At 41.2% G+C, this 288,358-nt stretch overlaps 7 protein-coding genes, 2 long non-coding RNA genes, 1 other non-coding gene and 1 pseudogene across 14 annotated transcripts; 1 reads left to right on the forward strand and 10 right to left on the reverse strand.

Moving 5' to 3' along the window:
• Positions 1-831: 831 nt before the first annotated feature.
• LOC133052011 (allergen Bos d 2-like) lies at positions 832-7,190 on the reverse strand. Of its 3 annotated transcripts, none has more exons than XM_061136734.1 (7): positions 7,063-7,190; positions 6,381-6,520; positions 6,114-6,184; positions 4,697-4,804; positions 2,566-2,667; positions 2,360-2,396; positions 832-1,030 (listed from the first exon to the last, which is right to left on the reverse strand). In XM_061136734.1, exons 1-6 carry the CDS (start codon positions 7,141-7,143, stop codon positions 2,380-2,382), a joined length of 519 nt encoding a protein of 172 aa, XP_060992717.1. In that variant the 5' UTR covers positions 7,144-7,190; the 3' UTR covers positions 832-1,030; positions 2,360-2,379. The 3 variants fall into 3 exon arrangements, with proteins under 3 accessions (XP_060992717.1, XP_060992716.1, XP_060992718.1); XM_061136733.1 differs by having other exon boundaries at positions 832-1,033; XM_061136735.1 differs by lacking the exon at positions 832-1,030 and adding an exon at positions 1,081-1,472.
• Positions 7,191-15,835: 8,645 nt separating this feature from the next.
• On the reverse strand, positions 15,836-20,036 carry LOC133051987 (allergen Bos d 2-like). Of its 3 annotated transcripts, none has more exons than XM_061136695.1 (6): positions 19,904-20,036; positions 19,299-19,435; positions 19,035-19,105; positions 17,122-17,229; positions 16,041-16,142; positions 15,836-15,872 (listed from the first exon to the last, which is right to left on the reverse strand). In XM_061136695.1, the coding sequence occupies exons 1-6, from the start codon at positions 19,982-19,984 to the stop codon at positions 15,856-15,858; spliced, it is 516 nt and encodes a 171-aa protein (XP_060992678.1). In that variant the 5' UTR covers positions 19,985-20,036; the 3' UTR covers positions 15,836-15,855. The 3 variants fall into 3 exon arrangements, with proteins under 3 accessions (XP_060992678.1, XP_060992680.1, XP_060992679.1); XM_061136697.1 differs by having other exon boundaries at positions 19,979-19,999; XM_061136696.1 differs by lacking the exon at positions 19,904-20,036 and adding an exon at positions 19,574-19,603.
• Positions 20,037-32,902: 12,866 nt separating this feature from the next.
• Positions 32,903-41,964, reverse strand: LOC133052988 (allergen Bos d 2-like; annotated as a pseudogene).
• A 713-nt stretch (positions 41,965-42,677) lies between these two features.
• On the reverse strand, positions 42,678-50,390 carry LOC133052989 (allergen Bos d 2-like). The gene is made up of 7 exons (XM_061137742.1): positions 50,373-50,390; positions 49,545-49,671; positions 48,287-48,425; positions 48,024-48,094; positions 46,605-46,712; positions 44,240-44,363; positions 42,678-42,726 (listed from the first exon to the last, which is right to left on the reverse strand). The coding sequence occupies exons 1-7, from the start codon at positions 50,388-50,390 to the stop codon at positions 42,678-42,680; spliced, it is 636 nt and encodes a 211-aa protein (XP_060993725.1).
• Positions 50,391-53,912: 3,522 nt separating this feature from the next.
• On the reverse strand, positions 53,913-57,462 carry LOC133051748 (allergen Bos d 2-like). The gene is made up of 6 exons (XM_061136356.1): positions 57,247-57,462; positions 56,572-56,711; positions 56,335-56,405; positions 54,946-55,053; positions 54,120-54,221; positions 53,913-53,950 (listed from the first exon to the last, which is right to left on the reverse strand). Exons 1-6 carry the CDS (start codon positions 57,433-57,435, stop codon positions 53,934-53,936), a joined length of 627 nt encoding a protein of 208 aa, XP_060992339.1. The 5' UTR covers positions 57,436-57,462; the 3' UTR covers positions 53,913-53,933.
• Positions 57,463-77,157: 19,695 nt separating this feature from the next.
• LOC133051931 (allergen Bos d 2-like) lies at positions 77,158-142,217 on the reverse strand. Its single transcript, XM_061136616.1, has 5 exons — positions 142,137-142,217; positions 120,895-121,034; positions 92,594-92,668; positions 91,212-91,315; positions 77,158-77,317 (listed from the first exon to the last, which is right to left on the reverse strand). Exons 1-5 carry the CDS (start codon positions 142,215-142,217, stop codon positions 77,181-77,183), a joined length of 537 nt encoding a protein of 178 aa, XP_060992599.1. The 3' UTR covers positions 77,158-77,180.
• TRNAW-CCA (transfer RNA tryptophan (anticodon CCA)) lies at positions 101,913-101,984 on the reverse strand. Its single transcript has one exon. It is a non-coding gene; the product is annotated as a tRNA-Trp (tRNA).
• On the reverse strand, positions 117,981-120,658 carry LOC133051932 (uncharacterized). Its single transcript, XR_009691942.1, has 3 exons — positions 120,634-120,658; positions 119,376-119,483; positions 117,981-118,074 (listed from the first exon to the last, which is right to left on the reverse strand). It is a non-coding gene; the product is annotated as an uncharacterized LOC133051932 (long non-coding RNA).
• Positions 129,610-134,908, reverse strand: LOC133051930 (allergen Bos d 2-like). The gene is made up of 7 exons (XM_061136615.1): positions 134,796-134,908; positions 134,172-134,311; positions 133,913-133,980; positions 132,668-132,775; positions 131,266-131,367; positions 131,061-131,097; positions 129,610-129,823 (listed from the first exon to the last, which is right to left on the reverse strand). Exons 1-6 carry the CDS (start codon positions 134,874-134,876, stop codon positions 131,081-131,083), a joined length of 516 nt encoding a protein of 171 aa, XP_060992598.1. The 5' UTR covers positions 134,877-134,908; the 3' UTR covers positions 129,610-129,823; positions 131,061-131,080.
• On the forward strand, positions 132,218-203,904 carry LOC133051933 (uncharacterized). Its single transcript, XR_009691943.1, has 5 exons — positions 132,218-132,421; positions 166,857-166,978; positions 169,249-169,348; positions 186,800-186,875; positions 203,744-203,904. It is a non-coding gene; the product is annotated as an uncharacterized LOC133051933 (long non-coding RNA).
• Positions 203,905-224,538: 20,634 nt separating this feature from the next.
• On the reverse strand, positions 224,539-230,335 carry LOC133052358 (odorant-binding protein-like). The gene is made up of 7 exons (XM_061137192.1): positions 230,146-230,335; positions 229,332-229,465; positions 228,428-228,498; positions 227,559-227,669; positions 226,425-226,523; positions 226,177-226,224; positions 224,539-224,729 (listed from the first exon to the last, which is right to left on the reverse strand). The coding sequence occupies exons 1-6, from the start codon at positions 230,221-230,223 to the stop codon at positions 226,208-226,210; spliced, it is 510 nt and encodes a 169-aa protein (XP_060993175.1). The 5' UTR covers positions 230,224-230,335; the 3' UTR covers positions 224,539-224,729; positions 226,177-226,207.
• Positions 230,336-288,358: the final 58,023 nt, after the last annotated feature.

The following is a 288,358-nucleotide window of genomic DNA, read 5'->3' on the forward strand; positions in this document are numbered from 1 at the left end:
GACTCTTGAGACTCCCTTGGACTGCAAGGAGATCCACCCAGTCCATTTTAAAGGAGATCAGTCCTGAATATTCATTGGAAGGACTGATGCTGAAGCTGAGACTCCAATACTTTGGCCACCTTATACAAAGAGCCGACTTATTAGAAAAGGCCCCGAGGTTGGGAAAGATTGAAGTCAGGGGGAGAAGGGGACGACAGAGGATGAGATGGTTGGATGGCACCACTGACTTAATGGACATGAGTTTGAGTAAACTGCGGGAGTTGGTGATGGACAGGGAGGCCTGGCGTCCTGCAGTCCATGGGGTCATAAGGAGTCAGACACGACTGAGCGACTGAACTGATCTGTACAGACTAGTGACTCAGTTATACAGACATTCTTTTTCTGATATTCTTTCCCAGTGTGGTTTATTTCAGGAGACTGGATATACTTCTCTGTGCTCTAGAGTAGGACCTTATTGTTTCTCCATCCTGCATATAAAAGTTTGCATCCGCTAATGTCCAACTCCCACCCGATCCCTCCCCTGCCTCTTGGCACCCACAAGTCTGATCTCTGTATGTCTACAAGAGTCTATTTCTGTTTTGTTAAAAATAGGTTCACTTGTAGACACTTGTATATTATTATTGCATGTTGTTCTCACTGCAATCCAGGCAAAGCAATGTAAAACTACCATCTGTGGTTTATTCTCTCTTCTCACCAAGACACTTTCAGGATTTACACCAGGGGTCCTAAACAGGGTTATCACTTGCTTCATTGTGCACTTGATTTCTGCATAGTTGGATTTACATGCTTTGTGCATTAGAGGTATGGCAAATGTCCTCACTGACACATATGTGCGTTAATCAGTTTATTGATCAGTTTAGAAATCCAGTAACATCAACAAGAACACAGGAGATTCATGGTAGGAAAGTCATGGGTCATGACTTCCTGGGAGAGGAGAAATGACGATTTCAAGGAAAAGGTCTGTTATCTTCTTGCGAATGATTGTGACCCATTAGTGTTGTGATGCCGCTCATATTCTTAACTTTGCTTTCTTCTTGAAACATGAAAAAAAAAAGTAGCACATTGTTGAGCTGATTAGGATTGATATGATGTTGGTCATAGCATGAAAGAGAAGATAGAAGCAGTGGATGGTGGAACCAATGCAGAAATTTCCCTACAAGGTTCACAGAAGTCCCTCTGTGAGTGTGGCCCTGTGGGATTGCATAGAACTGGTGAAAGCAGATGTGAGCAGCCCCGAATCAGCTCTTAGGCTGAGAGTCATTACGTTACACAATCAGAGGTCTGAGATGGAGGAGACTATATCCTCTGTCACCTGTGCGGCTTAACATCTTCTGTCGTCTCGTGTATCATCATGAATGTGTTGTGGCTGCAAGGTCCGTTCATTCACAGTGGGATTCACCGGGGGTCGTATCTCACAGCTCGGGGCGTCACACAGCCTCCTCCTCTGTCCTCAGAGCATCTCACTGTGGCATCTAGACCAGTGTTGTGTTTGAACATTTACACCCAAACACTTGTGGAGGCCCCGTCCCTCGCCTGGCAAGGTGGAATGTTCTGTCATCCTGTTCTTTTCGTAAATTAGTTTTTATTGAGACGTCCTTGATTTGCAACGTTGTGTTACTTCCGGCAGTACAGCAAAGTGGTTTATTTATAGATTTTTTGTTGCTGTTTAGTCCCTAAGTCGTGTCCCACCTGTTGTGTTCTGTGGCCTATAGCTTGCCAGGTTCCTCTGTCCATTGCATTTTCCAGGCAAGAAGACTGGAGTGGATTACCCTTTTCTACTCCAAGGGATCTTCCTGAATCAGGGATGGAACCCACGTCTCCTGTGTCTCCTACATTGGCAGGCAGATTCTTGACCACTGAGTCACCTCCAAAGCCTCAGTTATACATGTCTGTACGTAAATGTACACCTTTTAGATTCTTCTTTATAAATTATTACAAGACATTGAGTATAGTTCTCTCTGCTCTCCACTGTGTCTTTGTCATTTATTTTATATATTTTACTGCTCATCTCAAACTCCTAATTTACCCCTTGCCTGCTTCCCCTTTGGTAACCATTAATTTTGTCTGTGTTTGAGAATCTGTTTCTGTTTTCTGAATGGTTCACTTGAAATTATTTTAGATTCCACGTGGAAGTCATGGCATATGATATTTGCCTTTCTCTTTCTGACTGACGTCAGTTAGTAAGATCATCTCTTGGTCCATCCATGTTACTGCAGATGGCATGATTTCATTCTTTTTCATGGCTGAGTAATATTCCATCTTGTATGTATCCCATTCTTAAAACAGTGAAACCCCCCTCCCCCAAAGAGTGAACCTACTGAAAAGAGCTCAGTGTTGTATGCGTTATGTTTCTACTCACCAAACTGATGTTCTCTGTTCTTATGGAGGACAGTTGTCTGTGAAAGAGAGTGAATAAGGGGAATAATGAACATTGACATGCCTTTGTTTCCAAGGATTATTTCATCACAGCTTTTTAAAAAGATATCTGTGCCAATGGGAAAATTGAATCGAATGCCCTAGTGATGGGTTTTCATTTCGGATAGCTGTTTTCCTCCGGGGCTTTACCTGTTTCGATGACATTGTCAATATTTTCATTTGGAATCCCCCTTTCACTGTTCAGCTCCTGATACTTCTGAAGTTCTTCTTGAGTGAAACTGGTTCCTCTGGCTGGATTTCATAGCAAACAGGGCAGAAGAGGTGTGCGTTAGAATCCTTTATAGGTTATAGAGAGTCACGTGGCTTGTTCTTGTAGTGTCTAGTAAGTCTCACCAACACCACGGCCCTCCACCCTCACCTAAAATCCAGCTATTTTTCTACACGTGCCCAAGTGTGCACAGAGGTCTTCAGATGTGTCCGTGAGGGTAGAGTCCACATAGTTGACATGTTACCACATTCCGGTTCTTGCAACTACTGAGTGAGCTACAGATCATTCAGCTGTGAGTTTAGAGCATGCCACGGTGAGATGCAGTTTTTCATGGTACATCAGAGAAGGTCGTGGCAAGTCTGAGACTCAGAATCAGCCCCAATTCTAATGCTTCCTGTCCACTTTGTCTACATCTTAGAATTGCATCCCTGGGGTTTTCATGAACTCTGATGAAATGAATGGGTGGGGAATGATTTGGAATTTTGAAAAGCACACTAATCCTATTGAGGCGGTGTAGGACCTTATGTTCCTTGCCCTGCCCCTGCTACTTTCAGCCTGCCTTTTGTCTGTGAAAGATTTTAGTCAAAGAATAAGTTGAATCAGAAAATTGAGAATGTCGGATAGCAAAGGAAAACAGACGGAGGAGATGAAATAATAATAATGTAGTCATGAAGCATAGACAAGGACCCCTATTTCCTCCCCAAGGAGAGTGGATACTCTTCTGGGTCACATCCTGTGAGCTGTCTTATAGACGCTGAAAGCTCCACCTGGTGGACAAGTTAAATACAGGCTGACCAGACTGTAGCCATGACAGAAGCTCCCATGTTTCTGAGAATTGATTTCAAGGAGATGGGAAGATAGGGAATTGTTGATTAACTGTGCCTAAGACAATCACGATGATGCTGGTCAGACCACTGATGACCGATTTGAAAATGACTTTTGGAGCTGACTTCTGTTTTTGCAAGGAGCCCCCTCCCTCTGTCTATAAAAGTTCTTGCCCCACTGTTTGCCAGTTGTGGGGTGGGGCAGTCAGCCCTTGGACAGAAGTCCACCCTCCCCCCCAGTTGTCTGCCTCTGAACGAAAGCCGACTTTCCTAAGAAGCTGGCCTCTTAGTTGCCTTTTGAAGGGCAGGCAGCAGGACCCCACATTTGGTAACAGCATCACCCATGCTGCTGAGGGAAACACTTATGCTCTGTCATCCTCAGGGGACAGACACCCCCACCCATCCCTGATGAGGATATGATAGCAGAGGGGATAAAGGGATGCGACAGTGAGCCCAAGGGATTGGCCGGATGGCAGAAGGACTGATATTCCAGACCACTCTGCCTCTGCAGTCTTCAGGGTGATCCAGTGGTATTTGCAGAGCGCAGGGTTCAGGCTGAGGCAGCACTTTCATGATTGTGACAAAGGAGAAAGCATTTGTCGTGGAGATGACCGCAGTCATGGCCGGGACCTGTGAGTTTTCTAAACTCAGATTTAAACCTCGGTTCACTTTGGTGTCAGGACCCAGCAACTCTGTTTGCCTGATCCTTGGCAGGGAACTCATGGAGCATCCGGAAAGATTTCCTTGGATCTCTGGGATAAGGGTATCTCATTAAAAAAAAAAAAAGCCATCTGATAGAATCCCCCAGTGGAAACATTTCCTCATTTTTCTAGCAGACAGACTTTGTATATCCCTGACTCACGTCACATGAAGTCTGAATTATCCGTGTAAACACACATCTGTTCCAGTGTGCTTCATAGAAGATGCTTAACTGAGTTGCTCAGTCGTGTCCGACTCTTGTGACCCCATGTGTATAGACCACCAGGCTCCTCTGTCCCTGGGATTCTCCAGGCAAGAATACTGGAGTGCATTGCCTTTCCCTCCTCCAGGGGATCGTCCCAACCCAGGGATCGAACCCAGGTCTCCCGCATTGCAGGTGGGTTCTTTCCCATCTGAGCCACCAGGGAAGCCCTAATAGAAGTTATGTGTGTGTATCTCTCTCCTTTTTGTAAAAATACTGATCATTATGAACACATCTGCGTTGTATTGGGTAAGCTGTAGTACGTACCGCAACCTTCAGTTATTTTTGTGATCTTCTGTCCATCATGGTTTTCAAGATAAAATACCAGCATGTTGTCTGTTACATGAATGATTTGCAAATAATTTGTACCTGCGACTGTGGCAGAGAGAAAAAAAATCAAGCTTCAATATGATTAACTTATTTTCTTTTCATTTGAGCCTCACATATTCTTCACATACTATCATCAGTCTTCATTTGGATGGTGAACTCTGCCTCACTGAGATTTCTAGTGACGCGTTGTTAGAACTAGTTAAGACAGTTAGTGAACTAGGAAAGCTTCCTCCACACCCCCTTCTCCTGAAGCTGAATACTTCCAGTCTTCTAGACTGAGAAGTCTGTGCATGATAAAAAGTTGTTTACTGCAACTCTAGCAGGTGTTGAACCTCAGCCATCTCATGCGAGTTCGCAAGAGCTGACTGTTAAATTTTTAAGAATTTTGTAACCCAGTTTGCAAGCACAAGCATGGTTAGAAAGGAATTCAAAAATTTAAATGAATGATATTAACATATATGTCAGTACCTCATCCAGAGTTATTTCCTAGTACAAGTTGTAATAAAAGAGGTATAAATTAGTCTATTGCAAAATGTTGGACATATATAATCTGAAATGGTTGCAGATTAGATCCTGTGGCTCTTTGTCCAGAGTTGGAATGAAAATAAATGCATCAGACAAAGATTAGAGTGCTCAGTTGTACATTTTTTCCCCAGGAAAATGAAACATAGAGACATTTGATCACTGAATAGCATATTGCAGTGCTGATATTAATATTTGAGATTTCTTTCCTGTCGTTTTCAACTACAGAGATAGAAATCTATGTTAATGCCTCTTTCAAATTATGTATTGATATTCACATTTGAGAATTATTTCTCCTTATTTTAAGCTATAGAGATAGAAGTCTATGCTAAAGTCCCTTTCAAATTATATAAAAATCAGTTTGAAATTTTGGCCGTTATTTTAACTGTTTCCATTTTTGAACTTTAAGTTAGTCATGTTCTACTTACTAAACTTGCTAATGAGGAGCTTTTAATGTTTAAAGAATTTCTTTAGTCGAAACAAATTTCATCATGTAGGTCAAGTGTAAGCAAAAATTGTGAAACAGTCGTTATTAGCGTACACAGGTAATTGCACTTCTCCATGCCCGAGGAACACGAGGAGTCAGTGTTCTGGGGCTTTTTCTCAGAGACCATGAATGGCCACATTGCAACCTTGGACGTCATCCTGGTGTTGTGGGACAGAATTGATTGCTGAAAAATTAATGGCTTTTCCAAGGTTGCATTGGTAATGAGTAGAGGAAATAGTTCACCAATCCAGACATCTAGCTGTTTTGGATGAAATGGAGACTCTCAGTCCAAACACGTTCCGTGGTTTGGGGAAGACTGCCCATCGGAGAAGCTGGAATACTCACATTCTATGATGTAAATACCTCCTTCTTGTCTCTTTAGCTCTTCCGAGAAAAACTGGCATCTGCCGTCAAATCTGAAAAACCCAACAGACAAGACGTTCCTTCCTCACCGTTCACTCCCCAGGGCTTGAGGACACCCCACCACGAATAGAGTTGAATAGGGCTGAACCTCACAGCCCTGCCTCACACCTCTCACTGCACATTGGACATCGGACCCCATGTCAGAAGCCAACAGACTTCTTGTTCTCAGTTCAGGAGGATTGTGCTTACTTGACATAAAATGAAATGAAGAGGTATTCGCAGTCATTTTTGCATTCAATCTGACGATTATAACACCTCAGTGGGCCCCCTTCCACAATCTTCTCCTTGTTATCCGCGGCCACATAAATGGTGCGCCACTCTCCTGTGACCTAAAAGGAAGGGCTTCATAAACGTCAGTCAGTCTCTTTTCTGGTTACTCACCAATACACAGCAGTACCTTTGCTTCTGCATTTACCACAGAGGAAAAGTTAATTGAATCTTATTAAGCAAAGAGGAGTTCCACCCCCTACCTTGCTGAATAACACGACATGAAATCATCTTTCCTACTGGAGCACAGAGCATAGAATTCAGACTTTTTTTGCAGACAATTCAGAGTTTTTTGAAACAGCTGAAACAATGCCAGTAAAGACCGTGACAGTTCATATCTTTCTGAATGTTAGCTTGTTAGGCTTTTTTACTTGTTTGTCTGTTTTACCTTCAGATGAATATGATAAATGAAAAATACCGAAAACAGATATTACATTCACATAGATACGTCAACCACAGAAGGCTTACAGTCTGGTCATACATGTACACAAAGATATCTCTGTCACATGCACACACAACCTCACACACACATGCACAAACACACACGCACACACACACAGTCAAACAAACAAGACCTTCAAGCAGATCAGCTCATTCTGGGTACCTTTGAGGGGTCTATTTCAGCTGGAGTTTCCTGGGCCCCACAAAGCAGACCAAAGAGGAGGGTCAGGAACACCACCTTCATCTTGGGAGTCTTGTTGTCCTTCTGCTAGAGAAGCTGAGGGTGTCCTGGTTGTTGGAGAGGTGGTGAATTGGTTCCACTTTTTATAGGATACGCCTCTTGGCGGGATACATGTTGATCAAACAGTGGTTAATCACCAGATCATGGTGACCTAAACGTGATCCTCTGATATCCTGGTTGGCAGCTGAGCATTTTGGCATTCTGTGCTTCTTATACAAGCCCTGTGTTATTTCTTTCACATAGAAGAGGTCTGTTTAAGCTTATTTTCTAAAACTAATGATGGCACCTTTGTTTTAAGAAGATAAATATGTGGTATCTCTACCAGGAATCACTTAGGAGGGACTTCCTCAGAGGGGTCAATAATTTCTTTTTAATATTGAAATTGCACTATAAGTGATGTACAATATTTTTTGTTACAGGTCTACCATATAGGTACTCATAATTTTATTTCTCCTTTTGGAGTTATAAAATATTGGCCTTTTAATTCTGTTTTCCAATTATTATTTTTCAAATAATCTCTGTGTATTATTTATGTTCTTTGTACCCCTTATTCCACTCCTTGTGTGTGCATTACTGACTTCTTTCCCTCAGCAGATTCATTTGATTAAACAGCTGTATATTTTTGTAGACTCCTTTCCGATTGCCCCTGCATTTTTCACTGGGATATGTCCCACTTTCATCCATTCCAATGTTGAAGAATGCATGTTCATAGACAAGATTTAGTAAGGAAGTGAGCCATCTTATCTCCTGGGTAGGGGCCTAGGGGCTGAATTGCTGGATCTCAGTGCCTCTGATTTTCGATGTCTGTCAACAGGAGATGAGACTTTCCATTGCTTCATCCTTGCCAGGACTCTGTGTGGTCAATTGTTTTCATTTCAGAGATTGTAACAATTGTGTGAGTGTATCCAGTTTCAGAAGTACTTTCCATTTCCTTGATGAATAAGGTGGTGGATTTGCCATTTGTCTATTTTCTTTGTTAGGTGTCTCTGGACGTCCTTTGTTCATTATTGTGTGAATTATTTGTTTTTTATGAAGTTTGTAGGTTTTTAACATATTCTGGATATAAGTCTGTTTTCAGATGGAGATGTGCAAATATTTTTCCCCCATTGCTGGCTTCACTTGTGTTTCCTTAAGATTGTCCCTCCAAGATGTAAATATTTTGAATGAGGATTAGTTATTAATGTTCTGTTCCCAGTGTGGGATCCTGCTTGGTGTATATCCTAATCTGTAATCACCCAATCTTTGGTCACAGAGTGTCCACCTGTGGTTTACCTCTAGAGTCTTTCTTGCTTTGAATCTTAAATACACGTCTTTGAGTCTCTCTGTGTTAGTTGTAAAATGGGGAGCAAAGAAACAGTTGAAGTTATTTATATTTTTTTGTCATATGAATTCCCAATTTCTCCAGCAGTTTTCCTTATAAGATTATTATTCTCTTCTGAATTTCCTTTGTAAGTGTATCCAAAATATGTTTGTCTGTATATTCCTGTCCCTTCCCCAAGAGCAGATTTGTTTGTATCTTGGTTTGTATTTCCCCAATCTTTGTTCTCTTTTTTGGGAAGTGTTAAAGACAGTTAGCACATGAAGATCCCATGCATGGCCTTCAACAAGTTTGTGTCAGAAGCAAAGCATTCACAATTCACAAGCTTGGGAAAATAGAATTTTCATCGATTTATGGATCATTAGAGCAGTGCATATTTCTTTTGATTTTCACAAAGGGTGTCTGAAAGAGCAAGGCATTAATTTTGCTACATTTTGGAGCCAAAGGAAATAATCCTTGAGTCAATGCTGGCTGCAGAGTTATCAACATAAGAAGATACTCAGTTTCAAACATAAGAGTTTAACTACCTTAAGTTCTACTGCTTTTTTTTTGGTGTGTTTTTTCCTGTTTAGTTATAATTACCTAAGGAGCTCTTTTGATTTAAAGAAACATGTAATGAACAGCATGGTGACTATGACAAATAAGATTGCACATATAACCTGTCAGTCGCTTAGAGCAGAACTTTCAAGTGTCCTTATCTCACACACACACACACACACACACACACACACACACACACACACACACAAACACATGGGGTAAAGTGAGTAACCGATGTGTTAGTTCACTTGTGTATTATGTAAATCACCAGTGACATTTTTTCTTTGACTCTACCTTCCTGCTCCTTAACTCCCTGCAAACTTCTAAGAGTTGGTATATCCACACTGATTAAACTTAATACACTTGTGCTAGAGGATCCCTCTTCCCCAGGATTTGACATTTTGTCAACTGGATAGAGAGCCTTTAAAGTAATTTTTCAGATAAAAATTTTTTAATGGTTCATATTTCCTGCCTGCTTCCTTATGTTGTTTTCATTATTCAAATGGCAGCTGTTTCCCTGAGAATTTTTTTAAAAGTATTTTCGTGGGGTATCTCAGTGGTCACACTTCTTATAACTTCTGCTATGTTTTTTTTTTTTTTTTTTTTTTTCCCAGCTTTACAGCACACACTTGGTCTTACGTGCTGTATTCTGCCTTTTGCTAGTTATGGCCTCAGGGCTTGTCATTGTGATGGTTTTCTTGCTCAGGCTCTGGAGCACAAGCAGAGTTTGTGTAGCCTTTGTTGTTGTTACAGCTTGTGGGATCTTCCAGGATCAAAATTCCCTGTGTGGCCCCTGCACTGGCAGGTGGATTCTGAACCACTGGACCCCTAGGGAAGTCCTTCTGCTCAGTTAATTTTTCTGTTTCTTAGTTTTAGTTCTTGCTTTAGGCTGGCTTGCTTGGTTGAGACCTTAGTGAGCATAGCTTCATTCTTTCTGGGGCTACTGGTAGCTGTCCTCCACTCTTCCCTAGTAGCAGTATTGGACACGTTCCATCCTGGGGGGCGGGGGAGGTCATATTTCAGTGTCATAACTGTTTGCCAATTTACACAGCTCATGGGGTTATCACATCAAGAGTACTGGAGTGGTTTGCAACTCCCTCCTCCAGTGGATCACGTTCTGTCAGAACTCTTCACTGTGACCCATCTGTCTTGGGTGACCCTACATGAAATGGCTCATAGCTTCCCTGAGTTATGCCAGCCTCTTCACCACACTAGGCGGTGATCCACGATGGGGGCATAACTTAGTCGTCAACCACTATTGTTGCATTTTCTGTCAACAACTCGAGTCAACGGACATCAATATCCTGACCTTGGAGACCAGAGTGTGGTTGGAACGTGCATTCATGGTGCATGCAGCTCACCGTGAGCCCTGGCAGGGTATGTGACTAGTGCCCTGTTCTCTCTTTCCTCTCACTCCACAGCATTTCAGGTGCACCAGCCTTCCACATCCTCAGGAGCCTACCAGAGTTCTCCAGAGTGGAGTGCCTCATCTTTCCCATCTCCCTTACACATTTTTCCTGGTCTTTTGTCTAGTCCAGTGTCATGACCTGTGGGGTACCCATGATGCTCCTTTTGCCCATCAGTTGGCAGCAACCAATGACTATTACTTTGAACAATGTCTGATGAGGAACTTTTCTGAAGAACTTTAGGCAACTCTGCACCTGCATCTGCAGCAAGGCCTCTGCTTGTGGGGTTTGAGCTGGAGAGGAGCTCCCCCTAGTCGGACACCACAGACCCCGTGCTTTGTAAACACCATCGTTGCCCTTTCTTTAGTGAACACTGTTCACTTTTGTTGCATGTGTGTGTGTGTGCTCAGTTCATCAACCATGTCGTAACTCTTGCAAGTCCATGGACTGTAGCCTGCCAGGTTCCTCTGTCCATGTGATTCTCCAGGCAAGAATACTGGAGTGGGCACAAACAAAAGCCAAGGTCCAGATGGCTTCACAGCTGAATTCTACCAAAAATTTAGAGGAGAGCTAACACGTACTCAAAGTCTTCCAGAAAATTGCAGAGGAAGGTTAACTTCTGAACTCATTCTATGAGGCTACCATCCCCCTGATACCAAATCCAGACAAAGATACCATAAAAAAAAAACGAAGAAAAGAAAAAGAAAACTATAGGCCAGTATCACTGATGAACATAGATGGAAAAATCATGAACAAAATTCTAACCAGGAGAATCCAACAACATATTAAAAAGATCATGCATCATGACCAAGTGGGGTTTATCCCAGCAACGCAAGGATTCTTCAATATCTGCAAATCAATCAGTGTGATACACCACATTAACAAGTGGAAAGATAAAAACCGTATGATTATCTCAATGGATGCAGAGAAAGCCTGTGACAAAATTCAACATCCATTTATGATAAAAACCGTCTGGAAAGCAGGCATAGAAGGAACATACCTCAACATGATAAAAACCGTATATGATAAACCCACAGCAGACATTATCCTCGATGGTGAAAAACTGAAAGCATTTCCCCTAAAGTCAGGAACAAGACAAGGGTGCCCACTCTTGCCGCTACTATTCCACATAGTTTTGGAAGTTTTGGCCACAGCAATCAGAGAAGAAAAAGAAATAAAAGGAATCCAGATTGGAAAAGAAGAAGTAAAACTCTCACTGTTTGTAGATGACATGATCCTCTACATAGAAAACCCTAAGTACTCCACCAGAAGATTACTAGAGCTAATCAATAAATATTAAAGTTATAGAATATAAAATTAACACACAGAAATCCCTTGCATTCCTATACACCAACAATGAGATAACAGAAAGAGAAATTAAGGAAACAACTCCATTCACCATTGCAACAAAAAGCGTAAAATACTTAGGAATAAAGCTACCTAAAGAAACAAAAGACCTATATATAGAAAACTGTAAAACACTGATGAAAGAAATCAAAGAGGACACAAATAGATGGAGAAATAGACCATGTTCTTGGATCAGAAGAATCACTATAGTGAAAATGAGTATACTACCCAATGCAATCTATAGATTCAGTGCAATCCGTATCAAGCTACCATGGTATTTTTCAGAGAACTAGAACAAATAATTTCACAATTTGTTTGGAAATACAAAAAACCTCAAATAGCCAAAGCAATCTTGAGAAAGAAGAATGCATCTGGAGGAATCAACCTGCCTGACTTCAGACTATACTACAAAGCTACAGTCATTAAGACAGTATGGTACTGGCACAAAGACAGAAATATAGATCAAAGGAACAAAATAGATAGCCCAGAGATAAATCCATGCACCCATGGACACCTTATCCTCAACAAAGGAGACAAGAATATACAATGGAGAAACAACAATCTCTTTAACACGTGGTGCTGGGGAAACTGGTCAATCACTTGGAAAAGTTGAAACTAGAACACTTTCTAACACCATACACAAAAATAAACTCAAAATGGATTAAAGATCTAAATGTAAGACCAGAAACTATGAAACTCCTAGAGAAAAACATAGGCAAAACACTCTCTGATGTAAATTATAGCAGGATCCTCTATGACCCACCTCCTAGAGTAACGGAAATAAAAGCAAAAATAAACAAATGGGACCTAATTAAACTTAAGAGCTTTTGCACAATGAAGGAAACTATAAGCAAGGTTAAAAGGTAGCCTTCAGAAGGGGAGAGAATAATAGCAAATGAAGCAACTGACAAAGAATTAATCTCAAAGATATAAAAGCATCTCCTGAAGCTCAATTCCACAAAAATAAACGGCCCAATCAAAAAATGGGTCAAAGAACTAAACAGATATTTCTCCAAAGAAGACATACACATGGCTAATAAACACATGAAAAGATGCTCAACATCACTCATTATTAGAGAAATGCAAATCAAAAGCACAGTGAGGAACCATCTCAGCATGGCCACCCTCAAAAAGTCTACAAACAATAAATGCTGGAGAGGGTATGGAGAAAAGGGAACTCTCTTACACTGCTGACAGGAATGCAGACTAGTGCAGCCACTATGGAGAACAGTGTGGAGATTCCTTAAAAATCTGGAAATAGAACTGCTGTATGACCCAGCAATCCCACTCCTGCGCATACACACTGAGGAAACCAGAATTGAAAGAGACACATACACCCCAGTGTTCATTGCAGCACTGTTTACAATAGCCAGGACATAAAAGCAACCTAGATGTCCATCAGCAGACACATGGATAAGAAATCTGTGGTACATATACACAGTGGAATATTATTAGCCACTGAAAAGAATACATTTGAATCTGTTCTACTGAGGTGGATGCAACTGGAACCTATTATACAGAGCGAAGTAAGTCAGAAAGAAAAACACCAATACAGTATGTTAACGCATATATATGGAATTTAGAAAGATAGTAATGATGACCCTATGCAAGACAGCAAAAGAGACACAGATGTAAAGGACAGACTTTTGGATTCTGTGGGAGAAGGCGAGGGTGGGTTGATTTGAGAGAACAGCATTGAAACATGTATATTATCACATGTGAAATAGATGGCCATTCCAGGTCTGATGCATGAGACAGGATGCCCAGGGCTGGTACACTGGGATGACCCTGAGCAATGGGATGGGGAGGGAAGTGGGAAGGGCGTTCAGAATGGCGGCCAAATGGACACCCATGGCTGAATCATGTCAATGTATTGCAAAACTGCTACACAATGTAAAGTAATTAGCCTGAAATTAAATAAATAAATAAAAAGAAAAGATCTTATCAACACTTATTGAATAAACAAAATATATGAATAATTAAAAAAAAAGAATCCTGGATTTGATTTCCATTTCCTCCTTTGGGCATCTTCTCGACCCAGGGATTGAACCTGCGTCTCTTGTGTCTCCTGCATTGGTAGGTATTTTTGGTATATATATATATTTGGTATATATTTTGGTATATATTTGGTATATATTTGGTAGGTATTTTCATATATATATATATATATATTTTTACCACTGGAAGCCATGTAAGACTGCATTCTGCAAATCTTACCACCTCCTGCAATTCCACAGCAGATGAACGCTGCTTAACACCATTGTTGAGTTGTTTTCAAGCTCCACTTAGTACAGCTCAGATTCTATTTGAAGGTGTCTGACTCCCCAGTTCCCTTTCTCGTATGACATCTGATTGGAACCTCATTTCACCATATAAAAACTACCTTCTGTTGTTTATTTTCTCATCTTGCAGAAACACTTTCAGGATTCACACTGTGCATCCTTAACAGAGTTATTTCCTCCTTCGTTGTACACTCGATTTTCTGCATGGTTGAATTTACATGTTTCGAGTACTTGAAAACATAGAACCTTTGTTCACTACGAATATGTGCATTAATCAATTTATTGAACAATTCAGTCACATCAGCTACGGCAGAGGATATTCATAGTGGGAAAGCCTTGGGTTCAGGATCATGATTTCCTGGGAGAGAAGCAATGATGATTTCAAGGAAAAGGTCTGCTATCTTCATCTGGATGACTGGGACACATGAGTGCTTCGATGCTGCTCGCATTGTTACTCCATGTTTTTCTTTAAGCGTGAAAAAAAGGAAAACGTTGTTGAGCTGATGATTATTAATATGATATTGGCTAGAGCATGAAAGAAAGAGTAGAACCAGTTGCTGATGGAAAAGCAGTGGAGAAGTTTTCCTACCAGACCCATTTCACAGAAGTTTCTCTTGTGTGTGTATCCCTGGGGGTACTGTAGGATTACCACCTGGTGAAACCAGCTGTGAACAGTCTGGTATCAGTTCTGATATTGAGAGTTACTACGTTATGCATTCACAGCTCTGAGATGTAGGAGACTATATGCTCTGTGACCTGTGCCACTTACATCTTCTGTGATATCCTTTATCAGCATGCATGTGTTGTGACTGCAGGGTCATTCATTCACAGTGGCATTCCCCAGCGATCATCGTATCTTATAGCTCAGGGTTTCACACCACCTCCATTGTCCGTAAAGCACCTCATTGTGGATTCTAGACCAATGTCAGGGTTTAGATATTCTAATCCAAAGACTAAGGAACCCCAAGCTTTTGATACTTGACAAGGTGAAGTGTTCTGTCATCCCATTCTTTTTTAAATTAATTTTTATTGAAATGCAGTTGCTGTTCAATGTTGTGTTAGTTTCAGGTATAGAGCAAAGTGATTCATTTATACATTTGTTGTTTTCTCTCTGGGTTGTGTCCCACTCTTCTGTGGCCATATGGACTATAGATTCCCATATTCCTCTGTCCATTGGATTATCAAGGCAAGCATACTGGCATGGGGTACCTGAACCAAGGATCTTCCTGACCCAGGGATGAACCCACGTCTCCTGTGTCTCCTGCATTGGCAGGCAGATTCTGGAACTCTGAGTCACCTGGGAAGCCGTCAGTTACATATATGTTTAGATATGTGTATACCTATTTTTATTCTTCTTCTTAAAGTTATTAGAAGACATTGAGTATAGTTCTCTGCTCTCTCCAATTGGTCTTTGTTGTTTATTTTATATATTTTAGTGTGTATCTGCTCATCTCAAACTCTGAATCTATGCCTTGCCTGCCTGCTTCCCCTTTGGTAACCATTAATTTTGTCTGTGTTTGAGTCTGTCTCTGTTTTTTAATGGTTCATTTGAATCGTATTTTAGATTCCACATGGAAGTGATAGCATATGATATTTGCCTTTCTCTTTCTGAGTTATTTTGCTTAGTAAAATCATCTCTAGCTTCATCCATGTTGCTGCAAATGGCATTACTTCTTTTGTTTTCCTGGCTGAGTAATATTCCACTATGTATGTATCCCATTCTTAAAGCAGTAAGCCCCCTTCCCCCAAAGTGTTAACCTACTGAGAAAAAAATAGGTTGTATGTGTCATATTTCTACTCACCCAACCACTCTTCACTGTTCTTATGGAGGACAACTGTCTGTGAAAGAGAATGAATAAGGGGGAAAATGATCATTGACATGCCTATATTTCAAAAGATTATTACAAAACAGTTCTTATTAAAGACATCTCTGCCAATAGGTAATTTGAATTGAATGTTCTAGTGATGTCTTTCATTTTGGATACCTGTCATCATCTGGGGCTTTACCTGTTTCTATGGCATTATCTATATTTTCAGTTGGAATCCCCCTTTCACTGTTCAGTTCCTGATACTTCTGAAGTTCTTCTTGAGTATAGCTGGTTCCTTTGCCTGGATTTCATAGCAAACAGAGCAGAAGACGTGTGCATTAGAATCCTTTATAGGTTATAGAGTGCCACCTGGCTCATTCCTGTAGTGTCCAGTAAGACTCAGCAACACCACTGCCCTCCACCATCATTTAAACCCTGCTCTCCAGCTGTTTTTCTACAGACGTGCCTGAGTGTGTGTGCACACAGGTCTTCAGATGTGTCCGGCGGGTAGAGTCCACATAGTTAACATGTTATTACATTCCAGTTCAGAGAACAACTAATCATTTAGCTGAGACCTTAGGGATCCCGCTGTGAGATACAGTCTTTCATGGGACATCAAAGAAGGTCATGGTGAGTCTGAGACTCAGAATTCCTCCCAACTCTATCTCTTCCTGTCCACTTTGTCTGCATTCTAGAAGTCCATCCCTGGGGTTTTCATGAATGCTTATGAAATGAATGGGTGCAGGAATGATGGGGAAATTTCAAAACCACACTCATCTTAGTGAGACGGAACAGGACCCTGTGTTCCTTGCCCCACCCACCATGTTTCTGGCCTGCCTTTTGTCTGTGAAATATTTAGGTCAAAGCATAAGTTTAATCAGAGAAATGAGAATGTGGGAAAGCAAAGGAAAACAGTCAAAAGAGACCAAATAATAATAATGTAGTCATGAAGCAAAGAAAAGGACCTGTAATTCCTCCCCAAGGACAATAGATACTGTTCTGGGTCATAGTCCTGTGAGCTCTTTGCTACTACATGGACTGTAGCCCGCCAGGCTCCTCTGTCCATGGGGATTTCCAGGCAAGAATACTAGAGTGGGTTGTTATGCCCACCTCCATGGGATCTTCCCTACCCAGGGATCAAACCCAGGTCTCCTGCATTGGGTGTGGGTTCTTTCCCATCTGAGCCCCCAGTGAAGCCCTATTGTAAGCTGTGTGTTCCTGTCTTCTTAGTATAAAAGTACTGATCATATGAGCTCATCTGCATAAGCTACAGGACTTACCAAGACCTTCAGTCATTTTTGTGATCTTCTCCCCATCATAGTTTTCAACATAAGTCACCAGCATGTTTTCTGATACGTGAATCAGTTCCAAAGTATTTGCACCCGCGTCTGTGACAGGAAAAACAACAACAACAACAACAAAATACAAGAACAAACATTCAAACCTCAGTATGATTAACTTCTTTCCTTTTCAGTTGAACATGTCTTATTCTTCACACGCTCTCTATCATCCATTTTCCCTCTGATGGTAAACTCTGTCTCAGTGACATTTCTAGTGGTGCATTGTTAGAGTCTTTAACACAACTAGTGAAGTAGGGATGCTCTGTCCACACACCGCTCTCTTGAAGATCTTTAAGACTTCCAGTCTTCTAAACTGAGCCTTCTGTGAACGATAGCAAAGTTGATTGTTGCAACTATAGTGTGAGTTGAACCTCAGCCATCTCATACCCGCTCACAAGAGCTGACTGGTACATTTTCAGGAATTTTGTGACCCCGTTTGCAAGTACAGTCATGGTTAGAAAGGAATTCTAAATAATTAAATGAATCTTAGTAAAATGAAAGGTATTGCATAATCCAGAGTTGTTTCTTAGCACAAGAAGTAACAAAAGAGGTACAAGTTAGCCTGTTGCCTAACATTGGGCATATATACTCTTTAATGATTGCAGATTAGATTCTGTGGCTGCATGTCCACAGTTGAAATTAAAATACTTGCAGCAGACCAGGATGAGAGTGCTCTGTTGTATATGTTTTCAGTGAAGATGAAACCCATGGACATGTGATCACTTCATGTAATGTTACAGTGTTTATATTAACATTTGAGTATCATTTCCTATTATTGTCAACTACAGAGATAGAAATCTATGTGAGTGCCCCTTTCAACTTATGTGTTGATATTATATTTGAGAAATATTTCTTGTTATTTCAAACTGTGGAGATCAAAGTCTATGCTAAAGTCACTTTCAGTATATGTAAAAATTAGTTTAAAATTTTTGCTCTTATTTTGAAGTGAAGCAAAAAATCACTCAGTCGTGTCTGACATCTATGAACCTCGGCCTGTCACCCAGCAGACTCTCCTGTCCATGGGATTCTCCAGGCAAGACTAGAGTGGGTAGTCATTTCCTTCTCCAGGGTACTTCCCAACCCAGGTATTGAACCTGGGTCTCCTGCATTGCAGAGCTCTTATTTTAGCTGTTCTCATTTTGGGACTTGAAATTAATCATGTTCTACTTACTACAGTTACTAATAAAGAACTTTTAACATTTAAGAAATTTCTTCATTTTAAGCAAATTTGATCATGTAGGTGAAATAAAAAAATATTTTGAGTCTTTATAATCTTAAAATAATTATATATATGTATACACATATATACATACATACATACACACATACATACATATATAATATATACACACACACACACAAATGTACATAATATGTATGTATGTATGTGTATATACATATATAATATATGTATATTATGTGTGTCATATGTGTGTGTCAGGAACACATATGTATATGTGTGTATATACGTATATATACACATATACATATATGTATATATGTATTACACATATGTGTATATATATATATATATATATATATATATATATGTAATATATATATAATCTTTTGCACTTCACCATGCCCAGGGAACAAGTATAGTCACCATTCTGGGGCTTTTTCCCAGAGCCCGTCAATGGCCACATTCCACCCTTGGACCTCACCCTGGTGTTGTGGGACAGAACTGATTCCTGAAAAGTTAAATGGCTCTTCCAAGATTGCATTGGTAATGAGTAGCAGAAACAGTCCACCCATCCAGACATCTAGTTGTCTTTGATGGAATCGAGGCTATCAAACTGAACACGTTCCATGGTTTGGGGAAGACAGCCCATCCCAAAAGCTGGAATACTCACATTCTATGACATAAACATATCCTTCTTTTCTCTTTGCCACTTCTTTGAGTAACAGGCATGTACCATCGTCCCTGAAAAACCAAGAAACAAGACATTCCTTGCTCTCCATCCATTACCCAGCCCTTGAGGATGCCCTTGAATAGAGTTTGCACCCTCAACTTTGCAGTCATGACCCACGCCTTTCACTGCACAGTGGAGCCTGGACCCCATGTCCACCGTCAACAGTTTCCTTGCTTTCCATTGTGGGGAGGATGTCATACTTACTTGTCATAAAATGTAATGGAGAGGTATTCGCAGTCGTCGATACATTCAATATGACGATAGTAGCCCCTCAGTGAGCCCCCTTCCACAATCTTCTTGTTATCCGCAGCTGCGTAAATGGTACGCCACTCTCCTGGAATCTAAGGAGGAAGGTCTCCATAAACATCAGTCAATATCTTTTTTGGTTACTCACCAGTACCCAGCACCACCTTTAGCTTCTGCATTTCACACAGAAGAGAAGTAAATTCAACCTTATTAAGCAGAGTTCTCCCCCCTACCTTGTTGAATAACATGACACGAATTCATGATTCCTATTGGAGCAGAAAACGTACAGTTCAGGGTTTTTTGAAATAAAACATGTCATGACTGGTCATGACTCTCTGAATGATAGCGTGTTAATTTTTTTTTTTTTTAGCCTAGAGACAAATAAGATGAAGAAAAATAAAAGACCGGTTAAACAAAGGGTTGTATTTTGCTCACTGGACCACAGTCCGTGATACAATCTGCTCATACATATAAATGAGCTTATCTCTTACATGTACACAAAAACAACCAAACACACACTCAAAGAAGCAAGACCTTCTAGGAGATCACCACCTTCTGGGTACCTTTGAGGGGTCTATCTCAGCTGGAGTTTCCTGGGCCCCACAAACCACACCAAAGAGGAGAGTCAGGAACACAACCTTCATCTTGTGACCCTTGTGGTCCTTCTTCTAGGGAAGCTGAGCGCATCCCAGTTGTTGGATAGGGTTTTGAATTGTTGCACCCTTTATAGGATACGTGTCTTGGCAGAATGCATAATGATCACACAGTGGTTAATCACGCGATGTGGTTCCATGGACATCATCTTCTGACATCCTGGATGGCAGCTGAGCTTTTTTAGTGGTTTTCTGTGGCTCTCATAGAGATATTTATTTTTAGAGAAGCCGCAGTTGGATCTGGACATTAAGTCTTCAGAGTAAATAAGGACTCAGAGAACACTTGAGGTATTTCCAGGACAGTGATATTTATATTCTTGTCTGTCCTCAAAGAGTCCAAGACACACATCCTCAACCTGTGTGTTATTTCTCTCATGTTGAAGAGGTCTGTTTAAGCTTATTTTCTAAAAGTAAAGATGGCACTGTCCAGTTTAAGAAAATCAATATGTGTTGTTTCTACCAGGAATCAGTTATCAGGGAATTCCTCAGAGGGGTCTGTATTTTTTTTATATTGACATTGAAATATATTTGAGGTACAATATTTTTTGTTATAGATATACCATATAGGTATTCATAATTTTATTGCTCCTTTGGAAGTTATAAATATGTAGGCTTTTTTATTGCCTGTGTTTTATAATATATATTTATACATTATTTATTTTAACATAGTAGTTTGTACCTCTTATTCCACTCCTTTGGTCTTAACCTACCATTTTTCTTCACCCCACTGATATCACCACTAGTTTCTTCTCTGTATCTTTTCTTGTTATATTCTGGAGTTTGTTTTATTTTTTATTTTGCACACGTAAGTAGAATGGAGAAGACTCTTGAGAGTCCCTTGTACGGCAAGGAGATCCAACCAGTCCATCATAAAGGAGATCAGTCCTGGGTGTTCATTGGAAGGACTGATGTTGAAGCTGAAACTCCAGTACTTTGTCCACCTGATGCAAAGAGCTGACTCATTGGAAAAGACCCTGATGCTGGGAGGGATTGGGGGCAGGAGGAGAAGGGGACAACAGAGGATGAGATGGCTGGATGGCATCACCGACCCGATGGACTTGAGTCTGAGTAAACTCCGGGAGTTGGTGACGGACAGGGAGGCCTGGGGTGCTGCAGTCCATAGAGTCGCAAAGAGTCGGACACGACTGAGTGACTGAACTGAACTGAACTGAACTGAAGTAGAATACAACCCTTTGGCTATCCATTCTTTTATTTTTTTCTTCATCTTATTTGTCTGTGGGCTTAAAAACATCTTAACAGTTATGATTCATAGAGTCATAAACTGTCACAGTCATTTGCCATATCATACAGTATTTGTCTTTCTCCATCTGACTTATTTCACTCAGCATAATACCCTAAAAGTCCATTCACATTGCTTTAAACTTCACATATTTATGGTTACCAAGTGTTCCACTGATTTGTGTATGGATATAACAGATGTGTGTATGTGTGTGTGTGTATACATATATAGATGTTCAAGCCGAATTTAGAGAAGGCAGAGGAATAAGAAATCAAATTGCCAACATCCATTGGATTATCAAAAACACAAGAGAGATCCAGAAAAGCATTTGTGTGTGTGTTAGTTGCTCAGTCGGGCCTGACTCTTTGTGACCCCACAGACTATAGCCTGCCAGGCTTCTCTGTCCATGGAATTCTCCAGCCAAGAATACTGGAGTGGATTGCCATTCCCGCTTTCAGAGGATCTTCTCAACACAGGGATTGATCCCTGGTCTGGTACATTGCAGGAAGGTTCTTTACTGTTTGAGCTACAGGAAAGTCCATCTACTTCTGCTTTATTGACTACGCTAAAGACTTTGACTATGTGGATCACAACAAACTGTGGAAAATTCTTCAAGAGATGGAAACACCAGACCACGTACCTGCCTCCGGAGAAATCCGTATGCAGGTCAAGAAGCAACAGTTAGAACCGGACATAGAACAACAGACTGGTTGAAAGTTGGGAAAGGAGTACATCAAGGCTGTATATTGTCACCCTGCTCATTTAACTTATATGCAGTGTACATTATATGAAAACCTGGGCTGGATAAAGCACAAGCTGGAATCAAAATTTCCTGGAGAAATATCAATAACCTCAGATATGCAGAAGACACCACCCTTATGGCAGAAAGTGAGAGAAACTAAAGATCCTCTTGAGGAGGGTGAAAGAGGAGAATGAAAAAGCTGTGTTAAAGCTCAACCTTCAAAAACTAACATCACAGCATCTGGTCCCATCAGTTCATGGCAAATAGAGGGAAAACAATGTAAACAGTGAGAGACTTTATTTTCTTGGGCTCCAAAATCACTGCAGATGGTGACTGCAGCCATGAAATTAAATGACACTTGCTCCTTGGAAGAAAAAGCTATGACCAAGCTAGAAAGCATATTAAAAAGCAGTGACATTACTTTTTCAACAAAGGTCCGTCTACTAAGAGCTGTGATTTTTCCAGTAGTCATGTATGGATGTGAGAGTTGGACCATGGAGAAGGCTGAGCACTGATGAATTGATGCTTTTGAACTGTAGTATTGGACTTCTCCAACTCTTGAGAGTCCCTTGGCCTGCAACGAGATCCAACCAGTCAACCTAATGGAAATTGTTCTTCAATATACATTGGAAGGACTGATGCTGAGGTTGAAACTCTGCTAATATGGCCACCTGATGTGAGGAACTGATTCATTGGAAAAGACCCTGATGCTGGGAAAGATTGAAAGTGGGAGGAGAAGTGGACGGCAGAGGATGGCATCACCAACTCAGTGGACATGAGTCTGAGCAAACTCTGGAATGTGATGAAAGACTGGGAAGCCTGGCTAGTTGCAGTCGATGGTGCTGCAAAGAGTCGGATATGACTGAGTGACTGAACTGAACTGATGCATATAAATATAAATAGAATAATAAGTACAAGTATATGTGTGTGTGTATATATGGATATGGATATACTTCCTATGCCGTCTTTGAGCTTCACAGGTGTTGCTAGTGGTAAACAATCCACCTGCAAATGAGAGCAGATTCCATCCTTGACTTGGGATCTTGGGATGATCCCCTGGAGAAGGAAATAGCAGCCAACTTCAGTATTCTTGCCTGGAGAATCTCATGCAGACAGGAGCCTAGCGGGCTACAGTCCCTGGGATAACAAGTGTTGGACATGACTTAGTGACTAAACCATCATTACCATGGTTTCTTTTATATTTTATTTAATTTTAACGAAAAAATTTCATCAGGAGCCAATTTTCATCTTCTACCCCACTCAAGGATCCCTCCCAAATTTGTCTCTCCAGTTCAATTTTGCTTTTAGGTTATAAGTACACTCAGTGCAGCGTATGAGATTTTTGCCTTACATGTAGCCCCTGACACCAGGTTCTTTTAACCATCCTCCTGCCTGTCCATGGATCAGGCAAACTAGATTAAAGAACCTGTGGACAGCCACTCTCTAAATGGTACTCGCTTGGGCAGTTTGCTTCCAGGATGACACCAGCACTGTGATGATCATAAGTACAGTTCAGTCGCTCAGTCGTGTCCGACTCTTTGCAAGCCCATGGACTGCAGCACGCCCGCCCTCCCTGTCCATCACCAACTCCCAGAGCTTACTCAAACTCATGTCTATTGAGTCGGTGGTGCCATCCAACCATCTCATCCTCTGTCGTCCCCTCCTCCTCCTGCCTTCAATCTTGATGAGTCAGCTCATTGCATGAGGTGGTCAAAGTATTGGAGTTTTAGCTTCAACATCAGTCCTTCCAGTGAACACCCAGGACTGATTTCCTTTAGGATGGACTGGTTGGATCTCCTTGCAGTCCAAGGGACTCTGAAGAGTCCTCTCCAACACCACAATTCAAAACCATCAGTTCTTCTGCACTCAGCTTTCTTTTTAGTCCAACTCATACAATCCAAGTCATGTGGAAAAGCCATAGCATTGACTAGACAGACCTTTGTTGGCAAAGTAATGTTTCTACTTTTTAATATGCTAAGTTGTTAATAATTTTTCTTCCAAGGAGCAAGCGTCTTTTTAATTTCATGGCTACAGTCACCATCTGCAGTGATTTTGGAGCCCCCCAAAATAAAGTCTGACACTGTCTCCACTGTTTCCCCATCTGTTTACCATGAAGTGATGGGACCAGATGCCATAAGATTTCTCAAGTTTCAGGCCACGTGGCCTGGTGTTCCCACCTCTTTCAGAATTTTCCACAGTTTATTGTGATCCACACAGTCAAAGGCTTTGGCATAGTCAATAAAGCAGAAATAGCTTTTTTTCTGGAGCTGTCTGCTTTTTTGATGATCTAGCTGTTGCTGACAATTTCATCTCTGATTCCTCTGCTTTTTTTAAACCAGCTTGGACATCTGGAAGTTCACAGTTCACATATTATGGAAGCCTGGCTTGGAGAATTTTGAGCATTATAGTGTGTGAGATGAGTGCATTGTGTGATAGTTTGAGCATTCTTTGGCATTGCCTTTCTTTGGAATTGGAATGAAAACTGTCCTTTTCCAGTCCTGTGGCCACTACTGAGTTTTCCAAATTTGCTGGCATATTGAGTGCAGCACTTTCACAGCATCATCTTTTAGGATTTGAAATAGCTCAACTGGAATTCCATCACATCCACTAGCTTTGTTGGTAGTGATGCTTCCTAAGGCCCACTTGACTTCACTTTCCAGGATCTGGCTCTAGGTGAGTGATCACACCACTGTGATTATCTGGGTCATAAAGCTCTCTTTTGTACAGTTCTGTGTGTTCTTGCCACTTCTTAATATCTTCTGCTTCTTTTAGGTCATACAATTTCTGTCCTTTATTGAGCCCATCTTTGCATGAAATGTTGCCTTGGTAGCTCTTATTTTCTTGTGAGAGATCTCTAGTCTTTTCCATTCCATTGTTTTGTTCTGTCTCTTTGCATTGATCACTGAGGAGGGCTTTCTTATCTCTCCTTGCTATTCTTTGGAACTCTGCATTCAAACGGGTATAGCTTTCCTTTTCTCCTTTGCTTTTCACTTTTCTTCTTTTCACACCTGTTTGTAAGGCCTGCTCAGACAGCCATTTTGCTTTTTTGTATTTCCTTTTCTTGTGGATGATCTTGATCCCTGTCTCCCATATAATGTCATGAACCTCTGTCCATAGTTCATCAGGCACTCTGTCTATCAGATCTGGTCCCTGAAATCTGTTTGTCACTTACACTGTATAATTGTTATGGATTTGATTTAGGTCATACTTGAATGGTTCAGTGGTTTTCCCTACTTTCTCTAATTACGTCTGAATTTGGCAATTAGAAGTTCATGATCTGAGCCACAGTCTGCTCCCGGTCTTATTTTTTGCTGACTGTAGAGAGCTTCTCAATCTTTGGCTGCAAAGAATATAATCAATCTGATTTTGGTGTTGAGCATCTGGTGATGTCCATGTGTAGATTCTTCTCTTGTGTTTTTGGAAGAGGGTGTTTGCTATGACCAGTGCATTCTCTAGGCAGAACTCTATTAGTCTTTGCCCTGCTTCATTCTGCACTCCAAGGCCAAATTTACCTGTTACTCCAGGTGTTTCTTGATGTCTTCCTTTTGCTTTCCAATCCCCTATAATGAAAAGGACATATTTTTGGAGTGCTAATTCTTGAAGGGCTTGTAGATCTTCGTAGAACTGTTCTACTTCAGCTTCTTCAGCATTACTGGTCGGGGCATAGACTTGGATTACCGTGATATTGAATGGTTTGCCTTGGAAACAAACAGAGATCATGCTGTCGTTTTTGAGATTGCATCCAAGTACTGCATTTCCAACTGTCTTGTTGACTATGATGGCTACTCCATTTCTCTAAGATGGCAAGACAGTTGGAGGGGCGAATTCGCATTTAGAATCAAACCCCATTCCTGCCAGAGACTCTCAGAGGGCCCAAACAAACCTTTACCATACCAGGACCCAGAGAGACTGAGACAGAACTGTGTTTTAGCATCTGCAGGGGAGGTGGTACGGGTTGGCAGTGGTCTGCCGCACAGTCAGGGACTTTGGGCGTGGGTATAACATAAGTCCTCTTGTAGGAGGTCGCCATTAACCCCACTGTAGAGAAGCCAGAACTTACGTAGGACTGGGAAATAGACTCATGGAGGGCACATCAGAAGCTTGCGCACCAGGACCCAGGAGAAAGGAGCAGTGAGCCCATAGGAGACTTGCCTGTGGGTGTCTGGGAGTCTCTGGCGCTGGCGTGGACCGTGTTGGCCTGCTGCAGAGTTGGGGGCACGGACTGTAGCAGTACATGCCTGGGATCTTTTGAGGGAGGTCACCATTATCTCCATTACCTCCACCATAGTTGGCCCCAAGTAAATAGAAGGGTGGGAACCCAGCACCACCCATCAACAGAAAATTGGATTAAAGATTTACTGAGCATGGCCCTGCCCATCAGCACAAGACCCAGTATCCCTCTGTTAGTCTATCGCATCAGGAAGCCTTGATTAGCCTCTTACCCTTTTCCATCAGAGGGCAGACAGACTGAGAACCCCCATCACAGAAAACTAACCCGTCTAGTCGCATGGACCACAGCCTTGTCTAACTCAGTGTAACTATGAGCCATGCTGTGGAGGGCCATCCAAGACAGACGGTTCATGGTGGAGAGTTCTGACAAAATGTGGTCCACTGGAGAAGGGAATGGCAAACCACTTCAGTATTCCTGCCTTAAGAGCCCCATGAGCAGTATGAAAAGGCAGAAATATAGGACACTGAAAGATGAACTCCCCTGTCGGTAGGTGCCCAACATGCTACTGGCGATCAGTGGAGAAATAACTCTGGAAAGAATGTAGAGATGGAGCCAAGGCAGAAACAACACCCAGTTGTGGATGTGACTGGTGACAGAAGTCAGGTCCGATGCTGTGAAGAGCAATATTGCATAGGAACCTGGAATGTTAGGTGCATAAATCAAGTCAAATTGGAAGTGATCAAACAGGAGATGGCAAGAGTGAGTGTTGACATTTGAGGAATCAGCGAACTGAAATGGACTGGAATGGGTGAATTTAACTCAGATGACCATTGTATCTACTACTGTGGACAGGAATCCCTTAGTAGAAGAAATAATGATCATGGTAATAATAAAAAAGCAAATGCATGGATCCTAATTAGAAGCCTAAAATACAGAAATTGAACTAGACCTGTGTTAGTGAACTGAACTCTATCGCTGAACTGAAGGACGAATTTTTAAAACTCTTGGTTGAGATGTAACTGATACACAACAAAAACTCACATCTTTCAGATTGTACAGTTGATAAACTTTGGATGAATAGAGCTGTGAAAACTTTCCCCCAGGTGGTATCTGAGTATATCTGTCAGCTTCAAAACTACTCTTCGGCTCCCTGGTGAAACCTGCTCCAGCCCTTTTCAACCAACTCCCCAAGCCCAGATTTGGGAACCTACTCCTCAGTTTTCTGGCACAATAGATAATTAATTGGTATTCTTTAGAATTTTTCAAAAATTGAATTAGTGTGTGTGTATCTGGCATATTTCCCTCATCATATTCATTTGAGTAAATACCTATATTTTTTGCAGATCCATTCCCATTGGCCCTGCATAGTATCTTCAGGGTCTGTCCCATTTTTATCCTTCCCAGTGTTGATGGATCCATGTTCGTAGACAAGTTTTTGTAAGGAACTAAGCTGCTCATCTGCTGGGTCGTCACCTAGGGGTGGAACTGGTGGATCTCAGCGCCTTCTGATTCTTGCTTCCTGCCAACAGGAGATGACAGATGCTGTTGCTTCATCCCTGCCAGCGTTCTGTGTGGTCTGTTGTGTTCAGTTTAGACAGTATGATAAGTATGTGATGGGATGCGGTTACACCTGCAATTTCCACTTCCTGAATGAATAAAGAGGGGCGATTGCCATTTGTCCATTCTGTCCACACGTGAAGTGTGTCTGCAAGTTGTTTGTTCATTCCTGAGTGAATTGTTTTTATTTTTTATGAAGGTTGTAGGTTTTTAAAGTATTCTGGATATGAGTCCCCTTTAAGATAGAGATGTGCCAGTCTCTTTCCCCCATTGCTGGCTTCTCTTCTGCTTCCTTAATGTGGTTGCAGATGTAAGTATTTTGATAGAGCCTTGGTTATTAACGTTCTGTTCCCCATCTGGGATCCTGCTTGGTGTATGTCCTAATGAGTAACCGCCTAATGTCTGGCCACAGAGTATCCACAGAGTATCCACAGAGTATCCACGTGTGTTTTACCTGTAGAGTCTTTCTTGCTTTCTGTCTTACATATAGGTCTACGAGTCTGTGCTACTTGTAAAACATGGAGCAATGAATAAGTTGAAGTTATTATTATTATTTTTTTTTGTCAAGTGAATTTCCAGTTTCTCCAGCATTTTTCCCTATACGATAATTATTTCACTGAATTTCCTTGTAACTATATCCAAAATCTGTTTGTCGGTGTATTCCTGTCCCTTCCCCAAGAGCAGGTTTCTTTGGGTTTTGGTGTGAATTTCCCCAATGTAGATATATTCTTTTGGGCACTGATAAAGACAGTTAGAGGATGAAGGTCGTATGACTAGCCCCCAGCACTTTTGTGTCAAAAGCAAAATGTTCACGGTTCACAAGCTTGTGAAAGTAGAATTTTCATCCATTTGTGGATCATTAGAGTATTGTATGTCTGTTTTGATTTTCACAAAGGGTGCCTGAAATAGGAAGACATTAGTTTTGCTACATTTTGGAGCCAAAAGAAATAATCCTTGAGTAAATGCTGACTCTGCAGGGTTCTCAACAGAAGCAGATATTCACTTTCAAACATAAGGCTTTAATCAACCTAAGATCTATTTTTTTTTCCTATGTGTTTTTCTGTTGATTGTATTATCTGAAGAGCTCATGTGATTTAAGGAAAGATGTAATGAACACCATGGTGACTACGACAAATAGGATTGCACCTATAACCTGTCAGTTGCTTACAGGAGAGCTTTTAAGTATTTTTGTCTCTAACACAGAGACACACACACACACAGGGAGTATAGTGAGGTGCAGATGTGTTAGTTCACTTGTGTATTATGTAAATCACCAGTGACATTTTTCCTTTGAGTCTTCCTTCCTGATCCTTATCTCCCTACAAACTTCTAAGAGTTGCTATATCCACACTGATTAAACTGAACCCACTTGTGATAGAGGATCCCTCTTCCCCAGGATCTGATATATTGCCAATTGGATAAAGATCCCTGAAAATAATTTTTCAGATAGAAAATTTTAATGCTTGATATTTCCTGCCTGGTTCCTAATGTTGCTTTCATCATTCAATCTGCAACTTTTTCTGTTAGAATTTTTAAAAGCCTTTTCGTGGTGTGTCTTGGTGGTCACACTTCTTATAGCCTCTGCTCAGTTATTATTATTAGTTTTTTGAATTTAAAAACACACACTGGGGCCTCAGTGCTGTGTTCTGCTTTTCTCTACTTGCAGTTGGAGGGCTTCTCACGGTGATGGTTCTGTCTTTTGGGCTCTTGAGCACAGGCACGGGTGATGAGGTGCATGGACTTTGTTGTCATACAGCATGTGGGATCTTCCCCGACGAGGAATTCAGTCTGCGTCCCCTGCATTGGCAGTGGATTCTGAACCACTGGACGCCTAGAGAAGTCCCTCTGCCCAGGTTGTTCTTTCTTAGTTTTAGTTCTTGCTTTAGGGTGCCTTCCTTGGGTGAGACCTAAGTGAGCATGGCTTCATTGTTTCTGGGCCTATTAGAAGTTGTCCTCCACTCTTCCCCAGTAGCAATGTTGGACACCTCCCAACCGGTGGAGGCGGGAGGGGCTCATCTTTCAGTGTCGTATCTGTTTGCCATTTTACACAGCTCGTGGGGTTCCCACAGCAAGAATACTGGGGTGGTTTGCCACTCGGTCTTCCAGTGGATCATGTTCTGTCAGAACTCTTCACTGTGACACGTTTGTCATTGGTGGTCCTACACGAAATGGCTCATTGATTCCCTGAGTTATGCCAGCCCCTTCAGCACACAACACAGTAATCCGTGAAGGGTGTAGTGCTTATTTGTCAACCACTCCTGTCCGTTTTCTGTCAACAGCTCGAGTCAGTGGACACAGATACCTTGATGTCGGAGTGCCGTGTGTGTTTGTAACATGCATTCAAGGTGCGTGCAGCTTACAGTGAGCCCGGGCAGGGTACATGACCAGTGCCCTATTCTGTCTTTCCTGTCATCCTGCAGCACTGCAGGTGCACCCAGCCTTCCACGTCCTCAGGAGCCTACCAGAGGTCTCCAGAGTGGTCTAGGACTGCCTCCTCTTTCCCATCTCCCTTAGGCGTTTTTCTGGTCTCTTGTCTAGTCCAGTGTCATGCCCTGTGGGGTATCCTTGATTCTCCTTTGGCCCATGAGTTGGCACCCATCAATGACTGTTACTTTGAAGAATGTCTGATGAGGAACTTTCACGCAGAGCTTTAGGTAACTCAGCATCTGCAGCAGCATCAAGGCCTCTGCTTCTGCGGTTTGAGCTGCAGCTCAGCCCCCCCAGTCGGACACCACAGACCCCGTGCTTTGTAAACACCATCAGTGCCCTTTCTTCAGTGAACACTGTTCACTTCTCTTATGTGTGTTTTTGTGCTCAGTTGACAAATCGTGTCTGACTCTTGCAACCCCATGAACTACAGCCCACCAGGCTCCTCTGTCCATGGGATTCTCCAGGCAAGAATACTGGAGGGGGTTACCACTTCCTCTTCCAGTGCATCTTCTCGACCCAGGGATTGAAGCTGCATCTCATGTGTCTCCTGTATTGATAGGTGTATTTTTTTTCCCCACTGCACCTCCTGGAAGCCCATGTAAGACTGCATTCTGCAACATCTTTACCACCCCTGGCAATCCCATGGCAGATGAGCGCTGTTTAACAACATAGTTTAGTTTTTTCAGGTGCCACTTAGAACAGCCCAGATTCTGTGTGTAGTTGTCTGTCTAACCAGTTCCATCTCTCACGTGACACCTAGTCGAAACCTTATTTCACCATATAGAACTACCATCTGTGCTTTATTCTCCCTTCTCGCAAAGAGACTTGCATGATTCACACCATGCGCCCTAAACAGAGTTATCACCTCCTTCATCATGCACTCGATTTTCTGCTTAATTTAATTTACATCTTTTGTGCATTTGCAAATGGAGCTCCTTTGCTCTCTACACATATGGGCATTAATCAATTTATTGATCACCTTAGGAATCCAGTAACAGCAAGAGCAGAGGAGATTCATAGGTGGAAAGCCTATGGGTTCAGAGCCTTGATTTCCTGGGAGAGAAGAAAGGATGATTTCAAGGAAAAGGTCTATTATCTTCATCTGGATGATTGGGACACATGAGTGCTTCGATGCTGTTCATGTTCCTACTTTATTTATTTTTTCTTTAAACATGAAAATGATGTAAAACATTGTTGAGCTGATTAGGATTAATATGATATTGGCCAGAGCATGAAAGAAAGTATAGAAGCAGTTGTTGATGGAAAGAGTGGAGAAATTTTCCTACAAGACCCATTTCACAAAATTTCCTCTGTGTGTGTACCCCTGTGGGGTTGCATAGAATTACCACCTGGTGAAACCAGCTGTAAGCAGACCAGTATGAACTCTTCTGTTGAGAGTTACTATATTGTGTATTCAGAAGTCTGAGATGTATGAAATAATATCATATGTGACCTGTGCCAGGTTGAGAGTTACTATGTTACATAATCAGAAATCTGAGATGTAGGAAATAATATCCTATGTGACCTGTGCCACTTACATCCTCTGAAGTCTCATTTATCATCACGAAGGTGTTTTGGCTGCAAGGTCCTTCATTCACAGTGGGATTCCCCAACGATCATCATAACTCACAGCTCGGGGCTTCACACAGGCTCCTCTATTGTCCTTAAAGCATCTCACTGTGGAGGCTACACCAGTGTCAGTGTTTGGGTATTTGCATCAATGGGCTTCTAAGGAAGCCCAAACCTTTGGCACATGACGAGGTGAAGCATTTTGTTATCCCATATTTTTTCAATTCATTTTTATTCTAATTTAGTTGATGTGCAGTGTTTGTTTGTTTCAGGGATACAGCAAAGTGATTCATTTATACTTTTGTTGTTGTTTTGTCACTGATTCATTTCCCACTCTTCTGTGAGCATATGGAATATAGCTTCCCAGACCCCTCTGTCCAAAGGATTTTCCAGAAAAGAACACTGGCATGGGTTACCATCTCCTACTCCAAGGGATCTTCCCGACCCAGGGATAGAACCTGCCTCTCCAGTGTCTCCTGCATGGGCAGGCAAATTCTTGACCTCTGAGGCACCTGGGAAGCCTTCACTTTCATATATATATATATAGGGAAATGTATACAATTTTATATTTTGTATACAATTTTAGATTTTTCTTCTGAAAGTTATTACAAGACATTGAGTATAGTTCTCTGCGCTCTCCAGTAGGTCTTTGTTGTTTATTTTATTTATTTTAGTGTGTATCTGCTCATCTCAAACTCCTAATTTACCGTTTGTCTGCTTCCCCTTTGGTAACCATTAATTTTTTCTGTGTTGACAGTCTGTTTATGTTTTATGAATGGCTCGTTTGCATCGTATTTTAGACTCCACATGGAAGTGATGACATGATAATTCACTTTCCTTTGTGACTGACTTTATTTAGTAAGTTCATCTCTGTGTCCATCCATGTTGCTGCAAATGGCATGATTTGTTTCTTTTTCATGGGTGGGTAATACTCCATTGTGTATGTATTCCATTCTTAAAGCAGTAAACAGCCACCCCCAAAGTGTTAACTTAGTGCAAAAAAGCTCAGTGTTGTACGTGTTATATTTCCACTCACCCAACTGATGCTCTCTGCTTTTATAGAGGACAGTTGTCTGTGAAAGAGAATGAATATGGGGAATAATGACATGCCTCTCTTTCCAAGGATTATTTCATAACAGCTTTTGAAAAAGATTTCGGTGCCAATGGGAATTTTGAATTGAATGTCCTGGTGATGTGTTTTCATTTAGGATACCTGTGGTCCTCTGGGGCTTTACCTGTTTCAGTGACGTTATCTATATTTTCACTTGGAATCCCTCTTTCATTGTTCAGTTCCTGATACTTCTGAAGTTCTTCTTGAGTGAAACTGTGTCCTTTGGCTGCATTTCATAGCAAACAGGGCAGAAGACATGTTAGCAATAGAATCCTTTATAGGTTATAGAGTGTCACCTGGCTCATACCTGTAGCGATTGGTAAGTCTCACCAACACCCCTGCCCTCCACCGTCTCCAAACCCTGCTCTCCAGGTAGTTTTCTACAGACGTGCCTGAGTGTGCACGGAGGTCTTCAGATGTGTCCATGAGGGTAGAGTCCACACAGTTAACATGTTCCAGTTCTCACAGCTACTGAGTGAACTACAGATCATTCAGCTGTGAGTTTAAGTGAGCCCCAGTGAAATGCAGTCTTCCGTGGCACATCAAAGAAGGCCATGGAGAGTCTGAGACTCAGAACTCCTCCCAATTCTAACTCTTCCTGTCCACTCTGTCTACATCCTAGACGTCCATTGCTGGGGTTTTCATGAACCCTCATGAGCTGAATGGGGCAGGGGAATGATCTGGATTTTTCAGAAGCACGTTGACCCCATTGAGACGGTACGGGACCCTGTGTTCCTTACCCCACCCGCCGTGTTTTCTGCATGCCTTTTGTCTGTGAAAGATTTTAGTCAAGGAAGAAGTTTAGTCAACAATGAGAACATGGGAAAGCAAGGAAAACCGTCAACGGAGACCAAATGCTAATGTATTCATGAAGCAAAGACAAGAACCTCTATTTCCTCCCCAAGGGCAGTAGATACTATTGTGGGTCATATCCTGTCTTACAGACACTGAAACCCTCACCCGGGGGACAGGTTAACTACAGGATGACCAGACTGTAGCCATGACAGAAGCTGCCACGGTTCAGAGAATTGACGTCAAGGAGATGGGATTATAGTGACCCTGCAGGTGTCAATTAACTGTGCCTAAACCGATCATGATGAGGCCTGTCAGACCAGCGACCAACTTCAACGTGACTGTCGGAGTTGACTCTGTTGCTTCTGCAGGGAGCCCCCTCCGTCTGTCTGTAGAGCTCTAACTCCATGAGAGTCAGTTGTGGGGTGGGGCAGTCAGCCTTTGGACCGAAGTCCCCCCTCCTCCCAGTTGTGGGCATTTGAACAAAGGCAGAATTTCCTTTCTATGAAGCTGGCCTCTTACTTGGCTTTTGATGGGTGGGCAGTAGGAACCCACTTTTAATAACAACATCACACATGTTGCAGAGGGAAAAACTCACGCTTGTTATCATGAAAGACCAGACATGACACCCACCCGTCTGCAATGAGGGTATAGCATCAGAACGGATAAAGGGACATGTCAGTGAACACAGGGGATTGGCCGGATGGCAGAATGACTGCCATTCGAGACCACACTTCCTCTGCAGTCTTCAGTGTGATCCAGTGGTATTTGCAGAGCATTGGGTTCAGGTTCACGCAGTACTTTCAAGATCATGACAAAGAAGAAAGCATTTGTGGTGGAGATGAATGCAGTCATGGCCGGGACCCTTGAGTTTTCTAAACTCAGACTTAAACCTCGGTTCCTTTTGGTTTCAGGACCTGGAAACTCTGTTGTGTGATGCTCGGTGAGAAACTCATGGAACATCCTGGAGTATTCCATTTGAAATCGGGGATAAGTGTATCTCACTTTTGAAAGAGCCATCTGATGGAATCCCCAGTGGATACATGGCCTCATTTCTCTAGCAGACAAACTCTATATCACTGACTTATGTCACATGAAATCTGAACTCTCCTTGTGAACACACGTCTGTTCAGTGTGCTATAAAAAAGTTCTCTGCTTAGTTGCTCAGTCGTGTCCAACTCTCTGCGACCCCATGGACTGTAGCCCACCAGGCTCCTCTGTCCATGGGGATTTGAGGCAAGAATACTGGTGGGGGTTCCCATGCCCTCCTCCAGGGGATCTTCCCAACCCAGGGCTCCCACATTGCAGGTGGCTTCTTTCCCATCTGAGCCACCAGTCAAGCCCTAATATAAGTGATGTGCATACCTTTCTCCTTTCTGTAATGATACTGATCACATGAACACATCTGCTTTGTTCTGGGTAAGCTACAGTACCTGTAAGCACCGTCAGTTATTTTTGTGATCTTCTGTCCATCATCGTTTTCAAAATAAGTTACCAGCATATTGTCTGGTATGTGAATCAGTTGGAAAAGATTTGTATCTGCATGTGTAACAGAAGGAAAAAAAAAAAATCAAACCTCAATATGATTAACTTCTTTTCATTTGAGAGTGTCTTATTCTTCACATGCAATCATCAGCTTTCCCTCAGATGGTAGAGTCTATCTCACTGAGCTTTCTAGTGATGTGCTGTTAAAACTGGTTAAGACAGTGAACTAGGAAAGCTCTCTTCACACCCCCTTCTCTTGGAGAGAATTAAGACGTCCAGTCTTCTAGACTGGGCAGTCTGTGAATGATAGCAAAGTTGCTCATTGCGACTGCAGTAGGTTTGAACGTCAACCATCTCATCCGAGCTCAAAGGAGCTGACTTAAACATCCAGGAATTTTGTGACCCAGTTTGCCAGCACAGCCGTGGTTACAAAGGAATTGAAAAAATTTAAATGAATCTTATTTAAATCAAAGTTAGTACCTCATCCAGAGTTACTTCATAGTAGTAGAGCTAATAAAAGAGGTAAAAATTAGTCTATTGCAACATGTCAGACATGAACACTGAAATGATTGCAGGTTAGTTCCTGTGTCTGTGTTCCACAGTGAAAATAAAATAAATGCATCAGACCAAGATCAGAGTGCTCTGTTGCACATTTTTTTTCCATCATGATGAAACATGGACATTTGATCACTGAATAGAATGTCACAGTATTGATATTAATATTTGAGATTTATTTCCTGTTGTTTTAATTACAGATAGAAATCTATGTTAATTCCCCTTTCAAATTATGTACTGATATTCATATTTGAGAATTATTTCTCCTTATTTTAAGCTATAGAGATAGAAGTCTCTGCTAAAGTCCCTTTCAAATTATGTAAAAATTAGTTTGAAATTTTCACTGTTAGTTTAGCTGTGGTCATTTATGGACTTTAAGTTAATTATGTTCTACTTAGTAAACTTGCTAATGAAGAGCTTTTAATATTTAAAGAATTTCTTTAGTTAAGGCAAAATTCATCATGTAGGTCAAATAAAAGCAAAAATTGTGAAAGAGTCGTTATTATCCTATGTGGGTTATCGCATTTCTCCATGCCCGAGGAATATGAGGAGTCAATGTTCTGGGGCTTTTTCTCAGAGACCACCAACGGCCACATTCCAACCTTGGACCTCATCCTGGTGTTGTGGGACAGAATTGATTGCTGAAAAATGAATGGCTTTTCCAAGGTTGCATTGGTAATGAGTAGAGGAAATGGTTCACCAGTCCAGACATCTAGCTGTTTTCAGTGAAATGGAGACTATCAGTCCGAACACGTTCCATGGTTTGGGTAAGACAACCCGTCAGAGAAGCTGGAATACTCACATTCTATCATGTAAACATCTCCTCCTTGTCTCTTTAGCTCTTCTGAGAAAAACTGGCATCTCCCGTCAGATCTGGAAACCAATCAGACAAGACATTCCTTCCTCACTATTCACTCCCCAGGACTTGAGGACACCCTTATGTCAGTAGAGTTTGCACGCTCAACTTCACAGCTCTGACTCACACCTTTCACTGCTCATTGGAGACCGGACCCCATGTCAGAAGTCAACAGACTGCTTATTCTCAGCTGGGGATGATTGTGGTTACTTGACATAAAATGTAAGGAAGAGGTATTTGCAGTCATTTTTGCATTCAGTCTGATGATAGTAACAGCTCAGCGGGCCCCTGTCCACAGTCCTCTCCTTGTTATCCACAGTATGTAAATGGCGTGCCAGCATCCTGTAACCTAAGAAGGAAGTTCTTCATAAACATCAGTCAATCTCTTTTCTGGTTAGTCACCAATATACAGCATTATCTATGCTTCTGCATTTGCCACAGAAGAGATGTAAATGAATCATATTAAGCAAAGAGGAGTTCTACCCCCTACCTTGCAGAATAACATGACATGAAATCATCTTTCTTATTGGAGCAGAAAGCATCAAATTCAGAGATTTTAGCAGAGAATTCACAGTTATTTGAAATAAGTAAAACGATGACAGTAAATACTGTCACAGTTCATAACTTTCTGAATGATAGCACTTTTTTTTTTACATACAGGCAAATAAGATTAAAAAAAAAAAGAGCAGATGCACAGAGGGTTGTATTACGCTCATGTAGATACATGGAGCAAGGTATGTATACAATCTGGTCATACATATAAACAAGAATATCTGTGTCACATGCACACACAACCTCACAGACACACACATGCAAACACACACTCACACACTCAAACAAGCAAGGCCTTCTAGCAGATCAGCTCATTCTGGGTACCTGTGAGGGGTCTATCTCAGCTGGAGTTTCCTGGGCCCCACAAACCAGGACAAGGGCCAGACTCAGCAACAGAACCTTCAACTTCGGACCCTCGTCATCCTTCTTCTAGAGAATCTGAGGGCGTCCCAGTTAATGGAGAGAATGGGCATTGGTGGCACTTTTTATTGGACCCGTCTCTTGGCAGAGTGTATAATGACCTAACAGTGTTTAATCACAAGACGTAGGTAACATAGATGCAGTCTTCTGACATCCTGGTTGGCAGCTGAGCATTTTGGCATTCTGTGCTTCTTGAACAACTGCTGTGTTATCCCTTCCACATGGAAGAGGTCTGTTTAAGCTGATTTTCTAAAACTAATGATGGCACTGTTCTGTTGAAGAAGATAAACATGTGGTGCCTCTACCGGGAACCAGTTATCTGGGAATTCCTCCAAGGAGTCTCTATTATTTTAATATTGAAATTGCGGTATAGTTGATGTACAATATTTTTTGTTACAGGTGTAACATATAGGTATTCATCATTTTATTTCTATTTTTGAAGTGATAAAAAATATTGGCTTTTTTATTCCCTGTGTTGTATACAGTTTTTATTTTTCAAATAATCTTTGTCCATTATTTATTTTATACATAGTATTTTGTACCTCTTATTCCATTCCTCGTGTGTGTGTTTCCGACTTCTTTCCCTCAACATAGTCGTTTATATAAACATACTTATTTATGTTTTTATATATATATTTAGACCCTGTTCCCATTGCCCCTGCATAGTATCATCGGGACATGTCCCATGTTTATCCATTCCAGTGTTGATGGATGCATGTTCATAGACAGGTCTTTGTCAGGAACTGAGCCATCTCATCTCGTGGGTAGAGACTTAGGTGTGGAACTGCTAGATCTCAGCGCCTTCTGATTTTTGATTTCTGCCAACAGGAGATGAAAATTTCCATTGGTCTGCCCTTCCCAGTATTCAGTATGGTCAGTTGTTTTCATTTCATTATTATAATGTGTGATTGTATCCAGTTTCGGTCGTACTTTCCATTTCCTGAATGGATAAAGAGGTGGAATTGCCGTCTGTCTATTTTCTCTGTTAAATGTCTCTGCAAGTCATTTGTTCATCACTGAGTGAATTGTTTGTTTGTTTTCAGTGAAGTTAGTACGTTTTTCAACACATTCTGCATATGAGTCTCTTTTCAGACGGAGGTATGCCAATAGTTTTCCCCTTTCACTGGCTTGTCTTGTGTTTCCTTAAGCTTGTCCCTCAAAGATGTAAATATTTTGATTGAGGCTTGGTTATTCACGTTCTGTTTCCCGTGTGGGTTCCTGGTTGGTGTTTATTCTAATCAGTAACCACCTAATCTTTGGTCACAGATTATCCACCTCTAGGTTTCACCTGTAGAGTCTTTCTTGCTTTTGGTCTTAAATGTAGATCTATGAGTCTCTGTGTAAATTGTCAAACATGGAGCAATGAAAGGATTGAAGCTCTTATATATACATATACATATACATATATATATATATATATTTTTTTTTTTTTGCATGTGCGTTTCCAATTTCTCCAATGCATGCATGCATGCTAAGTCGCTTTAGTCGTGTCTGATTCTGTGTGACCCTATGAATAGCAGCCCACCAGGCTCCTCTGTCCACGGGATTCTCTAGGCAAGAGTACTGGAGTGGGTTGCCATTTCCTTCTCCAAATTTCTCCAATAGTTTTCTCTATAAGATTACTATTTTCTTCTGAATTTCCTTTGTAACTGTATCCAAAATCTCTTTGTCTGTATGTTCCTGTCCCTTCCACACAAGCAGATTTGTTTGTATTTTGGTTTGTGTTTTCCCATTCTTGCCTCATTTTTTGGGACAATGTTAAAGACAGTTAGAACATGAAGATCACATGGGTGACCTTCAACAACTTTGTGTCAAAAGCAAAGCATTCACAATTCACAAGCTTGTGGAAATAGAATTTCTCATCCACTTATGGATCATTGAAAGTGAAAGTCGTTCAGTCATGTCCAACCCTTTGCGACCCCATGGACTATACAGTCCTTGGAATTTCTCTAGGCTGGAATACTGGAGTGGGTGGCTGTTCCCTTCTCCAGGGGATCTTCCCAACCCAGCGATCAAACCAAGGTCTCCAGGCATTGCAACAGATTCTTAACCAGCTGAGGCACAAGGGAAGCCAGAGTAGTGTGTATTTCATTTCACCAAGGGTGTCTGAAAGAGCAAGACATCCGTTTTGCTATGTTTTAGAGCCAAACCAAATAATCCTTGAATAAATGCTGCCTGCAGAGTTCTCAACATAAGCAGATAGTCGGTTTCAAACATAAGGCTTTAATTAACTTAAGTAAGTTCTACTGTTTTTTTTTTTTTTTGTATGTTTTCCTGTCTAGCTATCATTACCTAAGGAGGTCATGTGATTTAAAGAAAGATGCAAGGAACAGCATGGTGACCATGACTAATAGTATTGCACAAATACCTGGCCAGTCGCTTAGAGTAGAACTTTTATGTGTTTTTATCTCATAGACACACAGACACACATCCACACACGGGGTTATGTGTGAGGAGACAGATGTGTTAGTTTACTTGTGTCTTACGTAAATCACCAGTGACCTTTATTCTTTGTCTCTGCCTTCCTGCATCTGAACACTCTTGCAAAATTCTACGAGTTCCCATGTCAACAGTGATTAAACTCAGCACAGTTGTCATAGTTCTGTCTTCCCCAGGATTTGATATATATTTTTAACTGGATAAAGATACTTGAAAATAATATTTCAGGTAAAAAATTTTTTAATGGTTCATATTTCCTGTCTGGTTTCTAATGTTGCTTTCATGACTCAAACTGAAGATGTTTCTCTTAGAATTTTTGAAACTGTTTTATGGTGTGTCACAGTGCTCACATTTCTAATAACTTCTGCTTGGTTTGATATATTTTTTTAATTTTAAAACACACACTGGTGTTGGTTGCTATGCTCTGGTTTATTCGACTTGCGGTTGGAGGGCTTCTCATGGTGCTGGTTCTCCAGTTGGGGTTCCAGATCACAGGATCAGTTGTTAGTGTAGCGCATGGGCTTATTTGCTGTGCGGCACGTGGAATCTTTCTGGATCAGGAATTCAGCCTCTGTGTCCCCTGCATTGGCTGGTGGATTCTGAACCACTGGACCCGAAAGTCAGTGTGATTGTTTCTTTGATTGGCTTCTTGTTTTAGGCAGCTTCCTTGGGTGAGACCCAAGTGAGCATAGCTTCATTCTTTCCGGGGCTATTTGGAGCTGTCCTCCACTCTTCCCCAGCAGCAATACTGGACACCTTCCAGCCTGGGGGACTCATCTTTCGGTGCCATATCTGTTTGCCTTTTTGTACAGCTCATGGGGTTCCCGCAGCGAGAATATTGGAGTGGACGGTCTGACACTCCCTCCTGCAGTGGATCACGTCCCTGTCAGAACTCTTCACTATGACATGTCTATCTTGGGTGACCCTACACGAAAAGGCTCATAGCCTCACTGAGTTATGCCAACCCCTTCACCTCACAAGCAGTGGTCCAGGAAGCAGGTAGAGCTTACTCATCAACTGCTACTGTTCCATTTTCTGTCAACAACTCGAGTTAATGGAGACAAATATATTGACCTTGGAGACCACGGTGTGGTTGTTACAAGCATTCAAAGCACATCTAGCTTAGAGTGAGTCCTGGCAGGGTACGTGACCAGTGCCCTATCCTGTCTTTTCTGTCACTCCTGCAGCATTTCAGGTGCACCCAGCCTTCCTCATCCTCAGTTCAGTTCAGTTCATTCACTCAGTTGTGTCCGACTCTTTGCGATCCCATGAACCGGAGCACGCCAGGCCTCCCTGTCCATCACCAACTCCCGGAGTCCACCCAAACCCATGTCCATTGAGTCGGTGATGCCATCCAACCATCTCATCCTCTGTCGTGCCCTTCTCCTCCCGCCCTCAATCTTTCCCAGCATCAGGGTCTTTTCAAATGAGTCACAAGGTGGCCAAAGTACTGGAGTTTCAGCCTTAGCCTCAGTCCTTCCAATGAACACTCAGGACTGATCTCCTTTAGGATGGACTTGGTTGGATCTCCTTGCTGTCCAAGTGACTCTCAGGAGTCTTTTCCAACACCACAGTTCAAAAGCATCAATTCTTTTGCGCTCAGCCTTCTTTATAGTCCAGCTCTCACATCCATACATGACTACTGGAAAAACCATAGCCTTGACTAGATGGACCATTATTGGCAAAGTAATGTCTCTGCTCTTGAATATGCTGTCTAGGTTGGTCATAGCTTTCCTTCCAAGGAGTAAGCTCAGGAGCTTACCGAAGGTCCCCTGAGTGGTCTAGGACTGCCTCATCTCTCCCGTCTCTCTTAAACATTTTGCCTGCTCTCTTGTCCCGTCCAGTTGCATGATCTATTTGGTACCCATGATGCTCCTTTCTTCCCATCAGTTAGCGCCAGTCAGTGACTATTACTTTGAAAAGTGTCTGATGAGCAACTCTGATGCAGAGCTTTGGGTAACTCTGCACCTGCATTGCGTCAGCATCAACGTCTCTGCTTCTGGGGTGTGACCTGCAGAGGGGCAGCCCCTGGTCGGACACCACAGACGCCATGCTCTGTAAACACCATCAGGTCTCCTTCTTTCGTAAATGCTGTTCACTCTCGCTGTATGTGTGTGTGAGGTCAGTTGTTAAATTGTGTCTGACTCTTGCGACCCCGTGGATTGTAGCCCACCGGGCTCCTGTGTCTGTGGGGTTCACCAGGCAGGAATCCTGGAGTGGATTTCCGTTTCCTCCTCTGGGGCGTCTTCTCGGCCCGGGGATCAGAGGTTCATTCTTGTGTCTCCTGCAGCAGATGAACGCTGCTTAACCCCATACTTGAGTTGTTTTCAGGTGTTACATTGGACACCTCAGATTCTATCTGAACTTGTCTGACTAACCAATTCCACCTCTCCCATGACATCTGACAGGAACATTATATCACCATATACAGCTACCGTCTGTGGTTTATTCTCTCTTCTCATGAACACACTTGCTGGATTCACACCATGCGCCCTAAACAGCAATATCTCCTCCTCCTTTGTACACTCGATTTTCTTCACAGCTGAATTGACATGTTTTGTGCACTTGCCTGTAGAAGCTTTGTTCACTACACACATATGCATTAATGAATTTATTGATCAGTTTAGGAATCCAGTAACATCAGGAAGAACAGAGGACATTCATAGTTGGAAAACCATGGGTTCTGGGTCATGATTTCCTGGGAGAGAAGGGATGATGATTTCAAGGAAATGGTCTGTTATCTTCATACGTATGATTGGGACACATTACTGCTTCAATGGTGCTTGCATTCTTACGTCATTCTTTTCTTTAAGCCTGAAAGGAGAGTAAAACGTTGTTGAGCTGACTAGGGTTAATATGACATTTCCCAGAGGAGAAATTAGAAAAGCAGTTTTTGATGGAAACAGTGGAGAAATTTTCCTACAAGATTCATTTCACTGAAGTTCATCTGTGTGTGTTTGCCCTTGTGGGGTTGCATAGAGTTACCACCTGGTGAAATTAGTTGTGAGCAGTCCGGTATCTGGTCTTATGTTGACAGGTACTAATGTATGTATTCACAGCTCTGAAATGTAGCAGATTATAAACTATGTGAAACGTGCCACTTAACATCTTCTGAAGTTTCATTTATCATCATGAATGGGCTGTGGCTGCAAGGTCCTTCATTCACAGTGGGATTCCCCAGCGATCATCGTAACTCACAGCTCAGGGCTTCACACAATCTCCTCCTTTGTCCTCAAAGCATCTTTCTGTGGAGTCTAGACCATGTCAGTCTTTAGATATTGAATCCAAAGACTTAAGGAAGTCTGAGCTTTTGACCTGTGGCAATGTGAAATGTTTTGTCATCCCATTATTTTTTAAAATTGATTTTTATTGAAGTGTAGTTGATATGCAATGTTTTATTAGTTTCAGGTATAGAGGAAGGTGATTCATTTATACATTTGTTGTTGCTGAGTTGCTAAGGTGTGTCCCAAACTTTGTGTCCTGTGGACTATATCTTGCCAGACTCTTCTGTTCATTGGATTTTCCAGGCAGGAATACTGGATGGGGTTTCCATTTCCTACTCCAAGGGATCTTCCTGACCCAGGGATAGAACCCTCCTCTCCTGTGTTCCCTGCATGGGAAGGCAGATTCTTGACCTCTGAGTCACCTTGGAAGCCCTCATTTATACATATGTAGGTAAATGTATACCTTTTTATAGATGATTCTTCTAAGTTATTACAAGACATTGAGTAGAGTTCTCTGTGCTATCCAGTGGATCTTTTTTGGTTGATTTTATATATTTTAGTGTGTATCTGGTCATCCTAATTTATCCTTTGCCTGCTTACCCTTTGGTAACCATTAATTTTGTCTATGTTTGAGAGTCTCTTTCTGTTTTATGAATGGTTCATTTGCATCACACTTTAGACTCCACATGGAAGTTTTAGCATATATTTGCGTTTCTCTTTCTGACTGACATCTCTCAGTAAGGTCATCTCTAGGTCCATTCATCTTGCTGCAAATGGCATTATTTCATTCTTTTTCGTGACTGGGTAATATGACATTCTGTATGTGTCCCATTCTTAAAGAAGTTAAAAAAACCCTTCCCCAAAGTATTAGCCTACCAAAAAGAAGCTCAGCCTTGCCATTTGTCACATGTCTACTCACCCAACTGATGTTCTCTGTTCTTGGGGAGAACAATTGTCTGTGAAAGAGAATGAATAAGGGGAAAGATGACCATTGACATGCCTCTATTTCAAGGGATTATTTCAAAGCAGCTTTTATAACAGATGTCTCTGTGAAAGGGAAATTTGATATTAATGTCCTTGTGATGTGTTTTCATTTCGGATACCTTTTGTCCTCTGGGGCTTTACCTGTTTCGATGACATTTTCAACATTTTCATTTGGAATCCCCCTTTCACTGTTCAGTTCCTGATACTTCTGAAGTTCTTCTGGAGTGAAGCTCTTTCCTCTGCCTGGATTTCATAGCAAACAGGGCAGAAGAGTTTAGCATTAGAATCCTCTATAGAGTGTCACCTAGCTGATACCTGTAGTGCCTAGTAAGACTCACCAACACCACTGCCCTCCACCATCACCTAAACCCTGCTCTCCAGGTAGTTTTCCACAGATGTGCCCGAGTGTGCACATAGGTCTTCAGATTTTTCCATGGGGTAGATCCACATAGCTAACAAGTTACCACATTCCTGTTCCCACAAGTACTGAGTGAGCTGCACATCATTCACCTGTGAGTTTAAGCATGCCTCCTTGAGATGCAACCCTTCTTGGCACATTGAAGAAGTTCATGGCAAGCCTGAGACTCAGAATTCCTCCCAACTCTAACTCTTCCTGTTCACTTTGTCTACATCCTAGAATTCCATCCCTGGGGTTTTCATTAGCCCTCATAAAATGAATGGGTGGGGAATGATCTGGAATTTTCAAAAGCACACTGACCCCATTGAGACAGTGTGAGACAGTGCAGGACCTTATGTTCCTTGTCCCGCCCCTGATATTTTCAGCCTGCCTTTTGTCTGTGAAGGATTTTAGTAAAAGAATAAGGTGAATCAGAGAATGGCGAATGTCGGATAGCAAAGGAAAACAGACAGAGAAGATGAAATAATAGTAATGCAGTCATGAGGCAAAGACAGGGACCTGTAGTTCCTCGCCAAGGGCAATAGATACTATTCTGGGCCATATCCTGTGAGCAGTTTTATGCACATTGAAACCCCCACCCAGTGGACAAGTTCACTGTGTGATGACCAGACTGCAGCCACGACAGAAGCTGCCTCCGTTGAGAGAATTGACGTCCAGGGCACGGGAAGATAGCGACCCTGGAACTGAAGATAAACTGTCCTGACTGCATCCAGATAACGCTGGTCAACCGCTCATGACCGACTTCAAAATGACTGTCGAGGCTGACTGCTGTTTTTGCAAGGAGCCCCCTCCCTCTGTCTATAAAAGCCCTTGCCCCACCTGTTGCCAGTCGTGGGGTGGGGCAGTCAGCCTTTGGACAGAAGTCCACTCTCCCCACTTGTCATCGGCATATGAATGAAAGCAGACATTCCTTCCTAGGAAACTGGGCTCTTAGTTGGCTTTTGAAAGGCGGGCAGCAGGAACCCACTTGTGGTAACAACATCACACACACACTACTCAGGGATTCGTTCAGCCTTTGTCGTCCTCAAATACGAGACAGAACAGCCACCCACCTCCAATGCCCATATAATACCAGAAAGGATAAAGGGATGTCAGAGAACCCAGGGGATTGAGCGGATGGCAGAATGACTGACATGGCTGGCCACACTTCCTCTGCACGATTCAGTGTCATCGAGAGATGCTTGCAGAGCTTTGTGTTCAGGTTCAGGCAGTATTTTAAATATTGTGACGAAGAAGAAAGCATTTGTTGTAGAGATGAGTGCAGCCGTGGCCACGACCCGAGTCTGCTAAACTCAGATTTAAACCTTGGTTCACTTTGGCGTCAGGACCTGGCAACTCTGTTGTGTGATACTTGGCGAGAAACTCATGGAGTTTCCTGGAATATTTCATTTGAAATCTGGGACAAGTACACCTCATGTTTAAAAATGCCACCTGTGTTCCCCATCCCGATTCCCCCTCCCAGTTCCCTCTCCACCCGATTCTTCTGGGTCTTCCCAGCGCACCAAGCCCGAGCACTTGTCTCATGCATCCAGCCTGGGCTGGTAAATCCATGGCTGATTCATGTCCATGTAGGACAAAAACCACTACAATATTGTAAAGTAATTAGCCCCCAACTAATAAAAATAAATGGAAAAAAATGCCATCTGATAGAATTCTCAGTAGATATATTTCCTCATTTTTTCTAGCAGACATACATTCTATATCCTTGATTCATGTCACATGAAGTCTGATTTCTCTTTGTGAACATACGTCTGTTCCAGGGTTCTTCATATGAGGTGGTGTGGTTAGTTGCTCCACTCTTTCTGATCCCGTGGACGCTTGTCTGCCAGGCTTCTCTGTCCATGGGATTCTCCAGGCAAGAATACTGCAGTGTATTCCCATGCTCTCCTCCAGGGATTTCTTGACCCAGGGATAGAATCCAAGTGTCCTCCATTGCAGGTGGGTTCTTTCCTGTCTGAGCAGCAGCAAAGCCATAATATAAGGTATCTGTGTAGTTCTTACATTACTATAAAAATAGTAATCATATGAACACATCTACTTTGTATTGGATAAACTACAGTACGTACCAACACCTTCAGTAATTTTTGTGATCTTCTCTCCATCATCATTTTCAATATAAGTTACCAGCATGTTGTCTGATACATGAATCAGTTGAAAAACATTTGTACCTGAGACTGTGACAGAAAAATAAAAAAATCAAGCCTCAACATGATTAACTTCTTTTCTTTTCACTTGAGTCTGTCTTTTTCCTCACATGTTATCATCAGTCTTCCCTCGGATGGTGAATTGTATCTTATTGACATTTCTAGTGGTGTGTTGTTAGAACTAGTTAAGACAGCTAGTGAACTAGGAAGGATTTCTCCACACCCACTTCTCCTGCAGAGAATTAAGACTTCCAGTCTTCTAGACTGAGCAGTCTGTGTGCGAGGCAGAGTTTCTCACTGCAGCTTTCACAGGTGTTGAACCTCAGCCGTCTCATACCAGCTCACAAAAGCTGACTGTTAAATTTTCAGGAGTTTTGTGACCCGATATGGAGGTGCAGTCATGGTTAGAAAGGAATTCTAATAATTTGAATGAATCATAGTTAAATAAATTTAATGCCCAATCCAGAGTTATTTCCTGGTACAAGAGCTAATAAAAGAGGTACAAATTAGTCTATTGCAAATTGTTGGATATACATACTCTGCAGTGCTTGCAGATTAGATCCTGTGACTGTGTGTCCATAGTTGAAATTAGGAAAGACTCATCAGACAGAGATTAGAATCCTCCTTTCTACACTTTTTCCATGAAAGTGAAATATATGGATATTTGATCACTTATTATATTACAGTACTGATATTAATATTTGAGAATTATTTTCTGTTATTTTTCAACTACAAAGATAGAATCTCTGCTAATGCCCCTTTCAAATTATGTGTTGGTATTTATATTTGAGAATTATTTATCCTTATTTTAAGCTATAGAGATAGAAATCTATGTTAAAGTCCCTTTCAATTATGTAAAAATTGGTTTAAACTTTTGGGCTGTTACTTTTGCTGTTCTCATCTTTTTGGGCTTTAAGTTAATCATGTTCTACTTATTGGACGTGCTAATGAAGAATTTTTAATATTTAAAGAACTTCTTTAGTTATTGCAAATTTGATTATGTAGGTCAAATAAAAAATTTTTTTTGAGGGAGTTATTACAATCCTAAGTAAGTCTACGTACTTTTCCATGCCCAAGGAACACAAGGAGTCAGTGTTCTGGGGATTTTCCTCAGAGACCATGAATGGCCACATTCGACCCTTGGACCTTATCCTGGTGTTGTGGGCTGGATCCGATTGCTGAAAAATTAAGTGGCTTTTCCAGGGTTGCATTGGTAATGAGTAGAGGAAATGGTCCACCCATCCAGACATCTAGTTGTGTTGAATGGAACCAAGACTATCCATCTGAACATGTCCCATGGTTTTCTGGAAGACAACCCATCTGAAAAACTCAAATACTCACGTTCTGAGACGTAAGCATCTCCTTCTTGTCTCTTTATCACTTTTGTGAATGACTGACATCTTCCGTCATCCCTGAAAACCAAAGAGACAAGACATTCTTTCCCGCTGTTCACTCCCGAGGGCTTGAGGACACCCTTCTGGGAATAGAGTTCACACACTCAGCCTCACAGCCCTGACTCACACCTCTCACTGCACATTGGAGCCCGGACCCCATGTCAGAAGCCAGCAGACTCCTTGTTCTAAGCTGAGGAGGATTGTGCTTACTTGGCATAAAATGTAGTGGAGAGGTATTCGCAGTCATTGATACATTCAACCTGACGATAGTAGCCCCTCAGCGGTCCCCCTTCCATAGTTTTCTCCTTGTTATCTGCAGCTGCGTAAATGGTGCGCCACTCTCCTGTACCTAACAAGGAAGGCCTCCATAAACGTCAGTCAGTCTCATAAACATCACCGATACACAGCACTGTCTTGGTTCTGCATTTACCACAGAAGAGAAGTGAATTGAATCTTATTAAGCAAAGAAGAGTAATAAAAAAATACTTGCTTCTTGAAAGAAAAGTTATGACCAGCCTAGACAGTGTATTAAACAGCAGAGACATTTCTTTGCCAACAAAGGTGCATCTAGTCAAAGCTATGGTTTTTCCAGTAGTCATGCATGGATGTCACAGTTGAAGTGTAAAGAAAGCTGAGCACAGAAAAATAGATGCTTTTGAACTGTGGTGTTGGAGAGGACTCTTGAGAGTCCCTTGGGCTGCAAGGAGATCCAACCAGTCCACCCTAAAGGAAATCAGTCCTAAATATTCATTGGATGAACCTATGCCGAAGCTGAAACTCCAGTGCATCGGCCACCTGATGCGAAGAACTGACTCACTAGAAAAGACCCTGATGCTGGGAAAGATTGAAGGCGGGAGGAGAAGGGGACGACAGAGGATGAGATGGTTGGATGGCATCACTGACTCGATGGACATGAATTTGAGTAAGCTCCGGGAGTTGGTGATGGACAGGGAGGCCTGGTGTGCTGCAGTCCATGGGGTTGCAAAGAGTCAGACACGACTGAGCGACTGAACTGGCTCACTGCAGCAAAGAGGAGTTCCACGTCCTACGTTGCTGATTAACATGACCTGAGATCACGATTTCTGTTGGAGCCGAAAGCATAGAATTCAGAGTTTTTTGTAACAGCGGAAACAACGCCAGTAAAGACCATGACAGTCCAAAACTTTCTCTTTTTTTTTTTTTCATTTATTTTTGTTACTTGGAGGCTATACTAATAAAATGAATGTTGGCATGTTTGCCTTTTTGTTTTGCTTTGTTTTACCTACAGACAAACAAGATAAAAGAAAAATACCAAGAGCAGGTAGACCGAGTGTTGTGTTACGTTCATGTAGATACGTGGACCGTGGTATGTGTACCATCTGGTCATACACATAAATAAGAATATCTCTGTCATGTGCACACAGAACGTCTGACACACACAGGCACACACACGCACACAATAATAAGCAACACCTTCTTGCAGATCAGCTCATTCTGGGTACCTTTGAGGGGTCTATCTCAGCTGGCGTTTCCTGGGCGGCACAAACCAGGACAAGGACAAGACCCAGCAACAGAACCTGCCTCTTGTGACTCTTTTCGTCCCTCTTCTTGACAAGCTGGGGGCGCCCCAGTTGTTGGAGAGAATGTGAATCGGTTCCACTTTTTTATAGGATACGTCTCTTGGCGGAATACCTGTTGATCAAACAGTGGTTAATCACCAGATCATGGTGACCCAAACGTAATCTCCTGACATTCTCGTTGGCAGCTGAGCATTTTGGCATTCTGTGCTTCTTATACAACCCCTGTGTTATTTCTTCCACATTGAAGAGGTCTGTTTAAGCTTGTTTTCTAAAACCAGTGATGGCACCTTCGGTTTAAGAAGATAAATATGTGGTGCCTCTACTAGGAATCAGTTATGAGGAAATTCCTGAGAGGTCAATATTTTTTTTAATATTGAAATTGCAGTATAGTTGATGTACAATGTTTTTTGTTACAGGTGTACCATATAGATACTCATAATTTTATTTCTACCATTGGAGTTAAAGAAATATTGGCTTTTTTATTCCCTATGTTTTCCAATGTTTATTTTTCGATGCCTGTCAACAGGAGATGATACTTTCCATTGCTCCATCCTTGCCAGGACTCTGTGTGGTCAGTTGTTCTCATTTCAGAGGTTGTAATAAGTGTGGGCACATAGACCTGTTAGGCGATTAGATCAGAACTTTAAGCGTTTTTATCACACACACAGACACACACACACGCACACAGGGTAACTATCATGTCAGGAGACAGATGTGTTAGATAACTTGTTTCTTACGTAAATCACCAGCGACATTTTTTCTTTGACTCTACCTTCCTGCTCCTTTAGTCCCTGCAAAATTCTAAGCGTTCATATATCCTGTTTAAACTTTTACGTTTAAACTGTTTAAACCTCATCCCCTCATGAGAGATGGTCCCTCTTCCTCAGGATTTGATATGTTTTCAACTGGATAAATACCGTTGAAAATAGTTTTTCAGACAAAATTTTTTCATGGTTCCTATTTCCTGCCTGGTTCCAAATGTTGTTTTCATTATTCAAATGGCAACTCTTTCCCTTAGCATTTTAAAAACTCTTTCAGTGGTATGTCTCAGTGGTCACACTTCTTATAACCTCTGCTCAGCTCTTTTTTTTTTTTTTTTTAATTTAAAAATACACACTGGGTCTCAGTGCTGTGTTCTGCTTTTCTCTTCCTTGCAGTTGTAGGGCTTCTCATGGTGATGGTTCTTTGGGCTCTTTAGCACAAGCACGGGTGATGAAGTACATGGACTTTGTTGTCATACAGCATGTGGGATCTTCCCCGATGAGGAATTCAGTCTGCATTCCCCTGCATTGGCAGGTGGATTCTGAACCACTGGACTCCTAGAGAAGCTCCACCGCTCAGTTATTGCTTCCTGTTGCTTAGCTTTCATTGTTTTAGGCTGGCTGGCTTTGGTGAGACCTACGTGAGCATAGCTTCATTCTTTGCGGGCCTGTTAGCAGCTGTCCTTCACACCTTCCCAGTAGCAATATCGGACACCTTCCCACCTGGGGGGCTGTGTTCCGTGTCATATCTGTTTGCCATTTTATACAGTTCCTGGGGCTCTCAGAGCAAGAATACTAGAGTGGTTTGCCAGTCCTGTCCCACAGTGGATCTCATGTTCAGTCAAAGCTCTTCACTGTGACCCATCTGTCTTGGGTGTCCCTGCATGAAATGGCTCATAGCTTCGCTGAGTTATGGCAGCCCCTTTACCACACAAGGCAGTCATCCGTGAAGGGGGTATAGCTTAGTTGACAACCACTCTTGTTCTGCATTCTGGCAACAGCCGGAGTCAGGGGGCACAAATACCTTGACCTTGGAGAGCTGTGTCTGTTTGTAACACGCATTCAAGGTGCATGCAGCTTACAGTGAGCCCTGGCAGGGTACGTGATCACTCCCTATTCTCTTTCCTGTCATCCTGCAGCATTTCAGGTGCACCCAGCCTTCCACATCCTCAGGACTCTACCAGAGGTCTCTGGAGTGGTCTGGGACTGCCTAATCTCTCCCATCCCCGTTAACACATTTTTCCTGGTCTCTTGTCTGCTCAAGTGGCATGACCTACATGATGCCAAAGATGCTCCTTTTTTCAAATCAGTTGGCACTCATCAATGACTATTGCTTTGAAAAATCTCTGATGAGGAGCTTGTATGCAGAGCTTTAGGTAATTCTGCACCTGCAGCAAGGCCTGTGCTTCTGGGGTTTGAGCTTCAGAGTAGCACCCCCCCCCCCAGTCAGACACCACAGACCCCGTGTTTTATAAACATCATCAGTGCTCTTTCTTTCGTAAACACTCTTCACTTTTGTTCTATGTGTGTGTGTGCGTACTCAGTTGATAAATCATGTCTGATCTTGCAACCTTGACCCCATGGACTATAGCCTGCCAGGTTCCTCTGTCCATGGGATTCTCCAGGCAAGATTAATGCCATTATCTCCTCCAGGGCATCTTCTTGACCTAGGCATCTAAGCTGTGTCTCAGGCGTCTCTTGCATTTGTAGGTGTATTTATTTATCTATTTTTTTTTTTTACCACCGCACCCCCTGGTACCCCATGTAAGTCTGCATTCTGCGAAATCCTTTCCACCCTTGCAGCCACACATCAGAAGAATGCTGCCTAACCCCATAGTTGTGCTGTTTACAGGTGCCACTTTGAACAACTCAGATTCTGTTTCTAGTTGTCTGACTAACCAGTTCCACCTCTCATGTGACATTTGGTCGGAATCTTATATTACCATATAAAACTACCATCCGTGATATACTCGCTCTTCTCGCCAAGACACTTGTATGAGTCACACCATGCATCCTAAACAGAGTTTTCTCCCCTTTCCTTGTACACTAGATTTGCTGCCTAGTTGAAATTACATGTTTTGTGCATTTGCAAACATGGCACCTTTGCTCACTACAAGTATGTGCTTTAATCAATTTATTGATCAGTATAGGAATCCAGTAACATCAGCAAAAGCAGAGGAGATTCATTGTTGGAAAGCCATGGGTTCAGATTCTTGATATCCTGGGAGAGAAGAAAGGATGATTTCCAGGAAAAGGTCTTATATCTTCATCTGGATGATTGGGACACATTAGTCGTTCGATGCGGCTCATATGCGTATTTCGTTTTTTCTTTAAACATGAAAAAAAAAAAAAAAAAGAAAGTAAAACGTTGTTGAGCTGATTAGGATTAATGTGATATTGGCCAGAGCATGAAAGATAAAAGAGAAGCAGTTGCTGGTGGAAGCAGCGGAGAAATTATCCTACCAGACCCTTTTCACAGAAGTTCCTCTGTGTGTGTCCCTGTGGGGTTGCACAAAATTACCACCTGGTGAAACTAGCGGTGAGCAGTCTTGTATCAGCTCTTATGCTGAGCGTCACTACGTTACATATTCAGAGGTCTGAGATGGAGGAGACTATATCCTGTCAATGTTTAGATACTTAATCCAAATACGAAGGAAGCCTGAGCCATTGCCGCCTGGCAAGGTGGACTGCCTTGTTATCCTATTCTTTTTTTTTTTTTTTTTCTGATTAATTTTAATTGAAAAGTCCTTGGTTTGCAATGCTGTGTTACTTTCAGCCATAAAGCAACGTGATTTATTTATACATTTGTTGTTGTTATTTAGCTGCTAAGTTGTGTCCTCCTCTTTGTGTCCTATCGACTATAGCGTGCCAGACTCCTCTGTCTTTTGGATTTTCCAGGCAAGAATGCTGGTGTGGGGTACCGTTTCCTACTCCACGGGGATCTTCCCCTCCCAGGGATAGAACCTGACCCCCCTGTGGCTGCTGCATTGGCAGGCAGATTCTTGACCTCTGAGTCACCTGGAACGCCCTCAGTAAATGTAGGTGAATGGATACCATTTTACATTCTTGTTCTTATGAATCACTGCAAGACATTGAGGATACTTCTCTGTGCTCTCCAGCAGGTCTTTATTGTTTATTTTATATATTTTACTGTGGATCTGTTCAAATTCCTAGTTTATCCCTTGCCTACTTCCTCTTGGTAACTATTAATGTTGTCCGTGTATGAGATTCTATTTCTGTGTTATGAACGGTTCATTTGCATCATATTTTACATCCCACGTGGAAGTGATAGCATATGATATTTGCCTTTCTTTCTCTGACTCACTTCACTCAGTAAGATCACCGCCAGGTCCATCCATGTTGCTGGAAATGGCATTATTCCATTCGTTTTCATGGCCAGATAATATTCCGTTATATACGAAAACCATTCTTAAGGCAGTACAACCCCCCGCCAAAAAAAAAAAAGTGTGAGCCTAGTGAAAAAAAGCTGTGTGTTTGTGTCACATTTCTACTCACCCAAACTGATGTTCTCTTTTCTTATGCAGGACAGTTGTCTGTGAGAGAGAATGAATGAGGGGAGAAATTACCACTGACATGCCTCTATTTCAAAGGATTATTTCAAAACAGCTTTTATCAAAGATGTGTCTGTAAATAGGAAATCTGTCTTGAATGTCCTCGTGGTGTGTTTTCACTTTGGATACCTGCAGTCTTCCTTGGCTTTACCTGTTTCGATGCCATTTTCTATATTTTCATTTGGGATCCCCCTTTCACTGTTCAGTTCCTGATACTTCTGAAATTCTTCTTGAGTGTAACTGTCTCCTTTGGCTGGATTTCATAGCAAAGAAGGCAGAAGAGGTGTGTGTTAGAATCTTTTATAGGTTATAGAGAATCACCCGGCTCGTAGCTGTAGTGATTGCCAAGTCTCACCATAACCATTGCCCTCCACCATCACCTAAACTCTGCTCACCAGGTATTTTTCTACAGTCATGCCCAAGCGTGCACACAGGTTTTCAGATGGGTCCATGAGGGGTAGAGTCCACATAATTAACATGTTATCATGTTTCAGTTCTCACAACTAGTGAGTAAACTACAGATCATTCACTTGTGAGCTTAAGCCTGCCCCAGTGAGATGCAATCCTTCGTGGTACATCAGAGAAGGTCACGGTGGGTCTGAGACTCAGAATTTCTCCCGGCACTAACTCTTCCTGTCCACTTTGTCTACATCCTAGAATTCCATCCCTGGGGTTTTCATGAACCCTCATGAAATGAATGGAGGGCGGAAATGATCTGGAATTTTCTAGCCTGCCAGGCTCCTTGTCCATGGGGATTTTCCAGGCAAGAATATTGGAGTAGGTTACCATGCCCTCCTCCAGGCAATATTCCCAACCCAGGGATTGAACCCAGGTCTCCCTCATTGCAGGCAGATTCATTACCATCTGAGCCATTAGGGAAGGCCTAATATAAGGTCTGTGTTTTCCTCTCTCCTTACTATAAAAATATTGATCATATGAACACATCTGCTTTGTATTGGATAAGCTACAGTACATACCGACGCCTTTAGTTATTCTTGTGATCTTCTCTCCATCATAATTTTCAATGTAAGTTACCAGCATGTGGTCTGATGCATGAATCAGTCGCAAAACATTTGTACCCGCGACTGTGAGAGAAAAAGAATTCAAATTTCACTATGATTATTTGCTTTCCTTTCCAATGAACATGTCTTATGCTTCACACACTATTGTCTGTCTTCCCTCTAATTGTGAACTTTATCTCATTAACATTTGTAGTGGTGTGTTGTTAGAACCAGTTCTGACAGCTAGTGAACTAGGAAAGCCTTCTACACATTGCTTTCACCTGAAGATAATTAAGACATCCAGTCTTCTAACCTGAGGAGTCTGTAAATGATAACAAAGTTTCTTATTGCAACCATCCTGGGTGTTGAACCTCAACCGTCTCCTACCAGCTCACAAGAGCTGTCTGTTAAATTTTCAGGAATTCTGTGACCAAGTTTACAAGTACAGTCATGGGTAGAAGGGAATTCTAAAAAATTAAATGAATAATGTTAGAATGAGAGTTAATACATCATCCAGATTTATTTCCTAGTACACGAGGTAATTAAACAGGTACAAATTACTGCAAAATGTTGGACATATATACTCTGAAATTATTGCAGGTTAGATCCTGTTACTGCATGTCCACATTTGAAATTAATATAAATTCATCAGACCAAGATTACAGTGCTTTGCTGTACATTTTTTTCCTTGAAAATGAAACATAGGGACATATGATCACAATATAATCTTACAGAATTGATATTCATATTTGAGAATTATTTCCTTTTATTTTCAACTACTAAGGTAGATGTCTATATTAAGGCCCATTTCAAATTTTGTATTTCTATTCATATTTGAGACTTATTTTTTATCTTAAACTATAGAGATAGAAGTCTATGCTAAAGTCCCATTCAAAGTATGTATAAATCAGTTTGAAATTTTTGCTCTTATTTTTGCTCGTAAGTTTTCTCATTTGGGGCTTTCAGTTAATCATGTTATACTTACTGAACTTGCTAATAAAGAGCTTTAAATATTTAAAGAATTTCTTAAGGCAAATTTGATCATGTAGGTAAGATAAAAAGTAGAACAGTGTAGGAGAGAGTCATTATATTCTCACACTGCCTCATGCCCAAGGAACACAAGGAGTCAACATGCTGGGGCTTCTTCTCAGGGACCATCACTGGCAACATTATACCCTTGGACCTCATCCTGATGTTGTGGGACAGTATAGATTCCTGAAAAATTAACTGGCTTTTCCAAGGTTGCCTTAGTAATGAGTAGAGGGAATAGGCCACCCGTTCAGACATCTAGTCTTGGATAGAACCAAGACTGTCCGTCTGAACACGTTTCATGCGACAACCCATTGGAAAAGCTCAGACACTCACATTCGATGATGTAAACATCTCCTTCTTGCCTCTTTGCCACTTCATGGAACAACTGGCATGTCCCGTCAAGCCTGAAAAACAGACGAGAAGTTCTCTCGTCACCATCCATGGCCCAGTACTTGACGACACCCTTCTGTGAGTAGAGTTCACACGCTCAACTCCACAGCCATGACCCACTGCGCCCTGTGTTGGAAGTCAACAGCCCCCTTGTTCTCAGTTGGGTCAGATTGTGCTTACTTGACATAAAATGTAAGGGAGAGGTATTCGCAGCCATTAATACATTCAATCTGACGATAGAGACACCTCAGTGGGCCCCCTTCCACAATCTTCTCCTTGTTATCAGCAGCTAAGTAAATGGTGCGCCAGTCTCCTCTGACCTAAGAAAGAAAGTTTCCATGAACATCAGTCGGACTTTTTTTCTGGTTCCTCACCAATGTACAGCAACATCTTTGCTTCTGCATTTACCCCAGAGCAGAAGTAAATTGAATCTCATTAAACAAAGAAGAGGTCTGCCCCCTACTTTGTTGAATAACACGACATGAATTCATGATTCCTATTTGAGCAGAAAGCATAGAATTCAGAGAATTTTGCACAGAATTCAGAGTTTTTTGAAATAGCTAAAAGAAAGCCAATAAAGACTGTGATGGGTTCATCACCTTCTGAATGACCACGTTAGGCTTTTTTTTTTTTTTGAACATAAAGAGAAAGAACAACAACACCAAAAAAAAAAAAAAAAATACAAAGAGCATCTCATGTAGTTAATGGACCATGGTATATCTACAATCTGGTCATACATATAAACACGAAATCTGTGTCACACGCACACACAACCTCACAGACACACCCATGCAAACACACAGTCACACACACAAGCAAGCAAGACCTTCTAGCAGATCAGCTCATTCTGGGTACCTTTGAGGGGTCTATCTCAACTGGAGTTTCCTGGGCAGCACAAACCAGGACAAGGACAAGACTCAGCCACACAATCTTCATTCTGACTCTCGTGTTGCTCCTTCTGGACAAGCTGAGGGCGCCCCAGTTGTTGAAGAGGTTGTGAGTCGGTTCCACTTTTTGTAGGATATGTCTCTTGGCAGAATACATATTGATCAAACTGTGGTTGATCACAAGACCTTAGTTCCAGAGACATCAGCTTCTGACATCCTGCTTGGCAGCTGAGCTTTTTGGCATTCTGTGCTTCTTACGAAACTCCTGTGTTATTTCTTTCACATTGAAGAGATCTTTTAAAGCTTATTTTCTAAAACTAAAGATGACATTGTCTGGTTTAAGAAGATAAATATATGGTGTCTCTACCAGGAATCAGTTATCAGGGCATTCTTCAGAGGGGTATTTTTTTTAATATTTCAATTGAAGTATAATTGATGTACAGTTTTTGTTGTTGTCGTTCTTGGGTATCATGTAGATATGCATAATTTTATTTCTCTTTCTAATGTTATAAAAGTATTGGCTTTTTTATTCCCTATGTTATACAGTATGTTTTTGTACATTATTTTTTCTCTATATAGTAGTTTGCACCTCTTATTGCACTCCTCCTGTCTTAACCCACCACTTTGCATCATCGCACTCATCACCACTAGTTTGTTTTCTCTGTGTCTGCTCCTTTGTTGTTATATTAAAATGTTTGTTTCATTTTTTTCCAATTCCATATATAGGTGATATCATACAGTATTTGTCTTTCTGCATCTGACTTATTTCATTTAGCATAATGCCCTCAAAGTCCATCCATGGTGTTGTACACTTCACATTTTTATGGTTGACAAGTATTCCACTGATTCATGTTCGATACACACACATATACATGTGTGTGTACATATATAAACACATATATATGTATTTACAAATGCACAAGTTTAAATAAAATTACAAATCACAAATTCCATGTATTTGTGTATGGATACACATAGATGTGTGTGTATATATACATATATATATATGCACGAGTGTTCCACTGTATTTGTGTATGATACACACACAAACTCTGTGTGTGTGTATATGTGTGTGTGTGTGTTTACACACATATGCACACACATTCTGTGGCTTCTTTGGGCTCCCCAGGTGGCATGAAAGGTAAAGAATCCACCTGCCAATGTGAGAGATGGGTGCAGATTCGATCCCTGAGTCGGGACGATCCCCTGGAGAAGGAAGTGGCAACCCACTGCAGCATTCTTTCCTGGAGAATCCCATGAACAGAGGGATCTGGCAATCTACAGTCCCTGGGGTCACACGTGTGGGACATGACTTAGTGCACAAAACCATTACCATGGCTTCTTTATATTTTTATTTAAATTGAATGAAATATTTTCAACAGGAGCAAATTCTCATCTTCTACCCTACTCAAGGATCCTTCCCAAATTCGTTATTGCAGTTTCATTTTGCATTAATTTATTTTCTCTCAGTTTTATTTATTTAATTTTTTACTTTACAGTGTTGTATTGGTTTTGCCATACATTGACATGAATCCACTATGGGTGTACATGTGTTGTACTCTGACTACGGTTTATCAGGTTGCTCTTTTATATGTAGCCCCGACACTAAGCTTCAGGTTCTTTCAACCATCATCCTGTCTGTCCATGAATCAGGCAGACTCGATTAAAGAAACCAAGGGCATCCACTCTCTAAATGACACTCACTTGGGCGGTTTGCTCCCATGACGTCACCAGCACTATGATGATCATGTTCATAATAAGAAAGTACATGGATGGAACCTGATCAGAGATATAAAATACAGAAACTGACCTAGACCCGTGTTACTGAACTAAACTCTATAGCTGAACTGAAAGATGAGTTTTTAAAACTCTTATTTGAGATGTAAGTGATACACAACAAAAACTCACGTATTTCAGATTGTACAGTGATGAATAGAGCTGTGAAAACTTTTCCCCGATTAGGATCTGAGTATATCTGTCAGCTTCAAAACTATCCTTGGACTCCCTTGTCATACCTACTTCTGCTGCTTTTCAACCACCTCTCCCAGCCCAGACTTGGGAACACACTCCTCAGTTTTATGGCCCAATACCTTAATTGGTATTCTTTAGAATTTTTAAAGTATTGAATCTGTGTGTGTGTGTATCTGGATTATTTCCCTCAGCATATTGGTTTGAGTAAATACCTACGTTTTTTGTAGATCCGTTCCCATTGGCCCTGCATAGTGTCTTCAGGGTATGTCCTCTTTTCATCCTTTGCAGTGTTGATGGATACATGTTCATAGACAAGGTTTTGTAAGGAACTAAGCTGCTCATCTGGCTGGGTAGTCACTTAGGGGTGGAGCTGGTGGATCTCAGCGCCTTCTGATTCTTGCTTCCTGCCAACAGGAGATGAGAATTGCCATTGCTCCATCCTTGCCAACTTTCGTGTGGACAGCTGTGTTCAGTTCAGATAGTATAATAAGTGTGTGATGGCATGCAGTTACAGTTGCCATTTCCATTTCCTGAGTGAATAAAGAGGGGTGATTTCCATATGTCCATTCTCTTTGTGCGATAGTTACGGCTATCGTTTTTCCAGTAGTCATGTATGGATGTGAAAGTTGGACTATAAAGAAAGCTGAATGCCAAAGAATGGATGCTTTTGAACTGTGGTGTTGGAGAAGACTCTTGAGAGTCCCTTGGACTGCAAGGATATCCAACCAGTCCATCCTAAAGGAAATCAGTGCTGGGTGTTCCTTGGAAGGACTGATGCTGAAGCTGAAACTCTCTTTGGCCACCTAATGTGAAGAACTTTCTCATTGGAAAAGACCCTGATGCTGGGAAAGATTGAGGGCAGGAGAAGGGGACGACAGAGGACAAGATGGCTGAATGACGTCACCGACTCAGTGGACATGAGTTTGGGTAAACTCCGGGAGTTGGTGATGGACAGGGAGGCCTAGCGTGCTGCAGTCCATGGGGTCACAAATAGTCAGACCCAACTGAGCAGCTGAACTGAACTGATTCTGTATGTGAAGTGGCTCTGCAAGTCATTTGTTCATTCTTGAGTGAATTAAGTTTTTATTTTTTATGAAGTTTGTAGAGTTTTAAGATATTCTGGATATGAGTCCCTTGTAAGATAAAGATGTGCCAATATTTTTTCTCTGTTGCTGGCTCCTCTTGTGCTTCCCTAAGGTTGTCCCACAAAGATGTAAATATTTTGATTGAGGCTTGGTTATTACCGTTCTGTTCCCAGCCTGGGATCCTGCTTGGTGTAGATTCTAATCAGTAACCACCTAAACTTTGACCACAGAGTATCCACCTGTGTTTTACCTCTAGAGTCTTTCTTGCTTTCTGTCTTACATATAGGTCTATGAGTCTCTCTGTGTTACTTGTAAAATATGGAGCAATGAATGGGGTGAAATTATTATTTTTTTTGGTCATATGAATTTCCAGTTTCTCCAACAGTTTTTGCTGTATGATAATTATTTTACTGAATTTCCTTTGGAACTATATCCTAAAGCTATTTGCCTGTATATTCATATCCCTTCCCCAGGAGCAGATTTGGTTGTATTTTGGTTTGCAAAACACAACCCTGATGTACTCCTTTTCCTATTTGGAACCAGTCTGTTGTTCCATGTCCAGTTCTAACTGTTGCTTCCTGACCTATATACAGGTTTCTCAAAAGGCAGGTCAGGTGGTCTGGTATTCCCATCTCCTTCTGAATTTCCCACAGTTTATTTTGATCCACACAGTCAAAGGCTTTGGCATAGTCAATAAAACAGAAATAGATGTTTTTCTGGAACTCTCTTGCTTTTTTGATGATCCAGCGGATTATGGCAATTTGATCTCTGATTCCTCTGCCTTTTCTAAAACCAGCTTCAACATCTGGAAGTTTACGGTTCACTTATTGCTGAAGCCTGGCTTGGAGAATTTTGAGCATTACTTTACTAGCGTGTGAGATGAGTGCAACTGTGTGTTAGTTTGAACATTCTTTGGCATTGTTTGGCATTGCCTTTCATTGGGAATAAGTGAGCGTACCTTCATTCTTTCTGGGTTTATTAGTAGGTGTCCTCCACTCTTCCCCAGTAGCAGTATCGGCTAGCTTCTGACATGGGGGTGGGGAGTTGCTCATGTTTCAGTGCCGTAACGTTTTGCTTTTTTATACAGGTCATGAAGTTCTCACAGTAAGAATACTGGAGTGTGTTGCCACTGCCTCCTCCGGTGGTCATGTTCTGGCAGCCCTCTCCAGTATGCCACGTCTTTCTTGGGTGGCCCTACACGAAATTACTCATGCCTTCACTAAGTTATGCCTAGCCATTTTCCACACAGGTCTGGAGAAGGGAATGGCAAATGGCAAACCACTTCAGTATTCTTGCCTTGAGAGCCCCATGAACAATATGAGAAGGCAAAAAGATGTGACAATGAACAGTGAACTCCCTGGGCCAGTAGGTGCCCAGTATGCTCCTGGAGAAGAGTGGAGAAACATTTCCAGAAAGAATGAAGAGGCAGAGCCGAAGCAAGACAAGGCTCAGTTGTGGATGTGACTGGTGATGGAAGTAAAGTCTGATGTTGTGAAGAACAACATTTCATAGGAACCTGGAGTGTTAGCTCCATGAGTCAAGGTGAATGAGAAGTGGTGAAACATAACGTGGCAAGAGTGAACATCGACAATCTAGAGATCAGTGAGCTAAGAGGGACCGGATTGGGCGAATTTAATTCAGATGACCATTATATCTACTACTGTGGGCAAGAATCCCTTAGACGATATGGAGTAGCCCTCATAGTCAACAAAAGTGTCCGAAATGCAGTATTTGGATGCAGTCTCAAAAACGACAGAATGACCTCTGTTCGTTTCCAAGGCAAACCATTCAATATCACAGTAATCCAAGTCTCTGCCCCAAACACTAATGCTGAAGAAGCTGAAGTTTAACACTTTTATAATGACGTAAAAGACCGTCTAGAACTAACACCAAAAAAAGATGTCCTTTTCCTTATAGGGGACTGGAATGCTAAAGTAGGCAGTCAAGAGATCCCAGGAGTAACAGGCAAGTTTCATGTTAGAGTACAAAATGAAGGAGAGCTGAAGCTAACAGAATTTAGCAAAGAGAATGCACTGGCCATAGCAAACACCCTTTTCCAACGACACAAGAGATGACTTCTACAGAGGGCCTCATTAAATGGTCAATACGAAATGATATTGGTTATATTCTTTGCCACACAAGGCAGTGATCCATGCAGGAGGCATAGGATAATAGTCAACCACCGTTGTTCCATTTTCTTTGAACAATTCAAGTGATCAGTCACTAATATCTTATGCTTGGAGACATTCGTATCAGTGTAACATGCATTCAAAGTGCAGGTAGCTTACAGTAAGCCCTGGGTGACCAGAGATCTATTCTGTCTTTCCTGTCACTCCACTAGCTTTTCAGGTGGACACAGCCTTCCACATCCCCAGAAACCTACCAAAGGTCTCCAGAGTGTTCTAGGTCTACCTCGTCTTTCCCATCTCCCTGAAACATTTTTTCACGGCCTCTTGGCTGGTCGGCTGCATGATCATTTTGGGTACCCATAATATTTCTTTTTTCCCTTCAGTTGGCACCAATCAACGAATGTTCTTTTGAAAACATCCCTGACGAGGAAAGTTTATGCAGAACTGCAGATTACTCAGCACCCGTGTCAGCAGCAAGGCCACTGCTTCTGGGGGTGGGGCTGAGCTTGGCAGTCCCAAGTTGGACACAACAGACCCCGTTCTTTGTAACCACCATCAGTGCTGTTTCTTGAGTAAATACTGTTCACCTTTGTTGTAAATGGATCCATGCTCAATCAGTAGATGGCTTCTGACTCTTTGTGACCTCGTGGACTGGAGCCCACTGTGCTCCTCTTTCCATGAGATTCTCAGGCAGGAATACTGGAGTGGGCTGCCATTTCCTCCTCCAGGGGATTTTTCTGACCCAGGGGCCAAAACTACATCTTTTACATCTCCTACGTTGACAGGCAGGTTTTTTTTTTTTAACCACTGTACCACCTTGGAAGGTCATGTAGCACTGTATTCTGCTAAATCCTTACTACTACCAGCTTCCCTCATGACTCTGCTGATAAAGTATCTGCCTGCAATGTGGGAGACCTGGGTTTGATCCCCTGGAGAAGGGAAATGGCTACCCGTTCCAGTATTCTGGTCTGGAGAATTCCACGTACTGTATAGTTCATGGGGTCACAAAAATTGGACACGAGTGAGCGACTTTCACTTCACTTCACTTCACTTCACTTCACTTCACCAGATGAACCACACAGATGAACACTGCTTAGCTGCATAATTGAGTTGCTTTCAGATGCCAGTCAGGACAGAACATATTCTATTTTGAAGTAGTCTGACTGACCAGTCCCATCTCTCACGTGACATCTGGTGGGAACCTTACATCACTTTACAGAACTACCAAATGTGGCTTATTCTGTCTTTTCTCCATAACACTTGCAGGATTCACACCACTGTGTCCTAAACGGAGTTATTTCCTCCATCATTGTATACTCGATTTTCCGCATGGTTGGATTTACATGTTTTGTGCATTCTCAAATATGGCACATTTCCTTGCTGACACATATGTATGCCAATAAATTCATTGAATGATTTAAGAGTTCAGTAACATCAGCCAGAGCAGAGAAGATTCATTGTTGGAAAGCCATGGGTCGAGGGTCATGATATCCTGGGAGATAAGAAATGATGATTTCAAGGAAAAGGTCTGTTATCTTCATATGGATGATTGGGACACAGCGGTGCTTCGATGTTGCTCGTATTCTTACTTTTTTTTTTTCTTTAAACCAGAACAAAAGTAAAATGCTGTTGAACTGATTAGGATTAAAATGATATTGGCCAGAGCAGGAAAGGAAAAACAGCAGTGGTTACTGATGGAAGCTGTGGAGAAATTTGCTTACAAGACCCATTTCACAGAAGTCCCAATGTGTGCATGCCCCTGTGGGTTTGCATAGGATTACCACCTGGTGAAACTAGCGGTGAGCAGTCGTGTTATGTTGAGAGACACTAACCTACATATGCACATGTCCAAGATGTATAGCACATGTCCAAGATACCATAGCATGTAACTTGTGCCACTTATATCATCTGTAATCTTTTTTATCATCATAAAGGTGTTGTGGCTGCAGGGTCCTGCATTTCACAGTGGGATTCCCCAGGGATCATCATATTTCCCAGCTCAGGGTTTCACACAGTCTTCGCATTTGACCTCAAAGCATCCTTCTGTGGACTGTAGACCAATGTGAGTGTTTGAACATTTAAATCCAAAGACTGAAGGAAGCCCCAGACTTTGTCACGTGGCGAGGTACATGTTTTGCTATCTCAGTCTTTTTTAAAAATTAATTTATATTGAAATGTAGTTGATTTACAATGTCGTGTTCATTTCCGGTGTATGGCAACGTGATTCATTTATGCATTTCTTGTTGTTCAGTCGCTGAGTCACATCCCTCTCTTTTTTGTCGCTATGGACTGTAGACTGCTGGGCTACTCTGTCCGTGGGTTTTCCCATGGAACAATATTGGAGTGGGTTGCCATTTCCCCCTCCAGGGTATCTTTATGACCCAGAGATCAAACTCACATCTCCTGCATTGGAAAGCAGATTCTTTATCATTGAGCCACCAGGGAAGCCCTCAGTTATACATCTGTGTACCTAAATATGTACCTTTTAAGAATCTTTTCATTTATAGGTTATTACAAGACAAGTAGATTTCTGTGTTATATAGTAGGTCCTATTATTTATTTTATATGAAGTAGTGTGTATCTGTTAATCTCAAACTCCTAATTTACCCCTCCCCAGAATTTTCTCCTTGGTAATGATAAATTTGTTTCCTGTGTCTGTGAGTCTGTTTCTGCTTTATAAATAGCTCGTTTGCATCCCATTTTACGTTTCCCCTGTAAGTGATGTCATAGGATATTTGCTTTTCTCTTTCTGACTTAACCTCACTTAGTATGATCATCTGTAGGCCCAATCGTCTTGCTGTACATGGAGTTACTTATTCTTTGTCTTAGTTGAGTAATAATTCATTGTGTATATACTGCATTCTTAACGCAGTACGCAACAGAAGAAAAGTCTTCACTTACAAAGAAAACTCAGTATTGTATGTATCATTATTCTCCTCACCCACTGGAGGTTTTCAGTTCCTATTTAAGACAGTTGTCTGTGAAAGACAGTGGATGAGGGGAAAAATGACCATTGACATGCTTCTATTTCAAATATTGTTTTATAGCAGCCTTTGTATAAGATGGCTGTGCGAATAGGAAATTTGAATCGAGTGTCCTTGTGATGCGTTTTCATTTCTGATACCTGTTGTCCTCTGGGGTGTTACCTGTTTTGGTGGCATTGTGTATATTTTCTTTTGGAACCCCCCTTTCATTGTTCAGTTCCTCATACGCCTGAATTTCTTCTGGAGTGAAACGGACTCCTTTGGCTGGATTTCATAGCAGACAGGGCAGAAGAGGTGTGCATTAGAATCCTTTATAGGTTATGGAGAGCCACCTGGCTCATACCTGTAGTGTCCGGTAAGTCTCACCAGCACCGCTGCCCTCCACCATCACCTAAACATGGCCCACCAGGTCATTCAGTACAGCGGTGCCTGAGTTTCACGCACGTCTTCAGATGGGTCCATACAGTCCACATAGTTCATAGTTTCTCATGTTCTACTTCTTACAACTACTGAGAGAACTACAGGCCATTCACCTATGAGCTTAAGCAACTCCGAGTCAGATGTAGGCACTCATGGTATGTTGGAGAAGGTCATGGTGGGTCCTGAGACTCAGAAATCCTCCCAACTCTAACTCTTCCTGTCCAACTTGTCTAATTAGGAAGTGAAAGTTTCTCAGTTGTTTCTCTTTGTGACCCCATGGCCTGTAGCCTGCCCGGTTCTGTCCATGGAATTCTGCAGGCCAGAATACTGGAGTGGTTTGCCATTTCCTTCTCCAGGGAATCTTTATAACTCTGGGATCAAACCTGGTCTCCTGCATTTCAGGAGGATTCTTTACCACCAGCCACCAGGGAAGGCCAAGAATACTGGAGTGGGTAGGCTATCCCTTCTCTAGGGGTATTCCAAACTCAGGACTCAAACTGGGGTCTCCTGCATTGCAGGCAGATTCTTTACTACTGTAATTCTTCCTGTGGTTTCATGAACCCCAGACACATGAGATGGTTAGATAGCATCACCAAGTCAATGGACATATTTTGAGCAAACTCTTGGAGACCGTGAAGGACAGAGGAGCCTGGTGTGCTGGAATCCATGGAGTCACAATGAGTCAGGCAGGACTTAGCAACTGAAAAAAAAAAAAATTCAAATGATTGGGGAAAAACGATTTGGACTTTACCCCAGGCACATTAATCCCATTACACATGCTACTGAGGGGAAAATACACACTTTTTCATTCTCAGAGAGCAGACACAATCCCCACCATCCACCAATGTGGATATAATATCAGAAAAGTTAAAGCTACCTGTCAGTGACTCCGTGGGGTTGGCCAGATGCGCAATGATTGACATGCCTGACTACATGACTCTGAAGGATCAGTAGGAACCAGTGGTTATTTTCAGAGCATTGGGTTCAGGCGTCAGGCGTCGTTAAAGTGACTGTGACAAAAAGAGAGTGCATGTGGTGTAGATGAATGCAGTCAAGGATGGAACCTGTGCATCTGTTGAACTCAAATTTAAACCTTGGTTCAGCTTTGGTGTCAGAACTCAGCAACTCCAATATGTGGTATTTGGCAAGAATCCCATGGACCATCTTGGAATATTTCATTGTACCTCAATGATAACTGTATCTGATTAAAAAAAAATCTTATAGAATCCCCTGTGGATACATTTGTTCAATTTCCTATTAGACAACATTTCTGCCACCCTGACTCATGTGACATAAAGTCTGAATTCTCCTGCTTGAACGCATGTCTGCGGTAGTGTGCTTAATATAATATAAGCTGGGTATGCACCTCTGTTCTTAATAAAGATTATTGAGAATATGAACATGACTAAGTTGTATAGAATATGCTATAGCATGTACCGAGGCATGAGTCACTTTTGAGGTCTTCACTCCGTCAAAGTTTTCAGCATAGAGTACCAACGTGTTGTCTGATACATGAATCAGTTCAGAAAAAATTTTATACGTGTCTGTGACAAAAAAAAAAAAAAAAAATTGAAACCTCAATACAGTTAACTTTTTTCCTTTTCAATTGGACATGTCTTGTTCTCCACAGGCTATCTTCAATCATCCCTCATATGGCTAACTCTGTCTCAATGACATTTCTAGGGGCTGTGTTGCTGGAATGAGTTAAGACAGCTAGTGAACTAGGATCGCTTTTCCCACACACCCCTCTTCTTAAGATACAAAGACTTCCGTTCTTCTAGACCAAACAGTCGGTGAACGATAGCAATGTTGTTTATTGCAGCAAGTATAGTAGGTGGTGGAACTCAGCTGTCTCATACCAGCTCACAAGAGCTGACTGTTAAATTTTCAGGGAAGTTGTGACTGAATTTGCAAGCACAGTGGTGATTAAAAAGTAATTCTATAAATTTAAATAAATCTTATTAAAAGTTATAGAAAAATCAAAGTCGTTAACTAGTACGAGAGGTGATAAAAGAGGCATAAGTGAAGATATTACAAAATGTTGGACATATGTACTTGAAATGATTCTTAGTTCCTGTGGCTACGACGTGCCTACAGTGGAAATTATAAACAGCACTTCAGGTGAAGATTAGAAAACTGCTGTGCGTTTTTCCTGTGAAAATCAAATATGTAGACATTTGATCACTTATTATACTATTAAGTGATGACACTGTTAAGTATTGGATTTGAGAATTATTTCCCATACTTTATACCATAGAAATGGAACTCTGAAACAGTGTTCCTTTCACTTTCAAATTATGCAAAAATTAGTTTCAAGGTTTTTGTCACTTTTACTTGTTTTTCATACTTTTCTGTGAGATTTGAATTAGTTTCTACCTCTTAAATACATACATGAAGAACTTTTAATATTTAAAGGATTTCTTTAGTTAAAGCAGATTTGATAATGAAGGTCAAACAAAGGGTCAAATAAATATTTGGGTCAGTTAGTGTTGCAGAGAATCTGCCTGCCAGTGCATTAAGTGGGAGGAGGAAATGGCAACCCTCTTCCATCTTCTTGCCTGGAAAATCCCATGGACAGAGGATCCTAGTGGGCTACAATCCATGCAGTCACAAAGAGTCAGAGATGGCAGAGCAGCTAACATGCTTGAGAAGATGCATGCATCAGACACTCTGAAATACTCACATCCTACAACATAAGCACCCCATCTCTCTTTGCAACTACAGGGAGTAACATGCCTGTCTCATAACACCTGAACAACAAAGACATTCCTTCCTCACCGTTCCTTCCCCATCTGTTCCCCAGCGCTTGAGGACACCTTTCCATCAATAGCGTCCACACGCTCAACTTCATAGCCGTGACGCACCCCTTTCAGTGGACATTGGAGGCAGGACCCCATCTAGGGAGACAACAGTCTCCTTGCTGTCATTTTAGGCAGATTGTACTTACTTGACATACAAAGTAATGGAGACTTGTTCTCAGATTTTTTTTTCATTTATTTTTATTAGTTGGAGGCTAATTACTTTACAGTATTGTAGTGGTTTTTGCCATACGTTGACATGAATCAGCCATGGGTTTACATGTATTCCCCATCCCGATCCCCCCTCCCACCTCCCTCCCCATCCCATCCCTCTGGGTCTTCCCAGTGCACCAGCCCCGAGCACTTGTCTCATGCATCCAACCTGGGCTGGTGTTCTGTTTCACCCTAGATAACATACACGTTTCGATGCTGTTCTCTCGAAACATCCCACCCTCGCCTTCTCCCACAGAGTCCAAAAGTCTGTTCTGTACATTTGTGTCTCTTTTTCTGTCTTGCATATAGGGTTATCATTACCATCTTTCTAAATTCCATATATATGTGTTAGTATACTGTATTGGTGTTTATCTTTCTGAGAAAAGGGAACCCTCTTACACTGTTGGTGGGCATGCAAACTAGTACAGCCATTATGGAGAACAGTGTGGAGATTTCTTAAAAAACTGGAAATAGAACTGCCATATGACCCAGCAATCCCACTCCTAGGCATACACACCGAGGAAACCAGAACTGAAAGAGACACGTGCACCGCAATGTTCATCGCAGCACTGTTTATAATATCTAGGACATGGAAACAACCTAGATGCCTATCAGCAGATGAATGATAAGAAAGCTATGGTACATATACACAATGGAATATTGTTCTCAGATGTTAATACACTGAAGCTGAAGTATGTATCCCCTCAGGGGGCCTCCTTCTTCAATCATCTCCTTGTTATCCACGGCTGTGTAAATGGTGCGCCAGTCTCCTGTAATCTAACAAGAAAGGTTTCCAGAAACGTCAGGCAGTCTCTTTACTTGTTTGTCTCTAACACACAGCACAATCTTTGATTCTGCATTTACTTCAAAAAAGAAACAAATTCAATCTTATCAGGTGAAGAAGAGTTCTACCCCTCACCTTGCCAAACAACATGAAATGAAATAATGAATCGTATTCAGTCACAAGCATAGAATTCAAGGTTTCTTTAAATAGCTGAACGAATGCCACTAAAAACCATGGCCCTTTATAGGTATCTAAATGATAGCATGTTAGATGTATTTTTTTTTAACATACAGACAAGTAGAATGAAAGAAAAATGCAAAGTGTGAAAAGACAGAGCTTTGTATTATGCTCATGTAGATACATTGACCATGGTGCTTATAAAATCTGTCTGTACAAGTAAACAAGAGTCTTCCACACACGCACACACACTCACAGGCCCAAGACCTTCTCCCACATCAGCTCGTTTTGGGTTACCTCTCAGGGGTCTAGCTCAGCTGGAGTGTCCTGAGTGACACAAACCGCAAAAAGGACAAGACTCAGGAACAGAATGTTCATCTTATGATTCTCCTGGTCCTTCCTCTGGAGAAGCTGAGGACGTTGGAGAGGATATGGATTGGTGCCATTTTTATAGGATTGGTCTCCTGGTGGTATACATAATGGTCAAACAGTGGTTAATCACAGGACCTTGCTTATTTGCAAGTGGTTCTCTGATATCCTGTTGGGCAGATGAGCGTACCTAGCAATCTGCGGTTTTTGTAATGAGATGAACTGGAGGACCATCTACAGTGGATCTGGGCATTTGTCCTTCAGACTAAGTGAGGAATCCCGGGATGTATGAGGTATTTCAAGGACAGTGATGTTTTTATTCTTTGATATTCTCAGTTTCCAAATGGGACACAAGTCCAAGACACATAGCCCCAAGTCCTGTGCTATTTAACATTGAAGAGGTCTGTTAAGCTTCTTTTCTAAAACTACAGATGGTCCTGTCCGGTTTAAGAAGATAAATGTGGGGCATCTCTACCAGGAATTGGTTGTCAGGGCATTTCTCAGAGGAGGAAATAAATAAAGTTGATGTTCACAGTTCTTTTGTTCCAGGTGTTGCATGTAATGATTCACAATTTTGTATGCTCCATTTATAGTGTAAAAATATTGTCTTATTCTCTATGTTGTTCAGGACATCTTTTAATATTATATATTTTATTCAGGTTAGCTTATATCTCTTATTCTGCTTCTCGTGTATTACCTCCACCCCTTCCCTCCTCCCCCTGGTCACCACTAGTTTGTTCTCTGTCAGTCTCCTCCTTTTTTGTTATATTCAATAGTTTGATTTATTTTTTAGATTGCACAATAAGTGACATCACACAGTATTTGTCTTTCTCCATCTGACCTATTTCATTTAGCCTAATACCCTGGATTCCGAGCACGTTGCTGCAAATAGCAAAAGTTCCATGTTTTATGGTTGGGCTGTCTTCCACTGTGTTTGTGTATGGATACAAATGTATATACACACGGAGACACCCATACATACATACCATGGCTTCTTTGGGCTTCCCAGAAGGCAGTAGTGCTAGAGAACCCACCTGCCAATGCAAGAGATGCAAGAGATGGGTGATGGTTCAATCCCTGAGTCAGGAAGATCCCCTGGAGAAGGAAACGGCAACCCATTTCAGTGTTCAGGCCTGGAGAATCCCACGGACAGAGGAGCCTGGTGGGCTACTGTCCCTGGGGTCACAAGGGTTGGCCATGCTTAGGGACTAAACCATCACCACCATGGTGGCTTTATATTTATATTTTAATATTTAAATTTAATGAAATATTTTCAACAGGAGGCAAATTCTTTTTTTTCCATTTATTTTTATTAGTTGCAAGCTGATTACTTTACAGTATTGTAGTGGTTTTTGGCATACATTGACATGAATCAGCCATGGATTTACATGTGTTCCCCATCCTGATCCCCCCTCCCACCTCCCTCTCCGCCTGATTCCTCTGTGTCTTCCCAGTGCACCAGCCCTGAGCACTTGTCTCATGCATCCAACCTGGACTGGTGATCTGTTTCACACTTGATAATATACACATTTCGATGTTGTTCTGTCAGATCATCCCACCCTCGCCTTCTCCCATAGAGTCCTCAAGACTGTTCTGTACATCTGTGTCTCTTTTTCTGTCTTGCATATAGGGTTATCGTTACCATCTTTCTAAATTCCATATATATACGTTAGGATACTGTATTGGTCTTTATCTTTCTGGCTTACCTCACTCTGTATAATAGGCTCCAGTTTCATCCATCTCATTAGAACTGATTCAAATGAATTCTTTTTAATGGCTGAGTAATATTCCATGGTGTATATGTACCACAGCTTCCTTATCCATTCATCTGCTGATGGGCATCTAGGTTGCTTCCATGTCCTGGCTATTACAAACAGTGCTGCGATGAACATTGGGGTGCACTTGTCTCTTTCAGTTCTGGTTTCCTCGGTGTGTATGCCCAGGAGTGGGATTGCTGGGTCATATGGCAGTTCTATTTCCAGTTTTTTAAGAAGTCTCCACACTGTTCTCCATAGCGGCTGTACTAGTTTGCATTCCCACCTACAGTGTAAGAGGGTTCCCTTTTCTCCACACCCTCTCCAGCATTTATTGCTTGTAGACTTCTGGATAGCAGCCATCCTGACTGGCGTGTAATGGTACCTCTTGTTTAGGTTCTTTTGTTCAGTCGTGCTGCGGGGAGGGAGGGGTGCTGCAGGCAGATATCACTGGTGTGTGTGGGTGGCACTCACAGTGTTCCAGCCACACTGGGTTTGCCCCTGCTCACGGGTGTGTGCTTTCCCCATCTACACTGCTCAGGCTCCAGGCTGCTCTCTATGGTGTGGGCCCTGCATTGCATGCGGTTCCAGTTTTCGGGTATTCCACAAAAGCGCGGACTCGGTTGGGCCTGCATTTTGTGCCTTCTCCAGCCCGAGCAACTCAGGCAGCCAGGAGCTTGATGCGCACACTCTCCCTGGGTGCAGTGAGCCTTATCCCCTCTGCAGTCCCAGCCTCAGTTTCTCTGGGCACCGGTGGAGTGCGCCTTGTGTTTCTTTTGGGAAGCTGATCTCTGGCTGTGACCCTCCTGGCGGATGTCAACCATCTAGAATCTCAGGAAGCCTTTGGTTAGAAACTGGGAGCCTGTTTGCAGTTTGGTAGGGGATGCCATCTCTGGGGCTGAGTTTGCCCCTTTCCCCTCCCCCCTGCCTCCTGCCTCTGGCGGGGGATAGGCTGGTCCGCAGCCAGCTCACTCTTCTCTGGGATCACTCAGTTGTTTCTTTGTTCTGTGAATGGGCCGGTAGTGTGTTCAATTAGCGCTTTTCGCCAGTTAATTTTCTCTCTCTCTCTTGCTATCCCACAGTTTAAGTTTCTATTTCACGTTAGCTCCCTCCGATTGCCCTCAGGGCATTCAGGCCCGGTCCTTAACCTAAGCAATGCCGCCTGTTTCTCTCCATTCCACCCCCTCTTGCTGGTGGCGGATGCGAGCGTCTGCGGTACTTTTCTGCTGGGAGTTGCTTTTAGGCATGTAATCTGTGGATTTTATTTATTTTTCCTCCTGGTTAGGTTGCCCTGTGAGATTCGAAAACTTCCCCCAGACTCGCCAGTGAGAGGGTTTCCTGGTATTTGGAAACTTCCTCTATTATGACTCCCTTCTTGGGACGGGTCTCCGTCCCTAGCTCTTTTGTCTCTCTTTTTATCTGTTATATTTTGTCCTACCTCCTTTTGAAGACAATGGGCTGCTCTTCTGGGTGCCTGATGTCCTCTGGTAGCGATCATAAGTTGTTTTGTGGCGTTTGTTCAGTGTTCAAATGTTCTTTCGATGAATTTGTAGGGGAGAAAGTGGTCTCCCCTTCCTATTACTCCTCCATCTTAGCTCCTCCCCATCAGGAGGCAAATTCTTACCTTTTACCCCACTCAAGGATCCCTCCCAAATTTGTCTCTACCATTTCATTTTGCCTTGAGGGTTTACCGTCATGACAGCGTGTGAGATTTCTGCTTTACGTGTATCCCCTAACATGAAAATCCAGGTTCTCTTAACCACCGTTCTGACTGTTCACACATCAGGCAAACTAGATTAAAGAAACTGTGGATAGCCATTGTCTAAGTAGCACTCACTTGGACAGTTTGCTCCCACCAGCCCTGTGATGACCATGGTAATAATAAAACAAGTAAATGAATGAATACTGATTAGAAGTATTAAAAAAAATGGAAATTGAACTTGACCTCTGTAACTGAGATGACCTCTATAGCTGAACTGAGAGATGAGTTTTTAAAACTCTTCGTTGAGATGTAAATGATACACAGCAAAATTTCAAGTATTTCAGGTGGTACAGTCGCTAAGCTTTGAATGAATAGAGCTGTGAAAACTTTTCCCCAGTCAGTATCTGAGCATATCTGTTATGTTCAAAACTGTCCTTTGGCTCCTTGCTCATCCTTCCTCCTCTAGCCCCTTCTCAGCTGCCTCCCCAAAACTGGACTTGGGAACCTCCTCGTCTGTTTTCTGGAACAATAGATTAATTGGTCTTCTTTAGATGTTTTCAAAAATTAAATCTGTGTGTGTTTCTGGCTTCTTTCACTTAGCATATTCGTTTGAATCAATATCTATTTTTCTTTTTTTGTAGACTCCATTCCTGTTGACCCTGCATAGTATCGTCAGGATATGTCCCATTTTTATCCATCCAAATATTGATGGTTACACATTCGTAGAGAGGTCTCTGTAAGGAACTGAGCTGTCTCATCTCCTGGGTAGAGACTTAGTATTGGAACTGCTGGATCTCAGTGCCTTCTGATTTTCGATTCCTGCCAACAAGAGATGAGAATTTCTGTTGCTCCAGATCCTTGCCAGGACTCAGGGTGGCCAGTTGTTTTCATTTCAGACAGTATAATAAGTGTGTGATGGTATCCAGTTTCAGTAGTGATTTCCATTTCCTGAATGAATAAAGAGTTGGGATTGCCATTTGTCTATTTTATTTGGTAAGTGTCTCTCCAAGTCCTTTGTTCATTACTGAGTGAATTATTTGTTAACTTTTTGTGAAGCTTGTAGGTTTTTAATATATTTGAATATGAGTTCCTTTCCAGATGGAAGGTGTGCCAATGATTTTGCCCAGTTGCTGGCTTCTCTTGTGCTTCCTTACGGTTGTCCCTCAAAGATGTAAATATTTTCGTGTTGATCGAGGCCTGGTCACTATGATGCCCTGTTCCCACTGAACTATCCTGCTTGGTGTATATCCGCATCAAGGAACCACTTAATCTTTGGTCTTGGAGTTTCCACCTGTGGTTTGCCTGTCGAGTGTTCCTTGCTTTAGGTCTTACACATAGGTTTACCAGTCTCTCTGTGTTAGCTTTAAAGCATGGAGCAATGAATGGGGTGAAGCTCTTTTTTTCCGCATATAAATTTCCAATTTCTCCAGGAAATTTGCTGGTATTATTTTCCACTGAATTTCATTTGCAATTTTATCCAAAATCTATTTGTCCCTTCCGCAGGAGTAGATTTGGCTGTGTTTTAGTTTGTTTTTTTCCCCCTCATTCTTGATTTCTGCTTTGGGCAATGTATAGAGACAGTTAGAACATGAAGGTCGCATGACTAGCCTTCAACAAGTTTGTGTCGAAAGCAAAATGTTCACAGTTCACAAACTTGTGAAAACAGAATTTCTCAGCCATTTATAGATCATTAGAGTATTGTATATTTCTACTGATGTTCACAAGAGGTATCTGAAATAGCAGGACATTAGTTTTGCTATGTTGTGGAGCCAGAACAAATGATCATATCGGGTCTTACGTTGAGAGGTAGTACGTTACATGTTCACAGTTCTGAGATGTAGGAGGTCATATATGTAACCTGTGCCACTTATGTCTTCTGATGTCTCATTTATCATCATGAAGATGTGGCTGCAAGGTCATTCATTGAGAGTGGGATTCCCCAGGAGTCGTCATATTTCAAGCTGAGGGCTCCACTCAATCTCCTCCTTTTTCCTCAGAGCATCTCACCGTTGAGTCTAGCCCAGTGTGCATGTTTAGACATTTAAATCCATGGACTGAGGAAGCCCGAGCCCTTGGCCTGTGGCATGGTGAAGTGTTTAGTTATCCCACTGTTTCTTTAAATGTTTATTCTGATGCAGTTGACGTGCAGTGTTGTGTTAGCTTCATGATTCATTTATACTTTTGTTTTTGTTTAGTTGCTAAGTCGTCTCCCACTCTCTTGTGACCATATGGACTACAGCTTCCCAGACTCTTCTGTCCATTGGATTTTTCAGGCAAGAATACTGATATGGGGTACCATTTCCTACTCCAAGGGATATTCCCGACCCAGGGATAGAACCTGTATCTCCTGTGTCTCCTGCATTGACAGGCAGATTCTTGATCTCTGAGTCACCTGGGATGCCGTCAGTTATAAATATATTTAGGTAAATGCATACCTTTTAAAATTATTCTTCTTATAAGTTATTACAAGACATTGAGTATAGTTTTCTCTGCTCTCCAATAGGTCTTTGTTGTTTATTTTATATATTTTAGCATGTATCTGTTCTTCTCAAACTCTTAATTCATCCCTTCCCTGCTTCCCCTTGGGTAACCATAAATTTTGTCTATGTTTGAGACTATGTTTCTGCTTTATAAATGGTTTATTTGCATCAGATTTTAGATTCCATATGGAAGTGATAGCATATTTGTATTTCCCTTCCTGACTTACTTCATTTAATAAGATCATCTCTAGGTCCATCCGTGTTGCTGCATATGGCATTATTTCATTTTTCATGGCTGAGTAATATTCCATGGTGTATGTATTCCATTCATAGAGCAGTTTAACCCCCCTAAAAAGGTGTTAACTTACAGGAAAGAAATTCAGCCTTGTATTTGTCACATTTCTAGTCATCCAACTGATGTTCTCTCTCCTTATGGAGGACAACTGTCTGTGAAAGAGAATGAATAAGGCAAAAAATGACCATTGACATGCCTTTATTCCAAGGATTATTTCATAACAGCTTTTCTAAAAGATGTCTGTGTGAGTGAAGTAAGCCATAAAGATAAACACCCATACAGCATACTAACACATACATATGGAATTTAGAAAGATGGTAACAATAACCCTATATGCAGGACAGAAGAAGAGACACAGATGTATAGAACAGACTTTTGGACTATATGGGAGAAGGTGACAGTGGAATGATCTGAGAGAACAACATTGAAACATGTATATTATCAAGTGTGAAACAGAAAGCCAGCCTAGGTTGGATGCATGAGACAAGTGCTCGGGGCTGGTGCACTGGGATGACGCAGAGGGATGGGGTGGGGAGGGAGGTGGGATGGGGGATCGGGACGGGGAATACATGTAAATCCATGGCTGATTCATGTCAATGTATGACAAAACCACTACAATACTGTAAGGTAATTAACCTCCAACTAATAAAAATAAATGAAAAAAAAAAACTATCAAGTAAAAAAAATAAAAGATGTCTGTGTGAATGGGAACTTTGAATTGAATGTCCTAGTAATATATGTTCATTTTGGATACCTGTTGTCCTCTGGGGCTTTGCTTGTTTTGATGAGATTTTCTGTATTTTCATTTGGAACCCCATTTTCGTTGTTCAGTTCCTGATACTTCTGAAGTCCTTCTTGAGTGAAACTGTTTTCTTTGGCTGGATTTCATAGCAAACAGAGCAGAAGAGGCGTGCGCTAGAAGCCTTTTTAGGTTATAGAGTGTCATCTGGGTCATGCATGTAGAGTCCAGTAAATCTCACCATCATTACTGCCCTCCACCATCACCTAAACAGTGCTCACCGCATGATTTTCTACAGAGGAGCCCAAGTGTGTAAACAGGTCTTCAGGTGGATCTGTGGGAGTAGAGTCCACATAATTAACATGTCATCACATTCTAGTTCTCGCAACCTCTGAGACAACTACAGATCATTTACCTGTGAGCTTAAAGATGCCCCAGTGAGATGCAATCTTTCAAGGTACATCGGAGAAGGTCATGGTGGGTCTGAGACCCAGAATTCGCCCCAACTCTAACTCTTCCTGTCCACTTTGTCTACATCCTAGAATTCCACCTGTGGGGTTGTCATGAACCCTCATGAAATGAATGTGGCACGGGGAATGATTTGGAATTTACAGCAAGCACACTAATCCTGGTGAGACGGAACAGGACCCCGTGTTCCTTGCCCCACCCACCATGTTTTTGGCCTGCCTTTTGTCTGTGACAGATTTTAGTCAAAGAATAAGCTTAATCAGATAATTGAGAATGTGGGAAAGCAAAGGAAAACAGTCAGCGGAGACCAAATGATAATAACGTAATCATGAAGCAAAGTCAAGGACCTGTAGTTCCTCCCTAAGGGCAATAGATAATATTCTGTGTCATATACTGTGAGCTGTCTTAGACACTGAACCCCTACCCAGGGGACAAGTTTACTACAGGATGACCAGACTATAGCCTCGACAGAAGCTGCCATGATTCAGAGAAGTGACATCAAGGAGATGGGAACATAGCGACCCTGGAACTGAAGATTCAGTCAGTTCAGTTGCTCAGTCACGTCTGAGACTTTGTGGTTCCATGGACTGCAGCACACCAGGCCTCCCTGTCTGTCACCATCTCCCAGAGTTTGCTCAAACTTATGTCCATCGAGTCGGTGATGCCATCCAGCCATCTCATCCTCTGTCGTCCCCTTCTCCTCCTGCCCCCAATCCCTCCCAGCATCAAGGTCCTTTCCAATGAGTCAACTCTTTGCATGAGGTGGACAAAGTATTGGAGTTTCAGCTTCAGCATCAGTCCTTCCAATGAACACCCAGGACTGATCTCCTTTATGATGGACTGATTGGATCTCCTTGCAGTCCAAGGGACTCTCAAGAGTCTTCTCCAACACCACAGTTCAAAAGCGTCTATTCTTTGGCACTCAGCTTTCTTCACAATCCAACTCTCACATCCATACATGACTACTGGAAAAACAATAGCCTTGACTAGATGGACTTTGTTGACAAAGTAATGTGTCTGCTTTTGCATATGTTGTCTAGGTTGGTCATAACTTTACTTCCAAGGAGTAAGCGTCTTTTAATTTCATAGCTGCAGTCATCATGTACAGTGATTTTGGAGATCAAAAAGTAAATAAATAATAAAAGTCTGTTACTGTTCCCATTGTTTTCCAATCTTTTTGTGATGAAGTGATGGGACCAGATGCCATGATCTTAGTTTTCTGAATGCTGTGTTTTAAGCCAACTTTTTCACTCTCCTCTTTCACTTTCATCAAGAGGCTCTTTCGTTCTTGCTTTCTGACATACGGGTGGTATCATCTGCATAACTAAGGTTATTGATATTTCTCCTTGCAATCTTGATTCCAGCTTATGCTTCATTGAGCCCAGCATTTCACAAGACATACTCTGCATAAATTAAATAACAGGGTGATAATACACAACCTTGACATACTCCTTTCCCGATTTGGAACCAGTCTGTTGTTCCACGTCCAGTTCTAACTGTTGCTTCCTGACCTGCATACAGATTTCTCAGGAGGCAGGTCAGGTGGTCTGGTATTCTCATCTCTTGAAGGATTTTCCACATTTTGTTGTGACCCACACAGTCAAATGCATTGGCATAGTCAATAAAGCAGAAGTAGATGTTTTTTTCTGGAACTCTCTTGCTTTTTCGATGATCCAACAGATGTTGGCAATTTGATCTCTGGTTCCTCTGCCTTTGCTAAATCCAGCTTAAACATCTGGAAGTTCATGGTTCATGTACTGTTGAAGCCTTGCTTGGAGAATTTTGAGCATTATTTTGCCAGTGTGTGAGTTCAGTGCAATTTTGCAGTAGTTTGAGCATTCTTTGGCATTGCCTTTCTTTGGGATTGGAATGAAAACTGACCTTTTCCAGTCCTGTGGCCACTTTTGAGTTTTCCAAATGTGCTGGCATATTGAGTGCAGCAGTTTCACAGCATCATCTTTCAGGATTTGAAATAGCTCAACTGGAATTCCATCACCTCCACTAGCTTTGTTCATAGTGATGCTTCCTAAGGCCCACTTGACTTCACATTCCAGGATGTCTGGTTCTAGGTGAGTAATCACACCATCATGGTTATCTGGGTCATGAAGATCTTTTTTGTATAGTTCTGTGTATTCTTGCCACTTCTTCTTAATATCTTCTGCTTCTGTTAGGTCCATACCATTTCTGTCCTTTATTGTGCCTAGCTTTGCATGAAGTATTCCCTTATTATCACAGATTTTCCTGATGGGACATCTAGTCTTTCCCATTCCATTGGTTTCCTTTACTTTTTTTGCCATCCCTACTGAGGAAGGCTTTCTTATACTCCTTGTTATTCTTTGGAACTCTGCATTCAAATGGTTATATCTTTCCTTTTCTCCTTTGCCTTTAGCTTCTCTTCTTTTGTCAGCTATTTGTAAGGCCCCCCTCAGACAACCATTTTGCCTTTTTGCATTTCTTTTTCTTGGGGACTGTCTTGATCACTGCCTCCTGTACAATGTCACGAACGTCTGTCCATAGTTCTTCAGCCACTCTGTCTATTAGGTGTAATTCCTTGAATCTATTTGTCACTTCCACTGTATAGTTCAGAATTCTCTGTAGCTCAAACGGTAAGGAATCTGCCTGCGATGCAGGTGACCAGCGTTTGATCCCTGGGTTGAGAAGTTCCTTTAGAGAAGGAACGGCAACCCACTCCAGTATTCCTGCCTGGAGAATTCCGTGGATAGAGAAGCATGGTAGGCTATGGTCCATGGGATCACAAGGAGCTGGACATGACTGAACGACTAACACACACACATAGCTGCATAGTCTAACACACACATATAACTGTATAATTGTAAGAGATTTGATTTAGGTCACACCTGAATGGTCTAGTGATTTTCCCTACTTTCTTCAATATGAGTCTGAATTGTGCAAAAAGGTCAATAGGTCAACAGTAGGGAAGGGTGATGCCCCACCCATCACCATAAAGCTGGATTAAAGATTTACTGAGCATGGTCTGCCTATCTGAACAAGATGGGGTTCCCCCTGTCAATCTCTCCCACCAGGAAGCTTCCATAAGCCTCTTATCCTTACCTGTCAGAGGGCAGACGGAATGAAAACCACAATTAGAGAAATCGAGCCAGTCTGATCACTTGGACCCAGCCTTGTCTGTGAAACTATGAGCCATGCCATGTAGGGCCACCCAAGATGGACGGGTCATGGTGGAGAGTTCTGAGAAAACGTGGTCCGCTGGAGAAGGCACTGGCAAAACACTACAGTATTCTTGCCTTGAGAGCCCTATGAACAATATGAAAAGGTGAAAAGATGGGACACTGATAGATGAACTCCCCAGGTCGGTAGGTGCCCAATATGCTACTGGAGAAGAGTGGGGAAATAACTCCAGAAAGAATGGAGAGATGGTCCAAGCAAAAACAACACCCAGCTTTGAATGTGACTGGTGATGGTAGTAAAGTCTGAGGCTGTAAAGAGCAATATTGCATAGGAACCTGGGATGTTAGGTCCATGAATCAAGGTAAATTGGAAGTGGTCAAGCAGGAAATGGCAAGGGTGAACATCAACAGTTTAGGAATCAGTGAACTAAAATGGACTGACATGGGTGAAGGCAACTCAGATGATCAATATATCTACTACTGTGGGCAAGAATCCCTTAGGAGAAATGGAGTAATCATCATAGTCAACAAAAGAGTTGGAAATGCAGTACTTGGGTGCAATCTCAAAAACAACAGAATGATCTCTGTTTTTTCCAAGGCAAACCATTCAATATCAGAGTAATCCAAGTCTGTGGCCCAACCAGTAATGTTGAAGAAGTTGAAATTGAATGGTGCTATAAAGACCTACAAAATCTTCTAGAACTGACACCCCCAAAGATGTCCTTTTCCTTATAGGGGACTGGAATGCAAAAGTAGGTTGTCACGACTTACCTGGAGTAACAATCAAATTTGGCCTTGGAATACAAAATGAAGCAGGGCAAAGCCTAACACAGTTTTGCAATGAGAATGCATTGGTGACAGCAAACACCCTCTTCCAACAACACAAGAGAAGACTCTACACATGGATATCACCAGATGGTCAATACCGAAATCAGATTGATTATATTTTTTGCAGCCAAAGATCGTGAAGCTCAGGGCAGTCCTAAAATGATGGAGGAATAGGATGGGGAGACCACTTTCTCCCCCACAAATTCATCAAAAGATCATTTTAATGCTGAGCAAATACCACGAAACAACTTCTGAATGCTGGCAGAGGACACCGGGCACCCAGAAAGGCAGCCGATTGTCTTTGAAATGAGGTAGGACAAAATATAAAATATTAAAAAGAGAGACAAAAGAGTTAGGGATGGAGACCCATCCCAGTGAGAGAGTCGTAAAAGAGGAGAAGTTTCCAGACACCAGGAAACCCTCTCACTGGTGGGTCTGTGGGGAGTTTTGGAATTTCAGAGGGCAACATAAGCGGGAGGGAAAAATAAATAATTAAAACCCACAGATTACTCGCCTAACTGCAGCTCCCAGCAGAGGAGTAGCCCAGATGCTCACATCTGCCACCAGCAAGCGGGTGCTGAACTGGGAGGTACGGGCTGCATTGCTTAGGGTAAGGACTGGGCCTGAATGCCCTGAGGGCAATCTGAGAGAGCTATTGTGAGATAGTAACTCAAACCATGGGATAGCCAGAGAGAGAGAAAAAAAAGAGAACTTTCTCACAAAAAGCTTTGAGCTAAGGCACTGCCGGAACTGCTCACAGATCAAAGGACGGAGCGAATACCAGAGGAGAGCTAGCCGACTGCAGACCGGCCCATCCTGAGCCAGAGGCAGAGAGGCAGGTGGGCGAGAGCCAGAGCCCGAAGGAGAGGGGCAATCTGGGCCCCAGAGATGGCATCCTCTACCAAACTGCAAGCAGGCTCCCAGTTGCTAACCAAGTCTTCCTGGGATCCTGGACGGTTGACATCTGCCAGGAGGATTGCAGCCAGAAATCAGCTCCCCAGAGGAGACACACGGCACACCTGAGATGATGCTCCCTCTGAGCACCCAGGAAACCGAGCAGCTTGGACCGGGGAGGTGATAAGACTCAGCCCCGCCCTCCAACCTGGGGAGTGTGCACTTACCAAGTATCTGGTCGCCTGAGCTGCTTGGACCCAAGAAGGGCACAAAACACAGGCCCAACCGAATCTGTGCCTTTGTGTAGTACCCGAGAACCTCAACCGAGCGGCTTAGACCTGGGAGGGCATGGAACCCATGGCCCAGCTTAGACAGTTCCCCTGCAGAGCAGTCTGGAGCCTGAGCAGTGTAGACTGGGAAAGCACACACGCTATGAGCGGGGGCAAACCCCGTGTGGCTGGGACCCTGCGAGCACTTCCCACACACGCCAGTGATACTTGTTTACAGTGTTTTTCCCTCCCCACAGCACGACTGAAGAAGCGAGCCTAAATAAATGATCACCTTCACCCCCTGTGTCAGGGCCGAAGTTAGATACTAAAGAGACCTGCAAACAGAGGAAGCCAAAAGAAACCAAGAAGAGGGAACCACTTTGGAAGTGACAGCTGCCACAGATTAGAGCCCTGTAGTTAGCACTGGCTACATAGGAAGGGACCCGTAGACCTTGAGAAGTACAAGCTGGAACACGGAGCTGTCTGAAACTCAACTGACCCCACACTGCCCTCAACATCTCCAGAGAAATTCGTAGATATATTTTACTATTATCATTTTATAATTTTTTAAAATTTTAAGTTCTTTATTGCTCCTTTAATTTTCCTTTTTAAAACCTACTATTACCTTGCAAAAAAGAAGATCCTATTTTTAAAGCAAATTTCATATATATGTATTATATAACTTTTGTGTTTTTTGTTTTACTATTATATTTTTGAGATTCTAAACTCTACTCAAGATTTTTAATCTTTGCTTTTGTGAATTGTTATAATTCTGCACCTTTAAGAATCCAATCTTCCATACCCATTTTTACTTAGGAGCGTGATTACTGGCTTGGTTGCTTTCTCCCCTTTTGACTCTCCTTTTAATCCCCTGGGTCATCTCTATCTCCTCCCTCTCCCTTCTCTTCTTTACTTAACTCTGTGAATCTCTTTGGCTGTTCTGGGCTGTGGAGAACACTTAGGGAAGGGAACACAGACTAGATTGGCCTCTCTCCTTTTGACTCCCCCTCCTCGTCTCCTGGTCCCCTCTGTCTCCTTCCTCCCTCTTCTCTTCTCTATGGAACTCTGTGAACCTCTCTGAGTGTTCCAGACTGTGGAGATTACAGTCTGAAGTTCCAGACTGTGGAAGTGATTACTGGCTAGCTTTCTCTCTCCTTTTGATTCCCCCTCTTCTCCTCCTGATCACCTCTATCTCCCTCCTCACTCCTCTCAATGTAACTCTGTGAACCTGTCTTGGTGTCCCCCCACTGTGGAGAGTCTTTTCAGCGTTAACCTAGATGTTTTATCATTGGTGCTGTAGGGATAGAGAAGTCTTGAGGCTACTGTAAGAATAAGACTGAAAGCTAGAGGCAGGAGGCTTAAATCCGAAACTTGAGAACACCAGAAAGCTCCTGACTCCAGGGAACATTAATCAACATGAGCTCATCCAAAAGTCTCCATACCTACACTGAAACCAGGCTCCACCAAAGAGCCAACAAGTTTCAGAGCAAGACATAAAAAAGCTAATTCTCCAACAACGCAGGAGCATAACCCTGAGCATTAAAGTACAGGTGGTCAAAAGTCACACCAAACCCATAGACACCTCAAAACTCACTACTAGACACTTCATTGCACTCCAGAGAGAAGAGATCCAGCTCCACCCACCAGGACACCAACTCAAGCTTCCCTAACCAGGAAACCTTGACAAACCACTCATCCAACACCACCCACAGGGAGGAACCTCCACAATAAAGAGGAACCACAAACTTCCAGCATACAGAAAGGCCACCCCAAACACAGCAATCTAAACAAGATGAAAAGTCAGAGAAATAGTCAGCAGGTAAAGGAACATGATAAAAGCCCACCAAACCAAACAAAAGAGGAGGAGATAGGGAGTCTACCTGAAAAAGAATTCAGAATAATGATAGTAAAAGTGATCCAAAATCTTGAAAACAAAATGGAGTTACAGATAAATAGTCTGGAGACAAGCATTGAGAAGATGCAAGAAAAGTTTAACAAGGACCTCGAAGAAATAAAAAAAGTGTCAATGAATAATGCAGTAACTGAGAATCAAAAGCACTCTGGAGGGAACCAACAGTAGAATAACTGAGGCAGAAGATAGGATAAGTGAGGTGGGCAGTAGAATGATGAAGCAGAGAGGAAAAAAGAATAGAAATAAATGAGTACAATTTCAGAGAACTCTGGGACGATGTTAAACACCCCAATATTTGAATCATAGGAGTCTCAGAAGAAGAAGACAAAAAGAAAGGCCATGAGAAAATACTGGAGGAGATAATAGTTGAAAACTTTGCTAAAACGGAGAAGGAAATCACCACCCAAGTCCAGGAAACCCAGAGCGTCCCAAATAGGATAAACCCAGGGTGAAACACCCCAAGACACATTAATCAAATTAACAAAGATCAAATACAAAGAAGAAATATTCAAAGCAGCAAGGGAAAACCAACAAATAACTCACAAGAGGATCCCCATAAGGATAACAACTGATCTTTCAATAGAATCTCTTCAAGCCGGAAGGGAATGGCAGGACATATTTAAAGTGATGAAGGAGAAAAACCTACAACCGAGATTACTGTACCCAGAAGGATCTCATTCAAACATGAAGGAGAAATCAAAAGCTTTATAGACAAGCGAAAGCTGAGAGCATTCAGCACCACCAAACCAGCTCTTCAACAAATGCTAAAGGATTTTCTCTAGACAGGAAACACAGAAAAGGTTGATAAACTCGAACATAAGACAAGAAAGTAAATGGCAACAGGATCATACTTATCAATAATTGCCTTAAATGTAAATGTGTTGAAGGCCCCAAGCAAAAGACAAAGACTGGGTGAATGAATACAAAAACAAGACCCCTATATATGCTGTCTCCAAGAGACCCACCTCAAATCTAGGGACACATGCAGACTGAAAGTGAAGGGCTAGAAAAAGATGTTTCATGAAATTGAGACCAAAAGAAATCAGGAGTAGCAATACTCATATCACATAAAATAACCTTTGAAATGAGACTGTGAGAAGAGACAAAGAAGGACACTACATAATGATCCAAGGATCAATCCAAGAAGAAGATATAACAATTATATATGCACCCAACATAGCAGCACCGCAATATGTAAGGCAAATGCTAACAAGTATGAAAGGGGAAATTAATAGTAACACAATAATATCAGGAGAATTTAATACCCCACTCACACCTATGGATAGATCAACTAAAAAGAAAATTAGCATGGAAACACAAACTTTAAATGATATAATGGACCAGTTAGACATAATTTATATTTATAGGGCATTTCACCCCAAAAGAATGGATTTCACCTTTGTCTCAAGTGAACCTTCTTTCTCACGGAACCTTCTCCAGGATAGATCACATCCTGGGCCATAAATCTAGCCTTGGTATATTAAAATGATATCATCTCATGCATCTTTTCTGATTACAGTGTGGTAAAATTAGATGTCAATTACAGAAAAAAAAACTATTAAAAATACAAATATATGGAGGCTTAAGAGCACACTTCTGAATAACCAAGAAATTAGAGAAGAAATAAAAAAAGAAAAATATGCATAGACACGAATGAAAATGAAAACTCAATGACCCAAAACCTATGGGATTCAGTAAAAGCAGTGCTAAGGTGACGGTTCATAGCAATACAAGCCTAGCTCAAGAAACAGGAGAAAGAAAAATAATAATAACCTAACTCTACACCTAAAGCAATTAGAAAAAAGAAGAAATGAAGCACCCCAGGGTAAGTAGAAGGAAAGAAATCATAAAAATTAGGGCAGAAATAAATGGAAAAGAAACAAAGGAGTCATAGCAAAAATCAACAAAGCTGAAAGCTGGTTCTTTGAGAAGATAAAGAAAATAGACAAACCATTAGCCAGACTCATCAAGAAAATAAGGGAGAAGAATCAAATAATCAAAATTAGAAATGAAAATGGAGAAATCACAACAGACAACACAGAAATACAAAGGATCATAAGAGACTACTATCAGCAACTGTATGCCAATAAAACAGACAACTTGGAAGAAATGGACAAATTCTAAGTAAAGTATAACTTTCCAAAACTGAACCAGGAACAGAAACAGAAAATCTTAACAGACTTATAACAAGCACAGAAATCTAACCTGTAATCAGAAATCTTCCAGCAAACAAAAGCCCAGGGCCAGATGGCTTCACAACTGAATTCTATGAAAAATTTTAAGAAGAGCTAACACATATCCTACTCAAACTCTTCCAGATATTTGTAGGGCAAGGTAAACTTCCAAACTCATTCTATGGGGCCACCATCACCCTAATACTAAAGCCAGACAAAGATGCCACAAAAAAAGAAAACTACAGGCCAATATCACTGATGAACATTGGTGCAAGAATCCTTAACAAAATCCTCACAAACAGACTCGAACAACATATTAAAAAGATCATACATCATGACCAATTGGGTTTTATCCCAGGGATGCAAGGATTCTTCAATATTTGCAAATAAATCAGTGTGATACACCACATTGACAAATTAAAAAGATAAAAAACATTTGATTATCTCAATAGATAGAGAAAGCCTCTGACATAATTCAACATCCATTTATTTAAAAAAAAAAAGAAAACCTCCAGAAAGTAGGCATAGAAGGAACATACCTCAACATAATAAAAGCCATAATTGTTAAACCCATAGCAAACATTATCTTCAATGGTGAATAACTGAAAGCATTTCCCCTAAAGTCAGGAACAAGACAAGGGTGCCTACTCTCACCACTACTGTTCCACATACGTTTGGGAGTTTTAGCCCAGCAATCAGAAAAGAAATAGAAATTAAAAAAAATCCAGATTGGAAAAGAAGAAGTAAAACTCTCACTGTTTGCAGATGCCATGATCCTCCGGATAGAAAACCCTAAAGACTCCACCAGAAAATTACTAGAGCTAATCAATGAATATAGTAAAGTTGCAGTTTATAAAATTAACACACAGAAATCCCTTGCATTCCTATACACTAACAATGAGAAAACAGAGAAATTAAGGAAACAATCCCATTAACCATTGCAACGAAAAGAATAAAATACTTAGGGATAAATCTACCTAAAGAAACAAAAGACCTATATATAGAAAACTATAAAACCCTGATGAAAGAAATCAAAGACAACAGAAATAGATGGAGAAATATACCATGTTCATGGATTGGAAGAATCATTATCGTGAAAATGAGTATGCTACCCAAAGCAATTTATAGATTCAATGCAATCCCTATCAAGCTACCAATGGTAGTTTTCAGAAAACTAGAAGAAATAATTTCACAATTTGTATGGAAATACAAAAAACCTCGAATAGACAAAGCAATCTTGAGAAAGAAGAATGGAACTGGAGAAATCAGCCTGCCTGATGTCACCCGATACTACAAAGCTATAGTCATCAAGACAGCATGGTACTGGCACAAAGACAGAAACATAGATCAATGGAACAAAATAGAAAGCCCAGAGATAAACCCACGCACCTATGGACAACTTATCTTTGACAAAGGAGGCAGAACTATACAATGGAGAAAAGACAATCTCTTTAATAGGTGGTGCTGGGAAAACTGGTCAACCACTTGTAAAAGAATGAAAATAGAACACTTTCTAACACCATACACAAAAATAAACTCAAAATGGATTAAAGATCTAAGCGTAAGACCAGAAACTATAAAACTCCCAGAGGAAAACATAGGCAAAACACTCTCTGATGTAAATCATAGCAGGATCCTCTATGACCCACCTCCTAGAATAATGGAAATAAAAGCAGAAATAAGCAAATGGGGCCTAATTAAATCTACAAGCTTTTGCACAACAAAGGAAAGTATAAGCAACGTGAAAAGACAGCCTTCAGAATGGGAGAAAATAATGGCAAATGAAGGAATTGACAAAGAATTAATCTTAAACATATACAAGCTCTCCTGCAGCTCAGTTCCAGAGAAATAAGTGACCCAATCAAAAAATGGGCCAAGGATCTAAACAGACATTTCTGCAAAGAAGACATAAAGATGGCTAAAAAACACTTGAAAAGATGCTCAACGTCACTCATTATCAGAGAAATGAAATGCAAATCAAAACCACAATGAGGTATTGTCTCACGCCAGTCAGAATACTATCAAAAAGCCTACAAACAATAAATGCTGGAGAGTGTGCGGAGAAAAAAGGAACCTTACCCTGTTGGTGGGAAGGCAAACTAGTACAGCCACTATGGAGAACAGTGTGGAGACTCCTTTAAAAACTGGAAATCGAACTGCCATACGGCCCAGCAATCCCACTGCTTGGCATACACACCAAGGAAACCAGAATTGAAAGAGACACGTGTACCCCAATGTTCATCGCTTCATCATTTACATTAGCCAGGACATGGAAGCAACCTAGATGTCCATTGGCAGATGAATGGATAAGAAACCTGTGGTACATATACACAGTGGAATATTGCTCAGCTATTAAAAAGAATGCACTAGAATGAGTTCTAATCAGGTGGATGAAACTGGAGCCTATTATACAGAGTGAAGTCAGTCAGAAAGAAAAACACCAATACATTATATTAACGCATATATATGGATTTTAGAAAGATGGTAATGATGATCCTGTGTGTGAGACAGCAAAAGAGACACAGATGTAAAAAACAGACTTGTTTATTTATTTATTTATTTATTTATTTCTAAGTTAGGTTTTACCATACATTGACATGAATCAGCCATGGGTGTACGTGTGTTCGCCATCCTGAGTATATATATGTAATATATATATGCGTATATATGCATATATATGGAACTTAGAACAGTGGTAATGATGACCCTATATGCAAGAAAGAAAATGAGACACAGATGTATAAAACAGTGTTTCGGGCTCTGTCAGTGATGGCAAGGCTGGTATGATTTAAAAGAATAGCATTGAAGCATGTATATTATCATATGTGAAACAGATCATCAATCCAGGTTTGATGCATGTGACAGGGTGCTCAGGGATGGTGCACTGGGATGACCCAGAGGGATGGGATGGGGTGTGAGGTGGGAGGGATGGTCAGGACAGGGAACACATGTACACCCATGAGTGATTCATGTCAATGTATGGCAAAAACCACCACAATATTTTAAAGTAATTAGTCTCCAATTAAAATAAATTTTTAAAAAACGATGGAGAAGCTCTATACACTTAGCAAAAACAAGACTGGGATCTGACTGTGGCTTAGATAATGAACTCCTTATTTTACAATTCAGACTTACATTAAAGAAAGTAGGGAACTGATGATTAACTGTACCTAAAACAATCATAATTTTTCAGGTCAGACCACCAATGACCAATTTAAAAATGGTTGTTCAGGGTACCTGGGCTGTTTTCTCATGGAGCCCCCTCTCTCTGTCTATAGAGATCTTACACACTGATTGTCAGTTGGGTGAGATAGACAGCCTTTGGGCAGAAATCTAACCTTCCCCCAGTTGTTGGCATCTGAACAAAAGCAGACTTTACTTTCAAAAAGCTGGCCTCTTAGTTGGCTTTTGAAGGGCGGGCAGCAGGATCCCACTTTCGGTAACAACATCACACATGCTACTGAGGGGAAAATTCATGCATTGTTATCCTCAATGACCAGACACAACCCCCTCCCCACCCCAATGAAGATATCATATCATAAAGGATAAAGGGACATGTCAGTGAACCCAGGGGTTGGCTGGATGGCAGAATGACTGACATGCCTGTCCACACTGCCTCTTCAGGATTCAATATGATTCAGTGGTATTTGCAGAGCATTGGATTCAGGTCTCAGGAAGTGTTTTAATGATTGTGACAAAGAAGAAAGCGTTTGTGGTGGAGATGAATGTAGTCATGGCTGGGACCTGTGAGTCTGCTCAACTCAGATTTAGCACATTTGGTTCACTTTTGTGTCAGGACCCAGCAGCTCCATTGCGTGATATTTGGCAGGAAACCCATGGACCATTTTGTAGTATTTCATGGGATCTCTGAGATGAACGTATCTCATTTTTTTAAAAAGCCATCTGATAGAATCCCCAGTGGATACATTTCCTCATTTTCCTAGCAGACTACCATTCTACAGCACTGACTTATGTCACGTGAAGTCTGAATTCTCTGTGTGAACACGTGTCTGCTCCAGTGTTCTTCATATGAGGTGCTGTGCTTAGCCGCTCAGTCGTGCCCAACACTTTGCTACCTCATGGACTGTATTCCACCAGGATCCTCTGTCCATGGGGATTTTCCAGGCAAGAATACTGGAGTAGAATGTTATGCTCTCCTCCAGGATATCTTTCCATCCCAGTGATCAAACCCAGGTCTCCCGCATTGCAGGCGGATTCTCACCTGTCTGAGCCACCAGCGTAACCCTAATATAAAGTATACGTGTACTTCTCTCCCTAGTATAAAAATACTGATCATATGAAGAGGTCTACTCTGTATTGGGTAATCTACAATATTTGCCAACACCTTCAGTCATTTTTGTGATCTTATCTCCATCATCATTTTCGACATAATTTACCACCATGTTGTCTGATACATGAATCAGTTGCAAAGCATTTTTACCCCTGAGTGTGACAGAAAAAAAAAAAAAAAATTTCAAACCTCAACGTGATTAACTTCTTTCCTTTTCAATTGAACGTGCCTTATTCTTCACACGCTATCTTCTGTCTTCCTTCTGATGGTGAAGTCTGTCTCAATGACATTTCCAGTGGTGTGTCATTAGAACTAGTTATGACAGCGTGGAGTAGGAAAACTTTCTCCACCCCTCTCCTGATGAGATAATTAAGACTTCCAATGTTCTAGTCTGAGCAGTCTGTGAATGATAGCAAAGTTGCTTATTGCATCCATAGTAGGTGTTGAACCTTAACCATCTCATACTAGCTCACAAGAGCTGACTGCTATACAATTTTTGAAATTTTGTAACCCAGTTCGCATGTACAGTCATGGTGAGAAAGGAATAATAAAAGTCTAAATGAATCATATTAAAAGTTTGCAAATCATCCAGGATTATTTCCTAGTACAAGAGGTAATAAAAGAGGTACAAATTAGTCTATTGTAAAATGTTGACATATATACTCCTTAATGATTGCAGATTAGATTCTGTGGCTGCCTGTCCACAGTTAAAATAAATGCATCAGACCAAGATTAGAGTGCTCTGTTGTACATTTTTTTTCCATGAAAATGAAGCAGATGGACATTTGATCACTGAATGGAATATTACAGTATTGATATTAATATTTGAGAATTTTTTGCTGTTATTTTCAACTACTGAGATACAAATCTGTTAATGCCCCTTTTGAATTATGTATTGATATTCATATTTGAGAATTATTTCTCATTATTTTAAACTATAGAGATAGAAGTTTATGCTAAAGTTACTTTCAAATTAAGCAAAAATTAGTTTGAAAGTTTGACTCTTATTTTAGCTGTTCTCATCTTTGGGCTTTAAATTAATCATGTTCTACTTACTAAACTTGCTAGCAAAGAACTTTTAATATTTAAAGAATTTCTTTAGTTAAAGCAAGTTTGATTGTGTAGGTCAAATAAAAGATAGAAAAAAATTTGCAAGAGCCATTGTAATCTTAATTAGCTTTACACACTTCCCCATGCCCAGAGAACGTGAGGAGTCAATGTTCTGGGGCTTCTCAGAGACTGTCAAAGGCGACATTCCAACCTTGGACCTCATCCTGGTGTTTTGGGACAGAATTGATTGCTGAAAAATTATATGGCTTTTCCAAGGTTGCATTGGTAATAAGTAAATAGTCCACCAATCCAGACATTTAGTTGTCTTTTATCTGAACATGTTCCAAGGTTTTGGAAATACATCGGAAATGCTTGAATACTTACATTTAGTGACATAAATATCTCCTTCTTGTCTCTTTGCCACTTCTGTGAATAACAGGCATGTCCTGTCAACCCTGAAAAAGCAACAGACAAGACATTCCTTCCTCACCATCCATTCCCCAGTGCTTGAGGACACCCTTCCCAGAAGAGAGTTCACATACTCCACATCACAGCCATGACCCACACTTTTCACTGCACATTGGAGACCAGACCCCATGTCAGAAGTCAACAGACTCCTTGGTTTCATTTGGGGCAGATTGTGCTTACTTGACGTAAAATGTAAAGGAGATGTATTCGCAGCCATTGATACATTTTGATCTGATGATAGTAACACCTCAGTGGGCCCCCTTCCACAATCTTCTTGTTATCCCCGGCCATGTAAATGGTGTGCCAGTCTCCTGTAATCTAAGAAGGAAAATCTCTATAAACGTCAGTTAATTTCGTTTTTGGTTACTCACCAAATACACAGCAGTATATTTGCTTCTGTATTTACCACAGAAGAGTAAATGGAGTCTTATTAAGCAACGAAGGGTTCTACCCCCTACTTTGCTGAACAACATGAAATGAAGTCATGATTCATATTTGCGTAGACAGCGTAGAATTCAGAGTTTTTTGAAATAGTGAAAACACCAATAATGACCATGACAGCTCATAACTCTCTGAATGATAGCATGTTAAGGTTTTTTCTTTTATGAAAATAAAATAAAAGAGTGGATGCATAGAGGGTTTTATAGATAGAGATATTATGTTCATGTAGATACATGGACTAAGGTATCTATACAGTATGTCCTTCATATAAACAAGAATATCTCTGTCACATGCGCACACCAACAGCCTCACACACAAACAGAGACACACATTTAAACAAGCAAGACATTCTAGCAGATCAGCTCATTCTGGGTACCTGTGAGGGGTCTATCTCAGCTGGAGTTTCCTGGGCAGCACAAACCAGGACAAGGAAAAGAGTCAGCAGCAGAACCTTCACCTTGTGACTCACGTGGTCCTTCTTCTAGAGAAGGTGAGGGTGTGCTAGTTGTTGGATAGACTGTGAATTGATTCCACTTTTTATAGGATATGTCTCTTGGCTCAGTCCATAATGATCAAGCAGTGATTAATCACAAGACCTTGGTTGCATAATCTTCTGACATCTTGGTTGGCAGCTGAGCTCTTTTGGCATTCTAGGCTTCTTATAATGGTATTAGTTTTAAGAGAAGCTGCAGGGGATCTGGACGTTGTGCCCTCAGAGTCAATAAGAAATCACAGAACTCATGAGTTATTTCAAAGACAGTGATTTTTATATTCTTTTCTGTCCTCAGATTTCAAAATGGGACAAACAGTCCAGGTGAAATATCCTCAACTCCTATGTTATTTCTTTCACATTGAAGAGGCTTGTTTAAGCTTACTTTCTAAAACTAAAGATGGCACTGTCTGCTTTAAGAAGATAAATATGTGGTGTCTCTACCAGGAATCATTTATCAGGGCATTCTTCAGAGGGATATTTTTTTTTTAATAAACTGAAGTATACTTGATGTACAGTTTTTTTGTTGTTATTGTTATGGGGTATCATGTAGATATTCATAATTTTATTTCTCTTTCTAATGTTATAAAAATATGGCTTCCCTGATAGCTCGGTTGGTAAAGAATTTGCCTGCAGTGCAGAAGACCCCAGTTTGATTCCTGGGTTGGGAAGATCCGCCGGAGAAGGGATAGGCTACCCACTCCACTGTCCTTGGGCTTCCCTTGTGGCTGAGCTGGTAAAGAATCTGCCTGCATTGCAGGAGACCTGGGTTCGATCCCTGGGTTTGGAAAATCCCCTGGAGAAGGGAAAGGCTACCCACTGCAGTATTCTTCCCTGGGGAATCCCCATGTTCAGAGGAGCTTGGTGGGCTACAGTCCGTGGAGTCACAAAGAATCACACACCACTGAGCTATTAAACACAATCACTTCACTTATTCCCTATTCACTTTTTCCTTATACAGTATATTTTTGTACATTATTTTCCACATAGTAGCTTGCACCTCTCATGGCACTCCTCCTGCCTTAACCCACCACTTTCCATCATCCCACTCGTCACCACTAGTTTGTTCTCTGTATCTGTGTCTGCTCCGTTTTTGCTAGATTCAAACATTTGCTTCATTTTTTTCAATTCCACATATAAGTGATATCATACAGTATTTGTCTTTCTCCATCTGACTTATTTCACTTAGCATAATGCCCTCAAAGCCCATCCATGTTGTTGCAAATTTCACATTTTTATGGCTGCCAAGTGTTCCACTGATTTGTGTATGGTTCACACAGATATGTGTGTGTGTGTATATACACCCACCCACACCCATATATGTGTGTGTGTGTGCGCATATGCACAAGTATTCCACTGATTGTGTATGATACACACATACGTGCATGTGTGCCTATATACACATATATATGTATTTACAAATGCACAAATACTCCATGTATTTGTGTATGGATACACATAGATATATATGTGTGTATACACACACACACACACACATATATATATATATAAACATATGTGTATATATGCACAAGTATTCCACTGTATTTGTGTATGATACACACACACGTGTGTGTGTGTGTGTGTGTGTGTGTGTGTGTGTGTGTGTGTATACATGCATATACATTCTGTGGCTTCTTTGGGCTCCCCAGGTGGCACAAAAGGTAAAGAATCCACCTGCCAATGCAAGAGATGGGTGCAGATTTCATTCCTGAGTCGGGAAGATCCCCTGGAGAAGGAAGTGGCAACCCACTGCAGCATTCTTACCTGGAGAATCCCATGGACAGAGGACTCTGGCGGTCTACAGTCCCTGGGTATACAAGTGTTGCATATGACTTAGTGCATAAAATCATTACCGTGTCTTCTTTATATGTTTTTAATTTAAATTCAATGAAATATTTTCAACAGGAGCAAATTCTCATTTTGTACCCTACTCAAGGATCCTTCCCAAATTCGTTATTACAATTTCATTTTGCCTTTAGTGTATAACCTAGTCTGACTACAGAGTAGCAGATTGTTCTTTTATATATATGCCCGACACTAAGATTAAGGCTCTTTCAACCATCATCCTCTGATCATGAATCAGGCAAACTAGATTAAAGAAACCAAGGGCAGCCACTCTCTAAATGACACTCACTTGGGCAGTTTGCTCCCATGATGTCACCAGCACTATGAGGATCATCTTCATAATAAGAAAGTACATGGATGGAACCTGATCAGAGATATAAAATACAGAAATTGGACTGAACCTGTGTTACTGAACTGAACTGAAAGATGAGTTTTTAAAACTCTTGGTCTAGATGTAACTGATAACAACGAAAACTCACATACTTCTGATTGTACAGTTGATAAACTTTGGATAAATTTGTGCCCAACTCTTTGTGACTCATGGAATGCAGCACACCAGGCCTCCCTGTCCATCATCAACTCCCAGAGTTTATTCAAACTCATGTCCATTGAGTTGGTGATGCCACCCAACCATCTCATACTCTGTCATCCCCTTCTCTCACCGTCAGTCTTTCCCAACATCAGGGTCTTTTGCAGATAGTCAGTTCTTCGCATCATGTGGCCAAAGTATTGGAGTTGCAGCTTCAACATCAGTCCTTCCAATGAGCGTTCAGGACTGATTTCCTTTAGGATGGACTGGTTGGATCTCCTTGCAGTCCAAGGGACTCTCAAGTGTCTTCTCCAACACCACAGTTCAAAAGCACCAATTCTTCGCTGCTCAGTTTTCTTTATAGTCCAACTCTCACATCAATATATGATTACTGGAAAAATTATAACCTTGACTAGAGAGACCTCTGTGAGCAAAGTAATGTCTCTGCTTATTAACATGCTGTCTAGGTTGGTCACAACTTTTCTTTCAAGGAGCAAGTGTCTTTTTATTTTGTGGCTACAGTCACAATCTGCAGTGATTTTGGACCCCAAGGAAATAAAGCCTTCCACTGTTTCTCCATCTATTTGCCATGAAGTGGTGGAACCCGATGCCCTGATCTTAGTTTTCTGAATGTGGAGCTTTAAGCCAACTTTTTCACTCTCCTTTTTCACTTTCATCAACAGGCTCTTTAGTTCTCCTTCCCTTTCTGCCATAAGGGTGGTGTCATCTACATATCTGAGGTTATTGATATTTCTCCCAGCAATCTTGATTCCAGCTTGTGCTTCCTCCAGCCCAGCATTTCTCATGATGTACTCTGCATATAAGTTAAATAAGCATGGTGGCAATATACAGCCTTGATATACTTCTTTCCTATTTGGAACCAGCCTGTTGTTCCATGTCCATTTTCTTTTTCTGTTCTTTTTTTTTTCATTTATTTTTATTAGTTGGAGGCTAATTACTTTACAATATTGTAGTGGTTTTTCTCATACATTGACATGAATCAGCCATGGATTTACATGTATTCCCCATCCTGATCCCCCCTCCCACCTCCCTCTCCGCCTGATTCCTCTGGGTCTTCCCAGTGCACCAGGCCCAAGCACTTCTCTCATGCATCCAACCTGGGCTGGTGATCTGTTTCACCCAAGGTAATATACATGTTTCAAGCTGTTCTCTTGAAACATCCCACCCTCGCATTCTCCCACAGAGTCCAAAAGTCTGTTCTGTACATCTGTGTCTCTTTTTCTGTTTTACATATAGGGTTATCATACCATCTTTTTAAATTCCGTATATATGCGTTAGTATACTGTATTGTTCTTTATCTTTCTGGCTTACTTCACTCTATATAATGGGCTCCAGTTTCATCCATCTCATTAGAACTGATTCAAATGAATTCTTTTTAACTGCTGAGTAATATTCCATGGTGTATATGTACCACAGCTTCCTTATCCATTCATCTGCTGATGGGCATCTAGGTTGCTTCCATGTCCTGGCTATTATAAACAATGCTGCAATGAACATTGGGGTGCATGTGTCTCTTTCAGATCTGGTTTCCTCAGTGTGTATGCCCAGGAGTGGGATTGCTGGGTCATATAGCAGTTCTATTTCCAGTTTTTTAAGGAATCTCCACAGTGTTCTCCATAGTGGCTGTACTAGTTTGCATTCCCACCAGCAGTGTAAGAGGGTTCCCTTTTCTCCACACCCTTTCCAGCATTTATTGCTTGTAGACTTTTGGATAGCAGCCATCCTGACTGGCGTGAAATGGTACCTCATTGTGGTTTTGATTTGCATTTCTCTGATAATGAGCGATGTTGAGCATCTTTTCATGTGTTTTTTAGCCATCTGTATGTCTTCTTTGGAGAAATGTCTGTTTAGTTCTTTGGCCCACTTTTTGATTGGGTCATTTATTTTTCTGGAATTGAGCTGCAGGAGTTGCTTGTATATTTTTGAGATTAATCCTTTGTCTGTTACTTCATTTGCTATTATTTTCTCCCAATCTGAGGGTTGTCTTTTCACCTTACTTATAGTTACCTTTGTAGTGCAAAAGCTTTTAAGTTTCATTAGGTCCCATTTGTTTATTTTTGCTTTTGTTTCCAATATTCTGGGAGGTTGGTCATAGAGGATCCTGCTGTGATTTATGTCGGAGAGTGTTTTGCCTATGTTCTCCTCTAGGAGTTTTATGGTTTCTGGTCTTACATTTAGATGTTTAATCCATTTTGAGTTTATTTTTGTGTATGGTGTTAGAAAGTGTTCTAGTTTCATCCTTTTACAAGTGGTTGACCAGTTTTCCCAGCACCACTTGTTAAAGAGATTGTCTTTTTTCCATTGTATATTCTTGCCTCCTTTGTCGAAAATAAGGTGTCCATAGGTTCGTGGATTTATCTCTGGGCTTTCTATTCTGTTCCATTGATCTATATTTCTGTCTTTGTGTCAGTACCATACTGTCTTGATGACTGTGGCTTTGTAGTGTAGTCTGAAGTCAGGCAGGTTGATTCCTCCAGTTCCATTCTTCTTTCTCAAGATTACTTTGGCTATTCGAGGTTTTTTGCATTTCCATACAATTTGTGAAATTATTTGTTCTAGTTCTGTGAAAAATACCATTGGTAGCTTGATAGGGATTACATTGAATCTATAGATTGCTTTGGGTAGTATAGCCATTTTGACAATATTGATTCTTCCAATCCATGAACACAGTATATTTCTCCGTTTGTGTCCTCAAATGAAATGAGGACAACCTCAGGGACCTCTGGGACAATGTGAAACGCCCCAACATTCGAATCATAGGAGTCCCAGAAGAAGAAGACCAAAAGAAAGGCCATGAGAAAATACTCGAGGAGATAATAGCTGAAAACTTCCCTAAAATGGGGAAGGAAATGGCCACCCAAGTCCAAGAAACCCAGAGAGTCCCAAACAGGATAAACCCAAGGTGAAACACCCAAGACACATATTAATCAAATTAACAAAGATCAAACACAAAGAACATTATTAAAAGCACCAAGGGAGAAACAACAAATAACACACAAAGGGATTCCCATAAGGATAACAGCTGATCTATCAATAGAAACCCTCCAGGCCAGAAGGGAATGGCAGGACATACTGAAAGTAATGAAAGATAATAACCTACAACCTAGATTACTGTACCCAGCAAGGATCTCATTCAGATATGAAGGAGAATTCCAAAGCTTTACAGACAAGCAAAAGTGGAGAGAATTCAGCACCACCAAACCAGCTCTTCAGCAAATGCTAAAGGATCTTCTCTAGACAGGAAACACAGAAAGGCTGTATAAATGTGAACCCAAAACAACAAAGTAAATGGCAACAGGACCACACCTATCAATAATTACCTTAAATGTAAATGGGTTGAATGCCCCAACCAAAAGACAAAGACTGGCTGAATGGATACAAAACCAAGACCCCTATATATGCTGTCTACAAGAGACCAACCTAAAAACAAGGGACACATGCAGACTAAAAGTGAAGAGTTGGAAAAAAATATTTCACGCAAACGAAGACCAAAAGAAAGCAGGAGTTGCAATACTCATATCAGATAAAATAGACTTTCAAATAAAGGCTGTGAAAAGAGACAAAGAAGGACACTACATAATGATCAAAGGATCAATCCAAGAAGAAGATATAACAATTATAAATATATATGCACCCAACATAGGAGCATCGCAATATGTAAGGCAAATGCTAACGAGTATGAAATAGGAAATTAATAGTAACACAATAATAGTGGGAGACTTTAATACCCCACTCACACCTATGGATAGATCAACTAAACAGAAAATTAACAAGGAAACACAAACTTTAAATGATACAATGGATCAGCTAGACCTAATGAATATCTGTAGGACATTTCACCCCAAAACAATCAACTTCACCTTTTTCTCAAGTGCACAGGGAACCTTCTCTAGAATAGATCACATCCTGGGCCATAAATCTAGCCTTGGGAAATTAAAAAAAAAATTGAAACCATTCCAGTCATATTTTCTGACCACAGTGCAGTAAGATTAGATCTCAATTACAGGAAAAAAAAATATTAAAAATTCAAACATATGGAGGCTAAAGAACATGCTTCTGAATAACCAACAAATCATAGAAGAAATCAAAAAAGAAATCAAAATATGCATAGAAACAAATGAAAATGAAAACACAACAACCCCAAACCTATGGGACACTGTAAAAGCAGTGCTAAGGGAAAGGTTCATAGCATTACAGGCTTACCTCAAGAAACAAGAAAAAAACCAAATAAATAACCTAACTCTACACTTAAAGCAACTAGAGAAGGAAGAAATGAAGAACCCCAGGGTTAGCAGAAGGAAAGGAATCTTAAAAATTAGGACAGAAATAAATGCAAAGAAACTAAAGAGACCGTAGCAAAAATCAACAAAGCGAAAAGCTGGTTTTTTGAAAAAATAAACAAAATTGACAAACCGTTAGCAAGACTCATTAAGAAACAAAGGGAGAAGAACCAAATTAACAAAACTAGAAATGAAAATGGAGGGATCACAACAGACAACACTGAAATACAAAGGATCATAAGAGACTACTACCAGCAGCTCTATGCCAATAAAATGGACAACTTGGATGAAATGGACAAATTCTTAGAAAAGTATAACTTTCCAAAACTGAACCAGGAAGAAATAGAAGATCTTAACAGACCCATCACAAGCATGGAAATCGAAACTGTAATCAGAAACCTTCCAGGAAACAAAAGCCCAGGACCAGAAGGCTTCACAGCTGAATTCTACCAAAAATTTAGAGAAGAGCTAAAACTGATCTTACTCAAACTCTTCCAGAAAATTGCAGAAGGTAAACTTCCAAACTCATTCTATGAAGCCACCATCACCCTAATTCCAAAACCAGACAAAGATGCCAGAAAAGAAAAAGAAAACCACAGGCAAATATCACTGATGAACATAGGTGCAAAAATCCTTAACAAAATTCTAGCAAACAGAATCCAACACCATGTCCAGTTTTAACTGTTGCTTCCTGACGTGCATATAGATTTCTCAAGAGGCAGGTCAGGTGGTCTGGTATTGCCTTCTTTTTCCAAATTTTCCACTGTTTATTGTGATCCACACAGTCCAAGGCTTTGGTATAGTGAGTAAAGCAGAAATAGATGTTTTCTAGAACTCTCTTGCTTTTTCTATGATCCACAGATGTTGGCAATTTGACTTCTCATTCTTCTGCCTTTTCTAAAATCAGCTTGAACATCTGGAACAGTTCACATATTGTTGAATACTGGCTTGTAGAATTTTGGCATGACTTTACTAGCATGTGAAGTGAGTGCAATTGTGTGGTAGTTTGAGCATTCTTTGGCGTTGCCTTTCTTAGGGATTGGAATGAAAACTGACCCTTTCTAGTCCTGTGGCCACTGCTGTGTTTTCCAAATTTGCTGACATATTGAGTGTAGCACTTTCACAGCATCATCTTTTAGGGTGTGAAATATCTCAACTGGAATTCCATCACCTCCACTAGCTTTGTCCACAGTGATGTCTCCTAAGGCCCACTTGACTTCACATTCCAGCATGTCTGGCTCTAGGTGAGTGATCATACCATTGTGATTATCTGAGTCATGAAGATCTTTTTTGTACAGTTCTGTGTATTCTTGCCACCTCTTCTTAATATCTTCTGCTTCTGTTAGGTCCATACCATTTCTTTCCTTTATTGTGTCCATCTTTGCATGAAATATTCCCTTGGTATCTCTAATTTTCTTAAAGAAATCTCTAGTCTTTCCCATTCTATTGTTTTCCTCTGTTTCTTTGCACTGATCACTGAGGAAGTGAAAGTGAAGTGAAGTCGCTCAATTGTTTCCGACTCTTTGCGACCCCGTGGACTGTAGCCTACCAGGCTCCTCCGTCCATGGGAGTCTCCAGGCAAGAGTACTGGAGTGGGTTGCCATTTCCTTCTCCAGGGGATCTTCCCAACCCAGGGTTTGAACCTGGGTCTCCTGCATTGGAGGCAGATGCTTTAACCTCTGAGCCACCAGGGAAGGCTTTCTTATCTCTCCTTGCTATTCTTTGGAACTCTGCATTCAAATGGTTATATCTTTCCTTTTCTCCTTTGCTTTTGACTTCTCTTCTTTTCACAGCTTTTTGTAAGGCCTCCTGAAGCAGCCATTTTGCTTTTATGCATTTCTTTTTCTTGGGGATTATCTTGTTCCCTGCCTCCCGTACAATGTCTCAAACCTCTGTCTATAGTTCTTCAGACAGTCTGTCCAATCTAGTCCCTTAAATCTATTTCTCACTTCCACTGTTTGATCGTTAGGGATTTCATTTAGGTCATACCTGAATGGTCTAGTGGTTTCCCCTACTTTCTTCAATGTAAGTCTGAATTTGGCAAAAGGAGTTCATGATCTGAGCCACAGTCAGCTCCTGGTCCTGTTTTTGCTGACTGTATAGGGCTTCTCCATCTTTGGCTGCAAAGAATATATTCAAGCTGATTTCGGTGTTGACCATCTGGTGATGCCCATGTATAGAGTCTTCTCTTGTGTTGTTGGAAGAGAGTGTTTGCTATGACCACTGCGTTCTCTTGGCAAAACTCTATGCGTCTTTGCCTTGCTTCATTCTGTACTCCAAGGCCAAATTTGCCTGTTACTCCAGGTGTTTCTTGACTTCGTACTTTTGCATTCCAGTCCCCTATAATCAAATGGACATCTTTTTTGGGTGTTAATTCTAAAAGGTCTTGTAGGTCTTCATAGAACCATTCAACTTCGGCTTCTTCAGAGTTACTGCTTGGGGCATAGATTTAGATTACCATAGAATGGTTTGCCTCGGAAACGAACAGAGATCATTCTGTCGTTTTTGAGATTGCATCCAAATACTGCATTTGGACTCTTGTTGACCATGATGGCTACTGCATTTCTTCTAAGGAATTCCTGCCCACAGTAGTAGATATAATGGTCATCTGAGTTAAATTCACCCATTCCAGTCCATTTTAGTTCGCTGATTCCTAGAATGTTGACATTCACTCTTGCTATTTCCTGTTTGACCACTTCCAATTTGCCTTGATTCATGGACCTAACATTCCAGGTTCCTATGCAATATTGCTCTTTACAGCATCGGACCTTGCTTCTATCACTAGTCACATCCACAACTGGGTATTCTTTTTGCTTTGGCTCCATCCCTTCATTCTTTCTGGAGTTATTTCTCCACTCATCTCCAGGAGCACATTGGGCACCTGCCGACCTGGGGAGTTCCTCTTTCAGTATCCTATCATTTTGCCTTCTCATACTGTTCATGGGGTTCTCAAGGCAAGAGTACTGAAGTGGTTTGCCATTCCCTTCTCCAGTGGACCACATTCTGTCAGACCTCTCCACCATGACCCATCAGTCTGTGATGGCCCCACACAGCATGGCTTAGTTTCATTGAGTTAGACAAGACTGTCATCCGTGTGATCAGATTGACTAGTTTTCTGTGAATATGGTTTTAGTGTGTCTGCCCTCTGATGCCCTCTCACAACACCTACCGTCTTACTTGGGTTTCTCTTACCTTGGAGGTGGGGTACCTCTTCATGGCTGCTCCAGCAAAGCACAGCCACTGCTTCTTACTTGGAGGAGGGGTATCTCCTCAAGGCTGCCCCTCCTGACCTTGAACTTGGAGTATCTCCTCTCTGCCCTCCTGCGCCCGTGCAGCCACTGCTCCTTGGACGTGGGGTTGCTCCTCTCGACCGCTGCCCCTGACCTCAGGCTTTGGGCAGCTCCTCTAGGCCGCCGGCCCTGATGTCTGACGTGGGGTAGCTCCTCTGGGCCGCTCCTGCGTTGTCGCAGCCTGGCCCTCTCGGTCGCTGCCCCTGACCTTGGGCGAGAGGTAGCTCCTCACGGCCACGCTTCTGCACGGGAAGCACACGCTTGAATCAAAACTGCCAGGGGAAACATCAATAACCTCAGATATGCAGATGACACCACCCTTATGGCAGAAAGTGAGAAGAACTAAAGAGCCTCTTGATGAAAGTGAAAGAGGAGAGTGAAAAAAGTTGGCTTAAAGCTCAACATTCAGAAAATTAAGATCATTGCATCTGGTCCCATCCCTTCATGGGAAATAGATGTGGAAACAGTGGAAATAGTGAGAGACTATGTTTTTGGGCTCCAAAATCACTGCAGATGGTAATTGCAGCCATGAAATTAAAAGACACTTGCTCCTTGGAAGAAAAGTTATGACCAAGCTAGTCAGCATATTAAAAAGCAGAGAGATTCCTTTGCCAACAAAGGTCCATCTAGTCAAAGCTATTGTTTTTCCACTAGTCATGTATGGATGTGAGAGTTGGATTACAAAGCAAGTTGAGTGTTGAAAAATTGATGCTTTTGAACTATGGTGTTGGAGAAGACTCTTGAGTGTCCCTTGGACTGCAAGGAGATCCAACCTGTCCACTCTACAGGAAATCAGTCCTAAATGTTAATTGGAAGGACTGAGGCTGAAGCTGAAACTCCAATCCTTTGCCCACCTGATGTGAAGAAGTGACTCCCTAGAAAAGACCCTGATGCTGGGAAAGATTGAGGGCAGGAGGAGAAGGGGATGGCAGAGGATGAGATGGTTGCATGGTATCACTGTCTCAATGGACTTGAGTTTGAGTTAACTATGGGAGTTGGTGATGGACTGGGAGGCCTGGTGTGCTGCAGTTCATGAGGTCGCAAAGAGTCAGACACGACTGAGCGACTTAACTGAACTCCCAGTGTAGAATGTTGTTTGGTGTATATTCCAATCAGTATCCACCTAATCTTTGATCACAGAGTATCCACCTATGTTTTACCTCTATTGTCTTACTTGCTTGAGTCTTACACTCATGTCGATGGGTTTCTCTGTGTTAATAGTAAAACATGGAGGAATTAATGGGTTGAAACTCTTTTTTTTTTGACATATGGATTTCCAATTTCTCCATCATTTTCCCCTATACAATTATTATTCTCGACTGCATTTCCTATGTAAATATATCCAAAATCCATTTGTCTGCTTATTCCTGTCTCTTCCCCATGAGCTGAGTTGGTTGTTTTGGTTTATATTTCCACATTTTTGCTTCCTTGTTTGTAGACACTGTAAAGATAGTTGGAGTATGAAGGTCACATGAATAGCCTGGAACAAGTTCGTGTCTAAAGGAATGTGTTCACGGTTCAGAAGCTCATGAAAATAGATTTTCTGATCCATTTATGAATCATTAGAGTAGTGTATATTTCTCCTGATTTCTACAAAGCATGTCTGGAATAGCAAGACATCAGTTTTGCTGCATTTTGGAGCCAAAACTAATAATCATTGAGTATGTACTGGCTGCAGAGTTGTCAACATAAGGAGATGCTCGGTATCAAACATATGGCTTTAATATACTGGTGTTCTACTGCCGGTTTTTTTTTTTTTTTTGTAAGTGTTTTTCTGTTCAGTTATAACTCCTGGTGGAGCTCCTGTGGTTTAAGCAAGATGTAATGGACAGCATGGTGACTATGACTAATAGTATTGCACATATACATGTCAGTTATCTCATACACACCAGACACACACACACACACATGCGCGCGGGGTCATTATGTGAGGAGACATGTGTTAGTTCACTTGTTTCTTTTGTAGGTCACAAGTGGCATTTATTCCTTAAATCTACCTTCCTGCTCCTTAACTCCCTGCAGACTTTAAGAGTTCCTGTATCCGAACTGATTAAACTCCGTCCACTTGTCATAGGTCACTCTTCCCATGTCCACTGGATAAAGATCCATGAAAATAATTTGGAAGATAAATTTTTGTTTAATGGTTCTCATTACCTTTCTGGTTCCTAAGGTTGCTTTCATTATTCTAACTGCAAGTCTTTCTTGTAGAAGTTTTTAAGCTATTTTAGTGGTGTGTCTCAGGGGTCACACTTCTTATGACCTTTGCTAAGTTTTTTTCTTTTTTTTTTTAAACACACACTGGGTGTTAGCTGCTGTGCTTTGCATTTCCTTACTTGCAGTTCGAGGGCTTCTCCTGGTGATGGTTCTCTTGTTGGGGCTCTAGAGCGCAAGCATATTTGATGGAGTGCATGGGCTTGGTTTCCTGCAGCAAGTGGGATCTTCCAGGATCAGGAATTCAATCTGTGTCACCAGCATTGGCAGATGGATTGCAAAGCACTGGACCCCCAGGGAACTGCCTCTGGTCAGTTTTTTTGCAGTTAAGTGACCATAGCTTCATTCTTCCTGGGGTTATTAGCAGTTGTCCTCCACTCTCCCCTAGTAGCAATATTGGACACCTTCTGACATGGTTGGGGGGGTGCTCATTTTTCAGTGTCATATCTTTTTGCCTTTTTATACAGAACTCATGGGTAGAATACTGGAGTGGTTTGCCACTCCCTCTTCCAGTGGCTCACGTTCTGTCAGAACTTTCTGCTATGACATGTCTTTCTTGGGTGGCCCTATATGAACTTGCTCAAAGCTTTACTGAGTTATGCATACCCCTTTGCACACACATCTCTAGAGAAGGGAATGGCAAACCACTTTGGTATTCTTGCCATGAACAGTATGAAAAGGCAAAAGGATATGACAATGAATGATGAACTTCCCAGGTCAGAAGGTGCCCAATAGGCTATTGGAGAAGAGTGGAGAAATAACTCCAGAAAGAATGAAGAGGCAGAGCCAAAGCGAAGGCAACACCCAGTTGTGGCTGTGACTGGAATGGAAGTAAAATTCGATGCTGTAAAGAATAATATTGCTGAGAATCTGGAATGTTAGACCCATGAATCAACGTAAATGAGAAGTGGTCAAACAGGAGATGGCAAGAGTGGACATAAACATTTTAGGAGTCAGTGAACTAAAGTGGACTGGAATGGGCAAATTTAATTCAGATCACTAGTATATCTACTACTGTGGTCAAGAATACTTTAGACGATATGGAATAGCCCTCATAGTCAATAAAAGAGTCTGAAATGCAATACTGAGGTGCAGTCTCAAACATGAGAGAATGATCTCTGTTAGTTTCAAAGGCAAACCATTCAATATCACAGCAATCCAAGTCTCTGCCTCAACCACTAATGCTGAAGAACTTGAACAGTTCTGTGATGCCCTAAGAGACCGTCTAGAACTAACACTGAAAAAGATGTCCTTTTCCTTGTAGGGGACTGGAATGCTAAAGTAGGCAGTCAAGAGATCCCAGGAGTAACAGGCAAGTTTGACGTTATAGCACAAAATGAAGGAGGGCTAAGGCTAACAGAATTTAGCAAAGAGAATGCACTGGTCATAGCAAACACCCTCTTCCAACAACACAAGAGATGACTCTACACAGGACATCACTAGATGTTCAATACAAAATGATATTGACTATATTCTTTGCCACAGAAGGCAGTGATCCATGAAGGAGGCATAGGATAGTAGTCAACCACTATTGTACCATTTTCTTTGAACCATTCAAGTGATCAGGCACTAATATCTTATCCTTGGAGATCTTTGTATGGGTGTAATTCAAAGTGCATGTAGCTTACAGTGAGCGCTGGGTGGCCAGGACTCTATTCTCTCTTTCCTGTCACTCCCATTAACTTTCCAGGTGGACACAACCCAGGAATTGAACTGGGGTCTCCTGCACTGCAGGCAGATTCTTTGGCAGCTGTCATTCCTTCCTGCGGTTTTCATGAACCTCAGGCAAATGAGATGGTTTGATAACATCACCGAGTCACTGGACATGCTTTGAGCAAACTCCAGGAGATAGTGGAAAGGGGACCCTGGTGTGCTGGAGTCCATGGAGTCAGGCAGGACTTAGTGACTGAACAACATTCAAAAGATGGGGGAAACACGATTTGGACTTTCGTCCTGGCACATTAATCCCATCATGCATGCTACTGAGGGAAAAATACATGCTTTTTCATTCTCAGAGAACTGACAGAGCTGCCACCCTCTGCCAATGTAGATAATCATAGCGGCAAGGTAAAGCCACCTGTCAGTGACCCCGTGGGCTTGGCTGGGTGCACAGTGATTGACATACCTTACCATATGCCTCTGAAGGATCAGTAGGAACCAGTGGTTATTTTCAGAGCATTGGGCTCAGGTGTCAGGCATCCTTTCAGTGATTCTGACAAAAAATAGAGTGTATGTGGTGTAGATGGATGCAGTCAAGGACAGGACCTGTGAGTCTGTTAAACTGAAATTTAAACCTTGGTTCATTTTGGTGTTAGAACCTGGCAATGCCAATATGTGATATTTGGCAAGAGTCCCACGTACCATCCTGGAATATTTCGTTGACCCTCCATGATAAGTGTATATGATTTATAAAAAGCCATCTGATCGAACCTCCAGTGGATATATTTTTCAGTTTCCTAGTAGACAACCTTTCCACAGTCCTGACTTCTGTCACATGAATTCTGAATTCTCTGTGTGAACACACATCTGCCGTAGTGTCTTTAATACAAGATGTATATGTACTTCCCTCTTGTATGAAAATACTGATCATATGAATATGACTAGTTTGCATAGAATAAGCTACAGTACATCCCGAGGGCATAAGTCACTTTTGTGGTCTTCACTCCATCAGAGTTTTCAGCATAGAGTACCAACGTGTTGTCCGACACAGGAATCAGCTCGAAAAAATTTTTACGCATGTCTGTGACAAAAAAAAAAAAAAAAAAAAGAAACCTAAGTATTATTAACTGCTTTCCTTTTAAACTGGACATTTCTTACTCTTCACACACTATCTTCAGTCTTCTTTCCAATGGTGAATTCTATCTAACTGACATTTGTAGTGGCTGTGATGCTAGAATGAGTTAAGACAGCTAGTGAACTAGGAAAGCTTTTTCCACACACCCCCTCTCCTTACTTCCAGTCTTCTAGACTGAACAGTGTGTGAATGATAGAAACATTGCTTATTGCAGCTATAGTAGGTGGTGGACCTCAACCATCTCATACCAGCTCACAAGAGCTGACTGCTAAAATTTCAGGAATGGTGTGACCAAATTTGCAAGCACAGTCATGAGTAAAAAAAGTGATTCTATAAATAAACCATATTACAGTAAAAGTTTATAGAAAAACCAAAGTCATTTACTAGTACAAGAGGTGATAAAACAGGTAGAAATGAGGCTATTACAAAGTGTTGGACATATGTACTCAAAATAATTCTTAGTTCCTGTGGCTGCGTGTCCACAGTGGAAATTATAAATCAAATATGTAGGCATTTGATCACTTAATAATAAGTGATCACACTATTAAATATTGAATTTGAGAATAATTTCCAGTATTTTATACTATAGAGGTAGAAGTCTGAAACAGTGTTCCTTTTGCTTTCAAATTATGCAAAAATTAAGTAAACGGTTTTGGTCATTTTACCTGTTTTCACACTTTTCTGTTAGATTTTAAAGATTCTACATCTTAAATACATATGTAAGTAACTTTTAGTTATAGCATTTCTTTAGTTAAAGCAAATTTTCTCAATCATGTAGGTCAAATAAATAACTGGGTGGATCAGTGTTGCAGTGAATCTGCCTGCCAGTGCAGTAGATGTGAGTTTGATTCCTGGTTGTCGAAGATCCCCTGGAGGAGGAAATGGCAACTCACTCCAGTCTTCTTATCTGGGACATCCCATGGACAGAGGATCTTGGTGAGCTACAGTCCATGGGGTTGCAAAGAGTCAGACACGACAGAGCAACTAACGCCCTTGAGAAGATGCACGCATCAGAAACTCTGCAATACTCACATCCTATGACATAAACATCCCCGTCTCTCTTTGCAACTACATTGAGTAACATGCGTGTCTCGTAACGCCCGAAAAACAAAGACATTCCTTCCTCCACATTCCTTCCCCACCTCTTCTCCAGCGCCTGGGGACACCTTTGTGTCCATAGCGTCCATGCCCTCAGCTTCACAGCCATGATGCACACTTTTCAGTTCACATTGATGACAGGACCCCATCTAGGTAGACAACAGTCTTGGGATCGAACCCGAGTCTCCTGCATTGTAGGCAGATGCTTTACCTAGTGCGCTAGTCTCCTGTAACCTAGTGAGGAAGGTCTCCATAAATGTCAGTCAGACTCTTGTTTATCACCAATACACAGTGCAAGCCTTGCTTCTCCATTTACTACAAAAGAGAAGTAAATTCAATCTTGCTAAGCAAATGAGTCCTACCCCTTACCTTGCTGAATAACATGAAACAGAATATTCCAGCAAAAGCATAGAGTTCAGGGTTTCTTGAAATAGTAGAAAGAATGCCACTAAAAACCATGGCCCTTCATAGCTATCTAAATGACAGCATATTAGGTGTGTTTCCCCCCCCGCCCACATACAGAAAAATTAAAAAAAATTACAGACACATTCAGATGAAAAAAATACAAAGTGCAGAAAGACAGAGCATTCTATTATGCTCATGTCAGTACGTTGACCATGGTGCATATAAAGTCTGCACGTATAAACATATAAAGTCTGCACGTATAAACAAAATTCTCTGTCTCTCTCTCTCACACACACACACACGGACACACACTCATACACTCACAGTACCAAGACCTTCTCCTGCATCGGCTCATTCTGGGTACCTCAGAGGGTTCTAGCTCTGATGGAGTTTCCTGGATGGCACAGACCAGGACAATGACAAGAGCCGGGAATGGAACCTTCACCTTATGATTCTCCTTGTCCTTCTTCCAGAGACGGTGAGGGCACTGGAGAGGATGTGTGAGTTGATCCCACTTTTTATAGGATGGGTCTCTTGGTGGAATACAGCATGATCAAGCAGTGATCAATCACACCACCTTGGTTATTTGCAAGTCATCCTCTTTTATCCTGGTTGGCAGGCAAGCTTTTCTGGCAGTCTGTTCTTATTATCATGAGATTAATTTGAAGAGAACCTACAGTGGATATTGACATTTGTCATTCAGACTAGGTGAGGAATCACAGGACGTACGAGGTATTTCAAGGACAGGGATATTTGTATTCTTTTATGTCCTCAGTTTCCAGGTGGGACAGACAGGCCAAGACACATAGCCCTGAGTCCTGTGGTATTCACATTGAAGAGGTCTGTTAAGCTTCTTTTCTAAAAGCATGGATGGTCTTGTCCAGTTTAAGAAGATAAATATGTGGCTTCTCTGCCAGGAATCAGTTGTAAGGGCATTCCTCAAAGGAGGAAATAAGTATAGTTGATGTGTACTTTTTGTTGTTGTTATTGTTACAGGTGTTCCCGTATAACAATAATAATAATGATTCATAATTTTGTATACTCCATTAATAGTATAAAAATGTTGTCTTATTCTCCGTATTGTTCAATATATCTCTTTTACATTATTTATTTTATTCAACTTAGTTTATACGTCTTACTCTGCTCCTCGTGTGTTATCCTCACCACTTCCCTCCACCCATCGGTCACCACTAGTTTGTTCTCTGCATCTATGCTGACGCTGCCGCTAAGTCGCTTCAGTCGTGTCCGACTCTGTGCGACCCCACAGCCTACAAGGCTCTCCCGTCCCTGGGATTCTCCAGGCAAGAACACTGGAGTGGATTGCCATTGCCTTCTCCAGGGCATGAAAGTGAAAAGTGAAAGGGAAGTTGCTCAGTCGTGTCTGACTCTTCAAGACCCCGTGGGCTGCAGCCTACCAGGCTCCGCCGTCCATGGGATTTTCCAGGCAAGAGTACTGGAGTGGGTCGCCATTGCTTTTTCCCTGTATCTATGAGTTTCCCCTATTTTGTTATATACAATAGTTTGTTTTGTTTTTTAAGATTCCACAGTAAGTGATATAACTGGAGAAGGAAACGTCAACCCACTCCAGTATTCTCGCCTGGAGAATCCCATGGACAGAGGAGCCTGGTGGTCTACAGTCCATGGGGTCGCAAAGAGTAGGATAGGACTGAGCGACCAACACGTTAAGTGATATAATACAGTGGTTGTCCTTGTTCATCTAACTTATTTTACTTAGCCTCATGTCTGGAAGTCTGTCCATGTTGCTACAAACTTCATCGTTTCATGGTTGTGTGGTATTCCATGGCTTCAGTCCATGTGGTCTCAAGAGTTGGGACATGTTTAGTGACTAAACCATCATTACCATCACCTTGGCTTCTTTATATTGATATATTTTTAGATGTACTGAAATATTTTGAACAAGAGCAAATTCTCATCTTCTTCCCTACTCAAAGATACCTCCCAGATTCCTCTCTACAATTTGATTTGGCCTTGAGGGTGTATCCTAGTGTCCCTGCAGCATATGAGATTTCCGCCTTATATACAGCTTCTGAAACTACATGTAAGTTCAAAACGATATCCTTCAGCTTCTCGGTCTCCCTTCCTCCTGTGCCTCTCAGCTGCCTCTGAACCCTAGACTTGGGAACCCACTCCTCAGTTTTCTAGCACGATAGATTCATTGGCATTCTTTAGATTTTTTCAAAAATTGAACCTGTGTGTGTTTCTCACGGGTTTCATTTAGCACATTTGTTTGAATAAACATGTATATATTTTTTGTAGACTCCGTCCCCATAGTGTCTTCAGGATATATCCCAGTTTTGTCCATTCACATGTTCGTGGACACATGTTCATACACAAATCTCTGTATGGATCCGAGCCCTCTTATCTCCTAGCTAGACGCTTAGGTGTGGAACTGCTGGATCTCGCTGCCTTCTGATTTTTTGAGTCCTGCCAACAGTAGTTGAGAATTTCCATTGCTCCATCCTTGCCAGGACATTATAATTAGTGTGTGACACTATTCAGTTACAGTTGTAATTTCCATTTCCTGAATGAATGAAGAGGTGGGATTGCCATTTGTCTGTTTTCTTTGGTGTCTGTCCAAGTCCTTTGTTCATTACTGAGTGAATTATTTATTTTTTTTTATGACGTTTGTAGACTTTCAATATATTCCGCATACCAGTTCCTTTTCGGATAAAAATAAAGTGAGTTGCTCAATAGTGTCCAACTCTTTCTGACTACATGGTATGTAGCCTTCCAGGCTCCTCTGCCCGTGGAATTTTCCAGGCAGGAATACTTTAGTGGGTTGCCATTTCCTTCTCCAGGAGATTGTACTGACCCAGGGATTGAACCCAGGTCTCCTCCATTGGGCCGGAAGATCGTTTACTCTCTGAGCCACCAGGAAAGACCCTCTTTACAGACAGAGGTGTGCCGATATTTTTCCCCTGTCTGAGGCTTCTCTTGTGCTTTGTTAAGGATGTCCCTCAAAGATGCAGATATTTAGATCACGGCCTAGTTACTGACATGCTGTTCCCACTGAAGGATCCTGCTTGATGTATATTCTAATCAGTAACCATCTAATCTTTGCTCACAGAGTATGCACCTGTATTTTATCGGTAGAGTATTTCTTGCTTTTCGTCTTACATATAGGTCTCTGAGACTCTCAGCGTTAGTTGTAAAACATGGAGCAATGATGGCTTGAAGCTTTTTTTTTGGGGGTGGGGGGCGGACATATGGATTACTAATTTGTCCTGCAACTTTTCTTTATAAGATTATTATTTTCCACTGAATCTCCTTTTTAACTTTATCCCAAATCCGTTTGTCTGTATATTCCTGTTACTTCCCCATGAACAAATGTGTTTCTGTTTTGGCTTTTCTTCTCCCGTTTTAGATTTCTGTTTGGGGCAGTATTAAAGACAATTAGAACATGAAGGTCATATAAGTAGCCTTCAACAGTTGCTTGTCAGAGGCGTAAAGTGTTCACAATTCAAAAGCTTGTGAAAATAGAATTCCTTATCAACTTATAGATCATTAGAGAATTTTATATTTCTGCTGATTTTCGTAAAGCATATCTGGAATAGCAAGATGTTAGATTTGCTACATTTTGGAGCCAAAACAAATACTCATTGAGTAAATGCTGGCTGCAAAGTTCTCAACATGAGCAGTACTCAGTTGAAACATAAGGCTTTAAATGACTGAAGTACTGTTTTGTGTGTGTGTGTGTGTCCTTATTCTCGTTTAGTTATAATTACCTGAAGATCTCTTGTGACTTAAAGAAGATGCAATGAACAGCATGGTGACTATTATTAAGAGTATTGTACATATACTTGTCAGCTGCTAAGAGCATAGCTTTTAGGTGTATGCATCACACACACACACACACACACACACACAGACACACAGATACACACACACAGACACACACATGGTAAGGAGGTGATGAGACAGATGTGTTTATTCACATGCATCTTATTTAGAGCTTCCCTGGTGGCTCAGACAGTAAATCATCTGCCTGCAGTGCAGGAGACCTGGATTCAATCCCTGGATCAAGAAGATCCCTAGAAAAGGGAATGGCAACCCATTGCAGTATTCTTGCCTGGAGAACTCCATGCACAGAGGAGCCTGGTTGCAAGTAGCATTTACTCTTTGAGTAAACCTTTCTGCTCTTTAAGTCCCTGCAAATTTTAAGAGTTTGTTGACCCACACTGATTAAACTCAATCCTTTTGCCATAAATCCCTCTTCTGCAGGATTTGATATATTGTCAGCTGCATAAACTTCCTTGAAAATAATTATTAAGATAAAAATTTTTTTAATGGTTCGAATGTCCTGTCCTGCCTGGTTCCTCATGTTGCTTTCATTATTCAAACTGCAACTGCTTCACTTAGAATTTTAAAAACTTTACTAGTGTTCTGTCTCTATGGGCACACTTCTTCTAACCTCTGGTTAGGTTCTTTTTCAGACACATGCTGGGTCTTTGCTGCTGGCTCAGCTTTTCTCTACTTGAGGTTTGAGAGCGTCTCAGTTCGGTGGCTCACTTGTCACTTGCAGACTCTAGAGCGCAGGCTCGGTAGTTGGGGTCTGTGGGTTTAGTTGCCCCTCGGCATGTGGGATCTTCCTGGATCAGGGGTTCAGTGTGTGTCCCCTGCATTGGCAGGTGGGTTCTGCACCACTGGAAACCTAGGGAAATCTCTCTGCTCAGTTTTCTTTTCTTTTTCAGTTCTAATTTTCATTTTAAAGGCTGGCTTCCCAGGGGTCAGCCCTAAGTGAGCATAGCTTCATTGTTTCTGAGGGTATTAGTAGCTGTCTTCCACTCTTCCCCAGTAGCATATTGGACACCTTCCCAAACTGGAGGGGGTGTTGTCTCAGCTTGCAGGGTCATATAGTTTAGCCTTTTTATACAGTTCTTGGAGTTCTCATGACAAGAATAATGGAGTGGTTTCCCTCTCCTTCCTCCAGTGGATCACGTTCTGTCAAGACTCTCCACTATGCTCGTGTATGGGTGGCCCTACATGAAATGGCTCATCGCTTCACTGAGTTGTGCAAGCCCCCTCACCACCAAGGCAGTGATCCAAGAAGGGGGGAATAGGTTATTCTTCATTCACTACTGGTCCGTTCTCTTAGAACAATTCAAGTGATCAGGCTCCAATGTCTTGCTCTTGGAGTCCTTCATATGTGTGTAACAGACATTCAAAGTGTGTGCAGTTCACAGTGAGCCCTGGGTGAGCAGGGCTCTGTTCTGTCTTTCCTGTCACTCCTGCAGCATTTCAGGGGCACGCAGCCTTCCCCATCCCCAGGAGTCTACCCAAGGTCTCCAGAGTGTTCTAGGACTTCCTCATCTCTCCCATCTCCCTTAGCCACTTTTCTGGTCCCTCGTCTTGTCCAGTGGCATGACCATTGTGGGTATCCACAGTGCCCCTTTTTCCCCATCAGTAGGCACCAATGGATGACTATTATTTTCAAACACCCCTCGTGAGGGACATTTCTGCAGAGCGGCAGATGACTCCGTACCTGCACCAGCAGAAAGGCCACTGCTTTCAGGGCTGGGGCTGGGCAATAGCAGCCGTGAGTCAGACACCAGAGACCTGGTGCTCTGTCAGGAGCATGAGTGCTCTTTCTTGAGTCAGTTCTATTCAGTTTTGTTGTATGTGTCTATGTGTTCACTTGAGAAATCGTGTCTGACTCTTTGCCACCTCATGGACTCTATAGCCCACCAGACTCTTCTGTTCATGGGATTCTTCAGGAAAGATGACTGGACTGGGTTTCCAATTCCTCTTCCAGGACATCTTCTTGACCCAGGGATCGAAGCTGCATCTCTTGCATCTCCTGCTTTGTAGGTGTTTTATTTATTTTTGTTTATTATTTTTTTTTTAACCAGTGCACCGCTGGAAGCCCATGTAAGACTGCATTCTGCAAAATTCTTACCACGCCCTGCAAACCCACAGCAGATGAACGCTGCTTTACCCCATAATTGAATGAATTTTAGCTGCCACTTAGGACAGCTCCATTCTATTTGAAGTTGTCTGACTAACCAATCCCATCTCTCTTGTGACATCTGGTGGGCACTTTATACGACCCTATAAAACTACCACCTGTGGTTTATACCCTCTTTTCGACAAGACCCTTGCAGGAGTCATACCATGCATCCTAAACAGAGTTCTCCTGCTTTTTTGTCACCAGATTTTCTGAACAGTTGAATTTACATGTTTAGTGTAGTTGCAAATATAGCACGTTTGTTCACTACACATACGTGCATTAATCAATTTATTGATCAGTTTAGGAATCCAGTAACATCAGCAAGGGCAGAGGAGGTTCATAGTGAAAGCCATGTGTCCAGGATCATGACTTCCTGGGAGAGAAGAAATGATGATTTCAAGGAAAATATCTTTAATCTTCATCCGGCTGATGGTAACACACTAGTGCTGTGATGCTACACATATTCTTTTTCGTTCAATTCTGTAAAGAGAAAAAAAAGTGTAAAACGTAGTTGAGCTGGTTGGGATGAACATGATGTTGGTCAGAGAATGAAACAGAAAATAGATGCAATTGCGGTTGAAAGCAGTGGAGAGGTTTCCCTGCAAGACCCATTTTGCAGAAGTCCCCTGTGTGTGTGTCCATAGTGGGTTGCATAGAACTACCACCCAATGAAAGTATTTGTGAGCAGTCGTGGGTCAGCTGGTATGTTGAGAGTTGCTGAGTTGCATCTCCAGAGCTCCCTGGTGTAGTAGATGACTGTGTAACCTGTTCCTCCTACTTGTCCTATGAATCTTATTTTTCATCATGAAGGTGTTGTGGCTGTAAGATCATTCATTCGCATTGATATTCACCAGGGATCATCGTGTTTCACAGCTCAGGGCTTCACACATTCTCCTCTTTGGTCCACAAAGCAACTCACTGTGAAAATTAGACCAGTGTGATTGTTTAGATATTTAAATCCTAACACATATGGAATCCCGAGCAATGACCACATGGCCATGTGAGGAGCTTTGTTTTCCTATTTCTTTTTAAAATTAATTTTTGTTGAAATGTAGTTGATGTTCAATGTTGTGTTAGTGTCAAGTGTATAGCAACATGAAGATTTGTATATATGTTGTTGTTTAGATGCCAAGTCCTGTCCCAACTTGTGTGTTCCTATGAATTTTAGCCTGCCAGACTCCTGTGTTCATGGGATTTCCCAGGCAAGAATACTGGAGTGGGTTGTCATTTCCACCTCCTGGGGATCTTCCCAACCCAGGGATCAAACCCTGATTTCCTGCATTGGCAGGTGGGTTCGTTACCTCTTAGCCACCAGGAAGACCTCAGTTAGACATGCATGTATATACAAGCCAGGAGTGTGTATCTCTTAATCCCAAACTCCTCGTATAGCCCACTCCCCATGTTCTCTTTAGGAACCATCAAGTATTTTTGGACTGTGAGCCTGTTTCTATTTTCTAAATAGTCCATTTGTGCCATATTTTTTCGTTTCACATGGAAGTGATATCAAACTTGTCTTTCTCTTTCTTACTTCCCTTAGCATGATCATCTCTAGATCTGCCCATGTTACTGCAAATGGCATTATTTCATTCTTTTACATAGTTCAGTCACATAGTCCATTGTGTATATATCCTATTCTTAAAGCAGTATGCCCCAGAAAAAGTCTTACGTTACAAAGACAACTCAGTGTTATATATGTTTTTATTCTACTCACCCAGAAGAGTATGTCAGATATTATTGAGGGCAGTCATCTGTGAAAGAGAATGAAAAAGTGGAGAAATAATCATTGACATGCCTCTATTTCAAAGGATTATTTTGTGACAGCCTTTGTAAAAGATTACTATGTGAATAGGAAATTTGGATCGAGTATCCTCATGCTGTGGTTTCATTTCGGATCACTGTTGTCCTCTTGGCTTTACCTGTTTCAGTGAGATCTTCTATAGTTTCAGTTGGAATCCCCCTTTCTTTGTTCAGTTCCTCATACTGCTGAATTTCTTCTTGAGTGACACCATCTCCTTTGGCTGGGTTTAATAACAAAGAGGGCAGAAGGGGTGTGCGTTAGAATCCTTGAGAGCTTATAGAGTCTCCCCAGCTCCTATGTGTAATGTCCAGTCAGTCTCATCCACACCATTGCCCTCTTCCATTCCTTAAAGCCTGCTCACCAGAACATTTTCTACAGAGGTGCCTGAGTGTTCACATCCGGTCTTCAGATGTTCAGGGGATAGAGTCCACATAGTTAACATTTTATCGCATTCCAATGCTTACCACTACTGAGTGAACAACAGACCATTCACCTGTGAGCCTAAGCATCCCCAAGTCAGATGCAAGCTGGAATGGTACATCGGAGAAAGTCATGGTGGGTCCTGAGACTCAGCTATCCTCCCAAGTCTAACTTCCTGTCCCCATTGCCTGCATCCTAGAATTCCGTCTCTGGGGTTTTCCTGGACCTTAATCTATTCAGATGTGTAGACCCTCACTGACTCAATCGACATGAGTTTGAGTAAACTCTCAAAGATAGAGGAGGCAGAGGAGCTTTACGTCCTGAAGTCCATGGAGCCACAGTCAGTCAGAAAGGATGTATAACTGAACAACAATGTTGCAATGAACGGGGAATTCATTTTTTGGAGTTTTCATCAAGCACACTGATCTCATTGCACATGTGACTCAGAGGAACACTCAGATTCTGTCATCCTTAGAGACCAGACAGAAGCCCCACCCACCCCCAATGAGGATATAATATCAGAATGGGTAAAGGGTTGTTTTAAATGCACCTTGTGGTTGGCTGGTTGTCAGAAAGATGTACGTGACTGAACATGCTGCTTCTGAAGGATTCTAGATGACCCGGGGATGATGTACAGAGGGTTGGGTTCAGGTTTCAGGGATTTAATTTAATGATTGTGGCAGAAAAGGAAAGCATTTGTATTCAGGAGGAATCAGTCATGGCCAGGACCTACGAGTGTATGAACTCAAAGTTCCATCCTTGGTTCACTTTGGTGTCCAAACCCGGCAACTCCAATATGTGATATTTATCAAGAGACCCACAGAGCATCCTGCAATATGTCATTGGAACTCCTGGGTAAGTGTATCTGATTTTTTAAAAGTCATCCGATAGAACCTCCAGTGGATGTATTTCTTCAGTTTTCTAGTAGACAATGTTTCCGCAGCCCTGGAGAGTGGCACATGTAGTCTGAATTCTCCCATATGATCTCAAGGCTACTCTAGTGTGCTTAATAAAATATTAGTTGACCATGTACTTCTCCTTAAATGAGATAACGATAATATGAACACGTTCATTTGCTCAGAATAAGCTTCAGTAACGTACCGAGAAGTTGAGTCACTTTTGTAGTCTTCACACCATCAAAGTTTTCAGCGTAGATTGCTAATGCGCTGTCTGATATGGGAAGCAGTTCGAAAAAATTTGCACCCATATCTGTGACCGGAAAAAAGAAATTCAAATCTCAATGCAATTTCTCCTCATTTTACATGTCACGTTCTTCACAAGCTATCATCAGTCTTCATTCCGATGGTGGTCTCTATTTCCCTGGCATTTCTAGTGGTCTGTGGTTAGAACCTGTTGAAACAGCTGGTGAACTTGGAAAGCTTTCTACACAGAGCCCTGATCTTAAGACAGAAAAGACTTCCAGTCTGCTAGCCTGAACAGTCTGTGAGGGACAGCAACGTTGGTGATTGCAACTAGAGTAGGTGTTGGACCTCAATCATCTCATATGAGCTCACAAGAGCTAACTGTCAAAGTTTCAGGAGTTGTTAGACCAAATTGATAAGTACAGTCATGATTACAAAGATATTCTTTAAATTTGAGGAAATCATGCGAAAGTAAGGCTTAATAGATAAACCAAGGTTACCTTCTGGAACAGAGGTCATCAGAGAGGTAAAAATGAAGGTGTTGTCAGATGTTAGAGATATATACTCTGAAATGTTTCCTAATTACGTCCTGTGTCCAATGGCCACAGATGAAATAAAACAAACAAACCAAAGAAAATGTCTCTGACCAAGATTAGAATGTTCCATTGTATATATTTTGCATGAAATCAAATAGGTACTTTTCATGAATTTGCCTTACAGTATTGCTATTGAGATCTTTCTAAATTTGAAACTATAGAGATTGAGGTCTGAGCCAGTGTCCCTTTTGATTTCAAATTAAGTAAAATTAGTGTGAAATTTTTCCTGTCATTTTAACTGTTCTCGTACTTATCTGTGAGATTTAAATGAATCAGGTTCTACTTCTTCAACATACTAGAAAAGAACTTTTCATGTTTAAAGGATTTTTTTTGTTAAAGAAAATGTGCTCTAGAGAGGTAAATAAGGGTCTTCTCAGTTGGCTCGGCAATAAAGAATCCGCTTGGCATTGCTGGAGATGCAGGAGAGTTGGGCTCAGTCCCTGGGTCAGGAGGATCCCCTGGAGTAGGAAATGACAACCCATTCTAGTTGTCTTTCCTGCAGCATCCCATGGACAGAGGAGCCTGGTGGGCTCGAGCCCATGGGGTCAGAAAGGGCCGGACGCAGTGGAGCGTCTAACATTCTTGGGAAGAGGCACACATCAGCAGAGCTCTCATACTCACATCCTACGTGATAAACTTCCCCTTTCCTCTCTGCAGCTGAATGGAGTAGTAAGCATGCATCTTGAAACCTGAAAAGCAAACAGACAAGATGTTCCTTTGTCGTCATCTGTTTCCCAGAGCTTGCGGACACCCATCCGTTGATAGAGCTCACAGACGCATCTTCACAGGCTTGACTCACACCGTCCACTGCACTTTGGAGACGGGACCCCATGTCAGAAGTCAGCTGTCTCACTGTTTTCAGTTTAGGGAGATTGTGCTTACTTGACGTAAAATTTAATGCCTATCGATGAACAGGTGTCATTACATTCAAGCCGACGGATGTATGCCCTCAGGGGGCCTCCTTCCTCAATCTTCTCCTTGTTATCTGCGGCCGTGAGAACGCTGTGCCAGTCTCCTGTAATCTAAGAAGGAAGGTCTCCATAAACATCCCTCAGTCTTTTCACTGGATTCTCACCAATTGTCAGCCCAATCATTGCCTCTGCCTTTACCTCAGAAGAGAGGAAAATTCAATCTTATTTAACAATGTAGGATTCTACCCCCTGCCTTGCAGAATAACATGAAATGAGATGCTCATTCATATTCGAGGAGAAAGCATAGAGTTTTGGTTTCTTAAAATAGCTCAAACAGCAACCTTAAGACCTTGACAGTTCATCGATCCCTAATGGTTAGCATGGTTATGTTCCCCCCACCCCACCGCCCCCCACACACAGAGAAATAAGTTGAGGGAGAAACAAATGCAGAGAGCAGAAAGACAGAGGGTTGTATTATGTTCATGTAGATACGTGGACTGTGGCATAGATATATACAGTCTGCTCATACATATAAACAAGGCTATTTTTCTCTCTCTCGCACACACACAGAGCCAAGGCCTTCTACCAGATGAGCTGAATTTGGGTACCTGCTTGGGGTCTAGCTCAGCTGGTGCTTCCTGGGCTGCACAGACCAGACCAAGGAGAAGGATCAGGAAGACAACCATCATCTTGTGAGTCTTGTGGTCCTTCTTCTAGAGAAGCTCAGGGCGTCCTATCTGTTGGAAAGGCTGTAAATTGGTCCCCCTTCTTATAGGATGGGTCTCTTGGCGGAGTACATAATGATCAAACAGTGGTTAGTCCCAAGGCCTTGGTTACACAGACGTCATCTTCTGACATCCTGGTTGGCAGGGGAGGTTTTGTTTGCAATCCTTGGATTTTATAGAGAGATTAATTTTAAGGAAAGTCTAGGTAGACCTGGACATTTGCCTTCAGATGAAATGAGAAATCAGAGGACATATGAGGTATTTCCAGGACACAGATACTTGCAATCTTTTATATTGTCAGATTCCAGAATGGGAACAATAGTCCAAGACTCAAAGCCTAAGTCCCGTGTTATTTATTTAGCACTGAATGGTCAGCTGAAGCTTATAGTCTAAAATGAAAGATGGTATTGTCTGGATTAAAAGATTCATGCGTGGGTTTTGTACCAGGAATTTGTTGTCACGGCACCCCTCGGACGGGTTTCTACTTTTATTTCTTTTGAAATGGAAGTACAATCGATGTTCAATATTATAGAAGTTAGCGATGTACAATATAGTGACTTGTAATTTTTATATACTCCATTGATAGGTGTCAAATACAGGGTTTATTCCCTTCCGCTGTACCATACATCTTTACTCCAGTTATTTTATACATAGTAGTTTGTACCTCTTACTCCCTCCTCTTAGCCAACCCCTACTACCCCCCCCATCACACTAATAACCAGTCGTTTGTTTTCTGTATCTGTGGATTTACTGCTTTCTTTGTTATATTGACTAGTTTGTTTTATATTTTAGATTTTCCATATAAGTGATATCATAGAGCATTTGTCTTTGTTCACCTTGATTCGCTTCACCTAATCCTGCCATCCATGTTGCTACCAAGGGCAACATTTCCACTTTTTCATGATTTGCATAGTTCCTTCAAGTCCTGCCAAGAGTAGATGAGAACTTCCTCTGCTTCATCCTTGCCCGTAGTCTGTCATCCGCCTTCTTATTTACAGAGACTGTAAATTTCATTCCTGAATGAATGAAGAAATAGGGTTGCCACTTGTCTGTTTTCTTTGGTGTCTCTCCAATTCATTTGTTCATTATTGAGTGAATAATTTCTTAATTTTTTTATGAAGTTGGAAGGCTTTTTATACATTCTGAATATGAGTCCCTTTTCAGACTAAAGGAATGTAAATCGCTCAATGGTGTCTGACTTTTTGCAACTCCATGGGCTGTAGCCCTCCAGGCTCGTCTGCCCATGGAATTTTCTGGGCAGGAATACTTGGGCGGATTCCCATCCTTTTCCAGGGCATCTTAGAGATGCAGGGGTTGAAGCCAGGTCTCGGAGCCCTGCGCTGTAGGCAGATTGCTGTCTGTCTGAACCACTGGGGAAGCCCCTCTTTTCAGATAGAGATGTGCCAATATTTCCCCCCGCCCCCCACCCCGCCTCCATCCCTGGCTTCTCTTGTGCTTCCTTCAGGTTGTCCCTCAGAGATATAAATATTTGGATAGTGGCCTGGTTACTTTTCCCACTCAAGGATCCTTCTGGGTGTATATTCTAATGAGTAATTCCTGATCTTTGGTCACAGAGTGTCTGCCTGTGTTTTACTGCCAGAGTCTTTCTTGCATTCAGCCCTACATATAGGTCTGCAAGTCTCACTGTGTTAGTTGTAAAGCATGGAGCAGTGAATGGACTGAAGTTCTTCTTTTTGTTGGCATATGGGTTTCTAATTTCACAGAAACTTTTCTCTACAAATTATTGTTTTCCACTAAATTTCATGTGTAACTATATTGAGCATCCATTTGTCTGTGTATTCTTGTCACTGCCCCACAAACACATCTGTTGTTTTGGCTTTTCCTCCCTCCCCCTTTAAGATTGGTGTTTGAGGCAGTCTTATTCATGACTGGATTGTGAGGGTCATATGACTAACATTCAACCATTTTTGTCCAAATGTAAGGTACTCACAGTCCAAAAGCTCCTGAAAGCAGAATTTCTCATCCATTTATATATCATCAGAGTATTGTATATTCCTGCTGACTTTTCCTAAAGCGTATCTGATAGTCCAAGTTGTCAGTTTTTCTACATTTTGGAGCCAAATCAAATACAAGTGGAGTACATGATGGCTGCAGAGTTCTCAACATAAACAGATATTCTGTTTGGAACACAAGCCTTCAACTGACAGAAATATTGTGTGTGTGTGTGTGTGTGTGTGTCTTCTTGTTTAGTTATCGTTACCTGAAGACCTCTTGTGATTTAGAGAAAGATGTAATGAGCAGCATGGTGACTATTATTAACAGTATTGCACATATACTTGTGCGCTTCTTGAGCGTGGCTTTTAGGTGCTTGTGAGCCATACACTCACACACAGACACAGACAAGGTGAGGACGTGAGGAGACAGATGTGTTTATTCATGTGTATCTTATTTAGGGCTTTCGTGGTGGCTCATATGGTAAAGAATCTGCCTGCAGTGCAGGAGATCTGGGTTTGATCCCTGCATTGTGAGGATCCCTTCGAGAAAGACATGGCAGCAGTCTCCATGCTTTTTTTGTGGAGAATTCTATGGAGAGAGGAGCCTGATTGCAAGAGACATTTACTCTTTTTTTGAAAATGGATTCATTTATTTCAATTGGAGGCTAATGACTTTACAATATTGTTGAGGTTGTTGCCATACATTGACTTGAATCAGCCACGGGTGTCCATGTGTTCCCCGTCCTGAAGCCCTTTCCCACTTCGCTCCCCACCCCATCACCCAGGGTCATCCCAGTGCACCAGCCCTGAGCAGCCTTTCTCATGCATCGAAGCTGGACTGGTGATCTGTTTCACAAATGATCATGTGCATGTTTCAATGCAATTTGCTCAGATCATCCCACCCTCGCCTTCTCCCACAGAGTCCAACAATCTGTTGTTTACATTTGTGTTTCTTTTGCTCTCTCACATATAGGATCGTCGTTACCATGTTTCTAAATTCCATATATTTGTGTTAGTATACTGTATTTGTGTTTTTCTTTTTGACTTACTTCACTCTGTATAATAGTCTCCAGTTTCATCCAGCTCATTACGTCTGATTCGAATGCACTCTTTGGAATAGCTGAGTAATATTCCAGTGTGTGTATCTGCCACAGCTTTTTCTATATTTTTGTGCCAATGGACATCTTTTAGTTTTTTTTTAAGTTTTATTTATTTATTTAGTTTTTACTTTACAATATTGTATTGGTTGTCATGCATTGACATGAAATCAGCCATGGATGTACATGTGTTCCCCATCCTGAACCCCCCTCCCACATCCATCCCCATCCCATCCCTCTGGGTCATCTCACTGCACAAGCCCAAACCAACCTGTATCATGCAAGCATTTGTCTGCCCATGGACATCTAAGTTGCTTCCATTTCTGGCTGTTGTAAACAGTGCTGCAATGATCATTGAGGTCCATGTGTCTCTTTCAGCTCTGGTTTCCTCAGTGTGTATGTCCAGCAGTGGGATTCCTGGGTGGTATGGCAGTTCTATTTCCAGGTTTTTAAGGAATCTCCATCCACAGTGTTCTCCATAGTGGCTGTATTAATTTGCATTCCCACCAACAGTGTCAGGGTTCCCTTTTCTCGACACCCTCTCCAGAATTTATTGTTTGCAGACTTTTTGATCGCCACCATTCTGACCGGCGTGAGATGGTTCCTCATTGTGGTTTTGATTTGCCCTTCTCTGATAATGAGTGAGGTTGAGCATCTTTTCATGTGTTTGTTAAACATCTTTATGTCTTTTTTGGAGAAATGTCTGTTTAGTTTTTTGGCCCACTTTTCTGGGTCACTTATTTTTCTGGAATTGAGCTGTGGGAGCTGCCTGTATATTTTTGAGGTTAACTCTCTGTCAGTTGCTTTGTTTGCTGTAATTTTCTGCCATTCTGAAAGCTGTCTTTTCACCTTGCATAGACTTTCCTTCATTGTACCAAAGCTTTTAAGTTTGACCAGGTCCTGTTTGTTTATTTTTGCTTTTATTTCCATTCATCAGGGAACTGGGTCATAGAGGATCCTGCTGTGATTTATGTCAGAGAGCGTTTTGGGTATGTTTTCCTCGAGGAGTCTTATCGTTTCTGATCTTACGTTTAGACCTTTAATCCATTTTGAGTTTATTTTTGTGTATGGTGTTAGAAAGGGTTCGAGTTTCATTCTTTTACAAGTGGTTGACCAGATTCCCAGCACCACTTGTTAAAGAGATTCTTATTTCTCCATTGTATATTCTTGCCTCCTTTGTCAAAGGTATTGTGTCCATCAGTGCATGGGTTTACCTGTGGGCTTTCCATTTTGTTCCATTGTTCTATGTTTCTGTCTTTGTGCCAGTACCATACTGTTTTGATGACTGTAGCCTTGTAGTACAGTGTGAAGTCAGGCAGGTTGATTTCTCTAGTTCCATTCTTCTTTCTCAAGATTGCTTTGGCTATTCGAGGTTTTTTTTATTTCCATACAAATTGTGAAATTATTTGTTCTAGTTCTCTGAAAAATACCATTGGTAGCTTGATAGGCATTGCATTGAATCTATAGATTGGTTTCGGTAGTACACTCATTTTCACTATATTGATTCTTCTGATCCATGAACATGGTATATGTCTCCATCTATTTGTGTCCTCTTTGATTTCTTTCATCGGTGTCTTATAGTTTTCTCTATGTAGGTCTTTTGCTTGTTTAGGTATATTTATTCCTAAGTGTTTTATTCTTTTCATTGCAGGGGTGAATGGAATTGTTTCCTTCAGTTCTCTTTCTCTTTTCTCCTTGCTAGTGTGTAGGAATGCAAGGAATTTCTGAGTGTTATTTTGTATCTCCAACTTTACTATTTTCATTGATTAGCTCTAGTAATTTTCTGGTGGAGTGTTTGGGTTTTCTACGTAGAGGATCATGTCATCTGTAAACAGTGAGAATTTCACTTCTTCTTTTCCAGTCTGGATTCCTTTTATTTCTTTTTCTTCTCTGATTGCTGTGGCTAAAACTTCCAAAACTATGTCGAATCGTGGTGGTGAGACTGGGCACCCTTATCTTGTTTCTGACTTTAGGGGAAATGCTTTCATTTTTTCACCACTGAGGATAATGTTTGTTGTGGGTTTATCATATATGGCTTTTATTATGTTGAGATATGTTCTTTCTATGCCTCCTTTCAGGAGTGGTTTTTTTTTTTTTTTTTTTTTCAGGAGTGTTTTTATCTTCAATGGATGTTGAATTTTGTCAAATGCTTTCTCTTTGCATACTGAGATAATCATATGGTTTTTATCTTTCAGTTTGTTAATGTGGTCTACCACACTGATTGATTTGCAAATATTAAAGAATCCTTGGCCTGTAGTTTCCTTTTTTTGTGTCTCCTTTGTCTGGTTTTTGTATTTGGGTGATGGTGGTCATAGAATGAGTTTGAAAGATTCCCGTCCTCTGCAATTTTCTGGAAAAGTTTGAGTAGGATAGCTTTTAGCTTTTGTTTACATTTTTGGTATAATTCAGCTATGAAGCCGTCTGGTCCTGGGCTTTTGTTTGCTGGAAGATTTCTGATTACAGTTTTTATTTCTGTGCTTGTGAGGGGTCTGTTAAGATTTTCTATCTTTTCCTGGTTCAGTTTTGGAAAGTTATACTTTTCTGAGAATATGGCCATTATTTCCAAGTTGTCCATTTTTTTTGGCATATAGTTGGTGATAGTAGTCTCTTATGATCCTGTGTATCTCTGTGTTGTCTGTTGTGATTTCTCTGTTTTCATACTAATTCTGTTGATTTGATTCTTCTCCCTCTTTTCTTGATGAGTCTGGCCAATGCTTTGTCTATTTTATTTATCTTCTCAAAGAGCCATCTTTTACCTTTGTTGATTTTTACTGTGGTCTCCATACACATTTACTCTTTCAGTAAACTTTTGTCCTGACTCCCTGCAAAATTTAAGAGTTTTTCAATCCACATAGAATAACCTCAATCCGCTTGGCATAGATCCCTTTTCCCCAGGATTTGGTATGTTGTGAGATGGATAACTTTCCTTGAAAATAACTATTAAGATAAAACTTTTTATTGGTTCATATAACTCTCCTGCCCAGTTTCTAATGTTCCCTGAATTATTTAAGATGCAAGGGTTTCACTTAGAATTTTAAAAACTTTATTCATGTTTGTCCTGTGTCTCAGTGCTTATCACCTCGGGGTAGGTTTTTAATTTATTTTTTGTTTTGTTTTGTTTTATTTTGTTTTTTTTTTGCAGACACACACTAGGTCTTTGTTGCTGGCTCAGCTTTCTTCTCCTTGAGGTTTGAAACCTTCTGAGTGTGGTGGCTAATTTGGTGTCGCTTGCCGAGTCTAAAGCACAGGCTCAGGACTTGGGGCCCGTGAGTCTAGTTGCCCCGCAGCACATGGGATCTTCCTGGATCAGGGGTTCAGTGTGTGTCCCCTGCATTGGCAGGTGGATTCTGAAAACCTGTGCCCCTAGAGACGTCTCTCAGTTGAGCTTTCTTTCTTTTTTTGAATTCTAATTTTCATTTTAAAGGCTGGCTTCCCAGGAGTCAGCCCTAAGTGAGCATAGCTTCATTGTTTCTGAGAGTATTATTAGGTATCCTCCACTCTTCCCCCGTAGCATACTGGACATCTTCAAACACCTGCAGGGGGCGGTTCTCAACTTGCAGTGTCCCATCTCTTTGCATTTTTATACAGTTCATGGAGTTATCATGGAAAGACTACTGGAGTGGTTTGCCACTCCTTCCTCCAGTGGATTAAGTTCTGTCAGACTCTCTACTCTATTTGTCTGTCTTCGGTGGCCCTTCAGGAAATGGCTGATAGCTTCATTGTTACCCAAGCCCATTCACCTCACAAGCCAGTGATCCACGAAGTGGGCATAGCTTAGTTTCATCCACTTCTTTTCCATTCTCTTAGAACAGTTCAAGTGATCAGGCTCACATGTCTTGCCCTTAGAGACCTTCGTATGCATGTAACAGACATTCAAAGTGCGTATAGCTTACAGTGAGCCCTGGGTGAGCAGGGCTCTGTTCAGTCTTTCCTGTCACTCCTGTAGCATTTCAGGTGCACACAGCCTTCCACATCCCCAGGAGTCGACCCACGGTCTCCAGAGTGTTCTAGGACGGCCCCATCTTTCCCGTCTCCCTTAGGCACTTTCCTGGTCTCTTGTCTGGTCCAGGGGCTTGGCCGTGGTGGGTACACACAATACTCCTTTTTTTTCCCATCAGTAGGCACCAATGAATGAGTATTATGTTAAAACACCCCTTGTGAGAGACTTTTCTGCAGAACTGCAGATGACCCAACACCTGCATCAGCCGGAAGACCACAGCTTTCTGGGTTGGAACAGGACAGTAGCAGCCCTCGTTGGACACAACAGACCCCATGCATTGTAACCACCATCAGCTCTGTTTGTTGAGTAAGTACTGTTCAGTTTTGTTGTATGTGTCTGCGTGCTCACTTGAGAAATCGTGTCTAACTCTTTGCCACCTCATGGACTGTATAGCCCACTGGGCTTCTCTGTCCTTGACACTCTCTAAGGCAAGATGACTGGAGGGGGTTCAGATTCCTTCTCCAGTGCATCATTTTGATCCAGGGATCGACCAGCGTCTCCTGCATCTCCTGCCTTTGCAGGTTCATGTTTTACCAGTGCACCCCCTGGAAGCCCATGCAAGCCTGCATTCTGAAAAGTCATGACCACCCCCTGCAACCCCCACGGCAGATGAATGCTGCTTCACCACATCCTTGAGTGGATTTCAGCTGCTGCTTCTGACAGCTCAGATTCTATTTGAAGTTTTCTGAGCAACCAATCCCATGTCTCACGTGACATCTGGAGGATCCTTATAAACGCTGTAGAACTACCATCTGTGGTTTATTCTATCTTCTCTTCTTGACGCTTTCAAGATTGAAACCAAGCATCCTTGGCAGGGTTATCTCCTGCTTCAGTGTCACTGGTTTATCTGCATATTTGAGTTTACGTGTTTAGTGCATTTTCAAATATAGCATGTTTGCACACTAGACATCTGTGCATTAATCAGTTTATTGATCAGTTTAGGAATCCAGAAACATGAGCAAGGGCAGAGGAGATTCATAGTTGGAAAGCCATTTGAACAGGCACATGACTTCCTGGGAGAGGAGAAATGAGGATTTCCAGGAAAATGACTTTTATCATCATATATCTGATTGTGGCACATTAGTGCTATGATGCTACAAGTATTCATTCTTCATTCACTTCTCTAAAAGGAAAAAAAAAAGAGTAAAATGTAGTTGAGCTGATTAGGATTAACATGGTATTGTCAGAGAATGAACAGAAAATAGAAACACTCCTGTTGAAAGCAGTGGAGAAGTTTCCCTTCATGACCCATTTTGCAGAAGCCCCACTGTGTGTATGCCCAGAGCAGGTTGCATAGAACTGCCACCCGATGAAACTATTTGTGAGGAGTTGTGGATCAGCTGGTATGTTGAGAGTTGCTGAGTTTGATCTCCACAGCTTGCTGGTGTAGAAGATTACTGTGTAACCTGTTCTTCCTACTTCTCCTATAAATGTTATTTTCTGTCATGATGGTTTTATGGCTTTATGGTCATTCATCCGCATTGGAATTCACCACGGATCAGCGTATTTCACAGCTCAGGGCTTCACACAGTCTCCTCTTTGGTCCTCAAAGCATCTCACTCTGGAGTCTATACTAGTGTGATTGTTTAGATATTTAAATCCTAACACTTACGGAATCCCGAGCAATTACCATGTGGCATGATAAAGAGTTTTGTGTTCCTATTCCTTTTTAAAACTACTTTTTATTGAAATGTAGTGGATGTTCAATGTTGTGTTACTTTCAAGTGTATAGCGACATGATGGTTTATGCATTTTTTTTTTTGTTGTTGTTTATATGCCAATCCTGGCCCACAGTTTTCTGTTTCTGTGGACTTTAGCCTGCCAGACTCCTCTGTCCATGACATGCCAGGCCAGATTCCTGGAGTGGGTTGCCATTTCCCCCTCCCAGGGATCTTTCCGACCCAGGGATCAAGCCCAGTTTTCCTGCATTGGCAGGTGGGTTCGTTACTTTTGAGAGCCCATGAAGCCCTCAGTTAGACATGCACGTATATACAAGCCAGGAGTATGTATCTCTTAATCCAGAACACCTCGTGTATCCCTCTCCCCATGTTTTCTTTAGAGAGCATCAAGAGTTTGTGGACTGTGCACCTGTTTCTATTTTGTAAATAGTTCATATATGCCATATTTTTTTGTTCCTCATGGAAGTGATATCAAACTTGTCTTTCTCTTTCTTAACTTCCCTTAACATGATCATCTCTAGATGTGCCCATGTTACTGCAAATGGCATTATTTCAGTCTTTTACATAGTTGAGTAATATAGTCCCTTGTGTTTATATGCCATGATTAAAGTGGTATGCCCCAGAAAAATGTCTTAACTTAGAAAGAAAATTCAGTGTTCTATATGTGATTATTCTACTCACCCAGAAGAGGCTGTCAGATATTATTGAGGACAGTCGTCTGTGAAAGAGAATGAAAAAGTGGAGAAATAATCATTGACATGCCTCTATTTCAAAGGATTATTTTGTGACAGCCTTTGTAAAAGATTACTATGTGAATAGGAAATTTGAATCGAGTATCCTCATGCTGTGGTTTCCTTTCAGATCCCTGTTGTCCTCTTGGCTTTACCTGTTTCAGTGAGATCTTCTATAGTTTCAGTTGGAATCCCCCTTTCTTTGTTCAGTTCCTCATACTGCTGAATTTCTTCTTGAGTGACACCATCTCCTTTGGCTGGGTTTAATAACAAAGAGGGCAGAAGAGGTGTGTGTTAGAATCCTTGGTAGCTTATAGAGTCTCCCCAGCTCCTATGTGTAATGTCCAGTCAGTCTCATCCACACCATTGCCCTCTTCCATTCCTTAAAGCCTGCTCACCAGAACATTTTCTACAGAGGTGCCTGAGTGTTCACATCCGGTCTTCAGATGTTCAGGGGATAGAGTCCACATAGTTAACATTTTATCGCATTCCAATGCTTACCACTACTGAGTGAACGACAGATTCACCTGTGAGCCTAAGCATCCCCAAGTCAGATGCAAGCTGGAATGGTACATCGGAGAAAGTCATGGTGGGTCCTGAGACTCAGCTGTCCTCCCAAGTCTGACTTCCTGTCCCCATTGCCTGCATCCTAGAATTCCGTCTCTGGGGTTTTCCTGGACCTTAATCTATTCAGATGTGTAGAGACCCTCACTGACACAATCGACATGAGTTTGAGTAAACTCTCAAAGATAGAGGAGGCAGAGGAGCTTTACGTCCTGAAGTCCATGGAGCCACAGTCAGTCAGAAAGGATGTATAACTGAACAACAATGTTGCAATGAACGGGGAATTCATTTTTTGGAGTTTTCATCAAGCACACTGATCTCATTGCACATGTGACTCAGAGGAACACTCAGATTCTGTCATCCTTAGAGACCAGACAGAAGCCCCACCCACCCCCAATGAGGATATAATATCAGAATGGGTAAAGGGTTGTTTTAAATGCACCTTGTGGTTGGCTGGTTGTCAGAAAGATGTACGTGACTGAACATGCTGCTTCTGAAGGATTCTAGATGACCCGGGGATGATGTACAGAGGGTTGGGTTCAGGTTTCAGGGATTTAATTTAATGATTGTGGCAGAAAAGGAAAGCATTTGTATTCAAGAGGAATCAGTCATGGCCAGGACCTACGAGTGTATGAACTCAAAGTTCCATCCTTGGTTCACTTTGGTGTCCAAACCCGGCAACTCCAATATGTGATATTTATCAAGAGACCCACAGAGCATCCTGCAATATGTCATTGGAACTCCTGGGTAAGTGCATCTGATTTTTTAAAAGTCATCCGATAGAATCTCCAGTGGATGTATTTCTTCAGTTTTCTAGTAGACAATGTTTCCGCAGCCCTGGAGAGTGGCACATGTAGTCTGAATTCTCCCATATGATCTCAAGGCTACTCTAGTGTGCTTAATAAAATATAAGTTGACCATGTACTTCTCCTTAAATGAGATAACGATAATATGAACACGTTCATTTGCTCAGAATAAGCTTCAGTAACGTACCGAGAAGTTGAGTCACTTTTGTAGTCTTCACACCATCAAAGTTTTCAGCGTAGATTGCTAATGCGCTGTCTGATATGGGAAGCAGTTCGAAAAAATTTGCACCCATATCTGTGACCGGAAAAAAGAAATTCAAATCTCAATGCAATTTCTCCTCATTTTACATGTCACGTTCTTCACAAGCTATCATCAGTCTTCATTCCGATGGTGGTCTCTATTTCCCTGGCATTTCTAGTGGTCTGTGGTTAGAACCTGTTGAAACAGCTGGTGAACTTGGAAAGCTTTCTACACAGAGCCCTGATCTTAAGACAGAAAAGACTTCCAGTCTGCTAGCCTGAACAGTCTGTGAGGGACAGCAACGTTGGTGATTGCAACTAGAGTAGGTGTTGGACCTCAATCATCTCATATGAGCTCACAAGAGCTAACTGTCAAAGTTTCAGGAGTTGTTAGACCAAATTGATAAGTACAGTCATGATTACAAAGATATTCTTTAAATTTGAGGAAATCGTGCGAAAGTAAGGCTTAATAGATAAACCAAGGTTACCTTCTGGAACAGAGGTCATCAGAGAGGTAAAAATGAAGGTGTTGTCAGATGTTAGAGATATATACTCTGAAATGTTTCCTAATTACGTCTTGTGTCCAATGGCCACAGATGAAATATAAAAACATGCCTCTGACCAAGATTAGAATGTTCTATTTTATAATTTTCCTTTGAAATCAAATAGGTGCTTTTCATTTTCATATGACAGTATTGGTATTTGAGATTTCTTTTTAAGTTTGAAACTATAGAGATTGAGGTCTGAGCCAGTGTCCCTTTTGATTTCAAATTAGGTACAACTTAGTGTGAAAATTTTGCTGTCATTTTAACTGTTATCCAACTTATCTGTGAGATTTAAATGAATCAGGGTCTACTTCTTCAACATGGCAGAAAATAACTTTTCATATTTAAAGGATTTTTTTAGTTAAAGAAAATTTGATATTGAGAGTTAAATAAGGGACTTCTCAGGTGGCTCGGCAATAAAGAATCTGTTGGCATTGCTGGAGATGCAGAAGAGTTGGGCTCAATCCCTGGGTCAGGAAGATCACCTGGAGTAGGAAATGACAACCCTTTCTAGTTGTCTTGCCTGCAGCATCCCATGGACATAGGAGCCTGTTGGGCTAGAGTCCATGGGGTCGCAAGAGTCAGACATAGGTGAACATCTAACATGCTTTGGAAGACGCATACAGCAGCAGCGCTTACATACTCACATCCTACGTGATAAACATCCCCTTTTTTCTGTGCAACTACATTGATTAATGTGCATTCCCCTTGAAACCTGAAAAACAAACAGACAAGATGTCCCTTTGTCATTATCTGTACCCGAGCTTGAGGGCACCCTTCCATTGATAGAGTTCACACACCCAGTGTCACAGCTTTGACTCACACCGTTCCCTGCACTTTGGAGACCGGACCCCATGTCAGAAGTCAGAAGTCTCATTTTTTTCAGTTTAAGCAGATTGTGCTTACTTGGCATAAAATTTAATGGATAGTGAGGAACAGCCGTCACTACATTCAAACTGACGGACGTAGGCCCTCAGGAGGCCTCCTTCCTCAGTCTTCTCCTTGTTATCTGCAGCCGTGAGAATGCTGCGCCAGTCTCCTGTAATCTAAGAAGGAAGGTCTCCGTAAACATCACTCAGTCTTTTCACTGGATTCTCGCCAATACCCAACTCAATCATTGCCTCTTCATTTACCTCAGAAGAGAAGAAAATTCAATCTTATTAGACAAAGTAGGATTCTACCTCCTGCCTTGCAGAATAACATGACGTGAAACAATCATTCATATTCGAGCAGAACGCATAGAGTTTGGGTTTCTTAAAATAGCTAAAAGAGGAACATTAAACACCATGGTAGTTCATTCGTCCTTAAGTATATGGTAATAGCTTTTTTCTTTTTTTTTCACATAGAGAAAAATATATTATAAAAAAATGCAAAGAGCAGAAATACAGAGGGTTGTATTATGCTGATGCAAATCGGTGGAGCATGGCATATCTATACAATCTGGTCATACATATAAACAAGAGTATCTCTCTCTCTCACACACACACTCACAGACCAAGACCTTCCCTCAGATCAGCTGGATTTGGGTACCTGTGAGGGTTCTAGTTCGGCTGGAGCTTCCTGGGCAGCACAGACCAGACCCAGGAGGAGAGTCAGGAACACAGTCTTCATCTTGTGACTCTGGTGGTTCTTCTACAGAAGCTGAATGTGTCCCAGGTGTTGGAGAGGTTGTGAATTTGTCCCTCTTCTTATAGGATGGGTCTCTTGGCAGAATACATAATGATCAAACAGTGGTAAATCACAAGATCTTGGTTACATAGATGTTATCTTCTGATATCCTGGTTGACTGGTGAGGTTTTTTGTTTTTTGTTTTTTTTCTAATCTGTGGTTTTTACAGACAAATTCATTTTAAGGGAAGTTTAGTTAGATCTGGACAGTTGCCTTCAGATTAAATGGGAAATTAGAGAACATACGAGGTATTTCAAAGACACTGATACTTTTATTCTTTTATTTCTTCAGATTCCAAAATGGGACAAATAGTCCAAGACTCATAGCCCAAACCCTCATGTTATTTATTTAGCATTTGAAGGTCATTTTAAGTTTATGTCCTAAAACCAAAGACAGTATAAACTGATTTAAAAGATCAATATGTGGCTTCTTTACCAGGAATTGATTGTCAAGACATCCCTCAGAGGAGTCTACATTTTTTGTTTTGAAATTGAGATATAGTTGATGCACCAAATTATATAAGTTAGAGGTGTACCATATAGTGATTCATAATTTTTATATATTCCACTTATAGCTATAAAATATAGGCTTTATTCCCTATGCTGTACCATATATCTTTATACACTGTTTATTTTATACACAGGAGTTTGTACCTCTTATTGCCCTCCTCTTACCTTACCCCTGGGCCCCTTACCACACTTCTAGCCACTAGCTAAATATCTGGATAGAGGCCTGGTTACGTTCCCACTGAAGGCTCCTTCTGGGTGTATATTCTAATCAGTAACCGCCTAATCTTTGGTCACAGAGTATCCACCTGTGTTTTACTGCCAGAGTCTTTCTTACTTTCGGTCGTACATATAGCTATGTGAGTCTCTCTGTGTTAGTTGTAAAACATGGAGTAATGAATGGGATGAAGTTTTTGTGTGTGTTTTTTTTTTTTGGCATATGGATTTCTAATTTATCCAGCAACTGAACAGTTCAGTTCAGCTCCGTTCAGTCGCTCAGTCTTGTCCAACTCTTTGTGACCCCTTGGACTGCAGCACGCCAGGCCTCCCTGTCCATCACCAACTCCCGGAGTTTACTCAAACTCATGTCCACTGCTTTGGTGTTGCCATCCAACCATCTCATCCTCTGTTGTCCCCTCCCCCTCCTGCCTTCAGTCTTTATCAGCATCAGGGTCTTTTCAAATGAGTCAGTTCTTCCCATCAGTTGGCCAAAATTTTGGAGTTTCAGCTTCAGCATCAGTCTTTCCAATTACTATTCAGGACTAATCTCCTTTAGGATGGACTGCTGGGATCTCCTTGCAGTCCAAGGGACTCTCACGCGTCTTCTCCAACAAAACAATTCAAAAGCATCCATTCTTTAGCATTCAGCTTTCTTTATAGTCCAACTCTTACATCCATTCATGACTACTGGAAAAACCCTAGCCTTGACTAGATGGAACTTGTTGGCAAAGTAATGTCTCTGCTTCTTAATTAGCTGTCTAGGTTGGTCATAGCTTTTATTCCAAGGAGCAAGCATGTTTTAATTTCATCGCTGAGTCATCATCTGCAGTGATTTTGGACCCCTCCAAAAATAAAGTCTCTCACTGTTTCCATTGTTTCCCCATCTATTTCCCATGAAGTGAAGGGACCAGATGCCATGATGTTAGTTTTCTGAATGTTAAGTTTTAAGTCAACTTTTTCACTCTCCTCTTTCACTTTCATCAAGACCCTCTTCAGTTCTTCTTTGCTTTCTGCCTTAAGGGTGGTGTCATCTGCATATCTGAGGTTATTGATATTTCTCTTGGCAATCTTGATTCCAGCTTGTGCTTCCTCCAGCCCAGTGTTTCTCATGATGTACTCTGCATATAAGTTAAATAAGCAGGGTGACAATATACAGCCCTGACATACTCCTTTGACAATTTGGAGCTAGTTTGTTTTTCCATGTCCAGTTCTAACTGTTTCTTCCTGACCTGCATACAGATTTCTCAAGATGCAGGTCGGGTGGTCTGGTATTCCCATATCTTGAAGAATTTTCCACAGTGTGTTGTGATACACACAGTTAAAGCCTTTGGCATAGTCAGTAAAGCAGAAGTAGGTGTTTTTCTGGAACTCTCTTGCTTTTTTGATGATCCAACAGATATTGGCAATTTGATCATTGGTTCCTCTCCCATTTTTAAATCCAGCTTCAACAAATGGAAGTTCACAGTTCACATACTCTTGAAGCCTGGCTTGGAGAATTTTGAGCATTACTTTGCTAGTGTGTGAGATGAATGCAATTGTATAGTAGTTTGAACTTTCTTTGGCATTGCCTTTCTTTGGGATTAGAATGAAAACTGACATTCTCCAGTCCTGTGCCCACTGCCAAGTTTTCCAAATTTGCTGGCATATTGAGTGCATCACTTTCACAGCATCATCTTTTGGGATTTGAAATAGCTTAACTGGCATACCATCACCTTCACTAGCTTTGTTTATAATGATGGTTCCTTGGGCTGACTTGAGTTTGCATTCCAGAAAGTCTGTCTCTAGGTGAGTGATCACACCATCATGATTATCTGGGTCATGAACTTTTTTTTTGTATAGTTCTTTTGTGTATTCTTGCCACCTCTTCTTAATATCTTCTGCTTCTTTTAGGTCCGTACCATTTCTGTCCTTTATTGTGTCTATCTTTGCATGAAATGTTCCCTTGTTATCTCTAATTCTCTTTAAGAGATCTCTAGTCTTTCCCATTCTATTGTCTTCTTCTATTTCTTTGGCTTGATCACTGAGGAAGGCTTTCTTATCTCTTCTTGCTAGTCTTTGTATATTTGCATTCAAATGAATATATCTTTCCTTTTCTCCTTTGCCTAATCAAACTGATCACATGGACCATAGCCTTGTCTAACTCAATGAAACTACAAGCCATGCCCTGTAGGGCTACCCAGGATGGTCGGGCATGGTGGAGAGGTCTGACAGTGTGTGGTCCACTGGAGAAGGGAATGGCAGACCCCTTCAGTATTCTTGCCTTGAGAAGCCCTTGAACAGTATGAAAAGGCAAAACTATATGACAATGAAAGATGAACTCCCCATGTTGGTGGGTGCCCAATATGCTACTGGAGAAGAGTGGAGATATAACTCCAGAAAGAATGAAGAGATGGAGCCAAAGCAAAAACAATGCCCAGTTGTGGATATGACTGGTGTTGGAAGTAAAGTCCAATGCTGTAAAGGACAATATTGCATAGGAACCTGGAATGTTAGGTCCATGAATCAAGGCAGATTGGAAGTGGTCAGACAGGAGATGGCAAGAGTGAATATCGACATTAAGAATTAGTGAACTAAAATGGACTGGAATTGGTAATTCAACTCAGATGACCATTATATCTATTACCATGGGCAAGAATCACTTAGAAGAAATGGAGTAGCTCTCATAGCCAACAAAAGAGTCTGAAATGCAGTACTTGGATGCAATCTCAAAGATGACAGAATGATCTCTGTTCATTTGTAAGGCAAACTATTCAATGTCACAGTCATCCAGGTCGATGCCCCGACCAGTCTATGAAGAAGCTGAATTTGAACATTTCTATGAAGACCTACAAGAGCTAACACCCTAAAGAGATGTCTTTTTCACCATAGGGGACTGGAATGCAAAATTAGGAAGTCAAGAAATACCTGGAGTAACAGGCCTATTTGGCCTTGGAGATCAAAATCAAGCAGGGCAAAGGCTAACAGAGTTTTGACAAGAGAAGACAATAGTCAGAGCAAACACCCTCTTCCAACAACACAACAGAAGACTCAATTTTGGTTGATTCCAAAATCAGATTGATTATATTCTTTGCAGCCAAAGATGGAGAAGCTCTGTAAAATCAGCAAAAACAAGACTGGGAGCTCACTGTGGCTTAGATCATAAACTCCTTATTGCAAAATTCAGACTTAAATGGAAGAAGTAGGAAAAAACCACTAGACCATCCAGGTATGACCTAAAACAAGTTCCTTACGTTTATACAGTGGAAGTGAGACTCAGAATTCCTCCCAAGTCTAACTCTTCCTGTCCACATGGTCTGTATCATAGAATTCTGTCTCAGGGGTTTTCCTTGACCTTAATCAATTAAGATGGGTAGATAGTAGCATCACCAACACAATGTACATGAGTTTGAGCAATCTCTGGGAGATAGTGGAGGGTAGAGGAACCTTGTGTGCTGGGAGTCCATGGAGCCATAGTAGTCAGACACAGCTTAGCAACTGAAAGCAATGCTGAAATGAATGGGGGGGCGGGAATGATTTGGAGTTTCCCCCAAGCACACTAATCTCATCGCACATTGCTTCTCAGAGAATAACCCAGGCTCTGTCACCCTCAGAGACCAGACACAAGCCCCTCGCACCCCAAATGTGCACACAGTATCATAAGGGCTAGAAAGCCATGTTGTGGAACCTTGTGGTTGAACAGGTGGCAGAGTGAGTGACATGCTTGACCACAGAGCATTTGAAGGATTCTATGCGATCCAGTGGTTATTTGCGGAGCTTTGGGTTCAGGTGTCAGGTATTATTTTAGCAATTGTGACCAAAAAAATTAAGCATTTACATTCAAAATGAATGCAGTCATGGCCGGGACCTCTGAGTCTCTGAACCCGAAGTTTAAACCTTGGTTCAATTTGGTGTCCATACCCAGCAACTCCAATATGTGATATTTGGAAGAAACCCATGAAACATCCTGGAATATTTCATTCCACCCCCTGGGTAAATGTATCTAATTTTTTAAAAAGTCATCTGATAGAATCCCCAGTGGATGCATTTCTTCAGTTTTCTAGTAGACAACCTTTCTGCATTCTTGGCTCATGTCACATGATGTCTGAATTCTTCCATGTAAACTCATGTCTTCTGTACTCTAACTAACAAAATATAAGATGTCCTTAGTATAAAAATATTGATAATATGAACATAGTTAATTTGCATAGAATAAGCTATAATAATGCACCAAGAAGTTGAGTCACTTTTATAGTCTTCACTCCATCAAAGGTTTCACTGTACTGATAACATATTGTCTGATACACGAATCAGTTTGAAAATTTGAACCCATATCTGTGACAGGAAAAAATAAATTCAGATCTCGATGAGATTGACTTCTTTTCAGTTAGACATGTCTTATTCTTCACCTGCTATCACCAGTCTTCGCTCTGATGGTGATCTCTATCTCCCTGGCATTTCTAGTGGCGTGTTGTTAAGACCAATTAAAACAGCTAGTGAACTAGGAAAGCTTTCTCCACACACCCCTCTTCTTAAGACAGTAAAGACTTCCAGTCTCCTAGACGGAACAACCTGTGAAGGATAGCGAGGTTGCTTATTGCAACTGTACTAGATGTTGCACATCAGCTGTCTCATACCAGCTAACAAGAGCTTCAGGAATTTTTTGACAGAATTCACAAGTACCATCGTGAATTTAAGGAGATCATGTGAAAATAAAATTAATAGATAAACCAAGGTTACCTTCTGGTATAGTGGTAATCAGAGAGATATAAGTGAAGCTATTGCCAAATGTTGGAGATATATATCCTGAAATGTTTCCTAATTAGGTTCTGTGTCTGCATGTCCACAGATGAAATTAAAAAACACACCTGGGACCAAGATTAGAATGTTCCACTGTACATTTTTTCCCATGAAAATCAGTTATGTAGGCTTTTCATTGCTTAATGCTACAGTATTGGTATTTGGCATTTATTTCTAGTATTGTAAACTGTAGAGATCAAGGTCTGTGCCAGTGCCCCTCTTCTTTCAAAATATGTAAAACTTTGTGTGAAATTTTTGCTGTTGTTTTAACTATTCTCATACTTATCTGTGAGATTTAAATGAATCAGATTCTACTTCTTCAACAAGCTAAAGAAGAACTTTTCATATTTAAAGGATTTCATTAGTTAAAGAAAATTTGATCTTTTATTTATTTATTTATTTTTTCATTTAATTTTATTAGTTGGAGGCTAATTACTTCACAGCATTGCAGTGGGTTTTGTCATACATTGACATGAATCAGCCATGGAGTTACATGTATTCCCCATCCCGATCCCCTCTCCCACCTCCCTCTCCACCTGATTCCTTATTTGATCTTGATGGTTAAAATAAAGGGTTTCTCAGGTGGCTCAGTGATAAAGAATCTGCCTACCATTGCTGGAGATGCAGGAGGTGTGAGTTCAATCCCTGGGTTGGTAAGATCCCCTGGAGTAAGAAATGACAGCCCACTCTGATATTCTTGCCTGCAGAATCCCATGGACAGAGGAGCCTGGCGGGCTAGAGTCCTTGGGTTTGCCGAGTCAGACATAGCTGAGCAACTAACATGCTTGAGAAGACACACACATTGGCAGAGCTCACGTACCCTCATCCTACGTGATAAACGTCCCCTTCTTTCTTTGCAGGTGCGTTGGGTAACATGCATGTCTCATAGAGCTGACAAACAAACAGACGTTTCTTGGTCACCATCTATTTCTTGGTCACCATCTGTTCCGCGGCGCTTGAGGGCACCCTTCCATCGATAGAGTTTACACACTCAACTTCACAACCACGACTCACACCGGTCACTACACATTGGCGACGGGACCCCGTGTCAGAAGTCAGCAGTCTCATTGTGTTCAGTTTAGGGAGATTGTGTTTGCTTGACATAAAATATAATGGAGAGCTCTTTGCAGCTGTCAGTACATATGCCCTCAGGGGGCCTCCTTCCTCAATCTTCTTGTTATCCTGGGTCATGGAAATGGTGTGTCAGTCTCCTGTAATCTAAGAAGTCTAAGTCTCCATAAACATCACTCAGTCTTTTCACTGGCTTCTCACCAATACCCAACACAATCTTTGCCTCTACATTTACCTCAGGAGAGAAGTAAATTCAATCTTATTAAGCCAAGTAGGATTCTACCCCCTGCCTTGCAGAAGAATATGAAATGAAATAATCACTCATATTTGAGCAGAAAGCATAGAATTTGAGTTTCTTCAATTAGCAAAAGCAGCAACATTAAAAACCATGACAGCTCTTAGCTCCCTGAATGATAGCATAGTAACTGGTTATTTTTGCATACAGATGAATAAAATGAAAAATAAAAATGCAGAGAGCAGAAATACAGAGGGTTGTATTATGCTCATGTAGATAGGTGGACTGTGGCATATCTATACAGTCTGCGCATACAAATAAACAAGGCTATCTTTCTGTCACACATACACCCACACAGAACCAAGACCTTCTCCCAGATCCAATGAATTTGGGTACCTCTGAGGGGTCTAGCTCAGCTGGAGCTTCCTGGGCAGCACAAATCAGACCAAGGAGAAGAGTCAGGAAGACAACCTTCATCTTATGAGTCTTGCGGTCCTTCTTCTAGAGAAGCTCAGGGTGTGCCAGTTGTTGGAGAGTTTGTGAATTGGTCCCACTTCTTAAAAGATGGGTCTCTTGGTGGAAAACATAATGATCAAACAGTGGTTAATCCCAAGACTTTGATTATGTAGACATCATCTCCTTAAACCCTGGTTGGCAGCTGAGCATTTTTTTTTTTTTTTGCAATCTTTGGTTTTTAAAAAGATATTAATTTTAAGGGACGCTTAGGTAGATCTGGACATTTGCCTTCAGAGTAAATGAGAACTCATAGGATGTATGAGGTGTTTCAAAGACACTGATATTTTTTTTTTCTTTTATATCCTCAGATTCCAAAATGGGGCAAACAGTCCAAGGCTCATAGCCCCAACTCTTGTGTTATTTGTTTAGCATTGCATAGGTCAGTTTAAGTTTATGTTCTACAACTGAAGATGGTACTGCCCAGTTTATGAAGATTAACATGTGGGTTCTTTACCAGGAATTGGTTGTCAGGGCATCCCTAAGATGAGGAGGGGTCTGTATTTTCTTTGTTTTGCAGTTGAAGTATGGTTGATGTAAAATATTATAGAAGTTAGTGATGTACCGTATAGTGATTTCCAATTTTTGTATACTCCATTTATAGGTATAAAATATAGGCTTTGTTCCCTATGTTGTACCATATATCTTTGTATCCTGTTTATTTTATACATGGTAGTTTGTACCTCTCACTCCCCACCTCTTACCTTACCCCTACCCCGCTTCCCACACTACTCATCTCTAGTTTGTTTTCTGTATCTGTGGATTTACTGCTTTTTTGTTATATTCACTCATGTATTTTATTTTTTAGATTTCAGTGTGATATCATACAGTATTTGTCTTTCTTCGACTTTTTTCACTAGGCCGAGTGCCATCAAAGGTCATCCATGTTGCTGCAAGTGGCAAAATTTCAACTTTTTTATGGTTGCATAGTATTACGTGTGTGTGTGTGTATGTATGTGTGTATACACTATGACTTCTTTATGTTTAGATTGTTATATTTTAACTTAACCAAGTACTTTCAACAGGAGAAAATTCTTATCTCCTAGCCTACTCAAGTATTCCTCCCAAGTTCATCTCTATAATTTCATCTTGCCTTGTGGATATAACCTAGTCTCACTTCAGTGGGTAAGGTTTCTGCCTTACATGTAGCTCCTGATACTAAGATCCGTGTTCTTTCAACCTTTCTCCTGAACTTTTCCATGCATTAGGGGACCTAGATTAGAGAAAACACGGGCAACCTCTCTCTAAATAATACTCAGTTTCCTCTCAGGATGATACCAGCCCTATTAATTAAAAAAAAAAAAGTAAATGGATGGATAGTGACTAGAGATATAAAAATACAGATGTTGAACTGAACCTCTGTAACTGAACTGAACTCTAGAGCTGAAGTAAAAGAGGAGCTTTTAAAAGTATTATCTGAGATGCAACAAAAGTTCATATATTTTAGGGGTACAGTTAATAAACTTTGGATGAATAGAGCTGTGACATCTTTTCCTTAATCAGCATGGTGAGCATATCTGTCAAGTTCAAAACTATCCTTGGGCTCTTTGGTCATCCTTCCTTCCTCCCCTTTTAACCTCGTCCCACCCAGTCCTGGGAACGCACTCTTCAGTTTTCTAACACCAACATAAGTTATTTGGTGTTCTTTAGAGTTTTCCAAGAAATCGAATCTCTGTGTGTGTGTGTGTGTGTCTCTGGCTTCTTTCACTTAGCATATTTATTTTAATAGTCATCTGTATTTTTTGTAGACTCTGTTCCTGTTTAGTCCTGTATAGTGTTATCTTGCTTGGGCAAAGGGATATGTGTGTGCTTAGCCACTAAGCCTGTCTAACTCTTTTGCGCCCCCATGGACTTTAGCCCGCCAAGCTCCTCTGCTGAGAGGATTTCCCAGGAAGGAGTACTGGAGTGCCTTGACATTTCCTCCTCCAGGGGGACTCTCCCAACCCAGGGATGGAACCCACACCTCCAGCCTTTGCATCTGTGTCCTTTACCTCTGAGCCACCAGGGAAAGTGTGGATTTACTCCATTTTTACCCATTCAGATGTTGATGGATACACAGTCATAGACAAGCCTTTGTAATGAACTCAGCCATCTCTTCTCCTAGGTAGACATTTAGGGGTAGAACTACTGGATCTCACTGCCTTAGGATTTTAGAGTCCTGCCAACAGTGAATGGAACTACCTTTGCTCCAGGTTTTTGCCAACAACTGGTGTGACCAGTTGTTTTCCTATTATTGTTTTCATATTTCAGATATTATAGTAAGTGCATAATGGCATCCAGTTACAGTTGTAACTTCCATTTCTTGAAGAAATAAAGACATGGGACATCTTACAATGTCTCTACTTCCCATTTGCCCTTTTTTCTGGTTAAGTGTCTCTGCAAGTCATTTGGTCATTACCCAGTAGGTTGTGTGTTTCCTTATTTTAAAGGCTGGAGATTGTTAGTGTATTCTGGATACAAGTCCTTTTTTCAGATAGAGGATGTGCAAATATTTTCCCCTGGCCCAGGCTTCTCTTATCCTTCCTTAAGGGTATCCGTGAAATTTTTAAACATTTCTGTGTTGATCAAGATCAGGTTACTAACGTATTGTTCCCAGTGAGTGAATCTGTTTTGGTGTATTTTCTAATCACTGACCTCTTAGTTTTAGGTCACAGAGCTTCCACCCATGTTTTACCTCTAGAGTACTTCTTCTTTTTTTTTTTTTTTTTATTAGTTGGAGGCTAATTACTTCACAACATTTCAGTGGGTTTTGTCATATATTGATATGAATCAGCCATAGAGTTACACGTATTCCCCATCCCGATCCCCCCTCCCACCTCCCTCTCCACCCGATTCCTCTGGGTCTTCCCAGTGCACCAGGCCCGAGCACTTGTCTCATGCATCCCACCTGGGCTGGTGATCTGTTTCACCATAGATAGCATACATGCTGTTCTTTTGAAATATCCCACCCTCACATTCTCCCACAGAGTTCAAAAGTCTGTTCTGTATTTCTGTGTCTCTTTTTCTGTTTTGCATATAGGGTTATCATTACCATCTTTCTAAATTCCATATATATGTGTTAGTATGCTGTAATGTTCTGTATCTTTCTGGCTTACTTCACTCTGTACAAGGGGCTCCAGCTTCATCCATCTCATTAGGACTGGTTGAAATGAATTCTTTTTAACGGCTGAGTAATATTCCATGGTGTATATGTACCACAGCTTCCTTATCCATTCATCTGCTGATGGGCATCTAGGTTGCTTCCATGTCCTGGCTATAACAGACAGTGCTGCGATGAACATTGGGGTGCACGTGTCTCTTTCAGATCTGGTTTCCTCAGTGTGTATGCCCAGAAGTGGGACTGCTGGGTCATATAGCAGTTCTATTTCCAGTTTTTTAAGAAATATCCACACTGTTTTCCATAGTGGCTGTACTAGTTTGCATTCCCACCAACAGTGTAAGAGGGTTCCCTTTTCTCCACACCCTCTCCAGCATTTATTGCTTGTAGACTTTTGGATAGCAGCCATCCTGACTGGCGTGTAATGGTACCTCATTGTGGTTTTGATTTGCATTTCTCTGATAATGAGTGATGTTGCGCATCTTTTCATGTGTTTGTTATCCATCTGTATGTCTTCTTTGGAGAAATGTCTGTTTAGTTCTGTGGTCCATTTTTTGATTGGGTCATTTATTTTTCTGGAATTGAGCTGCAGGAGTTGCTTGTATATTTTTGAGATTAATCCTTTGTCTGTTGCTTCATTTGCTGTTATTTTCTCCCAATCTGAGGGCTGTCTTTTCACCTTACTTATAGTTTCCTTTGTAGTGCAAAAGCTTTTAAGTTTCATTAGGTCCCATTTGTTTATTTTTGCTTTTATTTCCAATATTCTGGGGGGTGGGTCATAGAGGATCCTGCTGTGATTCATGTCGGAGAGTGTTTTGCCTATGTTCTCCTCTAGGAGTTTTATAGTTTCTGGTCTTACATTTAGATCTTTAATCCATTTTGAGTTTATTTTTGTGTATGGTGTTAGAAAGTGTTCTAGTTTCATTCTTTTACAAGTGGTTGACCAGTTTTCCCAGCACCACTTGTTAAAGAGGTTGTCTTTTTTCCATTGTATATCCTTGCCTCCTTTGTCAAAGATAAGGTGTCCATAGGTTCGTGGACTTATCTCTGGGCTTTCTATTCTGTTCCATTGATCTATATTTCTGTCTTTGTGCCAGTACCATACTGTCTTGATGACTGTGGCTTTGTAGTAGAGTCTGAAGTCAGGCAGGTTGATTCCTCCAGTTCCATTCTTCTTTCTCAAGATTACTTTGGCTATTCGAGGTTTTTTGTATTTCCATACAAATTGTGAAATTCTTTGGTCTAGTTCTGTGAAAAATACCGTTGGTAGCTTGATAGGGATTGCATTGAATCTATAGATTGCTTTGGGTAGAATAGCCATTTTGACAATATTGATTCTTCCAATCCATGAACACGGTATGTTTCTCCATCTGTTTGTGTCCTCTTTGATTTCTTTCATCAGTGTTTTATAGGTTTCTATGTATAGGTCTTTTGTTTCTTTAGGTAGATATACTCCTAAGTATTTTATTCTTTTTGTTGCAATGGTGAATGCTATTGTTTCCTTAATTTCTCTTTCTGTTTTTTCATTGTTAGTATATAGGAATGTAAGGGATTTCTGTGTGTTAATTTTATATCCTGCAACTTTACTATATTCATTGATTAGCTCTAGTAATTTTCTGGTAGAGTCTTTAGGGTTTTCTATGTAGAGGATCATGTCATCTGCAAACAGTGAGAGTTTCACTTCTTCTTTTCCTATCTGGATTCCTTTTACTTCTTTTTCTGCTCTGATTGCTGTGGCCAAAACTTCCAAAACTATGTTGAATAGTAGTGGTGAGAGTGGGCACCCTTGTCTTGTTCCTGATTTCAGGGGAAATGCTTTCTATTTTTCACCATTGAGGGTGATGCTTGCTGTGGGTTTGTCATATATAGCTTTTATTATGTTGAGGTATGTTCCTTCTATTCCTGCTTTTTGGAGAGTTTTAATCATAAATGAGTGTTGAATTTTGTCAATGGCTTTCTGTGCATCTATTGAGATAATCATATGGTTTTTATCTTTCAATTTGTTAATGTGGTGTATTACATTGATTGATTTGCGGATATTAAAGAATCCTTGCATTCCTGGGATAAAGCCCACTTGGACATGGTGTATGATTTTTTTTAATATGTTGTTGGATTCTGTTTGCTAGAATTTTGTTAAGGATTTTTGAATATATGTTCATCAGTGATATTGGCCTGTAGTTTTCTTTTTTTGTGGCATCTTTGTCTGGTTTTGGAATTAGGGTGGTGGTGGCCTCATAGAATGAGTTTGGAAGCTTACCTTCATCTGTAATTTTCTGGAAGAGTTTGAGTAAGATAGGTGTTAACTCTTCTCTAAATTTTTGGTAGAATTCAGCTGTGAAGCCATCTGGTCCTGGGCTTTTGTTTGCTGGAAGATTTCTGATTACAGTTTCGATTTCCTTGCTTGTGATGGGTCTGTTTAGATCTTCTATTTCTTCCTGGTTCAGTTTTGGAAAGTTATACTTTTCTAAGAATTTGTCCATTTCATCTAAGTTGTCCATTTTATTGGCATAGAGCTGCTGGTAGTAGTCTCTTATGATCCTTTGTATTTCAGTGTTGTCTGTTGTGATCTCTCCACTTTCATTTCTAATTTTGTTAATTTGGTTCTTCTCTCTTTGTTTCTTAATGAGTCTTGCTAATTGTTTGTCAATTTTGTTTATTTTTTCAAAAAACCAGCTTTTAGCTTTGTTGATTTTTGCTATAGTCTCTTTAGTTTCTTTTGCATTTATTTCTGCCCTGATTTTTAAGATTTCTTTCCTTCTGCTAACCCTGGGGTTCTTCATTTCTTCCTTCTCTAATTGCTTTAGGTGTACAGTTAGGTTATTTATTTGGTTTTTTTCTTGTTTCTTGATGTAATCCTGTAATGGTATGAACCTTCCCCTTAGCACTGCTTTTACAGTGTCCCATAGGTTTTGGGTTGTTGTGTTTTCATTTTCATTCGTTTCTATACATATTTTGATTTCTTTTTTGATTTCTTCTATGATTTGTTGGTTATTCAGAAGCGTGTTATTTAGCCTCCATATGTTTGAATTTTTAACATTTTTTTTCCTATAATTGAGATCTAATGTTACTGCACTGTGGTCAGAAAAGATGTCTGGAATGATTTTAATTTTTTTGAATTTTCCAAGACTAGATTTATGGCCCAGGATGTGATCTATTCTGGAGAACGTTCCGTGTGCACTTGAGAAAAAGATGAAGTTGATTGTTTGGGGTGAAATGTCCTATAGATATCAATTAGGTCTAGCTGGTCCATTGTGTCATTTAAGGTTTGTGTTTCCTTGTTAATTTTCTGTTTAGTTGATCTATCCATAGTTGTGAGTGTGGTATTAAAGTCTCCCACTATTATTGTGTTACTATTAATTTCCTCTTTCATACTCGTTAGTGTTTGCCGCACATATTGCGGTGCTCCTATGTTGGGTGCATATATATTTATAATTGTTATATCTTCTTATTGGATTGATCCTTTGATCATTATATAGTGTCCTTCTTTGTCTCTTTTCACATCCTTTATTTGAAAGTCTATTTTATCTGATATGAGTATTGTGACTCCTGCTTTCTTTTGGTCTCCGTTTGCATGAAATATTTTTTTCCAGCCCTTCACTTTTAGTCTGTATGTGTCTCTTGTTTTGAGGTGGGTCTCTTGTTGACAGCATATATAGGGGTCTTGTTTTTGTATCCATTCAGCCAATCTTTGTCTTTTGGTTGGGGCATTCAACCTGTTTACATTTAGGTGATTATTGATAGGTGTGGTCCTGTTGCCATTTACTTTGTTGTTTTGGGTTCACATTTATACAACCTTTCTGCATTTCCTGTCTAGAGAAGACCCTTTAGCATTTGTTGAAGAGCTGGTTTGGTGGTGCTGAATTCTCTCAGCTTTTGCTTATCTGTAAAGCTTTTGAATTCTCCTTCCTATCTGAATGAGATCCTTGCTGGATAAAGTAATCTAGGTTGTAGGTTATTCTCTTTCATTACTTTCAGAATGTCCTGCCATTCCCTTCTGGCCTGGAGGGTTTCTATTGATAGATCAGCTGTTATCCTTATGGGAATCCCTTTGTGTGTTATTTGTTGTTTCTCCCTTGCTGCTTTTAATATTTGTTCTTTGTGTTTGATCTTTGTTAATTTGATTAATATGTGTCTTGAGGTGTTTTGCCTTGGGTTTATCCTGTTTGGGACTCTCTGGGCTTCTTGGACTTGGGTGGCTATTTCCTTCCCCATTTTAGGGAAGTTTTCAGCTATTATCTCCTCGAGTATTTTCTCATGGCCTTTGTTTTTGTCTTCTTCTTCTGGAACTCCTATGATTCGAATGTTGGGGCGTTTCACATTGTCCTAGAGGTCCCTGAGGTTGTCCTCATTTCTTTTGATCCTGTTTCCCTTTTTCCTCTCTGCTTCATTTATTTCCACCATTTTATCTTCTACCTCACTTATCCTATCTTGTGCCTCTGTTATTCTACTCTTGGTTCCCTCCAAAGTGTTTTTGATCTCATTCATTGCATTGTTCATTTTTAATTGACTCTTTTTTATTTTTTCTAGGTCTTTATTAAACATTTCTTGCATCTTTTCAATCTTTGTTTCCAGGCTATTTATCTGTAACTCCATTTTGTTTTCAAGATTTTGGATCATTTTTATTATCATTATTCTAAATTCTTTTTCAGGTAGATTCCCTATCTCCTCCTCTTTTGTTTGACTTGGTGGGCATTTTTCATGTTCCTTTACCTGTTGGGTATTTCTTTGCCTTTTCATCTTGTTTAGATTGCTGTGTCCAGAGTGGGCTTTCTGTATTCTGGAGGTCTGTGGTTCCTTTTTATTGTGGAGGATTTACCCAGTGGGTGGGATTAGACGATTGGCTTGCCAAGGTTTCCTGGTTGGGGAAGCTTGCATCAGTGTTCTGGTGCGTGGAACTTGATTTCTTCTCTTTGGAGAGGAATGGAGTGCCAAGTAATGGGTTTTGAGATGGGTCTATGTGTTAGGTGTGACCTTGGGCAGCCTGTATATTGATGTTCAGGGCTATGTTCCTGCGTTGCTGGAGAATTTGCGTGGTATGTCTTGCTCTAAAACTTATTGGCTCTTGGGTGGCGGTTGTTTTCAGTGTAGGTATGGAGGCTTTTGGACGGTCAGTTATTACTTAAAGTTTCATGTAGTCAGGAGTTTTCTGGTGTTCTCAGGTTTTGGGCTTAAGTCTCCTGCCTCTGGATTTCAGTTTTATTCTTCCTGTAGTCTCAGGACTTCTCCAACTATACAGCACTGATAAGAAAACTTCTAGGTTAATGGCGAAAAGATTCTCCCCCGTTAGGGACACCCAGAGAGGTTCACAGAGTTACATGAAGAAGAGGAGAGGGAGGAGGGAGATAGAGATGAGCAGGAGGATAAAAAGGGGGAGTCAAGAGGAGAGAGACAGATCTACGCAGTTGTTTGTTTCCAGAGTGTTCTCCGTAGCCCAGTCACCTACAAAGATTCACAGAATTGGATTGGGAAGAGAAGGGGAAAGGAAGAAATAGAGGTGTTCTGAGGTAGAAAACAGAGAGTCAAGATTGGGAGAGAATAATCTTCGGTTTAAAAATAGGGGTTCTCTTCTGTTTTTTTTTGTAAGGTTATAGTGTATTGAAAATGAAAATTAAGGAGTAGTAGAGGAGTACTAGAGGACTTTAAAAGAAATAAGAGAAAAAGAAAAATAGAAAATAGAAGAGAAAAAGGAAAGAAAAAAAAGGAAGAAAACAGAAAAAAAAAAAGAAAAGAAAATTTTTTTTTCCCTAATTAAAAAAATCGTAAAATCTATGGAAATAAAAGTTAAGCAGTAAGGGGGGAGTAATAGGGGATTTTAAAGGAAAACAAAAGAGAAAAAATAAAGAAGAAAAAATAAAAAAAGAAGAAAAAAAAAGGGAAAAAAATAAAATTATATCTAGGAGTTTCTCTGGAGCTTTTGCGGTCAGTGTGGGTTCGGCTCAGTTTCAGATAGCTCCTCGTTCCAGCTTACGCTTCTCGATATCTACAGGCTCCTCCGGTGTAGACAATGTTTCCTAGAGGGATTTTAATCTGTTGCACCAGTCCCTTCTGAAGCGGTTCCCTTTGTTTATTTGGCTTCTGTTTGCCGGTCTCTTCAGAGCCTCATTTCCGCCCTGACACAGGCGGGCGGAGGTGGACTCTTATTCAGGTAGCTAGTTCCGTCGCTCCGCGGGGAGGGGTTGTCGCTGTGGTGACGGGCTTGCGCCGCGGGGAAAGGCTGGCGCTGCCGGGAGGGGCTGACGCTGCCCTCTCCGTCTGCGCCGCTCAGGCTTCCGGCTGTTCTATATGGAGCGCGCCCCGCGCTGCGCGAGGTTCCAGCCCTCGGGTGTTCCACAAAAGCGCGGAAGGAAAAGCTGCGCCTGCTCTCTGTGCCTTCCCCGTCAGAGCGGTCCAGGCAGCCAGGGGCTTGGTGGGCGCACTCTCCCCAGGTGTGGCGCGCCCCCTCCCTTCCGCGGACCCAGTCTCAGTTTCCGCTGGCGCCAGTCGGGTGCGCGCGCCTTCTGCCCTCCGCGTCCCCAGCCCCAGTCCCCGCCCGCGCCGGTCGGGTGCCTGCGCCCTGTGTCTCGCCGCGACCTTCCCCTCCCCCCTGCCTCCTGCCTCCGGCGGGGCTGGGCCGGTCCGCAGCCTGCGAGCTCCTCTCTGGACCCTCTCGGTCTCTTTGTTCTGCGAACGGCCGGCAGTGTGTTCGGGCCGGTTAATTTACTCTCTCTCTTTTGGTCTCCCACAGTTCAAGTTGGCAACTCACAGAAGCTCCCTCCGATTGTCCTCAGGGCACTCAGCCCCAGACCCTACCCCAAGCAATGCCGCCTAAGATTCCCTTCCCGGGACGGATCTCCGTCCTTAGCTCTTTTGTCTCACTTTTTATCTTTTATATTTTGTCCTACCTCCTTTCGAAGACAATGGGCTGCTTTTCTGGGCGCCTGATGACCTCAACTAGCGATCAGAAGTTGTTTTGTGAAGTTTGCTCTGCGTTCAGTTATTCTTTTGATGAATTTGTAGGAGAGAAAGTGGTCTCCCCGTCCTGCTCCTCCGCCATCTTGGCTCCTCCCTAGAGTACTTCTTGGTCTAGGTCTTACATATAGGTCTATAAATCTCTCTGTGTTAGTTGTAACACATGGAGTGATGAATGAAGTTCTTTTTTTTTTTTTTCCTGGCAAATGGATATCCAATTTCTACAACTTTGCTCCACACATTTATTATTTTCCTCTGAATTTCCCTTGTACTTATGCAAAATTTCCCTTACACTTATGTACTTTATGCAAAATCCATCTGTGTGTATATTTCTGTCTCTCTTTCGTGGCACAGGTTTCATTTTGTTTTGGTTTGTTGGCCCCCATTCTTTATTTGTGTTTGAGACAGAATTAAACTAGACAATTAAAAAATGAGGGTCATATGACTAGCCTTCAACAAGTTCCTGTCATAAGCATTAAGTGTTCATAGTTCACAAACTCGTGAATTTAAGATTGGTCATCCATTTATAGATCATTACAGTATTATGTTTTTCTACTGATTTTCCCAGGGAGCTATCTAAACAGCAAGGCATTATGTTTGCTACATTTTGAATCTAAAACAAATAATCATTGAGTAAATGCTTGAGACTTGCAGAGTCGTCAACATAAGCAGATGCCCAGTTTGAAAAATAAAGCTTTATTGACTTAAATGAGTCCTTTGTTATTTTTATTTAGCTGCTCAGTAGTGTCCGACTGTTGCAACCCCATGGACTGTAACACCACAACCCCCAAGGCTCCTCTGTCCATCGGATTCTCTGAGAAAGCATACTGGAATGGGTTGCTATTCCATTCTCCAGGGGATCTTCCTGATCCAGAAATTGAACCCGGGTCTTCTGCATTGCAGGCAGAGTCTTTCCCGACTGAACTACAAGGTGTTTTTTTTTTTTTAAGTTACAATTACCTGAAGAGATCCTGTGATTTCAAGAAAGATGTAATGAACAGTATGGTGACTATAATTAATAATGTATCAAGTATACTTGCCATTCGCTTAGAACATAGCTTTTAAATAGTTTTATCTTACTCACAACACACACACAGGGTAACTTCGTGAGACAGATGTGTTCCTTCACTTGTTTCTTATTAAAGTTGCAAGCAGCTTTTACTTTGATTGCACCTTCCTACTCCTTAACTTCTGGAAACCTTTAAGAGTACACTGATGCACACTGATTAAACTCAGCCCTGTTGCTATTGTATTGTTCAGGCCCTCAATTGTGTCCATCTTTTTGCAACCCCATGGAATGCAACACCCTAGGCTTTCCTGTCCTTCACCATCTCCCAGAGTTTGCTCATGCTCATGTCCGTTGAGTCAGTGATGCCATCCAACAATCTCATCCTCTGTCGACCCCTTCTCCTCCTGCCCCCAATCCCTCCCAGCATCAGGGTCTTTTCCAATGAGTCAACTCTTTGCATGAGTTGGCCAAAGTAGTGGAGTTTCAGCTTCAGCTTCAGTCCTTCTGATGAACACCCAGTACTGATCTCCCTTAGGATGGACTGGTTGGATCTCCTTGCAGTCCAAAGGACTCTCAAGAGTGTTCTCCAACACCACAGTTCAGAAGCATCAATTCTTCAGTGCTCAGCTTTCTTTTTGGTCCAACTCTCACATCCATACTGGAAAAACCATAGCTTTGACTACACAGATGTTTGTCAGCAAAGTAATGTGTCTCCTTTTCAATACACTACCTACATTTGTCATAGCTCTTCTTTGAAGGAGCAAGTATCTTTTAATTTCATGATTGTAGTCACTGTGCCATAGATCCCTCTTCTCTAGGGTTGGATGGATATATTGTCAACTGGGAGAAAGACCTTGAAAATAATTTTTGAAGATAAAATATTTTTTAGTGGCTCATGTTTCCTGTTTCCTGTTTGGTGCCTAACACTTTCATTATTTAAACTGCAGCCATTTCACTTTAAATTCTTGAAGCTATTTTAGTGGTCTGTCTCCCTGGTCACATGTTTTATTGTACCTCATTATTATATTTAAGAGCATTTGTGTCAACCTTCCTTTCACTCAATAAGAAGTCTGTTTATATTGCAAAAGATTTGAGTAATGTGTCTTCTGTTAGGCTTATGTGCAAAATGGAAGAGGGTTTTATAATTAATACCTGAATTTGTGTCTGTCTGCACAATACTATCTACTTCAGTCAGCAAGGCTGTGTTGTCATTTAATAAGTTTTGATTTTGGCTGCATTGCTCCTGTGACCTGCCACCTATCTACACTCACTTTCCAACTTCATTTTCATGCAGTGCAGATACCTGGGAGCTCAGAGTTACAGAGACTGCAAAGTACACATGTTCTCATAGAGTCTTCCAGCAAAATAACTTGGGGAATAGGAATCCACATAGACACCTAAGTGAAATTATTATGATTGATTAATTGATTGACTGATTGATTTACAGTAGTTTGGAGTGGATGTGGAGCAGGACATGAAACAAGTTCTTATTGCCAAATTTTCAAAATGTATTTATGGACTGCCCCTTTTAGGCCAGAGCAAATGAGAGAAGGATGTTAGAACAAGGCGTAGGCTCACAGAATGGAGCTGAGGGCTGGAGTCACTGAAAATAAACAAGGTGCCCACAGCAGTGGCGGTGAATGGTGACAGAGAAGACAAATTCTATTCTGCCCCAAATAAAGACTGTAAATTATCCTTTTCCTTGCCAGCATGATGTCAGTCCAGTTCAGTTCAGTCACTCAGTCGTGTCCGACTCTTTGCGACCCCAGGAACCGCACCACGCCAGGCCTTCCCTGTCCATTACCAACTCCCGGAGTCCACCCAAACCCATGTCTGTTGAGTTGGTGATGCCATCCAACCATCTCATCCTCTGTCAAGCATAATATGGGTGCTTTGAGATATTTCAACTAACTGAGAAATACTTTATTTCACATAAACTCCCCTTGGGCTTCCTTGATAGCTCAGTTGGTAAAGAATCTGCCTGCAATGCAGAAGATCCTGGTTTAATCCTGGGGTCGTGAAGATATGCTAGTGAGGGGATAGGCTACCCACTGCAGGATTCTTGGGTTTCCCAGGTGGCTCATCTGGTGAAGAATCTGCCTGCAATGCAGGAGGCCTGGTTTTGATCCCTGGGTTGGGAAGATCCCCTGGAGAAGGGAAAGGCTGCCCACTTCAATATTCTGGCCTGGAGAATTCCATGGACTGTATAGTTGGTGGGGTCAGAAATAGTAGGACAGGACTGACCTACTTTTACTTACTTTATTACTATAAATTTTCCTCAAGGGATCTGTAGTCTTTTTATGAGACACTTGAGAAAATTATATTATAAAATGTTGTGAGGTAGATAAATATAGACCACAAAGATGAATACATTACCAAAAGCCAGAAAGTAAGCAGGAAGAAACTATTTGGATTAAATACGGAAGGATGAAAAATAAATATATAAATACGGAAGGATGAACAGACTTCCTTAAGCAGAAATGTGGGTATTTGGCCTGAATGTTAGGTTGGCATCAGCATTTTTTATTTTTTTTTTTTGGCTGTGTCGACTCTTAGTTGCTCCAGGGCATGCGTGATCTTCGTTCTCCGACGATGGGTAGAACCCAACATTCTGTTCTTTGGAACATGGATTCTTAACTGCTGGACCACCAAGACAGTCCCTGCATCAGAATTGCTGAATTTCAAGACAAGAATCATGTTGAGATTTGGTTTTTTACTCACTGGAGATTACTAAAAATGTTGAAGCAGGAAGTCATGTGAAGCGTGTTTAGCTGGATACTGAACGAAGAGTGCCTTGGGCATGGTGTGAGCTGTGTTGCTAAGCTTGTGGGTGACGGTGGACTTGTGTCTTGAGAATATTTACTTCTGATGAGACACGGCAGGGGAGTGGCGTTTCATCTGAGACATAAAGTAGCAGGAGGAATTCACTGTGATTCTGGACTCCAGTTCTGTGCCCCCGCCCCTGGTTCCCTGCAGGGTGAGAGCGCCCACTGACCCCAGGTTACCGTGTGTTTTGCTGAGGACAGGTCACCACATGGCTGGTGGGATCCTGAGGGGTGTGTGTGTGGTAGGGAGACACACCCTGCTGGGAGCTGAGCCCTGCAGTTATTTTGTTTGCATTGAGGTTTACTGGTGCCCTCCTGCTTTCCTCTTCAGTTCAGTTCAGTTCAGTCACTCAGTCGTGTCTGACTCTTTGCAACCCCATGAATCGCAGCATGCCAGGCCTCCCTGTCCATCACCTACTCCCGGAGTTCACTCAAACTCATGCCCATCGAGTCGGTGATGCCATCCAGCCATCTCATCCTCTGTCGTCCCCTTCTCCTCCTGCCCCCCAATCCCTCCCAGCATCAGGGTCTTTTCCAATGAGTCAACTCTTATCACTTTATTAAAAAAATAAAAGGAAGTATCTTTGATTTCCGGTTGTTGTGTTAGTTTCTGCCATGCCATGGTGATTCAGTTATACATACAGACAATGCCTAGTGTTTTTCAGAGTCTGTTCCATTATAGATCAGTATGAGATTGACTATAGTTCCCTGTGTTGGGTAGAAGCACCTTGTTGTTCCTCTCACTGCTTCTGGCTCATCTTTGGAATGATGAGCACTAGAACCCTGATTGTCCTGGGACCCCATTGTCTGTTGGCCTGCATGCTCCTGCAGTGACCAGGAAAGTGTCTATCCGCATCTCTCTGTCTCCTTTAGGAGACGCGGAGGAATAGCTCAATATCTATATACAACATAAGATGTGACAGGTCATGGCAGTATTCTTATGCCATAGGCAGTATTCCATATGCATAAAGTTATGCATAGCTGCCGTTGTTATATGGATACATTCAGGTAAGTAACACATGAGTGGAAACTATATAAACATTTATTTATTCATGCATGGCAGCAATGGGTCTTTGTGGAGCATGCAGACTTTCTGTACTTGCAGTGAGGGGGGGCTTCTCTCTAGTTGTGGCACACTGGCTGTTCATTGTGTAGCTTATCTTGTTGTGGAGGCCGGGCTCCACATTGTGGGATTCCGTAGTTGCTGCATAGAGGCTCAGTACTTATGGCATATGGGCTGAGGTGTCCGAAGGTATGTGAAATCTTCCTGGACCCGGGATGAAACCCGTGTCCCCTGCATTGGCAGGTGGAATCTTTACCACTGGGCCCTCGCACAAGTCCAGTATTTATTCATAAATTAGATAAATCAGGTGAATAACTTGTGTATTTATGTACATTTTATTATGTGAATCTCACAATTATTCATGATTCATTAAACATTAAATATATGTACAAGGACAACTACACAGTGTTATTATAGTAGCTATTGATAACACTGAACCCTGTATCCATTTATAATGATATAATATTCATAAGTTTATATTGCAAGTTTTATGGAAATTTACTTCTGTATTTATAAATAAATAAACCATAAAGTTACATTTCTATTTATGGTATATTTAGGAAATGGCATATTTATTAAATCCATCTGGTGTAACACATACCTGATATATAAACCTGTGTCTCTCTTATATTCTTATTCTCTGTGGAGAAGAATTACAGAGTCAGGAAATGGCCCACCATCCTGTGAGTGAATCCTTAAATATGTTTTGGAACTTAAAAAATTTTGAATTTCAACTAATTAACGAACCTTACTTAGTTTAAAAAAAAAATTGATCTTACTTTGCACATGAATGGAAGAAATGGCTTCCCCTTTCCAGACGCACAGTCTCCAAAGGATCTAGTGTGTTGGGAACGATGGTGAGGTGTTTACTGCCTGGTAATGATTACTCAAGGAATAAGTGGCAGCAACTGTCACCCCGACTCAGCGATTCATGACCTCCCGTCTCCTGACCACACCCCCACTTCCTGCTGGCCTTGTGAGTAATCACTCACATGGAAATTCTGAGTCCTTCTGTGCTCGAGAAAAGTCACCCCTTCACTCATCAGGTTATTAGAGAAACGTCTGTAAAGTGTAGCACGTGTGGTGTCTGTGTGCAGTCTGGGAGTGTTCTGTTCTCATCAGCTACAGAGTTTTCCCCATGGGTTTCAGTCCAGAACCAAGAAAAATGGCATGCACACACACACAAACATGCACACACACACACGGACACACAAAGACACAGGCACACAGACACATAGACACACACACAGACAAACAGAAACTAACACACACACACACACACACACACACAGACACACTGTTTTCATCACTGTAATTCTAGGCATTACAGTTCTATTAAATAAAAGGAGTTGATTAAAGAGTTTGTTCCTCCAAGACATATACAGGCAGTTTCAAACCATGAAAAGTATTTGATGCTTTAATATAATTAATTAGCATATAACATATAATTTATTGTAGATATAATTTATTATAGGTATAGCTCATTATAGATAGAGTCTGTTGTATATGGGGAGAAGGAAGTAGCAACCCACTCCAGTATTCCTGCCTGGAGAACTCCATGGACAGAGGAGCATGGTGGGTTACAGTCCATGGGGTCGCAAAGAGTCGGACGCAACATACACATTATATATGGAGTATTTATACTATATATGTGTGTATATATATATACTTAGAGGCCTGAGAAATACCAGACTTAAACCCAGCCATACAGCGACTGCATTAAGTACGAAAATGGAGCAGAAGGCAGATTGTCTTTTTGTATTCTCGAAGGAAGACAGAACTGCATGTATTCTTTTCTTTCTGTTTACTTTGCCTCTGTCTTTATTATTCTAGACTTCTCTGCCAGCATCTTAGATTGGCCTGGTCATGACCATCCGAGCTCTGAATATAAACTGAACTACCTAAAGGAGATCAGTCCTGGGTGTTCATTGCAAGGACTGATGCTGAAGCTGAAACTCCAATACTTTGGCCACCTCATGCGAAGAGCTGACTCATTGGAAAAGACCCTGATCCTGGGAGGGATTGGGGGCAGGAGGAGAAGGGGACGACAGAGGATGAGCTGGCTGGATGGCATCACCGACTCGATGGGCATGAGTTTGAGTAAACTCCGGGGGTTGGTGATGGACAGGGAGACCTGGCGAGCTGCAGTCTATGGTTTGCAAAGAGTCAGATACAACTGAGTGACTGAACTGAACTGAACTGAAATGGACTGAGTCTCTTGTCTGGTCCAGTTGCATGACCATTGTGTGTTCCCACGAGGCTCCTTTGCTCCCCGTCGTTAGGCACCAATGAATGACTGTTATTTTAAAACACCCCTGATGAGTGACTGAACAGCTACAGATCACTCATCAGCTCCATCAGCAGCAAAGCCTCTGCTTCCGGGTTGGAGCTGAACACTACATGCCCCAAATAAGACACCACATACCTGGTGCCTTGTATCCAACCTCAGTGCTCTTTCTTGAGTAGTTACTGTTCACTTATGTTGTGTGTGTATGTGTGCTCAATCAATAAATAGTGTCTGACTCTTTGAGACCCCATGGACCCCATGGCCTGCAAGGCTCCCCTGTCCACGGGAATCTCCAGGCAAGAATACTGGAGTGGGTTGCCATTCCCCTCTCCAGGGGATCATCCCAACCCAGGGAAGGGTCCCAGGTTTCCTGTGTGATCTGCCTCTGTCAGCATGTTCTAAACCAGTGCAACCACCTGGGAAACCCCTGTCACACTGCATTCTGCTAAATCCTTACCACTACTAGCAACCCCACAGCAGATGAGCACTGCTTAATCACAGAATTGAGTTGTTTTTTGATACCAGTTATGAAAGCACAGGTTCTATTTGAAATTGTCTGTCTAACCAGTCCCATTGCTTACATGACATCTGGTGGGAACCTCATATTAATGAATAAAATTAATGAAAGAGAAAGTCGCTCAGTCATGGCAGACTCTTTGCCACCCCATGGACTATACAGTCCATGAATTCTCCAGGCCAGAATATTGGAGTGGGTATACATGGCCTTCTCCGGGGTTCTTCCCAACCCAGAGATCCAACCCAGTTTTCCCGCATTGCAGGTGGATTCTTTACCAGCTGAGCCACAAGGGAAGCTCAGAGAAAATTAGAATCTGTGGTTTATTCTCTCTTCTTGCCAAGATACTTGCAGTGTTTACACCATGGTATACTCAATTTTCTACATAGTTGGATTTGCATATTTTTAGCATCTGCAAATATGGCATCTTTCTTTATGGACACATATGCGTACTAATCATTTTATTGAACAGTTTAGGAATTCAGTAACATCAGCAAGAGGAGAGGAGATTTTTGGCAGGAAAGCCATGGGGCCAGAGTCATGATTTCCTGGGAGAGAAGAAAGGACGATTTCAAGGAAAAGATCTCTAATCTTCATGTGGATGATTGTGACACATTAGTGATGCGATGCTTCTCATATTATTTCATTTTCTTCATTAAACATGAAAAAATTTAAGATGTTGTTGAGATGATTAGGATCAACGTGATGCTGGTCAGAGAATGAAAGAGAACATACAAACAGTTACTGGTGGAAGCAGTGAGAAATTCCCCTACAAGAAGACCCATTTCACAGAAGTACCTTCATGTGACTGCCCTTGGGGTTTGCATAGAATTGCTACTTGGTGTTTATCTAGTAAAGCTATGGTTTTTCTAGTAGTCATGTATGGGTGTGAGAGTTGGAATATAAAGAGGGTTGAGTGCCGATGTATTGAAGCTTTTCAACTGTGCTGTTGAGGAAGACTCTTGAGATTCCCTTGTATTGCAAGGATATCCAACCAGTACATCCTAATGGAAATTAGTCCTGAATATTCATTGAAAGGACTGATGCTGCAGCTGAAACTCCAATACTTTGGTCAGTTTATGCGAAGAACTGACTCATTGGAAAGGACCCTGATGCTGGGAAAGATTGAAGGTGGGAGGAGAAGGGGACGACAGAGGATGAGATGGTTGGATGGCATCACTGACTCAATGGACGTGAGTTTGAGTAAACTCCGGGAGTTGGTGATGGACAGGGAGGCCTGCCATGCTGCTGTCCATGGGGTCGCAGAGTTGGACACAACTGAGCGACTGAACTGAAGTGAAACTAGCTGTGAGCAACGTGGTATCCGGTCTTATGATGAGAGTTAGTAAGTTACATATGCACATGTCTGAGATGTAGGGGACTATGTACTGGGTTGCCTATGCTGCTTACATCTTCTGTAAAACTTTCTTACAATCATAAAGATGTGGCTGCAAGATCATTCACACTGGGATTCCCCCAGAGTTCATCATGTTTCACAGTTCAGGGCTTCACACAATCTCCTTTGTCTGCAAAACGTGTCACTCTGGGGTCTAGACCAGCGTGAGTGTTTAGATACTTACATCCAAACATTAATGGAAGCCCTAGCCTTTGCCACTTGGCAAAGTGGATGATTTTATGATCCTATTTTTTTTTTTAGATAAAGTTTTATTGAAACGTAGTTGATGTGCAATGCTGTGTTTGCTTCAGGGGCACAGCAGAGTGCTTTATGCATACATTTGTTATTTTTGTTTAACTGCCAAGTCGTGTCCCACTCCTGTGTTCCTATGGGACGTTTGCAGATGCCTCTGTCTTTGACATTTTCTAGGCAATGATACTGGAGTGGCTGGTCATTACCTATTGTATGACGTGCATCCCCTGCATCAGTGGGCAGATTCTTTGTACTGAGCTACCAGGGAAGCCCTCAGTGATACACATATGTAGGTAAATATGTACGTTTCTAGATTATTCTCTTTGCAGGTTATTACAAGTCATTCATATAGATTTCTGTGCTCCACAGCAGATTCTAGTTGTTTATTTTATGTTTAGCAGTATGTATCTCTTAAACCCAAACTCCCAATTCATCCCTCCCCCCAGTTATCACGTTGGTAACCATATTCTGTCTTCCATGTCTTGAGTCTGTTTCTGTTTGTTTAATAGTTCATTTGTGTCATATTTAGTGTTCCCCATTTAAGGGATATCATATGATATGTGCCTTTCTCTTTGTTTCTTATCGATTATCTCTGGGTCCATCCACGTTGCTGCAGGGCATTATTTCAGTCTTTGTCATGGTTGAGTAATAGCCAATTGTGTATCTAGCCCATTCTTAAAGCAGTATGCCCCCAGAAAAAAAAGCCTTAACCTACTAAAGAAGACTCAGTGTTGTTAGCTACCATGTTTCTACTCACCCAACGGAGGTTCTCAGTTCTTATTTAGGACAGTGGTCTGCGAAAGAGAATAAATGAGGGCAAAAATGATCATTGATACGCCTCTACTTCAGATAATTATGTCATGACAAGCTGCATGAAAGATGCCTGAGGGAGCAGGGAATGTGAATCAAGCGTCCTCGTGATGTGTTCTCATTTCTGACACCCACTGTCCTCAGGGCTTTCTTTACCTGTCTGGGCGCCATCTTCTGTATTTTCATTTGGAATGCCCCTTTCGTTGTTCACTTCCTCATACTTCTGAATATCTTCTTGACTCAAACTGTCTCCTTGGCCTGGATTTCATAGCAAACAGGGCAGAAGAGGTGTGCATCAGAATCCTTCATTGGTTACCGAGTGTCCCCTGGCTGTTATCTGTAGTGTCCAGTGAGTCTCAGCATGACCACTTCCCTCCTCCATCACCTAAACCCTGCTCACCAGGGAATTTTCTACAGAGGTGCCCATGTGTGCATACAGGTCTTCAGATGGGTCCAAGGGGGTAGACTGCACATAGTTTCCATTTTGTCACATTCCAGTTCTCACAACTACTGAGAGAACTGCAGACCATTCACCTGTGAGCTTCAGCAGCCCCGAGTCAATGCTGTCTCTAGTGGAACATCCGAGAAGGTCATGGTGGACTTAGAAACTCACAGTTCTTCCCAACGCTACCTGTTCCTGTCCACTTTGTCTACATCCTAGAATTGCGTCTCTGGGGTGTTCATGACCTCCAGTCAACGGAGTGGTTAGAGAGCAGCACCGACTCGATGAGAATAAGTTTGAACAAACTCTGGGGCAGAGTGGAAGACCAAGGAGCCTGGCATGCTGCTGTCCATGAGGTCAGAGAGTCAGGCAGAACTTAGCGACTGAGCAACAAAATTCACAAAATGAGGGAGAAATGATTTGAACATTCACCAAGCACTAATCTCATCACACATGGTACTGAGACGGAAAACTCGGGCTTTGGCATCCTCAGACACCAGACACTCCCCCTACATGGTCCCAACGTGGATTTTATATCAGAAAGGATAAAGGCACCAGGCAGTTTCCATGTGGGCTTGGCCGCGTGGCCCATGATTCACATGCTTCACCACATGCCTCTGAAGGATTCAGTATGATCCAGTGTTTTTTCCAGAGCATTAATTCAGGTGTCAGGATTTATCTTAACAATTGTGACAAAGAGTAAAGCATTTGTGATGGAGATGAATGCACTCACGGTCGGGCACTGTGAGTCTGCTAATCTCAATTTGAAACCTTGGTTCACATTGGTGTCAGAATCTGGCAGCTCCAACATGTGATATTCAACAAGAATCCCATGGCCCATCCTGGGTTATTTTTGTGCACCTCCAGGATGAGTGTATCTAATTTTTTAAAAAGCCACATAGTAAGAGAGCCAGTGGATACATTTGTTCAGGTTCCTGTTAGGAAACCTTTGGGCAGCTCTGACTCATGTCACATGAAGTCTGAGTTCTCCCATGTGAGTACATGTCTGGTGCAGTGTGCCTAATAAAATGTACAATGTGTAATGTCTTCTGTTCTCAATACAAAAATACTGATAATATTAACATGACTAGTTCGCATAGAATGAGCTGCAGTACATACCGACAGCATAAGTCACTTTTGTGGTCTTCTCTCCATCAAAGTTTTGAGCATAGAATACCAACATGGTTTGTGATGCAGGGATCAGTTGCACAGAATTTTTACCCATGTCTGTGACAGAGAAACATAAGTTCAAACCTCAATACAATTAACTACTCTCTTTTTCATCTGGACATCCCTTATTCTTCCCATACCTCTGATGGTGACCTTTGTCGAAATGACATTTATAATGGGTGTGTTGTAAGAAACAGTTAAGACAGCTAGTGAACTAGGAAAGCTTTCTCCACATGACTCTCTGCTGATGATAGGAAGATCTTCCAGTCTCCTAGACTGAACAGTCTGTGAATGATAGTGAAGTAGCCTATTGCAACTATAGTGGGTTGTGGACCTGAACCATCTCATACCAGCTCATAAGAGTTTACCGTTAAAGATGACTATTAACTTTTCAGGAATTTTGTGACCGAATTTACAAGTACAGTCCTGATTACAAAGGTATTCTCTAAATTTAAGCAAATCATGTTAAAATGAAAATTAATAGATAAACTAAATTTATTTCCTAGTAGAGAGGGTGATAAAAGAGCTAGAAATGAGGCAGTTGCCAAATGCTGGAGATATATTCTCTGAAGTGATTCTTATTTAGTCCCTATGGCTGCATGTCCACATTGGAAATTAAAAAACATGCAGCAGATCAAATCAGAATGCTCCATTGCACATATTCTGTTTGAAAAATCAAATATGTAGACATTTAATCACTCAATGTTACAGCATTGGAATATGGAAATTCTTTCCAGTATTGCAAACAATAGAGGTATAAATATGTGCTAGTCCCCTTTTGTTTTCAAATTACATAAAATTATTTTGAAATTTTTCTGTTACTTCATCCCCATACTTTTCTGTGGCCTTTAATTTAATCAGGTTCCGCTTCTTAATCAGGCCAGTAAAAACTTTTAATATTTAAAGAATCTCTTTAGTTAAAGCAATTTTGATCTTGTAAGCTTAAATAAGTGGCTTCCCTGGGGGCTCAGCTGTAAAGAATCTGCCTGTCAGTGCTGGAGATACCTGAGATGTCCTTTTGATCCCCAGGTCAGGAATATCCCTGGAGGAGGAAATGGCAACCCCCTCCAGTATTCTTGCCAGGAATATCCCATGAACAGAAGAACCTGTAGCCTATAGTCCATGGGGTCGTTAAGAGTGAGTCAAGACTGAGCATCTGAGCACAGACACATGCATGTCAAATAAAAAAAAATTAATGGATTGTTGCAATCTTAGGTAGCTGTTTACACTTCCCCATGTCAGAGGAACATGGGGAATCTTTGTTCTGGGGCATTTCTCAGAATCCATCAATGACACCTTCCAAATTGGACCTTACACTAGTTTTCTGGTGCAGAATTAATGCCTGGAAAATTTAATGTCTTTCCCAAGCTGGCATTTGTAATGAATAGAGAAAATATACACAAGTCCAGACATCTGGTTGTCTTAGATGGGGCCAAGACCATCGATCTGAACAGGGTCCATGTTTTTGGGTTTCCTGGTGGCTCAGATGGTAACGAATCTGTGTGAAATGCAAGAGGCCTGGCTTTTGTCCTTGGGTTGGCAGGATTCCTTAGAGAAGGAAATCACTACCCACTCCTAGAATCTCTTGGACTGCAAGGAGATCACACTAGTCAATCCTCTAGGAAAACAACCCTGAATGTTCACTGGAAGGACTGATTCTGAAGCTGAAGCTCTAATACTTTGTGCACCTGATGGGATGAGCTGACTCATTGGAAAAGACCCTGATGAGGGAAAGATTAAGGACAGGAGGAGAAGGGGGTGACAGAGGGCGAGATGGTTGGATGACGCCACTCAATGGACGTGAGTCTGACCAAACTCCGGGACACAGTGGAGGACAGGGAAGCCTGGCATGTTTCAGTCCGTGGGGTCACATAGAATCAGACATGACTTAGTGACTCAAATTGAGGAGACACACACATTGACAAAGCTTGCCTACTCACAATCTACATGGTAAACATTTCCTTCTCCTCTCTGCGCCACTACTGTGATTAAGGTGCAACTATCATAATTCCTGAAAAACAAACACACAAGACATTCCTTCGTCACTATCCGTTCCCCAGCGCTGGAGGTCACCCTTCCATGAACAGGGTTCACACACTCATCTTCACTTGCATCACCCCCACCATTCACTGCCTGTTGGAGACCGAACCCCATGATAGAATTCAACAGTCTTCCCATTTTTAGTTGGGGCAGATTGTGCTTACGTGAGAATAAAACTAATGGACAGTTTTTCACAGTTGTCAATGCATTCAAATTGACGGAAGTATGTCCTCAGTGGGCCTCCTTCCTCAATCTTCTCCTTGTTATCCGCAGCCATGTAAATGGTGTACCATTTTCCCGTAATCTAACAAGGAAGGTCTCCATAAACATCAGTCAATCTGGCTACATGTTTTCCACCAACACCCAGCACAATCTTTGCATTTGCGTTTACCTCGGAAGAGAAGTAAAGTCAATCTTATTAAGCAAAGTAGTGTTCCACCTCCTACCTTGCAGATTAATGTGAAATGAAATAATGATTCACATTCAAGCAGAAATAATAGAATTCAGAGTCTCTTGAAATAGCTAAAACAATACCATTAAAACCATGACAAATCATAACTCCCTAAATGATAGCATATTAGCTTTTATTTTTCTTACATACAGACAATACAAAGATCAGGAAGATAGAGTGTTGTATTATGCTCATGTAGATATGTGTATCACAGTATGTGTGTGTATGTACACATATACATACATACACAAGCTGGTCATCCATGTTAACAAGACTATCTTTCTCTGTCACACTCACAGAACCAACACCTTCTTCCAGATCAGCAGAATTTGGGTACCTCTGAGGCTTCTGGCTGAGCTGGGGCTTCTTGGGCAGCACAAACCAGGCCAAGGAGAAGAGTCAGGAACACAGCCTTCATCTTGTGAGTCTATTGATTTGTCCTCTACAGAATCTGACGGTTTCCCAGTTTTGAAGTGGTTGTGAATTGTTTCTGCTGTTTATAGGACACATCTTTTGGCACAATATGTAATTACCAAATAGTGATTATTTATAAAACCTTGGTTGCATTGATGTAATCTGATATCCTGTTTGGCAGCTGAGCTTTTTTCGCAGTCTGTGGTTTTTAATAAATGTATTAATTTTAAGAGAAGCATAAGTAAATTTGGACATTTGTCATTCAGACTAGATGAGAAATCACAGCACGTATGAAATATTTCAAGGACAGTGATATGTATGTTGCTTTGTATCCTCAGATTCCAAAATGGGACAAACAGTCCTAGACACATAACCCCAAATTCTGTGTTCTTCCTTCAACATTGAAGCAGTCAGTTTAAGCTTATTTTTCAGAACTAAAGATGGTACTGTCTGGTGTGGTTTAGTCACTCAAGTGTGTGCGACTCTGGTCCCCACGGACTGTGGCTCGCCAGGCACCTCTGTCCATGGGATCTCCCACACAAGGTTATTGGACTGAGTTGCCATTTACCTCTCCAAATGATCCTCCTGACCTGGGATTGAACCCGAGTCACCTGCATGCAGGCAGTCTCTTTTATTGCAGGCAGATTCTCTATCAACTGGGCCATGAGGGAAGCCCCTGTCTGGTGTAAGGAGACTAATCTGTGGCATGTGTCCCAGGAACCCATTATGAGGGCATTTCTCAGAGGAGTCTATATTTTTTTATTTGAAATTGAAGTATTAGTTGATGTCCAGTGAGTCAGTTCAGTCACTCAGTTGTGTCCGATTCTTTGCAATCTCATGGACTGCAGCATGCCAGGCTTCGCTGTCCATCACCAATGCCCAAAACTTGCTCAAAGTCATGTCCATCAAGTTGGTGATGCCCTCCAACCATCTCATTCTCTGTCATCCGCTTCTCCTCCTGCCTTCAATCTTTTCCAGCATCAGGGTCTTTTCCTTTTTTTATTTCATTTTATTATATATATTTTTCCATTTATTTTTATTAGTTGGAGGCAAATTACAATATTGTAGTGGTTTTTGCCATACATTGACATGAATCAGCCATGGATTTACATGTGTTCCCCATCCCGATCCCCCCTCCCGCCTCCCTCCCCACCCCATCCCTCTGGGTCTTCCCAGTGCACCAGCCCCGAGCACTTGTCTCATGCATCCAACCTGGACTGGTGATCTGTTTCACCCTTGATAGTATACATGTTTCGATGCTGTTCTCTCAGATCATCCCACCCTCGCCTTCTCCCACAGAGTCCCAAAGTCTGTTCTGTACATCTGTGTCTCTTTTTCTGTCTTGCATATAGGGTTATCATTATGATCTTTCTAAGTTCCATATATATGCGTTAGGATACCATATTGGTGTTTATCTCTCTGGCTTACTTCACTCTGTATAATGGGCTCCTGGGCACTCCTGGGCATACACACCGAGGAAACCAGATCTGAAAGAGACACGTGCGCCCCAATGTTCATTGCAGCACTGTTTATAATAGCCAGGACATGGAAGCAACCTAGATGCCCATCAGCAGACGAACGGATAAGAAAGCTGTGGTACATATACACCATGGAATATTACTCAGCCATTAAAAAGAATGCATTTGATTCAGTTCTAATGAGGTGGATAAAACTGGAGCCCTTTATACAGAGTGGAGTAAACCAGAAAGATAAACACCAATACAGTATACTAACGCATATATATGGAATTTAGAACGGTCTTTTCCATTTTTAATGGTATTATACAGTTATAGACATATCATGTAGTGATTCATAATTTTTATGGACCCATTTATCATTATAAGAATATTGGCTTTATTCCCTGTGTTGTAGAATATAGTTTTGTACACTGTTTATTTTATACATAATAGCTAATACCTCTTGCTCCACTCCTCTTATCTTACCCCAACCCCCTTTGCTATCCACACTAGTAACCACTAGTGGGTTGTGTGTATCTGTTGGTTTGCTGCTTTTTTTTATAATATTGACCTGTTGGATTTATTTTTTAGATTTAACATACAAGTGACATCATACAGTATTTGTCTTTCTCTGTCTAAATTCTTTCACTTAGCCTATACCCTCAATGTCCACTCAAGTTGCTACAGATGGGAAAAACTTCAGTGTGTGTAGTATTCCATCGTGTGTGTGTGTGTGTGTGTGTATGTGTGTGTGTGTGTATACACTATGGCTTTGTTTAGTAGATTGTTATATGTAAATTTAACAAATTATTTTCAACAGGAGAAAGTTTTTATTTCCTACCCTACTCAAGGATTCCTCACAAGTTCATCTCTACAGTTTCGTTTTGTCCTGTGGATATAACCTAGCCTCACTACAGTGGGTAAGATTTCTGCCTTACTTTTAGCTCTTGATACTATGATGTGTGTTCTTTTCACCTTCTTCCTGAACTATTCAAGAGTCAGGGAACCCAGATGAAAGAAATCATGGGCAACCACTCTGTCAATTATACTCAGACAGTTTACTCTCAGGACACCAGCTCTGTGATGATCTTGTCAATAATAATAAAAAAAATGGGTGGATAATGATTAGAGATATAAAAGTACAGAAATTGAACTGAACCTCTGTAACTGAACCCAGCAAACTCCAGGATTTGGTGATGGACAGGGAAGCCTGGTGTGCTGTAGTCCATGGGATTGCCAAGAGTCAGACTTGGCTGAGCGACTGAACTGAACTGAACTGAACTCTATAGCTGAAGTGAAAGGTGAGTTTTTAAAACTCATTCAGTTGAGATTCAACAAAAGTTCACATATTTGAGGTACACAGTTGGTAAGCTTTGAATGAAGTGAGCAGTGCAGACCTTTTCTCAATCAGCCTGGTAAGCTTATTGGTCAAGATCAGAACTATGCTCAGGCTCCTTGCTCATCCTTCCTTCTGCCCCTTCTCAGCCACTTCCCACCCGGGCCTGGGAACCCTCTCTTCAGTTTTCTGGCCCAGTAAGTCAGTTGACACTCTTTAGAATTTTCCAAAAATGGAATCTGTGTGTGTGTTTCTAGCTTCTTTCACTTAGCATGTTTATTTTAATAATTGTCTGTATTTCTTGTTGACTCCATTGCTATTGACCCCTGCATTGTATTATCTTGAGATTCCCCTGATAGCTCAGTTGGTAAAGAATCCACCTGCAATGGAGGAGACCATGGTTCGATTCCTGGGTCCGTAAGTTCCCCCGGAGAAGGGATAGGCTTCCTGCTCCAGTATTCCTATTCTTCCCTTGTCGCTCAGGTGGTAAAGAATCTGCCTGCAATCCAGGAGGCCTGGGTTCAATCCCTGGCTTGGGAAGATCAACCTTTTGGTCTTCCCTGATAGCTCAGTTGGTAAAGTATTATCTTGCTTGGGCACAGTGCTGTGTGTGGGCTCAGTTGCTAAGTGTGTCCAGCTCTTTTTGACGCCCCATGGACTGTAGCCTTTGTCCATTGACAGGTTCCTCTGGGGGGGATTTCCCAGGGAAGAATACTGGAGTGGGTGCCATTTTCTTCTCCAGGTTGTCTTCCCGATCCAAGGATGGAAACGGTGTCTCCTGAACTGGCAGGCAGGGGGGTTATTTACTCTTGAGCCACCAAGGAAGTATGGATATATCCCATTTTACCCATTCACATGTTGATAGATACCAGTTCATAGACAAGTCTTTATAAGAAAATGGGCCATTTTATCTCCTTGGTAGACACTTAGGGGTGGAACTACTGGATATCAATATGTTCCGATTTTAGAGTACCGCCAACAGTCGTTGAGAGTTTCCATTGCTTCAGACCCTTGCCAGGATTCAGTGTGATCATTTCAGATCACACAAATGAACAGCACCATTCAGTTGTTTTCATTTTAGACATTAAAGTAAGTGTGTGAGTGTATCTAGTTATCATCCTAACTTTCATTTCCTGAGGGAATAACGCCATGGGACAACTTTTTAGGTCTCTACTTCCCACTTGTCTATTTTCTTTGCTAAGTGTCTCTTTAAATCATCTGGTCGTTATGAAATAAATTATTTGTTTCCTTATTATGAAAGCTGGAGGAGGTTTAAGTATTCTGGGAACAAGTCCTTTTCGAGATAGAAGGGCAAATATTTTTCCTCAGCCCCAGGCTTCTTTTGTACTTTCTTAAGAATGTTCCTCAAGTTTGTAAATATTTTCGTGTTGATCTAGGCCTGCTTACTAACATAGTGTCCCCTGAGAATGAATCTGACTTGGTGTATTTTCTAATCAGTAACCTCTTGGTCTTAAGTCACAGAGTTTCCACCCATGTTTTACCTCTTGAGTCTTCCTTGCATTGAAAGTGAAAGTCGCTTGGTCGTGTCCGACTTTTTGCGACCCCACTGGACTATACAGTCCTTGGAATTCTCTGGAGTGGATAGCCTTTCCCTCTCCAAGGAATCTTCCCAACCCAGGAATTAAATCCAGGTCTTCCACATTGAAGCCAATGGCTTCTTTACCAGCTGAGCCACAAGGGAAGGCCTTTCTTGTTTTAGGTCTTACATATAGGTCTATGAATCTCTCTGTTATTTCTAAAACATGGAGCAAGGAATGCATTGAATTATTTGTTTTTGACATGTGGATATCCCACTTTTCCAGCAAGTTTACTCCATAAATTTCTTTTTTTCCACTTAATTTCCTTTGTACTTTTATGCAAAATTCGATTGGGTGTATATTCCTGTCTCTTTTCCTGGTGCAGGATTTCTTTTTGTTTCTTCCCCCCACCCCCACCATTCTTTGTGTTTGAGACAGCATTTAATTAAAGACAATTAGAACATGAAGCTCATATGTCTCACCTTCAACACGTTTGTGTCAAAAGCATAAAGTGTTCATGGTTCACAAACTTGTGAGTATAGGATTGCTCATCCATTTATATTAGATTACAGTATTATGTTTTTCTCCTGATTTTCCCACAGAGCTATCTAAGCCAGCAAGACAATATGTCTGCTACATTTTGAACCAAAAACAAGTAATCACTGAATAAATGCTTGAGACTTGCAGAGTCTTCAACATAATCAGATGATCAGTTTCAAACATAAAGCTTTATTGACTTAAATAAGTTGTTGTTGTTGTTTAGCCACTTGGTAGTGTCCGACTATTGTGACCCCGTGGACTGTAACCCACCAGGCTCCTCTGTCCCTGGGATTTCCCAGACAAGAATGCTGGAGTCGGTTTCCATTCCCTTCTCCATGGGATCTTCCTGACCCAGGACTTGAACCTGGGTCTCCTGCATTGCAGGCAGATTCTTTCCCAACTGAGCTGCAAGGTGTTTTTGTTTAGTTATAATTACCTGAAGAACTCCTGTGATTTATTGAAAGATGTAATGAACAGTATGGTGACTATTATTAAAATTGCACGTATACTTGTCACTCAGAGCATAGCTTTTAAGTGTTCTTATCTCACTCATGTAACACACAGACAGGGTAAGTGTGTGAGCAGGTAGATATGTGTATTTACTCATTTCTTATTACAATCACAATGGCATTTACCCCTTGACTATACCTTCCTGATCCTTGTTGTTCAGTCGCTAATTCATGTCCAACTCTTTGTGACCCCATGGACTACAGGGAGTCCAGGCTTCCCTGTCCATCACCAACTCCTGGAGCTTGCTCGAACGCAGGTCCGTTGAGTCAGTGATTCCATCCTACCATCTCCTCCTCTGTCATTCCATTCTCCTGCCTTCAACCTTTCCCAGCATCAGGGTCCTTTCTGATGAGTCCTGTTCCTTTACTCCCTGCAAAGTTTAAGAGTTCATTGATCCACACTGATTAAACCCAATCCATAGATTGAGAATATACTTGTCATAGATTCCTCTTTTCCAGGATTTTATATATTGTTAGCTGGAGAAGATCCTTGAAAATAATTTCTAAAGATAAAAATTTTGCAGTGGCTCCTATTTCCTGACTCTGACTAAGTCATTATTTAAACTGCAAACATTTCACTTACAATTCTTCACACTTACTTTAGTGTTCTGTTTCCCTGGTAACTCTTTTTATTGTATCTCGTGATTATATTTAATAACAACTGTATGAACCTTGCTTTTTCATTCAATATGAAGTCTGTTTATATTGCAAAAAGTTGGAGTAATGTCTCTTCCCGTCAGCCTTATGTGAAAATGAAAGAAGGTTGTATCATTAAGGCATGAATTTGGGTCTGTCCACACAGTAAAATCTACTTCAGTCAGGATAGCTTCATGGTCATTTAGCAAGTGCTGTTGTTTTTGGTTGCATTTCTCCTGTGACTTTCTGCCTCCTATGTTTACTCAGTTCTTGATTTCATTTTCATCGGGTTCTAATAACTGAGAGCTTAAAGATTCAGAGAGGGCAAGGTACACATGTTCCCATAGACCTTACCAGCAAAATACCTTGGGGTATACGAACTCACATAGGCCCCTAAATGAAATCCGTTTTGTTTGTTTGTTTTTGTTTTTTTCCCCCCAAATAGTTTCTACTTGACTTGGAGCAGACCTTGAAATGGTTTCTATCACCTAGTTTCAACATGCATTTAAGGATTTCCACTTTTAGACCAGGGAAGTTGAGAGATTAACAATGGTGTTCAGATAAGGCATAGGTTCAGAGAAGGGCATTGAGGACTGGTGTCCCCAGTAATTAATCAGGTGCCCACAGCAGTGTGGTGGATGGTGGCTGAGAGGACAGATGCTTCTGTCCCAATTAAAGACCTAAAGTGTTCTTGTTTTCCTTGTACAAAATAATGTAGGTGTCTTGCAACATGTAGTCTGAGAAATTTTTAGGTTAAGAATTCTTTACACCATATTTAAAATAGGTGACTAGTGCAAATTCAGTGCATGAAGTAGGACACCCAAAGCTGGTGCTCTGGGACAACTCAGAGGGATGGGAACGGGAGAGAGGTGGGGGTGGGGGTGTTCAGGATGGGAGGGGGGGGAACCCATGCACACCCATAGCCGATTCATGTTGATATATGGCAAAAACCACCACAATATTGTAAAGTAATTAGCCTTCAAGTAAAATAAATAAAATAATTAGAAAAAGTAAGGAATTATTTAGTACCATAGCTCATATCAAGGCGTGTGTAGTCTATTTATGAAACAATGTAGAAAATTATAAAATATAATAAAGTAGATAAAGAACACAAAGATGAACACATTACCAAGACTGAAAAAGTGAAAAAAAAAAATGAAGAAACTATTTGGATTAAATACAGACAGATGAACAGTGTGTCTTTAATAGAAGTGTGGGTGTTTGGCCTGAAAGTTAGGTTGGCATCAGTATTTTGTTTGTTTGTTTGTTTTTTGGCTGTGTCAACTCTTAGTTGCTCCAGGGCATGTGTGATCTTCGTTCTCCGACGATGGGTGGAACCCAACAGTCAGTGTTTTGGAAGGTGGAGTCTTAACTGCTTGACCACCAAGACAGTCCCTGCGTCTGTATTGTTGAATTTCAAGTCAGGAATCATGTAAGATTTGGTTCTTTACTCCCTGGAGATTGCTAAAAATGTTGAAGCAGGAAGAGACACGGTGAAGCATGCTTACCTGCATTCTGAACGAAAGGTGTCTTGGCCATGGTGCCAGCCGTGTTGCTAAGCTTCCTGGCAACGGTGGACCTGTGTCTCAAGAATATTCACTTCTGATGAGGCACGGCAGGGGAGTGGTGTCTCATCTGAGACAGAAAGTAGCAGAAGGAAGTCACTGCTTCTGGGCTCCATGTCTGTACCCCCACCCTGGCCCGCTGACCTCAGGTTACTGCGTAGTCCTCCTGAGGACAGGTCACCACGTGGCTGGTGGGATCCTGGGAATGGCAGTGGGCTGAGATGCACCCTTCTAGGAGCCGAGCCCTGAAGTTCTTTTCTTTCTATTGGAGTTTACTGTGATCTGATTCCCTCCTGCCTCCCTTACCTCTTCTCAGAACAGTGAAATATCCTTGATTTATAGTGTTGAGTTAGTTTGTAATGTGCAGCAGTGATTAAGTTATACATATATCCATATCTAGTGTTTTTCACAGAGAAGGAAATGACAACCCACTTCAGTACTCTTGCCTGGAAAATCCTATGGACAGAGGAGCCTGGTAGGCTACAGTCCACAGTCAGGAAGAGTCGGACATGACTAAGCAACTTCACTTTCCCTTTTCACTTTCATGCATTGGAGAAGAAAATGGCAACCCACTCCAGTGTTCTTGCCTGGAGAATCCTGGGGACAGGGGAGCCTGGTGGGCTGCCGTCTATGGGGTCGCCCAGAGTTGGACGCGACTGAAGCGACTTAGCAGCAGCAGCGGTGTTTTTCAGATTCTGTTCCACTATAGATTTGATACGAGATATTCATTATAGTTCCTTTGCTGCTCCTCTCACTGCTTCTGGCTCACCCCTAGAAGGGTCTAGAACCCTGGTTGTCCCAGGATCCCATTATCTGGTAGCCTACCTGCTCCTGTAGTGACAAAAAATGGATGGTCAGCATCTCTCTGCTTCCTTTAGAAGACTCAGAAGAAATAGCTCCATGTCTCTACACAGTATAAGTGAAGTCGCTCAGTCGTGTCCGACTTTTTGTGACCCCATGGACTGTAGCCTACCAGGCTTCTCCGTCCATGGGATTTTCCAGGCAAGAATACTGGAGTGGGTTGCCATTTCCTTCTCCGGGAGATCTTCCCCACCCAACGACTGAACCCGGGTCTCCCTCATTGTAGGAAGACGCTTTACCATCTGAGCCACCAGGGAAGTTCTCCTATACAGTATAAGGATACACTATTAGCCGTAATCCATTTATGTAGTGTTATCTACAGCCACATTTATCATATTGATATGATCAGCTAAGTTACACGTGAATGAGAAGTACATAAGCATTTTGTGTATTTATTTATGTTTGGCTGCACTGGGTCTTGGTTGAGCACACAGTCTTTCTGTACTTGCAGTGAGCAGAGATTACTCTCTAGTCGTGGTGCAAGCCCTTTCATTGCAGGGGCTCCTCTGGGCTTGGAGGACGGGCCCCTGAGTACGGGCTTCAGCAGTTGCAGCACATGGGCTCAGTAGTTCTGCTGCAAGAGCTGTGTTGCCCCGTGGCAGGTGGAATCTTCCTGGAGCAGCAATCAAACCCGTGTCCCCCACACTGGCAGGTGGGTTCTGTACCATGAGGTCACCAGGGGCTTCCAATATTTATTTATAAATTATGTAAACCATGGACAAGGAGGCCTGGCATGCTGCCATTCATGGAGTCACAAAGAGTCGGACACAACTGAGCGACTGAACTGAACTGAAACCATGTAAACGTATCTGTATTTGAGCATATTTTATTATATGAAACTCATAAATGATTAATTAAACAGTAAATATATATCCACAGTTATACACTGTTATTACCTTATACATTGGTAACACACAAGCCTGAATCCATTTATAATGATATGTGATTGATAACTATATTGCAAATTTTATGGAAACTAATCCTTGGAAGAAAAACTACGACAAACCTAGACAACATATTAAAAAGCAGAGACATTGTTTGCCAACAAAGGTCTGTCTAATCACAGCTATGACTTTTCCAGTGGTCACACATGGATGTGAGATTTGGGCCATAAGGAAAGCTGAGTGCCAAAGAATTGATGTTTTTGATCTGTGTTGTTGGAGAAGACTCTTGAGAGTTCCTTGAACTGCAAGGATATCCAACCAGTCCATAGTAAAGAAAATCAGTCCTGAATATTCATCAGAAGGACTGGTGCTGAAGCTGAAGCTCCAGTCCTTTGGCCACCTGATTCAAAGACCCAACTCGTTGGAAAACACCCTGATGCTGGGAAGGACTGAAGGCAGGAGGAGAAGGGGACAAGAGAGGATGAGGTAGTTGGGTCGCATCACTGGCTCAATGGTCATGACTTTGAGCAAGCTCTGGGAATTGGTGATGGACTGTAAAGCCTGGTGTGCTGCAGTCAATGGCATCACAGATTTGGACAGGACTCAGTGACTGAACTGAACTGAACTGATATATTTATAAATAAATAAGCAAGCGATAGTTACATTTATATTTATGGTGTATTTATGAAATGGCATGGTTATTAAATTCATCTGGTATAATACACATGTGCAGTATAAAAATTTGTCCTCCTACAAATTATGTTCTCATTCTTTGTAAAGAAGAATTACAGAGACAGGAAATGTGGGCCCACCATCCCATAAGTAAATCCTTAAATACATTTTAGAATGCAAAAAAATTTCTTTCAACTAATTAATATGCATGACATAGCTTAAAAAGTTATTGTTTCTCGTCACATATTAATGGAAGAAATGGCTCCCCCTTTCCAGACACACAGTCTCCAAAGGATCTAGTGTGTTGGGAACAATGGTGAGGTGTTTACTGCCTGGTAATTATTTCTCAAGGATTAAATGGTAGCAGCTGTCACCCTGACTCAGCGATTCATGCACCTCCCATCTCCTGACCACACCCCCACTTCCTGCTGGCTTTATGAGTGAGTTATGGAAACTCTGAATCCTTCTGTGCTCGAGAAAAGTCACCCCTTCACTCGTCAGGTTATTAGAGAAACATCTGTAAAGTGTAGCACATGTGATGTCTGTGTGCAATCTTGCAGTGACTTGTTCCCATTAGCTACAGAGTTGTCCCTGTGGTTTTCAGTCCAAAACCAAGAAAAATGGGGCACAGAGACACATTCAAACACAGACACACACACACACTCATAGACACAACAACCAACCCACACACACAGACACACATAGGCACACACACACACGGACACACGCACACACAGAGACACACAGAGACACACACACAGAGACATAGAAACACACACACACAAATGCGCATACAGACCCAGACACATACACAGACATACACACTATTTTCATCATTGTAACTCTAGCAATTATAGTCCTATTAAGTCAAAAGAGTTTATTAAAGAGTTGGGACCGCCCTGCCATGTTGATTATATTCTTTGCAGCCAAAGATGGAGAAGTTCTATACAGTCAGCAAAAACAAAACTGGGAGCTGACTGTGGCTCAGATCATGACCTCCCTATTGACAAATTCAGACTGAAATTGAAGAGAGTGGAAAAAACCACTAGACCATTCAGGTATGACCTAAATCAAATCCCTTATGAATAACCAGTGGAAGTGAGAAATAGATTTAAGGGACTAGATCTGATAGACAGAGGGCCTGATGAACTATGGACGGAGGTTCGTGACATTGTACAGGAGACAGGGATCAAGACCATCCCCAAGGAAAAGAAATGCAAAAAAACCAAAATGGCTGTCTGAGGAGGCCTTGCAAATAGCTGTGAAAAGAAGGGAAGTGAAAAGCAAAGGAGAAAAGGAAAGATATATCCATTTGAATGCAGAGTTCCAAAGAATAGCAAGGAGAGATAAGAAAGTCTTCCTCAGTGATCAATGCAAAGAAATAGAGGAAAACAATAGAATTTGAAAGACTAGAGATCTCTTCAAGAAAATTAGAGACACCAAGGGAACATTTCATGCAAAGATGGGATCAATAAAGGACAGAAATGGTAGGGACCTAACAGAAGCAGAAGATATTAAGAAGAGGTGGCAAGAATACACTGAAGAACTGTACAAAAAAGACCTTCATGACCCAGATAATCCCGATGGTGTGATCACTCACCTAGAGCCAGATGTCCTGGAATGTGAAGTCAAGTGGGCCTTAGGAAGCATCACTACGAGCAAAGCTAGTGGAGGTGATGGAATTCCAGTTGAGCTATTTCAAATCCTGAAAGATGATGCTGTGAAAGTGCTGCACTCAATATGCCGGCAAATTTGGAAAGCTCAGCAGTGGCCACAGGACTGGAAAAGTTCAGTTTTCATTCCAATCCCAAAGAAAGTCAATGCCAAAGCATGCTCAAACTACCGCACAATTGCACTCATCTCACACGCTAGTAAAGTAATGCTTTAAATTCTCCAAACCAGGCTTCAACAGTACATGAACGGTGAACATCCAGATGTACAAGCTGATTTTAGAAAAGGCTGAGGAACAAGAGATCAAATTGCCAACATCCACTGGATCATCGACAAAGCAAGAGAGTTCCAGAAAAACATCTATTTCTGCTTTATTGACTATGCCAAAACCTTCGACTGTGTAGATCACAATAAACTGTGGAAAATTCTGAAAGAGATGGGAATACCAGACCACCTGACCTGCCTCTTGAGAAACCTGTATGCAGGTTAGGAAGCAACAGTTAAAAGTGGACATGGAACAACAGACTGATTCCAAATAAGAAAAGGAGTACGTCAAGGCTGCATATTGTCACCCTGCATATTTAACTTATATGCAGAGTACATCATGAGAGACGCTGGGCTTGAGGAATCACAAGCTGGAATCAAGATTGCCGGGAGAAATATCAATAACCTCAGATATGCAGATGACACCCTTATGGCAGAAATTGAAGAACTAAAGAGCCTCTTGATGAAAGTGAAAGAGGAGAGTGAAAAAGTTGGCTTAAAGCTCCACATTCAGAAAACTAAGATCATGGCATCTGGTCCCATCACTTCATGGCAAATAGATGGGGAAACAGTGGAAACAGTGGCTGACTTTATTTTTCTGGGCTCCAAAATCACTGCAGATGGTGATTGCAGCCATGAAATTAAAAGATGCTTACTCCTTGAAAGGAAAGTTATGACCAACCTAGTCAGCATATGAAAAAGCAGAGACATTACTTTTCCAACAAAAGTCCATCCAGTCAAGGCTATGGATTTCCCAGTGGTCATATATGGATGTGAATTTGGACTATAAAGAAAGCTGAGCATAGAAGAATTGATGCTTTTGAACTGTGGTGTTGGAGAAGACTTTCAAAAGCCCCTTGGACTGCAAGGAGATCCAGCCAGTCCATCCTAAAGGAGATCAGTCCTGGGTGTTCATTGGAAGGACAGATGTTGAAGCTGAAGGTCCAATACTTTGGCCACATGATGCGAAGAGCTGACCCACTGGAAAAGACTCTGATGCTGGGAACGATTGAAGGCGGGAGGAGAAGGGAACAGCAGAGGATGAGATGGTTGGATGGCATCACTGACTCAATGGACATGGGTTTGGGTGGACTCCGGGAGTTGGTGATGGACAAGGAGGCCTGGCGTGTTGCAGTGCATGGGGTCGCAAAGAGTCGGACATGACTGAGTAACTGAACTGAACTGAACTGAATGATTTCTCAATTATTACATGGCAGCAGCTGTCACCCTGCCTCAGCGATTCATGCACCTCCCATCTCCTGACCACACCCCCACTTTCTGCTGGCCTTATGAGTGAGTTATGGAAACTCTGAATCCTTCTGTGCTTGAGAAAAGTTACCCCTTCACTCGTCAGGTTATTAGAGAAACGTCTGTAAAGTGTAGCACATGTGATGTCTGTGTGCAATCTCGCAGTGACCTGTTCCCGTTAGCTGCAGAGTTGTCCCCGTGGTTTTCAGTCCAGAACCAGGATAAATGGGGCACAGAGACACATTCAAACACAGACACACATACACACACACTCATAGACACAGACACACAGACCCACACACAGACACACACACTCATAGACACACACACACACAGACACACACACATTCAAACACCCATGGACAGACACACAGACACTCACTCACACAGATACCCAGACACCGACACACACACACACACATGCAGACATGCAGACACACACAAACACACATACACACACACACAGAATAGAAACACACACACACACAAGTACATACTCAGACACACACACAGACACACACACTGTTTTCATCATTGTAACTTTAGGAATTATAGTCCTATTAAATTAAAAGAGTTTATTAAAGAGTTGGGAGCTCCCTGATGTACAGGCAATTACAAACCATGAAATGTATTTGATGCTTTAATATAGTTAAATATAATTAGTTAATATATAATTTGTATATAACTTAATATGTATATGATTTATTTTATATAATTTATTGTACATACAATGCATTTTAGATATATTGCATTATATAGAGAGTATATATATAAGACATATAACTGATATAGAATCATCTGACAGACCTGAGGTAGATGTATGCAGGGCAGTGAAGTCCATGGGACACAAGAGGAGAACCAACAGACACTTAGAGACCTGAGAAATGCCAGACTTAAACCCAGCCATGCAATGAACGGCATTAAATATAAATGAAATGAACAGTGTATATAAATATAAATTTATACAAATTTATTTTTATAAACTTGTATAAATTTATATTCATTTATATAAATAGAAATGAACAAAGGAAAAGGCAGAAATCATCATTTTGGATTTTCAAAGAAAGACTGATGTACATGAATTCTTTTTTCCTTTTTTTTTTTTCCACTTTGATTTTATCATTCAGATTTCTCTACGAACATCTTATAGTCCACTTGATCATGACCTTTGGAGATCTTAATATAAACAGAACTCCTTGTATTATAATCACAATGCACGGCATCTCTTGGTTCACAAAACCCCTTCTCCGGGTATCTTACTGAAATGGAGCGGGACCCTATGGTCCTTGCCCCTCATGTCCTCCACCTGCCTTTGGTCTGTGGAAAAACTTTGGCCAAAGAATCCGTTTAATCAGAGAAGTTAGAACATGCAGACGGGTAGGAGGGGGGATTGGGATAGGGTACACATGTAAATCCATGGCTGATTCATGTCAATGTATGGCAAAAACCACTGCAATATTGTAAAGTAGTTAGCCTCCAACTAATAAAAATAAATGGAAAAAAAAGAAAAAAAAAATAAATAAAAAAGAAAGGCTAGCTGAGGTTTACCTAGGACAAAGAAGTGAATTCTAAAGCAATGAAAGTTGCCCTAGAAGCCAAAGAAACTAAATGTGATATACTGATATATGCTTTGAATTTCAAACTTTTTCTTACCATAAACCTTAAAAGCTAAAAAAAAAAAAACAAAAAACAAAAAACATGCAGACAAAGGGTAACAGATCCGGCAAGTCTAAACAGTAATAGTTTAGTCGGTAAATAGCAGCAAGGCCCTTCAGTTCTTCCTGAAGCGCTATAGACTATATTCTGAGCCACGTCCTGTGAGCTGTGTGATAGATACTGAAAGCTTCACTAGGTGGAGAAGCTAGCTTCATGATTACTAGACTGTAGCTACGATGAATGCTGGCACAGTTCCAAGAACTAGTCTCAAGGGAATGGGACGAAATGGACCCTGGAACTGAACATTGCTGTTATTTAGTCGCTAAGTCATGTCCACGTGTCTACTACTGTGACCACATGTCTCCTCTTGTGACCATGTAGACTGTAGCCCACCTGGCTCCTGTGTCCATGGGATGCTCTGGGCAAAAACACTGGAGCAGGTTGCCATTCTCTTCTCCAGGGGATCTTCCCAACCAAGGGATCGAACCCATGTCTCCTGCATTGGAGGCGGATTATTTACCAGCTGAGCCACCTTGAAGCCCCTTTTGTTATACATCTTTAAGTAATTTCCAGAACTCTAAAATAGTTGTCTTTGATAACATCATAGTTTCGTGAGCATCACAGTTGTCTTGGTTGTTGGAGGAGAGAATTTTCAGAGTTCCTCTTTCGGTCTTTCCAGAAGTCTGATAACAAGCTTTCAGTTTTTCTCCTTTGAAACTGCTCAACAGACCCTCCCATCGGTGAATTTTTGGTGAGAAAATGAGGCTCTCCTTCATGCTAAGTGTACTGTTCATTGCTAGTAGGTGCGCCAGAATTCTGTCTACCTAAAATAGGTCCTGGCTTCATGTGTGTACCCTGGTGTTGTGGTCTCGTAGTCCTACTGGATTCTGTAAGCATCGGGGCTTTGTGCATTATAGCTGCAAGTTCTTCATCTTGCATCTGCATTGTCTTCCTACAACGTAAACCTCTCAGATTTCAGCTACTTGCTCGTCATTAATGGCTAGCCATTATAGTCTATAGGGGCTTCCCTGATAGCTCAACTGGTAAAGATTCCGCCTGCAATACAGGAGACCCTGGTTCAATTCCTGGGTCATGAAGATCTGCTGGAGGAGGGATAGGCTACCCATTGCAGTATTCTTGGGTTTATCTGGTGGCTCAGACAATAAAGGATCCGCCCACCATGTGGGATTCCTGGGTTTGATCCCTGGGTTGGAAAGATCACCTAGAGAAGGGAAAGGATACCCACTCCAGTATTCTGTCCTGGAGAATTCCATGAACTGTGTAGTCCATGGGGTTGCAAAGCATCGGACACAACTGGGTGACTTTCACTTTCATTATAGTCTAAGGGAAATGATATCTCTCAGTTTCAGGAAACAACTGTAAGTAGATGAGATGTGGAGACAGTATATCAGTTGAAGCTTTCTCTAAATGACAGCGCTGGTCATATTGCAATGTTTGTCTTGATATGTGTATATGTGTGTGTGTGCTCAGTCTTTGCGACCCCATGGACTGTAGCCCCAAACACAGAATGGTATTTTGAACTTGTCTGACTAACCAGTCCCATCTTTCACGGACATCTGGTGGGAACTTCATGTCAAAGTTAGTCACTCAGTTGTGTCCGACTCTTTGTGACCCGTATGGATTATAGCCCACCAAGCTCCTCTGTCCATGGGATTCTCCAGGCAAGAATACTGGAGTGGGTTGCTATTCCCTTCTCCAGGGGATTTTCCCATCTCAGGGATCAAACCCGGGTCTCTGTCATAGCAGGTGGATTCTTTACAGCCTGAGCCCCCAGGGAAGCCTTGGGCAATATTTTATTAAAATATAAAACTACCATCTGTGATTTATTCTCTCTTCTCACCAAGATACTTGCAGGATTCACACCATAGAGTTACCCTCCTGTCACATTCTTTACTCAATTTTCAGCATGCTTGCATTTACACGTGTTGTGCATTTGCAAACATGGCACCTTTCTTCACCGACACATTTGTGCATTAATCAGTTTATTGACCAGTTTAGAAATTCAGTAACATCAACGAGAGCAGAGGAGATTCATGGCAAGAAAGTCATGGGTCCGAGATCATAAATTCTTGAGAAAGAAGAAATGATGATTTCAAGGAAAAGGTCTTTTATCTTCATATTGATGATTGTGACACATTATTGATGATGATACATCTCATAGTCTTGCTTCATTTTCTTCTTTAAACATGAAAAAAAAATGTAAAACATTGTTGAGGTGATTAGGATTAACATGATATTGGTCAGAGCATGAAAGAAAAAATGGAAACAGAGTCTAGTGGAAGAAGTGGAGAAATTTCCTGACAATGCCCATTTCACAGAAGTTCTTCTGTGTGTGTGTGTGTTGATGTGGGATTGCATAGAACTACCACCTGGTAAAACTAACTGTGAGCAATGCTGTGTTGACTCTTATTTGAGAGTAACTAAGTCACAGGTTCACAGATCCAAGATGTAGTGGATCATATAAGATGTAACCTGTGTCACATCTTCTGCAATGTTATTTAACATCATCCATGTGTTGTGGCTGCAAGGTCACTCACAGTGGGATTCCCCATCAATCATCCTATCTCACAGGTCAGGTCTTCACACAGTCTCCTCCTGTGTCTTCAAAGCATCTCACTGTGGAGTCTAGACCAGTGTGATTGTATGGACATTTAAATCCAAACACTTACGGAAGCTCCAGGCTTTGCCACCTGGCAAGGTGTAGTGTTTTGTTGTCCTATTCTTTTCTAAATCTATTTTTATTGAACAGAGTATGAGATGTTTGGATGGCATCATCAACTCAATGGACGTGACTTCAAGCAAGCTCTTGGAGTTGGTGATGGACAGGGAAACTTGGCGTGCTGCAGTCCATGGGGTCAGAGAGAGTCAGACATGATTGAGAGACTGAACTGAACTGATACTGAAATGTGGTTGATTTGCAATGTTGTGTTAGTTTCAGGCATACAGCCAAGTGATTAACTTATACGTTTCTTGTTGTTTAGCCGCTAAATCGCCTCCCACTCTTTTGTTTCCTATGGACTGTAGCCCACCAGACCCCTCTATCCCTGAGATTCTCAAGGAACGAATACAGGTGTGGGTTGCCATTTCCTTCTCTAGGGAATCTTCCCAACCGAGGGATTGACTCTGCGTCTCCTGCATTAGCAGGGGGATTCTTTATACTGAGCTACCAGGGAAGCCCTCAGTTACACACAGAAGTAGGTAAATGTATACATTTTGAGATTTTTTCTTTATTTTTTCTTTATAAGTTATTTCTAGACGTTGGGTATAGATTTCTCTGCTCAACAGCAGATTCTAGTTGTTTATTTTATGTTTGGTACTATGTATCTCTTAATCCCAAGCTCCTAATTTATCCCCCCCGCCCCCCATGTTTCTCTTTGGTAACCATATGTTTGATTCCTGTGTCTGCGAGTTTCTGTATTGTAAATATTTGCATCATATTTTATGTTGCACATGTAAGGGATATCATATGATATTTGACTTCCTCTTGGTGATGTATTTCACTTAATATGATCATCTCTCAGTCCTTCCATGTTGTTGTAAATGGCATTATTTCAGTCTTTGTTATGGTTGAGTAATAGTCCACTGTGTCTATAACCCATTCTTAAAGCAGTATGCCCCAGGGAAAAGACGTCTTAACCTGCTAAAAAAAATACTCGGCATTGTTAGGTATCATGTTTCTACTCCCCCAACGGATGTTCTCAGTTCTTATTTAGGACAGTTGTCTGTGAAAGAGAATGAATAAGGGGGAAAATGACCATTGATATGCCTCTATTTCAAATAATTATTTCATAACAGCCTTTATAAAAGATGAATGGGTGAATACGAAGTTTGAATCAAGAATTCTCATGATGTGTTTTCATTTCTGATACCTGTGGTCCTTTGGAGTTTACCTGTTTTGGTGACATCATCCATATTTTCATTTGGAATCCCCCTTTCACTGTTCAGTTCCTCACACTTCTGTATATTTTCTTGAGTCAAACTGTCTCCTTTGCCGGGATTTTATAACAAACAGAGCAGGAGCGGTGTGTGTTAGAATCCTTCCTAGGTTACACAGTGTCTGTCCCCTGGCTCGTATCTGTAGTGAACGGTAAGTCTCATGGTCACCACTCCCCTCCCCAATCACCTAAACCTTGCTCACCTGGTCATTTTCTACAGAGGTGCCTGAGTGTGCACACAGGTCTTCAGGTGGGTCCATGGGATGGAGTCCACATAGTTAACATGTTACCACGTTCCAGTTGTCACAATTATTGAGAGAACTACAGACCACTCACCTGTGAGCTTAAGCAGCCCCAAGTCAACCTGTCTCTAGTGGTACATCCGAGAAGGTCATGGTGGGGCTCGAGACTTAGAATTCCTCCCAACTCTAACTCTTCCTGTTCACTTTGTCTGCATCCTAGAACTCCATCTCTGGGATTTTCATGAACTCCAGTCAAATGTGGTGGGTTAGAGAGCATCAGTGGACATGATTTTGAGCAAATTCTGGGAGATAGCGGAGGACAGAGGAGCCTTGGGTTCTGCAGTCCATTGGGTCACAGACAGTCAGGCATGACTTAGTTACTGAATGACAACATTCAAACGATGGGGGAGAACTGATCTGAACTTTTCACCAGGCACACTGATTTCATCACACGTGCTACTGAGAGAAAAATGCATATTTGTCACTCTCAGGGACCAGACACAACCCCCACCCACCCCCAATGCATATGTAATGTCGTAAAGGATAAAGAGTCTTAGCAGTGACCACATGGGGTTGTCTGGACGGCAGAGTGATGGACATGACTTACCAAATGCCTCTGAAGTATCCAGTATGATCCAGGGGTTATTTGAAGACCATTGAGTTCAGGTCTCAGGGATTATTTTAACAATTGTGATAAAGAATAAAACATTTGTGGCAGAGAGGAATGCATTCACGATTGGGAACTGTGTGTCTGCTAAACTCAAATTCAAACTTTGGTTCACTTTGGTGGCAGAATCTGGCAACTCCAATATGAGATATTTGACAAGAAGTCCATGGACCATCCTGGAATATTTCATTGCACCTCCAGGGTAAGTGTATCTAATTTTTTAAAAATCCACATGATAAAATCACCAGTGGATACATTTGTTCAGTTTCTTAATAGACAACCTTTTCTCTGTCCTAACTCATGTCACATGATGTCTGAGTTCCCCATGTGAACACATCTGCTTCAGTGTGCTTAATAAAATATAACGTCTGTATGCACTTCTGTCCTTTGTATAAAAATACTGATAATATGAACATGACTAGTTTCCATGGAGTAAGCTATGGTTCATACTGAGAGCATGAGTCACTTTTGTCGTCTTTACTCCATCAAAGTTTTCAGCATAGAGTATCATCATATTTTCTGATACACGAATCACTTTGAAAGAATTTCCACCCATGTCTGTAACAGAAAAAAAAAAAAAAATTCAAACCTCAATACAATTCACCACTCTCCTTTTCAATTGAACACGTCCTATTCTTCACAAGCTATCATTAGTCTTTTGTCTGATGGTGATCTTTCTCACTGATACTTCTATTGTTGTGTTGTTAGCTCCAGTTAATACAGGTAGTGAACTAGAAAAGATTTCTCCAAAGACTCCTCTTGAAAAAACAGCAAAATCTTCCATTCTTCTAGACTGTACAGTTTGTGAATGATAGGAAAGTCATTTCTCAAGGAAAGTTATTTCTCACAATTAGAGTAGGAGGTGGACTCCAGCAACCTCATACCAGCTCCTAAGAGCTGACAGTTAAATTTTCAGGAATTTTGTGACTGAATTCTTACGTACAGTCATGATTTTAAAAGTAATTCTAAAAAATAAATAAAATAAAGTAATTCTACAAATTTATGTACATCGCATCAACTCATAATTTAACTCTGATGACCATTACATCTACTACTGTGGGCTAGAATCCCTCCAAAGAAATGGAGTAGCCATCATAGTTAACAAGAGAGTCCAGAATGCAGTATTGGATACAATCTCAAAAATTTCAGAATGATCTTTGTTCATTCCCGAGGCAAACCACTCAGTATCACAGTATTCCAAGTCTCTTCCCCATTCCAGTAACGTTGAAGAAGCTGACGTTGAACATTTCTATGAAGACCTGCGAGATCTTCTAGAACTAACACCCTAAAAAGATGTGCTGTTCATTATACAGGACTGGGATGCAAAAGTAGGAAGTCAAGAAATACCTGGCATAACAGGCAAATTTGGCTTTGGAGTACATAATAAAGCAGGGAAAAGGCTAATAGAATTTTGACAAGAGAACACACTGTTCATAGCCAACATGCTCTTGCAACAATAAAAGAGAAGACTCATGGAGATCACCAGATTTTCCGTACCAAAATCAGATTCATTATATTCTTTGCAGCCAAAGATGAAGAAGCTCTATACAGTCAGCAAAAAGAAGACTGGGAGCTGACTGTGGCTCAGATTATGAACTCATGATTGCCAAATTCAGACATAAGTTGAAGGAAATAGGGAAAACCACTAGATCATTCAGGTATGACTTAAACCACTTACAGTGGGAGATTATACAGTGGGAGTAACAGATATAAGGGGCTATACCTGATAAGCAGAGTGCCTGGAGAATGATGGGTGGAGGTTCTTGGCATTGTACAGGAGGTAGGGATCAAGATCATCCCCAAGTAAAAGAAATGTAAAAAGGCAAAATGGCTGCCTGAGGAGGCCTTACAAATAGTCGAGAAAAAAAGAGAAGCTAAAGGCATAGGAGAAAAGGAAAGATATACCCAATTGAATGCAGAGTTGCAAATAATAGCAAGGAGAGACAAGAAAGCATTCCTCAGTGATCAATGCAATGAAATAGAGGGGAAAAAATAGAGTGGGAAGGACTAGCGATCTCTTCAAGAAAATTAGAGATATCAAGGCGACATTTCATATAAGATGGGCTCAATAAAGGACATAAATGGCATGGACCTAACAGAAGCAGAAGATACCAAGAAGAGGTGGCAAGAATACATGGAAGAACTATAGAAAAATATCTCCATGACCGAGATAATCATCATGGTGTGATCAGTCACCTACAGCCAGACATCCTGGAATGCAAAGTCAAGTTGGCCTTAGGAAGAATCACTACGAGCAAAGCTAGTGGAGGTGTTGGAATTCCAGTTGAACTATTTCAAATCCTAAAAGATGAGGCTGTGAAAGTGCTGCACTTAATATGCCAGCAAATTTGGAAAACTCAGCAGTGGCCACAGGTCTGAAAGATTTCAGTTTTCATTCCAATCCCTAAGAAAGGCAATGCCAAAGGATGCTCAAACCACCACACAATTGCACTCATCTCACAAACTAGCACAGTAATGCTCAACATTCTCCAACCCAGGCTTCAACAGTACGTGAGCTGTGAACTTCCAGATGTTCAACCTGGATTTAGAAAAGGCAGAGAAAGCAGAGATCAAATTGTCAACATCCACTGGATCATTGAAAGAGCAAGAGAGTTCCGGAAAAACACCTACTTCTGCTTTATTGACTATGCCAAAGCCTTTGACTGTGTGGATCACAACAAACTTGAAAATTATTAAAGAGATGGGAATACCAGACCACCTGACCTGCCTCTTGAGAAATCTGTAGGCAGGTCAAGATGCAACGGTTAGAACTGGACATGGAACAACAGACTGTCTCCAAATTGGGAAAGGGGTACATCAAGGCTGTATATTGTCACCCTACTTATTTAATGTACATGCAGAGTAGATCATGAGAAATGCTGGACTGGATGAAGCATAAGATGTAATCAAGATTGCTGGGAGAAATGTCAGTAGCCTCAGATATGCAGATGACACCACCCTTATGGCAGAAAGTGAAGAAGAACTAAAGAGCCTCTTGAGGAAAGTGAAAGAGGAGAGTGAAAAAGTTGGCTTAAAACTCAACATTCAGAAAAGTAAGATCATGGCATCCAGTCCCATTGTTTCATGGCAAATAGATGGGGAAGCAATGAAAACAGTGACAGACTTTAATTTTGGGGGCCCCAAATCACTGCAGATGGTGACTGTAGCCATGAAATTAAAAGACGTGTACTCCTTTGAAGAAAAGTTATGACTGACTTAGATAGCATATGTTTCCCAACAAGGATCCATCAAGTCAAAGCTATGTTTTTTCCAGTCATGTATGGATGTGAGAGTTGGACTGTAAAGAAAGGTGAGCGCAGAAGTATTGATGCTTTTGAACTGTGGTGTTGGAGAAGACTCTTGAGAGTTCCTTGGACTGCAAGGAGATCCAACCAGTCCATCCTGAAGGAGATCAGTCCTGGGTGTTCATTGGAAGGACCAATATTGAAGCTGAAACTCCAATACTTTGACCACCTGATTCAAAGAGCTGACACATGCATGTCAAATAAGAGATAGAAAAAAAATTTTTTTAATGTCGTTGTATTCTTAAGTAGCTTTAAACACTTCCCCATGACTGAGGCACATGGAGAACCCATGTTCTGGGACTTCTTCTCAGATGCCATCAATGGCACCTTCCAAGTTGCACCTTATGTTGATTTTCTGGTGCAGAATTAATTCCTGGACAATTAAGTGTCATTTCCAAGGTTGCTTTTATAATGAGTAGAAGAAATACTTCACAATTCCAGACATCTAGTTGTCTTGGATTGAGTCCAGACCATCAATCTGAACACATTCTGTGGTTTTGCCCTTCCCCGTTGGGTCAGCTGGTAAAGAATCTGCCTGCAATGCTGAAGACACAGATTTGATCCTAGGGTGGGGAAGATACCTTGGAGAAGGAAATGACTACCCACTTCTAGAGTCCCTTGAACAGCAAGGAGATCAAACCAGTCAGTCCTAAAGGAAATATTCATTGGAAAGACTGATGCTGAAATGAAGCCTCAATATTTTGGCTACCTGATGAGAAGAGCCAACTAACTCGAAAAACCCCTGTTGCTGAGAAAGGTTGAGGGCTGCAGGAGAAGAATGACAGAGGATAAGATTGTTAGATGGCATCAGTGACTCAGTAGACATGAGTTTGAGTAAGCTCCAGATGTTAGTGACGGACAGGGGAGCCTGGTGCTATGCGTCCATGGTGTCACAGACAGTTAGACACAGCTTAGTGATTAACAAACTTGAGAAGACGCACACATCGGCAGAACTTGCATACTCACATTCTGCGACATAAACATCTTCTTCTCTATTTGCCACTACTGTGAGTAATGTGAAGCTATAGTAAACCTGAAAAACAAACAAACATGGTGTTCCTTCCTCACCATCCATTCCCCAGCACTTGAGCTCACCCTTCCATGGAAGATTTCACAACTCACACACTCACAGCCATGACTCACCCCTTTCATGCACATTGGAGACTGGACCCCATGTCAGAAGTCAACAGTCTCGTTGTTCTCAGTTTAGGCAGATTGTGCTTACTTGACATAAAAAGTTACGGAGAGTTGTTCGCAGTTGTTGATACATTCAAAGTGACGGATATACACCCTCAGTGGGCCTCCTTGCTGAATCTTCTCCTTGTTATCCGCGGCAAAGTAAATGGTGTTCCAGTCTCCTGTAATCTAAGAAGGAAAATCTTCGTAGTGTCATTCCGTCTCTTTACTTGTTTTTCACCGATACACACCAGCATCTTTGCTCCCACATTTACCTCAGAAGAGAAGTAAATTCAATCTTATTAAGTATAAAGAGTGGGGTTCTACTCTCTACCCTGCTGAATAACATGAAATGAAAGCATGGTTCACATTTGAACAGAAAGCATAGAATTCAGAGTTTTTGAAATAGTTAAAACAATGCCAATGAAGACCATGACAGTTCATAGGTCTCTGAATGATAGCATATTATTTTTTTCACTTACAGACAAATAAGATGAAAAAAAAGTGCAAAGGGCAGAAAGTCAGAGGGTCACATTGTGCTCATGTAGATAGGTGTAACATGGTATATTGATACAATTTGGTCATAGATACCATCAAGAAATACAACAGAAGATCAAAGAGCTACAAAATCAGTCCCAAACAATTAAGAAAGTGGCAATAGGAACATAATACCAGTAATTGCTTTAAATGGAAATGGATTCAATGCTCCAACCAAAAGACACAGACTGGCTGAATGGATACAACAACAAGAACCATATAAATGCTGTCTATAAGAAACCCACTTGAGACCTCAAGACACATACAGACTGCAAGTGAGAGGATGGCAAAATATGTACCATGCAAATGGGAAGCAAAAGAAAGCTGGAGTTGCCATCCTCATTTCAGACAAAATAGACCTTAAAATAAAAAAAGATTACAAGAGACAAGGAAGGACACTACATAATAATCAAGGGGTCAATCCAAGAGGAAGGCATAACAATTGTTAATATCTATGCACCCAACACAGGAGCACATCAATACTTAAGACAAACACTAGCAGACATAAAAGGAGAAATTGACAATAATACAATAATACTAGGAGACTTTAACACACCACTCACACCAATGGACAGGTCATCAAAACAGAAAATTAATAAGGAAGCACAAGTCTTAAATGATACATTAGATGAGATGGGTCTCATTGATATTGTCAGGATAAACCATGCAAATGCAGAATAATACACCTTCTTCTCAAGTAAACATGGAACATTCTCCAGGATAGATCACACCTTGGGTCACAAATCAAACCTCAGTAAATTTAAGAAAATTGAAATTGTATGCAGTATCTTCTCCAACCACAATGCTATGAGACTATATATCTATTACAAGAAAAAAAAAAGTGTAAGAAACACAAATACATGGAGATTAAACAACACATTTATAAACAACCAAGAGGTTACTGAAGAAATCAAAAGGGAAATTTAAAAATTTCTAGAAACAAATGACAATGAAAACATGACAACTCAAACCCTATGGGATGCATCTAAAGCAGGTTTAAGGGGGAGGTTTATAGCAATACAATCCTGCCTTAAGAAACAAGAAAAACATCAAATAGACAGCCTAACTTTACACGTAAAACAACTGGAAAAAGAAGAAGAAAAACACCCCAAAATTAGTAGAAGGAAAGAAATGATAAAAGTCTGAACAGAAATATGAAAAAGAAATGAAAGCAACAATAGTAAAGATTAATAAAACTAAATGCTGGTTCTTTGAGGAGATAAAGAAAATTGACAAACCTTTGGCCAGACTCATCAAGAAAAAGGAGAGAAGAATCAAATTAAGAAAATTAGAAATGAAAAAGAGGTTGCAACAGACAATGCAGAAATACAAAGGATCATAAGAGACTATTATGAACAGCTATATGGCAATAAAATAAATACCCTGGGAGAAATGGGCAGGTTCTTAGGAAAGTTGAATCTTCCAAGACCAAAAAGGAAGAAACTGAAACTATGAACAAGCCAATTACAAGCACTGAAATTGAAGCTGTGATCAAATGTCTCCCAAAAAACAAAAGCTCAAGACCAGATGGCTGCACAGGAGAATTCTATCAAATATTCAGAGAGGAGCTAACGCCTATCCTTCTAAAACACTTTCAAAGAATTGCAGAGGAAGGAACACTTCCAAACTCATTCTATGAGGCCATGATCGCCCTGATACCAAAACCAGATAAAGACAACACACACAAAAAAGAAAAATACAGGTCAATATCACTGATGAACATAGATGCAAAAATCTTCAACAAAATTTTAGCAAACAGAATTCAGCAACACTTCAAAAAGCTCAAACACCATGATAAAGTTGAGTTTATTCCAGGGATGCAAGGATTCTTCAATATACACAAAACAATCAATGTGATACACCATAATAACAAATTGAAAGATAATAACCTCAATAGATGCAGAAAAAGCCTTTGACAAAATTCAGCACCCACTTATGATGAATACTCTTCAAAAGATGGGCATAGAAGGAACCTACCTCAACATAGTAAAGGCTGTATATGATAAGCCTACAGCAAATGTTATTCTCAATGGTGAAAAAGTGAAAGCATTCCCCCTAAGATCAGGAACAAGACAAGGGGGTCCACTTTCACCATTATTATTCAACATAGGTCTGGAAGTCCTAGCTACAGCAATCAGAGAAGAAAAAGAAATAAAAGGAATCCAGATCAGAAAAGAAGAAGCAAAGCTCTCATTGTTTGCAGATGACATGATACTATACATAGAAAGCCCTAAAGATAGTATCAAAAAAATTATTAGAGCTGATCAGTGAATTAAGTAAAGTTGCAGGATACAAAATCAGTATTCAAAAATCACTTGCATTTCTGTATACTAACAATGAAAAATCAGAAAGAGAAATCAAGGAATCAATCCCATTCATCATTGCAACAAAAGGAATTGAATATCTAGGAATAAACTTACCTAAGGAGACAAAAGAACTGTACACAGAATATTATAAGACACTAATGAAAGAACTCAAAGACAACATAAGCAGATGGAAAGATATTCCATGATCTTGGGTAGGAAATATCAATGTTCTGAAAATGACTATACTACCAAATGCAATCTACAGATTAAATGTGATGCCTGTCAAATTACAAATTGCATTTTTCACAGAACTAGAGCAAAAATGTTCACAATACATATGGAAACCCAAATGACCCCGAATAGACAAAGCAGTCTTGAGAAAAGAATGGAACAGGAGGAATCAAATTTCCTGACTTCAAACTACACTACAAAGCTACAGTCATAAAGAAACTAATGGTACTGGCACAAAACCAGAAATACAGACCATCTCACATGCTACTAATGTAATGGTTAAAATTCTCCAAGCCAGGCTTCAGCAATACATGAACATGAACTTCCAGATGTGCAAGCTGTTTTTAGAAAAGCCAGAGGAACCAGAGATCTAATCACAAACATCTGATGGATCATCAAAAAAGCCAGAGGGTTCCAGAAAAACATATATTCCTACTTTATTGACTATGCCAAAGATCTGACTGTGTGGATTGCAATAAAATGTGGAAAATTGTGAAAGAGATGTGAATACCAGACCACCTGACTTGCCTCTTGAGAAACCTGTATGCAGGTCAGGGAGCAACAGTTAGAACTGGACATGGAACAACAGACTGGTTCCAAATAGGAAAAGGAGTACGTCAAGGCTGTATATTATCACCCTGCTTATTTAACTTCTATGCAGAGTACATCATGAGAAACACTAGGTTGGAGGAAGCACAAGCTGGAAGCAAGATTGCCGGGAGAAGTATCTATAACCTCAGATATGCAGATGACACCACCCTTATGGCAGAAAGTGAAGAAGAACTAAAGACCCTGTTGATGAAAGTGAAAGAGGAAAGTGAAAATTTTGGCTTAAAGCTCCACATTCAGAAAACTAAGATCATGGCATCCAGTCCCATCACTTCATGGCAAATAGATGGGGAAACAGTGGAAATAGTGGCTGACTTTATTTTTTTGGGCTTCATAGTCATTGCAGATGGTGATTGCAGCCATGAAATTAAAAGACGCTTACTCCTTGGAAGGAAAGTTATGACCAAACTAGACAACATATTGAAAAGCAGAGACATTACTTTGTCAACAAAGGTCCGTCTTGTCAAGGCTATGGATTTCCCAGTGGTCATGTATGGATGAGAGAGTTGGACTCTAAAGAAAGCTGAGCACTGAAGAATTGGTGCTTTTGAACTGTGGTGTTGGAGAAGACTCTTGAGGGTCCCTTGGAATGCAAGGAGATCCAACCAGTCCATCCTGAAGGAGATAAGTCCTGGGTGTTCATGGGAAGGACTGATGCTGAAACTGAAACTCCAGTACTTTGGCCACCTCATGCGAAGAGTTGACTCATTGCAAAAGACCCTGATGCTGGGACAGATTGGGGCAGGAGGAGAAGGGGATGACAGAGCATGAGATGTTTGGATGGCATGACCAACTCGATGGACATGGGTTTGAGTAAACTCCGGGAGTTGCTGATGGACAGGGAGGCCTGGCGTGCTGCGATTCATGGAGTCGCAAAGAGTCGGACACCACTGAGTCACTGAACTGAACTGAACTGAACTACATGCTGATTCATGTTGAGGTTTGGCAGAAAACAGGAAAATTCTGTAAAGCAATTATCCTTCAATAAAAAGTTCAAAACAAATAATTAAACCAAAGCACCTCACACACACGCACACACACACACACTCAAGAAACAATACCTTTTCCCACATCAGCTGACTTTGGGTACCTCTGAGGCTTCTGTCTCAGCTGGAGCTTTCTGTGAACCACAAGCCAGACCAAGCAGAAGAGTCAGGAACATTCCCTTCATCTTGCTGACCTTTGTGGAACTTCTTCTAGAGAAGCTGATGGTGTCCCAGGTGTTGGAGAGGTTGTGAATTCTTCCCACTTCTTATAGGATGGGTCTCTTGTCAGGATACATGATGAGACAGCGGTTAATCCTAAGACCTTGGTTACATAGACATCATCTTCTGATATCCTGCTTGGCTGGTGATTCTTTTTTGCAATCTGCGGTTTTAATAAAGAGATTAATTTTAAGGGAAGCATAAGTAGATCTGGACATTTGTTCAGATTAAATGAGAAATCATAGGACATAGGAGGTATTTCAAAGGCAGTGATTTATGTTTTTATATCCTCAGTTTCCAAAATGGGACAGAAAGTCCAAGACACATAGTCACAACTCCTGTATTATGACTTTAACACTGAAGAGGTCTGTCTAAGCTTCTTTTCTAAAACTGAAGATGGTACACGTGTCCAGTTTGAGGAGATGAATATACGGTGTCTCTGCCAGGAATCGTTTATCAGGGCATTCCTCAGAGGAGTCTGTATTTTTTGTTTTGAAATCAAAGTGTAGTTCTTGTGAAATATTGTATAAGTTAGAGGTGTACCATATAGTGATTCATAATTTTTATATACACCATTTATAGTTATAAGAATATTGGGTTTAGTCCCTATGATGTACAATATATCTTTGTACATTATTTATATTATAGATAGTAGTTTGTAGTTCTTACTCCCCTCCTGTTTAACTCTATTCATTTCCTGTCTGTAGTTGTAATCACTATTTGTTCTCTGTATCTGTGAGGTGGTCCCTTTTTGCTCTATTAGCTTGTTTTACTTTTTAGATTTTACACATAAGTGGTATCATACAGTATTTGTCTTTCTCTGTCTAACTTATTTCACTTAGCCTAATACCCTTGAAATCCATCCAAGTTGCTGCAAATGACAAAATTTCTACTTTCAATGGTTGTGTAGTATTCCATTGTCTATGTGTATATTTACACTACAACTTCATTATACTTTTATTTTTATATTTAAGTGTCATGAAATATTTTCAACAAGAGCAAATTCTTATCTCCTACCCTACTCAAGGATCCCTCCCAAGTCCATCTTTACAGTTTTATTTTTCCTTGAGCATATGACCTAGTCTTCCTACAGTGGGTAAGGTTTCTGCCTTACCTGTAGCTCCAGGTTATTTCAACCTTTCTTCTGAACTATCCACACATCTGAGAACCTAGATTAAAGAAACCGTGGGCAACTGCTCCCTAAATTATACTCACTTGGACAGTTTGCTCTCAGGACAACAGCAGCCCTATGATGGTCATGTTACTAATAATAATAAAAAAAGAAAATGGATGGATAGTGATTAGAGATATAAAAAATATAGAAATGGAATGGAAACTTTGCAACTGAAAGCTCTATAGCTGAACTGAAATGAGGTTTTAAAACTATTTTAGTTGAGATACAACAAAAGTTCACCTATTTCAGGCATACAGTTGATAAGCTTTGTATGAGTAGAGCTGTGAGAACTTTCCCCCAGTCATCATGGTGAGCATGTCTGTCAAGTTCAAAACTACCCTGGGGCTCCTTGGTCATCCCTCTTCCTGCTGCTTCTCAACCATCTCCCACCTGGTTCTGGGAACCCACTTTTCATTTTCCTGACAATTCATTAGTTGGTATTTCTTCAGTGCATCTTCAATTCAGCTGCTTAGTCATGTCTGACTCTTTGCAACCTCATGGACTGCAGCACACCAGGCCTCCCTGTCCATCAGCAACTCCCGGAGCGAACTGAGACACAGTACAGCAACAGTATATACATATATATACAATTTTTAAAATAGATATAAATTTTATGAACTTATATAACATACAAATTTATGTTTACAATATGTATATAAACATTCATATATATATGTATATACAAAATTTTAATATAATCCCTTTTATTATGGTTTATCACAGGATATTGGGTAGAGTTCCCTGTTCTATACAGTAGGTCCTTGTTGCTTATCCAAGCTGTATACCAAAGTTTGCATCTGTTAACCGAATCTCACAATCCATCCTTCCCCCAACTTCCCCTATAGCAACTGTAAGTCTGCTCTCTGTGTCCGTGAGTTTGTTTCTGTTTCATAGTGAGTCCTTGATGATTATCTGTTTTATATAGAGCTGTGTATATGTTAATCCCAAATTCCTAATTTATCCCTGCCCGCTTTCCCCCTGGGCTCCCCTGGTGTCTCTGCTGGGAAAGATCTGCCTGCAATGTGGGAGACCTGGGTTTGATCCCTGGGTGGGGAAGATCCCCCTGGAGAAGGGGAAAGGCTACCCACTCCAGTATTCTGGCCTGGTGAATTCCTTGGACTGTATTGTCATGGGGATGCCAAAAGTCGGACATGACTGAGACTTGACTTTCAATTTCCCTTTCCCCATTTGGTAGCCATGATTTGGTTTTCTATGTCTGTGAGTCTGTGTCTGTTTCCTAAATAAGTTCATTGGGATCATTTTTAAAAATTCATTCCACACATACATGGCATCATATAAGACTATTTTTTTTTCTCTGTCAGACTTAATTCACTCAGCATGTTCATCTCTAAGGTCATCCATGCTGTTTCATTTTTACCGAGCTGCTATATTCCCTTTCAGTTCAGTTCAGTTGCTTAGTCGTTTCTTTCTTTTTTTTTTTTTTATTTTTTATTTTTTATTAGTTGGAGGCTAATTACTTCACAACATTTCAGTGGGTTTTGTCATATATTGATATGAAGCTTAGTCATTTCTGACTCTTTGCGAACCCATGAACCACAGCACGCCAGGCCTCCCTGTCCATTACAAACTCCCAGAGTCCACCCAAACCCATGTCCATAGTGTTGGTAATGCCATCCAACCATCTCATCCTCTGTCGTCCCCTTATCCTGCCGTCAATGTTTCCCAGCATCAGGATCTTTTCCAATGACTCAGCTCTTCACCTCAGGTGGCCAAAGTATTGGAGTTTCAGCTTCAGCATCAGTCCTTCCAATGAACACCCAGGATTGGTCTCCTTTAGGATGGACTGGTTGGATCTCCTTGTGGTCCAAGGGATCCTCAAGAGTCTTCTCGAACACCACAGTTCAAAAGCATCCATTCTTCAGCACTCAGCTTTCTTTATAGTCCAACTCTCACATCCATACATGATGACTGGAAAAATCATAGCCTTGACTAGATGGACCTTTGTTGGTAAAGTAATGTCTCTGCTTTTTAATATGCTGTCTAGGTTGGTCATAACTTTCCTTCCAAGGAGTAAGCATCTTTCAATTTCATGGCTGCAGTCACCATCTGCAGTGATTTTGGAGCCCAAAAATATAAAGTCTGACACTGTTTCCACTGTCTCCACATCTATTTCCCATGAGGTGTTGGGACCAGATGCCATGATCTTAGTTTTCTAAATGTTGAGCTTTAAGCCAACGTTTTCACTCTGCTCTTTCACTTTCATCAAGAGGCTTTTTAGCTCCTCTTCACTTTCTGCCATAAGGGTGGTGTCATCTGCATATCTGAGGTTACTGATATTTCTCCCGGCAATCTTAATTCCAGCTTGTCCTTCCTCCAGCCCAGCGTTTCTCATGATGTACTCTGCATAGAAGTTAAATAAGCAGGGTGACAGTATACAGCCTTGACGTACTCCTTTTCCTATTTGGAACCAGTCTGTTGTTCCATGTCTAGTTCTAACTGTTGCTTCCTGACCTGCATACAGGTTTCTCAAGAGGCAGGTCGGGTGGTCTGGTATTCCCATCTCCTTCAGAATTGTCCACAGTTTATTGTGATCCACACAGTCGAAGGCTTTGGTATAGTCAATAAAGTCTTCATTCAGTGATGAGTATATTCTGCCATGTCATGGTCTTTGGACTTGGGTAATGACTGTGTCCCCAGTGCCTACAGCTGTTTAATGAATGAGGCAGTGTGTGTCTCAGAAAGTTTTGTTCTTGAGGCTGAGGTGCACTGACTCGGGTTTGTTTAGAAGGAAAAAGACAATGCCAGCATCACCCACGCTGGGACTAGTTGTACCTCAAATCCCTGAAGAAAGGAAAGATGGTCAAGGCAGGGTCAATGTTAAAAAAACAAAAACAAACAAACAAACAGAAAAACTGGCATATTCGATGAACCTTATAATACTTGTGGAAACTTTTAGGCTGAAGGTAGATGTGGACAGGGCAAAATTTTCTGCAAATGTCAGACTGCAGCTTCCAGACAGAAGGGTCCAATTGTGGCTTGCCACTGTTTAGCTTTGGTTTTAGGTCCCTGTATTGGTTCCCATATTTATCAGTTGGTGCCTCTTTATTCTTTGTTTTCAGTATAAAGTGCGTGTTTGTTAATTGCTGTGTGGGTTCTTGGTTCTTCAGTTGGTCAACCTCGGACATCATCCTGGATCATCATGTTTGTTGTCAATAAAGCAAATCGGGTTTTTCACTGCTCCACCCAACTCTAGTTGTTGGTGAGTGTTAACTAATGCCAGATCAAATCAGCCAAGTATAAATGAAATCAATTCACCATATTCTTTGGAAGGACTGAAGTTGAAGCTCCAATCATTTGGCCACCCGATGTGAAGAGCTCACTCTTTGGAGAAGACCCTGATGCTGGGAAAGATTGAATGCAGAAGAAGGGGGAGACAGAAGATGAGATGGTTGGATGGCATCACCGCCTCGATGGGCATGAGTTTGAACTAGCTTCAGGAGAGATGGTGAAGGGCAGGGAAGTCTGGCGTGCTACAGTTCATGGGGTGGTAAAGAGTCAGACACGACTTAGCGACTGAACAACATCAAGCTAATGCCAGGTTGGAAACCAAATCCAAGATGAAGAGCGGTGATTCCCAGGCCAGCCCTTATCCAGATGTGAACACTCGGGAGTGACAAGTCTCAGTTTTCTGTAGGAAGACTTGGTGCCTTCTTTATTTTATAAAGTAACCTTTTATATGTTGAAACAACAGCAATAAGTGAAAGAGTTAGTCCTTCAGTCGTGTCCGACTCTTTGCAACCCCATGGACTGTAGCCCACCAGCCTCTTCTGTCCATGGTATTTCCCATGCAAGAATACTGGAGTGGATAGCCTTTCCCATTTCCAGGGGGTATTCCAGACCCAGGGATCGAAACCAGTTCTCTTACGTCTCCTGAATTGGCAGACAGAATCTTTACCATAAGCACCGCCTGGGAAGCCCAGAGAAGCAATCAGGAGTGGCTATAAATACAGAATGAAGCTTCATTCACTTGCCTGCCACTCACCCCCTGAAGTTTGGCCCAGTGCCTAAGAGGGCACAGACCAGTACTCTCTGGACCTGTAATTAGGGACCCCTTTTCCAGAGAGGAGACAAATATATAAACCAACCAACCTGTAGTTGCCTAATATATCCTGTTTCTAAGCTGTAGGGTAAAAAATGAGTCAGCGTAGGAACCAGGAGTGCATTTGCTAGATCTTGTAGTCTGTAAACACCTCGAGGACCCTGGAGAACTGATCTGTGTGCTCTGTCTATGACTGTGGGTGTGGCCAGTCCTTGACAATACTAGTGTCCACTGCCCTTTGAAGCATGAGAAGCTGGAAAATAATCTTTAGGTCCTGTGAACTGTGGTTGCAGTTACCAGTTCCTAACTGAACTGTCAGTCATCTTGTTCCTGTAAACTCTGCACTGTCTGTTGCTACTGACCTATCTCTGATTGCTTGTGTGTGTGCTAATTCACTTCAGTCATGTGTGACTCTTTGCAACCTCATGGAGTATATAGCCTGCCAGGCTCCTCTGTCAGTGGGGTTCTCCAGGCAAGAATCCTGGAGTGGGTTGCTGTGCCCTCCCCCAGAGGCTCTTCCCAACCTAGGGATTGAGTCCACCTGTCTTATGTCTTGGGTTCGCAGGTGGGTTCTTTTTACCACTAGCACCACCTGGGAAGCCCTATCTCTCATTGCTAGTGACCTAGTCAACAAGAAACACCAGTCTTTCATCTCAATCAGTAGTGCTGGTACTGTCAGAATAGGCATTTACCCTTAATTACAGCCCATGGCATCTTATACTTTCTATGAAGCTCAGTGAGTCCAACCCAAGTTCCTTTTCTTCAGTAAATAAGATTCTTTCTAGGGACGTTTTCTTGACCAGACTGACCCTCCCACTGCAGTAAGTGGATCCTGTCCCCTGTCCTCTATCCCATGATCATTTAATCCTTTATCTCCTTCTCCCCTGGACACCTTAACCCATCTCCATCTGCTCCTCCTCTGAATTGTCTCTGATGGAACACCTATCCTATTAAAGACATAGTAACATGTCTATGTTTCTGGATAGTTAAATATAATGTGTACATTTGTGTGTTTTTAAACATGGACTTTCAGTTCAGACACACATAAGTCAGGTGTATATTGAACCAGTTTATTTAAACCCTCAGAAATCAAATACCACCGAGCAGGAGATGATTAATTGACAAGGAGAGATGAGATAAGAGAGGGAGTATGAGTGTGAAGTGAGAAGGATGATGTTACTCAGGAACCAGGAAAGTCGTCTTCGTGGTGTTGATCTTGATTCCATGGGGACAAGGACGTTTCTGGTCTCTGGCCCTCTTTCTGTAGGAGAATAAAACAGAACCGAAGGTCTGGTGGAATCCTCTGTGTGACAGCCGACGGGGGTGGGCCTCAGGCAGGAGGATGTCCAGGAAACAGGAGCTGGGATCCGATCCATTGTCAGAATCCTCATGGACCTCAGTGCTCCACATCTCTGAGATGTAGGTGGGGGTCCCTGTGATATTTTCCTCAGTACGATATGGTGGGATCTTCTATGAGTGCACCGTTGACAGGAGTGGTTCATCTAAAGATGGTTTACAAGATCTCCTAATTCAACACGTTTTGTATTTACTGGCTTCAAGAAATATATTCACCTGTCAGCCAACGTTACCGTTTTCTTTTTTCTACTCCATCTCTTCCTAACAGAAAAAACCCACCTTAGGCTAGATCCATATCATTTTCTGAGGCTATCTGATTTTAGAAAGTTTAAAGGTCCCACTTTAACAAGTCACCTGAGGGAGGAAAGAAACCAAACACATGTTTCAGTGTGGTTGGAAATCCATTAAAGGGACTGTCAGTATTATGTTCTTGTAAAAAAAAAAAGAAAAAGTGAGCTCTCTTTACTCTTCGTCCTCCTGGAGGAGGGGTATGTGTGGACAACCATGAGGTCAGGACTGACGGGAAAAATAATTAGTTTCCAGAAACTACTGTGGTCATTCTTCCTTCTCTCTGATGACTCTGGTCTGTAAGATTCTCGCAGGATAAGGCTTTTGCACCGAAGCTGCTCAGCATGAATCAAGCAACGAATTTGAAATTTAATATGGCTCAAGAGAAGAGAAAGTACCTAAAATAAAGAAGATAGAATATAAGTTACTAGGACTAAAAATTGTTACCTGCAAAATTTGGCATGTATGAAATCACAATATGTCCTTATTGATTTATTGGATGGAACCGCACTGATAACAGACCATTTTCACTCACACTTTGGTTGTTTTGAAGGCTTTGTCTTTCTACCTGGAGGATAGTTATCTGTGGGAAGGGATAAAAGACCCATAGATTACTACCATTCCCCAATATTTCTACCATTTTGTTTTCAGCAGGGTATTATAGAAAAGAGTATTTATGAAGAAAGAAATTTTAAATTGATTTGTTTCCTGCTGGTGTATTTACTTACCAGGTGAATGATATATTAAAGAAAAAGTATAATTCCGTTAGCACTTTTTCGATATGCATAATAATTTGTTCTTTAACCTATTTCTCTCTTATCAGCTCCTAGAACTTCTTCGCCTCTTCCTCCTCAATATCATTTTCCTTACCTGAAAAAACACCAGGAAGAAAGTAGAATTTTGCTTCTCAGAACTCAGAGAAATTTCTGAATATAGAACAAGAAGTTGAGTGTGCACGTCAGATCTTCACTTGATGTGAATTGAACCTCAAACAGTTACCATTTCCCATGACACAGATGTCTGCTGTTTGTCTTAAGAATCAAGCCCTGTCCGACTATATAACTAGACCCCTGGCCGCATTTCCAGCATGACCCCAAAGACTCGTAGGAGCTCCATGAATTTGGGGCTCCACCCATCACAGCAGGGAACCGATGTGCTCCTTGAGGAACTTCCTAGAACCTGTACCTGCTACTCATGCTTTGTTCTGACCCAATTAAATAGGAAACATGGTTCTTTCCTGAGAGACACACACTCCCCACGTCACACTTAATAATGAGAGATAATTTAGACTTTAATCAAACCACTGTTGTACCCAGTACCTTTTCTGAAATAGATGCATGTTGTTGCAATGGTACACACACCTCTTGGTACTTCCATGTGGGTATATGAGGTGATGTCAGTGTTCATAAAAACAGTGCATTTGAAAAGTTGAACAGGATGAAAATATATTATAAATATTTTTGTTCAAGGGTTTAGGGTGCATTGGAAAACCAGTATAAAATCAGAAAATGGATGTTGAACTCAGAGCAGTAACTTGTAGTTAGTTGAAATGTTAAAATAAGAAGAAGAAGCAGCCCAAGCAACTATTCTTGTAAAACCCCATATTTTATTCTTTAATGTCAACAGAATGGGAATTATTTAGAACTATATGATGATCTGATCCTTCCCACCCATACGAGCTCCTCTTTCTTGGAAGATTACATTCCAGGGTTCTTAACTCAGTGTCTGTAAAGACCTAGGCTTTGTTCACTTATTAATGGACATTATCACTGCATACTGATTTTCTGAGTGAATTCTAACGATGGAAATATTACATGACCGTGTGGATGTGAATAGCAGGATGTCATACATCCCAGAGAGTCCAGTCACTACTGTCTTCTTGCCTTGTTGATCCACATTGACATTACATGTTATCAGAACATTTTCCGATGCAAAAAATCTCTAATTTCACTTTTACCTGCATCTGTGTGAGAGAGAATATGCAGATTCAGAACCCCACCTTAACTTATTGTCAATTAGATTTATCATAGCAAATTTAGGGTGTTAACAACAGTACATGCTATTGGAAAGACTCCTAGTTCTCAGAGGTGACATACACGTCAAAACAAAGTCTTTATCATTTCCTGCTGCCCCTCAGTGGGGTCTGTACTTCTTATAACAAGGAGGTGGATCTGATCAATGCTCCTTAACCTCATGCTGAAAAAGTATGTTAGCAATTTATTACCAGCTGGGCCTTTGGAAGATCTTGAATGCAGAGCCAAGGGTCATTCAGTGACATGCATGGGTGCATTGCTTCAGCAGAAGTGGACCTGGTCAACACCATCTACTGGACAAGGAAAATGAACCTAAAAGGTTGGAGTACACTGGCCCCAAGTGAGTTTAGAAGTCACCCCACACCCCAACTCTGTGACTGTGTCCCGTTGACCCGTGATCTCAGGGAAAGAGAGCCATCATGGTTCAGTTAGATAAACTGGAAGGTACAAAGTTGGAAGGTAGACGTGCATGTTGGTCTCTAGGGAGTCCCCACATAGAAGCAGGGTAACACAGAGGAGGGGCCCTTCTCAATGGTCAACTCAGGCTGTAGATTTCAGCACAACTCCCAAGGGTGCCTCATTAGTCTGACTCAGGAAAGATTGATCATTTGTTACTAAATGTCAGGGAGACACTTTGAGGTGCACAGAGGCCAAGGAAAGAACAGATCAACACTCAATGTGAATAGAGACAGTGATGTCTATCCTTTGTCTCAAGTGATCCTGCTAGAAATCCTCACCCCTCAGAGCTTCCTTTGAGTTCCTGTTTTCCACTGAGAACCTCTGGAGAGGAACAGAGAGATAGAAAAGGGGAAAAAAAGTGACATATCCATGCATTTCCTAATACTTGTGGAAGCTTTTAGGATTGCTGCAGGTTGACGTGAACACGAGCAAATGTCCCACAGATAACAGAGAGGACAGGTCCCATAGGGAAAGGTCCCATTGTGTCTCAGCACTGTTTACTGTTGTGTTTATGTTCCCATATTGGGGTTTGTCGATCAGTGTCTGGATTCTTTTCATCATACATGTTAGTTTTTCTGAATGATGGATACGTCATTCCTTCCTGGAATTTTCAGTCAGGCAACCTCTTGACTTAGTCCTTGATCAAAGTGTGTTTTATTCAATCAGTTCAGTTCAGTTGCTCCGTCTTGTCTGACTCTTTGCAATCACATGGGCCGCAGCATGCCAGGCCTCCCTATCCATCACCAACTCCCAGAGTTCACCCAAACCCATGTCCACTGAGTCGGTGATGCCATCCAACCATCTCATCCTCTGTTGTCCCCTTCTCCTCCTGACCTCAACCTTCCCAGCATCAGGATCTTTTCAAAGAGCCAGATGTTTGCATCAGGTGGCCAAAGGATTGGAGTTTCACCTTCAACATCAGTCCTTCCAATGAACACCCAGGACTGATCTCCTTTAGGATGGACTGGTTGGATCTCCTTGCAGTCCAAGGGACTCTCAAGTCTTCTCCAACACCATGGTTCAAAAGCATCACTGCTTTGGCACTCAGCTTTCTTTATAGTCCAACACTCACATCCATATATGACTGTCAGGGAACGTTTAACAGGAGGATTTCTGTGTGCTGTTTTCTATTTATCATAAATCCTCTATTTCGTATCAGTTCCTGGCATGCTGCTCCCAGGACTGAGGTCATATGATGAAACACATGCATGAATCTCCTTCAGTAAGCATTCTCCTTATGATAGAACTGCTTAGTCTCTATCCTGTTTCTTGAGATATGAATTGTCTCTTCACCTTATGACCATTGTTAATCCCTTATTCCCTTGATAGTGGCGGCTGTACATTTCGTTTTCTGATCTTTATAATTGTCGAAAGAAATTCCTTGTACAACAGCCTATATATACTCACAGAACGATCATTAAAGCACCCTTGCTCCACCAGAGGCTTGGGTCCCCGTGTCTTTCTCTCTCTTTCTCTTTCTTTTTCTCTTTCTCTTTCTTTTCTCTTTCTCTCTCTCTCTCTCCCTCTCACTCTCCCTCCCTCTGACTAATTCTCTGGATCATGGAAACCCGCCAAGCTCACTCTGCTGCCCAGGCTTTCAAGACCTCCTCGAGAGGGCGCCCTGTGCCTTCGTGAGTGGCGCAAGCCCTGTTCTATGGTTTTATTGGTTCTCTGCATGAACCAGGGAATGTTAGCTTCTTTCTCTCTTTCACTTTCTTATTCTCCACTCCGGACCACCAGGTTCTGGTCCATTAAGGGACTGCAGCAATTGGCGCCCCAAACAGGGACCTGGTATACATGGCATTTCAGACGGAGTGACTCAGAACCTATTGAGGTCGGTAAGTACTGAGACATGGGTCAAACGGCTGGAAAGCCCCATCATTTCTCTACTTTACTTCACCATTTGTTTAAAGTTCAGGGACTTTTGGTTTCATGCCAATGAATAGAGGCTTGCCTTCAAACAGTAGTTGAGCATAATCCCTGGTTCCCTGATGAAGGCAGTTTTGATTTAGCATTTGGCACCAGGTCAAAGAAAACGTTGAACGATTTGCCAGGCAGGGAGAGAATATTCCAGTTGATCTGGCCCCTATGGGCTCTCATTAAAGCTGTAATGCTGCCATTTCAAGGTAATTCTAGCCCTCACAATTTTCGACAACAGACAGAACACTTTTTACATGAATATGAACTAGATGAGGAAACTTTACAAAAGGCCCAATTAAAACAACATAAAATATCTCAGAATTTTCCTACAAGCCCTGCCCCAGCTGCTCCCAATGCTCCTCCTCTGCCAGCAGGCACAAATCCAAAAGTCTCTCCTTCGCTAGAACCTAATGATTCTGACAACGATTGTCTTGAGACACTTTTTGACACCAAAACTGGCAATACTTTTCTGGATAATAATGATGAGTCCTTAGCACAGACTCACATTTGCAAAATATCGGCACTTACTCACCGTCCTTCACGACAGAGGCTCTCTGAATTGCTGGCTTTCCAATTACAAGTCTCTGAAGCTGATGGTTTTTCCGCCTTCCAGTTTTAAGAAATCCTGACACTCAAGGGCACATAACACTTCAATATGAAGGTATTAACTGTTTTCACATGCAACAAATGAAAAGGCTATAGCTAAGTACTGCCCACATTCCCCTTTTACTAAAGTGCTTCTAAATGCTGTGGCATCTTCTATTGGAAGCTTTATTCCCTATGATTGGTGAATTTTAGTAAAAGCTCTCCTTAAACCAGGAGAATATCTTCAATGGACAATGTGGTTTCATGATATAGCCAGAGATCATGCTAACAAGAATGCTCGAGCAGGCAGTCCCCCAAACCAAATTACTTTTGAAATGTTAACTGGCACCGGACAGTTTGATGCCATAGAAGCTCAAATACAATGCCCTCCCTTGTTGCATGAACAATTAAAAACAGTGGCGCTTGAGATCAAATTACTCTTCAAGGAGAGCCTACAGGTAGCTCCACTACAATATTACAAGGACCTAATGAAAATTATGCTGTTTTTTAGCTAGATTAGAAACTGTTATTTCCCGTCCTGTAATCAGAGAAGAAGCCAAGAAACAGCTAGAGAAAGTACTTGCTTATGAGAATGCAAATCAGGAATGTCAAAAAGCTATCGTTCCAATTCGTGAGACCAGGGCTATTCTTGATTATTTGAAGGCTTGTAGCAATCTAGGGTCAGAAACTCAAAAGATGCAAATACTAGCTGAAACAATGGCTGCTGCCTTTAGAAAGGGAAGTGAAGGATGTTTTACATGTGGAGATAAGGACCATTTAAAAAAAGGACTGCCCTAAGAAGGCTAATAAAAAACCTCCAAAAATCTGCCCTCGCTGCTGTAGAGGAATGCATTGGGCCAACGATTATAAATCTAAATTTGGTATTGAAGGAAAACCTATTCTGCGAAACTCCAAGCAGGGGACCCCCAGGTCCCCGTCAACAAAAACCAGGGGCAAATTCCATCTTTATCCTCAAACCCTAAACATCTGACAGTGCTGCCATCAGTATACCAGCCCTAAATGATTTTCTCCTTTACCCTCAAGCAGTTCCTTCTAGAATACCTACCGGACTTTTTGGACCCCTGCCCCCACAAACCTTCGGTCTTTTACTTGTCTGATCTAGTTTGACTATTAAAGGAATTACTGTTTACCTTGGAGTAATTGATTCAGACTATAAAGGAGAGATTCAAATTATGATGTTGTCTCGGACTTTATGGCAATTCAAAAAGGGGGACAAAGTTGCTCAATTACTTCTTTTACCCTACATTTCTATTAACTCCTCTAATAATATATGGACAGGTGGATTCGGCAGTACAGATCAAAACAGTCCTTATGGACATCATTGGTATCTGAATATGCCCGGCCAAATATAAATATCAAAATTAATGGTAAAAGATCTTCTGGTCTCCTCAACACCGGATCTGATATTACTATTATTTCCAAACACTTATGGCCCAAATCCTGGCCTATACACACAGTCTCTTGCCAAATTGCAGGAATTTCTCAAACCAAAGTACAAGAAGTTTATCAAAGTGTTCAAATCTATCCATGTGAGGGACCAGAAGGCCAGCCTGCAACATTAAGACCTTATGTGATAGGTGCACCCCTTAATCTAATAGGAAGGGGCTTACTTATGCAATGGCAAACTCAGATATATATTCTACATTTTTCCTAGGGGCCATTGCTCGTTTAACAAACAAAGCAATTATTAAAACAACTTGGAAGAATGACGAGCCTATTTGGACAGAGCAATGGCCCCTTATGAAAGAAAAATTACAGGCTGCTAAAGAATTTATAGACACAATTAGAATTGAAACATATTGAGGAATCTTCCTTTCCTTGGAACTCTCCTATTTTTGTTATTAAAAAAAAAAAGAAATCTAACAAATGGTGTCTCTTAACAGACCTTAGAAAAGTTAATGCATCTATGAAACCTATGGGTGCCTTGCAACCAGGGATCCCATCACCTACTACTATTTTTCAAAATTGGCACATTATTATTACTGATATACAAGATTGCTTTTTTAATATATCTTTACACCCTTTAGACCGAGAGAGATACACTTTCTCATTCCCTTTTCCTAATTACATCGGGCCTCATAAATGATATCAATGGACTGTGCTGCCTCAAGAAATGATGAATTCTCCCACCATGTGTCAATACTACGTAGCTAAAGCCCTTGAGCCTGTGAGAAAAAATTTCCTGACTTTCTTGTTATTCATTATATGGATGATATATTATTTTTGGCTCCATCTGTTTTAGAAACTCAACACATGTTTGATATAGTTCAACAATGCTTAAATAACTCTGGGTTAATCATTGCCCCTGAAAAAAATTCAAACCTCTACACCTTACCATTATTTAGAATTTGTTGTTAAAAGACAATGTATTACTCCCCAACTAACCAAGATTTGTACTGTTAAATTCTTAACTTTAAATGATTGTCAAATACTCTTAGGCAATATAAATTGGATTAGACCCTCATTAGGCATTGCTAATTATCAACTAACTAATCTATTTAATACTTTGAAAGGTGATTCTAATTTAAATAGCCCTCATTCACTTTCTCAAGAGGCCTGAGAATAACTCTATTTAGTGCAAAATAAATTACAAAAACAGTTTCTTACTCGCATCAGACTAGATTTACCTCTAGAATTATTTATACTCCCTTCTCTCCATTCTCCCACAGGACTTCTTGCCCAACAAGAACAGCCAATAGAATGGATCTATACCCATTTTAGAGGAATGAAATAACTTACACCCTACCTTGATTTAATTGCTCTAATCATTATCAATGGAAGAAATAGAACTAAAACTCTAATTGGCTCTGATCCTCATAAAATTGTAGTACTTATCAATGAATCTCAATTTGAGAATGCATTACAAACTTCCACTGATTTCCAAATGGCTTTTCTGGAATATTTTGGAGAAAGTTCATTTCATTATCCTTCTAACAAGCTATGAAATTTCTTCAAAAATACTGAATTTATTATTTCCTGCATCATCAGCACATGGCCATTACCACAAGCTGAAGTTTTCTATATAGATGGGCCTAAAAACACCAAAGACTCATTCTGGTCCCTCAAAGAATATAAAGTCTTTTACACTAAATTCCATTATCCTCAACAAAATGAACTATCTGCTCTTATTCAAGTTATTTGCCTACACCCTTACCCCATTAATATAGTCTCTGATTCCTTGTATTCACTTTTTGTATTAAAAAAATATAGAAACCTCCACCAGAAACTGCAACCAACCTGTTATTCAACAACTCTTTCAAGCTACAATCTGTTATTAGAAGCCACAATTCTCCCATTTATATTGCACATATTCGATCACATTCCTGCCTTCCCGGCCCCATGACTCATGGTAACAAACAGGCTGATAAACTGGTTTCTTTTGCTACTCAGGAGGAACAACATGTTCTGTTGCACAACAATGCTGGCTCTCTACACAAGCTATGGAAAATCCCATACTGACAGGTTAAAGAAATTATTAATAATTGCTCTACTTGTAGACCCATACATCTTCAACCCGTTGCACAAGGTATTAATCCTCGGGGATTGCAACCTAATACACTAAGGCAGATGTATGTAACTCATTGCCCTGAACTCTCTCTGTCTTCCTTCCTACATGTCTGTATCAACACCACTTCTTTTATATGGGCCACACCTCTTCACGGTGGAGCTACACAACACGTTATAATGCACCTATTAGCTTGCTTTGCTATAATGGGAACTCCTGGTTCTATTAAACCAGACAATGGCTCTGCCTACCACTTCAGTATTCTTGCCTTGAGAACCCCATGAACAGTATGGAAAGGCAAAATTATAGGACACTGAAAGATGAACTCCCCAGGTCTGTAGGTGCCCAATATGCTAATGGAGATCAATGGAGAAATAACCCCAGAAAGAATGAAGGGATGGAGCCGAAGCAAAAACAATACCCAGTTGTGGATGAGACTGGTGATAGAAACAAGGTCCGATGCTGTAAAGAGCAATATTACATAGGAACCTGGAATGTTAGGTCCATGAATCATGGCAAATTGGAAGTGGTCAGACAGGAGACGGCAAGAGCGAATGTCGACATTCTAGGAATCAGCAAACTAAAATGGACTGGAATGGGTGAATTTGGCTCAGATGACCATTATATCTACTACTGTGGGCAGGAATCTCTTAGAAGAAATAGAGTAACCATCATGATCAACAAAAGGGTTTGAAATGCAGTACTTGGATGCAATCTCAAAAACGACAGAATGATCTCTGTTCATTTCCAAGGCAAACCATTCAATGTCATGGTAATCCAAGCCTATGCCCCAAGCAGTATCACTGAAGAAGCTGAAATTGAACAGTTCTGTGAAGATCTACAAGACCTTTTAGAACTAACACCCAAAAAAGATGTTCTTTTCATTATAGGGTACTGGAATGCAAAAGTAGGAAGTCAATAAACACCTGGAGTAACAGGAAAATTTGGCCTTGGAGTACGGAATGAAGCAGGGCAAAGGCTAATAGAGTTTTGCCAAGAGAATTCACTGGTCATAGCAAACACCCTCTTCCAACAACACAAGTGAAGACTCTACACATGGACATCACCAGATGGTCAACAACTAAATCAGATGATATTCTTTGCAGTCAAAGCTGGAGAAGCTCTCTACAGTCAGCAAAAACAAAACTGGGTGCTTACTGTGGCTCAGATCATGAACTCCTTATTGCCAAATTCAGACTTAAACTGAAGAAAGCAGGGAAAGCCACTAGACCATTCAGGTATGACCTAAATCAAATCCCTTACGACTATACAGTGGAAGTGAGGAATAGATTTAAGGGACTAGATCTGATAGACAAAGTTCCTGATGAACTATGGATGGAGGTTCATGACATTGTATAGGAGACAGGGATCAAGACCCTCCCCATGGAAAAGAAATGCAAAAAGGCAAAATGGTTGTCTGAGAAGGCCTTACAAATAGCTGTGAAAAGAAGAGAAGTGAAAAGCAAAGATATCCCCATTTGAATGCAGAGTTCCAAAGAATAGCAAGGAGAGACAAGAAAGCCTTCCTCAGCGATCAATGCAAAGAAATAGAGGAAAACAACAGAATGGGAAAGACTACAGATCTCTTCAAGAAAACTAGATACCAAGGGAACATTTCACACAAAGATGGGTTCAATAAAGGACAGAAATGGTAGGGACCTAACAGAAGCAGAAGATATTAAGAAGAGTTGGCAAGAATACACAGAACTGTACAAAAAAGATCTTCACGACCCAGATGACCACAATGGTGTGATCACTCACCTAGAGCCAGACATCCTGGAATGTGAAGTCAAGTGGGCCTTAGAAAGCATAACTTTGAACAAAGCTAGTGGAGGTGATGGATTTCCAGTTAAACTATTTCAAATCCTAAAAATGATGCTGTGAAAGTACTGAAGGCAATATGCCAGCAAATGTGGAAAACTCAGCAGTGGCCACAGGACTGGAAAAGGTCAGTTTTCATTCCAATCTCAAAGAAATGCAATGCCAAAGAATGCTCAAACTACTGCATAATTGCACTCATCTCGCATGGTACTAAAGTAATGCTCAAAATTCTCCAAGCCAGGCTTCAGCTATATGTGAATTGTGAACTTTCAGATGTTCAAGCTGGTTTTAGAAAAGGCAGAGGAACCAGAGATCAAATTGCCAACATCCACTGCATCATCAAAAAAACAAGAGAGTTCCAGAAAAACATCTATTTATGCTTAATGACTATGCCAAAACCTTTGACTGTGTGGGTCACAATAAAATGTGGAAAATTCTGAAAGAGATGGGAATATCAGACCACCTGACCTGCCTCTTGAGAAACCTGTAGGCAGGTCAGGAAGCAACAGTTAGAACTGGACATGGAACAACAGACTGGTTCCAAATAGGAAAAGGAGTACATCAAGGTTGTATATTATCACCCTGCTTATTTAACTTCTATGCAGAGTGCATCATGAGGAACACTGGGCTGGAAGAAGCACAAGCTGGAATCAAGATTGCTGGGAGAAATATCAATAACCTCAGATATGCAGATGACACCACTCTTATGGCAGAAAGTGAAGAGGAACAAAAAAGCCTCCTGATGAATGAGGAGAGTGAAAAACTTGTCTTTTGTTGTTTTTTTTTTAACATTGACCCTGCCTTGACCATCTTTCCTTTCTTTAGGGATTTGAGGTATAACTAGTCCCAGCATGGGTGATGCTGGCATTGTCTTTTTCCTTCTAAACAAACCCGAGGCAGTGCACCTCAGCCTCAAGAACAAAACTTTCTGGGACATACACTGCCTCATTCATTAAACAGCTGTAGGCACTGGGGACACAGTCATTACCCAAGTCCAAAGACCATGACATGGCAGAATATACTCATCACTGAATGAAGACTTTATTGACTATACCAAAGCCTTCAACTGTGTGGGTCACAATGAACTGTGGAAAATTCTGAAGGAGATGGGAATACCAGACCACCCGACCTGCCTCTTGAGAAACCTGTATGCAGGTCAGGAAGCAACAGTTAGAACTAGACATGGAACAACAGACTGGTTCCAAATAGGAAAAGGAGTACATCAAGGCTGTATATTGTCACCCTGCTTATTTAACTTCTATGCAGAGTACATCATGAGAAACGCTGGGCTGGAGGAAGGACAAGCTGGAATTAAGATTGCCAGGAGAAATATCAATAACTTCAGATATGCAGATGACACCACCCTTATGGCAGAGAGTGAAGAGGAGCTAAAAAGCCTCTTGATGAAAGTGAAAGAGCAGAGTGAAAAAGTTGACTTAAAGCTCAACATTCAGAAAACTAATATCATGGCATCTGGTCCCATCACTTCATGGGAAATAGGTGGGGAAACAATGTCAGACTTTATCTTTGGGGGCTCCAAAATCAAGGCAGATGGTGATTGCAGGCATGAAATTAAATTATGCTTACTCCTTGGAAGGAAACCTAGGCCAACCTAGAAACCTATGACCAACCTGATAGCATATTAAGAAGTGGAGACATTACTTTTCCAACAAAGGTCCGTCTAATCAAGGCTTTGGTTTTTCCGGTGGTCATGTATGGATGTGAGAGTTCAACTGTGAAGAAAGGTGAGCACTGAAAAATTGATGCTTTTGAGCTTTGGTATTGGAGAAGACTCTTGAGAGGCCCTTGGACTGAAGGGATTGGAGGAGAAGGGGATGACAGAGGATGAGATGGCTGGATGGCTTCCCAACTCGATGGACATGAGTTTGAGTAGACTCCGGTAGTTTTTGAAGGACAGGGAGGCCTGGCATGCAGAGATTCATGGGATCGCAAAGAGTAGGACAGGACAGAGCAACTGAACTGACTGGCTCACTGACACTTCAAAATATTTCAAACGATTTTTACAATCATTTTCTATTAAACATATAACAGGTATCCCTTATAATCCAAAGGCACCATGCATAGTCGAATGAGCACATCACACAATGAAATTACAAATAAAAAATTTTTAAAAAGGAGGAATACACAGGAACTAAATCTTAAGCAGACTTTATTAAATTCCAACATAAGATATTCTGTAAACTTAGAACTATTGTTAGTAGAGCTTTATTTGTTTTAAATTTTTTAAACTTACTGCACGGAGATATCTTGACAAAAGTAGAAAAACATTTTAAGGAATTGAAGGATTCTTCTCTTCCTCTGCCCATTTGGTACCAAGATGAGTTAACTAAACAATGGAAATCTGGGAAATTAATCTTACAGGAAAAGGGGTATGCTTGTATTTCTCCAGATAGGTCCAATGACCTCACATGGCTTCCTTTTCGGAAGATTCACCCCAAGGGGGCCCCCAGCATTCAAACTAGAGACAAATCAGCAAAAACCCCAGGAGGAAGAAATTCCAATATGGGCCATGGCGGCTCTAAAGATCTCCAGGAAGCACCACCCTCGGCAGCATCAACCTTATGATCTCCCCTCTTGGGAACAAATAAAAACCCTTACTAATCAAGCTGAAAATCTGGTTTCTCATTGGGGAATGCCTCGAAGTCCTGAAAATATTTTTGTGGCCATGTTGACTTTACTTGCTTGTGCTTCCCCCCCTCCACCCCCAATCGGAGCTGAACTAACAGTTTGTGATGGACAGGGAGGCCTGGTGTGCTGCGATTCATTGGGTCAGAAAGAGTCGGACACGACTGAGCGACTGAACTGAACTGAACTGAAGTAATCATCCTTGCTGAGCTTACATACCAAACTCCCGTTTACTACAGGTTGTAGAATGGATGGGGAAAGGACCGATCGTATCAACCAATGACTCCATACATATGCCTTCTCCCTGGAGCATTAAAGGACCCTCACACCCTGAAGAAGAAGGGAAGCTAATTAATATTTCTCTAGGTTATGAAGTCCTTCCTTTGTGCATGGGCCCAGCAGAATTATGCATAAATGTTAGCCGACAAACTTAGGCTTTTGCCCTGCCTCCAAAAGAGGACTTTCGGACGTTGCTTGGAATATTTACTGCCCTTTCTTTGTCCATGAATTGTGTTTATACTATTCAAACTTTAGGGAAAGAGTTAGTGAGAGAACAAAAAACACTATGCAAAGGGTTTATTTATAAGAACTTTAAATATACTCTTGTTCGTTGGGGCAAATGTCAAGCCAAATCAGGAAAATTAATGTCTGTGGCTAATCATACAATTGTCGATCGGGGGCCCCATGGTATGTGGTTATCTAACTGCCCAGATGCTGTTAACTGCACCGTGTATGACTATGCTACTCAAGTAGAATGGAAGGTTACGAACACTACGATGGAGCATTACCATGACAAAGGACTTCTTGGGTGGCTTGATGGTGGAATGGCCTCCCCTCGTCCTTGAATCATCCTCGATAAACAGATTGGGCCTGAACAATGGGACATCTGGAAACTTGCTCCGAGCACCGAAGAACTTGGGACTTGGACTGGACATTTCACAGGGACCAGTCGTAGTCATAGTAACTATTTCTTTCATTATAATCAGTCATATTTCATACAAGCTTATGTTCCCCTTCCTTTTGTCATAGCTATAGGGAGCTTACAATTCAATAAGACTTTACGTTCTGTAACTTGTATAAATTGCAAGTTATATACCTGTCTTAACACTTCTGTTTCCTTAAGAAATGAATCCCTTTTGATTCTTCAATCTTGACGTAGTCTGCGGGTACCAACAAATCTCCAACAGCCCTGGGAAGAAGGTCCTATGGCTGGACTTGCTTCCCAGTTACTTCCTAAACTGCTCTGATGATCTAAATGATTCATTGGATGGCTAATTCTTGGCATTTTGGGGTTAATAGCTATTTGAACCACTGCTGCTGGCGTTGCTTTACAAACCTCAATTCAAACACAATTTTATCCAAAATTGTACTAAAGATGTGCATACTATGTGGGCCACTCAGGCTCAGATAGATGAGGATATTCAAGATGAAATACAGGAACTAAAAACAGCCATCAAATGGGTTGGAGATCAATTAATAGATATACAAAAACACGTGATACGAAAATGTGATTGGGATTCTACTCAATTTTGTTATTCCTGTTCAATTCAATCATAGTGCCTACACCTGGGAACAAATCAAATTTCATTTACAAAGCATACATGATAATGCCTCTCTGAATGTACAGTTATTACAAAAAGAAATCTTTGAAACCTTTTCTAAAAGTCTGCCCTCTTCCACTAATTTGGAAACTTTAGCTGAACAACTAGCTGATCAACTATCTGGGCTAGGCCCACGTGGATGGTTTCAGAGCATTACTCACAGCATCGGGTCTGGAACTGCAACTTTGGTGATTGTCTTGACAATTATATTTGTTGTTTACTGTTGCCTTTATGCAAAAATTGTTAAAACTAAACAAACTCAAATGGTCAGGACCTTTTTACAAATATAATAAATAAATAAGTGGGAATTATCAGGGAACGTTTAACAGGAGGATTCCTGCATGCTGTTTTCTATTTCTCATAAATCCTCTGTTCCTTATCAGTTCCTGGCAACAGGAATGAGTGGAGTGGCACGCTGGTCCCAGGACTGAGGTCACAGGATGAAACACATGCATGAATCTCCTTCAGCAAACATTCTCCTTATGACAAAACTACTTAGTCTTGATCCTCTTTCTTGAGATATGGATTGTCTCTTCACCTTATGACCATTGTTTATCCCTTATTCCCTTGATAACGGTTGCTGTACATTTGGTTTTCTGATCTTTATCATTGTCGAAAGAAATTCCTTGTACAACAGCCTATATACACTCACCAGAGGCTTGGGTCCCAGTATCTCTTTCTCTCTCTCTCTCCCTCCCTCCCTCTGGCTACTTCTCTGGACTGTGGAAACCCGCTGAGCTCATGTCCCTGCCCGGGCTTTCAAGACCTCCTCTAGAGGGCGCCCTGTGCCTTTGTGAGTGGTGCAAACGCTCTTCTAGGGTTTTATTGGTTTTCTGCATAAACCGGGGAATATTAGCTTCTTTCTCTCTTTCACTTTCTTACTGTCGACTCCGGACCACCAGATTCCAGTCCATTAAAGGACCGCAGCACATGTCCATTGGAAAAACCATAGCATTGACTAGACCATCCTTTGTTGACAAAGTAATGTCTCTGCTTTTTAATATGCTATCTAGGTTGGGCATAACTTTCCTTCCAAGAAGTAAGCATCTTTTAATTTCATGGCTGCAATCACCATCTGCAGTGATTTTTGGATCCCCCCCAAAATAAAGTCAGCCACTGTTTCTACTGTTTCTCCATCTATTTGCCATGAAGTGATGGGACTGGATGCCATGATCTTTGTTTTCTGAATGTGGAGCTTTAAACCAACTTTTTCATTCTCCTCTCACTTTCATCAAGAGGCTCTTTAGTTCTTCTTCACTTTCTGCCATAAGTGTGGTGTCATCTGCATATCTGAGTTTATTGATATTTCTCCCGGCCACTCTACTGTAATAATGGGTGAGTGTTTTCTAATGTTAGGTTGGAAGCAAGAGGCAGCATCAACAACAGTAAACCCCAGATCTGCCCTTCTGAAAGTGTGTGTACAAAGTGAGAGAAAGAATTCTTTTCTCTGGGGAATGTCTTGATTTCTCTTTCATGTGACAGTAACAGACAAGAAACAAATTCAGTATCATGTGCTGTAAACTGTAACCTACACTTCCGTCATAAAGAACGTGTATTCTGTGACATTGCTCCTGTCTTCACATTCCTTCTGTCCTTACTTTGTCCCGATTCAGTAAATAAAAATTTAGTGCCAACAAGAACCAAAGACTCAGAATTCAGCAGGAAACAAGCAGACTCAATACATTGTCCAGTGAGCTGTCTTCCTGTTAAATGAAACATAAAAATATTAACACAAGCTAACAGATAATTGCCAAATTATATCCTTTTTAACAGCTGTAGGATAAAGAATAATGAGAACCCAGAGTGTATTTGGAGTCTTGTTTTGGAAAGGGAATATTTCTATAGAGAGATTTTGAGTATAAAGGACAGATCAACACTCGATGTGAGTAGATGCTCTGAGGTATTTGAGAGTGAGTTCTGTGTGAATCGTGAGAAAAACAAACTATGACTTGAGAACTATACAAATCTGATTAGAAAGAGCCCCTTGGCTGTTTGAATCTGTCAAAATTCTATGACCATAGAATTCTATGACCCTGAATGTACCCGATCTTGTCTGATGGGCTTGTGTGTGGCTCTGACTGTAAGTGTCTGCCACAATGCAGAAGACACGGGTTTGAACCCTCAGTCAGGAAAATCCCATGGAAAAGGAAATGGCAAAACACTCCAGTGTTCTTACCTGGCAAATCCAATGGACAGAGGCTATTGGTGGGCTATAATCCATGGTGTCACAAGGAGTCAGACATGACTGAGTGAATAACACCACATACACACGTTGAATTTGCTACACCACTTCCTCTGTTTTATATTTTGGATTTTTGGCTGTGCGGCATGTGGGAATCTTTGCTCACCAACCAGGGATCAAACCACATCCCCTCCATTGGAAGGCCAAGTCCTAACCAGTAGACCATCAAGAAGTCCTTAGAAGTGCACTCACTTTGAATTGCCATCCCATTTAAAGAAATTCTGAAACAATTGACACATACAAAAAGCATCAAAAAAAAAAAAAAAAAAAAAAAGCATCAACAAACCACTGGTTTGATTTAAAGACCAAAAGATTGGGAAGATTTAGAAATAAAATTAACCATCTAGTAACTATGAACATTCTTAGTAGAAAATATATGAAACTGGATTCATCAATGCATATCTGTGAATCAAAAGTCTTTAGAAATATTAGTATTTAAAATAAACAGAAGTATAATTCTGTTTATAATTTAACTCTAATGTATGTTTGGAGAAGCGGATGACAGAGGATGAGGTGGTTGGATGGCATCACCCACTTGATGGACATGAGTTTGAGTAATCTCCAAGAGTTGGTGATGGACAGGGAAGCCTGGTGTGCTGCAGTCCCTGGGGTCGCAAAGAGTCAGACACGACTGAGTGACTGAACTGAGCTGATATTTTAAAAACGGCTACTCTTTGGTATATTGGATGTTTGTGCATTAATGAAAATGCATGTTTAAGTATATCATATTGTTATAAAATTTTTATTGGATAACCGTTGCTTTGCGAAATGTTGTGTTTCTGCTGTACACCAAAGTGAATCGGTTATATATATATATATATATATCTCCTCTTTTTTGGCTTTCCTTCCTATGTAGGTCACCACAGAGTACTGAGTAGAGTTCCCTGTCCTGGACAGTAGGTTCTCCTTCATTACCAATTTTATCTATAGTATCAATAATGCATAGGTGGTATTCCCCATCTCCCAATTCATCCCACCCCATGCCTTCTATCTTGGTGTCTCTATGTTTGCTCTCTAAGTGCATGTCTCTGTTCCTGCCCTGGAACTAGTCATCTGTACCACTGTAGTCTATTCCACATACAATATGTTTGTTAATATGAGATATTTGCTTTTCTGTCTCTGACTTACATCACTCTGTATGGCAGTGTCTAGGTCCTTCCACGTCACTGGAACAGGCTGAGTAGTGTTTCATTTTCTCTATCGAGTATTCTTGCCTGAGGAATTCCATGAAGAGAGAAGCCTGGTGGGCTCCTCCAGGGCATGGGGTCACAATGAGTTGGACACAACTGAGTCAGTAGACCATAACACCAACCACATATAATCCATTCCTGTGTTGGTGGATATTTAAGTTCCTCGCATGTCCTGGCTTTTGTAAAGAGTGTTGTTGCACATTATGGCACATGTACCTTTTTGAATTATGGTTTTCTCCGGGCATATAGAATTTAACCAAATCTGTTGGAAGTACCTAATCCTGCCTAGGGCATTAGAAAGCAAATGATAGCTCAGTTGGTAAAGAATTCGCCTGCAATGCTGGAGACCACGGTTTGAGTCCTGGGTTGGGAAGATCCGCTGGAGAAGGGATAGGCTATCCACGCCAGTATTCTTGGGCTTCCCTTGTGGCTCAGCTGGTAAAGAATCTACTTACAATGCGGGAGACATGAGTTCGATCCCTGGATTGGAAAGATCTGCTGGAGCAGGAAAGGCTACCCACTCTAGTATTCCAGCCTGGAGAATTCCATGGGCTGTATAGTCATGGAGTTGCACATAGTCAGGCACCACTGAGTGACTTTCATACAATTTTCAAGAATGAAAAATAGTTTAATGTGAATCACATGATCATGTGTCCATAGATGACTTTCTCCAAGTTTAGTGATATTTCTTGTTTACTTCTTGGGTATGAATTAAATATTCTTGAACGGGAACCCTATGGAGTAGTCTACTCAATGTCTTTGACAGATAAAGGACAGTAGAAATTTTCTGTTTTATCATACATTAATTCTCATGACACACCTTTCAAGTAATGTGTCCATTTCTACAGGAGTGCTCATTTCAATAACATAAACCTGTTTATTATTTTTTCATGTTCTTTATTTGTGTAATTTTTGGTGATAATTCACTTAAATACAGTTATGAAAATATGCACACATACAAGTGTGTGTATGTATATATATGAGTGAAATTTACTCAGTCGTGTCTGACTCTTGTGACCCCATGGACCGTACATCTGCTGGATCATTGGAAAAGCAAGAGAGGACCAGAAAAACATCTATTTCTGCTTTATTGACTATGCCAAAGCCTTTGACTGTGTGGATCACAATAACCTGTGGAAAATTCTGAAAAAGATTGGAATACCAGACCCCCTGAGCTGCCTTTTGAGAAGCCTGTATGTAGGTCATGAAGGAACACTCAGAACTGGACATGGAACAACAGACCAGTTCGAAATAGGAAAAGGAGTACATCAAGGTGTACTTGTCAAGGTATACAATGTACTTGACAATACATCAAGGTATATTGTCATCCTGTTTATTTAACTTATATGCAGAGTACATCATGAGAAATGCTGGGCTGGATGAAGCACAAGCTGGAATCAAGACTGCCTGTAGAAATATCAATAACCTCAGATACACAGATGACACCACCCTTTTGGCAGAAAGTGCTAAAGAACCTGTTGATGAAAGTGAAAGAGGAGAGTGAAAAAGTTGGCTTAAAGCTCGACATTCAGAAAACTAAGATCATGGCATCTGGTCCAATCTCTTCATAGCAAATAGATGAGGAAACAGTGGAAACAGTGGCGGATTTTACCTTTTTGGGCTCCAAAATCACTGCAGATGGTGACTGCAGTCATGAAATTAAAAGGCGCTTGCTCCTTGGAAGAAAAGTTATGACCTATGTAGGCAGCATATTAAAAACCAAAGACATTACTTTGCCTACAAATGTCCATCAGTCAAGGCTATGGTTGTTACAATAGTCTTGTATGGATGTAAAAGTTGAACTATAAAGAAAGCCGAGCACCAAAGAATTGATGCTTTTGAACTGTGGTGTTGGAGAAGACTCCTGAGAGCCCCTTGGACTGCAAGGAGATCCAACCTGTCCATCCTAAAGGAGATCAGCCCTGGGTGCTCATTGGAAGGACCGATGTTGAAGCTAAAACTCCAGTACTTTAGCCACCTAAGGCAAAGAACTGACTCATTGGAAAAGACCCTGATGCTGGGAAAGATTGAGGGCAGGAGGAGAAGGGGACACCAGAGGATTAGATGGTTGGATGGCATCACTGACTCAATGGAAATGAGTTTGGGTAAACTCTGGGAGTTGGTGATGGCGTGGGAGGCCTGGCGTGCCATGGTTCATGGGGTTGCAATGAGTCAGATACGACTGAGTGACTGAACTGAACTGGACTGTACAGTCCATGGAATTCTCCAGGCCAGAATACTGGAGTGGATAGCGTTTCCCTTCTCCAAGATATCTTCACAACCCAGGTGTCCTGCATTTCAGGCAAATTCTTTACCAGCAGAGCCACAAAGAAAGCCCAGAATACTGGAGTGGGTAGCCTATCCCTTCTCCAGCGGATCTTTCCAACCCAGGGATTGAACCAGGGTCTCGTACATTGCAGGCAGATTCTTAAGCAACTGAACTCTCAGGGAAACTCATGCATATATATGATAGTTATACAATTTTTTTTTAGCTGTTTATATCACGTCTTGGCCTTCAATATCCTTTTCGGAGATTTACTCTGTTTCTCGGTGTTCAGTTGCCTATGTGTAATTCCACTCATCCAATCCAGCATTTCCAGAGGTACTGTGAAGACCAGAGTCAGAACTCCAAGCGCATACACTCCACTAAAGAAGTGCAAGAAAGTAAACATTGCCCTTGACCTCCATTACTACCAACTAAGTCATAGAAACATTCATTACTGCTGCTTTGACTCTGCCAGCTGTAGCCAATTTGGAGGTCATGTCTATGTAGAAACTGAAACATTTATTCTCTTAAGTATTACTTAGTGTAGTGCTATTATCCAAGATCTTGGACCAAATCTGTGAGCTTTGGCCCAATGCTTGGAATAAGTTGTCCATCTTGAGTGTCTGCTAGATCTTCTATGTTGTAAAAAGCTCGACCACCATGGCAAGGTGATCAGTGTGCCCTGCCCATGACACTGGGAATGTCCAGTCCTTCCAGATATTAGCGTCTCCTGCTCTTCTAAGCCTAAGAGGTTGGAAGATCATCTTTAGATCTTGCAAATAATTCCGACTTCCTGACTGAGCTGTCACTTTCTTATTCCTGCAGACACTGCCCTAAATTCCTCTTGCTATGCATTGACCGAGACTCAGGTACTGCACACATTTGATTCCTAGTCAGGGAATGTTACCAAATATCAGCCCTTCAGCTCAATTTCAGAAGTGCTGGTGTGGTCAGAATACACATGTTTCCTCAGTTGTGTCCCATGGTACCTTCCACTTTCTGTCTATGAAGCTCAGAGAGTGGAACAAAAGATCCTTTCCCTTTGATGAATACGATGCTTTCTAGGGACATCTTTCGGGAACAGATTGCCTCCTCCCACTGCAGTAAGAGGATCCATAACTCTGGCCATGTCCCATGATGGTTTAGTCTTTTTTTCTCCTTCTCCCTTCAATATCTCTATTTAGCCATCCTCAGAATTGTCTCTGATGGAACACCTATCCCTTAAAAGGCATATGTTTCTGGATGGGTAAATTTAACATGTGTATTTGTGTGTTTTAAAATGGAGACTTTAAGGAAAGGCACAAGTAACTCCATTGTCAATTAAACTAATTTATTGAAACCTTCAGAAATCAAATGCCACCAGACAGGACATGATTAGTGACCAGGAGAGATGAGACGCAAAAGGGAGTGTGGGTGTGGAGAAAGAAGGATCATGTTAATCAGGAACCAGGAAAGTCATCTTCTGGTTGTTGGTCTTGATTCCATGGAGACAAGGATGTGTCTGGTCTCAGTGACTCTTTCTGTAGGCGAACAAAACAAAAACAAAAAAAGAACAAAAACAAAAAACAAATTATTAGTAGAATTGACTTTTTGACAGCCACCAGGGATGAGGCTTAGGCAGTAGGCTGTCCAGGGTACAGGAGCTGGTAGATGATCCAATGTCAGAATCCTGGTGGACCTCACTAATTCACATCTCTGTGATGTGGATTTGGGTCCCTGTGGAATTTTCCCCAGGAGGTGCATAAGGGGTGGCCTTTCCCACTTGACATTGATTCTAGGGAGAATGGTTTCTGAATTCAAGCTCATGGGAAAGGTTCATCTCAAGACGGCTTCCTTGATCTGTGATTGGGGCAAGCTCCCTTAATTCTGTGGCTTTGTCTTTGGGGTCTTCAGGAATCAACGTTTAAATTTTTATTTTATATTAGAGTATAGTTGATTAACAGAATTGTATTAGTGCAGTAGTACTGCAAGGTGAATAATTTATACATACATATGTTAATATCTATTCTTTTCCAACTTCTTTTCCCATCTAAGTTTTTTAAAAGAATATTGTGTTTAGCTCCCTCTGGTGTATAGTACAACTTTCTAGTGTATCAATCTTGTATATAGTAGCTTACATCTGCTACACCCACATTTCCAATGCTCTTCTTACCCAGTGTCCATCTTTAATTTATACTTTAGATCCCACCTACAAATAATACCATGTGATCTTTCTCTTTCTCATTCTGACTCACTTCACTTAGTATGATAATCTCTCAGTGCATCCATGTTTCTGCAAACGACATGATTTCCTTCTTTTATGACTGAGTAACAGTCTACTGAATATATGCAACACATCTTTCATATCATGTTCACCTGGAAGCTAAAATTTTCCTTTGCTTTTTATCTTTTTTTTTTCCCTTTACAGAAATTTATAAGCCACATGTTAGTCTAGATCAGTGTCATTTTCAAATCTCTCTGGGGCTTAAATTAGAAAGTTTAAATATTCCACTTTAAGAAAGTTTTTTTCTAAGGGAGAATATAATTCAAAGGCACGTTTCAGTGCAGTTGGAAGGCCTGTACTGGTTCTATCAAAACCATGTGAGATGAAATACTGGTGTTGCAGGAGCCGTGAGCTCTCTTTAATCCAGTTCTCCTAGAGGACAAGCACGAAGTCAGAATTGATGAATTGGTTTCTACCAGCCTGTGGCCATTTGGGCTTCTCTCTGATGATTTTGGTATGCACGATTCCTGCAGGATAAGGCTCTCTCACCAGAGATGTTCAGGATTAATCAACCAACAAATTTGCAATTTAATATGACTCAGGAGAAGAGAGATAACCTAATGTAACCAAGTTCTCTAGTTATAGCATGCTAGCTGTTGGGACAAAAAACCATTACCTACAAAATTTGGCAGGTACGAAATCACCAAGTTTCCTTTTGATTTCTTTAATGGGAATAGCAGTAGTAACAGACGTTTTTCACTTACACTGAGCGTGTTTTGAAATATGTAGCTGTCCTCAGGGAAGCCAGTCATCTGGGGAAGGTGAAAAGGACAGAAAAAAAGTTGCACAAGATTACTAGCATTCCCCAGAATTTCCAGGGCTGCTTCTTTTTTCTTAAGAGATTGTATAAAAGATTATTTATGGAGAAAGAAATTTTAAGTAAATTGATTTGTTTCCTAATCATATATTTGCCTATTGAGTGAATGATTAAGGAAAAGTATAATTCCATTACCACTTTTGATGAAATTCACAATATTTTTCTCATCAATCCCTTTCTCTTTTGTCAGCTCCTTGAACTTCTGCAAGACTTTTTCTTCAATATTTGGTTTAACTGAAAAGTACCGTGCAGAAAACAGAATTTTTACATCTTAGATCCCAGAGAAATTTCTGAATACAAAACAATAAGTTGAGTGTGCAAGTCAGATCTTCACTTCCTAACATGAAGCCTCAAACAGTTTCCATTTTCCATGACACATTTGTCTTCTGTCTGTCTTCAGAATTATTCCCCGTCCAACTCTGTAGCTAAACCCCACCAGCATAGGGAGCAGGAGCCAAAGACCCACAGGAGCTCCGTGGATTTTGGGTTCCATCTGTCACAGTATGGAACCTCCTTCCTTCTTTATCAAATTCCTAGTGTATGTACCTGCGACTCCTGTCTTGTTCTGATCCCAAATAAATAGGAAACACGGTTCTCCCCTGAGAGAGATATGTTCACTACATCAGACATAATGATGGGAGAAGATTTTGTTGTTGTTAAACTGGCCCACTGTTCTCACTAGTAAATTTTCTGTAATAGACACATGCTGTTCCAATGGTAATGACACCGTCCAGTGCTTCTATATGGTTGTTTGGGCTGATGTCAATGTTCCTAAAAACGATGATTTGAAAAATTGAACAGGATGAATATTTATTATACAAATTTCTGTTGCAAGACTTTGAGTATACTGTGAAACTGGTATCAATTGAAGACATTGTGAGTAGCCTCACTATATCTCTGGCTTGAAATAAACTGAGTTGATAAAAAAAAAGAAAGAAAGAAAACTAGATCCAATGCAACATTTTAATTTTCCTCCCATCAAAATTTAAAAAAAAAATTAAGTATATTGAGTAAAACTCAGCTTATCTTTAAATTACCACAGGTGGAAATATTTTGAAATTTCTGATGAGCTGACCCCCTCTACCCATACGAGCTCCTCTTTCTTGATAGATTACTTTCCAGAGTCCTTAATTCTGTGAACAAAAAGACCTAGGTCCTGTAGACTGAGCAATGGATATTGTCACCATACAATGATTTTATCGATGAAAATAGTGAGGATGGAAATGTTACATGATCTTGTCCTTGTGATTAGGAGTATGTCATACGAACCAAATAGTCCAGTCATTACTGTCTTCTTGCCATGTTCATCCACATTGATGTTATGTGTTACCATAAAGTTTTTGGATGCATAAGCAACTTCAAATATATTTTTACCCTCATCTGTGAGAGAGAGAAAAGATACATATATACAACCTTGCCTTAATTTATTGTCAGTTGGATATACTGTGACATTTTGAGTGTAGTAGCAAGAGTACATGCTATAATGATCTATGTCTCACCCCATGAGTGGGCTGAATGCTATGGTTGTTATGACAGCAAGTAAAGCAGGCAAGACTTTTCGATTCCCAAATTTTCATACAGTTGATTGGATACACTTAAATTGTAGTGAAATATGTACCAAGTAGGCCATGTAATACTAGGAATATATTTGGGGCCTGTTATTAAAGAACTGAGGGATATAAATGTTAGCCATCATCCCCATGGTTTTCAACAGGAGCTGAATATATAGCTGGACTCAGGATGATTTATTTGGATTTAAGTTCATTCACTGAGCCTTGAGTGGAGTTAGATGTTTTAATATATTTTTTTTAAGTGGATGATACTGATGTGCAAAATTTCATCTCTTGCGATGTCAGTTCATAAGGCTGTTGTCAATTATCTGTGAGAACCATAGGAAATACAGGTCTCCACATGCTATATAATTGGGTAACACTCACAACTTGGTGGAGACCTCCAAGCCGTGTGTTTGAAACCTTGTTTCATGACAAAATAAACTGATTGGAGATTTTAGGAACAAGAGGCTGCTCACCCCTCTGATTGTTCGTAGCAGTAGAATTCAGCCGTGTGGGATTTTAGATGGGAGTTGTGCCAAGATTCCCACCCAAGCATATTCCGACCAGTGAAGCACTCATACTTACAGTCAGCAGCATAAGTACCATCATCTTGCTTTATTCCCGTGATGTGTTTATGTTCCCATTTTCCCTCGTGTCTTAAAAACAAAACACATTCAAGCAGGTTGATTAAAGTCATAAAAATTTTGATATAAAATGAGGATGTTCTTTGCTTCTCCCCAAAAATTAACTGTGGCTTGCAAGGTTAGTGCCGGTAACAATGTGACCTTGAAAAGAGAAGAAACATGGTCTCTAAGGCCAAGTCACTGTCGAGTGACAAGGAGGCTTGTCTATTAAATCACAGCTGTAGTGCCAAAGATAAACTGCAAATACAAAGTAAATCATGTTCAAAGTCAAATATGAGAGAATCTGGAATTTTAGGAAAATAAAAGTATACCTGTTTTTAAAAAAATACTTCATGCAGACAATGAGTTTTGTCCATCATGACACATCTTGGAGGTACTCACAACCGTGGCAATGATTCATTAATATGATAGGAAAAGAAATCACCAGCTTAGGAAAAGGAACATTTAATTTTATTCAAACCCATACCCTTCTTCCATGACAGTGTCATTAATAGGATTAAACCCTGAAAGACATGATCATTGAGACATACACAAACACACACAAGAAAACTCACAGGTAACATTATATGCTTATTTCACAGAAGGAGATTATATCTGTGTCCCTCATTCCTATAATGAATTGATGCTAGCAGGGATTCTGGGGCCCTCTTTAAAGCAGGCTCCAGAACATTCCCTGGAGGCTCACAGGAGAACCGTTGCCCCACCTCAGAGACCCTGCTCAACCCCACATCTCAGGGCATCATGCTCTCAACATCATCTAGAGAGTTCTCTGAAGATGGGGAAGACACACCCTCCCTGAGGCTTGAGGTTTACCTGTATTTTCCCTCTGGGTGATTTTTACTTACCTGACATAAAAGTCTAATGTGCCCTGTTCATCATCAAACAGAACTTTCTGGAGGTAAACCCTGAATGGCCCATTGGGGTTGATCTTCTCCAGGTTACTGGATGCAATGTATGCGGTTCTCCATTGTCCTGAAAGCTAACAGCAAAATTCCCCTTCAAAACGGTAGTCCTTGACTTTTTATTTCACCCAGCATCATTGGTCATGATCTCCCCTGGTGACAAAGCGTCTGCCTACATTGCGGGAGACCCGGATTCATTCCCTGGGTTGGGAAGATCTCCTGGAGCAGGAAATGGAAACCCTCTCCAGTAATCTTGCCTGGAATATCCCATGGATGGAAGAGCCTGGTAGGCTACAGTCCTTGGGGTCGCAAAGAGTTGGACACGACTGAGTGACTTCACTTTTCATCGGTCATTAGTTTCCCATCACTTGTGCAAATCAGAGACATTATCAAAATTGACAATAATGCAAAACTGAAGTCAGAGTAAAAGAAGGAATTGAGACTTTTCGAGATAGCTTGAGCTCAGATGTCAAATGCAAGAACTCCAACAGCTGTCTGATGGATCCTCTTTCTATGTTACAAGAGCGGGAAAAAATGCATAAGAGGCAACTAATGCACAGTAAAGATGATACAGAGGCCAAACAGAACAGGTGTAGAGCCAGTAAATGGAGCAGTGTTGAGTTGAAGGGAGATGGCTCAGCTCATGCATCCACATAACAAAACCAAGAAAGGATCACACACACACACACACACACACACACACACACACACACACACACACCCAAGGCCTCCTCCCAGATCAGACCATCCCTGGTACCTCTGAGAGACTTGGCTGAGCTTCCTCTTCTTGGGCAGCACAAACCACAAGTAGTAAACTCAGGAACAGAACCTTCATTTTGACGCTCCTGTAGTCTTTCTTTGGTCAAAACTGAGGTTGTCCCAGTAGCTGGAGAGGTTGTGACTTGCCACCTTTTATATGATCATTATGTTGGTGTGATACATTGTGAACCAATGGCTGTTCCTCATAAGACCATGGTGACACAGACGTCATCTTCAGTATCCTGCTTGGCAGGAATCATTTTTCATGTCATTTTCTCATTTTTATCATGAGGATGGATTTAGAGGAAGCTTGAGGCAATCTGGACATCTGCCCTTTAGAATGAATGAGAAATCACAAAACACATGTGATATTTCAAGGTCAGGAGTATTTATTTTCCTTTATATCCTGAGGCCAAACTGGGATACACTGTCCAAGGTTACATATCCCCCACTCCTGTATTGTTTCCTTAATATTTAGGAGATAGTTTACAGTTTTTTTTTGTTTGTTTGTTTGTTTTGTTTTTTGTTTTCTATAAGTAAAGATTGACTGTGTGGATTAGCCAGGGTAAAATGATTTCCTAAGAGACCTTTGGAGAATTTCTTATTTTCCTGAGGTGATGCTCACATCAGAACTAAGTGTTCACCATCTCCTCCTGACCCTCAGTGGGATCTGTCCTCCTTGTAACTTAAGAGGCAGATCCGTTCAAATGCCCCTTAACCTCGTCTGAAGAAGGCATGCCCACAGTCCAATTCTGTCACTCATTTTCCAGACACGTGTTTACCCATCGAATCTGTAGCATATTATCTACTCACTGGCTCATTTGTTTCTCAGGCAAGCAAGAAAGCAGCACAGTAGGTCTTGTTCTTTTGTTAGAATTTTGAAGGAAAAAACAATTTTTCTAACTTTATTCACATACTTATATCCATGATCAGAATGGCAAAGAATCTGTTCTTTGTGTTTTTTAATCTAATTTTACTTAAGTTCATCTTCAATCTTGATAACTTATCAAATAGATACCCTCCAGATTTATCTTGATCAGAGTATAGAAATGAGGAAACTGAGATTCAGGATTCTTGAGTCAGTTGAGCGAGAACAGCTGGAGTCCTGACCAGTACTGGCAGCTCCCGGGATGGATCAGAACTTAGAATCCTTGTTTTATATTGAAGTCAGACTTTTGAGGAGAGCTTGGCTCAAGGGTGTCTTCAGCTCACATCTTCAGTTGGCCCCTTCCCTTCATGCTTAGAAGGACCAACAATGTTACCTACTTTTTTCTTTTCGTTTTTGTTGCAATATCATATTTTCTTTTTCGTTCACACACTCCTTCTTTGTATGCTGTCCTTTCTTAACTTCTGCTGTAAAATCTATGCAATAGGTTTTCATATCTTAAAACATCCTGAACTTTTTTCTCTCTGAAGTCTCTAATTCAGATAACCATTTGGTTAGTTGTTTTGTCCCACCACGAGCTGCTGCAGGATCTTAGTTCCCCAAACCATGCTCCCTGCAGTGGAAGTGCAGAGTCTTAACCATTGGAATGACAGGGTCAGCCTGATACAGATATTTTCAAGTAGGGATGTGATGCAGCTAACAACTCTTATCCACTTGCCATCACCCTTCTGTTTCTCCTTAGGCACTTCCAACATCTCCAGATTTACTTTTTTTTTTTTTTTTATTAGTTGGAGGCTAATTACTTCACAACATTTCAGTGGGTTTTGTCATACATTAATATGAATCAGCCATAGAGTTACACGTATTCCCCATCCCGATCCCCCCTCCCACCTCCCTCTCCACCCGATTCCTCTGGGTCTTCCCAGTGCACCAGGCCCGAGCACTTGTCTCATGCATCCCACCTGGGCTGGTGATCTGTTTCACCATAGATAATATACATGCTGTTCTTTCGAAACATCCCATCCTCACCTTCTCCCACAGAGTTCAAAAGTCTGTTCTGTACTTCTGTGCCTCTTTTTCTGTTTTGCATATAGGGTTATCATTACCATCTTTCTAAATTCAATATATTCTTATCAACATGTGGCCCCTGGGAATGTGTCCTAGGACTATCCCGTTTTAGGAAGACCTATCTAACTGCTAATCAAGGGGACATTAAACAGAGCTACTCCAAGAGTAACAGGTTGTGGCAGTTCTATTATTTTGTAACTGAAGGAAGTCATGGGACTTTTAATCCCAGCTCTCTTTCATCAATGTTGATCAAAATGTGGATAATAGAATAATAAATAAAAATGGAACACTCCTGAACAAACTTTACTCTTGTAACTGCTTCAAAATAATGCTAAGCTGTACTGGAAAGTCTTCCTGGTGTCTCCTCAGATTTATCCAGGTTTCTGTTACTATGGAGGCTCTTTCTCCCAGATCATTAAATATGTCTTACTTTGCTATTTTCTCTGTGATCATTATTTTTATATTTTTGATTGCATGACTCAGGTCTTAAGCAATGGAGTGAATCTTTTGACCTTGGCCACCAAAAACACCCAGTTCCCTCAAGGATTCCTGAACAAAGTTTCAGTGTATTTTGAATCTAAGTTTGGATAATAAGTCACAAGCCCACTATTTTATTTTTTTTTAAGAAAATGATGACGTATATAGCTTGCATTCCCAAGAGAGGTTCTTTTTAACATTTATTTATTCATTCATTCACTTGCTTTGCTTTGCCATCTCTTACTTGTGGCACACAGGATCTCTCTTCCATCATGCAATGTAAGAGTCTTTAGTTGCAGTGCATGGATTCTCTACTTATGGCCTCCAAGGTCTCAGAGGTGGAGTGGTTACACATTCCACGTGGGCATTGGAGATGAATCAGGCTGCCTAACAGCCTACAATGTGCAGAACAGCACCTTACAGAGAATTATCCAGTCGTGTCCATCATGGAGAGGCTGAGAAATCCTGAATCACCTGAGTTAACCTGCTGCTCTGACCAGAATGGAGCCCAAGTCCTTGTAGGAATCTGTAGATTTCTATAGGATGTTGCTCTCCGTCCAGTGTCTCAGCCCCATGCTCTCTAACTTGTTCTCCTTCCCACTTCATCATCTCTTCTTGTTTTTATAAGCAGTCTTCATGCACTGATGAGTTGCTTCCACAATGTCATGGTCTTCATGCTTTGTTGTGGCTGAGTCCCCACTGCTGGAGCTGGTGAATGAATAAGTCCGGGTGTTTCATGGGGGTTTTGTTTCTTGATGGGCACATTTTGGCTACCATGTGTATAACAGGGGCATTGCCTGGTGATAAGAAGGACCAAAGGACCTGCAAAGCCAAAATTCCAGAGTCACGTCCAAGCGTCATTAGTCACACTCTTGGGCATATTGCTTCAGTGTAAAGGATCCTGGTCACACGGCCCAGTGGACAGACAAGGAAGAAAGTTCCAGAATGTTTGGGATCACAGGAGCAGGTGACTCTAGAAGTCACCTAGCACCCTGACTCTGGGACTGTTTGTCCCAAGACCTATGACCACAGGGACAGACAGCTGCCAAATTTCAGTTAGACAAACAGGAATGTACAAAGACAGAAGGTAGACATGCATGTTGTTTGCAGGGAGTCCCCACCTGGGAGCAAGGCTACACATAGTAGGACTCCTCTAAATAGTCACCCGGTTGTACATTTCAGCATAGATTCCAAGGGAGCCCCATTCGCCTTAGGAAAGGATCCCCATTTTTCCATGGAATGTCTGGGAAAGCATTTGAGGTGCACACAGCCCAGGGAAAGGAGAGATAAACATTCAGTAGGAATAGAGGAAGTGAGATCTATACTTTATTCCAAGTTTTCCTGTTAGAATCCTCAGTTTTTGAAGCTTTCTTTCTTTCTTTCTTTTTTTTCTTTTTGAGATGATGCTTGTCACTGAGAACTTCTTGAAACTCTCTCCAGGTGGAGAGGAAGAGAGATGTGAAAAGAAAATGAAGTGACATCCTCCAGGAGTTTCTTGATCCTTGTGGAAACTTTGATGTTTGCAGGTAGATGTGGACAAGACAGAATTCCCCGCAGCTATTAGAGAGGACAGGTCTTCCCCGTAGCTCAAATGGTAAAGAATCTGCCTGCAATGCAGGAGACCTGGGTTCAATCCCTGGGTCAGGAAGATCCTCTGGAGAAGGAAATGGCAACCCACTCCAGTATTCTTGCCTGGATAATCCCGTGAACAGAGGAGCCTGGTGAGCTACAGTCCATGGGATTGCGAAGAGTCAGACACAACTGAGTGACTGACACTACTCCTATCAGAGATGACAGGTCCCACAGAGAAAGGTCCACTGTGTACCCTCACTGTACACATTTTGCTTTAATGTTCCTGCTGTTTGTTTTCATTTCATCATTCCTGTTTGTTTTTAAATGATGGACAATTAATTCCTTTGTGGGCCTATCACTTGGTTCGTGGACACAGCCCTAGATCAAATTGTTTATTATCAATGCAATAGGAATGAAGTTTTCTATCCATCCACCCTACTCTAATAACTGGTGACTGATAGCTAATAACAAGCATCCATGGTAGTAAACTCCAGACCTTTTCTTCTGAAGCTGTTTGCACCAAATCTGGAAAAGTTTCATTGCCCTGCAGAAAGCCATGAGTTATCCTTTATCTGACAGTAACGGACTAGATAATAAATTTCATATCACGTTCTCTCAGCTTTTACCTACACATGCATCATAAAGAATGTGTGTTGTGTAAGATTCCTCCTGTCCATGCTTTGTCCTGAATTTAGTAAGTTCCGATTATTAAATCCAATGACAGCCTAATTCTCAGAACTCAGTAGGAAGCAGACAGACTGAGAGGGAGCATCATCCAGGGAGCAGTCTTTCTGGGAAAGGAGATACAATATACAGAAGTTAACGCACAATTTCCAAATCAATGCCTCTTTCTAAGTTATAGGATGAAAATAGAGAAACATAGGAAGTGGTGCAGATGAACCGGTTTGCAGGGCAGGAATGGAGATGCAGACGTAGAGAATGGACACACGGACACAGCAGGGGAAGGTGAGTGTGGGCAGAACTGAGAGAGCAGCACTGACATCTATACCCCACCGTGTGTGAAATAGACAGCTGCTGGGAACCTGCTGCATAGCACAGGGAGCTCAGCTCGGTCCTTGTGATGACCTAAGGGGCGGGATGGCGGTGGGGCAGGGAGGCTCAAGAGGGAGGGGATATGTGTACACATCTGGCTGACTCATGTTGCTGCACAGTGGAAACTAACATAGCGTTGTGAAACTATTATCCTCCAATTAAGGAAACTCAAGCAGGGACTCTGTTTCAACCTAGAGGGGTGGGATGGGGAGGGAGATGGGAGGGAGTTTTAAAGGGAGGGGGTATATGTATACTGTATGTATATGGCTGATTCATGCTGAGGTTTGATAGAAAGCCACAAGTTCTGTAAAGAAATTACCCTTATTCAGAAAAGAAATGAATTTAAAAAAATAAAATAGGTAAATGCTATATGCATGCTAAGTTGCTTCAGTCATCTCTGACTCTTTGCGACACCATGGACTCTAGCCCACCGGGCTCCTCTGTCTGTGAGATTCTCCAGGCAAGAATACCGGAGCGTGTTTGCATGTCCTCCTCCAGGGGATCTTCCCGAGCCAGGAATCTGACCTCTGTCTCTCAAGTCTGCTGCATTGGCAGGTGTGTTCTTTACCACTAGCGCCATGTGGAATCCCCCAAATACTACACGGTGGTGGTGGTTTTTAGTCACTAAGTAGCGTCTGCCTCTTGCCATCCCATGGGGTGTAGCCTGCCAGGGTCCACTGTCCATGGGGATTCTCCAGGCAAGATTACTGGAATGGGTTGCCATTTCCTTCTCCAGGGGATCCTTCTGCCCCAGGAATTGAACCCATGTGTTCTGGATTGCAGGCAGATTCTTTACTGACTGAGCTATGAGGGAAAGCCAAATACTACATAAATATTGGAAAATAAAGTGTAAACGCTAAGTAAAAATAATTAATATGGGAACTTAGAGTGTATATTTAGTCCTGTTTTGGAAAGAGGAAATATCCCCATAGAGAAGTTTTGAGTGGTGCTCTGAAGGTAGTTGGAAGAGTGAGTTGTTTGTATCTGTGAGAGTAACCCAGTAGGACTTGAGTACAAAGTATGGAAATGCATTTTGAAAGGTACCCTGGGTTGGTTGTATCTGTCAAAATTCTAGAAGTGTATTCACTTTTTGTTTAGAGGTGTTTTTTTTTTTTTTTTCAATTTTTGATCTGAACCATTTTCAAACTTATCATGAAATTTGTTCCAAAATTGCATCTGTTTTGTATTTTGGTTTTTTGGCCTGGAGGCTTTTGGATCTTAGTTCCCTGACCAGGGGTTGAACCCACACCCTTGTGTGTATAGGAAGGTGCAGTCCTAACCACTGCACCACCAGCAAACTTCATAGCGGTTCAGTCACTTTTATAAGGCTTTCCGTTTAGAGAAATTATGAAAGAATTCACACACACGAACACAAAGAATTACTGGTTTTCTCTTTTCAGTGTGAAACACTTAGGAATAAGTTCAAGAATCTAGTAGCTATGACATGTCCATAGTGAATAATGTAAGAAATTGCATTCGTAAATTAGGACTGTGTGAATCATCACAATCTTTAAAAATACTAGTACTTTAAATAAACATAAGCAGAAATATGATTCTCTTTATGTTTTAATTCTCCAGTGTGTTAATATGCTTGCGCATTAATGAAAAAGCACACGTTTGTGTACAGAGTTTGATGAAATCTCTCAGAAGGACCTAATTCTCTCTAGGGGATTAAGGAGCAAATTACAGTGGAAAATACTTTAATATGAACACATATGATCACATATTTATGGATGACTTTTTCTCAGTCTAGTGACATTTATTTTAATTTCTTGAAAAAATTCCCTAAAATGGGGAAGGAAATAGCCACCCAAGTCCAAGAATCCCTGAGAGTCCCAAACAGGGTAAACCGAAGGTGAAACATCCCAAGACAGATATTAATCAAACTAACAAAGATCAAACGCAAAGAGCAAATATTAATAGCTGCAAGGGAAAAGTAACAAATAACTCCCAAGGAGATCCCCATAAGGATAACAGCAGATCGTTCAATAGAAACTGTTCAGGCCAGAAGGAAATGGCAGGGCATACTGCCATACAAAGAGAAAAACCTATAATCCAGAATACTACACCCAGCAAGGATCTCATTCAGATATGAAGGAGAAATCAAAACCTTTACAGACAAGCAAAAGCTGAAAGATTTCGGCACTGACAAACCAGCTCTTCAGCAAGTGCTAAATGAACTTCTCTAGAAAGGAAGCACAGAAAAGGTGGATAAAATTGAACCCAAAATAATAAAGTAAATGGCAATGGGATCATATTCATCAGTAATTACCTTAAATGTAAAGGGGTTGAATGCCCCAACCCAAAGACAAAGACTGGGTAAATGGATATAAAAACAAGATCTGTATATATGCTGTCTACAAGTGGCCCACCTCAAAGCAAAGGACACTTGCAGAGTGAAAATGAAGGACTGGAAAAATATATTTCAACAAATGGAGACCCAAAGAAGCAGAAGTAGCAATACTCATATCAGATGAAAAAGACTTTGAAATAAAGACCTTGAAAAGAGACAAAGAAAAACACTACATAATGATCAAAGGATCAATGCAAGAGGAAGATATAGCAATCATAAATATATATGCTTCCAACATAGGAGCACCTCAATACATAAGGCAAATGCTAACAAGTATGGAAGGGGAAATTAGCAGTAACACAATAATAGTTGAAGACTTTAGCATGCTGCTGACACCTGTGGATAGATCAACCAAACAGAAAATTAGCAAGGAATTACAAACTTTAAATGATACAATGGACCAGTTAGACCTAATTGATATCTATAGTACATTTCACTCCAGAACAATGAATTTCACCTTTTTCGCAAGTGCACATGGAACATTTTCCAGGATAGATCACACTGTTGGCCACATATCTAGCCTTGGTAAATTTAAAAAAAAAAAAAAAATTGAAATCATTTCAAGTATCTTTTCTGAGCACAATGAGGTAAGATTCGATGTCAACTGCAGGGGGAAGAAAATATTAAAAATACAAACATAATGAGGCTAAACAAATGCTTCTGAATAACCAAGAACTCATGGAAGAAATCAAAAAGGAAATCAAAATATGCACAGAAACAAACAAAAATGAAAACACGACAACCCCAAAAGTATGGGTTTTAGTAAAAGCAGTGCTAAGAGGAAAGTTTATAGCTATACAAGCTTATCTCAAATAAGAGAATAAATCAAATAAGTAACCTAACTTTACATATAAAACAACTAGGAAAAGAAGAAATGAAGAACCCCAAAGTTAATAGAAAGGAAGAAATCATAAAAATCAGAGCAGAAACAAATGAAAAAGAAACAAAGGAGACTATAGCAAAAATCAGCAAAGCTGAAAGGTGTTTCTTTGAGAAGATAAATAAAATAAACAATCCATTAGCCAGACTCATCAAGAAAAAATGAAGCAGAATCAAATCAACAAAAGTAGAAGTGAAAGTGGAGATATCACAACAGACAGTACTGAAATACACAGGATCATAAGAGACTACCGGCAGCAACCATATGGCAATAAAATGGACAACTTGGAAGAAATGGATGGATTCTTAGAAAAGTATAACCTTCCAAAACTGAACCAGAAAGCAATAGGAAATCTTAACAGACCCAAGCACAGACATCAAAACTGTGTTCAAAAATCTTCCAACAAACAGATGCCCAGGACCAGATGACTTCACAGTTGATTTCTACCAGCTAACACCTATCCTACTCAAACTCTTCTACAAAAATGCAGAGGAATGTAAACTGCGAAACTCATTCGATGAGGCCACCATCACCCTAATGCCAACAAGACAAAGATGCCACAGAAAAAGAAAACTACAGGCCAATATCAAAGATGAACCGAGATACAAAAAGCCTTAACAAAATTCTAGCAAACAGAATCCAACAACATATTACAAAGATCATACATCATGACCGAGTGGGCTTTATCCCAGGGAGGCAAGGAGTCTTCAATATTTGCAAATCTATTAATGTGATGCACCACATTAGCAAATTGAAAGTTCAAAACCATACAATTATCTCCATGGATGCAGAGAAAACCTTTGACAAAATTCAACACCTGCTTATGACAAAAACTCTTCAGAAAGCAGGCATAGAAGGAACATACCTCAGTGTCGGGGAGTGTTTGACCAGAGGATTCCTACGTGCTGTCTCTCATGAGTCCTTTTTCCCTCTTCAAGCGGAACAGCACGCAGCTCCCAGGGACTGAAGTCGTTGTGTGAGGCAGGCTTGGGTCTCCTTTAGTAAACATTCTCTTTAGGACAAAACTGCTTAGTCTCACTCCCCTTTCTTGAGATATGGATTGTCTCCTGACCTTGTGACTAACATTACCCCTTGTTCCCTTGGTAGCGGTTGCTGTACATTTGGTTTTCTGATTTCTATCATTGCCGAAAGAAATTTCTAGTACCACAGTCTATATATACTCATAGAAAAATCCTTAAAGCACCTTTGCTCCATCAGAGCTTAGGTCCCCTTGTCTTTTTTGTTTCTCTTTCTCTCCTTCTTTCTCTCTCTCTCTCTCTCTCTCTGGCTGATTCTCTGGAGCGTGGAGACCCATCATGCTCACTTTCCTGCCCAGGCTTCTAAGACCCTCTCGAGAAGGCTCTATGTGCCTTTCCCGCCTCAAGGGGGCGCCTGGTGCCTTCGTGAGCGATACAAGTCCTGTGTCAAGGGCTTTATTGGTTTTCTGCATAAACCAGGGAATATTAGCCTCTCTCTCTCTTTTACTTTCTTATCGTCAACTCTGGACCACCAGGTTCTGGTCCATTAAAGGACCCCAACAAGTGGTGCTAAGAACAGGGACACTGGTATACGTGGCATTTCAGGTGGAATGACTCTGGGCTTATTGAGGTCAGGGCCTATTGAGGTCAGTAAGTACTAAGACATGGGTCAAACGGCTGGAAATCCTCATCATTTCTCTACTTTACTTCACCTTTTGTTTAAAGTTCAGGGACTTCTGGTTTCACACCAACGAATAGAGGCTTGCCTTCAAACAGTAGTCGAACATAACCCCTGGTTCCCTGATGAAGGCAATTTTGATTCAGAAATTTGGCACCAGATCAAAGAAAATGTTGAACGAGCTGCCAGGCAAGGAGAAAATATTCCAATTGATTTTTGGCCCCTATGGGCTCTCATTAAAGCTGGAATGCTGCCATTTCAAGGTAATTCTAGCCGTCACGATATGCGACAACAGAGAGAACATTTATTGCGTGAATATGAATTAAAGCACCTTTGCTCCATCAGAGCTTAGGTCCCTGTGTCTTTTTTGTTTTGTTGTTGTTGTTGTTGTTTTTTCTCTCTCCTTCTTTCTCTCTCTTTGGCCCATTCTCTGGAGCATAGAAACCCGTCATGCTCACTATCCAACCCAGGCTTCTAAGACCTTCTCAAGAAGACACTCTGAGCCTACCCGCCCCCCCCCCCCCCCCCGCCAGAGGGGGTGCCTGGTGCCTTCGTGGGTGATACAAGTCCTGTGTCAAGGGCTTTATTGGTTTTCTGCATAAACCAGGGAATATCAGCCTCTTTCTCTCTTTTACTTTTTTATCGTCGACTCCGCAACACCAGGTTCTGATCCATTAAAGGACCCCAACACCTCAGCATATTAAAAACCATATATGATAAACCCACAACAAACATTGTCCTCAATGGTGAAAAACTGAAACCATTTCCCCTAAAGTCAGGAACAAGACAAGGGTGACCACTCTCACCACTACTATTCAACACAGTTTTGGAAGTTTTAGCCACAGCAATCAGAGAAAAAAAGGAAATAAAAGAAATCCAGGTAGGAAAAGAAGAAATAATACTCTCACCATTTGCAGATGACATGATGCTCTGCATCACTTCAGTTCAGTTCAGTCGCTCAGTCGTGTCCCTCACTTTGCGACTGCATGAATCACAGCATAGCAGGCCTCCCTGTCCATCACCAACACCCGGAGTCTACCCAAACCCATGTCCATCGAGTTAGTGATGCCATCCAATCATCTCATCCTCTGTCATGCCCTCCTCCTCCTGCCCCCATTAATTCCCAACATTAGGGTCTTTTCCAATGAGCCAACTGTTTGCATGAGATGTCCAAAGTATTGGAGTTTCAGCTTCAATATCAGTCCTTCCAATGAACACCCAGGACTGATCTCCTTTAGGATGGACTGGTTGGATCTCCTTGCAGTCCAAGGGACTCTCAGGAGTCTTCTCCAACACCACAGTTCAAAAGTGTCAATTCTTTGGTGCTCAGCTTTCTTTATAGTCCAACTCTCATATCCATACATGGCCACTGGAAAAACCACAGCCTTGATAGATGGACCTTTGTTGGCAAAGTAATGTCTTTGCTTATTTAACTTGTATGCAGAGTACATCATGAAAAATGCTGGGCTGGATGAAGCATATGCTGGAATCAAGATTGGTGGGAGAAACATCAACAACCTCAGATATGCAGATGATACTACCCTTATGGCAGCAAGCAAAGAACGAAAGAGCCTCTTGGCTGCAAAGAATATAATCAATCTGATTTCGGTGTTGACCGTCTGGTGATATCCATGTGTAGAATCTTCTCTTGTGTTGTTGGGAGAGGGTGTTTGCTATGACCAGTGCCTTCTCTTGGCAATATTCTATTAACATTTGCCCTCCTTCATTCTGTATTCCAAGGCCAAATATACCTGTAGTCCACTGGAGAAGGGAATGGCAAACCACTTAAGTATTCTTGCCTTGAGAACCCCATGGTATCAAAAGGCAAAAAGATAGGACACTGAAAGATGAACCCCTCAGGTCTGTAGGTGCCCATATGCTACTGGAGATGAGTGGAGAAATAACTCCAGAAAGAATGAAGGGATGGAGCCAAAGCAAAAACAATACCCAGTTGTGGATGTGACTGGTGACAGAAGCAAGGTCTGATGCTGTAAAGAGCAATATTGTATAGGAAGCTGGAATCCTAGGTCCATGATTCAAGGCAAATTGGAAGTGGTCAAACAGGAGATGGCAAGAGTAAAAGTCAACATTCTAGGAATCAGCAAACTAAGATGGACTGGAATGGGTGAATTTAACTCAGATGACAATTATATCTACTATTGTGGGCAAGAATCCCTTAGAAGAAATGGAGTAGCCATCATGGTCAACAGAAGAGTCCGAAATGCAGTACTTGGATGCTCAAAAATGACAGAATGATCTCTGTTCATTTCCAAGGGAAACCATTCAATATCATGGCAATCCAAGCCTATGTCCCAACAAGTAATGCTGAAGAAGGTGAAGACCTTCTGTGAAAGTTCTGTGAAGACCTAAAAGACCTTTTAGAACTAACACCCAAAAAAGATGTTCTTTTCATTATAGGGGACTGGAATGTAAAAGTATATAGTCAGGAAACACCTGGAGTAACAGGCAAATTTGGCCTTGGAATACAGATCCTCTACAGAGAAAACCTTAAGGACTCCACCAGAAAATTTCTAGAGCTAATCAATGAATATAGTAAAGTTGCAAGATATAAAATTCATATGCGAAAATACATTTCACTCCTATACATTAGAAAACAGAAAGAGAATTTAAGGAAACAGTTCCATTCACCATTGTAATGAAAAGAATAAAATAATCAGGAATAAATCTACCTAAAGAAACAAAAGACCTACATATAGAAAACTGTAAAACAGTGAGGAAAAAAGTCAAAGATGACACAAATAGATGGAGAAATATACCATGTTCATGGATCAGAAGAAACAATATAGTGAAAATGCTTTTACTACCCAAAGCAATCTAGAGATTCAATGCAATTCCTATCAAGCTACCAATGGTATTTTTACAGAACTAGAACAAAGAGTTTCACAATTGGTATGGAAACACACACACACACACAACCCTCAAATAGCGAAAGTAATTTCAAGAAAGAAGAATAGAAGTGAAGGAATCAACCTGCCTGTCTTCAGATGATAGTTCAAAGCTACAGTCATCAAGACAATGTGGTACTGGCACAATGACAGAAATATAGATCAAAGGAACAAAATAGAAAGCTCAGAGATAAATCCACGCACCTATGGACACCTTATGTTTGAAAAAGGAGGTAAACATATACAATAGAAAGAAGAAAAAAAAAAGGGAAAAACATCTTTAATAAGTGGTGCTGGGAAAACTGGTCAACCACCTGTAGAGGAATGAAACTAGAACTGTTTCTAACACCATACAGAAAGATAAACTCAAAATGGGTTAAAGATCTCGATGTAAGACAGAAACTGTAAAACACCTAGAGGGATACATGTAGAGCACTCAATAACATAAATCCAAGAAAGATCCTCTATGAGCCACCTCCCAGAGTAATGGACATAAAAGAAAAAATAAACAAATGGGGCCTAATTAAACTTAAAAACTTTTGCACAATGAAGGAAACTCTAAGAAAGGTGAAAAGACAGCCTTCAGGATGGGAGAAAATAATAGCAAACAAAGCAATGGACAAAAAATTAATCTCAAAAATATACAAGCAGCTCATGCAGGTTAATTTCAGGAAAAACTGGGTTTCAGGAGAAATTGGGTTTCAGAAAAAACTGGGTTTCAGGAAAACCCAAGCAAAAAATGGGCCAAAGAACTAAACAAACATTTCTCCAAAGAAGACATACAAATGACTAACAAACACATGAAAAGATGCTCAACATCACTCATTATCAGAGAAATACAAATCAAAACCACAAGGAGGTACCATCTCACGCCAGACAGAATGGCTGCTATCCAAAAGTCTACAAACAATAAATGCTGAAGAGGGTGTGGAGCAAAGGGAACCCTCTTATACTGTTGGTGGGAATGCAAACTATTACAGCCACTATGGAGAAGAGTGTGGAAATTCCTTAAAAAAAAAAAAAACTGGAAATAGAACGGCCTTTTGACCAGCAATCCCATTGCTGGGCACACACACCAAGGAAACCAGAATTGAAAGAGACACATGTACCCCAGTGTTCATCACAGCACTGTTTCCAATAGCTAGGACATGGAAGCAACCTAGATGTCCATCAGCAGTGAATGCATAAGAAGCTGTGGTACATACAAACAATGAAATACTACTCAGCTATTAAAATTTGAATCAGTTCTAGTGAGGTGGGTGAAACTGGAGCCTATTATACAGAGTGAACTAAGGCAGAAAGAAACACACCAATGCAGTATATTAATGCATACATATGGAATTTACAAAGATGATAAGAATTAAAAAACAGACACAGATGTAAAGCACAGACTTTTGGACTCTGTGGGTGAAAGTAGGGTGGGATGATTAGAGAGAGTAGCATTGGAATATGTATATTACCACACGTAAATTAGATGACAAGTCCAAGTTCAATGCATGAGACAGAGCAGTGAACGCCAATGCACTGGGACAACCCATAGGGATGTGGAGGAAGGTGGGAGGGGTTTTGAGACAGAGGGACACGTGTACAACAATGGGTGATTCATGTCAATCTATGGAAAAAAGCACTGCAATATTGCAAAGTAATTAGCCTCCACTTATAAAAAATAAATTTAAACTATAATAAGGGGAAGAAGAAAAAATGCTTTTTCTTGTTAATATTGATGTTATAAATATACACAGGAGCACATACATTTGTATTAATATGTGTATATATATATGTGCATGTGTACATAGGTATATGTACACATATATGTGTATATGATATTTCACATTTTTGACTTGGTTGTGCTAGCTCTACCCTTAAGCATTTCCTAAGATTTTAGCTTCTTACTCTGTGTGCAGTTTCCTCCGTGTGTATCCACCCAACCAATCCAGCATTTCCAGATATTCTGTGAAGACCAGAGTCAGAACTCCAACTGCATACAGTCTGCTATACAAGGGAAGAACTTATACATTGTCCTTGACCTCCATGACTCCCAGATAAGCCATGGAAACATTCATTGCTGTTGCCTTTGTCACTGGCCCACTGTAGCCCATTTGGAGGCCGTGTCTATGAGGAACTAAAGCATTTATTCTGTTACGTATCGCTTAGGGCTAGTATTACTTTCCAAGGACTTTGACCAAATGTCTGAGTTTGGGCCCAGCCCCTGGAATAAGTTCTACATCATTTTTTCTTAAAGAGTTATCTGTTTACTTTCGCTATGTTGGGTCTCCTCTCCTACAGGCAAACTTTCTCTAGTTTTGGCAAGCAGTGGCTACTCTCCAGTTGCCATGTGAGGGCTTCTCATTGCAGTGGATTCTCTTGTTATGGAGCAGAGGCTCTGGAGCACAAGGTCAGTAGCTCTGTCTCATGGGCTCAGGTGCATCCTGGCACGTGGAATCTTCCTGGACCAGGAATCAAAGCTCCATCTCCTGCCATGGACTGTGAATTCTTAACCCCTGGACCACCAGGGAAGCCCCATAACTATCTCTGTATCTTGAGTGTTTGCTACATCTTTTGGATTCGAAACACTCTGAGGACTGTAGGGATGCAGATCAGCATGCTCTGCCCATTATCAAGGGAATGGACAGTCCTTGGGAATGCAAGTGTCCACTGCCATTTGAAGCATAAGAGGCTGGAAGATCATCTTTAGGTCCAGTGAACTATGATTCAGTAACCACGGCCTCATGTGGCTCACAAGTGTCAGCTGCTGCCCCATCTTTGATTCCTTCTGTTTCATTTGTTCATAAATATGAATGCTTCAGCTCAACTGCAGAAGTCCTGGTGATGTCAGACTACACATTTCCCCCCCAGTTAAGCTAATGTCATCCTGTGCTTTCCGAGCATCTGCCTTAGTGTGTGGAACATACATTCCTTTCTCAGGAATGAAGAAAATGCTTTTTAGGGACTTTTCCTTGATCAGACTCCCCCTTCCGTACAGGAGACTGAAAGTGAAAGTGTTAGTTGCCCAGGCGTGTCCAACTCTCTACGATCCTATGGATTATAGCCAACCAGGTTCTTCTGCCAGTGGCATTCTTCAGGAAATACTGGAGTGGGTTAACATTTCCTCATCTAGAGGATCTTCCTAACCCAAGGATAGAACCTGGGTCTTCTGCACTGCAGGCAGATTTTTTACCCACCAGGGAAGCCTCTTCCTTAAGAGGATCCATAACCCTGTCCCATGATGGCTTAGTCTATTTTCTCCCTCTTCCCTGGACACCTGAGGGCATGTCTATCAAATTGTCATAAGGATTGTCACTGATGAATACCTGACCTATGAAAGGGACAGTTTCCTGTTTACTTAATGTGGACATTTGTGTGTTTTAAACGAGGTGACTTTTGCACAGACATGCCTGTGCAAGGCAGATATTTAATCAATTTATTTAAACCTTCAGAAGTCAAGTAACACCAACCAGGACATGATTTAGTGACCAGGAGAGATGAGATGGGAGAAAGAGTGTGAATGTGAAGAGAGCACGATCATGTTAATCAGGAACCAGGAGAGTCGTCTTAGTGTTGTTGATCTTGAATCCACTGAGACGAGGACATGCCTAGTCTCAGTTACTCTTTCTGTAGGTGAATAAAACAGAACCAAAGGTTTAGTAGATTTGACTGTGTGACGGCTGATAGGGGTGAGCCTCAGGCAATAGGCTGTCCAGGGTACAGGGAGCTGGTAGCTGTTCCGACGTCCTATTTCAGGTGAGCCTCAACATTGCACTTCTCTGTGATGGCAGGTTCCATGTGGAATTGTCCCCAGGATGTACAATGCTTGGAGATTTCCCACTGGGGATCAATTCTAGGAGTAATAATTTCAGAATGCATGTACATGGTGGTGTTTCATCTAAAGATGAATTTCCGGCTCTGTAATTGGACCAGAGAGCTCTAATAGTCCAACTTTTGTCTTCAGGGTCCTCAATAATTTACTTTTTTACTTTTTTAAATATTAGAGTGTAGTTGATTATCAATGTTGAATGAATTTCAGATGTACAATCAAGTGATTATACACACAAAAACTAGTTATCTATTCTTTTTCCATTTGAGTTTTTACAGAGTATTGCATATAGTCCCCTGTGCTATGCAGTTGGACCTTGTTCTCCATCCATCCTGTACATAAGAGTTTGCATCTACTAACCCCAAACTTCTCAGACAGTAAGGAGTCTGCTTGCAATTCAGAGGACCCAGGTTTGATCCCTTTATTGGTACGATCCTCTAAAGAAGGGAATGTATACCCACACGAGTATTTTTTGCTGGAGAATCCCATGGACAGAGGAGCCTGTAGGGCCATGGTCCATGGAGTCACAGAGAGTAGGACATGACTGAGCAACTAACCCTTTCTTTCACTTTCTCTTTTCAACAGCAAACATCCCAATACTTCTTTTCCACAAGCCCCTCCCATTTGTCAACCACAAGTGTGTTCTCCACGTTGCGAGTCTGTTTCTGCTTTGTAAATAAGTTCCTCCATGTCATGTTTTAGATTCCATGCGGAAGTGATATCCATGTGAAAGTGAAAGTCACTCAGCCGTGTCTGACTCTTCCTGACCGCATGGACTATAGCCCACCAGGCTCCTCTGTCCATGGAGATGCTTCAGGCAAGAATACTGGAGTGTGTTGCCATTTCTCTTTCCAGGGGATCTTCCCGACCCAGGGATCAAAGGCGGGTCTCCTGCATAGTTGGCAGATTCTTTACCGTCTGAGACACAACATTTACCTACACTAAAGTAAGAGTTGGACTGTTAGGAAATCTGATTGTGAAAAAATTGATGCTGTTGAACTGTGGTGTTGGAGAAGACCCTTGAGAGTCCCTTGGCCTGCAAGGAGATCCAACCAGCCCACCCTAAAGGAAATTAGTCCTGAATATTCATTGGAAGGATTAAGCTGAAACTCCAATCCTTTGGGCACCTGATGTGAAGTACTGACTCATTGGAAAAGATACTGATTCTGGGAAAGATTGAGGACAGGAGGAGAAGGGGGTGACAGAGGATCTAATGGTTGGATGGCATCACCCACTCAATGAACATGAGTCAAACCTGATGTAAAACCTGAGTAAAACCTGGTGTACTGCAATCCTTGGGGTCACAAAGTGTTGGACACAACTGAGCAACTGAACTGAACTGAAAACTTTTAAGTGACAGTTATGGTATTTATCTTTCTGTTTCTGGTTTATTTCACTCAGCATGACAAATATCTAGGTCCATCCATGTTGCTGTAAAGGAGTTATTCGCTTCTTTTGATGGCTGAGCAATGTTCCATATCTTTGTTATCATATTCACCTGGAAGCCTGTGCTTTTACTCGCTTTGTTTCTTAGTTTTCTTTCTCAACAAAAATTTAAAGACCATACTTTAGTCTAGAGCAGTGTCATTTCCTGAGACTGTCTCAGGTTAGAAAGTTTAAACATCTGACTTTTGGAACATCTTCTGAGTAGGAATATAAAGCAAATGCATGTTTCAGACAGTGTGGTTGGAAGGCACTTTCTGGTTCTGTCAGGATCATTAGATTAAACAGTGGTCTTGCAGAAATCATGAAAGTTGAAGTTTCTCAGTCGTGTCCAACTCCGTGTAATCCCATGGACCATGATAGTCCATGTAATTCTCCAGGCCAGAATACTGAAGAAGCCTTTCCCTCCTCCAGGGAATCTTCCCAACCCAGGGATCAAAATCAGGTCTCCCCAGCTGAGCCACAAGGGCAAGAATACTGGAATGGGTAGCCTATTCCTTCTCCAGCAGATCTATCCAACTCAGGAATCGAACCGGGGTCTTCTGCATTGCAGGCGGATTCTTTACCAACTGAGCTATCAGAAGAAGGGCTTTCCTAAATACCGAATCTCTTGGAGGAGAAATGTGTCGGGACAACCATGAGGTCAGGACTGACGGGAACACTAATAATTTCCACCAACTCATCTGGATTCCTGCTTCTCTCTGACGACTCTGGTCTGCAAGATTCCGGCAGGATAACAGTCTCTCACCACAGCTGCTCAGCGTTAATCAACCAAACTGTTTGCTATTTTATATGGCTCAAGAGCAGCGAAAATATGGAACAAAAAAATGCTTTAGTGACACATTTAAATTGTTGGGACAAACATTTCACACATATGAAATAACAGTGTGTACCTAATGCTTCCTCTGGAAGGGTCACCATTAATAATGGAGTGTGTGTACTTACAAAAGAGTCAGAGTCACTTTTTTTCACTCCTCTGGACAGTTATCTGGAGAAAAACAAAATGGGAGAAATAAAAGAGCCACCGATTACTAACATTCCCCAGCATTTCCAAGGATTCTTTCTTTCTTTTTTTAAATAATGATTCTTAAAAGAGATGATTTGTGGAAGAAGAAATCTTGAATAAGCTGACTTGTTTCCTGATATTTACATATCAGGTGAATGATACGGCTAGGGAAAAAGGTACAATTCCATTACCATGATCGATAATATTCAGGATATTTTCTTCTGGGATCCCTTTTTCTCTCACTGCTTTGTTGAACTCTTCTTTGTGTTCCGGGTCATCATTATCTCCTGAACCTGTAGAATCACCGTGCAAAAAGCAGAATTGTTGACCCCTGGGAACCCACGGGAATTTCTGAATCTACAGAACAAGAAATGCAATGGGCCAATCAGATGTTCACTTGTATAATCTAAGAGCTTCAAACCGTTCCCACAACACAGACATGTATTTCCTGTCCTCAGAATTGACCCCAGTCCAACTTGGTGAGTAGGACACCCTACCCCTCAGCATCAGGAGCTGGATTGCAAAGACTTGCCAGGATCTCCATGAATTTGGGGTTCACTTCATCTTAATATGGAACCTACTTGCTTCTCACACCTTCCTTGAATATGTACCTGCCACTCATATCTGTTTGTACACTAAGCTTAGTAGTAAACAACTTTCTTCATTTCTGTGGACACATTCACCTCATCACACATAATAACTGGGGGCAATTTACTCTTTCATGAACCAACCATTCTACCCAATAACCTTGTCTGAAATAGACTCCTGTTGCCTCCGTGGCACACACACTCCTCTCAGTGCTTCTCTGTGGTTACTTGAGGGGGTGATGTCAGTGTTCATAAGAACAATGCATTTGAAATATGGAAAAGGACCAAAATTTATCATATAAGAGTCTGTTCCAAAGTTTACAGTGCATCAGAAACCTGATCTTGTATAATAATACATACACCTGAAATCTGCATATATATGGAATCTAGAGAGGTGGTACTGATGATGAATTTATTTTCAGGGCATCAGTGGAGAAACAGTCATAGAGAAGAGACTTATGGCATGGGGAGAGGGGAGGAGACGGTGAGATATATGGAGGGAGTAGCATTTGCATTACATATAATGCGAGTTTGCTGTATGTCTCAGGGAACTTAAACAGGGGCTCTGTATCAACCTCCAGGGGTGGGAGGGAGATGGGAGGGAGTTTCAAAAGGGAGGGGACATATGTATACCTATGAGCTTCCCTTGTGTCTCTGCTAGTAAAGAACCTGAGAGGGTAACAGGCAGGAAGGCCAGGGGTCTCCAAATGGAGGAAAGAGGCTGTAAGTGCCAGACATTTTTATCTCTCTTAAGCGGCAGGAAGAAACAAACCAGCGATCTGTTTTTCCTTCTCTATACAAATTTAAAAGGAGGTTTCTCTTAACATTCTGTGTTGCCATGACACCTGGTCTCACCTAAAGCTAACTACTCTCAGACTTTGAGTTAACCAATACATTCCTTTTTCGTATGGAAATGTTGTCTTAAGCTATGTTAATGAACCCCAGACTCTACCTTCAAGTTGGTTCCGCCAAACGGCCTAACTTACTTACTCAGGTATTGTTCCCCTAATCTATGTAAATGGAACTATTTGTTGGTATTCTGCCCTTCTACAAGATTCCAGTCAATCGTTTTATGGCCTGGGATGGATTATCTGATGCCATTCTAAATTTTATGACATTCCTTTCATTTCATTAACAGACTGTGAGTGACTATATAACATACAGCTAAACACTAGGAGGGGGGTACTCTTTTGCCCCCTTCTGATGCCTATGTCAGAAGCTTTCTCTATACTTTAATAAAACTTTATTACACAAAAGCTCTGAGCGATCCAGCCTCGTCTCTGGCCCCGGATTGAATTCGTCTCCTCCGGAGGCCAAGAATCCCGCGTCTTATCGTTCAGCAGCAACCTTTCAAACCCTCCTGCAATGTGGGAGATCTGGGCTTCATCCATGGGTTGGGAAGTTACCCTGGGGAAGGGAAAGGCTACCCACTCCAGTATTCTGGCCTGAAGAATTCCATGGACTCTGTGGTCCATGGGGTCACGAAGAGTCAGACACGACTGAGCAACTTTCACACAAGCACACGTATACCTATGGCTGCTTCATATTGATGTTTGGTAGGAAACAACACAATCCATAAAGCTGTGATCCTTCAATTAAAAATTAAATAAAATTTTCAACATGAAATAAAGTCAGCCTCATTATTTACATGGCTTGAAATTCGTTGACATATAAAAAGTAAAATATTCTAGTAAAACTTTATTTTTAAAGTTTCACCAGATAGGAATCATTTTGAAATGTCTGATGATGTGATATTCTGCATCCTATGACCTCCTGTTTCTTGGGAGATTACCGTCCAGGATCCCTAATTCGGTGAGCATAAAGATGCAGGCCTTGCACCCTGAATATGGAATCCTGTCAGCACTTCCTGATATTCTGAATGAAAGTCCTGACAGTGGACATGTTAGATGAGAATAGCAACAGGAATTACAGGATGTCTTACCAACCAAATCCATCAGTTCTGTCTTCTTGCCATGTCCATCCACATTGATAATATGGGTTATGAGAGCGTTGTTGTCCACACTAATGAGTCGCAATTCATTGTGACCTGCGTCTAGGAGACAGAGGAAAGATACAAATAGCGCCACCTCAACATATGTCAGTTAGATGATTGTGGCACACGGCGGGCATGAAGAACGGCCCATCGTGTTATGGGCCCACTCACACCATGCGTGTGCAGAGTGCTCCCGTTAATCATGGCAAGGAAAGGAGACATGACTTTTCCTCATCCTCAACTTTTCCTATACTTAACCAGTCACTCCTTGCTGTCGTACTAATATGCTTTCTAGAACGTGTGTTCTGATAAACCTCAGTTCAGTTCAATTCAGTTGCTCAGTCGTGTCCGACTCTTTGCCACCCCATGAATCGCAGCATGCCAGGCCTCCCTGTCCATCACCAGCTTCCAGAGTTTACTCAAACCATGCCCATTGAGTCGGTGATGCCATTCAGCCATCTCATCCTCTGTCGTCCCCTTCTCCTCCTGACCCCAATCCCTCCCAGCATCAGGGTCTTTTCCAATGAGTCAACTCTTCGTATGAGGTGGCCAAAGTACTGGAGTTTCAGCTTCAGCATCAGTCCTTCCAATGAACACCCAGGACTCATCTCCTTCAGGATGGACTGGTTGGATCTCCTTGCAGTCCAAGGGACTCTCAAGAGTCAACACCATAGATCAAAAGCATCAATTTTTTGGCATTCAGCTTTCTTCACAGTCCGACTCTCACATCCATACAGGACCACTGGAAAAACCATAGCCTTGACTAGACAGACCTTTGTTGACAAAGTAATGTCTGTGCTTTTTAATATGCTATCTAGGTTGGTCTTAACTTTCCTTCAAAGGAGTAAGCGTCTTTTGATTTCATGGCTGCAGTCACCATCTCCAGTGATTTTGGAACCCCAAAAAATGAAGTCTGACACTGTTTCCACTGTCTCCCCATCTATTTCCCATGAGGTGATGGGACCAGATGCCATGATCTTAGCTTTCTGAATGTTAAGTTTCCTGAATGATAAACCTAACAGATTACTTTTCTGTATTTGAATTAATTTATTTATTTTTGATTTGCTGAGTCTTTCCTGCTGCCCATGGGCTTTCTTCACTTCTGGTGACTGTGGAGTACAGTCTAGTTGTGGTTTGTGGGCTTCTCATTGCAGTGGCTTCTCTTATTGCTGAGCACAGGCTCTGGGGTGCGTGGGCTTCAGTAGTTGCAGCTTGGGGTTCTAGAGTGCAGGATCAGTAGTTGTGGTACATCAGCTCAGTTACCCCACGGCATGTGGGATCTGGGACTACAACTAGGGACTAGTCCTGGTCGTAGCCCTAGTTCTCGGACTAGGGATTGAACCTATGTCCCCTGCCCTGGCAGGAAGAAATTATCCCCTGGACCACCAGGGAAGTCCCCAAGAGTGTTTTAAATAGCATAAGCATATTATCAAACACAGGTTCAAAAATTATTTGTATTTCTGTTATGCTAGCCATGGTGTTGGTTTCTCTTGACCCAAATCAACCTACCTTGTGTTCATTACCTTCTGTTCCTGAGTGCCTATGCCAGGCCAGGCAACCTTTTGAACACTTTAAGTATTGTGTTTCCTGGGCCCCCCAGACTGGGGTATGACCCAGCCCACTGCCGTGTTTGATGGTGTGAAGACAGCTTACCTGCTGGGACGTGTAGGCAGTGACCACCTAGTGGTGACCGCCTTCTCTGCTTGGAGTGCTGCCCCTCCTCTCTGCCCTGCCCATGTGTCTGGACAAGAAGCATCTCTGACCTACTTGTGTCCCCTCTACACCCTCTACATCCATCCTCTCTCTCCTGGCCTCCATCTCACCTTCCTGCAATCACTCAGCAACATGAAGTGTAAAACTGCCCATCTGTGTTCCTGAAGCATGCAAACACCACTGCTCCGTGTCTGAAACATTGAAAATTGTTAGTGTGCTTGGATAAAAAAAAGAAAAAAGCAGCCAAAGCAGCTTCAGAGGCTCAGAGCCCTGACAAGAATATGCAATTTTCCCAAGGCCAAGCCAAGTATACCAGTCTTGCTCACGTTGAGACAGCTTAAGTCATACTATGCATGTCCTCAGATTATCAGTGACCACCTGTGGTTAACCGTGGCTTCACCAAGGTGGGCATAGCAGCATCACCGAATTGACTGTATTGTTCATGAAGGGATGGGACAGTGAGAGTAAACCTATCTTCTGGGCGTCAGGACACCATCAAGGCCACTGCTGGTCCTGGGCCTGATGTGGGGACACCTCATAATCCCCAAGACACACCTGAAGGCTGCAATGGCTGGTCCCCAAGAGACCTTCCAAGAAGTTCTTGCAATTCTTGTTTTTCTCTCTTGCTTAGTCACTGTTTAAAAGTCAAGCTAAAAAGGATTGCAAAAATGGAGAAGAGTAAACACAGTGGAACCATTTATGATTCGGCCAAAGGAAACCATATAGTGGGAATAAGGAAATGAAGCTATAATTTAGAAAGCATCAAATATCAGAAGTTATTGATCAAAGTGTGGGGAAATATTTCAGGCATGAATTTTACTAATTTGTGGCTATCGCATATGTGCTGTGTGACTACTTAGCTTAGGCAAGGGTTGTGATCACATATTGATGTGTTTAAATTTTAATCGAACATGTTTCCCTTAGGCCATATGAAAATAAGAATGTTATTTAGGGCCATTATAAAGAGCTCAGAGCTACAAAGTTTAGCCAGTATCCACATTGATTTCTATAGAAGCTACATTTATGGTTGAACTCACGATGATTTCCTTGAGTTCAAGTTCATCCATCTCACCTTGAATGGACCAAGGTATTATAAGATTGTTTTTAAAAGTGAATAGCACTAATGTCCTGCCTCAAGATAGACCCTGAGACCTCAGTTCATAAACCTGTTTTAAATTATCTGTGAGAACACTACAAAATACAAATTCTACACTCATGCTTAGTCACATTGTTCTTGTTGATATTTAATTGCTATGACATGTCTGACTCTCCACGACCCCATGAACTGTACCACACCAAGTTCCTGTCCTCCATGATCTTCCAGAGTTTGCTCAAATTCATGTCCTTTGAGTCGATGATGCCATCTGATCATCTAATCCTCTGTCATCCCCTTCTCCTCCCACCTTCAAATTTTCCCAGCATCAGGGTCTTTTCCAATGAGTCAGTTCTTCACATCAGGTGGCCAACTAACTGGGACTTTAGTTTCAGCATCAGTCCTTCCAATGAATATTCTGGACTGATTTCCTTTACAATGGACTGGTTTGATCTCCTTGCAGTCCAAGGGACTCTCAAGAGTCTTCTCCAGCACCACAATTCAAAAGCATCAGTTCTTTGGAGCTCAGCCTTCTTTATGGTCCAACTCTCAAATCCATACATAATCACTGAAGAAACAACCATACTGTTGACAGGACGGACCTTTGTTGGCAGAGTGATGTCTTTGCATTTTAGTAAGCTGCCTTGGTTTGTCATAGCTTTCCTTCCAAATATCAATTATCTTTAATTATGTAGCTGCAGTCACAATCTGCAGAGATTTTCGAGCACAAGAAGATAATATCTGTCACTGCTTCCCCTCTTTCTACTTTCTATTTCCCATAACATGAGGGGACCAGATGCCATGATCTTAGTGTTTTTAATGTTGAGTTTCAGACCAGCTCTTTCAGTCTCTTCTTTCTTCATCGTCAAGAGACTATTTCCTCTTCAGTTTCTTCCATTAAAGTGGTATCATCTGCATATCTCAGGCTGTTGATATTTCTGGCAGCAATCTTGATTCTAGCTTGTCATCCATCCAGCCTGGCATTTAGCATGATATACTCTGCATATAAGTTATCCAAGCAGCATCACAATTTATACTATCTTGTACTCTTTTCCTATTTTTTAAACCAGTCTGTTGTTCCACGTTGAGTTCTCACTATTGCTGACTGATGCACATACAGGTTTCTCTGGAGACAGGTAAAGCAATCCAGTATTCCCATATCTTTAAGAATTTTCCATAGTTTGTTGTGATTCACACAGTCAAAGGCTTTACCATAGTCAATGAAGCAGAAAAAAAAAATTGTTTTTTTTTTTTTTTTTCTGGAATTGCTTTGCTTTCTCCATGATCCAGTGAATGCTGACAGTTTGATCTGGTTCATCTGCATTTTCTAAATCTTGCCTATAGTTCTGGAACTTGTTGAATCATGACCACTGAATCCTAACTTGAAGGATTTTGAGCACTACCTTGCTCACATGTGAAATGAGCATAATGATGCAGTAGTTTGAACATTCTTTGTCACTATCCTTCTTTGGGATTGAAATGGAAACTGACCTTTCCCAGTTCTGTGGCCACTGCCGAGTTTTCCAAAGTTGCTGACACATTGCTTGCAGCCCTTTAACAGCATCATTTAAAAAAAAATTTTTTTTTAGGATTTTAAAGAGCACAGCTTGAATTATGTCACCTACACTAGTGTTGTTCATATAATGTTTCCTAAAGCCCACTTAACTTCAGAGTCTAGGATGTCTGGATCTGGTCTCGTTGAGGAACACTCCATTGAGTGGAGATGTTCCAGTCCCCGATATCTGATTTTTAGTAGAATTCAAGTGTATGGGGTTATTAAAGAAACTTGAGACCAAGATTTCTACCTGAACATACTCTTTCAGTGAAACATTCATACTTACAGTCAACAGCATAAAAGCTTTCTTCTTTTGTGCCTGAGACATATTTTTCTATGCATTCTCCATTCTCTCTTAAAAACAAAACATATTCAAGTTGGTTGATTAAGATAAAGAAATTTGATGGATAATTAGGATTCTTTCTGTATGGCACCCAAGAATATGTGTCAGGTATCACCTCAATGCTGGTGAACAATTTGACCTTCAAGAGAGACAAAATATATTGTCTCAGATCCAGTCACCATCAAGTGACAAGGATGGCTAGTCTACACAGTAAGTCCGACTAGTAGTTCTAAAGATAACCTGCAGATAAAAAACAGGTCATGCATAAAGCCAATAAACTTGGAGAGATCTAGAATTTTAAGAAACAAGAAAAAGAATGAACTTTTTCTTTATATATATATATATTCTGAGAACTGAGAGGCATAGCCGTCCTGGCAAACCTTGGGCATTCTCGCAGTGATTCATTAGACAATTAAAGTGAAAGTGTTAGTCACTCAGTTGTGTCCAAGTCTTTGCGAGCCCGTGGCTGTAGCCTGCCATTCTCCAACCCTGTCCATGAGACTCTCCAGGCAAGAAGTCTGGAGTGGGCTCCCATTTCCTTCTCCAGACGAATTTCCCGACCCAGGGATCGATTCCGGGTCTCCTGCATTACAGGCAGATTCTTTATCCTCTGAGATTCCAGGGAAGCCTTTATTAGACAGTATGAGAGTCACCAGGCCTTATTACACAATATAAGCCACCAGGGAATCCCTCACTTGAAAATATGAGAGTCCCAAATCACAAAATTTAAAAAAAAAGTTTAATTTCCTCTAAAAGCACACTCTCCCTCCATCACAATGCCATATGAGAATTAAACTTGAAAGACATACGTACATATATAGACACATTTCACACTCAGACAGACACAAGCACAAGTAAACACTTAAGTACACGTGATGTGCTTATATAATATTATGAAGTAATTTATGTATATATGATTAGTATATATTGTCACCTCTGTAAAAAGATAGTGAGTGGTTTCACACAAGTCCTCTGTTCGTGTGAAGAGCTAGAAGAGTTTAGAATATGCAAATTTGTTCTTATCTATGGCTCTGCTGTTGTGGCTTACCTATGCCTCTAAGGGTAGACATTGAATGATGAGTGAAGAAAAGGACAGTATGAAAAGGCAAAAAGATAGTACACTGAAAGGTGAGCTCCCCAGGTCTGTAGGTGCCCAACATGCTACTGGAGATGAGTGGAGAAATAACTCCAGAGAGAATGAAGGGATGGAGCCAAAGCAAAAACAACACCCATTTGTGGGTGTGACTGGTGATAGAAGCAAGGTCCAATGCTGTAAGAGCAATTTTGCATAGGAACCTGGAAAGTTAGGTGCATGAATCAAGGCAACTTGGAAGGGGTCAAACAGGAGATGGCAAGAGTGAACATTTTAGGAATGAGCAAACTAAAATGGACTGGAATGGGTGATTTTAACTCAGATGATCATTGTATCTATACTGTGGGCAGGAATCCCTTAGAAGAAATGGATTAGCCATCACCATCAACAAAAGAGTCAGAAATGCAGTACATGGATGAAATCTCAAAAACGACAGAATGACCTCTGTTCCTTTCCAAGGCAAACCATTCAATAGCACAGTAATCCAAGTCTATGCCCCCAACGAGTAATGCTGAAGAAGCTGAAGTTTAATGGTTCTATGAAGACCTACAAGACCTTTTAGAACTACCACCCACAAAAGATGTCCTCTTCATTATTGGGGACTGGAATGCAAAAGTAAGAAGTCAATAAACACCTGGAGTAACAGGCAAATTTGGCCTTGAAGTTCAGAATGAAGTAGGGCAAAGGATAACAGAGTTTTGCCAAGAGAAGGCACTGTTCATAGCAAACACCCTCTTCCAACAACACAAGAGAAGACTCTACACATAGACATCACCAGGTAGCCAACACCAAAATCAGATTGATTATGTTCTTTGCAGCCAAAAATGGAGAAGTTCTATACAGTCAGCAAAAACAAGACCAGGAGCTGACTGTGGCTCAGATCATGAAATCCTTATTACCAAATTCAGACTTAAATTGAAAAAAGTAGGGAAAACCATTACAACATTCAAGTATGACTAAATCAATTCCCTTATGATTATACAGTGGAAGTGAGAAATAGATTTAAGGGTCTAGATCTGATAGAGTGCCTGATGAGCTATGAATGGAGGTTCATGACATTGCATGGGAGAAAGGGAGCAAGACCATCCCCAAGAAAAAGAAATGCAAAAAAGCAAAATGGCTGTCTGATGGGCCTTACAATTAGCTGTGAAAGAAAGGAAGCAAAAAGCAAAGGAGAAAAGGAAAGATATACCCATTTGAATGCAGAGTTCCAAAGAATAGCAAGGAGAGATAAGAAAACCTTCCTTGGCAATCACTGCAAAGAAATAGAGGAAAACAACAGAATGGGAAAGACTAGAGATCCTGTCAAGAAAATTAGAGAGAGCAAGGGAACACTTCATGCAAAGATGGTCTCAATAAAGGACAGAAATGGTAGGGACCTAACAGAAACAGAAGATATTAAGAAAAGGTGGCAAGAATACACAACAGAACTGTACAAAAAACATCTTCATGACCCAGATAGTCACAATGGTGTGATCACTCACCTAGAGACAAACATCCTGAAATGTGAAGTCAAGTGGACCTTAGGAAGAATCACTATGAACAAAGCTAGTGGAGGTGATGGAATTCCAGTTGAGCTATTTCAAATCCTGAAAATGATGCCGTGAAAGTGCTGCACTCAATATGCCAGCAAATTTGGAAAACTCAGCAGTGGCCACAGGACTGGAAAAGGTCGGTTTTCATTCCAATCCCAAAGAAAGACAATGCCAAAGAATGCTCAAACTACCACACAATTGCACTCATCTCACACGGTAGTAAAGTAATGCTTAAAATTCTCCAAGCCAGGCTTCAGCAATATGTGAACCGTGAACTTCCAGATGTTCAAGCTGGTTTTCGAAAAGGCAAAGGAACCAGAGATCAAATTTCCAACACCCTCTGTATCATCGAAAAAGCAAGAGTTCCAGAAAATCATCTATTTCTGCTTTATTGACTATACCAAAGCTTTTGACTCTGTGGATGACAACAAACTGTGGAAAATTCTGAAGGAGATGGGAATACCAGACTACCGGAACTGTCTCTTGAGAACCCTGTATGCATTTCAAGAAGCAACAGTTAGAACTGGACATGGAACAACAGACTGGTTCCAAATAGGAAATAGAGCACGTCAAGGCTGTATATTGTCACCCTGGCTTATTTAACTTCTATGCAGAGTACATCATGAGAAACGCTGGGCTGGAGGAAGCACAAGATGGAATCAAGATTGCTGGGAGCAATATGAATAACCTCAGATATGCAGATAACAGCACCCTTATGGCAGAAAGTGAAGAAGAACTAAAGAGCCTCTTGATGAAAGTGAAAGAGGAGAGTGAAAAAGCTGGCTTAAAGCTCCACATTCAGAAAACTAAGATCATGGCATCTGGTCCCATTACTTCATGGCAAATAGATGGGGAATGAGGGGAAACAGTGGCTGACTTTATTTTTGGGGGCTCCAAATCACTGCAGATGGTGATTTCAGCCATGAAATTAAAGGACAGTTACTCCTTGGAAGAAAAGTTATGACCAACCTAGATAGCATATTAAAAAGCAGAGACATTACTTTTTCAAGAAATGTCCATCTAGTCAAAGCTATGGTTTTTCCAGTGGTCATGTTGGATGTGCAGCTTGGACTGTTAAGAAAGCTGAGCACCAAAGAACTGATGCTTTTGAACTGTGGTGTTGGGGAAGATTCTTGAGAGTCCCTTGGACTGCAAGGGGATCCAACCAGTCCATCATAAAGAAATCAGTCCTGAATATTCATTGGAAAAACTGATGCTGAACCTGAAACTCAAATACTCTGGCCACCTGATGCAAAGAACTGACTCCTCTGCAAGACCCTCCAGTTGGGAACAATTGAGGGCAGGAGGAGAAGGGGATGACAGAGGATGCAATGTTTGGATGGCATAACTGACTTGATGGACAAGTGTTTGAGCAAGCTCCAGGAGATGGTGAAAGACAGAGAAGCCTAGCATGCTGCAGGTCATGGCGTCTGAAAGAGTCGGACAAGAGTGAGGGACTGAACTGATACTATTGAACATATGGATATATATAATATATAATCATATATATATATATCTACATATATAAACCAATCTCTCCAAGCATAAAATATTCAGGTTTTTTTTTTTTCTTAATGGTTTCATTCCTCAAAATGCATACCTGAGTTTACATGTTGTCTCTCTCTCTCTTTTTTTCCCCCCTAATTTGGGGGAGGGGGGGTGGAGGATAATTGCTGAACAAACGTTTTGATTTCTGCCATAACTGTATGTCTGTAGGAAACCGTCTGTGATATAGTGGACAATCCATGAATGGTACTTGGATCTGTGTGTGTGTGTGTGTGTGTGTGTGTGTGTGTGTGGTTTGTTGCTTAGGTGTGTCCAACTCTTTGTGACTCCTTGGACTGTAGCCTGCCAGGCTCCCCTGTCCATAGATTTCTCCAGGCAAGAATAATGGAGTGGGTTTCCATTTCCTCCTCCAGGGGTCTTCCAGACCCAGGGATCAAACTCGTGTCTCTTACAGCACGTGCATTGACAGGCACCTGGGAAGGCACCTGGGAAAGTCACTAGGGGCTCTAACGGCTCTGGGATACTCAGTGGTGATGAAACATCACGAGAGGAAGCCCCGAGGGCAGAGCTCTCTGGTTTATCTCCCCCCACCCTCAGCTTCTTCGCTCAGTGGGAACCGTCTCTTACAAATTCCGCAGGAAGGGGTCAAGGCCCTGGTGGGGACATGAACCTCTTCCCTCTGTCGTGTCCCTCTTTCCTTTAATGAGTTGATGCCAGTGGCCCTTCTGGGTCCCCCCTCTAAGCAGAGTTTTCGGGACATTCCCTGGAGGTCCAAAAGGGAACTGATCCCCTCCCCCAGCTCAGAGACCCTGCTCAGCCCCAGAGCTCAGGGCATCTTGCTCTCACCATCACCCAGAGAGCTCCCTGCAGACGGAGAAGACACACCCTCCCTCAGGTCTGGGTTTATAGCTTTGTTCCTTCTGGGTGATTTTTACTTACTTGACATAAAAAGCGGAACAGTACTGTGCCATTTTCTTCATCATACTCCACGTAACGCATGAAAATGTGGAATGGCCCGTCCTCAGTGATCTTCTCTATGTTATTGGCTGCAATGCAATGACTTATCCATCTTCCTGTGAACTAAAGGCAAAATTCCCTTCAGATATCTCAGCCCATCTTCCCGACATCATCCCTCAGGAGTTTCCCTGCCCTTTCACTTGGGCAGAACTTACCTATCTTTATGAACACAGCTCTAGGTGTAAAATCATGTGAAAACTCAAGTCACCTCAAGGAAAGAACTGAGGTATTACTGAGATAGCTTGAGCTGTCTTGTCAAATGCAAGAGCCCTAATCCAACAGCTGTGAGATCTTCCTTCAGTTTTACAAGTGCAGTGAACATGCATGAGAGCCAATGAAGAGATGGTAGAGGTGATACAGAACATCAAAAATAGCAGGTGAAGAGCCAGTGAATGGAGCAATTTTGAATTGCAGGGAGATGGCTAGACTTAGCGATCCACATGACCAAACCTCGACACTCACACGGATGCACATCAAGACCACCTCCCGAGCTTGGACCACCATTCAAATACCCCAGTACCTGTGAGTTGTCTGTCTGAGCTTCACCTTGACTGGCCACAAGCAGACCAAAGACAAGACTGAAGAGCAGAACCTTCATCTTGTTGACTCTCAAGACCTTTATTCTCTAGAAGCTGAGGGTGTCCCAGTGGTTGGAGAGGGTGCAAAATTGCTGCCACTTTTATGGTCTGTGTCTGTTGGTGTCACACGTCATGAACCAATGGTTGTTCCTCATATGACCGCAGTTACAACACAAGGCACCTTCAGTATCCTGGTTGGCAGAGATAAGCTTTTCTGGCATTCTGTCATTTTAATAATGATATTTGTTTTAAGAGAAGCATAAGTGGATGTGGGGATTTGACCTTTAAAGTGAGAAATTGCTGTGCATCCAATATTGCAAGGAGACAATTATTTAGTTTCCTGTTTATCATGAGATCCAAAATGAGATGAGCCGTCCAAGGTACATATCCCTCACTCCCACACTGTTCCTTTAACATGGAGGAGATAGTTTAACATTTATTTTCTAAAAGTAAAGATTGACTGTGTGGTTTAGCCAAGGAACACTATTTCCTAAGAGATCCTTGGAAAGACTCATATTATTCTGAGGTGAGGAGCATGTCAGCACAAAGCAGTTATCACCTTCTCCTCCCACAATGTAGGCTTTTTCCTCCTAAGTACTAAGAGGACGATCTGGTAAAATGCCGCTTAAACTCATTTGGAGAAGGCACATCAGTAGTTTATTTTCAGTGATTCTTTCCAGACACCCTTTTACCGATTTAATCTGTAATATAATATGTACTCACTAACTCAGCTGTTTCTCCCAGTGAGCAAAAAAGCTGGACAGCAGTTCTTGCAATTTTTAGAATTTTGAATGGAAAAAATAAATTACCTAACTCAAGATCGCTGAAAGAGTGAAAGTGCCATTTTCTTTTGTATTTTTCATCAAAATTTTCTAACATTTATCTCATTCATGGCAATTTATCAAATAAATACATTAAAAGATTTATTTCGTTCTAGTATAGAAGTTAAGAAACAGGATTCAGGGTTCCTGAGTCACCTAAGTGAGAACTGACCCAGTGCTGCCTGCTCCTGGGACAGATCAGAGCTCAGAATCCTTCATTTGCATTGAAGTCAGACCTTTGAGGAGAACGTGTCATCTCAAGGGCGTCTTCAGCTCACGTCTTCAGAGGATCACTTCCCTTCATGTTCACGTGGACCGACAATAGTATCTATGTGTTTTCCTTTTATTCTCTTTTCTTTCAGTTGCAATATCATGTGATCTCTTTTGTTCATGCATTCCTCTGTCTGTTATCCTGTCGTATTTTCAGCTGTGAAATCTGCGTGATAGAATATTTTCATGTCTCAGAATATCCTGAAACCGTTTCCTGTCTTTGGTCTTTCTTTGATCCAGATGCGAATTTTCTATTTTTTGTCTATTTGTTTATCTTGGCTGCACCATGCAGAATGCAGGTTCTTAGTTCTCCAGTCGGGATGAAACACATATGGCCCCTGTACTCTGTGCAGGGGAAATGCAGAATCCTACCACTGGACCACCAGAGAAGTCCCTGATTCAGATAAATTTGAATCGTGATCCCAGCTAACACCCCTTACCATACAATCATCACTCTTCCATCTGTACTTTTGTACCTCCAGCATTCCCAGGTTTCCATTTTGGACCCTTACCAACATGTGTCCCCTAGCAGTGTATCCTAGGACCATCCCATCTTAGGAAGATCTTTCTAACTGCAAATCAAGGGGAGATTAAACACTAGTGATTCTAAGAGATTATTGCACCAGTAGTAATAATCATGTTGGTTTCCATTCATCTTAGCACTCATCTTCCCTCACTGTGTTCACAAGTCTGTTCTCTATATCTGCATCTGTGTTCCTTCCTTGCAAATAATATGTAGCTGTTGAGAAGTTGGTGAAACACAGGGAGCCCAGATAGGTGCTCTGTATTGACCTGGAGGGGTGAGATGGGGTGAGGGGAGGGGGATCAGAAAGGAGGTGGTTAATGAATAATTTTGGCTGATATGCATTGTTGAATGGCAGAAGCCAAGAAAACATTGTAAAGCATTCTCCACCAATTGAAAGATAGAATAAAAATGAAAAAAAGTTTTCATCCTTAGGGTAACTGAAAAAAAAAAAAATCCTTTTGCTTAGTATTGAAAGGACTCAAATGCCCTTTAATCCCAACTCTCATTAATATTGGTCAAAATGTAGGCAATAGAGTAATAAATAAAAGCAGAAACATCTTACAAAAACATTACTGCTGTAACTCCCTCCAAATAACGCTAAGCACTGCTTGGTACATCTTCCTGTTTTCTCCTCAAATTTATTCAGGTTTTTGTAGCTGAGAAGTCTTAGCAATAGGTTATTAATTTTGTTTTGCATGTCTGTTTTTTTCTGTAACCACTGCTTTTACATCTTAGATTGTGTAACTCCTAACTAAACAGTGCAAGGAGGCTATTGATCTTGGCCACTCAAAATTCCAGGTTCCCTCAAGAATACATGACCAATGTTGCAATGCAGTTAAAGACTAAAGTTGAGACAATCAAACACAAGCCCACTATTTTAAAGACAGTAATTGTGTATATACCTTTTATGACAAAAATGCATTTTTATATTTATTTATTAGTGCATTTATATATGTGTCTTAGTTGCAACACACAAAGTCTTTGTTTCATCATAGCTGGGATCTTTAGTTATGGCACATGGGCTTTCTAGTTGGGCTACTGACAGACCAGAGAATCCAAAAAAAGAGGAGGGGAGGCAAAGAATGTGGCTTTATTTGAACAGTTGGCTGAGAAGATGGTAGACTAATGTCTCAAAGTAAATGCCTTATCAGGGTTTGGAGGCCATATTCTTTTACAGAGCCAGAGGGAGAGAAGTTATGAGAAACTATAGTCAAAAGGCAGAATAGAGAGCTAGAGACAGTGAGGAAGCAAAGTAAAAAGGATTTTCAGTCTTGCAAAACATCTCAGGATGGGCCAGCCTTTGGAATGTCTGCGTTAATTTCTTCTTTTCACAGCTGGGCAGGGTCAGTTTATCTCCCTGTGAGCTGAGAAAAGGCACTTTAACAGTCCGGCTGAAGGGTAGTGTTTCTGAGGCAGGCCATAATGTATGATTGTAACCACAATGGCAACAAAAAGCAAATCAAAGAACCAGTTCCAACATGGATTCAGCTGTGGTTCTTCACTACAGTTCCTCACTGTCAAAGTCCATTCCACAGTCTTGTGGAAAAAGAGGGCAGTGACCATTCTGCTTCATGAGAAGGATCGTTCTGGGAGTGTTGACCATTGGTGTCAGTGCTTCATAGGTTGAGATTTTGCTTCTTGTTTTCCTCTTTGGAAAGTGTCTACTCTACACCTACTGTCACCTTCAAAATTCTGCACTTGAAATCCAGGAGAGAATAACTCAAGTTAAGGAATTGAGCACTTTTCCATGCATGGGAAGACACAAGAGTCAGGGCTCATTAAAATAACTTCCTTGGTATATACTTCAGCTCTCTGAGGGCATGGGATCCTATATTCTCAGCATTTCTTCAGGGTTCACCATAGGAAGTGGCTGTAGACTGATGGATCCTAGATACCAGATATTCTCCTTCTCGTCTGACCAGCACATGTTGGAGGGCTGTGATTGTTGGTTCCAATTTTCAGGCTTCCCCCTCTTGGTCATGAATGTGCCCAAGATTTGGGAGACATTTCATTATCAAGACTTGTCGCACGGCACTGGGAGGCTCCGTCAAGTTTAGGCAAAAATTTTTGATATGCCACTCCAGGTGCTAAGTTTTGGACCAGGCTCCATCAGTAATTAAAAAATCTCTGTGGATTCTGGCTAACTAAAATCCAAGAGACATTTTCCCTTATTGCTTCATCCCGTACTTAGAATCACAATGCTAGAAGTATTTTATGTTATGAATGTGATTGTCTCAAGATGTTTAGCCATGGAATTATTGTTGGAGTCCTGATTACCCTTTGGGTACTGCAAGAGGCAACAGTCCTTAAAATGAGACCCTATATAAAACATGAAGCTAGTGACATTGACAATGGCATAGTTCAGCACAGAGATACAAAGCACAATTTGAAAACAAAAAACAAATGTAAACAATGATTACTATAAGTACTTGTAATCCAGTTTCTGCGGTGCTGGAGTGGTGAGCAGTGGCTGAAAGAGATGGGAATACCAGACCACCTGACCTGCTTCTTGAGAAATTTGTATGCAGGTCAGGAAGCAACAGTTGGACCTGGACATGGAACAACAGACTGGTTCCAAATAGGAAAAGGAGTGAATCAAGGCTGTATACTGTCACCCTGCTTATTTACTTATATGCAGAGTACATCATAAGAAATGCTGGGCTGGAAGAAGCACAAGCTGGAATCAAGATTGCCAGGACAAATATCAATAACCTCAGATATGCAGATGACACCTCCCTTAAGGCAGAAGCAAAGAAGAACTATAGAGCCTCTTGAGGGAAGTGAAGAAGACCAATAGAGCCTCTTGATGATAGTGAAAGAGGAGAGTGAAAAAGTTTGCTTAAAATCAACCTTCAGAAAACTAAGATCATGGAATATGCTCCCATCAGTTCATGGCAAATAAATAGGGGAACAGTGGCTGAATTTATTTTGGGGGGCTCCAAAATCACTGCAGATGGTGACTGTAGCCATGAAACTAAAAGATGATTCCTCCTGGGGAGGAAAGTTATCACCAACCTAGACAGCATATGAAAAAGCAGACACATAACTTTGCCAACAAAGGTCCATCTAGGCAAAGCTATGGTTTTTCCAGAAGTCATGTATGGATGAGAGAGTTGGACTACAAACCCATTGGGGTTGATCTTCTCCAGGTTACTGGATGCAATATACATGGTTCTCTATTGTCCTGAAAGCTAACAGAAAAATTCCCCTTCAAAATTGTAGTCCTTGACTTTTTATTTCATCCAGCATCATAGGCCATGATCTCCCCTGGTGGCTCAGATGGTAAAGTGTCTCTCTACAATGCGAGAGACCCAGGTTCATTCCCAGGATTGGGAAGATCTCCTGGAGCAGGAATGGAAACCCACTCCAGTATTCTTGCCTTGAAAATCCCATGGATGGAGGAGCCTGGTAGGCTACAGTCCATGGGGTCGCAAAGAGTTGGACACGACAGAGTGACTTCACTATTCATCGGTCATGAGTTTCCCATCACTTGTGCAAATCAGAGACGTTATCAAGATTGACAATAATGTAAAACTGATGTCTGAGTGAAAGAAAGAATTGAGACTTTTCTGAGATAGCTTGAGCTCAGATGTCAAATGCAAGAACTCCAACTGTCTGACGGATCCTCTTTCTATGTTACAAGAGCAGGAGAAATGCATAAGAGTCAACTAATGCACAGTAAAGATGATACAGAGGCCAAACAGAACAGGTGTAGAGCCAGTAAATGGAGCAGTGTTGAGTTGGAGGGAGATGGCTCAGCTCATGCATCCACATAACAAAACCACGAAAGGATCACACACACACACACACACACACACACACACACACACACACACACACACCCAAGGCCTCCTCCCAGATCAGACCATCCCTGGTACCTCTGAGAGACTTGGCTGACCTTCCTCTTCTTGGGCAGCACAAACCACAAAGAGTAGTAAACTCAGGAACACACCTTCATTTTGACGCTCCTGTAGTCTTTCTTTGGTCAAAACTGAGGTTGTCCCAGTAGCTGGAGAGGTTGTGACTTGCCACCTATTATATGGTCATTATGTTGGTGCAATGCATCGTGAACCAATGGTTGTTCCTCCAAAGACCAAGGTTACACAGACGTCATCTTCAGTATCCTGCTGGGCAGGAATCATTTTTCATGTCATTTTGTCATTTTTGTCATGACGACGGTTTTAGGAGAAGCTTGAGGCAATCTGGACATTTGACCTTTACAGTGAATGAAAAATCACAAAACACATGTAATATTTCAAGGTCAGGAGTATTTATTTTCCTTTATATCCTGAAATCAAACTGAGATACACTGTCCAAGTTACATATCCCCCACTCCTGTATTGTTTCCTTAACATTTAGGAGATAGTTTATAGTTTGTTTTCTAAAAGTAAAGATTGACTGTGTGGATTAGCCAGGGTAAACTGATTTCCTAAGAGACCTTTGGAGAACCTCCTATTTCCCTGAGGTGACGTTCACATCAGAACTAAGTGTTCACCATCAAATCCTGGCCCTCAGTGGGATCTGTCCTCCTTGTAACTAAGACGCGGATCCATTCAAATGCCCCTTAACCTCGTCTGAAAAAGACCTGTCCACATTCCAATTCCATCACTCCTTTTCCAGATACCTTTTTACCCATCGAACCTGTAGTATATTATCTTTATTTTACCCATTTATTTTTATTAGTTGGAGGCTATTTACAATATTGTAGTGGTTTTTGTCATACATTGACATGAATCAGCCATGGATTTACATGTGTTCCCCATCCTGATGCCCCTCCAACCTCAATCTCCACCCAATTCCTCTGGGTCTTCCCAGTGCACCAGGCCGGAGCACTTGTCTCATGCATCCAGCCTGGGCTGGTGATCTGTTTCACCATAGATAATATACGTTTCGATGCTGTTTTCTCGAAACATCCCACCCTCGCCTTCTCCCACAGAGTCCAAAAGTCTGTTCTGTACATCTGTGTCTCTTTTTCTGTTTTGCATATAGGGTTATCGTTACCATCTTTCTAAATTCCATATATTTGCGTTAGGATACTCTATTGGTCTTTATCCTTCTGGTTTACTTCACTCTGTTTAATGGGCTCCAGTTTCATCCATCTCATTAGAACTGATTCACATGAATTCTTTTTAATGGCTGAGTAATATTCCATGGTGTTATTTACCACAGCTTCCTTATCCATTCATCTGCTGATGGGCATCTAGTTTGCTTCCATGTCCTGGCTATTATAAATGGTGCTGCGATGAACATTGGGGTGCACGTGTCTCTTTCAGATCTGGTTTCCTCAGTGTGTATGCCCAGAAGTGGGATTGCTGGGTCATATGGCAGTTCTAATTCCAGTTTTTAAAGAAATCTCCACACTGTTCTCCATAGCAGCTATACTAGTTTGCATTCCCACCAACAGTGTAAGAGGGTTCCCTTTTCTCCACACCCTCTCCAGCATTTATTGCTTATAGACTTTTGGATAGCAGCCATCCTGACTGGCGTGTAATGGTACCTTGTTGTAGTTGTGATTTGCATTTCTCTGATAATGAGTGATGTTGAGCATCTTTTCATGTGTTTGTTAGCCATCTGTATGTCTTCTTTGGAGAAATGTCTGTTTAGTTCTTTGGCCCACTTTTTGATTGGGTCATTTATTTTTCTGGAATTGAGCTGCAGGAGTTGCTTGTATATTTTTGAGATTAATCCTTTGTCTGTTGCTTCATTTGCTGTTATTTTCTCCCAATCTGAGGGCTGTCTTTTCACCTTACTTATAGTTTCCTTTGTAGTGCAAAAGCTTTTAAGTTTCACTAGGTCCCATTTGTTTATTTTTGCTTTTATTTCCAATATTCGGGGGGGTGGGTCATAGAGGATCCTGCTGTGATTTATGTCGGAGAGTGTTTTGCCTATGTTCTCCTCTAGGAGTTTTATAGTTTCTGGTCTTACATTTAGATCTTTAATCCATTTTGAGTTTATTTTTGTGTATGGTGTTAGAAAGTGTTCTAGTTTCTTTCTTTTACAAGTGGTTGACCAGTTTTCCCAGCACCACTTGTTAAAGAGATTGTCTTTTTTCCGTTGTATATTCTTGCCTCCTTTGTCGAAGATAAGATGTCCATAGGTTCGTGGATTTATCTCTGGGCTTTCTGTTCTGTTCCATTGATCTATATTTCTGTCTTTGTGCCAGTACCATACTGTCTTGATGACTGTGGCTTTCTGGTATAGTCTGAAGTCAGGCAGGTTGATTTCTCCAGTTCCATTCTTCTTTCTCAAGATTGCTTTGGCTATTCGAGGTTTTTTGTATTTCCATACAAATTGTGAAATTATTTGTTCTAGTTCTGTGAAAAATACTGTTGGTAGCTTGATAGGGATTGCATTGAATCTATAGGTTGCTTTGGGTAGTATAGTCATTTTGACAATATTGATTCTTCCAATCCATGAACACGGTATATTTCTCCATCTCTTTGTGTCCTGTTTGATTTCTTTCATCAGTGTTTTATAGTTTTCTATGTATAGGTCTTTTGTTTCTTTAGATAGATATACTCCTAAGTATTTTATTCTTTTTTTTTGCAATGGTGAATGCTATTGTTTCCTTAATTTCTCTTTCTGTTTTCTCATTGTTAGTGTTTAGGAATGCAAGGGATTTCTGTGTGTTAGTTTTATATCCTGCAATTTTACTAGCTCTAGTAATTTTCTGGTAGAGTTTTTAGGGTTTTCTATGTAGAGAATCATGTAATCTGCAAATAGCGAGAGTTTCACTTCTTCTTTTCCTATCTGGATTCCTTTTACTTCTTTTTCTGCTCTGATTGCTGTGGCCAAAACTTCCATAACTATGTTGAATAGTAGTGGTGAGAGTGGGCACCCTTGTCTTGTTCCTGATTTCAGGGGAAATGCTTTCAATTTTTCACCATTGAGGGTAATGCTTGCTGTGGGTTTGTCATATATAGCTTTTATTATGTTGAGGTATGTTCCTTCTATTCCTGCTTTCTGGAGAGTTTTAATCATAAAAGGGTGTTGAATTTTGTCAAAGGCTTTTTCTGCATCTATTGAGATAATCATATGGCTTTTATCTTTCAATTTGTTAATGTGGTGTATTACATTGATTGATTTGCAGATATTAAACAATCCTTGCATTCCTGGGATAAAGCCCACTTGGTCATGGTGTATGCTTTTTTCAATATGTTGTTGGATTCTTCTTGCTAGAATTTTATTAAGGATTTTTGCATCTATGTTCATCAGTGATATTGGCCTCTAGTTTTCTTTCTTCTGTGGCATCTTTGTCTGGTTTTTGAATTAGGGTGATAGTAGCCTCGTGGAATGAGTTTGGAAGTTTACCTTCTTCTGCAATTTTCTGGAAAAGTTTGAGTTAGCTGTTAGGTGTTAGCTCTTCTCCAATTTTTGGTAGAATTCAGCTGCGAAGTCATCTGGTCTTGGGCTTTAGTTTGCTGGAAGATTTCTGATTACAGTTTTGATTTCCTTCCTTGCGATGGGTCTGTTAAGATCTTCTATTTCTTCCTGGTTCAGTTTTGGAAAGTTATACTTTTCTAAGAATTTGCCCATTTCTTCCAAGTCGTCCATTTTATTGGCATAGAGCTGCTGGTAGTAGTCTCTTATGATCTTTTGTCTTTCTGTGTTGTTTGTCGTGATCTCTCCATTTTCATTTCTAGTTTTGTTAAATTGGTTCTTCTCCCTTTGTTTCTTAATGAGTCTTGCTAATGGTTTGTCAATTTTGTTTATTTTTTCAAAAAACCAGCTTTTAGCTTTGTTGATTTTTGCTATGGTCTCTTTAGTTTCTTTTGCATTTATTTCTGCCCTAATTTTTAAGGTTTCTTAAAAATTCTACTAACCCTGGGGTTCTTCATTTCTTCCTTCTCTAGTTGCTTTAGGTGTAGAGTTAGGTTATTTATTTGACTTTTTTCTTGTTTCTTGAGGTAAGCCTCTAATGCTATGAACCTTCCCCTTAGCACTGCTTTTACAGTGTCCCATAGGTTTTTGGGTTGTTGTGTTTTCATTTTCATTCATTTCTGTGCATATTTTGATTTCTTTTTTGATTTCTTCTATGATTTGTTGGTTATTCAGAAGCATGTTGTTTAGCCTCCATATATTTGAATTTTTTAATAATTATTTTCCTGTAATTGAGATCTAATCTTACTGCACTGTGGTCAGAAAAGATGACTGGAATGATTTCAATTTTTTTGAATTTGCCAAGGCTAGATTTATGACCAAGGATGTGATCCATTCTGGAGAAGGTTCCATATGCATTTGAGAAAAAGGTGAAGTTGACTGTTTTGGGGTGAAATGTCCTATAGATATCAATTAGGTCTAGCTGGTCCATTGTGTCATTTAAAGTTTGTGTTTCCTTGTTAATTTTCTGTTTAGTTGATCTATCCATAGTTGTGAGTGTGGTATTAAAGTCTCCCACTATTATTGTGTTACTATTAATTTCCTCTTTCATACTCGTTAGCGTTTGCCATACATATTGCGGTGCTCCTATGTTGGGTGCATATATATTTACAATTGTTATATCTTCTTCTTGAATTGATCATTTGATCATTATGTAGTGTCCTTCTTTGTCTCTTTTCACAGCCTGTATTTTATAGTCTACTTTATCTGATATGAGTATTGCAACTCCTGCTTTCTTTTGGCCTCTGTTTGCGTGAAATATTTTTTTCCAGCCCTTCACTTTTAGTCTGTATGTGTCTCTTGTTTTGAGGTGGGTCTCCTGTAGACAGCATATATAGGGGTCTTGGTTTTGTATCCATTCAGCCAGTCTTTGTCTTTTGGTTGGGGCGTTCAACCCATTTACATTTAAGGTAATTATTCATAGGTATGGTCCCGTTGTCACTTACTTTGTTGCTTTGGGTTCGCATTTACGCAACCTTTCTGTGTTTCCTGTCTAGAGAAGATTCTTTAGCATTTGTTGAAGAGCTGGCTTGGTGGTGCTGAATTCTCCCAGCTTTTGCTTGTCTGTAAAGCTTTTGAATTCTCCTTCATATCTGAATGAGATCCTTTCTGGGTACAGTAATCTAGGTTGTAGGTTATTGTCTTTCATTACTTGAAGTATGTCCTCCCATTCCCTTCTGGCCTGAAGGGTTTCTATTGATAGATCATCTGTTATCCTCATCGGGATCCCTTTGTGTGTTATTTGTTGTTTCTCCCTTGCTGCTTTTAATATTTGTTCTTTGTGTTTGATCTTTATTATTTTGATTAATATGTGTCTTGGGGTGTTTCGCCTTGGGTTTATCCTGTTTGGGACTCTCTGGGTTTCTTGGACTTGGGTGGCTATTTCCTTCCCCATTTTAGGGAAGTTTTCAGCTATTATCTCCTCGAGTATTTTCTCATGGCCTTTCTTTTTGTCTTCTTCTTCTGGGACTCCTATGATTCGAACGTTGGGGCGTTTCATATTGTCCCAGAGGACCCTGGGGTTGTCCTGATTTCTTTTGATTCTTTTTTCTTTTTTCCTCTCTGCTTCATTTATTTCCACCATTTTGTCTTCTACCTCACTTATCCTATCTTCTGTCTCCGTTATTCTTCTCTTGGTTCCCTCCAGAGTGTTTTTGATCTTATTTATTGCATTATTCATTTTTAATTGACTCTTTTTTATTTCTTCTAGGTTCTTATTAAACATTTCTTGCATCTTCTCAATCTTTGTCACCAAGCTATTTATCTGTAACTCCATTTTGTTTTCAAGATTTTGGATCATTGTTATTATCATTATTCTAAATTATTTTTCAGGTAGATTCCCTGTCTCCTCCTCTTTTGTTTGACTTGGTGGGCATATTTCATGCTCCTTTACCTGTTGGGTATTTCTCTGCCTTTTCATCTTGTTTAGATTGCTGTGTCTGGAGTGAGCTTTCTGTGTTCTGGAGGTCTGTGGCTCCTTTTTATTGTGGAGGTTTCTTCTAGTGGGTGGGGTTGGATGATTGGCTTGTCAAGATTTCCTGGTTAGGGAAGCTTGTGTTGGTGTTCTGGTGCATGGAACTGGATTTCTTCTCTTTGGAGAGTAATAGAGTGCCCAGTAATAAGTTTTGAGATGGGTCTATGTGTTAGGTGTGACTTTGGGCAGCCTGTATGTTGACGCTCAGGGCTATGTTCCTGAGTTGCTGGAGAATTTGCGTGGTATGTCTTGCTCTGGAACTTATTGGCTCTTGGGTGGTGGTTGGTTTCAGTGTAGGTATGGAGGCTTTTAGATGGTCTCTTATTACTTAATGTTCTGTGTAGTCAGGAGTTTTCTGGTGTTCTAAGGTTTTGGGCTTAAGTCTCCTGCCTCTGGATTTCAGTTTTATTCTTCCAGTAGTCTCAAGACTTCTCCAACTATACAGCACTGATAATAAAACTTCTAGGTTAATGGTGAAAAGATTCTCCACCATGAGGGACACCCAGAGATGTTCACAGAGTTACATGAGGAAGAGGAAAGGGAGGAGGGAGATAGAGATGAGCAGGAGGAGTAAAAGGGGGACTCAAGAGGAGAGAGACAGATCTACACAGTTGTCTGTTCCCAAAGTTCTCCATAGCTCAGACACCCACAAAGATTCACAGAATTGGATTGGGAAGAGAAGGGGAAAGGAGGAAACAGAGGTGTTCTCAGGTAGAAAATGGAGAGTCAAAAGTGGGAGAGAGTAATCAACACACTCCTGAGTAAAAATGGGAACTGATTATTGGATTCTTAAATGTCCGAAATTGATATCAAATACTGAAAATAAAGATTAAAAATCTAGAGTAGAGGTTAGACTTTTAAAAATACAATATTAAAAACAAAAACAAAAGCACAAATAATTTATAAATATATATGAAGTTTGTTTTAAAAATATGGCTTCTCCTTTTCTTTTTTTTTTTTTGCAAGGTTATAGTGAAATGAAAATGAAAATTAAGGAGTAATAGAGGAGTAATCGAGGGCTTTAAAAGAAAATAAGAGAAAAAAAAACAAGAAAAAAATTTTCCTAATTAAAAAAAATAGTAAAAATATATCAAAATGAAAATGAAAGTTAAGGAGTAATGGGGCAGTAATAGAGAAGTTTAAAAAATAAAAGAGAAAAAATAAAAAAAGAAAAGAAAAAAATTTTTTTAATTAAAAAAAAAAGTAAAAATATATCTAGGAATTTCTCTGGAGCTGTTGGGGTCAGTGTGGATGCGGTTCACTTTCAGATATCTCCTCGTTCCAGCTTACACTTCTTGACATCTACAGGCCCCTTCCGGTGTAGTCGGTGTTACCTACAGGGGTTTTAATCTGTTGCACCGGTCCCTTCTGAAGCCGTTCCCTTTATCTGGCTCCTGTTTGCCGGTCTCTTCAGTGCCTAATTTCCGCCCTGACACAGGCGGGCGGAGGTGGTCTCTTGTTCAGGTTCACTAGTTCAGTCCTGCTCCGGAGAGGGCGGGGTGCTGCAGACAGATATCGCTGGTGTGTGTGGGTAGCAGTCACAGTGTTCCTGCCACACTGGGTTTGCCCCCGCTCATGGGTGTGTGCTCCCCCCGTCTACACTGCTCAGGCTCCTGGCTGCTCTATAGGGAGCGGGCCCTGCGTTGCGTGTGGTTCCAGTTTTCGGGTATTCCACAAAAGCATTGACTCCGTTGGGCCTGCGTTTTGTGCCTTCCCCACCCGAGCAGCTCAGGCAGCCAGGAGCTTGACTGGCGCACTCTCCCCGGGTGCGGTGCGCCTTCTCCCCTCCGTGGTCCCAGCCTCAGTTTCCACGCGTGCCTTTCAGGTGCGAGCGCCTTGTGTCTATTCTTGAGCTGGCCTCTAGCCTCGACCCTCCTGGCAGATGTTGACCATCCAGAATCTCAGGAAGTCTTTGGTTAGAAACTGGAGGCCTGTTTGCTATGTGGTAGGGGGTGCTGTCTCTGGGGCAGAGTTTGCCCCTTTCCCCTCCCCCTGCCTCCTGCCTCCGGCGGGGAATGGGCTGGTGCACCGTGGGCTAGCTCTTCTCTGAAATTGCTCAGTCCCTTTGTTCTGTGAATGGCCAGCAGTGTGTTCAGGCCAGTTAATTTTCTCTCTCTCTCTTGCTATCCCACAGTTTAAGTTGCTATCTCAAGTTAGCTCCCTCCGATTGCCCTCAGGGCATTCAGGTCCGGTCCTTACCCTAAGCAATGCCACCCGCTCCTCTCCGTTCCGCCCCCACTTGCTGGTGGCAGATGCAGGCGTCTGGGGGTACTTTTCTGCTGGGAGTTGCTTTTAGGCATGTCATCTGTGGGTTTTATTTATTTTTCCTCCCAGTTAGGCTGCTCTTTGAGATTCGAAAACTACCCCCAGACCCGCCCGTGAGAGGGTTTTCTGGTGTTTGGAAACTTCCTTTATTATGACTCCCTTCCTGGGACGGGTCTCCGTCCCTAGCTCTTTTCTCTCTCTTTTTCTTTTATATTTTGTCCTACCTCCTTTCGAAGATGATGGGCTGCATTTCTGGGCACCTGATGTCTTCTGCTAGCGGTCAGAAGTTGTTTTGTGAAGTTTGCTCAGCGTTCAAATGTTCTTTCGATGAATTTGTAGGGGAGAAAGTGGTTTCCCCATTCTATTCCTCCACCATCTTGGCTCCTCCCCTCTGTAGTATGTTATCTGCTCACTGACTAAGTTGTTTCTCAGGCAGGAGAGAAAGTAGGACAGTAGCTCTTGTTCTTTTTTTTAGAATTTTGAAGGAAAGAACAATTTTCCTAACTCTATTCACATACTTATATCCATGATCAGACTGGCAAATAATCTATTCTTTGTGTTTTTTTTTTTTTTTAATCTAATTTTACTTAAGTTCATCTTCAATCTTGGTAACTTATCAAGTAGATACCCTCCAGATGTATCTTGATCGGATTATAGAAATGAGGAAACCGAGATTCAGGATTCTTGAGTCAGCTGAGTGAGAACAGCCAGAGTCCTGACTAGTACTGGCTGCTCCCAGGACAGATCAGAACTTAGAATCCTTGTTTTATATTGAAGGGGAGCTTTAATATAAGCTCCCCTTTTTACATTTTATATATAAAATATATTTTATTTTTGAGGGGAGCTTTTTTTTATATCTGAGGAGAGGTTGGCTCAAGGGTGTCTTCAGCTCACATCTTCAGTTGGCCCCTTCCCCTCATACTCACATGGATCAATAATTTTACCTATTATTTTTCGTTTGCTTTTTGTTGCAATATCATATTTTCTCTTTTGTTCACAAACTCCTTCTTTGCTGCCCTTTCTAAACTTCTGCTGTAAAATCTATGTCATAGAAGGTTTTCATACCTTAAAACATTCTGAACTTTTTACTCTCTGAAATCTCTAATTCAGGTAGTCATTTGGTTAGTTGTTTTGTCCCACCACGAGCTGTTGCAGGATCTTAATTTCCCAACCCATGCTCCCTGCAGTGGAAGTGCAGAGTCTTAACCATTGGAATGACAGGGCCAGCCTGATACAGATATTTTCAAGTAGGGATGTGATCCAGCTAATACCTCTTATCCACCTGCCATCACCCTTCTGTCTCTCCTTAGACACCTCCAGCATCCCCAGGTTTTCCTTTTGGATTCTTACCAACATGTGTCCCCTGGGAATGTGTCCTAGGACTATCCCGTCTTAGGAAGAATTTTCTAAGTGCTAATCAAGGGGACATTAAACAGAGCTACTCCAAGAGTAACAGGCTGTGACAGTTCTGTCATTTTGTAACTGAAGGAAGTCATGGGACTTTTAATCCCAGCTCTCTTTCATCAATGTTGATCAAAATGTGGATAATAGAATACTAAATAAAAACGGAACACTCCTGAGCAAACTTTACTCTTGTACCTGCTCCAAAATAATGCTAAGCTGTGCTGGAGTGTCTTCCTGGTGTCTCCTCAAATTTATCCAGGTTTCTGTTATGATGGAGGCTCTTTCTCCCAGATTATTAAGTGTGTCTTACTTTTTTACTTTCTCCGTGATCATTATTTTTATATCTTTGATTGCATGACTCTTGTCTTAAACAATGCAGTGAATCTTTTGGCCCTGGCCACCAAAACACCCAGTTCCCTCAAGGATTCCTGAGCAAAGTTTCAGTGTAGTTTGAATCTAAGTTTGGATAATAAACCACAAGCCCACTATTTTATTTTTTTTAAGAAATTGATTATGTATATAGCTTGTATTCCCAAGAAAGGTTCTTTTTAAACATTTATTGATTTATTTATTCATTCACTTGTTTGGTTTTGCCATGTCTTAGGTGTGGCACACAGGATCTCTGTTCCATCATGCAATGCAAGAGTCTTTAGTGGCAGTGCATGGATTCTCTATGTATGGCCTCCAAGGGTCAATAGTTGAAATGCCGGGGGTTAGTTGCCACAAGGCATTCGGGGTCATGGTTGCCTAGTCAGTGATTGAACTGTTGACTCCTGATTTTCAAGGTGGGTTCCTAATGACTGGACAATCAGGGAAGTCTCAGAAGCACACTTTCTGAGCTCTGACCCGGGTGACATTCTGTACATAGTGACTCTCCCAATAGGAACATGCTCAGTGACCCACAGAGAAGGTTATTGGTGATGCTGGTTCTGATAGAACATGTTTTGTGTTGAGCCTGGAACCTGCATTTTTAACAGGCATTTTGGGAGATGTCACTGTTTCTCATTCCAAGCCACACTTTTTAGCAGGAAGTCTTCCCAAAACTTGTACTGTTTTAGAGTTCTCTGTGGTACTGTTTCCCCTTGTAGGTATCTCTGTCCTTAACCACTGGCTTTCGTTGGACCATGTCTTAGAAGCCTTTATAAGACTGCTTGCAGGATGTTGCTTCTCAACTAGACGTGCCTCCTAGGAGAGAGAGTTGGCATGTTTGGTGAGGTTTCCAGGGTCACAGTGGGAGAAGTGGGAGATTACACCTTCCATATGGGCACTGGAGATGAATCAGGCTGCCTAACGGCCTATAATATGTAGATCAGCACCTCACAGAAAATTATCCGGTCGTGTCCATCACAGAGAGGCTGTGAAATCCTGAATCACCTCTGAGTTAACCTACTGCTCTGACCAGAATGAAGCCTCAGTCTTTGTAGGAATCTGTAGATTTCTATAGGATGTGGTTCTCCATCAAGCGTCACAGCTCACGCTCCCTAACTCATTCTCCTTCCCACTTCATCATCTCTTCTTTTCTTTTTTAAGCAGTCTTCATGTACTGATGAGTCACTTGCACGATGCCAACCATGGTCTTCACACTGTGGTGTTGCTGAGTCCCCACTGCTATAGCTGGTGAATGAATAAGTCCAGGTGTCACATGTTTTTTGTTGTTGTTATTGTTTGTTTATTTGTTTTTCTGAATGAGAATGTCCCGGTGTTTCATGGGGATTTTGTGTCTGAATGAGTAAGTCTAGGTGTTTCATGGGGATTTTGTTTCTTGATGGGCAAATTTTGGCAACCATGTGTATAAAGGGGCATTTCTTTCTTTCTTTTTTTTTCTGGAGTGGTTTTTTATTTTTATTTTTTTCATTTATTTTTATTAGTTGGAGGCTAATTACTTGACAGTATTGTAGTGGTTTTTGCCATACATTGACATGAATCAGCCATGGATTAACATATGTTCCCCATCCTGATCCCTCCTCCACCTCCCTCTCCATCCCATTCCTCTGGGTCTTCCCAGTGCACCAGGCCCGAGCACTTGTCTCATGCATCCAACCTGGGCTGGTGATCTGTTTCACCCTTGATAGTATTTCTTGATGAAAAGAAAGGCCAAAGGGCCCGTTAAGGTCTTGAATCCAGAGTCATACCCAAGCATCATTAGTCACACACATGGGCATACTATTTCAGTAGAAGGGATCCTGGTCAGCACTGTCCAGTGGACAGACAAGGGGGCAGAGGCCCAAGTGTTTCTCAGAGTCACCTAGCACCCTGACTCTGTGACTGTTTTTCCTGAGACCTAGGACCACGAGGAAAGACAGCTAACAAGGTTCAGTTAGACAAATAGGAATGTACAAAGATGGAACACATGCATGTTGTTCTGTAGGGAGTTCCCACCTAGAAGCAAGGTAACACACATTAGGACTCCTCTAAATAGTCACCCAGTTGTACATTTCAGCATAGATTCTAAGAGTGCCCCATTCGCCTTAGAAAAGGATCCCCATCTTTCCACTGATTGTCTTCGAAAGACATTGAGGTGCACACAGCCCAGGCAAATGAGAGATAACAGTCAATAGGAATAGAGGAAGTGACATCTATACTTTAGCCCAAGTTTTTCTTCTAGAAATTCAGTCTTTGAAGCTCTCTTCCTTTTTTTTCTCTCCAGGTGGAGAAGAAACGAGATATGTGAAAAGGAAACGAATGGCATCCCCCATGACCTTCCTGAGCCTTGTGGAAACTTTGACACTTTCAGGTAGATGTGGACAAGACAGAATTTCATGCAACTATCAGAGAGGACAGGTCTTCCCGGTATCTCAAATGGTAAAGAATCTGCCTGCAACGCAGGAGACCTGGGTTCGATCCCTGTGTCAGGGAGATCCTCTGGAGAAGGAAATAGCAATCCACTCCAGTATTCTTGCCTGGAGAATCCCATGAACAGAGGAACCTGGTAGGCTACAGTCCGTGGAATTGCAAAGCGTCAGACACGACTGAGTGACCAACACTACTACTATCAGAGAGGACAGGTTGCGCAGAGAAAGGTCCACTGAGTATCCTCACTGTACACCTTTGGTTTTATTACCGTGTTCCTGCTGTTTGTTACCATTTCCTCATGCCTTTTTGTTTTTAACTGATGGACAATACCTTTGTGGGTATTTCAGTCGTTCTGTGGACATAATCCTAGATCAAAGTGTTTATCATCAATGAAATTGGAACTGAAGTTTTCTATCCCTCCATGCTACTCTAATAACTGGTGACTGTTAGCTAATAACCAGGTTGGAACTCAAAGCCAGCATCCACGGCAGTAAACTCCAGACCCTTCCTTCTGAAGGTGTGTGCACCGAATCTGGAAAAGTTTCATTGCCCGGCAGAAAGTCTTGAGTTCTCCTTTATCTGGCAGTAACAGGCTAGACAATAAATTTCATGCTACTTGCTGTCAGCTTTTACCGACACATGCATCATAAAGAATGTGTGTTGTGTAAGATTCCTCCTGTCCATGCTTTGTCCTGAATTCAATAAGGTCAGATTACTAAATTCAATGAGAGTCTAATTCGCAGAACTCAGCAGGAAGCAGACAGACTGAGTTCATCATCCAGGGATCAGTCTTCCTGGGAAAGGAGATAGAATATACAGAAGTTAATGCACAATTTCCAAATCAATGCCTCTTTCTAAGTTATAGGATGAAAATAGAGAAATGTAGGAAGTGGTACAAATGAACCAGTTTGCAGGGCAGGAATGGAGATGCAGACATAGAGAATGGACACACGGACACAGCAGGGGAAGGAGGGGGTGGGAGGAATTAAGAGAGCAGCACTGACATCTATACCCCACCGTGTGTAAAATAGACAGCTGGTGGGAATCTGCTCTATAGAACAGGGAACTCAGCTCAGTCCTTGTGATGACCTAAGGGGCGGGATGGTGGTGGGGTAGGGAGGCTCAAGAGGGAGGGGATACGTGTACACATCTGGCTGACTCATGTTGCTGCACAGTGGAAACTAACACAGCATTGTAAAACTATTATGCTCCAATTACGGAAACTCAAGCAGGGACTGTTTCAACCTAGAGGGGTAGGATGGGGAGGGAGATGGGAGGGAGTTTTAAAGGGAGGGGGTATATGTATACTTATGGCTGATTCATGCTGAGGTTTGATAGAAGGTAACAAAATTCTGTAAAGTAATTACCCTTCAATTAAATATTAAAAAAAAAAAAAAAAAAGGTAAATTCTACATGCATGCTAAGTTGCTTCAGTCATGTCTGACTCTTTATGATGCCATGGGCTGTAGCCCACCAGGCTCCTCTGTCCATGAGATTCTCCAGGCAAGAATACCAGAGCGTGTTTCCATGCCCTCCTCCAGGTGATCTTCCCAAGCCAGGAATCTGACCTGTGTCTCTCAAGTCTGTGGCATTTGCAGGTGAGTTCTTTACCACTAGCGCCACGTGGAATCCCCCAAATACTACATGGTGGTGGTGGTTTTTACTCACTAAGTAGCGTCTGCCTCTTGCCATCCCATGGGGTGTAGCCTGCCAGGGTCCACTGTCCATGGGGACTCTCCAGGAAAGATTACTGGAATGGGTTGCCATTTCCTTCTCCAGGGGATCCTTCCACCCCAGGAATTAACTGATGTGTCCTGGATTGCAAGCAGATTCTTTACTGACTGAGCTATGAGGGAAACCCAAATACTACATAAATGTTGGTAAATACAGTGTAAATGCTATGTAAAAAAATTAAAATGTGAACTAAGACTGTATATTTAGTCCTGTTTTGGAAAGAGAAAATATTTCCATAGAGAAGTTTTACATGATGACATGAGGGTAGTTGAAAGAGTGAATTAAGTGTGTATCTCTGAGGCCAACACAGTAGGACTTGAGAACAAAACATGGAAATGCGTTTTTAAGCCTGCAACCCAGACCACTGAAGATCATTCAGGCTGGAAATGCGTTTTGAAAGGTCCCCTTGGTTGGTTGTATCTGTCAATATTTTGGAAGTGTGTTCACTTTTTCTTTACAGTTTTTTTTTTTTTTTTTTTTTAATTTTTGATCTGAACCATTTTCAAACTTTTCATAAAATTGGTTCCAATATTGCTTCTGTTTTATATTTTGGTTTTTTGGCCTGGAGGCTTATGTAATCTTAGTTCCCTGACCAGGGATTGAACCCACACCCCCCTGTGTATAGGAAGGTGCAGTCCTAACCACTGCACCACCAGCAAACTCCATAACTCTTCAGTCACTTCAATAAGGCTTTCTGTTCTGCCCTTAGTCCGAGTCCCCGGTCCGGAAAGAAGACTCCTCGAAACAATGCAACTTGCAATAGGGGAATTTATTACTGACTTGAGCCAGGGCCTCCCGCCCTCACCAAGTGTGTGAGGACGAAAAGGCCCTGAGCCCCAGTTCTCTCAGGTATTTATTAGGTCAAAAAAAAGCAGCAGGTAGTTGGTGCAAGCGGATTGGTTACACAGCGGGTAGTTGGCACAAGTGGATTGGTTACACAGTTGCAAGGTAATTTTTGTTGGCCCAACATGGGGCTTTCAGCTTTCCCCTGATAGGTTCCCTTTTTTCTTGCTAGGCATATGTTGATTGGCTAGCTCCAGGAGGCCTGATAATTATGTTACCCCGAGAAACCAGGCCTACTCCTAATCTAGGCTGCCTGTCATGACGTTAGCCGTGACAGCCTCACACTTTCCATTTAGAGAAATTATGAAAGAATTCATACACACAAACACAAAAAATTACTGGTTTGCTCTTTTCAGTGTGAAACACTTAGAAATAGTTTCAAGAGTCTAGTAACTGTGACACGTCCATAGTGAAAAATGTAAGAAATTGCATTTGCAAATTAGAACTGTGTGAATCAACATACTCTTTAAAAATACTAGTACTTGAATAAAACATGAGCAGAAATATGTTTCTCTTTATGTTTAATTTATGTTTAATTCTCATGTATGTGCAAAGCAGAGACTGCTCTCCAGTATGTTAATATACTTGTGCATTAATGAAAAAGCACACATATGTGTACAAAGTTTAATGAAATCTGTCAGAAGGACCTAATTCTCTCTAGGGGATTAAGGAGCAAATTACAGTGGAAGATACTTTAATATGAACACTTATGATCCTGTATTTATGGATGACGTATTCTCAGTTAGTGACACTTCTTTTAATTTCTTGGAAAAACTTCCCTGAAATGGGGAAGGAAATAGTCACCCAAGTCCAAGAATCCCTGAGAGTCCCAAACAGGACAAACCGAAGGTGAAACATCCCAAGACAGATATTAATCAAACTAACAAAGATCAAACACAAAGAGCAAATATTAATAGCTGCAAGGGAAAAGTAACAAATAACTCCCAAGGAGATCCCCATAAGAATAACAGCAGATCTTTCAATGGAAAATGTTCAGGCCAGAAGGAAATGGCAAGACATACTTAAAGTGATGAAAGAGAAGAAACTATAATCCAGAATACTACACCCAGCAAGGATCTCATTCAGATATGAAGGAGAAATCAAAAGATTTACAGACATGTGAAGTCTGAGAGAATTCAGCACCAACAAACCAGCTCTTCAAGTGCTAAAGGAACTTCTCTAGAAAGGAAACACAGAAAAGGTTGATAGAATTGAATCCAAAACAATAAAGTAAATGGCATAGGGATTATTCTTATCAATAATTACCTTAAATGTAAAGAGGTTGAATGCCCCAACCAAAAGACAAAGCCTGGGTGAATGGATACAAAAACAAGATCTCTATATATGCTGTCTTCAAGTGGCCCACCTCAAACCAAAGGACTCTTGGAGAGTGAAAGTGAAGGACTGGAAAATATATTACAAGCAAATGGACACCCAAAGAAAGCAGGAGTAGCAATACTCATAGCAGATAAAATAGACTTTGAAATAAAGACCATGAAAGGAGACAAAGAAGGATCCTACATAATGATCAAAGGATCAATCCAAGAAGAAGATATAACAAATATAAATATATATGCATCCAACATAGGAGCAACTCAATACATAAGGCAGACGCTAGCAAGTATGGAAGGAAAAATTAACTAACACTATAATAGTGGAAGACTTTAACACTCCACTCACACCTGTGGATAGATCAACCAAACAGAAAATTATTAAGGAAGCACAAACTTTAAATGATACAACGGACCAGTTAGACCTAATTGATATCTACAGTACATTTCACTGCAGAACAACGAATTTCACCTTTGTCTGAAGAGCACATGGAACATTTTCCAGGGTAGATCACACCCTTGGCTACAAATCTAGTCTTGGTAAATTAAATAAACAAACAAACAAAAAACAAAACTGAAGTCATTTCAAGTATCATTTAGGAGCACAAAGAGGTAAGATTAGACGTCAAACACGGGGGCGGGGGGACTCTTAAAAATAAAAACATATGGAAGCTAAACAACATGCTTCTGATTAACCAACAAATCACAGAAGAAATCAAAAAGGGACTCAAAATATGCACAGAAAAAAATGAAAATGAAAACACAGCAACCCCAAAACTATGGGATTTAGTAAAAGCAGTGCTAAGAGGAACGTTCATAGCTATACAAGCTTACCTCAAGTAAAAAGAGAAAAATCAGGAAAATAACCTAACTTTACACCTAAAACAATTAGAAAAAGAAGAAATTAAGAACCCCAAAGTTAGTAGAAGAGAAGAAATCATAAAAATAAGAGTAGAAACAAATAATAAAGAAACAAAGGAGACTATAGCAAAAATCAGCAAAACTAAAAGGTGGTTCTTTGATAAGATAAATAAAATAGACAAATCATTAGGCAAACTCATTAAGAAAAAAATGGAACAGAGTCAAATCAATAAAATTACCAATGAAAGTGGAGATATCACAACAGACAACACTGAAATACACAGGATCATAAGAGACTACTGTCAGCAACTATATGGCAATAAAATGGACAACTTAGAAGAAACGGATGAATTCTTAGAAAAGTATAACCTTCTGAAACTGAACTAGAAAGAAATAGAAAATCTTAACAGACCCATCACAAGCACAGACATCAAAACTGTAATGAAAAAATCTTCCAACAAAAAAATGCCCAGGACCAGATGGCTTCACAGTTGATTTCTATCAAAAATTTAGAGAAGAGCTAACACCTATCCTACTCAAACTCTTCTAGAAAATTGCAGAGGAATGGAAACTGCCAAACTCATTTGATGAGGCGACCATCACCCTAACACCAACCAGACTAATATGCCACAGAAAAAGAAAGCTACAAGCCAATATCAACAATGAACCTAGATGCAAAAACCCTTCACAACATTCTAGAAAACAGAATTCAACAACATATTATAAAAATCATACATGATGACCAAGTGAGCTTTATCCCAGGGAAGTAAGGATTCTTCAATACTTGCAAATCAATCACTGTGACACACCACATTAGCAAATTGAAAGTTAAAAACCATATAATTATCTTTATAGATGCACAGAAAGACTTTGACAAAATCCAACACCCACTTATGATAAAAAGTCTTCAGAAAGCAGGCATGGGAAGAACATGCCTCAGCATATTAAATACCATATATGATAAACCCACAACGAACCTTATCCTTGACGGTGAAAAATTGAAATCATTTCCTCTAAAGTCAGGAACAAGACAAGGTTGCCCACTCTCACCACTACTATTCGACATACCTTTGGAAGTTTTAGCCACAGCAGTCAGAGAAGAAAGAGAAATAAAAGGAATCCAGATTGGAAACGAGGAAATAATACTCTCAGCATTTGCAGATGACATGATCCTCTACATAGAAAATCCTAAAGACACCACCAGAAAATTACTAGAGCTAATCAATGGATATAATAAAGTTGAAGGATATAAAATTGACACACAAAAATCCCTTGCATTCCTATACACTAACAATGAGAAAACAGAAAGAGAATTTAAGGAAACAAGTTCATTCACCATTGCAATGAAAAAAATAAAATAATTGGGAATAAATCTACCTAAAGAAACAAAAGACCTATATATAGAAAACTGTAAAACACTGATGAAAGAAATCAAAGAGGACACAAATAGATGGAGAACTATACCATGTTCATGGATCAGAAGAAACAATAGGGTGAAAATGAGTATACTAACCAAAGCAATCTATAGATTCAATGCAATTCCTATCAGGCTTCCAACGCTACTTTTAGAAAACTAGAACAAATGATTTCACAATTTGTGTGGAAACACACACAAAAACCCCTCGAATAGCCAAAGTAATTTTAAGAAAGAAGAATGGAAGTGGAGGAACCAACCTGCCTGTCTTCAGATGATAGTACAAAGTTACAGTCATCAAGACAGTGTGGTACTGGCACAAAGACAGAAATAGAGATCAATGGAACAAAATAGAAAGCTCAGAGATAAATCCCCACACTTATGGACAACTTATCATTGACAAAGGAAGCAAAAATATACAATAGAGAAAAGACAACCTCTTTAATAAGTGGTGCTGGGAAAACTGGTCTACCACCTGTAGAGGAATGAAACTAAAACAGTTTCTAACACCATACAGAAAGATAAGCTCAAAATGGAATAAAAATCTCAATGTAAGACAGAAACTATAAAACTCCTAGAGGAATACATAGGTAGAACACTCAATAACATAAATCCAAGCAAGATCCTCTATGAGCTGCCTCCCAGAGTAATGGAAATAAAAACAAAAATAAAAGTATGGGACCTAATTGAATGTAAAAGCTTTTGCACAATGGAGGAAACTATAAGAAAGGTGAAAAGACAGCCTTCAGAATGGGAGAACATAATAGCAAACAAAGCAATGGACAAAAAAATTAATCTCAAAAGTATACAAGCAGCTCATGAAGCTCAATTCCAGAAAAATAAATGACCCAATCAAAAAATGGGCCAAAGAACTAAACAGATATTTCTCCTAAAAGTACATACAGATGGCTAACAAACACATGAAAAGATGCTCAACATCACTTATTATCAGAGAAATGCAAATCAAAACCACAATGAGGTACCATCTCAAGCTGGACAGAATGGCTGCTATCCAAAAGTTTACAAACAATAAATGCTGGAGAGGGTGTGGAGAAAAGGGAACCCTCTTGTATTGTTGGTGCGAATGGAAAGTATTACAGCCACTATGGAGAACAGTGTGGAAATTCCTTTAAAAAGCCGGAAATAGAACAGCCTTTTGACCAGCAATCCCATTGCTGGGCACATACACCAAGGAAACCAGAATTGAAAGAGACATGTGTACCCCAGTGTTCATCACAGCACTGTTTCCAATAGCTAGGACATGGAAACAACCTAGATATCCATCAGCAGACGAATGCATAAGAAGCTATGGTACATACAATGAAATATCACTCAGCTATTAAAATTTGAATCAGTTCTAGTGAGGTGGAAGAAACTGGAGCCTATTATATAGAGTGAAATAAGTCATAAAGACAAGCACCAATACAGTATATTAATGCATATATATGGAATTTACAAAGATGATAACAATGACCCTGTATGAGAGACAGCAAAAGAGACACAGAGGTAAAGAACACTTTTGGACTCTGTGGGCGGAAGTAGGGTGGGATGATTTGAGAGTGTAGCATTGGAACATGTATATTACCATGTGTGAAGTAGATGACCAGTCCAAGTTCAATGCATGAGAAAGAGCACTCAAAGCCAGTGCACTGGGACAACCCAGAGGGATGGAAGGTGGAGGAAGGTGGGAGGGGTTTTGGGACGGGGGACACGTGTACACCCATGGGTGATTCATTTCAATGTATGGCTAATGCACTGCAATATTGCAAAGTAATTAGCCTCTACTTATAAGAAATAAATTTAAAAAAATAAGAAGAGGAAAGAAGAAAACAATTGCTTTTTCTTGTTAATATTGATGTTATAAATATATACAGGAACACATATATTTGTATTAATATATGTGTATGTGTAATATATGTGTGTGTGTGTGTGTGTGTGCATGTGTACATAAGGATGTATACTAATACAC

The sequence above is a fragment of the Dama dama genome, chromosome X (assembly GCF_033118175.1).
Source record: "Dama dama isolate Ldn47 chromosome X, ASM3311817v1, whole genome shotgun sequence".
In the NCBI taxonomy this organism is placed as follows: Eukaryota; Metazoa; Chordata; class Mammalia; order Artiodactyla; family Cervidae; genus Dama; species Dama dama.

Bases quoted from the DNA above. Each gene is read 5' to 3' on its own strand.
- LOC133052011 (XM_061136734.1), bottom strand. From the start codon at position 7,143: ATGAAGGTGGTGTTCCTGACCCTCCTCTTTGGTCTGCTTTGTGGGGCC. The intron at 6,521-7,062 runs GTACCCAGAATG...CCTTCCTTTTAG, and splicing joins CTGAAATAGACCCCTCAAAG to GTCACAGGAGAGTGGCGCAC. The intron at 6,185-6,380 runs GTAAGCACAATC...TGGGTTTTTCAG, and splicing joins TTCATTTCATTTTATGTCAA to ATTTGACGGCAGATGCCAGT.
- LOC133051987 (XM_061136695.1), bottom strand. From the start codon at position 19,984: ATGAAGGTTGTGTTCCTGACTCTCCTCTTTGGTGTGGTTTGTGGGGCC. The intron at 17,230-19,034 runs GTGAGTATTCCA...TTCCTGTCACAG, and splicing joins ATATGTTTATGTCATAGAAT to ACGCGGGTGCAAATACTTTG. The intron at 16,143-17,121 runs GTAAGTCCTGTA...TATGAAATCCAG, and splicing joins AAAAATGACTGAAGGTCTTG to GCAAAGGAACCAGCTATACT.
- LOC133052989 (XM_061137742.1), bottom strand. The intron at 44,364-46,604 runs GTACGTACTGTA...TATGAAATCCAG, and splicing joins AAAAATTACTGAAGGTGTTG to GCAGAGGAAAGAGCTTCACT. The intron at 42,727-44,239 runs GTATCCGAAATG...CTCTCCTTTCAG, and splicing joins AAAGCCCCAGAGGACAAAAG to GCTTAAAGAAAAGAATGACG.
- LOC133051748 (XM_061136356.1), bottom strand. From the start codon at position 57,435: ATGTATTCTGCCAAGAGACATATCCTACAAAAAGTGGAACCGACTCAC. The intron at 56,712-57,246 runs GTACCCAGAATG...TTTCTTTCTTAG, and splicing joins TTGAGATAGACCCCTCAAAG to GTCAGAGGAGACTGGCGCAC. The intron at 55,054-56,334 runs GTGAGTGTCTGA...TTTCTCTCACAG, and splicing joins AGATGTTTACATCATCGAAT to TCGCGGGTACAAATGTTTTG.
- LOC133051930 (XM_061136615.1), bottom strand. From the start codon at position 134,876: ATGAAGACTGTGTTCCTGACTCTCCTCCTGGGTCTGGTCTGTGCTGCC. The intron at 132,776-133,912 runs GTGAGTATGTAA...TTCCGGTCACAG, and splicing joins GGATGTTTATCACGTAGGAT to ATATGGGTGCAAATTTTTTC. The intron at 131,368-132,667 runs GTACGTTACTGA...TATTAAACCCAG, and splicing joins AAAAGTGACTCAACTTCTCG to CCAAAGGAGATGGTGTCACT.
- LOC133051931 (XM_061136616.1), bottom strand. From the start codon at position 142,217: ATGAAGGTTGTCTTCCTGACTCTTCTCCTTGGTCTGATTTGTGCTGCC. The intron at 121,035-142,136 runs GTACCCAAATTC...CTTCCTTCTTAG, and splicing joins CTGAGCTAGACCCCTCAGAG to ATTACAGGAGACTGGCACAG. The intron at 92,669-120,894 runs GTAAGCACAATC...TTGCTTTTTCAG, and splicing joins GGCATTAAATTTTACGTCAA to GGTTGACAGGACATGCCTGT.
- LOC133052358 (XM_061137192.1), bottom strand. From the start codon at position 230,223: ATGAAGGTTCTGTTCCTGAGTTTACTACTTGTGGTTTGTGCTGCCCAA. The intron at 229,466-230,145 runs GTACCAGGGATG...TTTTGCTGTTAG, and splicing joins CTCAGCCAAGTCTCTCAGAG to CTTTCAGGACAATGGAGAAC. The intron at 228,499-229,331 runs GTAAGTAAAAAT...TTTGTTTTTAAG, and splicing joins ACATTAGACTTTTATGTCAG to ACACGAGGGAAAATGGGAAC.